At 44.7% G+C, this 243,793-nt stretch overlaps 1 protein-coding gene, 2 long non-coding RNA genes and 1 other non-coding gene across 7 annotated transcripts; 2 read left to right on the forward strand and 2 right to left on the reverse strand.

Moving 5' to 3' along the window:
* The first annotated feature begins 38,661 nt into the window (after positions 1-38,661).
* YPEL2 (yippee like 2) lies at positions 38,662-108,459 on the forward strand. Its single transcript, XM_003817367.5, has 5 exons — positions 38,662-38,972; positions 59,962-60,273; positions 95,045-95,088; positions 96,078-96,186; positions 103,824-108,459. The coding sequence occupies exons 2-5, from the start codon at positions 60,157-60,159 to the stop codon at positions 103,911-103,913; spliced, it is 360 nt and encodes a 119-aa protein (XP_003817415.1). The 5' UTR covers positions 38,662-38,972; positions 59,962-60,156; the 3' UTR covers positions 103,914-108,459.
* Positions 108,460-135,742: 27,283 nt separating this feature from the next.
* Positions 135,743-234,784, reverse strand: LOC117976567 (uncharacterized). 4 transcript variants are annotated; one of them, XR_008621701.2, is made up of 7 exons: positions 230,792-234,784; positions 207,296-207,411; positions 200,798-202,076; positions 200,004-200,141; positions 158,495-158,624; positions 140,240-140,351; positions 135,743-137,499 (listed from the first exon to the last, which is right to left on the reverse strand). It is a non-coding gene; the product is annotated as an uncharacterized LOC117976567 (long non-coding RNA). The 4 variants fall into 4 exon arrangements; XR_010110691.1 differs by lacking the exons at positions 140,240-140,351; positions 158,495-158,624 and having other exon boundaries at positions 201,596-202,076; XR_008621700.2 differs by lacking the exons at positions 140,240-140,351; positions 158,495-158,624.
* LOC134729524 (uncharacterized) lies at positions 146,767-171,374 on the forward strand. Its single transcript, XR_010110692.1, has 2 exons — positions 146,767-147,672; positions 148,009-171,374. It is a non-coding gene; the product is annotated as an uncharacterized LOC134729524 (long non-coding RNA).
* Positions 234,785-241,630: 6,846 nt separating the features above from the next.
* Positions 241,631-241,771, reverse strand: LOC112437708 (U4 spliceosomal RNA). The gene has a single exon (XR_003026253.1). It is a non-coding gene; the product is annotated as a U4 spliceosomal RNA (small nuclear RNA).
* Between the last annotated feature and the right edge of the window lie 2,022 nt (positions 241,772-243,793).

A 243,793-nucleotide genomic window follows, 5' to 3' on the forward strand; every position in this document is an offset into this window, starting at 1 on the left:
AGAGATGGAGTTTCACCATGTTGGCCAGGCTGGTCTCGAACTCCTGACCTCAGGTGATCCTCCTGCCTTGGCCTCCCAGAGTGCTGGGATTACAGGCATGAGCCACCATGCCCGGCCAGAAAGCCATATTTTAGAAGAAAAGACTTAGAATAAGAGCTTAATGGCCTAAGGACAGTTTCTAACTTGTCATCTTATATTTAGTTACTAACCTACTATTAATCCATAAGTTATACTGAAAGTAGCTGTGTAAGAACTAATATTTATATAGTGAATTATTCCTTCAAGCAACATTAAGTGTCTTCTGTGTACCAGGCACTGTCCTAGAGGTTGAAGATTTAATAAAGAATAAGATGCCGTCCCTACTTGCAAGGGATTGATGGGCAATTACACTTTGTGAGGCATTATATATATTACCTTACTTTATTCTTCATTCTAGGCATTAAGAGATAGAGCAGGCTGGACGCTGTGGCTCACGCCTGTAATCCCAGCACTTTGGGAGGCCAAGGTGGGCAGATTACCTGAGATCAGGAGTTCGAGACCAGCCTGACCAACATGGAGAAACTCCATCTCTATTAAAAATACAAAAATTAGCGGGGCATGGTGGCACATGTCTATAATCCCAGCTACTCAGGAGGCTGAGGCAGGAGAATCACTTGAACCCGGGAGGCAGAGGTTGCAGTGAGTCAAGATGGCACCACTGTTCTCCAGCCTGGGCAACAAGAGCAAAACTCCATCTCAAATAAATAAATAAATAAACAGAAAAATAAAGCCTCAGAGTTCCAAGAATTGCTCGAGGTTGATCATCAAATAAATCACAGAGTGGAGTTTTCTGATGACATACCTCATGATATATACAACAAGGATTAATATTTTGTACCTAAATTTAGAGAGAGCCTGGAGCTCTGATTTCTTTCTCTGTATCTCCTTCCCTTTTTATGCTAGACATAAGGAAAATTTTATTCTGATAGTAAGTACATTTGTACTTGATATTTTTGAGAACTGGTGGTATTCTGGCTATTTCTCTCTTGAGACTACTTAGGCAACAATCTTAAAAATATTTTAAATGATATCATAAAACTCCAAAGTATTTTTGTTGAAATTTCTGTGTCACAAAACTGAGGTACGCATTATTCAGTAGAGCAGAGATTTCTTACATTTTTCTGTTTGTCTAAAATATGTAGAGCAGGTATATAAATTCCACTTTCCTTTGGGTACTGCAGTGACGTACAGAAAGACCTTTTATTACACCGAGCTTCTGGAGCGCCGGAAACTCATCTTATCCACCTCTATTTCCATCTTTCCCAACCTGGCAAAATGCATATGAGGCACATGGCAGATGCTCATTGAAACTTGAAGTGGAAAAGAGCAAGAAAAGAGAAACTGAGTTATGGAAAGTCTCTTTTTGGGTGGACAACAACAACAGAATTCTTCAGGGTTAATATTTCAGATAATTTAATTAGTCCCATATTTGCAATTAGAAGAAATAGCTAAGAAATCTATGAACTTCCTTCAGTGTTTAGTGGGTGAAAAGAAAATAGCCTCCTTTGATCGAGACCATCCTGGCTAACACGGTGAAACCCCGTCTCTACTAAAAATACAAAAAATTAGCCGGGCGAGGTGGTGGGCGCCTGTAGTCCCAGCTACGCTGGAGGCTGAGGCAGGAGAATGGTGTGAACCCCGGGGGGCGGAGCCCGCAGTGAGCCGAGATCGCGCCACTACACTCCAGCCTGGGTGAAAGAGTGAGACTCCGTCTCAGAAAAAAAAAAAGAAAAGAAAAAGAAAAAGAAAATAGCTTCCTTTGAGTAAGAGCACTCTGGTTTTGATTGTGGTTTGGTTTGGTTTATTTTCTTCTCATATAATCAGCGGTCTTTGGGCCAGGCACGGTGGGTCACGCCTGTAATCCCAGCACTTTGGGAGGCCAAGGCGGGAGAATCACCTAAAGTCAGGAGTTTGAGACCAGCCTGGCCAAATTAATGAAACCCCTGTCTCTACTAAAAATACAAAAAGTAGCCAGGCGTGGTGGTGGGCACCTGTAGTTCCAGCTACTCCGGAGGTTGAGGCATGAGGATTGCTTGAACCCGGGAGGCGGAGGTTGCAGTAAGCCAGGATCAAGCCACTGCACTCCAGCCTGGGCGACAGGGTGAGACTCTCTCCCAATTAAAAAAAAAATTATTTGAGGTCGGGTATGGTGGCTTACACCTGTAATCCCAGCACTTTGGGAAGTTGATGTGGGAGGACTGCTTGAGCCCAGGAGTTTCAGACTTGCTTGGGCAACATAGCGGAACCCCGTCTCCTAAAATATCTATATATTTTAGTGTTTACAATGTGCTAGGTTCTATGGATAAAGTAGTGAAAAAGGCAGACAAGGTTCCTGTTCTGAAAGTCCATTCTGAAATTTTAATCCAACTTGTGTGCAGGTTGACTAAACCACCATTGTATTTTATCTGACTCAGCACGCTTTTTTTTTTCGAGACGGAGTCTCACTTTATTGCACAGACTGGAGTGCAGTGGCATGATCTCGGCCCACTGCAACCTCTGCTTCCCAGCTTCAAGCGATTCTCATGCTCAGCCTCCTAAGTTACAGGCATGTGCCACCACGCCTGGCTAATTTTTGTATTTTTAGTAGAGATGGGGTTTCACCATGTTGGCCAGGCTGGTCTCAAACTCGTGACCTCAAGTGATCCGCCCGCCTTGGCTTCCCAAAGTGCTGGGATTACAGGCATGAGCCACCACGCCCGGCCTCAGCACTCTTTTTTATTAACTCCCCACAGAAAAGAACAATCTAAGAGCAGAAAACTTGAATGGCATCTGATTTTAATTGATTAAACGGATTAGTATTCCTTTCTTTTTTGGAAAAGCAATCATTCTCCTTTCTCTTGCCTGGCAGGAATAAATGCCAAGTGCTGAAGGTAAAAGCTATACACAGGCAACATTAACCATTTAGTCTCTGTGCTTTTCCATTTCCAGGATGTGTCCTTAACTGCATTTTGGAAATATAAGTTCTTTCAACTGTTATTTCCGCCTTTTATACATCAGTGTAGTATTTATAATATTGAGATGGAAATATTAGAGAGGAGGTCCCGCTATGTTGCCTAGGCTTGCCTCGAACTCCAGAGCTCAAGCTATCCTCCCACCTCGGCCTCGCAAAGTGTTGGGATTATAGGCGTGAGCCACCGAGCCGAGCCTTGAGCTGGGAATTGGCTTTTTCTGTAAAGGGCTAGACAGCAAATGTATCAGGTCTTGCAGGCTATAGGGTCTTTGTCACAACTACTGAACTCTGCTGTTACAGTACAAGAGCAACCATAGATCTTGCCTAAATAGATAAGTGGGGCTATGTTCCAATATATATTTGCATTTCATGTACTTTTCATGTGTCACAAAATATTATTCTTCTTTTGATTTTTTCTAACCATCTAAAAAATATAACATCCATTCTTACAAACAGGTTGGATTTGGCCTGTGAACCATAGTTTGACAGTCCCTGCTACAAAGGACTGGTTAGTTCAGTTAATCAGGATCTGGTGATGAGGCCAAGGCTGTGGATTTAATCCTCATGTGAATGATCAAATTACCTTTGCACTGGTGAACATGTTGCAATCTCAAATTCCGCCCTCATTTCTTGCCGGTAACTTGAAGATGTGGGCCATTATTGTCACCAGAAGAAGCCAATAAAAGATGCCATTTCCTCATGCTTCCATTTCTAATATAGCTTACTGATAATTATCCACATTCAGTCACTGGAAAGTTTTTTTGTTTGTTATGTTTTTGTTTTTGTTTTTTTTTAGACAGCCTTGCTCTGTTGCTCGGGCTGGAGTGCAGTGGTGCAATCTTGGCTCACTGCAACCTCCACCTCTGGAGTTCAAGCGATTTCTGGATAATTTTTTGGCATTTTTGGTAGAGATGGGGTTTCACCATGTTGGCCAGGCTGGTCTCGAACTCCTGACCTCAAGTGATTTGCTCGCCTCAGCCTCCCAAAGTGCTAGGCGTGAGCCACCACACCCGGCCACTGGAAAGTTTTTGAATTCTACTTTTTCAGAGTAGAGTAACACAAATTGTAACATGCTCCTCATCCCCATAATTAGAGCAGCTATAGGAAAACTGACTCATAAGCCTTTCGGATAATTATCCAAGAAAGTAAAACAGTAAATTTGTTGTGCAAATTTAATATTAATCGTGAATGTTTTATTGACCAAGATCATATCATTCTGTGAATGCCCTAAGCAATTCCGGTAGCCTTGCTCTGGGAGCAAGAGGAGTACTTTTGTTTCCTGTCTGGATCATTTCTGAGCGCTTTTGAAAGACCCAGAGCTCTATTTACCTTAACTAAGAATTGCAAGATAGCTTTGTGCTGTTTTCATGTGAGAAGGTTTTAGCTTTTCTGCCCTAGATTCTCTTGCTTCTTTCACACCTCTTAATTACCTGCTTTTGAAATGGCTTTGTTTTTGAGGTAAGTAACTGGCCATAGGAGATTTGCGAAATGTGTAGAGCCCTTGGGGGAGATTTGTAAACACAGCCACTCTTTGTCACTTATCATTGTAAACTGGCATTCCTCCAGTAGAAATGACTTTTTGGGTACAGGTAGAAGTAGGTTAAAGGTTGGCAAAGCCTTGTCACATGGAATAGTTCCTAAACTGGATGTTACAGAATTGAGGTTTGGAGGAGTGATTCCTGCTTGTTTCTCTGTGTGATCAATAGTAACAAAAAGTTTGTACGGAAGACCTGGGTTCAAAAAAAGAAATAAAAATTAAAAATTAAAAAAGTCCAAGCATGTTGGCTCACATCTGTAATCCCAGCACTTTGGGAGGCCAAGGCAGGAGAATTGCTTGAGGCCAGGAGTTCAAGGCCACCCTGACCGATATAGTGAGACCCCATCTCTAAAAATAAATAAGTAAATAAATAAATAAAATATCAAAATAAGGCCAGGCACTGTCGCTCACACCTGTAATCCCAGCACTTTAGGAAGCTGAGTGGGGTGTAGGGGGCGGGGGGTGGATCATTTGAGGTCAGAAGTTCGAGACCAGCCTGGTCAACATGATGAAACCCTGTCTCTACAAAAAAAAATACAAAAATTAGCCGGGCATGGTGGTGGGTGCCTGTAATCCCAGCTAGTCAGGAGGCTGAGGCATGAGAATCGCTTGAACCTGGGAGGTGGAGGTTGCAGTGAACTGAGATCGTGCCACTGCACTTCCAGCCTGGGTGACAGGGTGAGAGTCTGTCTCAAATAAATAATAAAATAAAATAACAAAATAAAACAAAAGAATTCCTGGGTTCAATCACATTCTGCTGAAGTCTGAAAACTTAGAATCATACTTGATACTCCCCCAACCCCCAACCTTTTTTTTTTTGAGATGGAATCTCTCTCTGTCACCCAGGCTGAAGTGCAGTGGCAAGATCTCGGCTCACTGCAACCTCCGCCTCTGGGGTTCAAACGATTCTCATGCCTCAGCCTCCCGAGTAGCTGGGATTACAGGCACATGCCACCACACCAGGCTAATTTTTGTACTTTTAATAGAGACGGGGTTTCACCCTGTTGGCCAGGCTGGTCTCGAACTCCTGACCTCGTGATCCACCCACCTTGGCCTCCCAAAGTGCTGGGATTACAGGCGTGAGCCACCGCGCCCAGCCGATACTCCCTTTTTCTTATACCTCAATCCCATCGAAGAACCTTGTCAGCTCTACCTTCAAAATGTATCCAGAATCCAATCCCTTCTGAGGAGAGCAAAGATCACCTGATGATCAAGCAGGCACAGGGGGCAAAAATTCCTTACCCGGAGAATTTAGAAGTAATTAAACTTCCTTTGTATCTAAAGTCTGCATCTGGTTCCAGGTCTCTTTCAAAACAATTTCTAAGTAGCTAGAATTTCTATACATCTCCGGAATGTCATATGGAAAATCATTATGCAATCCTTGCTGACATTAAGGCACCAAAATAGCTACAAACGTAATCATTTATCATGGCCTACTAATATGGTCCAAATTACCCTCAAGCTTCTGCCTTAAGGTCCATAAATATTTCTAAGGAAAATCCAAGTCCTTTCTTGCTGAGGCACCTCGTTGGCTTCTTCTGCAGTGTTCTTTGTTTCTAATACTACTTTCCTTTATCAAACCTGTACTGTTGTCAGTCAATTCTTCTTACCAGACAGCAGGTTGACCACTTTTCGATGCCGGGGCTCTAACACTTCGCCCAGCACCTTCTTACTTCCTACAATGCCACAACCCTTGATAATTAAGAAATGAAAAATAAAAGAAAGAAGTCCGGGTGCAGTGGCTCACGCCTGTAATCCCAGCACTTTGGGAGGTGGAGGCAGGCGGATCACCTGAGGTCAGGAGTTGGAGACCAGCCTGGCTAACATGGTGAAACCCCGTCTCTACTAAAAATATTTTAAAAATTAGCAGGCATGGTGACGGATTCCTGTAATCCCAGCTGCTCAGGAGGCTGAGGCAGGAGAATCGCTTGAACCCGGGAGGCGGAGGCTGCAGTGAACCAAGATCGGGCCATTGTACTATAGCCTGGGCAACAAGAATGAAACTCTGTCTCAAAAAAAAAAAAAGACAGAAAACAAACGTACTCATCTGAAATAGCCCTTTATACCTTCTCATTATCTCTCACCCTTATCCGGTTTCATTTTTATCCATAGCACATATCACTAGCTGACTTTTTTTTATATATTGATATATTTGCTAGTTTTTTATCTGTCTCTTCCCACCAGGATATAAGTCCATAACCATAAGGATTTGTTTTGGCTACTGCCTTATCTCAGAGCTTAGAACAATGCTTGGCACATAGAAGGTCTCAATAAATATTTGTTAAATAAATGAATTGTTCTATTGCAGCTTCAGCTGTGGATCCACTTACAAATTAGTTTTTGTCTGGACATGAAATACTCCCCTTTCCTGATAATAAGCACTATGACTAATTTAAAAGTTGATCACAGATTGCAAAATGGGTTTGGGGACAATGATATCAATCCATGTGTTGCAGGCACTGAGATTTTATTGGTTGACTTCTGAGCCCAAAGCTAAGAAGGCAGTAGAGTGGAGGAAGAGGAAAATGAATGAGCCATGGTCTTCCTAAGCTAAACTGCTTGTGCTATAGTCAAGGACTTTGACCCTGGAATCAGACAGAATTAGGGAAGCAAATCTTAAGAAATGTGATAGTGCTGGGCACAGTGGCTCATACATGTAATCCCAGCACTTTGGGAGGCCAAGGCGGACAGGTCACCTGAGGTCAGGGGTTCGAGACCAGCCTGACCAACATGGAGAAACTCCATCTCTACTAAAAATACAAAATTAGACAGGTGTGGTGGTGCATGCCTGTAATCCCAGCTACTCGGGAGGCTGAGGCAGGAGGATCTCTTGAACCTGGGAGGCAGAGGTTGTGGTGAGCCGAGATTGCACCAACGCACTCCAGCCTGGGTAACAAGAGCAAGACTCCGTCTCAAAACAAAGCGAAACAAATCAAAACAAAAAAAAAATGTGATATTTACAGGGTGACATATGCAGGTAGAGGAAATGGTCCCTCTGGATCTAAAATGCTCTTTTTGATTTGAAAGATAAAATACAAGGAGAGGATAAGGAATATACAACAAAAATAAATTTGTCTTAAGGTGGAATTTATTTTATTTATGTGTTTAATTGACAATAATTGTACATATTCATGCAGCACATAGTAATGTTACCTTTTTTTCCTTTTTAAAACATTGTTTTCTATTACTTGTGTTTCACACAGGACATAATGATGTTTCAATACATATAATGTATAGCGATCAGGTGAGGATATTAGCATATCCATCATCTCAAACAGTTATCCTTTCTTTGTGTTGAGAATGCTCAATATCCTTTTTTGTGAGACATGGTCTTGCTTTGTCACCCAGGCTGCAGTGCAGTAGCATAATTATAGCTAACTGCAGTCTTGACCTCCCAGGCTCAAGCGATCCTCCTGCCTCAGCCTCTCGGACCACAGGTGTGTGCCACCGTGCCTGGCTAATTTTTTTTTATCTTTTTCTTTTTCTTTTCTTCCCTCCCCTACCTTCCTCTCCCTTCCCCCTCCCTCTCTCCCTCCCTCCCTCCTTCGTTTCCTTCTCTTCTCTTCCCTTCTCTTCTCTTCTATTCTTCTCTTTACTTTTCTTCTCACTATGTTGCCCAGGCCGGTCAATATCCTTCTCCTAACTACTTGAAACTACATGTTACTGTTAACTATAGTCATCCTATAGTGGTACACTAGAACTTGTTCCTCCTATCTAGCTTTCTATCGCTTCCTTCCTCCTACCTTTCCTGGCCTATAGCATCCTCTGTTCTACTTTTTACGTCTATGAGATCACCTTTTTTTTTTTTTAGCTTCCACATATGAGTGAGATCACGTGTTGTTTAACTTTCTGTTCCTGCTTATTCCTTAACATAATGTTTGAGGGGGAATTTAAATGCAAGAATGTAGATGTGAAAAATGAAATGGGTAGGTACAGCCAACAGTACAGAAAATAGTATGGAGGTTCCTAAAAAAATTAAAAATAGAATACCTTATGATCCAGCAATCCCACTTCTGGGTATATATATCCAAAGGACATGAAATCAGCATGTCAAAGAGATAGCTACACTCCCATGTTCATTGCAGCACTATCACAATAGCCAAGATATGGAAACAACCTAGATGTCCATCAACAGACAAATTGATAAAGAAAATGTGGTATACATATACAGTGGAATATTATGGAGCCTTTAAAAAGGAAACATGGTGAAACCCCATCTCTATCAAAAATACAAAAATTGGCCGGGCACGGTGGCTCACGCCTGTAATCCCAGCACTTTGGGAGGCCGAGATGGGCGGATCGCGAGGTCAGGAGATCGAGACCGTCCTGGCTAACACAGTGAAACCCCGTCTCCACTAAAAATACAAAAAGAAATTAGCCAGGTGTGGTGGCAGGCGCCTGTAGTTCCAGCTACTCGGGAGGCTGAGGCAAAAGAATGGCGTGAACCCGGGAGGCGGAGCTTGCAGTGAGCCGAGATCGCGCCACTGCACCCCAGCCTGGGCAACAGAGCAAGTCTCCGTCTCAAAAAAAAAAAAAAAAAAAAAAAAGGAAACCCTGCCGTTTGTGACAACATGGTTGAATCTGGAGAACATCATACTAAGTGAAATAAGCCAGACATAGAAGGACAAATACTGTATGATCTTACTTATATGTGGATCTAAAGCAGTCTAAATCACCTAAGTCAAACTAACTTGCCTCTGTAACCCTTTGAAAGCAGGGTATCGCACATGAATACTTCCAAACGCAAAGTCAATTCTGTGAGTTTCCGTAGTTCACCATTCATCAGGTACTGCTTTTTGCGAGTACAAACATATTTTTCTGCCGGGCACAGTGGCTCATGCCTGTAATCCCAGCACTTTGGGAGCTGAGGCGGGTGGATCATGAGGTCAGGAGATCGAGACCATCCTGCCTAACACGGTGAAACCCGTCTCTATTAAAAATACAAAAAATTAGCCGGACGTGGTGGCGCGGGTCTGTAGTCCCAGCTACTCTGGAGGCTGAGGCAGGAGAATAACTTGAACCCGGGAGGTTGCAGTGAGCCGAGATAGGTCCACTGCACTCCAGCCTGGGCGACAGAGCGAGACTGTCTCAAAAAAAATTTTTTTACCTACTATAAAATAAAATAAAATAAAATAAAATAGCCAGGTGTGGTGGGATGCACCTATAGTCCCAGCTACTCCAGTGGCTGAGGCAAGAGAATCCCTTGTTTCCAAGAGTACGAGTCCAACCTGGGCAACATAGTGAGACTTTGTGTCTAAAACAATTAAAAATAAAATTAAATAGTCAAAATAATAGTAGAAGAGAATGGAATGGTGGTTGCCAGGGGCTGCAAGGAGGGGAAATTGAGGAGACGTTGGTCAAAGGATACGAAATTTCAGTTACGCAAGATGAATAAGTTCTGGAAGTCTAATGTATAGCCACATGACTCTAGTTAACAATACTGCACTGTATACTTGCAATTTGCTAAAAGGATAGATCTTAAGTATTCTCACCACAAAAGAAAAAAGAAATGGTAACTATGAGAGGTGATAGATCCATTAATTAGCTTAATTATGGTGATTATTTGGATATCCATATATCAAAACATCAAGTTGTACACCTTAAACGTATGTAATTTTTGTCAGTTATGCCTCAGTAAAGATGGGGAAAGTGAAATGGGTGGAGGATTTTGAGAAGTACAGGAGCATGAAACAGTGATAAATAAAAATGCAAGCTTCTCCACTATAAACCTAATCAGGATAGGAGTTTGGTGTGGTTGAAAACAATGTTTATGCAAATTTACAAGAAAAAAACAACTCCATTAAAAAGTGGGCAAAGGACATGAACACTTTTCGAAAGAAGACATACATGTGGCCAATAATCGTGTGAAAAAAAGCTTAACATCACTGATCATTAGAGAAATGCAAATCAAAACCACAATGAGATACCATCTTACACCACTCAGAACGGTTATTATTAAAAAGTCAAAAAATAACAGATGCTGGTGAGGTTGCAGAGAAAAAGGAATGCTTATACACTGTTGGTGGGAGTGTAAATTACCTCAACTATTGTGGAAGACAGTGTGGTGATTCCTCAAAGAACTAAAAACAGAAATACCATTCGACCCAGCAATCCCAATACTGGGTATATACCCAGAGGAATATAAATTATTCTATTACAAAGATACATGCATGTGTATGTTCTGCTTTATTTTATTTTATTTTATTTGTTTTGTTTTGTTTTGAGATGGAGTTTTGCCTCTTGTTGCCAAGGCTGGAGTGCAATGGCACAATCTTGGCTCACTACAGCCTCCACCTCCCGGGTTCAAGCAGTTCTCCTGCCACAGCCTCCTAAGTAGCTGGGATTACTGGCACCTGCCACCATGCCCAGAAAATTTTTATATTTTTAGTACAGACGAGGTTTCACCATGTTGGTCAGGCTGGTCTCTAACTTCTCACCTCAAGTGATCCACTTGCCTCGGCCTCCCAAAGTGCTGGGATTACAGGCGTGAGCCACTGCACCCGATCTGCATATGTATGTTTATAGCAGCACTATTCACAATAGCCAAGACATAGAATCAACCTAAATGCCCATCAGTGATAGACTGGATAAAGAAAATGTGGCTCCAGTGGCTGAGGCGGGAGGATCCCTTGAGCCACATATACACAATGGAATACTATGCAGCCATAAAAAAGAATGAGATCTTGTCTTTTACAGGAACATGGATGGAGTGGGAGGCCATTATCCTTAGCAAACTAACGCAGAAACAAAAAACCGAATACCACATGTTCTCACTTATAAGTGGGAGCTAAATGATGATAACACATGGACACATAGAGGAGAACAACAAACACTGGAGCCTTTCAGAGGGTGGGGGGGTGGGAGGAGGGAGAGGATCAGGAAAAATAACTAATGGGTACTGGGCTTAATACCTGGGTGACAAAATAATCTATACAACAAACTCCCATGACACAAGTTTACCTATATAACAAACCTGCACATGTACCCCTGAACTTAAAATAAAACTTAAATAGAAAAAGAAATAATGTCTGTTGAATACCTACTATGTATTTGGCATTTAACAGGTTTTTCTTATTTAATCCTCATAACAGGTAGTTAGATAGGTATTATTGGCCTCATTATTTTATTATAGGTCAATAAAGTGAGGCTCAAAGGGCTATAAAATGTATTCACAGATGACAGATGAGTGGAAGACCTGGAATTCCTACCCAGATCTGACTTCAAGGACAAGATTATCTTCCTGTGATAATAATTGCCTCCTCTGAACATTTGCAGTTATTACTGTCTGTGCTGTTCATCATTGTGATGTGGGGTTTTGTTTTTGTTTTCGAGACGGAGTCTTGCTCTGTTACCCAGGCTGGAGTGCAGTGGCACAATCTCAGCTCACTGCAACCTCTACTCCCTGGGTTCAAGCGATTCTCCTGCCTCAGCCTCCCAAGTAGCTGGGATTACAGGCACCTGCCACTACACCTGGCTAATTTTGTATTTTTAGTAGAGTTGGGGTTTCACTCTGTTGGCTAGGCTGGTCTTAAACTCCTGACATCAAGTGATCCACCTGCCTCAACCTCCCAAATTCTGGGATTACAGGTGTGAACCATCGCGCCTGGCCCATCCCAATGTATTTTATTACTTTATGACTTATTTGAACCTTCCTTCCGGCTAAGGTTCAAATGGCAGATTAAGCTCTCAGGCACGCAGTGCCTTTCACAATCTGACTCCCATCACCTTTCCAGCCTCTTCTCTTCCCACTCCAAGCCATCCTTGGTGTCACAGCAATGAAACAAATTCCGATTAGAACTCCTGCTTCAAAACCTTTGCTCATTCTGTTATTTTTGTGATAAAGTTCAAACTCCTTAACATGTTACCTACCTTTCCTAATGACCTACCTTTCCAGAATCCACCCCCATTCCAAATACCCTGAACTTCAGCTGCATCAAACAAACGCACCATTCTCTGTGCTATTCAACACCTCCCAATCAATCCCCATGTGTTCTACCTCAGCCCTCAGAAAGAAATGTCCCAACTTCCGCTATCTCTACACAAGTTCTTTCTGCTCCATAGAATGCACTTTCCCCTTTGCTTGGTGAAAATTTTTTTTTAAACTTTGTATTGTGTACCAAATATCACATTATTGGTGGAGCCTTACCAACCTTCCTTATGGCATTTTATTGTCCTGATTTGTAACTTTTTTTGTTTGTTTGTTTGAGACAGAGTCTGGCTCCGTCATCCAGGCTGAAGTGCAGTGGTGCTATCTTGGCTCACTGCAACCTCCACCTGCTGGGTTCAAGGGATTCTCCTGCCTTAGCCTCCTTAGTAGCTGGGATTACAGGCATGCGCCACCACGCCCAGCTAATTTTTGTATTTTTAGGAGAGACAAGGTTTCACCATATTGGCCAGGCTGGTCTTGAATTCCCGATCTCAAGTGATCCACCCTCCTCGACCTCCCAAAGTGCTGAGATTACAGGTGTGAGAAACCGCACCTGGCCAGATTTGTAATATTTTTGACCATCTACTTTTTCCTTTTTTTTTTTTTGAGATGGAGTTTCACTCTTGTTGCCCAGGCTGGAGTGCAATGGCGCAATCTCGGCTCACCACAACCTCCGCTTCCCGGGTTCAAGCAATTCTCCTGCCTCAGCCTCCCGAGTAGCTGGGATTACAGGCATGCACCACTACGCCCGGCTAATTTATTGTATTTTTAGTAGAGACAGGGTTTCTCCATGTTGGTTGGGCTGGTCTCGAACTTCCGACCTCAGGTGATCTGCCCGCCTTGGCCTCCCAAAGTGCTGGGATTATAAGCGTGAGCCACTGCGCCCAGCCTTATTTTTCCAAGAGTCCATCAGCTCCCCAAGGATAAAGAAATGGACACATTCATTCAGGTGTCATTAGAACCTGGCATACAACATATGCGCAATAGATGTCATGATGAGTGAATTAATTAACAATTCTTCTTTGAGTCTAGTATACCCCTCATTTTTAACATTAATTTGTAACCCAAAGGCCTCATAATAACCAGTGAAAATTTCATAAGAAAACTTTTCTCTGCACTCTTTCTACCAAGGCAACAAAAAGAAAAATATCACACACAAAGAAATACTTGAGGCTGGGCACCATGGCTTATGTCTGTAATCATAGCACTTTGAGAGGCCAAGGCAGGAGGATTGCAAGAGCCTGGCAGTTGCAGACCAGCCTGATCAACATAGGGAAACTTTGTCTCTACAAATAATTAAAAAATTAGCCGGGCGTGGTGGTGTGCCCCTGTAGTCCCAGCTACTTAGGAGGCAGAGACAGGAGGGTTGCCTGAGCACGGGAGGCTGCCATGAGACATCATCATGCCATTATATTCCAGCCCCAGCAACAGAGCAAGATCCCGTCTCAAATAAAGAAAGAAAGAAAAATACTTGAATAAGTGGAAAAATAAACCATATTTTTGAAGGAGAATACTGGTTAGAATAAAGATATTATCAAAGTAATTGCTCATGTAGATTCCATCAAATTCTCAAAGAGGATTTTTTTAGGGGTTCATTTTTGTTTTCATTTGGGCCTTGCAAGATGATTTTAAAGTTTATCTGGGTGTTCATTGTACAATTCTTTCAACTTTTCTATATTTGACTTTGTTTTTTTTTGGAGGTGGAGTCTTGCTCTGTCCCCCAGGCTGGAGTGCAGCAGCTCGATCTCGGGTCACTGCAACCTCCACCTCCTGGGTTCAAGCGATTCTCCTGCCTCAGCCTCCCAAGCAGCTGGGATTATAGGCACTTGCCACCACGCCCAGCTAATTTTTGTATTTTTTGTTTGTTTGTTTGTTTGTTTGAGATGGAGTCTCGCTCTGTCACCCAGGCTAGAGTGCAGTGGCATGATCTCGGTTGACTGCAACCTCCACCTCCCAGGTTCAAGCGATTCTCCTGCCTCAGCCTCCCGAGTAGCTGGGACTAACAGGCACCTACCACCGCGCCCGGCTAATTTTTGTATTTTTTTTTTTTAATAGAGATGGGGTTTCACCATCTTGGCCAGGCTGGTCTCGAACTCCTGACCTTGTGATCCATGTGCCTCAGCCTCCCAAAGTGCTGGGATTACAGGCTTGAGCCACTGTGCCCGGCCAATTTTTGTATTTTTGATAGAGATGGGGTTTCACCATGTTGGTCAGGCTGGTCTTGAACTCCTGACTTCAGGTGATCCGCCCACCTCGGCCTCCCAAAATGCTGGGATTACAGGCGTGAGCCACTACGTCCCACCCAAATTCCAGATTTTAAATAATTATATGTAAAAAATGAAATTAAAAAAATTAGAAGGAAACGTGTAGATATTTAATTCTAAAAAGGGATAACTTTCTAAGTACAAATGGAAAAAGAAATAATAAATTTCAGGATTTTTGCAAAAAAAATTTAACTTCAATTTATCAGTAAGAATTGAAAGTTAAGGCTGGGAGCGGTGGCTCACGCCTGTAATCCCAGCACTTTGGGAGGCCGAGGCAGGCGGATCACGAGGTCAGGAGTCTGAGATCAGCCTGACCAACATGGTGAAACCCCGTCTCTACTAAAAATACAAAAATTAGCTGGGCGTGGTCGTGGGCGCCTGTAATCCCAGCTACTCCGGAGGCTGAGGCAGGAGAATCGCTTGTACCCCGGAGGCGGAGGTTGCAGTGAGCAAAGATGGCGCCACTGTACTCCAGCCTGGGCGACAGAGCAAGACTCTGTCTCAAAAAAAAAAAAAGAAAAAGAAAAAGAAAAAGAAAGTTAAAAAGAAAAAGAAAAAAAACTTGGAAATAGATAGGACACATGACACATGAATATACTATTCCTTTATATCAACCTTTACAAATCAGAATAACACCGTAGGCAGGCCACGGTGGCTCACACCTGTAATGCCAGCACTTTGGGAGGCCGAGTGGGTGGATCACTTGACGTCGGGAATTCGAGACCAGCCTGGCCAACATGGCAAAACCCCATCTCTACTAAAAATACAAAAATTAGCCAGGCATGGTGGCGGGCACCTGTAATCCCAGCTACTTTGGGAGGCTGAGGCAGGAGAATCGCTGGAACCTGGGAGGCAGATGTTGCAGTGAGCCAAGATCACACCACTGCACTCAAGCCTGGGCAACGTAAGCAAAACCTCGTCAAAAAAAACCAAAAAAAAAGAGAAGAAATACATATATATACATATATATATGTATATATATGGAGACACTAGGAACACGAAAAATATTTCAAATATTCAATTCAGTGAAAAAAAGCAGAATATAAGTGGTTATATTTATTAATTGCAACAACATAGAAATATGCATATATAGGAAGTCAGGTGCAATTGAAAATAGTTGTGGATTGTAGTTGTAATAGGACTGGAGGTGGCTTTTTTCTCCCTCTCAAAATTGTTTGTAGTTTTTAAAAATTATCATTAAGAAAATTATGGGCTAAAAAAATGGGCTGAGTGGGGTGGCTCACTACTGTAATTCCAGCATTTTGGGAGGCTGGGTAGGAGGATCACTTGAGGCTAAGAGTTTGAAACCAGCCTTGGCAACATAGAGAGATCCCCATCTCTACAGAAAAACCAACTTTTAAAAATTAGCATGGCCTGGCCGGGCGCGGCGGCTTACGCCTTTAATTCCAGCACTTTGGGAGTCCGAGGCGGGCGGATCACAAGGTCAGGAGATCGAGACCACGGTGAAACCCCGTCTCTACTAAAAATACAAAAAGTTAGCCGGGCGTAGTGGCGGGCGCCTGTAGTCCCAGCTACTCGGGAGGCTGAGGCAGGAGAATGGCGTGAACCCGGGAGGCGGAGCTTGCAGTGAGCCGAGATTGCGCCACTGCACTCCAGTCTGGGCGACAGAGCGAGACTCCGTCTCAAAAAAAAAGAAAAAGAAAAAGAAAAAAATTAGCGGGGCCGGGCACGGTGGCTCACACGTGTGATCCCAGCACTTTGGGAGTCTGAAGCGGGCGGATCACAAGGTCAGGATATCGAGACCATCCTGGCTAACACGGTGAAACCCTGTCTCTAATAAAAATACAAAAAAATTAGCGGGGCGTGGTGGCGGGCACGTGTAGTCCCAGCTACTTGGGAGGCTGAGGCAGGAGAATGGCGTGAAACCGGGAGGAGGAGACTGCAGTGAGCCCAGACCACGCCACTGCACTCCAGCCTGGGCGACAGAGTGAGACCCTGTCTCAAAATAAAAATAAAAATAAAAATAAATCAGCAGCCGGTGCAGTGCCTCACACTTGTAATCCCAGCAGTTTGGGAGGCTGAGGTGGGCGGATCGTTTGAGGCCAGGAGTTCAAGACTAGCCTAGCCAACATGGTAGAGCCCCGTCTCTACTCAAAATACGAAAAAATTAGCCGGGTGTGGTGGCAGGCGCCTGTAATCCTAGTACTCAGGAGGCTGAGGCAGGAGAATTGCTTGAACTCGGGAGGCGGAGGTTGCAGTGAGCAGACATTGCACCATTGCACTCCAGCCTAGGCAACAAGAGTGAAACTCCAGGCCTGGCATGATGGCTCACGCCTGTAATCCCAGCACTTTGGGAGGCCGAGGTGGGCAGATCACCTGAGGTCAGGAGTTCGAGACCAGCCTGGCCAACATGGAGAAATCCTGTCTCTACTAGAAGTACAAAATTAGCCGGGTGTGGTGGCGCATGCCTGTAATCCCAGCTACTCGGGAAGCTGAGGCAGGAGAATCGCTTGAACCCGGAAAGTGGAGGTTGCAGTGAGCCGAGATTGTGCCATTGCACTCCAGTCTGAGCAACAAGAGCGAAACTCCGTCTCAAACAAACAAACAAACAAACAAACAAAAAACAGCAAAACTCTACCTCAAAAATAAAATAAAATTTAAAAAAATTAGCCATGTGTGATGGCAAGTGCCCGTAGCCCCTAGCAACTTGGTAGGCTGAGGAGAGAGGATTCCTTGAGCCTGGAAGTTCAAGGCTGCTATGAACTATGATCATACTACTGCACTCCAGCCCTGTCGACAAAGTGAGGCCCTAACTCAAAAATAAATTGGCCAGCAGTTGCTCATGCCTGTAATCACAGCACTTTGGGAGGCCGAGGCAGGCAGATCACTTGGGTCCAGGAGTTCAAGACCAGCCTGGGCAACATAGGGAGACCCAGTCTCTACAAGAAATAGAAAAATTAGCCCAGCTTGGTGGTGCACACCTGTAGGCCCAGTTACTCAGGAGGCTGAGGTGGGAGGATCGCTTGAGCCTGGGAGATGAAGGCTGCAGTGAGCTATGATGGTGCCACTGCACTCCAGCCTGGGCAACAGAGGAAGACTCTGTCTCAGGAGAGGCGCCACCTTTACAAATTTATGACCTGCTTTTAGACAAATACGGGGATGGCAGAGAGTTTTCCTTGTATTTGCTTCTTCTCAATTGTCTTCAGCTCAACATAGTTAATATGCTGAAATGGCATATTTTGGTGTGACATATTCTGCTACCCTTCCAGCTGTACTTCTTTTTTTTTAAGAATTCATCCTTTCTTCACAAAATAAGGTCTTTTCCTCCTTCTCATTATAATGTATCCCTTTGAACATTATCTGTAACTTTTATAAAGCTGTTAACCACAGAGTTTCTAAACCTCAGCACTATTGACATTTTGGCTCAGATAATTTTTTGTTGTTTGTGTCTTAATCACTGTATGTTTAGCAGGATCTCTGGTCTCCACTTGCTAGGTGCCAATAACATCGCTTTCCAAAAGTTGTGGCAACCAAAAATTTCTCCCCATATTGTCAAATGTTCCCTGGGGCTGGCGGGCAAAATTGCCCGTGATTGAGAACCACTGCGTTAAAGGAAAGTCAATGGCATAAAATGAGAGCGTGTAGCTGGCTAGTTATGCCCTTATTTTACCACGAGAGGTCTCCCTAGACCCCATTATAGTTCTAATCTGGAAAATACAGGGCTAAGGGTGCCACCAAATAGATTGTTATGACTTGGTGGATGGTGACAGTAGGTTTACACACTAAAGGAGTTGATCAATCTCCCATGCAGAAGAATTCCAAATAAATTATGTAACTACTCTACTGCAAAGGAGGGGACTATAACTCCTCACTCCTTAAGTGTAAGCTCTGCATGGTGACTTCTGTCCAAAGAGTATGACAAGGACTGGGAGGAGTCACTACAGTGGGGGAACCTGACAATCAGCCAGGTGATCCAGGAGAACATCAACACTGATAAATCATATTGATAGTATGTACCCTTGATATGATGTCATGAAAATGGCACTTTACCTCTGTGTCATCCCCCCAAAACACACATGACCCCAGTCTAGTCATGAGAAAAGCATCAGACAAATCTTAATAGAGGGGTGGCCTGCAATATACCTGATGAGAACTTCTCAACACTGTCAAGACCATCAAAACTGGCTGGGCGCGGTGGCTCACGCCTGTAATCCCAGCACTGTGGGAGGCCGAGGCAGATGGATCACCTGAGGTCAGGCATTCAAGACCAGCCTGGCCAACACGGTGAAACCCAATCTCTACTAAAAATACAAAAATTAGCTGGGTGTGGCGGTGAGTGCCTGTGGTCCCAGCTACTCAAGAGGCTGAGGCAGGAGAATCGCTTGAACCCAGGAAGCGGAGGTTGCCTTGAGCTGAGATCGTGCCACTGCACTCCAGCCTGGGCGACAGAGCGAGCCTCTGTCTCGGAAAAAAAAAAAAAAAAAAAAAGAAAACAGCATCAAAACCAAGGAATGTCTGAGAAACTATGACAACCAAGAGAAGCCCAAGGAGACATGGCAACTAAATGTAAAGTCGTCTCCTGGCTGGGATACTGGAGCAGAAAAAAGGACATCAGGTAAAAACTAAAGAAATCTGCATAATTATAGCAAATGTGCTACACTAATATGCAATATTAATAATACAGGAAACTATGTCAAGGACAGGGTTATATGAGGACTCTATATGCTGTTCAGCTTTTCCGTAAATCTAAAACCACTCTAAAATTTGTCTATTAATTTTAATTTAATTTTATTTTATTTTGAGACAGATTCTCACTCTGTCACCCAGGCTGGCATGATCTCGGCTCACTGCAACCTCTGCCTCCTGGGTTCAAGCAATTCTCCTGCCTCGGCCTCCTGAGAAGCTAGGATTACAAGTGCCCGCCACCACGCCCGGCTAATTTTTGTATTTTTAGTAGAGATGGGGTTTCACCATGTTGGCCAGGCTGGTTTTGAACTCATGACCTCAGGTGATCTGCCCGCCTCGGCCTCCCAAAGTGCTGGGATTACATGCATGAGCCACTGCGCCTGGCCTAAAATGGTCTATTAATTTTTAGAAAGCATCTGATCAAGTACTGCCTTGGCAAAATAAGCAAAGAAGGCTTTAAAATGATGAATTTCCTAGAATTCTGGCTTTTTTTTTTACTCAGGTCTCATTACATCACCCAGGCTCGAGTGCAGTGGCATGATCATAGCTCACTGTAGCCTTGCATTCCTGGGCTCAAGTGATTCTCCCACCTCAGCCTCCCAAATAGCTGGGACTATAGATGTGTGCCACCACGCTTAGCTAATTTTCTTATTTTTATTTTTTGTAGAGATAGGATCTTGCTGTTGCCCAGTCTGGCTTCAAGGGATCCTCCCATCTTGGCTTCCCAAAGTGTTGGGATTATAAGTGTGAACCACCATGCCCAGCCTTAGAATCTTATTGCTGATCTCAAGGGAATAATTTGGTGACTGTCATGGGAAATGCCACCTTCACAAACAAATCCATCTTCTCACTTTATGCAGCAGTATCAGTTAAGAAAAGCGAAGATTGACACCAAAGAAAAAAAACTTTGAATAGAATAAAGAAGTCCAACTTTTTTTTTTTTTTTTTTTTTGAGACGGAATTTCACTCTTCTTGCCCAGGCTGGAGTGCAATGGTGCGATCTCAGCTCACTGAAACCTCTGCCTCCCAGGTTCAAGCAATTCTCCTGCTTCAGCCTCCTGAGTAGCTGGGATTACAGGCATGCGCCACCATGCCTGGCTAATTTTGTATTTTTAGTCGAGATGGGGTTTCTCCATGTTGGTCAGGCTAGTCTCGAACTCCCAACCTTGGGTGATCCACCCACGTCGGCCTCCCAAAGTGCTGGCATTACAGGCGTGAGCCACCACACCTGGCTTTTTTTTTTTTTTTTTAGATGAAGTCTTGCTCTGTTGCCCAGGCTGGCATGCAATGGCTCCATCTTGGCTCACTGCAACCTCCACCTCCTGTGTTCAAGTGATTCTCCTGCCTCAGCCTCCCGAGTAACTGGGATTACAGACACCTACCACCACACCTAGCTAAGTTTTGTATTTTTAGTAGGGATGGGGTTTCACCATGTTGGCTAGGCTGGTTTTGAACTCCTGACCTTAAGTGATCTGCCCACCTCGGCCTCCCAAAGTGCTGGGATTACAGGCGTGAGCCACCACACCTGGCCTAACTACTTTAAATAATTCTTTCTATTCTAACAGGTGTGTAAAAGTGGCATGATCATGTGAGGTGAATAACAACTATTGTATCTCATTGCTATCCCTTCGAAGTTGATACTATAGCCCAGTACCATATTCAGATGAAGAAAATTGAGTCTTGACGAGATTATGAATCTGCCCAAGATCACAGAGCTAGCAAGTGACGAAACTAAAATTCAAACCCAGGTTTTTGTTTTTTTTTTGTTTTTTGAGACAGAGTCTTGCTCTGTTGCTCAGGCTAGAGTGCAGTGGTGCGATCTTGACTGAAACCTCTGCCTCCTGGGTTCGAGCGATTCTCCTGTCTCAGCCTCCTGAGCAGCTGGGATTACAGGCGCCGGCCACCACACCCACCTAATTTTTGTATTTTTAGTAGAGACGGGGTTTCACCATGTTGGCCAGGCTGGTCTCAAACTCCTGGCCTCAGGTGATCTGCCTGCCTCAGCCTCCTAAAGTGCTGGGATTACAGGCATGAGCCACTGCGCCTGGCAAGAGTGAATATTTTTAAATGAGACATTAAGACCTGGGTTTTGGCTGGGTACAGTGGCTCACGCCTGTCATCTCAGCTCTTTGGGAAGTCAAGGCAGGAGGATCATCAGCAGTCAGGTGTTTGAGACCAGCCTGGCCAACATGGCAAAACCTTGTCTCTACTAAAAATACAAAAATTAGCCAAGCATAGTGGTGGGTACCTGTAATCCCAGCTACTCGGGAGGGTGAGGCAGGAGAATTGCTTGAACCTGGGAGGCAGAGTTTGCAGTGAGCTAAGACCATGCTGTTACACTCCAGCCTGGGCAACAAGAGCGAAACTCTGTCTTAAAATAAAATAAAATAAAAATATTCACTCTTAACTCTTTGGCAATATTTCCTCCCACTGTGTGACAGTCGAGGTTATTCACTGCACTGTAGAGTAGGTATGATATAATTAAATGGCACTGAACAAAAACCAGAAGTCTGGATCTTCCTTTGGCTCAGGATACCAATTTCCTTACCAGAAAATTGTGGATAATAATACCTTGCCCTGTTGACCTCACTGAGTTATTTTAAGGGTTAAATGAGAGAATCTATGAGAAAATGTCTTGCACCCCGTGAAGCAGGGCATTGTATCATGAACACATTTTTACTTTCCAGCTTTCTGCAAATATGTGTGTGCGTTAATTGTAAAATGGAATGTGTGCAGATGATTGAAGCGCACTTCCGACCAGAAGGCTTAGAAGAAAATTTTGTCAGCTTTAAATTTGCCCTTTGAATAGAAGATCCCAAGCCCATGGTCCTCATCACTGATTACTTGTGGAGTTTTGTTTTTTTTTGTTTTTTTGTTTTTTGAGACAGAATCTGGCTCAGTCACCCAGGCTGGAGTGCAATGACACAATCTTGGCTCACTGCAATCTTTGCCTCACAGGTTCAAATGATTCTCCTGCCTCAGCCTCCTGAGCAGCTGGGGTTACAAGCGTGCATCATCACACCCAGCTAATTTTTTTTTTTTTTTGTATTTTGGGTAGAGATGGGGTTTTACCATGTTGGCCAGGCTAGTATCAAACTTCTGACCTCAAGTGATCCTCCTGCCTCAGCCTCCCAAAGTGCTGGGATTACAGGCATGAGCCACCATGCCTGGCCACTTGTGGAGTTTTTAAAGGGATCCATGGCCGGGCGTGGTGGCTCACGTAATCCCAGCACTTTGGGAGGCTAAAGCCGGGAGATAACAAGATCAGGAGTTTGAGACCAGCCTGGCCAATATGGTAAAACCCCATCTCTACTAAAAATACAAAAATTAGCCAGGCATGGTGGTGGGTGCCCGTAATCCCAGCTACTCAGGAGGCTGAGGCAGGAGAATCCCTTGAACCCGGGAGGCAGAGGTTGCAGTCAGCTGAGATTGCACCACTGCACTCCAGCCTGGGTGACAGAGCAAGACTCTGTCTCAAAAAATAAAATAATAATAAAGGCATCCATGACCAGGATCTATCCTGGACCAATTAAGGCAATTAGAATTGCCTAGGAGTAGGACATGCGTGGCATTGGTATTTTTCAAAAGCTTTCCAGGTGATTCGCATATACAACCAAAGCTGAGAACTGCTGTCCTAATTGATCTAAAGTCTGCCCAATTCCATGGGGGCCCAATGTTACCCTGTCTGCATAGACCGCTCATCACCCCACAAAACTGATGGAGTTGGAATATTCCCATCAGGAAGTGAAGGTAAAATAAAAGTCTAGTCAGTCAAGCTGCTAGGACAGCAGATGATATTGTCATTTGACTAAATGAAATGGACCTATTTGTTTCACTCAAAGAAGGAAGAGCCCAGTCAAGGGAAGGAGAATGGAGCAGAAAGGAGAAGTAGCTGGCCATGCAATGAGTTCATACTCTGCCGTGGTAGAACGCTGGTCTGAGCTGCTGTTTAAACTCTCGCCTCTGCATCTCAGTTGATCTTGTGTATCATGTTGTCTGATGAACCTCTGTTGGGAGCCTGGGCCTCAGTGCTGGGCAGATCAAAGCAACAATTAAGCTTACAAATTAGTAAATTAACACTGTTCAAAAACAGGCCACAGAGGCCGGGCATGGTGGCTCATGGCTGTAACCCCAGCACTTTGGGAGGCTGAGGCAGTCGGATCATCTGAGGTTAGGAGTTCAAGAACAGCCTGGCCAACATGATGAAACCCCATCTCTACTAAAAATACAAAAATTAGCCAGGCGTGGTGGCACATATCTGTAATCCCAGCTACTTGGGAGGCTGAGGCACGAGAATTGCTTGAACCTGGGAGGCGGAGGTTGCAGTGAGCTGGGATGGTGCCACTACACTCTAGCCTGGGCAACAGAGCGAGGTTCCGTCTCAAAAAAAAAAAAAAAAAAAAAAACAGGCCACAGAAGACAGAGCTGTTAAGCAAGGATAACATTAGGTGGCCAGGCTCATGCCTGTAATCCCAACACTTTGGGAGGCCAAGGCAGGCGGATCACTTGAGCCCAGGAGTTCCAGACCAGCCTCAGCAACATGGCGAAACTTTGTCTCTACAAAAAATACAAATACTAGCTGGGAGTGTTGGCTTGCGCCTGTAATCCCAGTTACTCAGGAGGCTGAAGTGGGAGGATCGCTTGAGCCCAGGAGGCAGAGATTGCAGTGAACTGAGATCCCACCACTGTGCTCCAGCCTAGGAGACAGAGCAATACCCGGGCTCAAAACAAAAATGAAAAAAAGTTAGGTGTCCTACAGAATTAATATAATTCAGAGCTAGAAACTTCCTTCTTTTGGAAACAAAGCCTAGGTTACCTTAACAAATCTAGGACCTCGTTATTGAGAGGTGAGCAGTGTCTTGGAGATGAATCCACGTTAACCAAGTTCACAAGAGACCACTGCTGCATTATGCAATGACCAGACGTTACCACTGGATGGTGCATTCTTTACCTGTAAGAAATACACATTGGGGCCAGCACGGTGGCTCACGCCTGTCATCCCAGCACTTTGGGAGGCCAAGGTGGGCAGACCAGCTGAGGTCAGGAGTTTGAGACCACCCTGACCAACATGGTGAAATTCTGTCTCTACTAAAAATACAAAAATTAGCTGGCCATGGTGGCGGGCATCTGAAATCCCAGCTACTCAGGAGGCTGAGGCAGGAGAATCGCTTGAACCCGGGAGGCGGAGGTTGCAGTGAGCCCAGATTGCACCACTGCACTCCAGCCTCGGTGAATGAGAGAGACTCTGTCTCAAAAAAATAAAAAAGAAATATATGTTGGTGAGCCCAGTTAGAACCTTAAGTTACACTTGAAAATCAAGGGTATAATAAAGAAATGAGTTGGATGACCTTAAAAGATAGTACCTAGCTAGATTTGTTCAATTCCTCTGTAGGGGTAACCAGTTAAGCTGAATGAAATACCTGAGACTGTGGCAAGATATTTTCTGCCATGTTGGAGAAATTATTGCTCTGTTTTTTTGTTTGTTTGTTTGTTTTTCAGACGGGGTCTCACTCTGTCAGCCCAGGTTGGTGGGAGTGTAGTGGCACAATCTTGGCTCGCTGCAACCTCTGCCTCCCAGGCTCAAGTGATAGATCTCCCACTTCAGCCTCCGGAGTAGCTGGGACCACAGGCTCATGCTACCATGCCCAGCTAATTTCTTTCTTTTTTTTTTGAGATAAAGTCTTGCTCTGTCGCCCAGGCTGGAGTGCAGTGGCACAATCTTGGCTCACTACAACCTCTGCCTCCTGGTTTCAAACAATTCTCCTGCCTCAGCCCCCAAGTAGCTGGGACTACAGGTGCAAGCCACCACACCCAGATAATTTTTGTATTTTTTAGTAGAGATGGGGTTTTGCCATTTTGGCCAGGCTGGTCTTGAACTCCTGACCTCAGGTGATTCACCCACCTTGACCTCCCAAAGTGCTGGGATTACAGGTGTGAGCCACCGCACCTGGCCGAAATTCTTGCTCTGCAGAAATCACTTTTTTCAGCTCGGTGTGGCGGCTCACGCTTGTAATCCCAGCACTTTGGGAGGCCGAGATGGGTGGATCACTTGAGGTCAGGAGTTCGAGACCAGCCTGGCCAATATAGTGAAACCCCGTCTATACTAAAAATACAAAAATTAGCGGGGGCGTGCTGGTGCGCGCCTGTAATCCCAGCTAGTTGGAGGCTGAGGCAGGAGAATCTTTGAACCTGGGAGGCAGAGGTCGCAGTGAGCTGAGATTGCGCTACTGCATTCCAGCCTGGGTAACAGAGTGAGACCATGTCTGAAAACCAAAACAAAACAAGCCATTACTTTTTTCAGACCAAGGGTCTCCAAATTTTTTTGATTGTGTGTTCCTAATGGTAAAAAATTATAAATCTACCTTTCAAATTATGATGGTTAATAGTGAGTGCCAACTTGATTGGACTGAAGGATGCAAAGTATTGTTCCTGGGTGTGTCTGTGAGAGTGTTGCCAAAGGAAATTAACATCTGAGTCAGTGGACTGGGAAAGGCAGACCCACCCTCAGTCTGGGTGGGTACCATCTAATCACCTGCCAGTGTGGCCAGAATAAAAGCAGGCAGAAGAACATGAAAAGGCTAGACTGGCTTAGCCTCCCAGCCTCCATCTTTCTCCCATGCTGGATGCTTCCTGCCCTTGAAATCAGACTCCAAGTTCTTCAGCTTTGGGACTCTTGGACCTTCAACCACAGACTGAAGGCTGCACTGTTGGGTTTCTGCTTTTGAGGTTTTGGGACTCGGACTGGCTTCCTTGCTCCTCAGCTTGCAGACAGTCTATTGTGGAACGTCATCTTGTGATCGTGTGAGTGAATACTCCTTAATAAATTCCCCTTCATATATACATCTATCCTATTCGTTCTGTCCCTTTAGAGAACCCTAACACATTAAGTCATCTGTGGATAATTTGGCGCTCTCTCTTTTTTTTTTTTTTTGGTATTATCATCTTGTCGAATCTGAATTGCTTTTATAATGTAATGTGTCTGACAGACAGGCTGACAAATGTATTAAGGGTAAGTAAAGTGTCAGCCTAGCTGAGTGTGGTGGCTCAAGCCTTTAATCCAGACTTTGGGAGGCCAAGGGCAGAGGATCATTCGAGGCCAGGAGTTGGAGACCAGCCTGGGAAACAAAGCAAGACCCAACTTGTAAAAAAAAAAAAACTTGAAAATTAGCTGGGTGTGGTGGTGTGCACCTGTAGTCCCAGCTACTTGGGAGGCTGAAGTGGGAAAATTGCTTAGAGCCAGGAGTTCAAGGCTGTACCCTTGCATTCCAGCCCGGGTGACAGAGCAAGACCCTGTGTTTGGATGGAAAGAAAATAAAAGAAAGGAAGTGGGGCCGGACTCGGTGGCTCACTCCTGTAATCCCAGCACTTTGGGAGGCCGAGGAGGGTGGATCACTTGAGGTCATGAGTTGGAGACCAGCCTGGCCAACATGGTAAGATTAACACTTTTCTTTTTCTTTCTTTCTTTTTTTTTTTTTTTTTTTTTGAGACGGAGTCTCACTCTGTTGCACAGGCTGGAGTGCAGTAGCGCGGTCTTGGCTCACTGCAAGCTCCGCCTCCCGGGTTCAAGTGGTTCTCCAGCCTCAGCCTCCCGAGTAGCTGGGACTACAGGCGCCTGCCACCACGCCTGGCTAATTTTTTGTTTTTTAGTAGAGATGGGGTTTCACCGTGTTAGCCAGGATGGTCCCAATCTCCTGACCTCGTAATCTGCCCGCCTCCGCCTCCCAAAATGCTGGGATTACAGGCTTGAGCCATCGTGCTCGGCCTTCTTTTTCTTTTTTTGAGACATAGTCTAGCTCTGTCTCCTAGGCTGGAGTGCAGTGGTGCTCGGCTCACTGCAACCCCCGCCACCCGGGTTCAAGCGATTCTCCTGCCTCAGCCTCCTGAGTAGCTGGGATTACAGGAATGCATCACCACGCCTGGCTCATTTTTGTATTTTTGGTAGAGACAGGGTTTCACCATGTTGGCCAGGCTGGTGTTGAACTCCTGACCTCAGGTGATCCACCCGCCTTGGCCTCCCAAAGTGCTGGGATTACAGGCGTGAGCCACAGTACCCTGCCTGCTTATGCTTTAATTATTATTATCTTCAATTTGTGGTTTCTTTGCAAGAATCTTGTTAAACCCTTATCCATTTTGTGATGGTTAGCTTAGTGGAAGAGGAATGATGTAATACAATCTGTAAATCCATTAAACAGGATACAGTAACTGTAGGGTCCCACACAGTATGCTGAGGTAAGACTAGTAACTGAGGTGTCACTGTCAACTCCTTCAGCTGTGATTTTATTTATTTTTTATTTTTTTTCAGACGGAGTCTTGCTCTGTCACCCAGGCTGGAGTTGCAGTGGTGCTATCTCGGCTCACTGCAAGCTCCACCTCCTGGGTTCACGCCTTTCTCCTGCCTCAGCCTCCCAAGTAGCTGGGACTACAGGCACCCACCACCACGCCCGGCTAATTTTTTTGTATTTTTAGTAGAGACGGGGTCTCACTGTGTTAGCCAGGATGGTCTGGATCTCCTGACCTCATGATCCACCCGCCTCGGCCTCTCAAAGTGCTTGAATTACAGGCGTGAGCCACTGTGCCCGGACAGCTGTGATGTTTTTATTCTTCCCTGGGATACCTCAGTAATTCATCAGGCTATTCTTCAGACAACATACAATACAATGGATTCACTCAGAGACTAGAATATTTTACAGTTTTGGATACAATAGCAATATACAATTGTTCTTAAATTAGGGCCTAAAAATTATGCCCTAATCCCTGTGATTGGATATGGATGGCCCCAAGTCTCTAGCCACCTACTTGCTGACAAGGTGTCTTTTGTGTAGATGTTTAATCTCTTCCATCATATTTTGATTTTCCTTATTGTTACTCTCTGAGAGGTACTATATCTGAAGTTCTGGGAGTGCATATGGACTACACGTGACTATACAGACCCACAAAGTATGAGGAGGCCACAGTCATCGCCATGTTTTACTATTAAAAGAATGGGGTTTTGTTTTGTTTTGTTTTGTTTGTTTTTGAGAGGGAGTCTCACTCTGTCTCCCAGGCTGGAGTGCAGTAGCATGATCTCAGCTCCACTGCAACCTCTGCTTCCTGGGTTCAAGCGATTCTCCTGCCTCAGCCTCCTGAATAGCTGGGATTACAAGTGTGTGCCACCACGCTCAGCTAATTTTTGTATTTTTAGTAGAGACGGGGTTTCTCTATCTTGGCCAGGCTTGTGTCGAACTCCCGACCTCAGGTGATCTGCTCACCTCAGCCTCCCAAAGTGCTGGGATTACAGGCGTGAGCCACTGAGCCTGGCCTAAAGGAATGGTTTTATTTACTCAGAAGCAACGTAGCTAAAAGAGCTAATTTGGTTGAAGGAATCATGGTAAACAAATTTACTCTTATTTCCTTAGCGACTTCACCTACGAGGCTTCCCAGGTATGGGGAGGCTTCTACTGAGTTTGAAAATACTGCTGTAGAAGGCTAAGCATGGTGGCTGAAGTCTGTAATCCCAGCACTTGGGAGGACGAGGCAGGTAGATCGCTTGAGTTCAGGAGTTTGAGACCAACCTGGGCAACATGGCGAAACCCTATCCCTATTAAAAAAAAAAAAATTAGCCTATGTGGTGGCATACGCCTGTAATCCCAGCTACTCTGGAGGCTAAGATGGGAGGGATCGCTTGAAGCCAGGAGGCTGAGGTTGCAATGAGCTGAGATCATGCCACTGCACTCCAGTTTGGGTGACAGAGTGAGACTCTGTATCAAAAAAAACCAAAAAACCAAAAAACTGCTGTAGGGCTGGGCACAGTGGCTTGCACACGTAATCCCAGCACTTTGGGAGGGTTTGGTTGGATTTTTGTTATAACTAGTTCTGTGCAATAAGTAAGACTGGAGGAACTAGAGACAGAAGGGATCCTATGCCCAGTGTGTCTGCAACGAATTAATAACAAAAAGAAGAAGAAATCCATACTTAATCAAAACACAGTGTATAGAAGAGGGTTTTAGGGTATGGACCCTATAAGCAGTCTTTGGTTGTTCCTTCTATTCTCTCCTTAGAGAATTTAATTTTATTGTTTATGAGCAATGCATACACATGATACTAAATGGAAAGGCCCCCTTTCATCCTCAACCTCCAGTGTCCCAGTCTTCTTCTCCAGCAGCAACCACAGTTAGGCATGCTTTGTACATTCTTCTGGTGATAGTAAAGTCATATTCAAGCATACTTGTGTACATATATATATATATATGTATATACACACACATATATTTTTTGAGACGGAGTCTCGCTCTGCTGCCTAGGCTGGAGTGCAATGGCACCATCTAGGCTCACTGCAACCTCTGCCTCCCGCGTTCAAGTGATTCTTCTACCTCAGCTTCGCGAGTAGCTGGGATTACAGGTGCCCACCACCACGCCTGGCTAATTTTTGTATTTTTAGTGGAGACGGGGTTTTACCCTGCTGGCCAGGCTAGTCTCAAACTCCTGACCTCAGGCGATCCGCCTGCCTCAGCCTCCCAAAATGCTGGGATTACAGGTGTGAGCCACACCGCGCCTGGCCATAAGTATATATTTTAAAACAAATGATGGCATACTTTGTACAATTGTTGTGTAGCATGCTTTTCTTTCATGTAAATCCTGGAGTTTGTTTACTCTTCATTCATTCATTCAACACATATTTACCAAGCACTATAACAGAGTGGATTGTTGTTTGCTACTCTTTACAGTAGGTTATATATCATGCTCTCTACTCTGTAACTTTGGATACTCTATCAGTAAAGAAGATAGAGTATGACTTCCTTTCACTCTTGACTTCGTGGTTGGCCATATGATTTCCTTTGACCAATGGACTGTGGGTAGAATTGACAGTGGGTCAGTTCTAAGTAGAGGCTTAAGAACCATCATAGGTATCCATATATTTCTTGCACATTAAGGGTTTCTAAATGACAGTAGAAACCAACCTAAATTCAGTCTGTGACCCTCAGCCTGAAGCAGTATGCCATAGCTTCTCTACATATTCATGAGGGAAAAATAAATTTTGTATCTGAATGTGTGTGTGCATGTGTGTTAGCCACTGATATACTGGGGTTATTATCATAGCCAGAAATAAACTAAGACCTACTATGTGCCCAGAAACAACTGTAGGCACTTAGGTTCATTAGGGAACCAAAGATCTTTGCTCTTAAGGAGCATCTATGCGTAGAGTTGCCCCTTTTTAATGGCTGCATAGTATTGCTTTGTATAGAAGCATTGTAATTTCTTCAACCAGTCCTTTATAGACAGATTTGGGTTATTTCAAAGCATCAGTCTCAAAAGATGAAAAGCATATTTCTAATAAAAATGCATAGAAAGCATTATTAGAGTTTTATTTAACTCATTAATGAAGAAACCAGCAGAACGACAAAGTCTGTTCAAAAGAGAATACGACAATTGAGATGAGGCTGGGCGAAGTGGCTCATGCCTGTAATCCCAGCACTTTGGGAGGCCAAGGCGGGCAGATCACTTAAGACCAGGTGTTCAAGACCAGCCTGGCCAACATGGTAAAACCCCGTTTCTACTAAAAGACAAAAAACAAAACAAAACAAAAAAACCACACACACAAGAATTAGCCGGGCGTGGTGGCGCACGTCTGTAGTCCCAGCTACTCGGGAGGCTGAGGCAAGAGAATTGTTGAACCTGGGAGGTGAAGGTTGCAGTGAGCCAAGATTATACCACAGCACTCGAGCCTGGGTGACAGAGCAAGACTGTCTCAAAAAAAAAAAATTTTTTTTGAGATGAGTAAAGTCAATGGATAAAAAGAAATTTTGTTGAAGCTTGTAATCTGATATCTGATTTTTTAACAAAGAAATTCTGAATTTCTAAGCTTGATACAAAACTAGTTAACGTCGTGCATGGTAAAAATAATAACCTTTCAGGTTCTCTTCTGCTGGACAAAAAAATAATCATCCACCATTATCAATGTTAGAGAGTTGTAAAATGGGCTTTAACCAATTGCAAAGTTACATCCCTAGAGAGTCAGTCATTTGATAATACTAACAATTTTACAATATCTATTTACATACATCTTTGTGCACATGTGTGTTATCTTTTCTTTTCTTTTTTTGAGAGTCTCCGTCTGTCACCCCGGCTAGAGTGCAGTGACACGATCTCAGCTCACTGCAACCCTCTGCAGTTCAAGTGATTCGAGTGCCTCAGACTCCCTAGCAGCTGGGATTAGAGGTCCACACTACCACGCCTGGCTAATTTTTGTATTTTTAGAAGAGGCCGGGTTTGGCCAGGCTGGTCTTGAACTCCTGGTGTCATGGAATCCACCCGCCTCAGCCTCCCAAAGTGCTGGGATTACAGGTGTGAGCCACCTTGCCCAGCGCTGTGGGCGAGTTATTTTAAAAATAAATTCTGGCTGGGCGTGGTGGCTCACGCCTATAATCCCAGCACTTTGGGAGGCTGAGGCGGGTGGAGGTTGCAGTGAGCAGAGATGGTTCCATTGCGCTCCAGCCTGGGTGACAAGAGTGAAACTCCGTCTCAAAAAATAAAAATAATAAATAAATAAATAAACTCCTAGCCAGGCATGGTGGTGCCTGCCTATAATTCCAGTGACTGGAAAGACAGGTAGAAGGCTTGCTTGAGTCCAGGAGTTGGAGGCCAGCCTGGGCAACATAGCAAGAGCCTATTTCCAAAAAATGCTTTAAAAAAATTCCTAGCCAGTGTGGTGGCTCATGCCTGTATTCCCAGAACTTTGGGAGGCTGAGGTGAGAGGATTGCTTGAGGCTAGGAGCTTGAAACCAGCCTGGGCAACACAGGGAGCCCCCGTCTCTAAACAATATATAAAATAAAAATAAATTAAAATAAATAAATCCCTAGAAGTGAAATTTCTGAGTATGTTAATCTTGAGATTTTTGAGAGATTTTAATCTCTAATTTTGAGAGAGATTACCAAATTGTCCTCTATAGAAATAAATTATGCCAATTTACCTTACTGCTAACAATATATGAGTGGCTGTTTTTTCACATCTTCTCCAAAGCAGTGTTATTGAACAGTTTACTACTTGCCAATTTTTTTGTTTGTTTGTTTTTTTGAGACAGAGTCTCGCTATGTACCCCAGGCTGGAGTGCAGTGGCCCGATCTTGTCTCACTGCAACCTCCACCTCATGGGTTTATGCGATTCTCCTGCCTCAGCCTCCCAAGTAGCTGGGACTACAGGCGCCTGCCACCACGCCCCACCATTACTTGCCAATTTTGATAGATAAAAATAGCACCTCATTGTAATTTTAATTTTTCTTGTTATAAGATTTAACACTTTTTTTCCATATCTTTACAAGTTATTTGTTTTTCTTCTACCATGAACTGTCGCTTCGTATCTTTGCCTTCAGAAAAATTAGTCCTTAGTCTGTCATACGTGCTCCAAATATTTTTTTTCAGTTTCAAATATATTTCGTTTTTTCTTTCTTTTTTTGAGATGGAGTTTTTTCTCTTGTCAACCAGGCTGGAGTGCAATGGTGCAATCTCCGCTCACTGCAACCTCCACCTCCCAGGTTCAAGCGATTCTCCTGCCTCAGCCTCCCAAGCAGCTGGCATTACAGGCATGCACCACCATGCCCATCTAATTTTTTTTTTTTTTTTTTTTTTGTATTTTTAGTAGAGACAGGGTTTCACCATGTTGGCCAGACTGGTTTTGAACTCCTGACCTCAGGTGATCTGCCCGCCTGGGCCTCCCAAAGTGGTGGGATTACAGGCGTGAGCCACCATGCCCAGCATCACATATATTTCTAATTCTAGCAATACCATTTACCAGCTGCCCAGCCTCACATCTATTTCTAATTCTAGCATTACCATTACTAGCTGACCTTGGGAAAATTACTGAACCTCTCTGAGCCTACATTTACTTGCCAGTTCTCAATCTCTTATTTGAAACCCTGAGATAGATGTGTTTTAGATTCCCACATCTTTCAGCTCATATACTGCATATTACAGAGAAGCCAGGGAGTTTGTACTTATTTATTTATTTATTTATTTATTTAGAGACAGAGCCTAGCTCTGTCGCCCAGGCTGGAGTGTAGTGGTGCCATCTTGGCTCACTGTAGCCTCTGCCTCCCAGGTTCATGCGATTCTCCTGCTTCAGCCTCCCAAGTAGCTGGGATTACAGGCATGTGCCACCATGCTGGCTAATTTTTGTATTTTTAGTAGTAGAGACAGGGTTTCATCATGTTGGCCAGGCTGGTTTCAAACTCCTGGCCTCAAGTGATCAGCCTGCCTCTACCTCCCTAAGTGCTGGGATTAGAGGTGTGAGCCACCTTGCCAGGCTGAGTTTGTACTCTTTCAGTCATTAATATTTCTACAAGAAACATATGGATATTCTAGGTGGAATTAACAAAGACTAGAAATGTCATCACGTCAGATAAATTTTGCCATCGAGTGAGCCACGTCAAACTAACTTTGGATTTTCAGAGCTTTTTGGACTTTGGAATTATGCTTTAAAAATGTAGACCTGTGGTTCTTGTGAATATTCGATTAAATTAAACAATGCATGTAACATGTCTATACCAGTTTCTAAAACATAGGAAGCACCAAATAAATGATTTTTACTGTAGTTAAGAGGGAGGTGCTAAGCCCTCACCACTCTTGCTTCCAGATCTTTTAGATTGGCGTAGGGTTTTGCTTTGTGGAGTAGTTTGATCTTTGGGTGTTTTCTTGTAAAGGCAATTGGGATATTTCAGGATAACAGAAGGTAAGCAGTTTTAGTCTTTGACGGTGTAGAAGAAAAAGAATGATTAGGTTTTGAAGCCAGTTGGATCAGGGTTCAAATTTCATAGCATCAGCTCCTTTTTAAAATGAGGGAAATATCTATCTTGCTGGTTGCTTTGAGGATTAAATATAACTAGATAGAAGATAAACTGCTCTGCACACAATATGTGCTCAATAAATGGTAGCAAATGTTTTGTTAAAGCATTCAGGAAGCCCAAGGTACAACCCTCTCTTGTTAACAGTCTGAAAGGCACAGAATCAGCCACTTTCATGACTGAAAATAAGAGACTTGGACAGGGTTCAGAGAAAGCATTTATTGTACATAAAGAAACAAAGCACTGTTACCATAATCTGTTTGCGGAAAAATGGCATCAGGCCCTCTTCTGTGATGTTCTGGAGTGAGGTTTGGAGGGGGTATGCTGAGACCTGTGAGGAGCAGCTCTCCCTCCCACACAGGCAGAGCTGGCCATTTTCCCAGGTGGTATGGTAGCGTGAGAGCCTGTGGCCTCTAGCCTTCAGGAAGTTTCCATTGTATTGTGATTTTTAAAATGTAGGTTGTCCCTTTTATATAGAATAGCCTGAAGTTTCAAGTTTAATGTTATCATACTACAAAGTAAGACTTCTATCTGTTGATCAGTATACTCTGAGAACAGATCCTATCAATTTCTGCTTGGATTCCCACTGGATTCAACTCAGATATAAACCCTTAGGGAGGGCCTACCATGTGCCAGGTGCTGAAAATACAAGGACGATCTGATAAGGTTCCAGCCCAAGAAGGACTGGCAGAGAGGACAGATAACTGATAACTCTTAATTGGGAGTGTAGAGTGTGGGGTGATGTAATGGAGCTCTGAGTAAAGTGCTATGTAGGGTACTAAGAAAAGAAAAATTAATTTTTCTGGGGAGGCTATGGGAAATTCCTCCACAGAAGTGATACTTGATCCAATCTTTGGACTGAATCATCAGGCAAATGGATTTGAGATGGGATGAGAGGAAAGGGCTGAGGGGTGGGGAAGGGGGTAAAGGAGAGAACAATATTCCAAGTGAAAGAAGCCGCAGGGACAAAGATATGAGGCAGTAGGCACATTCATGCATTTGTTCAGATAGTCACTCAAAAATTTGTTGAGTGCTAGTCACTGTTCTTGGCACTGGGGACACAACAGGAAGCAAGACAGACAGGTCCCTCTGATGTTTACACAGAGTTTACACTTCAGAGCTGGATGGGACCAAAAAAAAAAAAAAGCACAAAGAAATGAAAAAGATTATTTGAGAGAGTGATATGTATTATGAAGAAAATAAATTGGGGTTATGATAGAAAGGGGGCATGGCATGTATGAATGGGTAGTCCTCCTCTCTGGAGGAGGCTTTTTTTTTTTTTTTTTAAACGGAGTCTTGCTCTGTCTCCCAGGCTGGAGTGCAGTGGTGTGATCTTGGCTCACTGCAACCTCCGCCTCCTGTTGAAACGATTCTCTTGCCTCAGCCTCCCTAGAAGCTGGGATTACAGGCGCCCGCCACCATGCCCAGCTAATTTTTGTATTTTTAGTAGAGATGGTGTTTCACCATTTTGGCTGGTCTCGAACACCTGACCTCAGGTGATCTGCCTGCTCTGGCCTTCCAAAGTGCTGGGATTACAGGCATGAGCCACTGCACCTGGCATTTGACCTCAGAACCAAATGGTGAAGAGGCAGCCTTCTGGGGGCAAGGTATTCCAGGTGGAGGGGATGGCAAATACAAACACCCTACAACAGGACGAGGAACAAAAAAAAGGCCAGCTTGACTGCAGCAGTTTGAGCAAAGGACAGATGGTGGAAGACCAGAGAGGTTGGCAGGCCTGGTTACTAGGGCCTGTGGGCCACCAGAAGGAGTTTGTTTAGAAGTACCATCTGGCTGCTGCACAGAGAATGGGCTGGAAGCAGGGAGATCAGTTGGGAAGCTGTTGCTTATTCTAGGCAAGAGATGTTGGTGGCTCCAACCAGGGTGCAGCAGCAAAGGCAGATGTGTTCACAGCAAATACATATTTGTGAAGTGAAACTGACAGGACCTGTTGATGAACTGGGGGATGGCGGGTGAGGGGAAGGAAGATATAATTAATTATTTCAAATTAATAATGTGAAGGTTGAGAGGTTAAGTAAGGTGAACACATAAAAGTGACTCTGTTCACAGCAGCAGTAGCACCAGTATGGCAACAGCTGGAAGATGGGATTAGTGAGAGGTTGCTGGAAAATAATTCCGTGAAGGCTCTGGGAAGGAATGAATTTGGCTTCACACAGAGGAGACAGAGGTACTGTTCCATTGACAAAGGCAGGCTGATAATCTGTGAGGCCAGGAATCTCTCAAACTTTTACCAGCAAGGGTTTTTGTTTGTTTGTTTGTTTAAGCCTTGGCTGACTCTGAACAAATTTGTTTATTTCTCTCTCTCTCTCCATCTCTTTTTGCTTTCCAGGATAAACATCTGTCTCATTTCACCAACTCTCCATTGGCCTCAGCGTCTCTCCTCTCAGTAGATTCTTCAGAATACTATCATCCAGGTCAAGCAGGAAATTTTGCTCATAGTAGGCACTGAGAAAATGTATTGAGGGACAATTCAAGTGCCCCCTCTGGGTTCAGAGAAGTTGCATCTATTACTTTGTTTCACTTACTTCATTGTTTCACCTCTCCCTTCTCCTTTACCAGCTCAAAATGCTTGGCTCTTTTTGACTGGGAGGAGGCATGATCAGGCTTAACACTTTTTTTGTTGTTGGCCGGCTGGCTGGTTTTATTGTCTCCTGACCCTAAGGTCTGGGGCCTCTTCCAGTCCCCTGCATACACACAGCAGGCCTGAAGGGGTCCTCAGAGTTCCCTCTGAAACCACTGTATCAGGCTAGTCTTCTTTAGCTAACGTTATCTTTTATTTAAACAGAAACAGTAGCCACCAGTCTTGTTACATAACATACCAATATCCTAGGGTGTTAAACTAATTCAGCATCTACTGTTAGGAAGTGGTGATGTGGCAACACAAATATTCGCTCACACAATATTGCGGAAACGTTGTAACAAACATGACTTTCTGGCCCTACTTAGAATTTCAGGGCTGGAAGGGACTTGAGATCATCCTATTTCAACCCTCCTTGTTTTAAACTGTGGAAACCTAGGCCTGGAGAGACAAAGAAACTTGCTCAAGAAGCAGATCAGGGTGAGACGGCAAGCTCTTACTAATCTAAAGAATCCATCACATCTTAGATTAAGGATTAAATGCTAAACAGTTCTTGTTTGTGATTCCTCTCATCTGAAAGCATTTCCCCCCCCGTTTTAGACTCTCCAAACTAGTCAGTTGTGAACCAGGACATAGCCTTTGTTTACATTGAAACTGCAAATCTGAGGCTGATATGTCAGCCCCACAATACTGAGGTATTTGGGGTGTTCTGTTGTTTTTACTAACCTTGGTGACTGGATTCACATGCAATAGATATTAACTGAACACAATTTGGTTGACCAAGCATATTTTAAAAACAGCTGGGTGGAGATGCAGGTGAGCCAGCATTCTGGGTGTACGTGCAAACCAGTGTGTGGAAGGCGGGGAGTCAGCTGCACCTCCTGCAGCACCTCACATCCTGATGGCTGCACAGTAAAACACTAGTTTCCTTGGAGGAGGAGTTCCCAGAGGAACTGCGGAACCCCAGTGTCTTGAGCGAAAGGCAGGACCTGCTTTGTTCACCTTGTCCGTGCCAACATTCTTTATCAAACTGTCCTGTTTTCCTGCTGGGAAACTGCCCCACTCCACCCACCTGGTGCCTCCCTGGTTTCCTGACTGCCACGAGGTTATTTTTTAACCTGCTCTTCCTTGAAAAGCACCACCCCGGTGACCCAGAACGTGGACTCCTCCCCTCTGGTCACTCGGACCATCCCACTCTAATTACCGCCATCTGCCTCTGAAAGTCATGGAAAATTAGCAGCAATGGGGCGGTCTTCAATTCCACTAAGCCCCTTTCGTACTTTTAATTCGCCGAAATTACTAGCAGGGCAGAGAGAAGAGGGGAAATGCCTGGCTTCCGAGCAGGGCATGGGTGGGCTGGGTGGAACTAGCACTATCATTTTCTTTTAATTTTATTATTATTATACTTTAAGTTTTAGGGTACATGTGCACAATGTGCAGGTTTGTTACATATGTATACATGTTGGTGTGCTGCACCCATTAACTCGTCATTTAGCATTAGGTATATCTCCTAATGCTATCCCTCCCCCCTCCCCCCTATCATTTTAAATTCAATTACCCGGGGCCTGAGGGCCACTTCTGGTAACTTAGGCTATGGCTTAGGGCGAGGTTTAAAACGTAAGAAAGGAATGACTATCTTGAGCCTCCAGGGAGACGCACTGCAAATCCCCCCGCCCCAAAATACAATCCAGGTTCTGGGAATCCCAGCCCTGCCCTGGGGACAAACCCCAAACTCAAATAAACGGCCTCCTCCTAGGCGCTGAGAGCCCACCCAGCTTTGGCACTCTGGGTCCCTGCCCTCCGGCAAGTTGCCGGGACAGGCGGGACCCTAACCAGCCGCTCTCCCCTAGCCCAGGCTGGGCCGGGCCGAGGGGTGGGGGAGTGGGCGGTCGGGGAAGCGGGGGGCGGAGTTCCGTCTTCTGATGATTGGCTCTGCGCGGATGGGCTGCGGCTGCGCCCGGCCAACCCGCGGCGTGTTGCTATGTGCTGAGCCGAGGGGATAGGTGCGGGGGCGCGTCCATCACGGGGTAGCCCCCGGCCCGGACCCGGAGGGATGCGGAGTGGCGGCCGCTGCGGTGGCGGAGACTGTGGCTTTAAGAGCGTGCCGGGAGCCCGAGCCCCAGCCGGGCCGCGCTTCGCCGCTGCGCACCCCAGCGGAGCCAAGCCCCACGCTGGCCGGACAGGGCCGCCTGTCGCCGGGTAAGTGCACCGGAGTGCGGCGCGGGCCGGGCGCGCGTGGGCGTGGGGCGCGCTGTCAGCTCGGGCTCTGGGTCCCCGGCCCCGGCCTCCGGACTCCCCCGGCCGGGCCTGCGCGGGGTTGGGGGTGCGGCGCCCTCGGTTCCGCGTGGGGTCCCAGTGGGCGCCGGGGACGGGGAGCGGCCGCCGGGCCACGTGACCGGTTTGTTTACAAACACTGCCGGGCCCGCGGCCGCTCGCGGAGGGAGCCCAAGGGCGCGGGACCCCGGGCCGGGGCGGGAGACGCGCGCCAGGGGCTGGGCGAGTCTGCGGGGCCAGGTTTGGGGCGGGGGTGCGGAGCTGGGATCGCCGCTTCCTCCTCCGCGTCGTCCCCATGGGTTCGGACTCCATGGGGTCCGGGTGGGGCTGGGGACGCCCTCCGTCCTCTCGTGACGCCGCGTCTCCCTCGGAGAGTCCTGGGGACACTTAGGTCCAGGGGCGCCGCCCTGGGGGCCTTCCACTGTGGGACTGGGCGCCCTCGAAATTTCTCGGAGCGCGTCGTCTGCCCCGACCCGGGTCGAGGTAACCGCAGCCGAGTTCCTCCCTGGCCGCGTCCCGGCGCCTCCCCGGTGTCCTTGCCAAGGGGGTGGGCGCGAGGTCCTGCCCGACGGAACGCGGGGGCCTCTGCCGCGAGCGCCTCCCCGGAGCTGGCGCTTAGGGGCGGCCCCGACCTTTCGCCAATTCCAGTTCACCCTGCTTGGCCGCCGACCTCCTCTGGTGTCTTTCCCGGAGTGGTGGGCTTTTCTCCGGTCTTGGGGGCGTGCGGGGGTGGGGGACACCTGTTCTTCTGGACTTCTTGTCCAGAAGATTGCTACCTCTGCCTTCAGTCTTAGCTGCGAGAGTTTAAAAAGCCAGGTGAGCGAGTGTCTTGTTTTCCTCCGCTTGGAGCGGAGCTGCACCCTCGCCCGCCCCCCAGTCCCGCCGCTGTGAAAGGCCCCAGAGAAATGCTCCGAAGCTTTGTGGGGTTTTTGCTTTCTGGCCTCCTTGCTGATTTGCTGTCCTTGCAACTTGGGAGGCTCTTGAGTGAGTCCTTGCCTTTGGTGAATCTGAAGGCTAACGAGACAGCTGTCTTTTTTTCCTTCCTTGTTCTTCCTTGTTCCAAAGCATTGGGCAAGAAGGGTAGCGGTCAGCTTCCCTGTGCCTCACAGAGCATTAAAGATGCAAGAAGTTCAGTAAACCGCCTCACTGGCTCTGGGGTGGGACTTGATTTCACATGGTTATTGCTCCCGCGTGCTTTCCTGCCTCTGGGGGCCACAGGGCCTATGAATGGCTGAGTCTTGACTCCGGTGAGGAACATTTTCATTCTTCTAAACTGTGTTTTGAGTGGCTGCAAGTTCTTTTCCCCAGAAACAGGCCCAGCCTGGGGAGAGCTGTGCAGACTTCCCCCTTGGCACCATCCCCTGTCCCCAGCTCCATGATAGGATCTCAGGCAGGAGTGCAGTGGGAGCCTCATCCGCTTCCTCAGTTGGGCTTTGCCGCCGCAGGTTAGCATTCAATGACAGCATTTCTTGGATCTGTCTTGATATTTCTGTGCTTGAACCAAAATCAAGAAGCTTAGAGTTAGGGGTGGAAAATGGAAAATAAACACCATGCGCGAGAAAACTGTTTTCCTTCTTCCCTCTAGGAGCATGGTTTTCAGACTTTGAGTGGGACCTGCACTGCATACAGGTCTGTAACTGAAATAAGTTTCAGAGAACAATAATTATCCTTACTCCCTGCAGTGTGCTGTTTTAAAGGTTTTTTTTCCTACTTCATTTAAAAAAATCAACTGCTGGTTATGACCCATTAATTTGATTTCCTGACCAAGCAGGTCCTGACCCATAGTTTGAGAAGCATCGCTTTAGGGCAGAGGTCCTCAAACTTAAATGTGTATAAAGATGACCTGGGTAGTGTTTAAAAATAGTTTGTCAGACTACTCCGCAGATGTTTATTTTCAGTGGGCCACAGGAATCTGCATTTTTACCAGGGGACCCATGAGATTGTGATGCAGGTGGTTGATAAGAGCCCCTGATCTAGTGGGAACTGGAGGCAGTGAACAATGAAAGGTATTAACTTGGCTCTGAAGTGCAGTCAGGTATGTGACCCCATACTCTGCAATCCCAAAATCACTCAGCTGCCAGTCACACTAGCTTAGGCTTTGAAAAGTCTAAGGGCACAGTATTGTTTGTTCTCAACTGCCATGAAGCAGTTGGCTTTAAGAGACTGGTATCTCTCCCTCTCCACTCCAGCCTGTTTGAGGGCTGCTGCACAGTGTTGTGTACCAGGAGATGTTTCTAGGTGTGTGGGGGTTGGAGATGTGAGTAGTGCCGATGAGTTGCGTGAGTTGCTGTGCTGTTCATAGATTATGTGAATTCTTCATTGTCTTAATGATTTTCACGGTTTTGAGGCAGCCACACAGTCATTGTGCCTGGGAGATTCACAATTGGCCAGCTGAAGAAGAGGTTGATTTTGTTTAGTATCCGTGTATTCCAGACTGCATAGCCTCGGGGGAAGGCAGGCAGGTGACTCTTTTTATTTGGGGGGGGGTGAGGAGTCAGGAGTTTGTCTACCATCAGGTCTTAATAAGAGGCACAAGTTCCCATACCTCCTGGGCTACCCCAGTCCTGGTTACTTCCCATTGTGATGGCCCAGTCCCTGTGTGCAGGTGAATCTTGTTAGGCATCCAGTTTCTGATGCTGTTATCTGCCTTCAGGCACAAACACACACACACCCCTGATGCAGCCACAGGTTAGATTTTTCCCTCTTAGTTATTGTGTCCAGACATATTGGTAGGATACATTTATTTGAATTAATGAAAGCTGCGATTTAGCTTCAAAAAGGACTCTATCCAAATTCAACTTCCACTGTAGCCCTTCTTGCTAAAGGTGTGCCTTATGGGAGCATCAAGCGTGGGATTTTAAAAATTAACTTTAATAATGTTCAGTTTGGCCAAGCAACTCACATTCAGAATGTTTAGTTTTGAGCATATGGAGAAAAGAAAGCAACAAAAGGATGACAAGGGATAAGATGTCCCAGGATTGGAAAAGCCAGAAGGAAGAGATGTTGAGGTGAGATTCAGATGGAGGATGTGATCAATTCCCATTGTAAATTACCTTGGCATTTCCTTAGGGTTTGTCAGGCAAACCACTAGGTGCTCTGACAACTGCATTCCCCTGAGCATAAAAAGGTATAAAGTTTTGGAAAAGGAAGAAGCATCATTTTCAACTTGAGCCTGTAATGATGGAAAGCCAGCCAGGGCCTGCAGGCTAAAGATATTTTTTAGAGTTGTTAGTTTTCAGTGACATTGTCCTTAACGAAAGGCGATACACTTGAGTCTGTGAAGTATTGTACTGCCTGAGTTTGTTTACCTGGGAGCTGTGGATATAGCACTGGAGAGCTTAAAAGTAAATTAGAATTTGCTATTCTCTTGTCGCCAATTTGCCAGTGGCTTCCCATTGCCCTTCAGATATAATCTAATTCCTTTCCCTGTAGGCACCACACGGCTCGTCCTACTCCCCCATCTTCTGCCTCATCTCTTACCAATCCCCACCCTGTCCACTCTGCTTCTTCCTGCTTGAGAAAAGCTCGCCTTTCTGAGGTTTCTGAAACATGCCATACTTATGTTTGTCACAGGGCTTTTCTACTGGTAGTAACTCTTTCCAGGATTCTTTCTCCAAATTTTTCTTTTCTGTTTTAGACAGGGTCTTGCTCTTGCCCAGGCTGGAGTGCAGTGGTGTGATCTGCTCACTGCAACCTCTGCCTCCCTGATTCAAGTGATTCTCCTGCCTCAGCCTCCCAAGTAGCTGGGATTACAGGCACACCCCACCACGCCCGGCTAATTTTTGTATTTTTAGTGGAGACGGGGTTTCACCATATTGTCCAGGCTGGTCTTGAACTCCTGACCTCAGGTGATCTGCCTGCCTCAGCCTCTGACAAGTCTTGGGATTACAGGCATAAGCCACCGTGCTTGGCTTTTTCTCCAAATTTTTGCGTGGCTGACTCTCACTTGGTTCTCAGAGCTACTTCCTGACGGACCAGTTATCTAGAACAGCTCCTCCCTTCTCTGCCCCTCAGCCTCTCTTAATCCCCTTAACTTTATTTTCTTCAAAGCACTTTAATACCGTCTGGAAATATATTATCTACTTGTTTGCCGACACGGAAGCTTGAGAGCTTTTCTGTCTTGCTTACTGCTGAAAATGCTTGGTGTAGAGTAGACACTGGATAAATATTTGTTGGTTGAATGCATGAATGACCAAGAGAACCAAGGTTTAGAATCTCTAGAGGAGGAAATATACTTTAAGAGGAAAAGATAATTCTCTTTTTCTGGGATAATATAGTATTCTCTCAGAATTACTTTCACTTGCACTATTTCTGCTTTTCACAATAGTTTTCATTCCTTTATTCCATTTATAGGTTGGCAAAGCCTCCAAAAGCTCCATTGATATTTTGTTGTCATTAATAATAAACAACTTACCTACCCCATTAACCTTATTCTAGGCCTCACTGTTTGTTTTCTTCTAACAAATGTTAGCATTTCTATCAGTAATCACATTTCATTAATACCGGGAGGCACTATATGTGGGGCTAAGAGCCTGGACTTTGGAATCAGAAAGACCTGGGTAATTAGCTCTGTGACCTTGGCAATCTACTAAAATTCTCTAAATCTTTGTTCCTTATTTTTAAAATGGTACTAATAATAGTTTGCATCACACGGGACTGATGGGAGGATTAAATGAGACTGCAGGGGAAACCAGGTACAGAGCCTGGCACCTAAGCACTCAGTGCTAGCTATTAATAACAGCACTAATATTAATAGGTGGATTCCCCTCTCTCTGGCTCAGAGGAATCCATTCTCAATCCATTGATTTGGGAGTGGACAGTGTGTGGTGGGGTCAGAGGAGGACTTCTTAGTATAAGTAAGTAAAGACTGAAAATGCCACTTACATCTATTTGAACTGGAATGGAATTTAGAAACCATGTATTCGCAAGCTGACTGCTGCCCAACACCCACCTGGAAGAAGTAACAGTTACAGAAGTTTTTGGAAGGACATGTTTTCTATCTGCTCCTGTGGCGATTCTTGGTTTTAGACTTGATTAGGCTGGGCCATCTGCGTGTGCCATTATGTCAGCCCCTCCGTTGTTATTTTTACTGAGTTGGGTTTCAGTGTCTGCCCTTTGCTTTATGGAAGGACACTGTCAGAAATAGCTTTATATAACTTGTTACTGTAATTCTTATAAGGGTTTATATTGTTGAAGACTAGCTACAGATTCAATGCCCCCTTTAAGAAGTTCATGGGAGAAATTCTTTTAGAACCTAATGTCTCTGAAAAGCTTTGCCTCTCCTGAAAACCTGGTATGCTTTTTCTTTTGTGGAAATTGGAAATTTATAGCATGATATTTCTCTTTTTGCTTTGGCTACCAGGAAGTACAGAGTGAAATTTGTGGCTTGATTTTAGTGACTATGTAGGGCCCTGCATCCTAATTTTTTCTAGTGTTAACCTTGTAATTTTTGTTTTCTATTAATTAGGTATATACTGGGTTGGGCATTAAAGTCTGTTTAGGTGTTAACATTTTGGAGATATACACATTGAGGTTCAAACAGACAAAAAGGACTTGTTTTAAGACATAGTGCTAATTAGGGCAAAGCGGAAGCTATAAACCATACCTTCTGTTTCTCAGACCCAGGCCTCTTCCTACTTCTGCACATTCTGGAATAATACCAGCTCCTCATCTAAACCCTAAATAGCCCATGTCTCCATTCTAGGCAGAGTCTACCTTCTCTCTGAAACGAGGCAGAGCAGCATTCTGCTTGCGAGGTGCAGCAGTGCCACCTGCATTCCTGTTACCTGGATGGGTCAGCAACACCTGGGTCTCCTGAGCTACAGAGCAGTCAGCCCTCCCCTGTGGTCTTAAAAGCAGTGTGTCTAGACTGAGTGGCTTTGATTCGAAACTGGATTGCTGGCTCCACATGAGGTTACCCTCCAGTGTCTGGAGTTCCTTTGTCTGTTTCTCACTGGGAAAGGAAGGCTTGACATCCAGTTGGCAGATGGGTGCCACTGAGGTTCAAACATGATCTTCTGGGTGTGAATGGTGACCGAGTTCAGTTGCACCAGAGAAAGTGGCTTTGTTTTACCTGATATGAAATTTTTAGTTCTAGGAAATACTGACCTTTCTAGTGATTTGTATTTTGTTTTCTCAAGACATTCTGTTCAGGAGTACCTGAGGCAAATAAGTGTAGGCACGGAACAGATCCTGCCCATCAGGAATATTTTGATCCCTATTTTCGAGATGGATTGGTGAAGAATGAAGAGGATTTACACATACAGAAACATTCCATGGGGAACAGTTGTGCAAAGGCACCGAGGCGTGAATATAAGAGGGAGTGTATGGGGAATGTTCAGGAAGCACGTGAGATGGGGAAAGAGGGCACTGGGATGTAGTTCTCAGCTACCATGGCTGCAGATAGAGCACTCCGTGGGAGTGGACTGTGACTTCCTTCACAGTAAGGGTGAAGAGCACTGCACAATGGCTAATTGCCTCAGATCATAGGCGTCTCCAGGAGGGAGGCTATCTCTAGGGATTCTCGAAGCTGGCTGCCTTAAGAATTCATCGTCCTCCTAAAGGCCTACAAAATCAGAATTTTCAGGATGGGGAATTTGTAACAAAAACAAGAAAATAGTAACAACCCCTGAAAAACTGTTTCCCAGGTTCTTCTAAAGCAGCCAACCCCACACATGACTGAGGTCTGGAAACCACTGAGGTCGTGGTTGATCCCTCTGGCAGGAGCTACCAAGCAGCCTTGGCTTTTGGCCCCCTTGCCCTTGCTCTTTCTATTTTTGCTTTTTCCTTCGTGTTGCCCCTACACGTCATCCAGGATATCTGCGCCCCCCCCCCCCCCAACGCTTTGTTTCTTCTTTTACCACTTCGGTCTTTGTCTGTTGGGGGTCCCTCCCTACATTGACCCATTGCCAAGTGAACCATAAGAGAGATATGAATTAACTTTCAGGACAGGTTACGTTAATGGTATGAACGTGCACATTACATAAACCTAAATTAAATAGGGCTTGCAGTTTGTTTTGCTCGCGGGGCTCTTTTTTTCTGTTAGGATTTGAGGAGAAGTTATCCCCACACTTAACTGCAGCCTTAAAGCTAAGTACTTCATTAGCAGAGAGGTACAACAAGAGCTGAAAACTCCCTTTTTCTTGTGCCTAATCTGTTGTCCCACCTTCTGGCTCAGGTTATTCCCATCCCTCATTTGTTTTCTCCCATTTCGGCAATTTAATGTTGAAGCATTGAGCTGAGAGTCTGAGGGTGTTTAGAGAGAACTTGACGTCTTCATGTTGAGTTGACTTAGACTCTCCCATTCTGCTTGAAGCTCTGGAAGGAATTCAGGGACTGAGAATACACTTCCTCAGACTCTTCTCTGGCTGGTTTGGGGAGGAAGGATCTACTTGCAAGGGACGGGGGATTTGAATCCTGGTTTTGGTCCTCTCTAATTGTGTGATCTTGGGCAAATTGTTCCTTTTTCTGTGTCTGGAAAGCAGGAGTCATCATCATAATGCCTGTCTCCCTGGGTTGTTGTGAGGATTAATTGAGATATGACCCCTCATAGACGCATAACAGGGAATTAATAAATTGTAGAATCCTGGAGGTTTATCTGCAGTTGTTCCAGGGTCTCTCTCCCAAACTGCCCTCACTTCCTACCTTCCTCCAACCAAGGCTTACTGAGCTTTCTGAGCTCCTCTTGCCAAGCTTTGGGCTGCGTATGAGGGCTGATTAACCAGACATGGTCTCATGGCTGATTAACCATGGCCAGGAATGGTTTGCAATCTAGTGGGAAGTCTGACTGAGAAACAACTAATTTTGTGGAACTTTTTTTTTTTTTTTTTTTTTTGAGATGGAGTTTCACTCTTGTTGCCCAAGCTGGAGTACAATGGTGTGATCTCAGCTCACTGCAATCTCCACCCCCCAGGTTCAAGCGATCGTCCTGCCCCAGCCTCCCGAGTAGCTGGGATTACAGGCACCTGCCACTACGCCCGGCTAATTTTTGTATTTTTAGTAGAGACGGGGTTTCACTACGTTGGCCAGGCTGGTCTCGAACTCCTGACCTCAGGTGATCCACCCGCCTTGGCCTCCCAAAGTGCTGGGATTACAGGCGTGAGCCACCGCGCCCAGCTGGAACTTTATTATTATTTTTTTTTGAGACAGAGTCTTGCTCTGTTGCCCAGGCTGGAGTGCAGTGGTGCGATCTCGGCTCACTGCAGGCTCCGCCCTCCGGGTTCACGCCATTCTCCTGCCTCAGCCTCCCAAGTAGCTGGGACTACAGGCACCCACCACCTCGCTCAGCTAATTTTGTATACTTTCAGTAGAGACGGGGTTTCACCGTGTTAGCCAGGATGATCTCGAACTCCTGACCTTGTAATCCGCCCACCTCAGCCTTTCAAAGTGCTGGGATTACAGGCGTGAGCCACCGCACCCGGCCAAACTTTTTTTTTTTTGAAATGGCGATGTCTTGCTCTGTTGCCCAGGCTGGAGTGCAGTGGCGCCATCTCGGTCACTGCAACCTCAGCCTCCCAGGTTTAAGTGATTCCCCTGCCTCACCCTCCCAAGTAGCTGGGATTACAGGCGTGTGCCACCACGCCTGGCTAATTTTTGTATTTTTAGTAGAGACGGGGTTTCGCCATGTTGGCCAGGCTGGTCTGGAACACCTGACCTCAGGCTATCTGCCCGCCTCAGCATCTCAAAGTGCTGGGATTACAGGCGTGAGCCACCGCACCCGGCCGTTTTGCGGAACTTTAAAAAATTAAGGTGGCCGGGCGCGGTGGCTCACGCCTGTAATCCCAGTACTTTGAGATGCTGAGGCGGGCAGATAGCCTGAGGTCAGGTGTTCCAGACCAGCCTGGCCAACATAGCGAAACCCCTGTAATCCCAGCACTTTGGGAGGCCGAGGTGGGCGGAGACCATCCTGACTAACAAGGTGAAATCCCATCTCTACTAAAAATACAAAAAATTAGCCAAGCGTGGTGGCTGGTGCCTGTAGTCCCAGCTACTCGGGAGGCTGAGGCAGGAGAATGGCTTGAACCCGGGAGGCGGAGCTTGCAATGAGCGGAGATCGCACCACTGCACTCCAGCCTGGGCTACAGAGCGAGACTCCGTCTCAAAAAAAAAAAGGCCAGGCGCGGTGACTCATGCCTGTAATCCCAGCATCTCCTGAGGTCAGGAGTTCCAGACCAGTCTGGACAACATGGCAAAACCCGTCCCTACTAAAAATACAAAAATTAGCCGGGTGTGGTGGCGGGTGCCTATAATCCCAGCTACTTGGGAGGCGGAGGCAGGAGAATTGCTTGAACCTGGGAGGCGCAGGTTGCAGTGAGCCAGATTGTGCCATTGCACTCCAGTGTGGGCAACAAGTGCGAAACAACGTCTCAGGAAAAAAAAAAGTTATATTAAAAAGGTAAACAGGCTGCGTGCATTTGCTGGGCCTCAAAGGATCAGAGGCACGTGGTGGAAGCACTTTTAAGAAGGCGGATTGAAGGAGAACAGGGACTTCGATTCTTGTTAAAATCTATCTGCTATTCCCATTCAGAGAAGAAACCCAGAAATGTGCTGGAGAGTGAGTCTCCTCCCTTTCCCACCCCACCGCCTTTCCTCTCCCTCAGTAAATGGCACCACTGGATGACAGTTTAATAATTCCCAGAACAAAATAACTTCCAACTTTGGGCTGGCGATGGCTGGGTCTTTAGACATATAAGCAACCTTTTGAAAGTGCCTCTTCCCTTTTTTGCTCTTCAGTTTTTAAAAAGTTCAATTTCCAAATTCCAATTGCGGAAAGGCGGGGAGCCCAGCCACAGATGTCAGAGTCTAGAGTTTTGGATTTATTTGAATTGGGAGATTAAAGTCAGAAAGCCAAAGGCATGCTGACAGCTGAACAACAGAATTGTATTGGCAGATTTAGGATGGGTGGTTGGTAGCTAATTGGGGCCCCAGCTGTGCCCTGGGGGACCAGCAGTTTAAAGAGAAATCAAGGTCACACAGTGCCCAGAGTCTACAACACATTCATGTATTCAGCAGATATTTGAATGTGGGAAACACAGATGACAATCAAATAATCACCTCAGTAAAAGTACAGCTGTGGATAGTGCTATATGTGTGGCATAGGGGAGCCTGACTTAGTTGGGGCTGGACGAGGCCAGGGGGAGGGTTCCCTGGTGCAGTAACTTCTGAAGATAGGCCGTATCTCTTACCCTATTTTCCAAGACCTTGTTTTCTTCATAGATCTTGTAAATGGCTGTTTTTCATTATACCTGAAGTATAGCCCTGTCTGGGGACAGAAAGATGGACCAGATTTTTCTCTGGGTCACAGATCATGGGAAGAATCTATTTGTTTTGTTTTAACCAGGATTATCATCTCTGAGCATGATCAAATACAAAAGGAAGGACTGGTGTTGAAGGGCGGCAGTCTCTTGGGGCTGGAGGAAAAGGGCACATTTGGCTCTCTCGTCTGCATAGTCAAGGCAGGGTTGAGGGATCCCTTGCCTTCTTGGCTTGAATCAAGTCTGACACTTCATTTTTTTGTGACTCATTCTTGCCTGGGGTAGCAGTTCAGACTGTCCTGGGGGTTTTGTGGGGACCACCTTGGAAGAAGACTCCTAGGTTGGAACTCTAAGCGTTTCACTAGGGGTCTGGAAGTCCCTGCCCGCCTGGGAGGGTCACTTGGGAAGCTAACCCAAGGGAGCATACACAGACTGTGTGAAAGGCAGAGCAGGAAACGTTTCTGCTGTCAGACAGCAGCCAGGTAAAAGCATCAGAGGCTTGTGTGATGTGGCTCATCCGGGTAATTTCATGGCCCTACTGAGTTTCATACTCTATCTGCCAGCCCAAATGAGTTGGCATCACAAGAGTTTACTGGCTTTTTAACTTTGTAGAGCATTAATGATGTGTAAGTCCCATGTAATGCCCAGATTGGATATTTTAAATGTACTGGAGAGTGGCAAACTGAGTAAGGCGATTTAAAAAATACCAGCTTTACATGGCAGTGTGGTTTCACTGATGGCCATTCATTTTACTCAGTTAACATTTATCAAGGATCTCCAGTATGCTGGAGCTGTGAGTCCTGTAGACACTACTGGGGGTGGGGTTGGGGGGATCTGGAAGGCCGGACCTTTGACTGCAAGAAGTTCCCAGTCTTATGGGGATAGAGATTCATGAACAGTGTGATAAAATGCCATTCCAGAGAAAAATTAAGTTTTTTGTGTGCTGGGAGAAGGGACCACCAGCTCTGCTAGGGTCCTACTGGAGCTGAGTATTAAGGGATGAGCAGGCATTTACTCATCCCTTAACGAATAAGGTAGGCAGAGAAGGTAGGGTAAGGCATTATAGGAGCTGGAATAATGTAAGGAGCACAGGATAATGACTGAGTTTGATCTGCAGGAAACAGGTTTGGAGTAGGGTGGGGAGGTGATGACAATATAAGGAGAGTTGGACCCAGGCTCTTGGTGCCACCTGAAGGGTTGGACCACATCTTGTAAGCTACTAGGAAACCACTGGAGGTTTTGAAATGTGAAAGTGTGTGATCAGGTTGTGTTTTATAAACAGAATTCTAGAATGGGCTGGAGAGGTAAGAGCTGAGTCAGGGAGACCTACGGGAAGCTGTCGCAGTAGTCCAGGATGAGAGAAGATGGGGTTCACAGTGCTGCTGCTGGTGACTGAGGGTGGCAATGGGAGGGTGCATCTAAGAAGCAGAACCAACTGTCTAGGGGACAAATGAAGTATGACATAGAAGGGAGAGCATAAAGGGTGTTTCCTGCTTGGGCAACTGGAAGCAGGAACAGAATTGGAATGAAGGTGACAGGAGTCTCACTACATTGCCCAGGCTGGTCTGGAACTCCTGGGCTCAAATGATCCTTCCACCTCAGCCTCCCAAAGTGCTGGGATTACAGGCATGAGCCACTGTGCCCAGCATGGAGACATCCTTTACAAAGGGGTCAAGAGTTCAGGAGTAGAAGGCACAGGTTTAGAGGGCTTGAGAGGGTGTGGGTAAGAAGGCCCAGGGGAACAAGAAGTCAGAGGCACGTGGCAGAAGCACTGCCAAGAACGATGGAAGGAGAACAGCCAGGGAGATTGAGGCTCAAACAGAGAGGTAGGAGAAGAATCCAGAGAAACACAGTAAAGCCCATTAAGGAGCATTTCAGATGAAGGCAACTGAAGGCAGCACCAAGTCCAAATAGTGTTAGCATTCAAAAGTAGTAGTGTTTGTGGCTCACATCTGTAATCCCAGCACTTTGAGAGGCTGAGGCAGGTGGACCACCTGAGGTCAGGAGTTCGAGACCAGCCTGGCCAACTTGGCGAAACCCCGTCTCTACTAAAAATACAAAAATTAGCCAGCAGTGGTGGTACATGCCTGTAATCCCAGCTACCCGGGAGGGTGAAGCAGCAGAACTGCTTGAACCTGGGAAGCAGCGGTTGCAGTGAGCCAAAATCACGCCACTGCACTCCAGCCTGGGTGACAGGGGAAGACTCCGTCTCAAAAAAAAAAGTATTAGTGTTTGGACTTGGCATGTTGGAGACTGCCCGTATTTTTGTTACCGAAAATCCTGGTTATGATAAATGATATTCATGAAGCATTGCCAGAAGGCTCTGTAGCTCTTCCATTCCTCTAGAGCAGTGGTCCCCAACCTTTTGGCACCAGGGACCGGTTTTGTGGAAGACAATTTTTCCACGGATGTGGGGGATGGTTTTGGGATGAAACTGTTCCACCTCAGCTCATCAGGCATTAGTTAGATTCTCATAAGGAGTGCGCAACCTAGATCTCTGGCATGCACAGTTCACAATAGCGTTCGCACTCCTATGAGAATCTAATGCCGCCACTGACCTGATGGGGCGTTTTGAAGGCTGACAGAGGAATACTTTCTCCTGAGGCAGGATTCGGCAGGCAGAGCGTCACTACTACATGGAACCAGGACTTTAAAGGCTGAAAGAATTCTAGAGATCATGTGGGATTATCATCTGACGTATAACCCCCCGAAACCAAGACTAGACCCTGCATCCAGGGTTGAGATGAATGGTTGGTTTTGTTTATGAAGGAGCGTGGTTTCTTGAGTATCCAAGCTGGTTTTTATTACCAGCTGGATGGATGTGAAGTCCCACCTGGTTCCAGTGCTGTAAAAGAGGTGTCTAGAAAATGATGATTTTCCTGTGGGCCTTGCACATCAGCTCCTTGGCAGCTTTAATAGACGATTTTCAGAGAAGTTTTAGCAGTGGCCCCATCCTGAGATTAGTAGAGTCAGTGTAGACCACAGAGATAACTTTTTCAATACAGTAAGTGATGGAGTGGTCTGTGTTAGGAATGACAGCAATAATATCAGGTCCCCAGCTAAGCCACAGAAGCCTACTTAAACCACAATGTACCTTTAAGTCGATTAGTTTAGGCCCTAACCTCCTAACCACCGTGAGTCAACCTGGGGGACAGGAACGCCATTCCTTTTGGTCTTGTGAATAGGAACAATTCCTGTGCTTTTTCTCCCTCACTGGTAAGGGTGACTGTAGCTAATCGGGATTATTGAGTATTAGCCATGTGCTGGGTGCTGTGCTGAATACTCCAATTGCGTTATCTCATTTCATCCTTCTGTCTCCTGCAGGAGGTAGGCTCTATTGTTATCTCCTTTCAGGCAATTTGCCCAGTGGTAATGTAGCTGGTGAGAAGAACCAAGACGGAATCCAGGTCCACCCACCTCTAGATCCTGCACTCTTAACCGCTGGGCAACACTGCTGCCCACCTCTCTCATTGGGCAGGCACGGGTCTCTCTGTGCTCTCTGCTCTAGGCTCAGGATTCTGGGGAGAGTAGGATGGGGAAGGAGGACAACTTTCCCAGTATAAAGGCCTTCTCACAATTCCACCTCTCTCTTTTTTCTGTCTCCCACTCCCAGAAGTAGCTTGCCTCCTCCTTTCTGCCGCCACCACCATTTAGTGCCTCCAGCCAGGGCTGCTTTCATTCTTCACAGATGTTGGGACAGGCTATGGCTACTTAGTCACGTTCCTACCCTCCCGTCCTTAAAGTTAGCACAAGGTCCCTTTCAGTCTTTCTAAGAGTTTTTAATTTGTTTGTTTTTTAAACCTAAACCAGCAGTGTAAAGAATAGGCATGGATGCCAATGACAGGCCTTTGAGTGGCACCCAGGAATTGTGGTTTTCCTGGGCATCACAGCACGGGATGGGAGTGGAGGTGGTGAGGAGAGAATTGGGTTAGATGGAGTCTGGGGACGCAGAGTAAGTTCGCCTCCTTCCTCCTTGCTTGGAGAGAGGGAGGGAGGGGCCTTATCACATGTGCTACCTGTGCAGGTAGGTGGACCTGTCCAGTGAGCAGCCAATGGGAAGCAGAGGAGGTTCAGTTCAGTGATGGTGTTTAGCTTCTACTGTGTGTCCTGTGCTGCTGAGTTCATGGGGTACAAAAATGACTCTTGGAGCTACCTCTAGTAGAGGATACAGAGGCAGAAAAGGGTAATTTCAATTTCAGTAGGGTTAAGATGGAGGTGAGCACAGGAGAGGCCACTAAGCCCAGTGTTGAGGTGACATTTGAGCTGAGTTTCAATGGACAAGTAAGGGCCTTGTGAGGAGAGATGGAAAGGTTGTATCAGCCTGAAGGAATGGCATCAGCAAAACCATGGAAGCGTAAAGTGCAAGCGTGGTGTACTGAGGGGCCCTACAAGGAGTGGTACAAGTTGCCAAATGCCTCCTAAGAGAGTTCCTGACACATGGTAGACTCTTAAATGTCATTTCAATGAATGGAGATGGAGGATAAGGTATAGAGGATGAGATGAGTCCGAAGCTATGCATGGGCGTTAGTGGTAATACACACCTGGAATGTATTATGCGGTTACTACATGCCAGGCACATATGCTGAGTACTTTTCTACTAACTTAGTTCATCCTCATATGAGCCCTATGAAGTAGATATTATTGTCTCTATTTTTTGTGAGGAAAGTGAGGTCCAGAGAGGTTAGGTAATTTGTCCAAGGTCACACAGCTAGTAAATGACAGAGCTGAGATTTGAAACTAGTTCCAGGTCCTTTTTCTTTTTTCTTTTTAGGGTTTCACTGTGTTGCCCAGGCTAGTCTCATACTCCTGGCCTCAAGCAGTCCTTCTGCCTCAGCCTCCCAAAGTGTTGGGATTACCGACATGAACAACTGTTTCCAGCCGGTCCTGTCTTTTTAACCACTGCTCTGTGTTGCCTTTCTGAAAACTTTAAGAGTGATGACATGGTCAGATCTCCTTTTTAAATAGACAACACTGGCTGGCATGCAGTGGGTGGATTTGAGGGGGAAAGAGGCCCAAAGGCCTGCCAGGGCTGTATAAGTCAGAGATGCTTACCTTCAGGCTGTTGAGAGCATGGCCACTGAGGAAGCACCTCTTAGAAGGACCTCAGTATTAACGCATGCCTGTGGTTCCTCCAATATTATTGCCGCCTTGTCTCATCTTGAAAAGAGAATTCTAGATTGGGGAGATGTCCCAGTGGTATCATCTCAAAGAGATGCTTGAAGACAAGTTAAAGGATCCTAATGGAAGGGGCAGGCTGGAATTTGGCTACATACAGGCATCAGGTTCAACATAAATAGAAAAGAGGAAAAATAGGATGTTCCCAAAGGACCCCAAACTCCATGTCTATCTGAACTCTCAGGCCTTCTCCTTTTTCTTTTTCTTTCTTTTTTTTTAAGCAGCAGCATCTGTTTTTCTCCCCCATTGGCCATTAAAAATAATAGATAAAATTTTGGTGTGTATTGTGCGCCAGCTCTGTGTAAGCACTGAGATCATCTCACTTAACACCTAGAACCCCTGTGGAGGTTGGTTTTATTAGAGATAGGGAAGCTGAGGGTCAGAGTGGTTTCGTAACTTGCCAGAAGTCACGCAGCTAGAAAGGAGCAGAACTGGTTTGTGTGAGTCCAGAGCCCACTTCTTTTCCAGTCTTCACCTCCTCTCAGACACCCCATGGAAACAACAACACAGAGGCATGCCTTGGGGCCAGCCTTGTCTCATGTCTGGAGGAATTCCTTCCTGTAGAAAGTCCCACTTCTCAGGTCAGTTTCCGTGGCTCGGCATGTGGTGGTCCAGCCTTGCTTCCACATCATTCCTCACGTTCCTTTGTGGCTTAACAAGAGCGTCCCACCTCCCGCCCCTCCATCCTGGTGGCACTCAGAAGGTTCTGTTTTGAGTTCCAGCGGCAGTTACTCCCTTTTGGGGAAGGCCTGTCGGCCGGGGAGGTGGCATGGGGTGGGGGCTGGCCAGGTTGGCATGTGCTCCCTGTGCATTTGTCTCTCGAGGTGGTGTATCGAAGATCTTTGTTTTTAATCATAATACCTCACATATTTTCTTTCTGTGCTGCTCAGTGAAAGCTAGCTAGGGGTGGCGGCAAATCTTCCTTTAATTTCCACTGTGATGGATTATTAGTTCACTTAAAATGGTGTTTAATTTGCACATGTGCCCTGAGGCTTTTAAATATTAAGCTCATTTGATGACTGTTGGAAATCAATTTGGACTCCACAGTTATGTTCTATGAGTTGGACTCATGAAGCCCCATGGACCCTGTTGCCCCATTAACAGGGGCTAAAGTTCAAAAATTAGAATGATGAGTTAAGCTCCATACTCTTAATTTCTTCCTTTAAAAAAAAATCAATTTTGGCTGGGCGCGGTGGCTCACACCTGTAATCCCAGCACTTTGGGAGGCCGAGGTGGGCGGATCACGAGGTCAGGAGATCGAGACCACGGTAAAACCCCGTCTCTACTAAAAATACAAAAAGTTAGCCGGGCGTAGTGGCAGGCGCCTGTAGTCCCAGCTACTCGGGAGGCTGAGGCAGGAGAATGGCGTGAACCCGGGAGGCAGAGCTTGCAGTGAGCCGAGATCGCGCCACTGCACTCCAGCCTGGGTGACAGAGCGAGACTCCGTCTCAAAAAAAAAAAAAAAAAAAAAAATCAATTTTCTTTCCTAAGAATTGACTCAAAGAAGCTTTTAAAATTTTTGCTTAAAAGGGAAGAAGACAGTGCAGATGTTGATTTTTTGGTCCCCATCTCTCAGCTTGTTCCTCTCATGCAGCCTGCCCTCCCCTTTCTCAGCCCACAGGCCTTTTTTTTTTTTTTTTTTTTTTTGTTGAGACGGAGTCTCGCTCTGTCGTCCAGGCTGCAACCTCCGCCTCCCAGGCTGAAGTGATTCACCTGCCTCAGCCTCTCGAGTAGCTGGGACTACAGCTGGGACTACGGGTGTGCGCCACCATGCCTGGCTAGTTTTTGTATTTTTAGTGGAAACGGGGTTTCACCATGTTGGCCAGGCTGGTCTCAAACTCCTGACCTCAAGTGATCTGCTGCCTTGGCCTCCCGAAGTGTCTGGATTACAGGCGTGACCACCTTCCCCGGCCCCCACAGGCTGGCCTTTTGTTTTGTTTTGTTTTGTTTTGTTTTGTTTTGTTTTGAGACAGAATCTCGCACTATCACCAGACTGGAGTGCAGTGGCACGATCTCGGCTCACTGCAACCTCCACCTCGCAGGTTCAGGCGATTCTCCTGCCTCAGTCTCCTGAGTAGCTGGGACTACAGGCACACGCCACCATGCCCGGCTAATTTTTGTATTTTTGGTAGAGACGGGGTTTCACCATATTGGCCAGGATGGTCTCAATCTCTTGACCTCGTGATCCACCCGCCTCAGCCTCCCAAAGTGCTGGGATTACAGGCATGAGCCACTGTGCCTGGCCCTACAGGCCTTTCTTGAACCTGCTTCTCCTTGCTTTCTACTTACCTCCTCTCATTTCTTCTAGTTTGTCCTGTACCAGTTGAACAAGATTCATATTTCAGCAAGCCGCTTTTTCTTTTCTTTTTTTTTAATGCTCTGTCACCCAGGCTGGAATGCAGTTGGAGTGAACACTGTGCACTGCAGTCTCAACCTCCTGGGCTCAAGTAATCCTCCGGCCTCAGCCTCTCAAGTAGCTGGGATCACAGGCGCGTGCCACCATGTCTGGCTAATTTTGAATTTTTTGTAGAGTTGAGGTCTTGCCGTGTTGTCCAGGCTGGTCTCGAACTCTTGGGCTCAAGCAGTCCTCCTGTTTCAAAGTGCTAGGATTATAGGTGTGAGACACCGCATCTGGCTTTTCCTTTTTTCTTCTTAGGAAAGGAGTCCCTCTCTAGGATGCCTGTTTATTCATATTTAAGAGCAATGGGGAGCAGAGTGACCCTGCCACAGCAAAATGTAAGGCTTCTTGTCTAGGCCTTCCAGAGCCTTTCTAGCACCAGACAGCCTGGGCCATTGCTTATATGGTAGATTTTTCTCTTGTCTTTTTAGGTTCAGAGCTGTGGTGAGGATGGAATGTGCATGTGTGTGTTTGTATGTGACACACTCACATTTAATACAAACAAGAAATGCTCATTCCACAGAAGGTAGCTTTGAATAAGTTTCGGGATTCAGATTTGAAGCTGAACATAACCAGAAACTTCTACCTGTAAACTTTTTTTGGGGGTTTCCTTCAGAGGAGAAGTGAGAGAAGAAATAATTCTACTCTGGGGAAATGTATAATTTAGAAGCTGTCTGCATGTATAAGAAAACAGACTCTGTATCTGCTCTCTAAACTCAGCCTGGCAGCCAGGTCATTGTTTCTTTTTCTCCCCTCTGTGTTTGTGTAAGACGGATGGGTCTGGTGCTCTTTGTGCTCCCCAGCGGGCAGCTAAGGCTGTGGACTCAGCAGCATTTGGCCTGGGGGAAGTCTACTGCTTGTTTTCCCCTGCCTGTCTTTCCTATTTCCTTACTCTAACTCACCACCCCTTCCTTTCCTGGACGTGCTGTCTATCCTGAAATGGAACAGGAGTATTAGAAAGGTTGAAGGGCCAGGTACGGTGGTTCACACCTGTAATGCCAGCACTTTGGGAGGCTGAGGTGGGTTGATCACCTGATGTCAGGAGTTCAAGACCAGTCTGGCCAACATGGTGAAACCCTGTCTCTACTAAAAATACAAAAATTAGCCAGGCGTGGTGGCGGGCGCCTGTAATTCTAGGTACATGGGAGGCTAAGGCAGGAGGATTGCTTGAACCCGAGAGGCGGAGGTTGCCGTGAGCCAAGATCATGCCACTGTACTGCAGCCTGGAAGACAGAGTGAGACTCTGTCTTAAAAAAGAAAGAAAAAGAAAGGTTGAGGGTATTTCAGGAAACTCCAAGCAGGGTACTTGGCTCTACCACCTTTCTACCTGTAACACTCTGGCACCCAACAGCATTGGTCTTCTGTGGGCTGTTTTGTCATTCACCTTACCTGCTACCCAGAGTGTGCCCAGGGTGTGATGAAGGGGTTCTGGATCCAAAAGTTTATGTATCTTTCGTCCTATCTCCTGTGATGGCCAGACCTAACTCTGAGGCAAAGCCGAGAGAATTATTTCCCACTTCCATTTCCTTCAAGTGTTGCTATAATGTTCACTGTAACCTGATTTTACATCTTTAAAACTAGAAGTGGGAGACTGAGCAGGGGCGACATCATACGTTGGCCCCCAAAGGTCTGAATCCCTTCAACAGTCAGATAGCTCACATATAATTGGTCGCTTTGCATGAGGAGCCTCCTTGGCTCAGGGCTGCAGAAGAGAAGTGCTCTCGCTGTGGGTTAAGGGGTGGTGACTGATATTGTCCTTCAGCCTAGTGCTAGTTAGTTAGTTGGCCACTCAGGAAGATATAAAGTGTCCCAGAAGTATGGCGGCCTCAGTGACTGTTTTGGTGGGAAGGATTCCAGGGAAGATGGCAGTTTTGCTTTAGAAGATTTGGTTCCAGGGAGGTTTAGAGGAAAAAGAGGACGATGATTTGCAGGCTTTCTCCAAAGATCCAGATGGATCCCAGACGTAGTCCAGCCAGGAAGATCTGATTTTGTTTGTCTTCCTTCCCCATCTCCCTAAATAATTTTTAATTTTATCTTCAAAGCTTGACGCAGGTGTTAATTAACACTGCCCGCTCTCCTGGGAGGTAGGCAAGTGGAAACACCACCCCTATTAGTGAAGCCCAGGGGATAGCAGGTGCGGAAGCCTTAGGCAGGTGAGCCACAGAGAAGCAGAGGGAGTCTTAGACCTCGTGGCCCTGCCCTCAGACCTTTACTGGGACTTGCTGCTCACTTAGTTACCTTGGGAGCCACCTCACTTTCTCATTGTCCTTAGTTCCCAGTAAAAGAGCTGAGGCTGTGGTAGGAAAGATGTATGGTCCTATGGGATGAGTAATGGAAAGTCTAAGGGCTGGAGAAATTCTGGTAAAATTCACTGTTACTGTGAATTTTAGATGCAGGATTCTGATTATGCCATTGATTGCATTCATTTGGTTTAAAAAAATGTACTGAGTATTTACTTCTGAGTGAGGTGTGTTATAAAGAGAATCACTTCTTCTGAAAGAGCTGGCTTAGCACTAGGGATCCTGCTGATTGGGAACTTGATCCTTTATATCCCATGCTCAATCTCTAAAGCAAAGGCTGGGGTGTGGGGTTTGCTGCCTCTGCAGGTGATGGCTTCAAGCGTTGGACTCTCGACATCTGGAAATGGATGAGAAACCCAGGTGTGACTGTTGGATGTGGTGAACCTCTAGAGGCTGAACTTTCCCTTCTCCTTTAACCACTCACCTTGGTTGGCTCAGGAGAGGGGGTCCCTGAGGAGTCCTCTCCCTGGGGCTGTAGGTGGTAGCACATCTTCAAGCCTGATGTTATCTAGGGCTGCCTGGGAATGATGATAATGTGTGTGCTGGGTGTCTAATGAAACTGCTGGGATGATACTGAACTTCCCACTCCAGAAAAGCAGCGAGACTGGAGTCTCCAGTGGTTTCTTTCTCATTCATTGGGTATCTTGGGCATGATACCGGGAACAGAGAAGTGGGTCATTTGATCCTGTAAGTGTTGCCTTCTTCATGGTTGGCAGTTGGATTCTGCTTGCTTTGTAGGGAGCCCTGCTCCATCAGCCAATGTTAGTCCTCTTCCCTTGATGTTACAGGCTGCTGAGAATTAGCCCTAGACCTCTGCGTGAGGGTTCTTCTGCCGAAGACATCACCAGTGTGTGGAGCCTGCCACACCCACCCGCTGCCAAACCACGGCCTTTACCTGTGTCTTCCGGTGTTTCCCGTGCGACCCATCCTGTGGGAGTGCCTCGTGGGCTGCCCCAGAGTTCACCCCACACTCAGCAGCACCAATGGTGAAGATGACAAGATCGAAGACTTTCCAGGCATATCTGCCCTCCTGCCACCGGACCTACAGCTGCATTCACTGCAGAGCTCACTTGGCCAATCATGATGAACTAATTTCCAAGGTACACATTTCCAGCAGGCCTTCCTTGCCTACCCCGGGGAGGGCGCTTAGTGCTCCTGAAGTTGCAGAGGTTTACAAGCTCTCAAGAATATTTGTACTCCATCTTTGTACAGGGAGGGCTGACCCACGTGACCGTCTCACTCAACTGAGAAAAACTCTGAGTTGGAGGGACAGAGTAGTCATTTAATTTGTTATTTTGGAAATGAGGTGTCATCCTTGTTGGAGGCTTTGGGAGCTGGCGGCTTGCAAGCCAGAGAAGGGAGGGGCTGGGGATTGATGGGAGCCTTGTTCTCAGCTTGCTTGGTTTAGGTTGGCGGACGAAGAGTGAAGAGTGCTCCCTGCTCAGAAGGTGAATTCTAAGAAAGCAGGGGAATGTCTTGTAAGAGGGGTTCCTTAGCAAGATGAGAGAGCCACCAGGAAGTTGTGAGACTGTGGAATTACTAAAATGGGTGGCTTTTGGCAGGGACCAAAAGTGGCTTGTTGAAGAGCTGACCTTCTGGCCTGTGGGGGCCGTTAGGGCTTATACATGAGGTAATATGGCATGACATTTGATCATGATCAGAAGAATGGAACCCTGTTTTTCCTGAGGTGCTTAGGCAGCTGCTTTCTAAAGTTGGGGCTGGGGGATTATTAATAAGTAAATAAACCAACATGCCAGTTGTGCAGTTCAGGAAATGGATCCTTCAGGGAGCGTTCTCAGGGGAACTGCTTCCCTCCTGGCCCTAGATTCCCAGGGGAAGAGAAACAGGTTTTACTAGGCTGCATGACAAAGAGAAAGAGATAATGGGAGACTTTTCCCTTACAAAAGCATCTTTACCCAGAACCTGGACTTCACGCCATTAAAGTAAAAAAAAAAACCAACCCATCTTTACGCAGACCCAGACGAAGTTTTTTGTTTTGTTTTTAAATGTGTTCCTCATCTGTTTACAAGACCTGCTGGAAAAGGTGGCTGTTGCTTTCTTTGCCTCTGGTTTGGTAGCCCCAGCCAGAGAGGAATGAAGGATCTAGTCAGCTCTTATAGAACAGTCCTCTCCAGCTGGCTGATTTGACCTAGGAGGTGAAGAAAGCTGCCCAAACAAACACATCTGTAGTAGTGAGGCTTTTCAAATCGGGCCTGAGGACCGAACCTCTTGTTCTAGCCTTACTTCCAGGGTCTAAGGTGACCACAGAGCTTGAAGCGTACAGCCCCTTAGAGTCCTATCCTCTGGCCAGACTTGTGAATCTGCCCCACTTTCCTTTCTTTATGGTTCTGCTAATTCCTCTCCTTTATGCTGCTTATGTTTCAGCCAGCCTTTAGCTTCCTTCTCAGCTTCCCTTCGAATTTTGGGGAACCCCTTGAGTCTGGAAGTTTGAATGTGTGGAGGTGTCAGTGAGAGAAGAGAGGAGTTGGTCTCTTGGATGTTGGAATTGGGTTTGCAAAGTTGTAGGGGAAGTGTGAGTTGTCCTTTTGTTTTTTTTTTTTTCCCCCTTTGGAAATCTCCAGAGAAATTATTTGCCTGTATCTACTGGGGAAGCCAAGGCATCATTTTTTTAATACAAGGAAGCAGTGCTATGTATCATAAGAAATTGAGGTACCAATAAGGTTTTAGCACCCTCTATGTACTAAAAACTGCAACTTGACACTTTATCAATGTTAACTTAACCTTCATATGAAGTCTTTAAGGTAGCTGACATGAGTCATACTTTATGCGGATGAAGAAGCTGAAACTCATAAAACTTGTCCAAGATGTCAAATCAGAGGTTCAGAGAAGAGTGATTACTTTGAGTGGGTGTTCAGGAGGGATTGCTGGAGGAGATGGTTCTTTGATCTGGGCCTTGTAAGATGGGCAGAAGTTGAGTATGTGGAGATGGTAATGGCCTTCAGAATTTATGTCTTATCTCTTTGGCCTGGCATACAAGGCCTTTGACAATTTGGCAGAGTCTGGCTTTTTTGTTAGGTCTCCAGCCAGCTCTTCACTTTGTTTCAGCCACTCAGAACCAAGCCACATCGCCTGAATATGCAGGTATGGGTGTTTCAGGGCTCTGTGCCTTAGCCAAGAGTGTCCGTTCTCCTTCACCTCCCTCCTCCTACACCTCCCTCCTCTTTCTCCTGAGCTCTTTCTTATACGTCCTTGGGCATGGCCTATATCTGCTTTACATCTCGGGGTCAGAACCTGACCCATGGCAAGAGCTCAGTAAATGATAAATGAATAGATGGAGGTTGAGCCTTGGAGAAGACAAGTAATGAGAAAAAAAATACTTTGTTGGCCTCATGTCCTTCCTGTCCCTTTTGGGGCAGAAAGGCTCATTCACAAGTCCAGGCCAAAGTCAGCACAGGCTTCAGTTTCATTGGCTCAGGCCGGTACACAGATGGGGTGCATTAGAGCTTGATGATTTAAAGGGTTGGGTGAAATGCCTGACTGTGGGGAGAGCTGAGGGAGCTGTGGCTGGCATTGCACAAAGCTTCCTTTATTTCACTCCACAGCCACCCCCGGCGTTAAATAATCTATAGATTCTTATGCAGGTCTGCCTAATGGAAAGATCATTGCCCCAGCCTCCTCCTTGGAAAATAGGCCTTTCTTTTCATTTTTCCCCCCCTCTTCCATTTAAGAAAGTTCAAGGAGAGAATGTCTCTCCTGTTCTCCTCTCTTGACTTAATCTCCTATGCAGTTTCAGAATCTGCCCAGTGGGAGTTAGGAGCTGGGAAGCAGATAACTGGAGCTGGATCAGCAGTGTAATTAAATGATACTTTGTACTGGTAATAGGGCCTTTCATCTGAAAGCTTGACATTCGTTTGGTGCAAAAAAAAAAAAAAAAAAAAAAAAGTGAGTGCTTTCATTATGAAGAAGGGGATACAAAGGTCTGAGTGTGACCAGCAGTGAACTGGGACTAGGACTAGAACTTCAGGCTCCCTTCTATCAGTGTGCCTAAGCCTACATGGAAATGTATAGTTAGAAAGTTTTTAAAAACAAATGGAGTCTGTATTGCCATGGTGGTGGAAAGAATCCGGTACCAGGCTTTCTACCTTCACAGCTTGCTTTAGATCCCTAGAGGCCTAGTTGCTTGCAATCAATTGTCCAACTTCCAAGCCTCAGTTTCTCACTCATAAAATGGGTAAAATAATGTTTACTATGTTTAATGCTGTCTTAGTCCATTAGGGCTGCTAAAACAAAATGCCATAGACTAGTTAGCTTATAAACCACAGAAGTTTATTTCTCACAGTTCTGGAGGCTGGGAAGTCCAAGTTCAAGGCACCACCAGATTCAGTCTGGTGAGGGCCTGCTTTCTGGTTCACAGACAGCTTTTTCTTACTTAATCTGACATGGTAGAAGGGAAGGGTTTCTCTCTGTCCTCTTTATAAGGACACTAATCCCATTCACAAGAGCTTTGCCCTGATGACCTAATCACCTCCCAAAGGCCTGATCTCCTACTGCCATTATCTTTGGGGTGAACATTTCAACCTATGAATTTGGGGAGGCATTCAGACCATAGCAGATGTCTCTAGCAGCCAGCACCTAGTGTATGCTCGTGATGTGCTATCCCAGTAACAGTCCTGTGGAGTGGGCATGCCTCACTGGGGAGAGCAGGTTTATTTCACTGGATTGTTATGAGGCTCAGATGAGATCATGGATGTGTGGGTGGTTTGCAAATTACAAACCTTTATGTAAATATAAAGTAGTCTGTTTGCTTCTCTTGGCCTTACTGTCCAAAAGAAAAGAACAAAAAGACAAGGGGGTGGGTTGGAGGGGATTATTCCTGCCTGACACCAACTAGTTTTAGTTTGGCTAAGATGGCTTCACTTTGGAACCTGAGGCACAAGATTGGATATGAGAAGGGGTAATAGAAAGCCAAGTGTGTCTGTAGAAAGGTAACATGGCATTTTCTCTGTAAAATGGTAAAGAGGGTAGGGGGAAAAACTCTTTGAATTGATGACAGAACTATCTAGGGAATGTGCTGAGGCATCCTACAATTTCTTTCTTAGGGGGTGTTGTGGTCTAAATGCTGGAGTGTTTGCACACAGAGGTATTTTGAGTTGGCATGAGGAATTGCTCACATTGTTGTTTCTTCCCTAATGGTACAAGCCCTAGTATAAAAATATACTTTGCTTATAAAATAATAATAGCTTCAATTGGAACAGTTAGTAGCCAGCCCTAGTGAGAATAATCTAAACGCTTATTTTAGTGGACATAATCTATTATGGAAACCTGGGTCTTCGCAAAGCTTTTGTATGAAAATTTTCTGTCTGTCATCCTCCCTTTGCCTCCCTCCTGCCAACCCCTTGATGGCATTGTGGAGTAGGCCATTTAGGAAGGATAAATTGGATTAATCTATCACAGACCCACTTCGGGGCCCTGTGACTTCATGCCAACACACGGTTGCTTTAGTGCTCTGGGTCCTGGAGGAAAGGAGTGGTAGGGTGCTGTAGAGGGGTAATCCAGTGGAGGTGGGATGAGGAAACCTTTTGCTCAGTCTCCAAAACTATTTACGCTATTGTTATGTCAGATCTATAGGTCAGATTATCTTCTGGTGACAAATAAGGAATTTCTAGAATTATGGGTCATCTCATTCAAGCCTCTCTTCATGAGGAGACAGGCCATGGGTGACTCAGTGATCAGAATGAGATCACACAGCCTCAGAGCCAGGGCCATCCACCTCATACCCCTCCACAGTGTTCTGTGTGAGGAGCCCTGGCCTGACTTGTTTTCAAGCTCTGGGCAGTCCTTCTGAGGTTGGGAGCATTTAGAAGGCAGGTGGTTTTTGTTCCCTATGGGGTTCCATTGGGCTTACAGTGGTGACATTTTGGTTTTCCCTTCCTGTCTAGAGATTAGATGCAGCATTTCTTTGAGAAGAGTCAGGGAGTGAGATGTTCTGAATCCTTGCATTGATCTAGTGGCTGCCAAGAGGTAGACTCTGCCCTTGGTTTCCCACCTCTGGCTCTGAGCCCTGGTGTTGTACACCAGTGTAGTGTAGTGTAGTACCCCCATGCAGTGGCGTAGGGGCAGTGCCACAGAGGGAGTGCTGCTAAGGAAATACCGAGATCTGACCCATCCTGTCCACTCTACCTGTCAGGGCAGGTAGTTTCTCAGTTCCCACGGCTCATCAGTTTGTGTTTTTTTTTTGGTTGTTGTTTGTTTTTCTATTTTTTTGAGATGGGGTTTCATTCTTGTTGTCCAGGCTGGAGTACAGTGGCACAATCTTGACTTACCGCAACCTCTGCCTCCCAGGTTCAAGCGATTCTCCTGCCTCAGCCTCCTGCGTAGCTGGGATTACAGGCGCCCGCCTCCACGCCCAGCTAATTTTGTATTTTTACTGAAGATGGGGTTTCTCATTTTGGCCAGGCTGATCTCGAACTCCTGACCTCAGGTGATCCGCCCACCTCGGCCTCTTAAAGTGCTGGGATTACAGGCGTGAGCCACTGCACCTGGCCTTTTTTTTTTTTTTCCTTTTTCTTTTTTTTTTTTTTTTGAGATGAAGTCTTGCTCTGTGGCCCAGGCTGGAATGCAGTGGTATGATCTCAACTCACTGCAACCTCTGCTTCCCGGGTTGAAGTGATTCTCCTGCCTCAGCCTCCCAAGTAGCTGGCATTACAGGTGCACATAACCACACCTGGCTAATTTTTGTATTTTTAGTAGAGACGGGATTTTGCCATGTTGGCCAGGCTGGTCTCAAACTCCTGACCTCCAGCGATCCACGCGCCTTAGCCTCCCAAAGTGTTGGGATTACAGGCGTGACCCACTGCACCCAGCCAGTTTGTGTTTTTAATGTACAATAAAACTACTCTCTGAAATCTTGATGGAATTATCTGTGTCCTGAAAACCTCATGTAAATAATAAATATAGGAACATAATTTCTAAAAATCCCTTCATTTCTCTTTTTTCTCTAGATGTCTGGAAAACGGTATAGTGAGCATTGAGTTATATCACTAGTAGTGTTGTTAGTGGCTACTGTGTCACATCAGATGGCATAATTCATAAAGGATATGTACAATATTATCAGACCAGAATGCCAGTTAGCAAAAATTAAAAATAAAGATGAAAAGAAATAATAAAGAATATATACAATATGAGATGTAGCCCTTGAAGATAATTATTCTATGAACTTATCTAATTCGCAAAATAGGTATTTTTAGCCCTAATTTTGTTAATTGAACTCTAATTTTTGATATTCAGTGGATATATGACATAATGATTTTTACAAAAACCATACTCGAATAAAATTCGAGTATGTTTTAAGAGGAGGGAAAAATCAGATTGCAGGCATAAATGTCTATCTCAAAAAGTAAACCTTTTGTTTCTAGAATAGTGGGACCTGGCTCTTTGCCAGAGCAGTGGTACTAAGAAACAGAAGGGTGGGAACAACTGCTCTGTATGGCCCGAGCTCTAGTGAGTGCCTCTGCCACTTTGCTGTTGAATGTCAGTGTTTCTTTTTTATTTATTTTTTTGAGATGGAGTCTCATTCTGTTGCCCAGGCTGGAGTGCAGTGGTGCAATCTCGGCTCACTGCAACCTCCGCCTCCTGAGTTCAAGAGACTCTCCTACTTCAGCCTTCTGAGTAGCTGGGATTACAGGCATGCGCCACCACACCCAGCTAATTTTTAAATTTTATTTATTTATTTTTTTGAGATGGAATCTTGCACTGTTGCCCAGGCTGGAGTGCAGTGGCGCGATCTTGGCTCACTGCAAGCTCCGCCTCCCGGGTTCACGCCATTCTCCTGCCTCAGCCTCCTGAGTTGCTGGGACTACAGGCACCCACCACCATGCCCGGCTAATTTTTTGTACTTTTTTAGTAGAGACGGGGTTTCACCGTGTTAGCCAGGATGGTCTTGAACCCCTGACTTCAAGTTATCCGCCTGCCTCGGCCTCCCAGAGTGCTAGGATTACAGACGTGAGCCACTGCGCCCGGCCGTGTCAGTGATTCTTAGACATCACTTCTAAGCTACAGCCAAGGCAGAAGTGACAAATTATGGAAGAGTTCCAGCACAACCCAATAAGTCCAGTTTCAAGACATGCTCTACCAAGTTGGCTTTTATAAAGAGAATCACATTTCCCAACCCCAAATTACTTAATTATTTTCTTCAACTCTGTGACCTTTGAAAGCTCTGTCTCCTACTAATGAAGCATTGGCTCTTTTGTACTCCTCTAGAAGTATCTGTTGACCACCCAGGAAGGGGTGGCAGGTGAATCAAATCTGTACAGAAAGTCTCCAAACAAAGGGATGTGGTTACTTTACAGTGTTTCTTGGTGAAAAGAACTATTTGGGGCTCGTAAAGTGTAGTATCTTATGGTACCTTTCCTCCATAGGGGCAGAGATTGAACCCGTTCAGGATGAAAAGAGCCATGAATTAGGCTGGGATTTTTTTTCTCTTTTTTTGATATAAAGTCTCACTCTGTCACCCAGGCTGGAGTGCAGTGGTGCAATCTTGGCTCACTGCAATCTCTGCCTCCCGGGTTCAAGCAATTCTCGTGCCTCAGCCACCTGAGTAACTGGGATTACAGGTGTGCATCACCATGCCCAGATAATTTTTGTATTTTTAGTAGAGATGAGGTTTCACTGTGTTGGCCAGCCTGGTCTCGAACTCCTGACCTCAAGCAATCCACCTGCCTCTGCCTGCCAAAGTGCTGGGATTACAGATGTGAGCCACCGCACCCAGCTTGGGATAATTTGTATAGCACAGTTGGTCCACAGTGGGACCATTTTAACTATATCTCAAAAGTTTCTGGTGTATGTGGGTGACGGCAGTGGGGACTATGCCTATACTTGCTCTTATCATCTTATTGATTCCATTCTGTCTTTGCACAAATACTAATTACGTACTCTGTGTGTGTGTGCGCGTGCATGCACATAGCACTATTCTAGATATTATAATACTACTCAAAAATTTTGTCAGGGAACTTTTATCCTAGTTTGGGAGATAATAGATTTATGTTATGCCTTCTTGAAGTTTCTACTTCATCTTATGTTTCTCTTAAAGCAGTTATCACAGTGTGATGACACATGTTTCCCATTAGCCTGTGAATTACTTGAGGAGATGATTGTGACATCATTTTTGTGTCTCTAGCAGCAGCACAGCTCCTAAGACTGGTAGATTCTCAGTGAATATTTGAGTGAATGACTTATTACTCAGATAGAGATCTTTATCAGTGAGTTTCAATCTGGGTCCGTGGACTGGCTTCAAGGACTCCATGAAATTGCATGTGTCATTCTGTGGGCATGTATATTTTTCTAGAGAGGGTTTCATGGCTTTCATCAGGCTCTCCACCAAAGATACTGTTGGTTAAAAAAGGAAAAAAACACACACACAACCAAACTTTAAGATCCATCTTTCTAGAAAATGCAGTTCTGGGAAGACTTGGTGGAAGAAGTGGCACTGAAGTGTGCCTGGAAGCAGAAGCCTCAAATGATGGGGAGGAGCTGGTAAAAGGAGCATCAGGAACAAAGAGCCAGAGGCAGGGAGCACACAGGGAGCAGCCGTTCTTTGGGGTAGAGGTTGAAAAACTGTGAAAACATTGAAGTCGAAGCCAGATTATTAGAAGAACAGAAGCTAGGATGTTGTCCCATTGACAGTTGGTTGCTACTGAAGACTTTTAAGCAAGTAATGACATGACCAGCAAATGGTTAGTGCTGCTGTGGTGTGGTAGATGAACTAGTGAGGAAGAGACTAGAATGGGGCAAGTGGTGTCTGTCCATTGCAGTGATCCGAATGTGTTCCAGGTACATGGTGGTCATTCAGCAAATACTCATTGACCACTGCTTGGCAAAGAAATAGAAGCATTCTATGGTTTTTTTTTTTTTTTTAATTGTCTTTATCGTGTGTAGGCATGGACAAGGGGAATTGGGTTCAGGAAGTCACATGCTTTAAATGGGAGGCAGACCTGTCACACAGTCATGCCTGCTCCCTGTGAAAATTAATGATCTGGGCACACATAGAGTTGCTCACCAATTTAGTATCAAGGGAGCTGCTGGGACCAAATCTGGTGAATCATCTTTATGTTTTGTTTTTCTTTTGCTGCAGACTGCAGGCAGCTGGAGCACAAAATCTGCTCAAATGTGATTCTTTCTGTGTGGTTACTTTAAATACCAAAAGGAAATGTTGACTTGAGCGATGAGGCGTACCCTGAAAATTAACTCTGTGGTTTGCAGATGCCTTTAAGGTTCCAATCATAAGACTGGTTTGTATATTAGCGTCTAGGCTCTCAGCAGGGACACTGGTAATCAAGCTTGTGTTCCCAGTCAGAAATCCAAAGAAACTCTTCATCAGGGTGTTCAACCTGGGAAGCAAGGAGTGGGTGCAGGATCCCTCTGTTTCTCTTTGAGCAGTGGCACTCCCTCTGGCCTCTGGAATGGTAAATCTGCACCATTGCTAGCTTGGCTGTTTGTGTTTGGGGGCTGACTAGAATCCACTGTCATACACTACTTGTTCGGTTCAATATTTCTTGTGCTTTAAACAACATTTAAACCTAGATGGTAGGGATAAGATGATTCCTGCACTTAAAGAGCCTGTGACGTTTAGGAAACAAGGGAATGCAAGGCTCACCATGGAGGGTAGAAGAACGTTACAGATAAGGTTGTTTGGTGTTGTAACAAACACACAAGATGGAAAATCTACATTGCTGCTATTAGCTACTATTGATTGAACACCTTCTTAGTTTCTATGTGTATATATATATATATAGAGAGAGAGAGAGAGAGAGAGAGAGAGAGAGACAGGGTCTCGCTATGTTGCCTAGACTGGTCTCAAACTCCTGACCTCGAGCAGACCTCCCACCTCAGCATCCCAAAGTGTTGGGATTACAGGTGAGCTACCACACTGGTCCTAAAGACTTACGCTTTTTTTTTTTTTCTTTTTTTTTTTTTTTGAGATGGAGTCCCACTCTGTTGCCCAAGCTGCAGTGCAGTGGCGTGATCTCTGCTCACTGCAGCCTCTGCCTTTTGGGTTCGAGCAATTCTCCTGCCTCAGCCTCCCAAGTAGCTGGGATTACAGGCATCCGCCACCAGGCCCGGCTAATTTTTGTATTTTTAGTACAGGTGTGGTTTCACCATGTTGGCCAGGCTGGTCTCGAACTCCTGACCTGACCTCAAGTGATCCACCTGCCTCAGCCTCCCAAAATGCTGGGATTACAGGCATGAGCCGCCACACCCAGCTCAACACTTTCCTCTTTATTGAGCACCTACTGTGTGCCAGGAACTCCTTTAGGTATTTTACTTACTCCATCACTTACTTTACAACATCCTTTCAATGTGGGGATTAAGGCCATAGGTTACCAGGTTACCAAGAAGCCAGATGGGTTCAGATTCAGATCTGCTCATGTACTTTTTGCTACCGCTTCCCAATGTGGCCTAGGTTCTTTTGGCCTTGCCTGTTTTATGGTCTTACTCAGTAATCCTTGTGGCAAATCCCACCCTTTCTTCCCTCCTGTCATTTCCTTTGCCTTGGTGAATCCTTCTCCTTTCCTCTCTCTCTATTCAGTTCCTACCCATTCTTGAAGACCAGTTCACATCTTTTTTTCTTCTAGTGAGTCTTCCTGGCTTATAGGATGCTCTGAATGTCTGTAGAACTCACTCTTTGGTTGTTCATTTGGAAATTAATGACTGTCTTGTGGTATGGTCTGTGTTGTTATGGTTGCGTGCACTTTTTATGTATAATTGTCTTGCTTCCTAACAAGATTCTCAATGTCCTGGAGTCATAGATGCTCAGAACTTTGTGGCTGGAGGTACCTTTGAACCTGGAGTTTCTAGTTCAACTCCTCATTTTACAGATTAGGAAACCAAGGCCCAGAGAGAAACTGAGGGCCTCTTGATTTTGCACTTTGCCACCTCCCCCCACACACCACTTTGCACATAGCTGGTGCTTGTAAGTGCTGGAGGCAGCCCCTGGAGAGGGCTGGCATCTGGAAGATTGACAGTGTCAAGCGCTGTGATCTTGGGCAAGACTGTTCACCTCTCTGGCTCTCCCTTTTCTTCATTTATCCAAATGAGTGCAATAGGTTAGACTGTCTTTAAAGTTCCTTCTACTTCCCCCCTGCCATCTTCTGAGTCTAATGTAGTAGCATAAGATGATATGAGGCCATATAACATAGCAGCTTGTGGTATAACTCCGAGCCCAACCACCTGGCTTATTCATTTAGTAGCTCTGTACATTAAGTAATCCCTCTGTGTCTTTTTTTTTTTTTTTTGGAGACAGAGTCTCGCTCTATCACCCAGGCTGGAGCGCAATGGCACGATCTTAGCTCACTGCAACCTCCACCTCCCGAGTTGAAGCAATTCTCCTATTCAGCCTCCCAAGTAGCTGGATTACAGGTGCCTGCCACCACATCGGCTATTTATTTATTTATTTATTTCATTTTTTTGTAGAAGATGGGGTTTCGCCATGTTGGCCAGGCTGATCTCGAACTCCTGACCTCAGGTGATCCACTGGCCTTGGCCTCCCAAAGTGCTGGGATTACGGGTATGAGCCACTGCGCCCATCCGCCTTTGCGTCTTAATGGCCTCACTGGCAAATGGGAATAATAGTAATATTAGATACCTGATAGGATTTTTGTGGAAATTAAATGAGGTAATTGATGTGAAGTTCTTACCACAGGGCCTGGCACGTGATAAGTGCTCAATAAATGTTGGAAGCTAGTGTTATTCTATGAATAGTCACTAAAGAAAACCAAACGGAAAGTGACAGAACTAGGGCCTGGCACCCCAACAAGCCTGGTACTCTTGCTTGTTGCCCTTGTTTTTGGAGAGTCTCAGCAGTTGCCCTTGAGCCCTACAGTTGTCATCTGTCGTCTTTTGAGGCCTCTCCTCATGGAATCGCTTGTTCCTTATCCCAGGGGGACCAGCAGGTCTCAGGAGGTGATGAAATAGCAGCAGCACCTTCCACCACAGCTTTCTGGGGCCTTACCTGCAGGCAGCAGCGAGGCCTCTCTAGAATGTAAATGGAAAAGCCTGTCCCTGCCTCCTTCCCTTTTAGTCTGTCAGGTGGTTACTGTGCCTCTGACCCACCCAAGGACCTCAGTTGGCTGTGACACAGCAGCCCAGGCGGCTGGAAGAGAAGTCCCTGGCCTGGAGAGTGAAGCTGGAGCTGAGAGTTGCTTGTCAGTTTGATTCCTTCTGTGACACTTCGGGTGGGGGGGAATCTTTTGAAAGAAAGCACTTTCTTTATCTTGAAAGAACAAAACCAAAAGAGAATCTTTGATAACCTTTGTTTCCAAAGCACTCAGCAAAGCTGCTGAGAGGAGGGTTTGACCTGGTGACCCAGAGTATTATCTCTGGGGTAAGGGCTGCCCAGCCAAGGGGAGCTTTAGCTGTTTCCCTCCTCTCCCTGGCTTATTGCTGGTGGCTGGACAGTGAGTCGGAGGAGGAGGGGGAGAGGAAGAGAGGAGGAGATGGCTCTGCCAGCTGCCGCTAGAAACAACAACATCTAATCAGTCCATAAACTCCCTCCCCTCCAGACTACAGTGATGTCAAGAGGCGGAGCAGGTGGCACTAGTTCTCCCCTCCCCTTTAGCCCCTGACACCTTTGGGTCTTTGAAGGGGTAAATTATGATCATCAAAAGGAAAATTCTCTATCTTTGGGGGCCCAGGAGCTCCTTTTCCTTCTTGTTAGGGTTGGCTCCACCAAGAGCAATTTTCTGTTTCCTCATTTATCTGTTGGGAAGCTAACTGTGACCTTAGCGTCCCAGCAGATAAATGAGGAAACAGAAAAGTGTTTCCTCACCAAAACAAAAAATCCCTGAGCGAACCCTCCTGCAGAGGGCCCTGTCATTTATTCCACATTGTGTGAGCTCCTCTTACGTGTTAGACCCTGGGAATTACAGTGGCAAACAGATGCAAGCTTTGCCTTCACTGAGCCTGTCACACGGTACCCTTTGGTTCCTGGAAGACCCAGCACCTGAAAAAGCGGTTGGTGGCAGCAGCAACAAGGATCTCCTTCCTGAGCCTGGCCCCTAAGGTTATCCGGGGCAGCTGAAAAACCAGCATTTCCATAGTGCTTTCCATTCAGTTTGCCTAATTTTCATGAGAGGCTGAAGTGCCTTTTGTTTCCCTGATGGTCCCTGTCCTCCCCTGCAAAGTCGGCCTGAGCTAGCCCAGCCGAGTGGGGCAGCCCCCTGTTCTCTGATGCATCTTTGGAGGAATGTCTGTGTTCTCAGGACCAGGCCTCTCCCCACTGGGTGGGGGCTGCTTTGTTTACATTCCTGACCTTCTGAAAGCTGCCAGCTTTATCCACAGCTGGCCTTTCCCCTTCAGATGCCAAATGTTCCAAACGACAGGTACAACTCTGAGAGGGCCGTTAAGGTTCATGCCATAAACATTCACCTAGGAAACCTGAGGAGAGAGGAAGCCAGTGAAACTAGACTTCATGGAGCTTTTTGAAGCTCGAAGCCCCCATATTTCTTGATTCTCCCCGCAGCGGGAGAAAAAAAGAAAAAAACACAAAGTGTGTCTGTGTGGGAGGAGAGTTCCTCCCTGTCCATCTCTTTCTCTATAAAAACAAGAGGCCAACCTGCCCTGAGCATCGTGGGGGCAGGTGCTGGGTAAATACACGAGAAAGGAAAGCCGATAAGATAAGGTCTGACAAATCTAGGTCACCCGGCTGCTGCCAGGTACCTGTGTGACTGGTCACCTTGAAACTGACAGGAGGAGTATGGACTTTTGTTCGAGGCTCAGCCTGGCTGATTTCTCATGTCTTTGTTTATTTATTCAGTAAACATTAATTGAGTGCCATTATGTGCCAGGCCATGTGCTAGGTGTTGCAGGTCCCTGTGTGCCTCTGACAGGCAAAATCTCCTCCTGGATCCCAGGCCTGTAACCAGGGCTAAAAAAAGAAATGACTTCATTCAAAAGCCAGTTGGTTCACTAACTTCCAGAGTAGGGGCAGCCAGTCCCTTGGTAGAAGGGAGGGGCTGTTTGCAGTCTTGATTCCCTGTTTTTTGGGCTAGATCCAAAGGTCTGCAAAACTTTTTCTATAAAGGCCAGATAGTATTTTACGCTTTGCTGGACATAGGGTCTCCACTCAAATCTGCAGCCACAGAGAATATATAAACAAATGAGCATGGATGTTTTCCAGAAAAACTTTATTTGCAAAACAGGTGAAAGGCCCAATTAGGCCCTTGAACTGGTTTACTTAACCCTGGGTAAGATGATTAGAATGACTGTTGTGAAATGGGTGTTGGAGAAATAGGTTTCTGTGATTTCGAGAGGAATCTCAAACCAGCATGGTGGCTTGTATGGAGAGTGTAGGGGTTGAGGCACTGTGCTAATTGACAAGGTCTTAATTGACACCCTGGTGAGAATTCCATTCCATAGGCCAGACTTCAGCCCCAGCCCTCTAGCACCCACAGGTTCCCACCATAGGTTACAAGGTGATCAAGCCAGATAGGGCACATAGTTTCCTACAGTGTCATCACTGTAATGGGAAGACAGTGTGGGGCCCTGCTGAGGAGAGTCTGTGGCACCATTTGAAAAGCCTTGAATGAGGGTCAAGCCACCTCTGCTCCAGACCTGGCTTTGTGCTAAATGTTCAGTGTGGCATTGAGCAAGTCACTTAACCTCCCTCATCACCCTGCATATATTAAATCCTACTGTATGAAGCACTGGGGATACAGAAATGGATACAAATACAGAAATGGATGAAATTCTCTTTTTTTTTTTTTTGAGACAGAGTCTCACTCTGTTGCCCAGGCTAGAGTACAGAGGCATGATCACAACTCACTGCAGCCTCAACTTCCCAGGCTCAGATGATCTTTTCACCTTAGTCTCCTGAGTAGCTGGGACTACAGACATGCGCCACCATGTCTGGCTAATTTTTCTATTTTTTGTAGAGATGAGGTTTCTCCATATTGCCCAGGGTGGTCTAAAATTCCTGGGCTCAAGTGATCAGCCCGCCTTGGCCTGCCAAAGTGCTGGGATTGCAGGCGTGAACCATGCACTTGCCTGGAATTCTTGCCCTTAAGTAGCTTATGATCTAATGGGGAAGGCAAATAGGTAAACGGTGATAAAATGTAGTGAAACACAGTCATTGTTTCACTGTAAGTGATTGTTCCAGATGTTATGAGGGTAAAGAGCAGGATGAATGTTTACTAAGATGAGTGTTTAGAAGCATTTACTAAGTGGACAAGACGAAGACAAGAAAGAGGAGTCCATTCTGAGCAGAGACAGAGAAACATGACACGAGGCCAAGTCCAGGGACCACAGGGAAGACAGATGGGGAGTCTGTGCTTTAGGGAAGCAGGTCAGGGTGGATCATGCAAGGCCTAGAAGGCCAAACTAAGGAGTTTAGACAGAGTTCTGGATGCTGTGAGGAGCTGCTAAAAGGTTTTAAGCAAAGGAGTGATAGGATTTTATTGAGATTGGATGAGAATAAAACATAGCCTATTTTGGAAAATCAACTTCTTTAGCTTCTGTAAACCATGTATCCTTGAGCTTTGTGTGATTATACAATGTTGATGTTGTGGAGTAGTGGGCATTGATAACGTGCCATAGCTGTTTAAAAATAGTCAGGCTGGGTCCCTCCTTGGTGGTGCCTTCAGCTAAATAGCAAGCAGGTAGATCACTGGCAAACAGCAGGCAGTCATAACTCTAAGAAGAGGGCCTTTGTTAGTTCATGGAGGTCTGGGGGTTTGCAGGTCCTGGGCCCTCTGTCTCATCTGACACTCCTGGCTTCTTGAGTAAGGCTCCCCAAATCATTGAAAGCGGGCAATTGCAACTCCCTGTTGATGAGTTTTTCTCTAAATTTAAAGAGAGAATTCAGTTGCAGAATTCCAGTGGCTTTGGTGTAGCCATGAGGTTTGGAATACGGCCAAGTGAAGGTGGAAATAAGTAGCTTCTGCAGTCTTTATGTATTTAGAGAATAATTGAAACAGGCATTGGAAAATGGGGATTCTTGGACAGTGATTCCCAAATCTGACAGTACATCAGAATCACCTGAGATACAAAGCCAGATTGCCAGACCCCACCTCACAGATTCCTTTTCTGAGGGTCTGAGAGTGTTGTGGAATCAGGGCCCTGATGGCCGAGGGAAGCAGGTCACCTAGGACACAAGATTTAAGGAGACACTCACTCTCAGAGTTGTACAGTACAGGGTCAGCACCCCACAAAAAGTGCCTCCTTAAATGTCATGTTCCAGCCTTCTGGCTCGCCTGACCCTAGTCCCAGACCCACTGGGGATCTGTATTTTAACAAGTATCCCTGTCCCGGTCTGATGTAACCAGTACTAATATTTGGGAGCCACAGCTCTAGGACAAGCGTTCTCAGTACTTGGAAGATACACGTGCTGTCCCTAATGTCCGCTGCCTGCTATCCAGCACTTTACACTTGTTGTAGTTCCCTGGAGGTCCAAAGAGTAGTTTTGACTGACGTTTATTTGAAAAACGAAACAGCTCTTTGGAGGCCTTCTTTTAATTATTCTAACAATAGCCATCATTTTACTGGGTGTCTACTAAGGGGCAGGCATTGTGCTAGGCATGTTATATGTGAATCATGTCTTTTGCCTCAGACTAATCCAAAGAGAGATGTACTACTGTTGTCTCCATTTTTAGATGAGGAATGTGAGGCTCAGACAGATTGAGTTGACCAAGGTGACCCAGCTAGGAAATGGCAGAACCAGAATTTTTTTCTTTCTTTTTTTCTTTTTGAGACGGAGTCTCGCTCTGTCGCCTGGGCTGGAGTGCAGTGGCGCGATCTGGGCTCACTGCAAGCTCTGCCTCCTGGGTTCACGCCATTCTCCAGCCTCAGCCTCAGCCTCCCGAATAGCTGGGACTACAGGCGCCTGCCACCATGCCCGGCTAATTTTTTGTATTTTTTAGTAGAGACGGGGTTTCACTGTGTTAGCCAGGATGGTCTTGATCTCCTGACCTCGTGATCCGCCCGCCTCGGCCTCCCAGAGTGCTGGGATTACAGGTGGGAGCCACTGTGCCCAGCCAGAATTTTTATTTTTATTTTTTAATGATTCTGATTTTTATTATCAGGTCAGAACAAATGAAATAGCAGCCAAAGGGTCTGTCATATATTCTGGTTTTCACTGGTCCTCAGGCCAGGCAGGCTAGAATTTAAATTCGGGCCTGATCTCAGGGTCTACCATTAAGTGCTGTATCACACAACCTATTTCTTGCTTTGACTAAACAGAGGAACCCAACACAAGCCCTTCCATTGGTCCTTCTCAGGCTGTCTGCCTCGCTTTGAAATCTCCAGGTAACCCCCTGTTCCTGGCGTCTTACACTTGGACCAAACATGGCACCCCAGATTGCTTTGGCTTGTTTCTTTGCTGTTTGTTTCAATAGGGTTTGCTGGCCCGTGGAGCCATGGCACACAGAGGAAGGGACAGAGGAGGGGCACAGGTGGCCCTCAGCAGGGGCAGAGAGTTATCCTTCCTTAAGCTGTTTGCTGATTAACTCCCTTCTCTGCTGAAACCAGACAAGAGGAACTCAAGAGTCAGCAGGGCTCAGAAGCCCCAATTAATGTGTAGTCCAACTGGGTCAGGGGGAGTGACCCTGTGCAGTGGCCCTTTTTTGTTTTTTTGTTTTTGTTTTATTTTCCCCAGGAGCATGTGTGCCCCCACCTTACTAGAGTAGAGTTCCGCACACTGGGAGGAGGGATTCCAGCCCCCAGCCGAGGGAGTTAGAGCTCCTGTGAAGCACAGGCCTGTCTAGTCGGTCCCTTCCTCCCTGGCCTGCTGGCTGGGCTCTGGCTGGTGTTAAGTTGCCCCAAATACCCAGTCTCCTGTTTCACATCCTTAGGCAAAGATCCCATGGCCAAGGTGCCCTTTCGGCTTAGCTTTGCCACCAGCTGCTTGCAGACAGATAAGCTTCTAACAGTAGGGAAGGGGGAAGGTCGGAGGTGGGCAGAATGCTGAGCAGACCCCTTTGTCTGCAGGCATAGTGGGCTCTGCAGCTCCCCAGTATCGTGTTGGATGGGGCAGGCCCTGGGTGGTGACCAGCTGCCTGTCCCCAATCCTCCACTTCTTTAGTGGCAGGTGGAACATGGCTTGGCTGGGGCACAATCGTACATATGCTCCGGCTTTACCTTGGGGTGGAAATTGGAGGCTGAAAGTTTGTAAGTGTTGAGAGGCAAGCAAACTCTGTGTTTGTGTGAGCTGGAGAATGCAGGGGCTGCCTGAGCCAGGCTCTGTCTCTGCAGAGTCTGCCCTGGCTGTGCCAGACTCCCTGTCCAGACCTCTCAGAGATGTTTCATTCCTTGGGCTGGGTTGAACTGAGACATAGCCCTGCCGCGAGACAGGAGGGAGAAGGAGCCAGTGGACAGAATGTTCTCATGCCTGGATGCACCAGCCACAGCAGACTGGGGCCTTGGGAATTAAGATGAAACCTCTCCTGTTTCTTTAGCCAGTCAATATCTTTAGTAACAAATGAGATTACTGCCTGGATGAACTGGTTTTAATTTACCTTTCTAAAGTGATACATGTGCTTAAAATGAATATGGGAGTGACGAGGAAGTTTGCACAGTTCACTTCACTGGTCTCACTTCTTTGGGGAATGAACATGAACTCTTGGACCTGAATTCCCACCTCCTCCTCTCTTCCTGTCACTTGTAACCAAGTATCTGAAACCTGCTGGCTATAGGAATTATTACATTATGTGGAGTACTTGATATCCCAGACAGTCCCCAAGGAGAGGTCCCCCATCATGGCTTCCAAAGATAACCTTGGATGTAGGTACCAGAGTGACAGAACCCAGAAACTGGGCCTCTGTGTATAAGTTGGTCTTGAGTGTCCAGAGGCTGTTTTAAAATGTGTACAGAAAGGTAGCAATTAAATGTTTGTCTTGGAATAACCCTGGCCTCTGAATTTTCCCAGAAGCCCTAGCCTGGGGAAGATGATTAAAAATAGATCTGAGTAGCACTTCCTGCTTGGCAGATGGCTGATAGCAAATGCTAGGCTTGTGGCTGACCTTTCCTTTCTGAAATCTCCTCTGTTTCCATGATGCTAATTGAGTCCCTCTCTAGGCCCAATCAAAGACTCCTTAGCTGGTTGCAAAAAAGTAAAATACAAAAAGCATGGCTTGCTGTCCTGGCTGGGCTCAGTTCATGGAGCAACATGAAAGTGCTGGAATTTGCATGGAAACACCCACTCTGTGGTCTAACTGGCTGGTCCTTGTTTAGAAACTAACAAGTTCTGCTTTCAGATTTACTGCCCAGTGCTGCTAAGGATCCCACACCCTCTCCGCTCCCTTCAGTAAGGAAATATTTGTGCATTGAAGAGTGATAAGAATGCCCTGTGTTTAGATGTGGGCACAATAGACAATGCTCACCACACAAAGCAGATGCCTAAGAGAGGCAGGGGCCTTGTGAGATGTGTGTTCTAGGACTGACTCTATCCCCATCCACTGTTGCCTTTCCTCATACCCAAGGTTGTTGTGAGAAGTTAAAGTAAATAGTGCTTATGACAATGCCCCGAGGCAGTATCAGAACATGGAACATACAGTGTAGTGTTGTTATTATCATTTTAATTTTTTGACATGGGCTCTGTTGCCCAGTCTGGAGTGCAATGGCATGGTCTCGGCTCACTGCAACCTCCGCCTTCCAGGCTTTAGTGATTCTCCTGCCTCAGCCTCCTGAGTAGCTGGGATTACAGGCGTGTGCCACCACACACAGGTAATTTGTATTTTTAGTAGAGACAGGGTTTCACCGTGTTGGCCAGGCTGGTCTTGAACTGACCTCGTGATCCACCTGCCTCAGCCTCCCAAAGTGCTGGGATTACAGGCGTGAGCTGCTGTGCCCAGCCTATTTTTATTATTATATGTTGCAAACATCTCAGGGCCACCATTGATTTCTTCTCGAGTTGTTATTCTCCGTAGGAAAGAGATGGGGATGTAGCTGGACTGTACTGAGGAGTCCTTAGCAGCAAAACAGATGCACTTCCAGCTGCTTAATCATGATAGATGGAGTAGGTTGCCGGGGGCTTCTGCTGGCTTTCAAGGCCTCACAGCCTCTTTGACCTTACTTCCTCTTCATGAAAGCCCTCTGCTGTGATCAGCCCTCCTACAGCGCTCTCATCTCCTCCTGTCCCATCCATCTTCTCTGAACTCCTTTAACAGCCATAATTTATTGCCGCGAATTATACTGCTTTAGACTTAATGTATTTTAGTCCCGTTTTCTAGGTGGCTAGATGGACTAGCTATATACTCTCTGTGGTGCCCAGCAAGGCTCCGGACATGGCTGCTCATTAGATATTTGTTGATTGATCATCACGGAGACACAATATTTCTTCATGTGGCCCTATCACAACATTCTGAGTCACTCCCTTCTTGTTGGACACTTGGGTTTCCCTGTAATTTTTTTTACCGTCAGAGATTGCTTTAGTGGGACTCAAAACTGTTTTGCTCAGGAGATGATTTTCCAATGCTTGATATTTCGCAGTAAGTCAGGCACTTGCGTTGGCCAAGAAAGATTGAGCACCCACATAAGTGGAAGGGGTTTATGTTTCTATGTCTAAGGATGGGAGTCTTAAGGAATTATCAGATAAGGTTGGTCATCTGATGAGCAGAAAAGACTTGCTTTTTACGCAGATAAACAGGAAGTTTGAAAACACAAGAGAAGTCTGAGTCAGAAATGTTCATTTAATATGCAAGGCATCTATTCTCTTGAGAATATGGACTCACAGAATGTTCACCCTTGTAAGAGACCTTGCTCAATCCCTTCATTTCACAGATGATGCAATCCCAGTTCAGAGTATCGGGGTTCTAGCTAAGGACACCATCCTAGTTGAAGGCAGATGATCTAGCCTTGCCTGGCAGGGGTGGAGTGGATAGTCTGGTTATTCTGACCCAGTTATGTTCCATTTCTAGAGGGAATACCGAGAAGCATCAGTGTGTGCTCTTGCATTTTGGCAAGCACCCTATGCTCAAATCCTTCTAATAATTATATGCCCATGTCTCTTTCATAAGGCTCTTTGGCTAGGAGTTCTTCAGTCCCCACCATAATTCTTACCACCATGACCCTTTCAAGTAACATTGTCTCTTCCTTGATACTGTTTCACATAACTCTACCCTTGAATCCAGTCCCAGAGGGTTGGAATAGAGAGGTTGAAGGTGGATATATGCTAATGCGCTCACCAGAGGAAAGTCTGATGTTGGACAACTGCCACAGCAGGGACAGTCACAATGTACTTTGGTTTGTGCATGTAACCTGAAGCCCAATTAATTGTTTCAGTAAGGCCTGGTGCTTTGATTAACATTAGAAGGAAAGTGTAGGAAGTGTCTAGGGAACACCTTTTAGTATGAAATGAAAAAGAGGTGTAGAAAACAATAGTGAACATGGTCAGACCAGGCCACATAGGGAAAATTTGAAGGGACTGGTAGGAAGAAGGTGGATATTGTTATGCCATTTCACAGATGAGGAACTTTTGACCCGAAAGCCGAACAAACCAAGAGTATGTGGCAGAGGAAGTGCTAGAACCGGGAACTGAACCTAGTCAGTTTATCCAACTATATAATTCTTTCATTCTACCAAGCTACTAAACTGGGAGAAGTTTAGCCCATAGAAGGAAAACCTGATGTGGGAGAGATAAGAGCTTTAAATCTATGATCTGAAGTGTTACAGTGCCAAGGATCTAAAGATGGAGGAATCAGGAAGCTCTAAGGAGAAAGAGCTCAGCTCACATAAGGAATTTTGGCATTGTCAGAGTGATTGGCAGTAGAATGGGCTTCCTCAGGAGGTAGTGAGTTCTCTGCCCCTGAAAGTATTCAAGGAGAGGTTTGGTAGAAATGTGGGGGAGAGCCATGCTTCAGGTGCATGGTTGACCTTTGCGCATAGGGAGGGGTCTTTCAAATCCCAGTGTCTGTGAGTGTATTTAAAACTGGATAAAGTCATGTATGTATGTTTTCCTTTGAGATCCTTCACTGTACCCAAACTACAGCCCACTGCATGAGATTCCAGTGGCCTGTAATTACTTAAATATTTCTCTTTGCAACTCCTGAAGCATTCTTCAGTATTCTTTGCTAGTTCTTTGCTATGTGGTCCAGGTGCCAAAGCAAGAAGGGATTTAGAGTTTCTTAGCTTTTAATTATTTGTTTCCGAGAGATTTTAAATTAGAATCATTCAGTCTTGAGATGAAAAAGCTGTTTTTAGGCTGGGACTCAGAGGGTGTTCCCTCGGTGGTCCTCAGACAGCCTTAAGCATTGCAGGTCTACAAATTTAATATTATCCGTTCACTTGAGTGATCAAGCTCTGGTGAAGTGATTCACAGTAACACAACTCACAGGAAATTAATTGGGAAACTGCAATTCTAATTCATTAATTTACAGTGGAGCAGATAATCCTGAAAGCTTGGACTGTATGTTGTCTTTGTTGAAGGTAAACCCACTTGAGCGAGAGAATTAAATTTAGGCAATTGCTAAGTCAGTATGGAATCAGAGCAGAGAAATTTGAATAGCCTAAGAGATTTTCATAAGTTCTAACAGAGTGATCCATCCTCCTTCATCAGAGAGACAGACTTTTCCAGTGAATACCCTCTAGAAAAATTTTGGGACTTAGAGTCAAAAGCTGTGGGTTTAAAGTTCTGACCTTGACTTACAAGCTGTGTGAAAATGGGGAAGTTTAACAGCTCTAGGCTTCAGTTTCCTCCTCTGTCTTGGAGGTTTTATCAGTTCACATGTGAAAGTGTTTTGCATATTCTGACATCCTATATCCCTGTCAGTTTTAGTCTCATTCTGTTTAGGCTCCCTTCTTTTTAGGAAGTCATTTGGATGACACCTTTATGACCCCGTCTTCATTCTTCCCTAAACTTTAGAGCCAGACTGCCTGGACCTCTGTCATCATTTATTGATTGTGGGTTTGTTGTTGTTGTTGTTTTGAGATAGAGTCTCTCTCTGTCGCCCAGGCTGGCATGCAATAGCGCGATCTGGGCTCACTGCAATCTCTGCCTCCCAGGTTCAAGCGATTCTCCTGCCTCAACCTCCCTAGTAGCTGGATTACAGGCACCCGCCACCACATCCGGCTAATTTTTGTATTTTTGATAGAGACGGGGTTTCACCATTTTGGCAGACTGGTCTGGAACTCCTGACCTCAGGTGATCCACCTGCCTTGGCCTCCCAAAGTGCTGGGATTACAGGTGTTAGCCACCATGTCCGGCCAGATAGTTTGACCTTAGGTATATTTCCTAGCCTCTCTTCTCCTTACTTTTCTCATCTGTAAGGTGGGAAGAATGATTATACCCACCTGATTTTCGTTGTTTTTTGTTGAGAGGATTAAGTTACTTCACTTTGAGTTACTGTTTGAATCCTGCCCTAGTACATGGTAGTCATCATATGAGTGTGAGCCATGACTGTTATTTCATAATTTCTAACTCATTTTTATGAGCCACCTCAGTCTCATTTACAAACTCTAATTTCGCTGTAGTGATTGCTTATTAGAAAATAGTCAGGCGTGGTGGTGGGCGCCTGTACTCCCAGCTGCTTGGGAGGCTGAGGCAGGAAAATCACTTGAACCTGGGAGGCAGAAGTTGCAGTGAGCAGAGATGGCGCCACTGCACTCCAACCTGAGTGACAAGAGCAACACACTGTCTCAAAAAAAAAAAAAAAAAAAAGCAAAGAAAAAGGAAAGAAAGAAAATATTTTGAAAGCAATCCCTTCTGTAGCATGTGGCTTCCATTGTGGAGGGTGGCTTTCTCAGGCCTTTTTGCCTAGATTGGTTACAAAGGAAGTCTTACTTTGGGAGTCCGTAGGTTTTGCCCACTGACTTCATAGACAACCTTTGAAGTATAAGAACATTTTCATTGGCCAGTGCCCATTTGGCTTTGGGATCAGGAATGCAAATTGAAACATAAATCAGGAAATTGATATTTGTTCTTCCTAGTCATATTAATTTATATTATCCTTTTTAACTCTAACAATTGTTTTCAAGGGCCCGATGGCTTTGAGAGACATTTGAGCTCCAATATTTCAGCCCTCCTAAAGGTTCTGGCTTATATTTTGAACTGCAGAGGGCCCAGCTCTTAATGGCTGACTGCCCTTGCATCCTGGCACCACCGTCAGTGTCTAACTCAGAAGCTAGACTCCCTGAACAGACCTGGTGAGGATGGCATGTTGGCCTCTCTTCTGTAGAGGATGGGGATATCTGATCATGGGCATCCCCCACTCTCCATCCTTCTGGATGAGGCATACTTCCCATGCCTCACTCCTTCTCTGCAGGATGCTGAGAGCTGGCAGCATCTGCTTTCCCACTGGCTGCATGTTTACCTTGGCATCTGCTGTTCTAACCCCATGCCACAGACTGGAGAGGTTTATCCTGCTCCTGGTTCAGCAGAGAACAGCACACTGCCAAAGCCCCATTTGAAGCCCTTAGGACAGTTGGAAGAGGTGTGGGAGAGGAGCTTATGGGGTCTAAGCCGTAGGGGGATTTGGAAGAATCTGGGGTGCTCTGGCTGAACGGCCTGGCCCTTCCAGACTAGTTTTGCAGCTCCCATTTTAAATCCTGAAAGCCTGTGCTGGTGTGAAGGGAAGCACACATTTATTAAATGCTTTTTATGAGCCACATTTGGTACTTACTATACACACAATCATTTCATCTTCACCACGTCCCTCTGGAATAGGGCGTTATTGAATCGGCAATATGTTCCTCCTTTCTGTAGAGAACCCTGAGGCTCGGAAGGATGAAGTGACTGGCCCAAGGTTTACACAGCTAGTGAGGGCTGGCTCCAGGCCCTCTCAGGCTCCAAAGCCGGCATCCTTTCCCTTGAACATCAGGCAACACGACACCATGAGGCAACAGATCTTATAGGATCTCTCTCTGTCCCATTCCCTAGGCCCATCCCTGAAAGTGGCTTAGTTCCCCGAAACACTTCTGATACCTTGTCACTGAGACTCCTAAAAGGACTCTAAAAGGGCCCAGTTTGTGTAGGTCAACAGGAAGGGAATTTGAAAAGTCTGATCATTAAATGGCTTAAGTCCCAGAGTCTCCTCCTTTTTTTTTTTTTTTGAGACAAGTTCTCACTCTGTCACCCAGGTTGGAGTGCAGTGGCGTGATCTCAGCTCACTGCAACCTCCACCTCCCAGGTTCAAGCAGTTCTCATGCCTCAGCCTCCCAAGTAGCTGGGATTACAAGTGCACACCACCACGCCCAGCTAATTTTGGTAGAGACGGAGTTTCACCATGTTGGCCAGGCTCATCTTGAACTCCCTGACCTCAGGTGATCCACCCACCTCAGCCTCCCACAGTGCTGGGACTACAGGCGTGAGCCACCGTGCCTGGCTGGATCTCTCCCTTTCATCAATAAAACACCAGCACCCAGGCCGCCTCACCACCTTTTGTTTTTGTAGTTCCAAGCATCGTGAATGTTCCCATGCTCTTGGAATTTTATGACTCCACACAGCAGATATTTCCTCCTTTAGAGCCAGTGGCTTCCCTGCCCCTCCCTCCATCTGTTGCGGGAATGTGTGAGTGCATGGAGACTACCACAGCTCAAATCCACGGGAGGAGGGGCCTTAAGAAAGTCATCCTTCTGCCCCTCGGCTTTTTACCCCCATCTCAAAGGTTCCTAGACAGGTATGTGACAGTCTTTTTAAAATCATAAGCATATACAGTGGCTTTGTTCTATCCTAGTCTTTACTGGTGACCTATGTCCCCATGTGGAAGACGAATAGAGTCAGGAAGTTCTTCCTTTATAATTAACCCAAGTCTCTCTCATTTCCGTCTGTGTCCTCTTGTTCTTACTGCAGAGAAGATGGAATAAATCCCCTTCAGTCTTTCCTCTTAGCTAAATGTTCACAGCTTCTGTAAGTTGCACTCGGGTTCTAATTCTGGAAGTTTTTAACTTTGTTCTTCATCATCACCCCTCTCACTTTCTCCGTATGCATCCCCAAGGCTGAAATCTTAAACAGGATCTAGGGCTGTTTTGTTTGGGTTCCAACTCTTTGGAATGGAGCCTATAGCTTACTTTGACCCAATATAGGAAAGCTCACCAGGCCTAACCATGGTTGGAGAAAAAAATGGAAAAAGGACTGATCTGACCCTTCCCTGCAGAATGTGAGATCTGTTGAGTTGGAGGGGTTTAGACGACACTCCAAGGGCAAAGGTTTTACTAATCCTCCTTTCTATCTCTACCTACACACTTCTGATGCCTTCTCACTGAGATGCCTAAAAGGAGTTAAAATGTATAGTGCCTGGAGCAAATCCATAGAGACCGACAGTAGATTTATGGTTGCCAGAGGCTGGGGGCAAGGGAGACAGAGGCTGGCTGCTAATGGTGTGTGATTTCTTTTTGGAGTGTGAAAATGTTCTGGAAATAGTGGTGATAGTTGCGTGACCTTGTGAATATAAGAACCACTGAATTGTCTACTTTAAAAGAGTGTGAATATATCTCACACTCTTTTGTAATGTGAATTATATCTCAATTTTTAAAAGCTCAAGTTTACGTTTGTACCAGTAAGTTTTTTTTGTTTCTGAGTGAACTCAGCACATCAATAAGTTTGGGGTTTTTGTTTTGTTTTGACAGGGTCTCACTCTGTCACCCAATCTAGAGTGCAGTGGTGTGACCTCGGCTTACTGTAACCTCTACCTCCCGGGTTCACGTGATTTTCCTGCCTCAGCCTCCCAAGTAGCTGGGATTACAGGCATGCACCACCACGCCCAGCTAATTTTTGTATTTTTAGTAGAGACTGGGTTTCGACATGTTGGCCAGGCTGGTCTCGAACTCCAACCTCAAGTGATCACCTGCCTCAGGCACCCAAAGTGCTGGGAAAAGTGCTGGGATTACAGGCTTCAGCCACCACGCCCAGCTTAATGAGTTTTGTTTAAAGCTGCATAATAGAAACATTCTAACAGTAACAAAGTATATAGTCTTGAAGTTTATGAAGCACTTGATAAACAGTATCTAACTTCTTTTTTTTTTTTTTTTTTTTGTTGAGATGGAGTCTCACTGTGTCTCCCAGGCCGGAGTGCAGTGGCGCTGTCTCGACAACCTGTGCCTCCTAGGTTCAAGTGATTTTCCTGCCTCAGCCTCCCAAGTAGCTGGGATTACAGGCATGCATCACCACGCCCAGCTAATTTTTGTATTTTTAGTAGAGACGGGGTTTCGCCATGTTGGCCAGGCTGGTCTCGAACTCCTGACCTCAAGTGATCTGCCCTCCTTGGCCTCCCAAAGTGCTAGGATTACAAGCGTGAGCCACCATGGCCAGCCCTAACTTATCTTTTATACAAATCAGGTGTGAGTGAGAGCTATTTTATTATGCCTGTTTTACAGACTAGAAGATTGTGGCTCAGAGAGGTTAATGAGCTTGTTCAAGGTAGTAACATAGCTAGTATACAGTACAACAAGGACTTATACCCTGGCAATATGACTCTTTGAAGCTTGTGCAGTTAACACTGTGTATGAGTGGTAAATTGGGGAAGCAAGTGCCAGGTGCTTTAAAAGCGGTGGATTCACAGAAAATTGTAACTGGAAAGTATCATCGGGAGCTTCAGTCCCATCCCTCCATTTTAATGGAGACATTGAATTGCAAAGTGGGGAAGCCTTGCCTTTTGGCGTAATAGAGAAAGAGGGAGACCAAAGTCACCAAAGAAAGAGGTTTGAAGAACCAAGTAGGTTAGAGTCAACCTCTTCATCTCTCTCCTCCAGGCCCCCGTAAAGGCCGAGGAGGAGAGGTAGGGACTTTTTACTCTGTGCTTCATTTACCTCACTTATTCTTCTCAGCAACCCTAGGAAATGGACATGGTTTCTACTTACAGATGAAAAAGATGTGGCAGCTCAGAGGTTAACTGACTCTTCCAGGGTCAAGTAGCTAATAAGTTGAAGTTGTAAAGCCAGGACTTGAACCTGAATCTTCTGATGCCAAGACTAGATCCTCTTACACTGTGCAGATACGCAAGGGATCACCTAGTTCCCAGATGTTAGATGGTGTGGCAGGTGGGCATCTGCTTTCCCCATCTCTCTCTGCACCTCCTGAGGCACATGCTTGGTAGCTGATGGTTGATCTTCCTAGAGAGAGAAGGGGGCTGAAGTTTGAGAGGCTCTGCTCCTCTGCTAGACCCTTCATTTAGGGAGAAGTCTGTTCAAGTGAATAGGACTCCAAGGTGAGGACCTGTATCTATCACCAGGGGGAAGAAACTCACACATTTGCTCTGTTGCTGCCTCCTGCTTCAATCCAGAGTATTCATTTTTCAGTGGTTCTCCTACTTTTAAAAGGAGTTTCTGCCTTCCAAACTTGCAAAGGGGCCCAAAATCCGTGGTTTTGGCTACTAAACAGGAAACTCAAAGCCCTTTCTGTTCCTTTGAGCTGGCTGGAAGGGCTGGGCCTGGAACTATTACTTTACTTTAAAGGACAGAAGAAAAGTTTTGTGTGGCTTAAAAAACAAAACAAAAACCCTTTCCTGGAGGCCTGCACACCAGCCTTGGTTGATACACAACATGGAAAACAGCCGCCTTGTTGCCTGGCAGTAATGACAGCAAACAAATGTGTCTGACAGTCTGTTTGGCATCTCCTGGTCTGAAATTCTGTTTGCTTTATTCTAGTTGCTTCCTTAACTTCCTTTCAGTCTCCCCACCTTCGGTACCACCCTCTCTCCAGGCCGTGCCAGGTTGTGCCAGGCTGAGCTGGGCCCCACAGGATCCAGCAGCCCAGCTGGGGCTGTTCTTGTCTATCTGCAAGATGCCTGTTGTTCTCCATGGCTGTTTTTCTCATCATAAATGTTGACTTGGCAGGGGCCCCAGAATGGAACCCATGATGGAAAAGTCTTCCAGAACTCTGCCTCAAAAAACACAGCTGATCCCGAGTGCCAGGCCGAGGAAACAGAGGTTCATAGATACTGCTCCTCAAGGGAACCTGAGTGGCTATGGCCACCAGGACAGCCCTGAGGGGGTTCAGTACCCTTTGTACATGTGGGCCTCTCCCCGCAGACTCTCTCAAAACAGGCCTGGAAGAAGCCATGGGCCCTTGGAGGTGCCTTAGGGCCTGGCTGGCATTTCTCTGCTCTGCCACGTGCCGTCCCCCACCCCGACTCTCTCTAGGAATTCTAATCTGTGTCGGGCCAGAGAAAGTGACTCTTAGGCCTAGCCTGGAAGCAGACAGAAACCCCCAGAACATTGGCCTTCACACTTTTAAAATGACATACCCCTATCCGTAAAATGTTTGAGCATAAACTCCTAATATATATGTACTTATTTATGAATTACATATGTGTGCTGCCATGTAATATGTACATTGTAAGCATACAATTTTTAATGAACATTTATATAATTTAAATGGATGAAAGAAAAATTAGAAAATGGTTTTAAATTTTATTGAAGGTATATGCAATTGGATATACTCCTTTAAGAAAAGTCTTGGTTCATCACTTTCTGATGCGGTAATTCAAAAGACGTATTCTAATGAGAGGGTTGTTCTTGAAAACTCTTAGGAAAAGTGGCTTTTTGGTTTTGGTTTTGGGTTTTTTCTGTAGAGATGAGGTCTCACTGTGTTGACCAGGCTGGTCTCAAACTCCTGACCTCAAGTGGTCCTCCTGCCTCGGCCTCCCAAAGTGCTGGGATTATAGGCATGAGCCATCACGCCTAGCACTGAAAAGTGTTCTTACAATATTTCAGAAATATCCTTCACAAATATAATTTTAAAAAGAATTTAAAAATATGAAAATGAACAAGGGTTCAAACCCCCCTGAAACTCTTTGTTTGGAATAGTTTTAAATAGATTAGGGAATTGCTTACAATTCCTAATTGTATAGATATAGAGTGTGCAGGCATAGATTTTAGAAATGGATTATTATTTTACAAATTTATTGAATTTTTAAAATTTTATTTTTATATTTACATACAGTAAAATTCACTCTTTGGTGAATAGTCATACAAGTTTTAACATAGATAAGTCTTAGGACCTTGGAGTCTTATAGTCTATTTAGTCTTACAGTCTTATAAATATATAGTCTAGGCCGGGCGTGGTGGCTCACGCCTGTAATCACAGCACTTTGGGAGGCCGAGGCGGGTGGATCACGAGGTCAGGAGATTGAGACCATCCTGGCTAACACGGTGAAACCCCGTCTCCACTAAAAATACAAAAAATTAGCTGGGCGTGGTGGTGTGTGCCTGTAGTCCCAGCTACTCAGGAGGCTGAGGCAGGAGAATGGTGTGAGCCTGGGAGGTGGAGCTTACAGTGAGCCGAGACCGCGCCACTGCACTCCAGCCTGGGTGACGGAGCGAGACTCTGTCTCAAAAAAAAAAAAAATTTTGTTATAGGGCCTAAGAGTACCATTCTTCTGTTACCAAGATAACAGAACAATTCCATATCTCTTACTAACTCTTATAGTTAAACATTCTTTTTACCCATAACCTCTAGCAGCCACCGATCTTCTTAGCATAATGTATTTCAGATTCATCCATGTTGTTCTGTATATCAATAGTTTGTTCCTCTTTATTACAGAGTAGTAGTATATGGATATACCAATCTATCCGGTCACCATTTGAGACATTTAGGCTGTTTCCAGTTTGGGGCGATAATGAATTAAGCTGTGAAAAACACTCTGATACAGGTTTTTGTATAAACATAGGCTTTCGTTTCACTTGGGTAAATGAAATTGCCAGACTCGTTTCCAAAGTTGCTGTACCATTTTGCAATGTTTGAGACTTCCAGTTGCTACACATTCATGCCAACACTTGGTTTTGTCAGTTAAAGAACAAAAATTTAACCATTCTAATGTGGACTGATTCTGATGAAGTTCAGTTTATCAGTTTTTTTCTCTTTTATGGCTTGTGTTTCTGGTGTATCTAAGAACCTTTTCTAACACAAGGTCACAAAGACTTTCTTCTGAATATCCTCCATTTCAAATTAATTTTGTACAAGCATATCATTTTTTAGCCACAAAAATAATATAAGGTAAAAATATTGACAAAAACAAGTTCTCTGTAGCATAAGTTTCAGGTACTTTACCATAAGTGAACCCCTTCATCTCATATGCAAAACATTGCAAAGATCCTGCTATTTAAAATCTTGTTTTTTAAAAAAATAAGATTAGCCTTATTCACAGAAACAGCAGTATTCACAATATGCTGAAAGCAGAGACAGAAAAAGAACACCTTTGTCACCTCTAACCCCCACAGTGGAGCCCCTTCCTTGCAGATACCTATACATACAGGACACATACCAGTCCAGGGAAGGTCCTAGTGGCAATCCATGCATTGTAACTGTTTAGCAAAACTTATTTTTTAAAGATAAAATATATAAAATGAGCTAGTATTTTCTCCCTGCCCTGGAGAAAAGGGTTGTCTGGGGGATTGTCTTGCACACCTTGCTGGGATACCACTGCCCTGGTAGGTCTCACAATGTTGCCTGTCTCCCTGTATTTCTCATTGTGTCTGGCAGAGAGTCAGTGATCTAGGAGGAGAAAGAAGTGAATGCATTCTTCAAAGTCTTTCTCTGTCATTAATGGTGAAGCTCTGTTGCTTCCTGTTACTTTCCTGTCTGCTTTCTTCTGGGATTTGTTTCCCGATAGCCACCTTCTTCTAAGCTCCGAACTTGAAGGTCTTAGCAAATGTTTCTTAGAGGATGACATTCCAAATTACCTGTAACTTAGGACCATGGAATAATAAGAGAATATAATTTTGAAGCTAGAAGGGGATTTGAAGGTCAGCTAGTTCAAATCTCTTATTAAAACCAAACCAAAAAGAAATGAACTATAATATCCATAGAATACAGTACTACTCAGCAACAAAAAGGGAATAAATTGTTGATATGTTCAACATGAATGAATCCTAAAAGAATTGTGCTGAGTGAAAAAAGTCAGACAAACACATATACACTGTAAAGGAAAATACATTTCATTTATTTAAAAAATTCTAGACTGGACGCAGTGACTCACATCTGTAATCCCAGCACTTTGGGAGGCCAAGGCAGGCCGATTGGGTGGATTGCTTGAGCTCAGGAGTTTGAGACCAGCCTGGGCAACATGGCAAGATTCCGTCTCTACAAAAAATCCAAAATTAGCCAGGCATGCTGGTGCGCCCCTGTAGTCCCAGCTACTCAGGAGGTTGAGGCAGAAGGATCACTTGAGCCCAGGAGATTAAGGCTGCAGTGAGCCATGATCGTGCCTTTATACTCCAGCCTGGGTGACAGAGCGAGACCTTGTCTCAAAAAAAGATTCCAGAAAATACAAATTATAGTGACAGAAAGCTGTAATCGCCTATGGATCTATAAGTGGTAAGAGGATGAGGAGGGGAGGATTCAGAGGGATATGAGGAGATGTTTATGTGTCATGGGTAGTTTAATCTTTATTGTGGTGATGGTTTCACAGGTATATACAGATATCAAAACTCATCCAATAGTACACTTCAAATATACACCATTTATTATGTCACTTATAGTTCAAAAAAGTTGTTTATAGAAAACAAAATAAACTAGAGACAATTTAGTTGACTCAGAATATTTAATAAATGACTACTGTGTGCCAGATGCACATGCTTATGTGTTGGGCATTCAGAGAGAGATTGAAGACATGGCGCACACCTTCAGGGAGCTCACAGTCTACTGAGGGAGTGAGATAAATAAACAGATGATTTCAATCCAGGATGCTAGTGCTAAGACAAAGGAAAACAGGCTGGGTGCGGTGGCTCATGCCTGTAATCCCAGCACTTTGGAAAGCTGAGGCAAGCAGATTGTTTAAGCCTAGGAGTTCAAGACCAGCCTGGGCAACATGGCAAGACCCTGTCTCTATACATTTTTTTTTTTTTTAAATAGCTGGTTATGGTGGTATGCACCTGTGGTCCCAGTTACTCAGGAGGCTCAGGCAGGAGGATCGCTTGAGCCCAGAAGGTGGAGGCTGCAGTGAGTCATGGTCACACCACTGCACTCCAGCCTGGGTGACAGAGTGTGGGACTCTCTTGGGGGAAAAAAAAAAGGAAAGAAAGAAAAAGGAAATGCAGGGAACATGAAGAGTCTAGAACATGAGTATCATTGGGTGCCTTTTTCTGGGGAGTTTAGGGAAAGCTTAATGAAAGAGGGGAGCTGAGCTGAGGCTTATTGGGTCAGGTGGAAGAGCCTCCCCATCAGAGGGAACTTCATGGGCATAGTTAGCGTAATGCAACTTCCAGGAATTGCCTGTGGTTTGGCCTGACTGGAGTGAAGGACATAATGGGGAGGTAGCAAGAGAAGAGGCTGGAGAGGTGGCATGGCCAGGTCATGAAGCCCTGGAGTGGTGTTTGTGCTCCAGGATTGAACAGTGTGGCCAGGTCTAGACCTGTGTCACTGGGACATTGTCTTATCCAAACACTCAGCATGGACTTCCAGGTTCCAGGTTTTGAGGCTTTGACACTCATAGCTGCTCAGTTGTAGCCTGGAAGCTGCTATATTCCCCAGGGATGTTTCAGGACCCCAAAAAGGAGAGAATTGGTTTGGGTCTGGGTACCAGCTGGGGAATATCTGCCTGCCCCTTGCAGATGGACCTGGGAGTGAAGGTGTCTGGTGTATTTGAATGTTGGAGGCAACCAACAATCCAGCTGCCCCAGAGGCAGTTTTTCCACAAGCAAAGAATTTTGTTGGCTGGGTGTGGTGGCTCACATCTGTAATCCCAGTACTTTGGGAGGCCGAGGCGGGTGGATCACCAAGGTCAGGAGTTGAAGACCAGCCTGGCCAACATGGTGAAACCCTGTCTCTACTAAAAATACAAAAATTAGCCGGGTGTTGTGGTGCACACCTGTGGTCCCAGCTACTCAGGAGGCTGAGGCAGGACACTCGCTTGAACTCAGGAGATGGAGGTGCAGTGAGCCAAGATTGCGCAACTGCACTCTGATCTGGATGACAGAGCAAGACTCCATCTCAAAAAAAAAAAAAAAAGAATTTTGTCTTTCACACTGGCTGGCAGCACTGATCCCTGACGTCCTGCATATCTGACAAAAATGATTGTCTCGCGTGCTGATCTGAGTCCTATCTGGTGCTCACCTACCCTCTGGTCATCTGTTAGCCACTCATCTCCTTGTTTGTTGGTTGGTTTTCAGAGCAGACTAAGATATTAAATTCAGGACACTGTTGTTAGACCACATTAAAAATGCAGGCGGCAGTGCAGAACATGGCTGGCTCATGTCAGGCCGACTTCTCAGTGTAACCAGAGAAGGAAAACATGGACAGGGCCCATGTTAATGGAAGCAGACGCCAGATTGCATGGCAGGCTCTGGCTCCTGTTTCTCCTGTTCCCTGCCGCCCTCCAGCCAAAAGAAAGAAACTCATATGTAAGCTAGAGGTTAAAGTGGAATTGCTGCTTCATGAGCATTTCTGTGATGCAGAGATCAAGTTGCTTACATCTCAAAAGAGCTCCTGTGCTCCCATTTAGGATTGTAAACTGTCATGGCACTTAGGATCTTCTAGAAGGCATGACAAGCGATAAGTGTGGGTTGGATAGTTTTTTCTTGGGTCGGGGATTTTTTTGCTGCCTTTGGTAGGGCTGGACCAAGAGGCCAAGCAAAGGAGCTTGTGGTGGTTTCCATGCCTGGGCCAGCCTGGGAAAGCTGTGGCTAGCACAGATGGCTGAAATCAGGTGGGACCAGGAAACGCCAGTGCGGATTAATGATCTCAGGTGAATTAATTATACCAGGCAATGTCAGGAGGGAAGAAGTTTTTAATGACATAGTGGTTTTGGGTTTTTTTCATTTTCTCACCTGGGCTAGTGAAAACAGTCCGGTGGGCCAGATCGAGCTTTGTGGCTCTGTTAATTCCACCCTCTTCTCCGCCCCCACACCATCTGCCAGCGGGACCGTTAACTGGCTCAGTACTCCCTTTTGCTGTGTCAGTCCTGGAAGGTCATGCTTAACTGTGATTGGGGTTGGTTTCCCAAACAGATAGGTGAAATGGATGTCTAACTATCGATTTGTTTTCTTGCATTTCAGTCGTTCCAAGGAAGTCAAGGACGAGCATACCTCTTTAACTCAGTGTGAGTGCCTCTGAATGCTACATTCCTTGTGGGGTACAGATTCGAGGGATGGGAAAAAGCAATCCTTGGTGATAATTAAACAATGAACCCTGCCCTGTCTGCCACAGTAAAACTCTGTGGAGCATTACTGTCCACAATTGGTAGTCAGTTACCTTTGGGGAACATTTCTTGCCAACATCTCTGGCTAAAAATAATATATTCACTACATTCCCCCTCAGAGGGCACACCAGAGGACTGTAGTCCCACAGGGAAGAAGCTGAGGAGATTCTGAGAGCCTCAACATGAAGGGCTCATAATGAGATCTGAGATGTGTCACTGGGGAAGAGAATATGGGTGAAAAAGACACCAAGATCTGCTGCGGGACCTAAGGAGGAAGGAAGGCCCACTTCGGGCAGATGCACAGTTTCCAGGGCCCTCAGCCATCCCCAGGCACCAGGTTTATCACCTCTTCCCTGGGAAGGGAAGGTGAAGCCTACATAAGCCTGATAAACTGTAAAAATGGAAATCTGGCCTGTGGCTTGAGCTGGGCACCCTGTGAAGGAGTAGAGCCTTTCAGCACCCAGGGATCACTCATTCCTGTATCAGGACCACACTGTGCTATCATGTGTGGCATCTTCAGCTTCATTCAGTCCTCAGTAAGCTGTGAGGACCTGTGCCCATGGCTGTGGACTTCACAGTGTGGCTGTCAGCTTGTCCCCCTAAGTCACAGATTTAAAGTATTTGTTAGAAAAATTAAAATTTAAAGCAAACTCTCAACCATAAAGATTATTTCAGTAGACCCACTCCACTAGAACTTGCAGATCTGAATTTCCTTCCAGCTGAGATATTTCCCTGTGGCCACCTTTTGGGGATTGGTTTAGATCTGCTCAGCTCAGGGTTGGCTCCCCTTGGGACAGCCTTGCCCAGTTAATTTTTGCTGGAAGCTCAGCTTGAATGCCTGATGTGCGTGTCACTAACTACCCACTCTCTCTTTTTGTGCCTCGACATAGAGTTAATGTGGGCTGTGGGCCTGCAGAAGAGCGAGTGTTGCTAACAGGACTGCATGCAGTCGCAGACATTTACTGTGAAAACTGCAAAACCACTCTGGGCTGGAAATACGTAAGTATAAAGGAGTCTGGTTGGTAGAGGGCTGGAAGGGAATTGCCAAGAGACTCATGCCAGAATCTGACACTTTCTTCTACTCGCTTTCCATGGCCTTGTGGGATTGTCTTAGACCAGGATAGTCACCTGTCTACCACACTCATTCTTTCCTTTCTGTTGATATATTTCCCTCCTCCTATTCATTCCTTCACACCTACCCCCTGAGACACACACCCCTTTAGATTTAATAAATAATAATAGTAATGGCATATAACCTTACTCGACAGCTCACTAGATGCCAGGCATGCATCAGCAGCCTCAGAGGTTAGATGCTATCTTCACCTCTATTTTATGGATAGGGATACTGAGACTTAAGGAGGTTAATAGTATGTCCAAGGCAATCTAGCCATTAAATAGCCACAACAGGATAGGAATCCATGTAATATTCTGTTATTTATTTTTTATTTCTAAATTTTTCATTCTCAAAGGACGTGACCATGTAGTAGTATTCTGACACAGAGCCCATGCTGTTTTTTAAATATTAGGCAAATTTATTTTATTTTATTTTATTTTGAGACAGAGTTTTGCTCTGTCGCCCAGGCTGGAGTGCAGTGGCGCAATCTCAGCTCACCACAACCTCTGCCTCCCAGATTCAAGCGATTCTCATGCCTCAGCCTCCCAAGTAGCTGGGATTACAGGCATGCGTCACCACGCCTGGCTTATTTTTTGTATTTTTAGTAGAGACAGGATTTCACCATGTTGGCCAGGCTGGTCTCGAACTCCTGATCTCAGGTGATCCACCCCCCTCGGGCTCCCAAAGTGCTGCGATTACAGGTGTGAGCCACCATGCCTGGCCAACAAATTTGTTTCTTAATAAATAGAGACAGGGTCTCACTATGTTGCTCAGGCTGGCCTCAAACTCCTGAGCTCAAGCAGTCTTCCCAACTTGGCCTCCCAAAGTGCTGAGATTATAGGCGTGAGCCACACTGTTGCCTGGTCCAGAACCCATGTTCTGAAGCCACTGTACTTTGATACTCCAATAAATGTTCCTAAAACACCTAGGTCCCAGGCCCTGAGCAAGGCATTATCGAAAACTGCCTTAATTAACATCCACTGTCAGATGTGATCATGGCTGGACCTCTCCCAAATGGACAATTATTCTTTCATTGTTTAACTCAGCAAAAAATGTTAAGGTCCCTTTGGGGCCTAGGGAAAGTGAGCAGTCCTTTGCCATAGTGAGAGGAGGGAAGGGCTGGGATCTGTTGCTTGAACGCTGGGGACTAATTGTCCTAACATGCACTGGGGTCGCCACATAACCATAGACACTGCCCCTACAGTCCCTCTAGCTAGTGGTTAAGAACCATCTAGGCAGCTAGAGTCAGGTTCAAATTTGGGTATATGACTTATTTGTCTGTGTGTCCTTGGACAAGCTACTTAGCTTCTATGCTAAGTTTCCTCATACTTACAGAGTTGGTTTGAGTGTTAAATAGGATCATGCCTATAAAACACTTAGGTCATCACCTTGCATAGAGCATATGTCAGTGAAAATTAAATTGTTATTTTTATTATTGGCAGATTTTTTTCAGCCTGCACGTGTACATCCATGCATTGCACATTCCTTTCTGTTCTTGCCCTCCCTGTCATTGTGAGGATATTGAAAAGTTGGTCTTCCTGTCTCTGGGAAGGCAATTTAGTCCATGTAAAATGTCTCAAATTCCCTGTCCTGTCATATGGCTCATGAACTGCCTCTGGCTTCTGAAGGAGCCTGAAGGAGTTGTCAAACCTGCCGCAGAGTGCTGATGATATGTCAGTGTAGGTTCATCCATTGTAACAAATGTTCTAATCTGGTGTGGGATTTTGATAATGGAGGAGTCTGGAGGTGGGTAGCGGGTATGTGGAAAATCTCTGTACTTTCTGCTCAATTTTGCTGTGACCCTAATGCTGCTCTAAAAATAACATCTTTTGGGAAAAAATATATTTACACACATATAAAATAATGTGAGCAATACATGCCAGGCACTGAATTATGATTCCATTGAAATAGTTTGAAAATGTGGAAATCATTAAAAAAAAAAATTGCCCCAGGTGGAGCCTGGTAGCACTGCCTTTAGATTCCATTTTCCCCATCTCCCTGGAAACATTCAGGATTACAAACAAAAATGGGGCCAGGCATAATAGCTCAGGCCTGTAACCCCAGCAGTTTGGGGGGCCGAGGTGGGTGGATCACCTGAGGTCAAGAGTTCGAGACCTGCCTGGCCAACATATAGTGAAACTCCGTCTCTACCAAAAATAAAAATATTAGCTGGGCATGGTGGCAGATGCCTGTAATCCCAGCTACTCAGGAGGCTTAGGCAGGAGAATCGCTTGAACCCAGGAGGCGGAGGTTGCAGTGAGCCGAGATCATGCCATTGCACTCCAGCCTGGGCGACAGAGTGAGACTCTATCTCAAAAAACAAACAAGCAAAAAAAAAAAACCTAGACAGTGTGTTGTGTGGTGCCAAGATGGGTTAGCCACAGCTTCCTATGGTTGGCTTGGTTGTTCCTGTGGGAGAAGCTGGATTTGGCCATTCTATTCCCTCTGTACAGTCACGGGCCCCCTCTGGGTGATGGGTGGGGGACACAGTTCTAATTGTGGTTATCCAGAAATGTTCTTCATTGCTTCTTGGCCTTTTGGCTAAGATCAAGTGCAGAAAAGTTCTGCCCCTGCCCCTGTTTCCCAGCCTCTTGGCTGTCTTACTGCCCTGAAGATGGGTTGGATTGAAGATACATGATAAGCCTGAGTTGGTTGGTTTTGCTCCCCACTTGAGGTTCAGGTAAAACAATTCATTCTTTTGACAAAGGTTTATCAAAAGCCTTTGACTAAATACCAAAAAAATGGATAAGATCCAGTGCCTGTCCTCAAAGCGTTGACAGTCATGATGCCAGCTGAGGAGGAAAACCAACATGAAAACAGATCAAACAGCCTGACAAGTACTGTGATGTGCACAGCACAGCAGGGAAGCACCCAACACCCCAAATATGCATCCGTCACCTCCTATGTGCCAGCTCAGGGCACCTTTTTTTTTTTTTTTTTTTTTGAGATGGAGTCTCACTCTGTCACCCAGGCTGGAGTGCAATGGTGTGATCTCGGCTCACTGCAACCTCCACCTCCTGGGTTCAAGCAATTCTCCTGCCTCAGCCTCCAGAGTAGCTGGGATTACAGGTGTGCGCCACCACGCCCAGCTAATTTTTTTGTATTTTTAGTAGAGACGGGGTTTCACCATGTTGGTCAGGCTGGTCTCGAACTCCTCACCTCGTGATCTGCCCGCCTCAGCCTTTCAAAGTGCTGGGATTACAGGTGTGAGCCACCGTGCCCGGCCCTAAATTTTTTGTATTTTCAGTAGAGACACAGGTTCACCATTTGGTCAGGCTGGTCTCCATCTCCTGACCTCAGGTGATCACCCCACCTTGGTCTCCCAAAGTGCTGGGATTACAGGTGTGAGCCACCGCACCTGGCCCTCCTTTCATTCCATTGTTACCTCTGTGAATTAGGTGTGAATCTCCCAGTTCTGTAAGTGATGCTTCAATGCTGGGAAGCAGTAGAGGCAGGATTAGTTGGGGTGTTTCTGTTGACACCAGGTCTAGTGCACTTTCCATTGGAATCCAATTCTGACATTTTCGAAATGCCTCTGTGTCTCGGGGCTATTGATTTATTTTATTTATTTTTTGAGACAGGCCCCAGGCTGGACTGCAGTGGTGCAGTCTGGCTCACGGCAGCCTCAACCTCCTGGACCCAGATGATCTTCCTGCCTCAGCCTCACGAGTAGTTAGGACCACAGGTGCATGACATCACACCCAGCTGATTTTTGTATTTTTTTTTTTTGTAGAGATGAGGTTTTTGTCATGTTTCCCAGGCTGGTCTCAAACCGGCCTCAAGCAGTCCTCCTGCCTCAGCCTCTCAAAGGGTTAGGATTATGGGAGTGAGCCACCATGCCTGGCCGAATTTTTTTTTTCATAATAGGAAACTCATTTTCTTTTTTTTTATTTTTATTTTTTTTATTTTTTATTTTATTTTATTTTTTATTATTTTTTTATTGATCATTCTTGGGTGTTTCTCGCAGAGGGGGATTTGGCAGGGTCATAGGACAATAGTGGAGGGAAGGTCAGCAGATAAACAAGTGAACAAAGGTCTCTGGTTTTCCTAGGCAGAGGACCCTGCGGCCTTCCGCAGTGTTTGTGTCCCTGGGTACTTGAGATTAGGGAGTGGCAAGCATCTGTTTAACAAAGCACATCTTGCACCGCCCTTAATCCATTCAACCCTGAGTGGACACAGCACATGTTTCAGAGAGCACAGGGTTGGGGGTAAGGTCACAGATCAACAGGATCCCAAGGCAGAAGAATTTTTCTTAGTACAGAACAAAATGAAAAGTCTCCCATGTCTACCTCTTTCTACACAGACACAGCAGCCATCCGATTTCTCAGTCTTTTCCCCACCTTTCCCCCTTTTCTATTCCACAAAACCGCCATTGTCATCATGGCCCGTTCTCAATGAGCTGTTGGGTACACCTCCCAGACGGGGTGGTGGCCTGGCAGAGGGGCTCCTCACTTCCCAGTAGGGGCAGCCGGGCAGAGGCGCCCCTCACCTCCCGGACGCGGCGGCTGGCCGGGCGGGGGGCTGACCCCCTCACCTCCCTCCCAGACGGGGCGGCTGGCTGGGCGGGGGGCTGACCCCCCTACCTCCCTCCCAGACGGGGTGGCTGGCCGGGAGGGGGGCTGACCCCCTCACCTCCCTCCCGGACGGGGCAGCTGGCCAGGCGGGGGGCTGACCCCCACCTCCCGGATGGGGTGGCTGCCGGGCGGAGACGCTCCTCACTTCCCACACGGGGTGGCTGCCAGGCGGAGGGGCTCCTCACTTCTCAGACGGGGCAGCTGCCGGGCGGAGGGGCTCCTCACTTCTCAGACGGGGCGGCCGGGCAGAGACGCTCCTCACCTCCCAGACGGGGTCGCGGCTGGGCAGAGGCGCTCCCCACATCCCAGACGGGGCGGCGGGGCAGAGGCGCTCCCCACATCTCAGACGATGGGCGGCCGGGCAGAGACGCTCCTCACTTCCTAGATGGGATGGCGGCCGGGAAGAGGCGCTCCTCACTTTCCAGACTGGGCAGCCAGGCAGAGGGGCTCCTCACATCCCAGACGATGGGCGGCCAGGCAGAGACGCTCCTCACTTCCCAGACGGGGTGGCGGCCGGGCAGAGGCTGCAATCTCGGCACTTTGGGAGGCCAAGGCAGGCGGCTGGGAGGTGGAGGTTGTAGCGAGCCAAGATCATGCCACTGCACTTCAGCCTGGGCACCATTGAGCAATGAGTGAACTAGACTCCGTCTGCAATCCCGGCACCTCGGGAGGCCGAGGCTGGCGGATCACTCGCGGTTAGGAGCTGGAGACCAGCCCGGCCAACACAGCGAAACCCCGTCTCCACCAAAGAAATACGAAAACCAGTCAGGCGTGGCGGCTCACGCCTGCAATCGCAGGCACTCAGCAGGCTGAGGCAGGAGCATCAGGCAGGGAGGTTGCAGTGAGTCGAGATGGCAGCAGTACAGTCCAGCTTCGGCTCGCCATCAGAGGGAGACCGTGGAAAGAGAGGGAGACCGTGGGGAGAGGGAGACGGAGAGGGAGAGGGACAGGAAACTCATTTTCTTAGTTTTGCTTTTTCCTCCTTCCCCCCCAAACACATTACCGTGGAACAATGGACCTTATTCCCAAAACACATTGCTCTGTCATGTGTATACACGCATGTGTGCATGTGTGTGCACAGAGACAGGGAATAATGAAGTGTCAGGGAAATTGCTGCTCTGGTGTGCCTGAGCTCTTGTTCTGAAACACAAAGCCCCTGAGCTCTAGAACAGAAGACACAGTTGATACAACGGTGACCCAGAACCCCGCAAGGGTACGCCTCAATTCCTTACTAATTCTGGGGGCTCAGGGAAGGGCTGATGTCCACTGCTTGTGCATATGGAGCTGAGACACAGATGATCAGTGTTTTTCAGAGGATACACCAAGATGTTCTTATGTGTGTATCTCTGCAAACAAAAGAGCCCTGTTTATTCGCTGGGAGAGCCCACAGTGCTGTGGGTTTAGAAAAGTCACCTGCCAGGTGGTTAGTATGACGTTCTCCCTCTGGGGGCCTGGCAGTTAGGTGGGGCTTAAGGACTGCCAGGTTCTCTGGCCTGGAGTTTATACAGCTCCTGTCTCCACACATCTGACATAGAAGCAGCAAGAAAAACCGATTGAAAAGGAGACCTGTCTGGCCTCACGGTATTTTGTTCCTCTCCCTGTCTTCTCTAAGCCTAACAATTACAGTTTAAAATTAGAACCAGGCGGCCGGGCGCGGTGGCTCACGCCTGTAATCCCAGCACTTTGGGAGGCCTAGGTGGGTGGATCATGAAGTCAGGAGATTGAGACCATCCTGGCTAACATGGTGAAACCCGTCTCTACTGAAAATACAAAAAAAAATTAGCTGGGCATGGTGGCAGACTCCTGTAGTCCCAGCTACTCGGGAGGCTGAGGAGGGAGAATGGCTTGAACCCGGGAGACGGAGCTTGTATTGAGCCGAGATCGCACCACTGCACTCCAGCCTAGGCGACTGAGCAAGACTCCGTCTCAAAATAATAATAAATAAAATTAGAACCAGGTTTTCTTATGTTCTTAGAAACTAGCAGGAATGACACAGAAACTTTATGGATCTAACCCAGGGCAAACTTCCGTTAGCACCAGTAAACCAAGATTTATATATATGTAAATTTATATATGTAAATGTACTAATTCATTCAGCAATTATGTATTGAAATTGTGTTATGTGCCAGGCAGTCTTCTAAGGCTACAGCCATGAGCTAAACATGAAAGTCTCTGCACTCCATGAAGTTTATATTGTAGTCACGGGAGACAGAGCATAAACAAAATAGAAATGCAAATTATAATGTATATTCAGAAGTGAGAAGTACAGTGAAGAAAACTAAAGCAGGGGTTGGGGAAGAAGGGAGAAAGGGAGTACTGGAGTGGAAGTTGGATTTTAAGTAGGGTAGCTGGGGAAGACCTTACTGAGGGGGTGACATTGCAAAGACTTAAATGAGCAAAGCTCCTGGAAAATTGTGTTGTAATATTGTGAAAGTCCTGGTGTTGCCTCAGTTCTGCAGCTAAGCGAGGGGGACATAAAGCGCTTGAGGGGTAGGAATCATCTCACTGAGTCAAGGTGAAGCTGGGACCAGACCGTGGTGACGCTGATACCTGTCATCTGCCCCTGCTTCTCTGCTGCAAAAGGCATTTCCTTGGCCGGGTATGGTGGCTCACACCTGTAATCCCAGCAGGCATGAGGGAGGCCAAGGTGAGTGGATCACCTGAGCTCAGGAGTTAGAGACCAGCCTGGCCAACATGGTGAAACCCCATCTTTACTAAAAATACAAAAATTAGCCAGGTGTGGTGGCGGGTGCCTGTAATCCCAGCTACTTGGGAGGCTGAGGCAGGAGAATCGCTCGAACCTGGGAGGCGGAGATTGCAGTGAGTGGAGATTGCGTCATTGCACTCCAGCCTGGGTGACAGAGTGAGACTGCCTCAAAAAAGAAAAAAAAAATCATTTTCTTGTCTTTGGTCGTTCAGTATCTCTTCTCTGCTTCTGTATTTCCTAGGAACATGCTTTTGAAAGCAGCCAGAAATATAAAGAAGGCAAATACATCATTGAACTAGCACACATGATCAAGGACAATGGCTGGGACTGATTGGACAGCATCTACCCAACCCAGTGTCCACGTGAACGCCATTCAACCGAACATTCTTCCCAAGCGTGAGAGAGTGACTGACACTTGGTTCCATCCATTTAGGGGCCTTGCCATCCGGGGCATCCTCCCACCCTGACGCCATCTTTCTGGTGACCGGCCTCTAAATCGCTGTCTCTCTGTCTCTTTGCTTTGTATCTGTTTGTGAGTTGATCCTGGCTTCTCTCTCTGTTCTTGTTTTGGCTGAAAACAAAACAACAAAAGGAACAGATCCTTGACCGCATGGCGGCAGCCCACCTTGGTAAGGGCCCCAGGGCCCATGCGAGAGCTGCCTGATGGCCTCTTGTCAGGAGAGCAGTGGCACGGGGGCGTGAGGAAGAGGGAAAGGGGAAACTCTAAGGGTCCTGGTGCGGGGAAGGGGTGGAAGGGTGGAGGTAGGAACAAAATTGCGCCGCTCCTGGAGACCTGATAACTTAGGCTTGAAATAATTGACTTGTCTAAAAGGACAAAGAGAAAAAAAAATACCTCATGACTGCATTCTCTCTGACTAGAAGCTTCTGTTCCTGACACCAAATGTGCCAGGTTAGCACATGAGCACAAGATGTGGCCCTGATTCTAGTTGGTGGGGCAAGGGCCTGGTTCTCCTGGGCTGAGTGGGGGAGTGTCCTGGCAGCAGCGAGTGACTTGGGCAGTGGCCAGGTGGGTGCACTGACTCTGATGCCTCACTCAGTCTCTGGGCAATCATCATCTTTGCCTCTAGCCACCGCAGGTAAGGTGTGAGGGGACTGCTGTTTGCAATGGGCTCACCATCCAAATATCCCGAAGGCTTTGACCAGCAACCAAGTCAAATCAGTAATTGAGGAGAGCAGGGCACAAAGGGGCTGCAGTTTGGGAGCTCCTGAAGAAATGGCTCAGATATTGAGTCAGAGAAATAAAAAGTAGGATCAGTTGGCAATTCTAACTGCCCTTCCTTCTAACCCCTCATAAGAGGAGTGTGGTGAGGGAGGGGACTGGGTAGGGGTCATCCCAGGAGGAGGGGTTTACATTGGAACCAGTTCAGGTTCGATGCATCTTTCCTCTTCGGTTTTACAGTGGCTTCCGTGGGATCGTCAATTTCTTGTTCTTAGAGTTTCGGGTGTTTTTCTCCAGTCTTGTTACTGTAGACTGTAGAAAGCACGGGCCCCAGGCTCTGAGCTTAGTAATAACCTGGCTGGTAGATTCCTCATGCCCCTAATTGTCCCACTTAGGCCTGAATGTCTTGCGTGGAGAGAAATCTCCTGTCAGTGTGGTCCAGCAGCAGGGAGGAGTTCTGCCCAAATTCCGATATCACCCCCTCCCCCATCCAAACATCCTTCGATTAGGGAAGTGGAGAGCACATCCCTGTAAGGCCCATAAGAGAAAGAGGAGTTTGTTACATTTAATCAACACTGTGAAGTCTGTTCTACAGCAATTCAGCCATTACACAGTATATGACTGAAACTCATTTAACTGGGTTAATTTCATTTCTTAGACTGAATATATTATTGTTAAGATACGTGTGCGTGTTAGGTAATTCTCAGCATCTCCTCCAAGTAGGCCGACCTTCTCGGAAAATTCACCCTAACAGTCTCACAAAAGAATGAGTTCATGGGGAGATTCTGTAAAGTAATGAACTGAGATGAAAGCAGCCAACAGCCCGGGAGCTTTTCAGAATCGCGTCTGCAGCAGAACCAGTTTCCATTCAGAGCGCGTCCTTGGTGGAAATGCTTTTTTGTGTGTCTCCACGCGCTGATGGTGGAATGGGAGCCCCAAGACAGGTGTGGGCTTAGAAATCGACTTTTGTTCCCCAAGGCTTCTTGTCCAGATCTTTCCAGTGCTTTCATAGCCCTGGGAGATCAAGTTGTTCTCCCCACTTTACTGCAAGGTAGACTGAAGTTCAGAAGAAATACTGAATTTCTGCTCCCAGAAGAATAGTTTCTCTGGCTCACAGGCCCACGTTCTCAATGAAATCGTTTTTTAACTTTCACATTCCTAAGCTGGCTTCCCGGCACAGAAGCCATGGATTTCCCCTCTCTCCCTTCCCCCTCCTCAAGGAAATAGTCTCTCTTTATGGATTTTCATTGGACCCTTTCCTCAGGGATTGTCCTGGCTGTTTATTGATAGTCCTTCCCATAAGAAGAAAATGGGGGTTAAACATGGGGTAGGTATTTTGTCTTTCAAACTACAAGTGGAATGTGGTGACATAAACTAGACATGGGGTGCCCTCAAGTTTCCAAGGGGACCAATGTGCCACTGTTCTTCCTTGGGGATGAGGCCTTTGACTGTTGGATGGATCAAAGCAGGCTCCAGTCAGACCCTGGTTCTGAATGTTTTTTTTTTCGGTGACTATCCAGTGAGCCTTCAGTGGGTGCAAGGCACCATACTTGCTGTGAGAGAGCTGAGTAGAGTGTTGGTTTTTCCATAACTACAGGGGAAAAAAAAGTCATTAGGCTTTCCCTTTGTGTCAGTGAAACCAAAAGTGCTTCTTACAACGTTCGCTCTGTTCATGGGTTGTCTATCTAACATTGAGCAGCATTGGAGAGGCCACAGCTGAGCTATGGAGATGCTAAATTAACTCATGGCCTCAGTCAGTTCATTCTTTAATTTCCTCACCAAATTATTGACTTAGAGCATAACCAAAGACCTCATTCATTCACCCCAGGTGGGTTGGGGGAATTGGAGTTTGTTGGTGAAGTTTGGGGGCGGGGTGTGGGGAGTAGAGACAGGGTAAGGAGACGTGAGAAAGGAAAAGGCATGAAGTTCTATACCTCAGCCAGCAGCTGCCTTCGTTTGGAACTGAAGTCCAGCCAGCAGACTCTCTAGCTCCATCTCCCCTGTGCCACCCTAGGTCATATGACCTTGGCCACCTTGGAGTAGACCCAGACCCCTCGGGACCCGGGACATTAGTCTCAGGCTGCTGATGGATTGATTTGACATGAACCAAACACAGCCAAACTCGATACCCACAAGCTGTCAGCTGGACCTGACTGAGTGTTCTTCCTGAGTTCACGAGGATAGGCTAGAGTGCATTTTTACTGGTGGATCAGTGTGTGCAAAAGAGATGACCCTTTATAAAGAGATTTTCAAGTGGATATATATAAAAGAAACAGTTGCTTGTAAAATATACTTTTGTAAATAATATTTAATTTTTTAAATAATATATTTGGTGCTGTTTTCTCAGATCCCCTGAGAGCACTTTTTATTTTCCTTTTAAATTCTATGGTTTCCTTTGCATTTCTTGAAGTATATTTTAAGGGAAACAGTGATCACCAATACATGTTTTCAGTTTTTTTTTTTTTTTAAGGTCTCTATCACTTTAATCTGGATCAAGGCTTTGAAGCAATGCCTCTCTGCATTTTTTCCCCAGTGGAACAGACTCTGCAGTACGTTAATCAGGTTGAGAATTGAAATATTTTCTTGCGTCAGTATTGGCTAGAAAAGAAAATAAATAAAACCAAGTTAATTTAGTAGTAACAACTTACAGTGATTCTTCCTGTTGGAAGAATTTCCAACAAATCAGAATCACGTTTTTAGTTGTGCGTGTGCGTGTGCGCGTGCATGTGTGTAAAAAGCACTTGCGATTGTGCCTCCTGTTTTCTCGAGTGGGGACACTTTAACTACAGTTTACACCTCGGGCGCATAAAGTTTTTCTTCTCTTTCTCTCTGGCTGTTTCTGTTTCTGAGTGGACCAACAGCAGAACCCACGAGGATTTGTTTGAGTATGGAGCTGCTGCGGGTTTGCTCCTTTTTCTTGCTTTGCGTGCTCAGCTTTTACAGACTGTAAAGGAGATGTGTTGTTTGTGAAGATGGAGCAGAGTCAAATCTGTGCTTCTAACTGAGATGAGAGTATTAATCACGTATCGCAGGGCTCCAGCTGTTTTAGAAGCCGCATCATGTTAAACATTAACTGGTTTGGATTAAAAGAACATTAATATTATAATACACATATCTTTGTGGTAAACAGCTTTTTTTTTTTAAGGTCAGATTGCCTCAGGTTCAGAAAGAGGCTGAGAAATCAAATCTTGAACACAATCAACTTACATATTTTAGAGGAATCTGCCTCAAATGAGAAAATATGTTAGTTGTCTAGGTAGAGGAAAGAGATATTTACTTTTTTTAAAATTAAAATAGTTATGAAATCTGGCAGAAAAGGTAAAGCCTAGAAGAAACTATGAAAGCTATTCTCATGTTACCAAATTCTATCTGCCCATGTTTTTGTATAACATTTCGGTGACAGTGGGAGTCGATTCTCTTTCCCAACCTGCAGAGACTATCTTCCAATACAGAATCTGTCTATTTATGCTTGTGTTTACAAACTGTATTTGTTGGGTTTGGGTTTTTGTTTTCTTTGGTGGCATTTTTCAGGTCACTTTGCTTCTATAACAAAGGTAATTGTTTTCAAATAATTTGTCTTCACCTTTTCCCGTATTTGTACATAGTGATTCAGTATTAGAGAAAAGTGCATTGTTTCTGTCATATTTCCAATCTGTGTTGGTGCTCATTTGAGAAAATAAAAGTTTTCAAATATTAACTCTTTGAAGAGCTCATCTGTCTTCGTTGACCCAGTGTGTTTGATCTTGACATTTCATATTAAAGTATTTAAAGGCCTATCTAAATCCAGTCACAGATCTGTTGACTGAGACCCTAAGGGCTTGTTTTTCCCAAGGACAGTCAGCTAACTAATGAATAACAGCAGGTCTCCTGCTTATCTGCAAATGCTTCTCCTGGCTTTAGATATCAGAAATGCATGAGTGACCTTTATCCAGTTCTGTGTACAAAGCCCCATATTCATAGACTGCAGACTTTTCTGATGACACCAATTTATTTGGAAATAGTATTGCATGAAGTAAAGGGAAAAAAAGAAGTAAAACAACAAAATTATGTCAAAAAGGGGTGGTATCATCTCTGAATGATTGGCTAACAGAGACCAGTATTCACAGTTATAACATATGGCATATCAGATGTTCTCATTTTTATTTTATTTTTATTATCAACACATTTATTAAACATGTGTTTGATTCCAGGCACTGGGCAAGGCAGTTCTATTATCCTAATAAATAAGCTGTTTTTGTTTGCCAAGTACTTTTCCTCTGGTCTGATCCATATGCACACACTGTCTTGTATACCCAGTCATTGTAAGTAAATTTTGTGAGCTGGTGCCTTCATTTAACATAAGCTAAACAATTTTGTCTCGGCATCATCATTATTTTATTTTTTATTTTTATTTTATTTTATTTTTGAGACAGAGTCTCACTCTGTTGCCCAGACTGGAGTGCAGTGGCACCATCTCGGCTCACTGCAACCTCTGCCTCTTGGGTTCAAGTGATTCTCCTGACTCAGCCTCCTGAGTAGCTAGGATTATAGGCACGTGCCACCACGCCCGGCTAATTTTTGTATTTTTAGTAGAGACGGGGTTTCACCATGTTGGCCAGGCTGGTCTCGAACTCCTGATCTCAAGTGATCTGCCCACATCGGCCTCCCAAAGTGCTGGGATTACAGGTGTGAGCCACCGTGCCCAGTTTATCATTTTATACTATATCTTAAAGTACCTTTTCAAAAGCTTGCTTCCATATCTGATGGAGTACCCATCTTGTACAGGCAGCCAAAATGGCAAAGAAGATATTAAAACCACACAAGTGTGCATGTTTCACATTGCTAATATTTTTAAAGCCTTTCTATGACCAGGCACCGTGGCTTATGTTCATAATCCCAGCACTTTGGGAGGCTAAGGCAGAAGGGTGGCTTGAGTCCAGGAGTTTACAACCAGCCGGGGCAACATAGTGAGACCCCATCTGTATAAAAAAATTAGCCAGGCATGGTGGTGCATGCCTGCAGTCCAGCTTCTTGGGAGGCTGCGCTGGGAGGATTGCTTGAGCCCAGAAAGTTGAGGCTGCAGTGGGTCGCCATTGTGCCACCAGACTCCAGCCTGGGTGACAGAATGAGACCCTGTCTTAAAAAAAAACAAAAAAAATCTGTTTTATGAAAAAGGACATGCCTTCTCTCCTTCCCACACATTTTCACCTACCCATTCTGGGCCCAGCTACACTTGACTTTTATTTGTCCTTCAGTATATTATCTTCTTCCAGTGACCTGTTTTGCTTCAGTGGATGTGCCTGTTATCATTTCGTTCTTGTTTGCCTTTTGCAGAGAAGGATGAGAGAAAAAGAATATGCATGAGACAACCAATGTCAAGCCATCCTTGGGTCCTCATTCTTTCAAGCTCTTGTTTCCCTGCTGGGAGAAAGGGAGGGGAGAGGACACTATCCCCATTTTGTAGATAATGAAATTGAGGTTTTGCAAGGTCTCATTACTAAACCATGTTCCAATTTTAGCCTTGTTAAGTCTTTTTTTTTCCTTCGAGGTAGGGTCCGGCTCTGTCACCCAGGGCGGAGTGCAGTGGTGCAATCTCTGTTAACTGCAGCCTCCACCTCCTGGGCTCAAGTGATCTTCCTGCCTCAGCCTCCAGAGTAGCTGGGACCACAGGTGCACACCACCACACCCAGCTAATTTTTGTATTTTTTTGTAGAGCTGGGGTTTCGGCATGTTGCCATGTTAATTCTGGTGCTGCTTCACTTGACACTTTCCCAGTCTGCCCACCCTGACTGCTTAATAAGAGCTCAGGGAATGCAAATTAGAAAATTAACATAAAACAGCTACAGAAGTCAATGCTACCTGGAAAGTATTATGTATTTCATAGCTCAATATTTTTACACTGGGCTTTGTTGTTGTTTTTCAATACTCTCTAATGGATTACATATGTAATCCTTGGCCATCTACATTAATAATAGGTGCTGAATAAATGCTTGATGGGCCTTGAATTGGATGGTGGAGAATTAACAGCTTTAAAAAAAATCTCTTCAATCATGTCAGTATGTTTAAGAGGAGAATGGAGAAGTTAAGCATAAAATGCTTCCTACATAGGGAAATCATTCGGTTTATTTGCATTTATTTATCCTACAAGCATTTTTTTTGGACATCTATTATATGCCTAGTCTAGTAGGGAAACCAATCCAAGGGGGCAGAAAGCTGTGGTACTAATTTTGCAGTGTGAGAGGATGAGGGATTATTAGGCAAGGTCCTCCCCACTTTGGGCCAAATGGCTCGCCACATCAGCCAGGACCCTCACACAGGACCACTGGACCCTCACAGGCACCTACTTTCTGCTGAAGCAATTGCTCAGAAAGCCTTTCATCCGAAACCAGTAAGTGGCTCGTGTCCTAGAGCGGGGCATGGGGTAGGCTCTGGAGCTAGAGCAACTGAGCTCAAATACTGATTTCCCTTAGATAATCTGTAGAAAAGGCTCAGCCCAGTGCCTGGCACAAAGTTAAGGAGTCAAGAAGATGATTGTTATCACGCATGGCACAAGTCTATTTTGAATTGAGAGTGGGATGAAGAATATTATATTTGCTCTTTATGCACATTATTTGTTTAGTTCACACAATAATCCCCCCATTTCACAGAAGAAGAAACTGAGGTTCAAGAAGTATAAATTGCCTGCCTGTGGAAAAGCGAGGATTTTCACTCTTGTTCTGATTCTGTGAAGCCCACACCCTATCTGTGGCCCCAGCCTGCCATGAAAATCAACCAGAAAGAAACTTCCTGGCAGATCTGAGCGCACACCAAAATGTCATGGCTATTTTGTTCACTCATGTTTTATTCTTTTTACATATAAAATGGAAATCCTGGCCTTTCAAGCATTGGAGAAACAGAGCTTAGAACTGTGGGATGGTTGGGTTGTATTATACTTTTATTTTACAGGAGTTCAGCCTTTTTGATTGTGGCACTATGGTTTTATATTTCTTTTCTTTTTTTGTTTTTTGGAGGCAGGGTCTCTCACTCTGGTTGCCCAGGCAGGAGTGCAGTGGCACGATCAAGGCTCACTGCAGCTTCCACCTCCCGGCCTCTCGAACTCCTGGCCTCAAGTGAGCCACCCTCCTCAGCCTCCCAAAGTGCTGGGATTACAGGCATGCACCACCATGCCCAGCCTTACATTTCTTTTGAGGGGAAAAAATGTTGTTTTCACTTGCTCAAAATGATTTTAAAAGATAAAAAAAATCCAGACCCTTGCCCACATGAAAGTGACTAAGGTATTCTAACACATGACAACATCTTTATGGAGCCATTCAGAGGTAATTCTCCAGGGTAGCTTGGAACAAGCCAAGGATTGAAAAAGTTCATGTTGCATATAAGGTACCTGTAATTCCCAATGATAAAGAATTTTATATATATATATATATTTTTTTTTTTTTTTTTTAAATGAGTTTTGCTCTTGTTGCCCAGGCTGGATGCAATGGTGCGATCTCGGGTCACCGCAACCTCCACCTCCCGGGTTCATGCAATTCTCCTGCCTTAGCCTCCCAAGTAGCTGGCATGTGCCACCACACCTGGCTAATTTTGTATTTTTAGTAGAGACGGGGTTTCTCCATGTTGGTCAGACTGGTCTTGAACTCCCGACCTCAGGTGATCCACCCACTTCGGCCTCCCAAAGTGCTGGGATTATAGGCGTGAGCCACCGTGCCTGGCGAGTTATATTTATTTTCAATTAAAATAATGTTAATGATGTATCCTGAGCTCATGAGCTCAGAAATCAACAGAGTCAAGTGGAAAGAACCTTGGCTTTGGGGTTGGACAGATGGATTTGAAGCCTGGCTGCATGTTTACACATTTATCACTTTGAGAAAGTCACTGCAATTATGAGGTCTCGTTTCCATCATCTGTAAATAGGGAACACCAGCAACCATGTAAGTTATCGTGAGGTCAAATATAATGACAGCCATAAAGTGCCCAGCACAAATGGGTCTCTGCAAGTGTCACTTGTCTTTATTGATTGATTGGAACTCACTATGGTGAACACTGTGAGCACATAGGATATGTAGGATTCAGCACTCATCCCTCTGAGCCCACCTCTACACAGGGGACTGACACCCAGAGAAGTGAAGTAATCATGGTTACTGGGCCTAATAAGCAGCAGCCCTGTTAGGCAATGAAGCTAGTGGTCCTTGCACCATACTGCTTGCTTTTACTTCTAGAGGAGAATGTACGTTTATGGAAAGAAGAAAGGTAGGGGGGCATCAGCTAGAAAAATCATCCTTGAATTTTATGCTAACCCTCTCTGGTGGTCTTCAGTATAGCAAAATGCACTCATCATCCCTGCACTCTGGTCTGGCGTGCAGGTAACGTGCTGGAGAGGAGGAGGCCCAATGCGGTCAAATTCGCTCACCTCCCCAGCTTCCCGTGGACGTGTCTGCCTCAAATTCTGAGCCACTTCGCCAGAGCAAGGCCACGCAAGCAAAGCAACCAAGCAGTCGAATCGGGGATGTTTTATTTATGGCTTTAATAATGAAGCCTCTTAGGGAAATTTTAGTTTCCCATTCCCAGAAGCGAAAATGCGTCTACAGAATGTTCTTAAAATTTATTACTGTTTATGTTTTTTCCTACCACAGTCTTTGCACCACCTTAATAGAGTTTAAAACATCCCTTCCCAAAGTAGACAGGATGATCTGTGCTGTCATTCATTTGGCTGGTTCTTGACCAAGCCAGCACACTTAAAAATTGAAAATACAGGTTGATAATGCTGCTGCTGATGACCTAATCCTATGTTGAACCTGTTGTGGTTATTATTAAAACTGCTGCTAATTCAACAGGACCTTGTTTTGGCATTGCCCAGTTCTCAGTCACTTATTTCCAGGGCAGCTGGAAGAACTGCACCCATATCTCTTGGAGGCACTCAGGCTTGAAGCTGTTTCCATGGAGACGAGACATACCCAAGGTTCAGATTTCATTTCGTTTTAGATCTCAATGATATTATAAAAGAAATAGTTTACTGGTGAGAATTCTCAGCCATCTGAGAGAGGAGGCTGGAGGGAAAAGAGAGCTGCTGACCTCCTGGAGCCCTTGCTGTAGGAGGGACCGCTTTGGGAGTTTTTGTTTAACAAGGGAGAGTGGGTAGTCATCCTGCAAAGAAAAGGTCAGCGTTCTCTCATAAGTAACTGGCATGGACTTTCTGAGTCCAGTGCATCAGACATTTCCTCTTGCCTTGGGTAAACCCAGGTTTAGCCTGAGGGAGGCTTGCTTGAAAAAGCACACAGTGGGACAAGGCAGACAGAACTCAACATAAGAATGCCTGTATTTTTTTTTTTTTTATTATTATAGTCTCACTGTGTCATCCAGGCTGGGGTGCAGTGGCACGATCTCAGCTCACTGCAACCTCTGCCTCCTGGGTTCAAGCAATTCTCCTGCCTCAGCCTCCTAAGTAGCTGGGATTACAGATGTGTGCCACCATGCCCAGCTAATTTTTGCATTTTTAGTAGAGATGGAGTTTCACCATGTTGGCCAGGCTGGTCTCGAACTCCCGACCTCAGGTGATCCACCTGCCTCAGCCTCCCATGGTGCTGGGATTACAGGCTTGAGCCACCGCGCCTGGTGGAGCATGCCTGCAAAAGACTTTTCTACCAGTGGGCATGAGACGCACAGGCATGTGGTTTAAAACTCGGGCACCAGAGTCAGACCTGGTTCTGTTGCTAGTTAGATGTGTGACCGTGGATAAATCAGTTACCTTCCTTTTTTTTTTTTTAAGAGATAGGGTTTTGGTCTGTCACCCAGGCCACTGGAGTGCAGTGGCATTGTCATAACTCATTGCAGCCTCAATCTCCTGGGCTCAAGCGATTCATCTCGGCCTCCCAAGTAGCTGGGACTACAGGCCTGCACCACCACACCTGGCTAATTTTTGTATTTTTATTTGTGTAGAGATAGAGTCTCACTATGTTGCCCAGGCCTCAAATGATCCTCCCACATTGGTCTCCCAAAGTACTGGTGTTAAAGGCGTGAGCCACCACACCTGGCCAGATCAGTTACCTTCTGAGACTCAGTTGACCCATCTATAAAAAGGGGTTACAGGCCAGGCACGGTGGCTCATGCCTGTAATCCCAGCACTTTGGGAGGCCAAGGTGAGTGGATTGTTTGAGCCCAGGAGTTTGAGACCGGCCTGGGCAACATAGTGAGACCCTGTCTCTACAAAAAAATTAAAAAATTAGCCAGGCATGGTGGTGTACACCTGTAGTTCCAGCTACTTGGGGGGCTGAGGTGGGAGGACTGCTTGAGCCTGGGAGGTTAAGGCTGCAGTGAGCTATGATTGTGCCACTGCACTCCAGCCTGGGCAAGAGAGCAAGACCTTATTTCAAAAAAAAAAGAGTTACTGTGAGGACTAAGTGAGATCATGCACATAGAGAAAGCCTGGCACTGTATAGCTGAAGAAATGGTCATGATTTTTGCTTCAGTAGTGTGAGGGCAAGGCATGGATTTATGTTACTCAAAGTAGAAAATGCATGTGAAAGCCGGGCATAGTGGCTTATGCCTGTAATCCTAGTACTTTGGGAGGCTGAGACGGGTGGATCACCTGAGGTCAATTTTTTTGTAGAGACAGGGTCTCACTATGTTGCCCAGGCTGGTCTCAAACTCCTGGGCTCAAACAGTCCACTCACCTCGGCCTCCCAAAGTGCTGGGATTACAGGCATGAGCCACTGTGCCCGGCCTGTAACCCGTTTTTATAGATGGGTCAACTGAGTCTCAGAAAGTACGAGACCATCCTGGCCAACATGATGAAACCCTGTCTCTACTAAAAATACAAAAAAATTAGCTGGGCATGGTGGCGTATGCCTGTAATCCCAGCTACTTGGGAGGCTGAGGCAGGAGAATCGCTGGAACCTGGGAGGCAGAGGTTGCAGTGAGCCAAGATTGCACCACTACACTCCAGCCTCGGCGACAGAGCAAGACTCCATCTCAAAAAAAAAAATAAAAAAAGAAAATGTATGTGAAACACTGCACAGAGGAGAGGGATTCTCAATATCATGGATGATAATGATCCCTTTTTTCTCATGTACTTTTTTTTTTTAACTTTTAGGTTCAGGAGTACATGTGAAGGTTTGTGACATAGGCAAACTCATGTTACAAGGGTTTGTTACATAGATTATTTCACCACCCAGGAATTAAGCCCAGTACCCAATAGTTGTCTTTTCTGCTCCGCTCCCCGCTCCCATCCTCCACCCTCAAGCATACCCCAGTGTCTGTTTCCTTCTTTGTGTTCTAAGTTCTCATCATTTAGCTCCCAGCATGTACTTTCTAAACATGTTTTATTTTATATTTCTTTCCAGGGAATTTGGCAAATGCTAAATATCCCCAAAGACAATCACTCACACATTCTTTCAAAAAATATTTATGAGCTAGGCTTTATGCTAGGGATAAACAGACAAGGTCTCTGCCCTTAGGGAGTTTTCTCAGTCCCCCTGGGAATGCTTATGCAAAAAGGGGAGTGGGTAGTTGCCCAAGTGAAGGAAAGATCTGTGTTGCCACAGCAGTTACTGGTTGGACTAGAAAGTAAAGTTCTAGAAAGGCTTCCCATGGGCCTTGCCATCATGGCCCCTCTTCCACTGGGTCCCTGCAGCACTTGGCCCAGGCCTCTGGTATGGTCCTTATCAAGTTGTATTATCTGTGTCCCTCCCTAGCCCTTCCTTGAGGGCAGGGACCCAGACTCTTTTCTTTTTAGAGACAGCGTCTTGTTCTGTTGCCCAACCTGGAATGCAGTGGCATGTTCACAGCTCACTGTGGCCTTGACCTCCTGAGCTCAAGTGATCCTCCCACCTCAGCCTCCCAGTGGGATTACAGGTGGGAGCCACTGTGCCCAGCCCAGACTCTTTCTTTACAGCTACCCAGACTAAAGGTTCAATGAAGGGTTGATGAAGGAATAATCAAGTGGATATACAGATGCTCAAAGAATTCTTCCTTTCAACTCTAACCCAAAAGGAAACTCATGATATTTATTGAACATATGCGGGAGAAAGGAAAGATTACTTTAGCTTTTACCTTATTCCACTGGAAACTCAGGTAAATGAGAGAGAAGCTTAGAGGACGGGAAACGTAAGTAAAGCATGTAGAAAGATGTTTTCTACAACCAGGGTTGGGGGGGCAAGGAAGGTCCTCAAATGGTTCCATTCAGTCCAACTTAAGTACAAGTGGTGGGAAGAATGGGGTGATTAGCAGTTACTCATGGAGTAGCAAAGTGGCAGATTTCTCCACATGGGCTATGTTGGACAGGGAGCTGAGCAAAGTCTTGGGAGCACAAACAGGAATCCCTTCAGGGGGCTGGTCAGAGGGCGGTGTGCTCTCTGTTGCCCAAAGGAAGTTCTCACAAGTAGAGCCTGGATGCAAGCAATGTATGAGCCCACGAAGTCAGAGGCTGCACAGTCAGTGAGCATGGACTGCAAAACTTTCAGCGGGGTCCCTTTAGGACCAGCCTCTTCATCTCCAGGCCCCACTAATCTCTCTTATTCCTTGTTCTTTGCTCTAGGGAATCTCTTTCCTTTCCTTTCAAGTGAGAGATGGAGGTGGGAAAACATGGCTTTCTTTTATGGTGTTTTCTCCCAAATACTTTGCCCTTACTGAGAATCTTTTCTTTTTTTTTCTTACCCTTGATGGCCTAGGATTATGAAACTCTAGAGCCAGAGAGATAGATACACATATTTTTTTCAAATCAGATATAATTTACAAACAGTAAAATTCACCTTTGAAAAAAAGGTGGGTGCCGTGGGTCACACCTGTAATTCCAGCACTTTGGGAGGCCAAGGTGAAAGGATTGCTGGGGCCGGGAGTTTGAGACCAGCTTGGGCAACATAACAAGACCCTGTCTCTACAAAATAATTTTAAAAATCAGCTGGGTGTGGTAGCTCACACGTGTAGTCCTAGCTACTGGCTGAGGCTGAGGCTGGAGGATCACTTGAGTCCAGGAGTTCCAGGCTGTGTACCACTGCACTCCAGCCTGGGTGATGGAGTGAGACCCAGTCTCCAAATAAATACATAATTATAAAGGTATACAGTTTTACAAGTTCTGACAAATGTACACAGTCATGTATACCTGTCATGCACCACAGTCAAGATACAGAATATTTTCATCACCTCAAAAAATTCCTCATGTCCCCTTTGTAATCACCTCTCTCCTCCAGCCCCAGCCCCTGACAATCCTGTTTTCTGTTCCTATAGTTTGCCTTTTTTCAGAATGCCATACAAAGCGTTTTGAGTCTGGCTTCTTTCACTTAGCGTAATGCTTTAGAGATTCAACCATAATGTCGCGTGGATCAATAGGTTGTTCCTTTCATTGCTGAATAGTATTCCATTGTACAGATATGCCATCATATGTTCACCAGTTGATGGACATTTGTTTTGTTTCCAGTTTCTGGCTATTCTGAAAAACCTGCTATAAACATTTGTGTACAGATTTTTATGGATATTGTGCCTCCATTTTCATTTCTCTTGGGTAAATTTCTAGGAGTGGAGTTGCTGGGTCATATGGTAAGGCGGAGGTTTAAATTTATAAGAAACTAGGCCAGGTGTGGTGGCTCACGCCTGTAATCCCAGCACTTTGAGAGGCCAGGTAGGTGGATCACATGAGGCCAGGGGTTCCAGACCAGCCTGGCCAACATGGTGAAACCTCGTCTCTACTAAAAATACAAAAATTAGCCAGGCATGATGATGTATGCCTGTATTCCCAGCTATGAAGGAAGCTGAGGCATGAGAATTGCCTGAACCTGGGAGGCTGAGGTTGCAGTGAGCCGAGATTGCACCACTGCACTCCAGCCTGGGCAACAGAGTAAGCCTTTGCCTCAAAAAAAAAAAAAAAAAAAAAAAAAAAAAAAACACAAAACGATTGCATATTTCAAAGAAGACCTCACCCCGACCCAAAATTATGTTATTTCTTAATGGCTCTAAAACGTCCTTTGATGGCTGGGCACGGTGGCTCACGCCTATAATCCCCGCACTTTGGGAGGCTGAGGCAGGTGGATCACGAAGTTGGGAGATCAAGACCATCTTGGCCAACATGGTGAAACCCCCTCTCTACTAAAAATACAAAAATTAGCCGGGCATGGCGGTGTGCACCTGTAATCCCAGCTACATGGGAGGCTGAGGCAGGAGAATTGCTTGAACCTGGGGGGCAGAGGCTGCAGTGAGCCGAGATCACGCCACTGCACTCCAACCTGGGCGGCAGAGCGAGACTCCATCTCAAAAGAAAAAAAAAAAAGGCCAGGTGCGGTGGCTCACGCCTGTAATCCCAGCACTTTTGGAGACCAAGGTGGGTGGATCACCTCAGGTTGGGAGTCAAAATTAGCTGGGCGTGGTGGCACATGCCTGTAATCCCAGCTACTCTGGAGGCTGAGGCAGGAGAATTGCTTGAACCTGGGAGGTGGAGGTTTCGGTGAGCCGAGATCTCGCCATTGCACTCCAGCCTGAGCAACAACAGCAAAACTCCATCTCAAAAAAAAAATGTCATTTGACATGAAGAGTCATTTAATCCTTTTGAGGAGTCATTTTGTTACTTTAAATCATGTCACTCCTCACTTCATTAGCATACAAATTTGCTGTTTATTTATCTGTCTGTTTTGAGATGGGGTCTCACTCTGTCACCCAGACTGGAATGCAGTGGCATGATTTTGGCTCACTGCAACCTCCGCCTCCCTGGCTTAAGCAATTCTTCCACCTCAGCCTCCTGAGTAGCTGAAACCACAGATGTGCACCACCACACCTGGCTAATTTTCTGTATTTTTGGTAAAGACGCGGTTTCGCCATGTTACCCAGGCTGGACTTGAACTTTTGAGCTCAAGCCATCCACCTATCTTGGCCTCCCAAAGTGCTGGGATTACAGATGTGAGCCACCATGTCTGGCCAATCTCCCAATTTATAATCTGGGCTATTTAGTTCAAGGCTCCAGTGAGACTATTATGACCTCTCAAAGAGGCTGCTGAACCAGCATCTAGAAAACTCAAGCCTGAATGGAGACTACAACCTCCTCCTTCTGCCTGAGTATTGAAAGAAAGGCATTTCTTCCAGCTGTGTATGGGACTGTCACAATGGGGTCTCCGTCTACCCAGAGTTGCTTTCTTACACACCCTGTGTAGCCAACGGAAGGAGCAAAACATCCGGCAGCTTACTCTGAGGGTCTGTGCGTCCCACTTCCTTTCCTCCAAGGGGAAATTGCCACAACAATCACCAGTCACCTCTGTTTGACCAAATTTGAGAAAGAGCGAGGGGCAGCAGGGAATAGACTGGTGGGACTTTTGAAGAATTCAGGTAATCTGCTGACTGGTGGGTAATGCTTACTTTTCGTTTCTAGGCAATAAATAATGACTTACAAGCAAAAGGCTACTCCCTAGTTTCAGACACCATCTGGATCCATTTCCCCCAAGGCCTAGTATACAGTGTGACCCAGTACGATGGCAAATGTAAAGCCTGCTGAAATCGAGTGCCCATGTTTGAGAACCAGACTCCAGACATTTGGTTCAAAAAGTGATGGTGACACAATGGGGTCAAGTGAAGCTGTCAGGAAAATAGCTGCTAATAATAGCTCATTTGTATTGAGCACTCACTCTGTGCCAGACACCAAATGTTCCATATGTACTTTTTGGTTTTTTTGGAGACAGAGTTTTGCTCTGTCACCTAGGCTGGAGTGCAGTGGTGTGATTCTGGCTCACTGCAACCTCCGCCTCCCAGATTCAAGCAATTCTCGTGCCTCAGCCTCCCAAGTAGCTGGGACTACAGGCACACGCCACCATGCCTGGCTAGTTTTTGTATTTTTGTAGAGACTGGTTTTCACCACGTTGCCCAGACTGGTCTCCAACTCCTGAGCTCAGGCAATCTGCCCGCCTCAGCCTCCCAAAGTGCTAAGATTACAGGCACTCTTAGAGAATGAGCCACTGCACCCGGCCTACATGTACTTTTTCATTAGCCTTCACATTAACCCTCTAAGGTAGGTCCTATTATTAACTCAGTTTTACAATAAATAAAACAGAGGCTGAGATGGTGACTTCTTTTTTTTTCTTTTTTTTTTTTTCAAGAGATTAGGGTCTTGCTCTGTTGCCCAGGCTGGATTGCAGTGGTGTAATCATAGCTCACTGCAGCCTTGAACTCCTGGGCTCAAGAAATCCTCCTGCTTCAGCTTCTTAAAGCACTGGGATTACAGATGTGAACCACCATGGCCAGCCTGGAGTCTATATTTTAACCACTATATATTCAGCCTCCAACCCAAGCCCCACTATAGCAAAAATCCCCAGGGAAATAAGTCCAACAAAGGGAAAATGTGAGGACAAAGTGTTTCCAAGATTTCAGAATCTACTTTGAAGATCAATTCATTTCAAGAAGCCATTTATTTATTCATTTAACAAATATTAGGCTGGGCAAAGTGGCTCGCGTTTGTAATCCCAGCACTTTGGGAGGCTGAGGCGGGTGGATCATCTGAGATCAGGAGTTCGAGACCAGCCTGCAAAACATGACAAAACCCTGTCTTTACTAAAAATACAAAAATTAGCCGGGCGTGGTGGTGGGCACCTGTAATCCCACCTACTTGGGAGGCTGAGGCAGGAGAATCATTTGAACCCGGGAGGTGGAGGTTGCGGTGAGCTGAGATCATGCCATTGCACTCCAGCCTGGGCACCAAGGGCAAAACTCTGTGTCAAAAAAAGAAAAAAATAAATAACAAAAAGCCAAATATTTATGAACATGTACAGATGCTGAGGATACAACAGTCACAACATAACTATGGTTCCTGCCCTCACAGACCTTATATTCTCTAAGATGGACACTTTGTAAAGAGAAAATTACAATAAAAAATAATTTGCTTCATCAGAGGGCTGAAGGGGTGGTGTCAGAGGAATAGGTGCCTATATCTGATTATGAGTGTGAGGAAGAGCTTCCTAGGGGGCATCTTCAGAGCTGAGTCTCAAAGAATTTGTGGGAATCACCAAATGGATATGCTGTGTGTGTGTGTGTGTGTGTGTGTAACACACGTGTGTGCATATGCACAGTGGTTGCACAGAAGAGAAAAGGAAGAGGCATTGTGGGCAGAGGGGACATCTGGCCCAGTCCTCAGACCTGAGACTTCAAGTGCATCTGGTATGCCTGGAACACAGAGTTCAAGGGAAACAGCAGAAGAGAGGATCAGGCCACACAGGGAAGTTGGCGCCAGGTCTTGAAGGGCCTTGTAAGGTGTTTAGGTTTTAACTCATAGGCATCAAGAAGTCATTAAAGAATTTCAAGCTTGTTTCCTTACTTACGGGGTGGGGGGAAAAGATTTTCGAGCGGAAGCATGACGTTGTCAGATACACATCACATTTCCACTTGGACAGTTATGGAAGGAAGGACTACAGAGAGGCACAGAGGCTGGATGGAGGCGAGAGGTGATTGAGGAGGATGCAGCAATATTGCAGGTGAGAAAAAGTGAAATGCCTAACCAAGGGCAGTGCCCGTGGGGACAGAGAGGAAGAAACAGATAAGGAAGGCAGAGCCATGGGAGTCGAGGTTACCTCACAGGCTATGGCTCCACCCAACACTTCCTAGCAGCGAACTTGATCATGTTGCTTAACTTTAAGTCTCTCCATTAGTAAAATGGTGATAATAATGGCACCTACAGCACAGGGTTGTGGCAAAAATCAAATGAGATCCGTGTGCTTAGCACAGTGTCTGACACAGGAAGTGCTCAGCTACTTTTCTGTTTTTATCCTTTAGTGAGAGGAAGGGAGGGCTGTAGCCTGGGTCCCAAGTTCCTGGCCTGGGTCATCGCGTGGATGTGCACTAGGTTGAGGGCAGACTCCTGGAGAAGGCTGCAGTACTAAGAACATTGTGAGCTGATCCTCATGGGCCACGACTAAGATTTGTTGTACTTTTTAGCTATGGAAGTAACGAATGATGCTTCTGAATAGCTCCAGCTTCTCTAGAGGAGGAGGAAGACATGGAATAAGTAATCTCTCCCAACAATCCCATCTAATTTAAGCATCACCATCCTCCCAGTTTACTAGGTTCAAAATCCAGGAGTCAGCTTTGATTCCTCTCTGTCAATACGCCTCACCCATATCTAACCCCTAGGCAAGTCCTGTTAGCTCTGCCCCCAAAAGAGGTCTCAAATCTGACGGGTTTTCATCATCTCCAATGCTACAGTCTGATTCAAGCCACCATGTCTTGCCTGAACTCCGGCAATAACCTCCTTATCTGGTCTCCTCACTTCCACTTATGCCCCTTATAGTACATTTCCAAGAATAGCCACAGTGAGCTTTTCAAGGTATAAAGCAGACCTTGCTGCTCCTCTGCAGTCAGAATGAAACTCAGAATCTTCAAGGTCCTACATATTCTGTCTGTCACTCGCAGCCTCGTGACCACAAGCACCTGGACATTCTTTCTGTGCCTTGAACACATCAAGCTTGTTTCTGCTCAGGGACTTTGTACTGAGGTCTCCTTGTTGGGAACAAGCCCCCCAAAATCTGGCCATAAACTGGCCCCCAGATTGCCCATAAACAGAATCTCTGCAGCACTGTGACATGTTCATGATGGCCACAATGCCCACACTGGAAGGTTGTGGGTTTACCGGAATGAGGGCAAGGAACATCTGGCCCGCCCAGGGCGGAAAACCGCTTAAAGGCATTCTTAAGCCACAAGCAATAGCATGAGCGATCTGTGCCTTAAGGACATGCTCCTGCTGCAGGTAACTAGCCCAACCTATTCCTTTATTCTGGCCCATCCCTTTGTTTCCCATAAGGGATACTTTTAGTTAATCGAATATCTATAGAAACAATGCTAATGACTGGCTTGCTGTTAATAAATACATGGGTAAATCTCTGTTGGGGCTCTCAGCTCTGAAGGCTGTGAGACCGCTGATTTCCCACTTCACACCTCTATATTTCTGTGTGTGTCTTTAATTCCTCTAGCGCCGCTGGGTTAGGGTCTCCCTGACCGAGCTGATCTCGGCACTCCTTGCTTAGGATGGTTTTTCCTTGGGTTCTCTCATACCTGGCTCTTTCTTACCCACCAGGTCTCTGCTCAAATGTTGGCCCTTTCTAGCCCCACCTCACCCCTTCCTCCTCCAGTCACTCTTTATCTATTACCTTGTTTTATTTTCTTCTTATCACTTATCACCATTTCCTTCCTTTCTTCCTTTTTTTTTTTTTTTTTTTTTCAGACAGGGTCTCACTCTTTTACCCAGGCTAGAGTGCCGTGGTACAATCCTGGCTCACTGCAGCCTCAACCTCCTGGGCTCAGGTGATCCTCCCATCTCAGCCTCCCTAGTACCTGGGACTACAGGTGTGCACCACCACACTCGGCTAATTTTTGTATTTCTTACAGAGACAGGTTCTCATCTATGTTGCCCAGCCTGGTCTCGAGTGTCTACACTTAAGTGATCTGCCCACCTCGGCCTTCGAAAGTTCTGGGATTACAGGAATGAGCCACTGCACCCAGCCCTTTCCTTTTTCTTTCTCTTCTTCTCTTTTTTTTCTTACTTTATCTCTACATGTAAGTGGTTTCCACAAGGAATAAGACCTTGTCTTGTTGCCTGTATATCCCACATGCCTTGAATAGTACGTGGTACATAGTAGGTGCTCCGTAAATATGTTTTTTTGTTTTTCGTTTTGTTTGTTTGTTTGTTTTGAGATGGAGTTTTGCTCTTGTTGCCCAGGCAGGAGTGCAATGGCGAGATCTCGGCTCACTGCAACCTCCACCTCCCAGGTTCAAGTGATTCTCCTGCCTCAGCCTCCCGAGTAGCTGGGATTACAGGCATGTGCCAGCACGCCCAGCTAATTTTGTATTTTTAGTAGAGATGGGGTTTCTCCGGGTTGGTCAGGCTGGTCTTGAATTCCCGACCTCAGGTGATCTGCCCACCTCGGCCTCCCAAAGTGCTGGGATTACAGGCGTGAGCCACCGCGCCTGGCCATAAATATGTTTTTGAATTGATAATTAAATGACTGAGTGAAGTAATTACAATAAAGCATATTATCACGCAGTACAGCCATGGCAGCATTTGAGATGGCTGTTCAACTGTGTATTGGAAATATTTCCATCTGTCTGAGATTTACTTTTTATTTCATTTTAAGTTCTGGAAATATGCTTACCCATATCTGAGATTTAAATTCAATCCTGCCTGATAGTAAAAACTTGGACTAGACTTTTCTCAGAATTCTTAGCAATCTGGGATTCTGGGAGCCATGCCTTTTCCCAGGTCCCAAAGTGTTCTCCTTTCACCTGGTTCTTAGCAATCCCCAGATTAAAGTGCTCCTGTCAGCTGGGCACGGTGGCTCACGCCTGTAATCCCAGCACTTTGGGAGGCCGAAGTGAGCGGATCACTTGAGGTCAGGAGTTCGTGACCAGCCTGGCCAACTTGGTGAAACCCCATCTCTACTAAAAATACAAAATTAGCCAGGCGTGGTGGCGTGCGCCTATAGTCCCAGCTACTCGGGAGGCTGAGGCAGCAGAATTGCTTGAACCCAGGAGGCGGAGGCTGCAGTGAGCCGAGATCGCGCCACTGCACTCCAGCCTGGGCGACAGAGTGAGACTCCGTCTCAAAAAAATTAAAAAATAAAAAATAAAAAGCTCCTGTGGCCAAATGGTTGCTGAAATGGAAACCTGGCCACCATTCTTAATGGAGCAATCAGTCACCTTCATAAAAGGCACTGCCAAAATTCTACTCAGATTGTTTTATAGTTGATGTCATAACAAAGACTCCCATTTGTGGAGTACATATGACTTCCATCCATCTTGCATGCCTCGTAGCTAATTGCTGCGCCAACTCTGCGGGAGTAGGTGTTCTCCTCCTCCTAATCTTGCATGTAAGGAACCTGAGGCCCAGAGAAGCCCTGTGACTTGCCTAAGGTCACAAAGCTGATAAAGAAGGAGCTAGGATTCATCTCAGGTCTGTTTGGCTGCAACGTCTGGGCTGCTTTCACAACAATCTCGGGGCCAACTCCTTAACTCGGGGCAGATGGCCTGATAGCCACCTAGCTAATGCTAATTTGGGAAAACAGTCCTGAGATAAAGAGTTATAGAAAGCAGATTCTGTAATCAGCCTGCTGGCCCAGGAGGAATGGCAAGTTTTATCTCCTACAGATCAGAACTATTTGACTTGCAGAGATTCAAGGCCAGGATTGTAGGGTCTCTAGATAAAAGTGTTTTCAGGCTGGGCGCAGTGGCTCACACCTATAATCCCAGCACTTTGGGAGGCCAAGGCGGGTGGATCACGAGGTCAGGAGATTGAGACCATACTGGCCAACATGGTGAAACCCCGTCTCTACTAAAAATACAAAAATTAGCCGGGCGTGGTGGCGGACACCTAATCCCAGCTACTTGGGAGCCTGAGGCAGGAGAATTGCTTGAACCCAAGAGGCAGAGGTTGCAGTGAGCAGAGTTTACCCTACTGCACTCCTGCCTGGTGACAAAGTGAGACTCTGTCTTAAAAAAAAGTGTTTTCAAAGACAGTATGTCCATGTCAGATGTCATGCAAGGAAAAGCAATGTCCTCACAGAGAAGAGAACATGCTAGGGGACAGGACAAGGTGCTAGAAAGGCCCTGGGAAGGAGGAAAGATGGATGCTGAGCATGGGGCAGAAAGGGTAAATGCATCCACAGCAGGAAACTTGGAACGAGGGTTCTGTAGCCCTTGCTCTCCTTCCAGAATGCTGGTTTTTTTGGGAACAGGGTCTCACTCTGTCACTCAGGCCGGAGTGCAGAGATGTGATATCGGCTCACTGTAGCCTCAACCTCCTGCGCTCAGGTGATCCTCCCTCCTCAGCCTCCGAATAGCTGGGATCACAGGTGCGTGCCACCACTCCAGGCTAATTTTTGTATTTTTTGTAGAGATGGGGTTTCACCATGTTGCCCAAGCTGGCCTCGACCTCCTGAGCTCAAGCAATGCTTCTGCCTCAGCCTCCCAAAATGCTAGGATTACAGAGGTGAGCCACCACGCCCAGTCTCCAGAATGCTTTTTACTGCACCTCTGGCTGAAGTACCTTTTCATTCTTCTCAGAGCCTTTCACTGAGAGAACTTTTAGCTGAGCAGAAAGAGGAAATCCCAAGTCCTTAAATGTCACTTTCTCAGAGAGGTCCTCCCTCACCTTCTCATCTAAATCAGACACCTTCCCCTCACCATCGTTATTCTCTATCACTGTCCCCAAGTACTTCTCTCAATAGCATTGCTCACAATTTGCAATTATTTATGTATTAATTTTCAAGTTCTTTGTCTGGCTCTTCCCCTAGGGCAGAGACAATCTTGTTTTATTCACCAATGTGCATTCAGAACCTAGAACAGTGCTGGCACAAGGTAAATGTTCAAAAACTATTTGCTGAGTGGCGGCAGGAGTGAATGGTGTTAGGGTAGCTGATCCTTAAATTGGGCGGTCTTTGTGGCATGTAAATAAGTGATGGTGTAGGCTGGGTGTGGTGGCTCATGCCTGTGATCTCAGCACTTTGGAAGGCTGACGGGGGAGGATCACTTGAGGCCAGGAGTTTGAGACCAATCTGGGTAATGCGGCGAAACCCTGTCTCTACAAAAAATTTTAAAAAATTATCCAGGCATGATGATATGCTCCTGTGGACTCAGCTACTCAGGAGGCTGAGGTGGGAGGACCACCTGAGCCCAGGGAGGTCAAGGCTGCAGTGAGCTGTGTTTGCACCACTGCACTCCAGCCTGGGTGACAGAGTGAGACCCTATCTCAAAAAAAAAAAAGACAGTGTTCTCATCCCCCTCAACATCTGCGTGTAGGTAGAACCCAGGTTAGAGTTAACACAAAGGACACAAGGACCACTCTTTTGCCTACTGAGGTGAGGGGAATTCTGGGCTGCCTCTATGGCAATGAGCCCAAGTCAATTCAGTGCCCGCTCTCTCCTCTGCCACAGAAGCCCCTAGTCAGCTGGGGGCAATGTTGGGTGACGGGAGGTCATGGGGGGGCTGGCCCCGCTTTGTGCTGCCAGCAGTGCTGGCTGGCTCCCATCAGATATGTGTGAGCTCTTAGCAAGCAAGAGGGAAGAGAGCTGTGGCAAGAACAAAGTCCGACCCCACCCCCACCCACCCCAGACTTGCAGGCTGCTGAGGGACACCAACTGGGACTGGGCTAAAGAGACCATTATTTGTCATCTAATAATCAGGTGTCTGGGGGCAGGTTATTTCTCAGCAGGTTGAAAAACAGGGCACCCATGATATTTTGTTTCTCCTTTGGCCTTCCTGATAGCAGGGTTCACCCAGAGGCCTGGCTGACCTGTTTCTTTTAAGGGGGACCTTGAAATATAGATAAACACCCAGCCTCATGGAAGCCCTTCTGTACCCTCGGCTTGCCTGTGTTTTTCATGGTGCCATCCTTTGTTTATGAACTGTGGGACTTTTTTTTTTTTTTTTTGAGATAGAGTCCCCTTTTGTCACCTAGGCTGGAGTGCAGTGGTGCGATCTTGGCTCATGGCAACCTCCACCTCCCGGGTTCAAGCGATTCTCCTGCCTCAGCCTCCCCAGTAGCTGGGACTACAGGTGCCTGCTACCATACCTGGCTAATTTTTGTATTTTTAGTAGAGACGATGTTTTGCCACGTTGGCCAAGCTGGTCTTGAACTCCTGACCTCAGGTGATCTGCCCACCTCGGCCTCCCAAAGTGCTGAGATTACAGGCATGACCCACCACGCCCAGCCTATGAACTGTGAGACTTCTGAGAACTGTTAACAGGGAGGATAAATGGAGCCAGGAGACGCCTCACTTTGGCTTCAGTGGAACCTGTCGTGGTCCAGATTGTGCCACTCTTTGGAATTTCTGAATGGTATGAATCCAGAGGAGAGAAACAACGTTCTGCTTGTTCTCATGGGCCCTCATACCACAGACATTTACATCATGGGCCTGCACACTGAGAGGTGCTGGTCATGTTTTCCCACCAGTGTGAGGGGTTTGGATGATCTTGGCTTGTCCTCACATTTCCCCATTTTTTATTTTTTGAAAAGAAAAATTAAGACAGTTTATTGATCACTTACTATACTCCAGGCACAGTACTTGGCATACTTTTTAAAGTTGTCTCATTTCATTTGCATTAAAATCATTTCAGGATATATTATTATCCCTTTTATATACATAAGAAGATGGAGGTTCAGAAAAGTGGAGTAAATTTACTAAGCCCTCTCAGCTCAGAGGCTAAGTGAGAATTTGAACCCAGGATGTCTGGCTCCTAAACCTGTATGTTTTGCCCATTCAGGGCCCACAAGGGATGGGAAGTCTAGAACAAATTACCAGGTGGCCTGACTTCATTGCTTCTCAGTATGATCTAATGCTAAAGCACGTTTAGCTTGTTTGCCTTTCCTGGGGAGAAACAGAGAAAGGGAAGAGGGGTGAAGTGAAAAAAAAATTATTTATTTTTTGCTGGGGTTCATTCTGGTCTCAGCATCCCATCCCATCTGGACAATCTGATCCTTTTTTTTTTTTTTGAGACAGAGTCTCACTGTATTGCCCAGGCTGGAGTGCAGTGGCTCGATCTTGGCTCACTGCAACCTCTGCCTCCTGGGTTCAAGTGATTCTCCCATCTCAGCCTCCCGAGTAGCTGGGATTACAGGCACCTGCCATCATGCCCAGCTAATTTTTGTATTTTTGTAATGATGGGGTTTCACCATGTTGGCCAGGCTGGTCCTGAACTCCTGACCTCAGGTGATCCGTGATCCGCCCACCTTGGCCTCCCAAAGTGCTGGGATTACAGGTGTGAGCCACTGCACCTGGCCCTGAGCCTCTTTAAGTAGGCCACCGTGTTACTGTCGTGACAGGGAAAAGGTGACACTGGAAGGGGCTAACCCCAGGTTGGCCTAGAACTGGCCGTTCCAGTGAGCTGAGGGGTCTGCATAATTGGATAAGATAGCCACACTTTTTCAGTCCTGCCCAAGAATATCTGTGAGAATAAAATGAAAGTTAGCCTGTGTCCATGTCTCCTGCCCTAAACAAAAGGAAGCTCAGTGAGACAGAAACCCCAAAGCAGTGACTTGTCTTGCAGGCCAATTACGTTGTCTCCCCAGCCTCTCTGCAGCTGTTCTGGCCTCTGTTTTCTGGGATGGAGCCTCTGCTCTGGGGGCCCTCCACAGCCCAGCTCCAGGAAGGTGACTGCTTCCTGGTTTGAGACGTATTATTAAACTGTAATCATACTGTGCATGGAGTCAGCCAAAGCAGTGGCTATTAATAGGGAGGTGAAGAAAGCTGACTCAGAAGGAAGCTGACTTAGGCTGGAAGGGAGAGCCCGGCCACCTTGGCCTACAATTCTCAGCAGGAGTTCAGTGAGAAAGACCTGAGCTCACTTCTCACTTCGTTCCTGGGCAGGAGTCAGCATTATCTGGATTTCTCAACTTTGGAAATAGAAACCCGAAGCAGTCCTGATCAAAGGGATATTGAGCTGTCTTTCCCAGGTCCTTGGGGAGTCTCCGAGCCCGGAGTACTGATGGCTTAAATAGCTATGACTCAGCAGAGCGGCAACTCTTCCCTCCCGATGTCATGAGTAGATGAGACTTGGAAAGGGGCACTGGGACTCCATTTCCGTGACCTCCCTCAGCTGAGAAGCCTGTGCTGAGCCAGCCCTTAGCTGGCCGGACAACCCATTGGCAGAGACACCCAATTAGGGAGATTCTGTTTCTGGCTCCTTGGAGGTGACCATTTTCATTTCAGGTGAAGGGCCACAGTAAATGAAGGGCAGGGTGCAGGAGGGCCTCACACTGTGGAGAAAGGACATTTTTAGCAATTTCTGTCAATGCCATGCATTTCTCAGAGAGTTCAGACTTTAGCCGTCTGGTAGACTCCCCATCGTCAGGTAGCTGGAAGTAAGACAGATCCCCGAATCTGGCTCAGGATATGCCCCGGAGAAACAGGACTGCCCCTGGATGCACAATAGCCCTCACTCTGCAGCAGCCACCAAACAGCCTTCACACGTGCTGCTTCAGCTCGTTCTCACCAACCCCAGCAGGTGGGTGGTATCAGCCCTCTTAGCGAGGAAAACAGATTTCAAAAAGGTGAAGTGAGTTGGTCATACAGCTAGCAGGTGACAATGACGAGACTAAAACCTCAGTCTGTCTGCCGCCGGAGGAGAAGCCAGGCATGAGCTGCCCTTGTGCCCCTGGCACATGCCCATCTGTGCCACTTCCACCTAGACCCAGGTGTCCCCGACTTTGTTGCTACCCCAGTGCTCACACTGAGGCCAGGGTAGTGAAGATCTGGTGTGTTGGGTAGGGGGTGCTGAGAGGTTGGGGGAGCGCTATGTCATTCTCTCGCCTTTCTTTCAGGTGGGTGGGGATGCCGAGGTATGTCTTCTCAAACTGGAAGATTCGTTTTGGTTCCTGGATCTCCGTAGAAGGAGGTTTGGATGGAGGTAGGATGTGGGAGGTGTTTTCTCTTCCTCCCTAAAAATACTTATTAAGCACCTCTTGGTTTCAGCTCTGGGCAGCCTGGGCGCTTTCAGATTATAGAACAATTTCATGACACCATGGATCTGGTATTTTTCTCTGCTGTTTTTCACATAGTCTTAATATAGTTTTACCTGATAAGAACTATCCACATGTGTATATCTTTTTAGAGTTCTAAGATAGCATAATCCACATACTTAGATGTACCTATAAAATATCTTTTTACAGAATAAAGGGCATGCTATTGAGGAATGACTTTTCTTCCACTGATTGTCATGTGGATCACTTCCTGAACCTGAAGGAGGTTCTGGAACTCCAGACACCGGGTCCTGAGCTCTAGCAAGTAGCTGAGGGAAGAATTTTCAGCCCCCAGCTGCCAGGGGTTCTCAACACAGAAGCAGGACCAGACCAAGCTTTTGGGAATTTGTTCATCATTTTACAGCCGTATCACGGCCTATCCGGAGTGGGAGGGCTGGAGAGTAATTTCCTGACCCTCAGGCTCTGAGCTATTGTTTTGGGGTCTTGCGTACTCTTTTGATCAATTATTTTTTCTGCCTTTAGCCATAACAAGCAACAGGATGGTGCAGCATCCAGGTTCAGAAAGCTGCCTCCTCTCACTTAGTCAAAGTTAATTAATTCTCACTGTACCTTGAACTAGGTCAGCTGCAGGGCTGTGCTGGGCCTGACCTGCTGTCAGGGGAGGGCATTTCTTGTCTGTCTCTTGATGTGCTGTCCTGGGCAGGGAAAGTGGGAAGGGGGTAGGTTTCACCTTTGCGTGGGATCATCTCTCCTCCTTTCTTCCGGGGAGGTGACCATTTTCAGATCTGTGGGTGGGGAGGAAAATCTTCTCTTCCAAAAATAATCTCTCTGCAGTGGGGTTTGAAGCTGGACCAAGCTGCTAGCGCTATTTTTACCTAGCTTGCAGTTCAGGGTGTAAATAGCAACTCTGGCTGTTTTTTCCCACAGCTGACAACAGAGTCAACCTCTTCGAGGCAGGAGCATTCTGGCATTTCGCACAGAGAAAACAGAACATGATTTGCCCTCGGGCCCAGTTGATGATTCCTGGACCGTGGGGTCGGAATCCAGGGCTGGCATCTCCACGGTTCTTTTATCTCAGTCTCCACTATAAACACCAGGCCCCATGAGAGCTGCTGGGCTGAGGCTCATTTAAAGAAGCTTCCTGCGGAATGATGAGGGAAAAGGCAGGTCCGTAAATCCCCGCCTGCGCCCGCCGAGGATTCCAAGCGCGTGAGCAGCTCCAGGCTCCAGCTTGCTGTCCCCCTTGCCCTCCTTCTTGCATTAGCAGGCACTTCCTCTAAGGCTGCTGCCCTGGGAGGGTTTCTTGCAAACCCACTAGATCTGAGGAAAGACAGAGAAAACATCCACTTAAGGCTGCCCAGATGACAGCATGTCTCTAAAAATATATGTCTCCTAGTTTTCGAGTGATCGAAGGCCCCACAGCCTTCAGCACTGGAGTCATTTAGAGGTCATGGTGAAAGGACTGGCTCCCTCCTTGCCTCCATTTAAGCAGAAGCTGCGAGAAAGCCCCCAAAGCCTTGGGTCATGTCTCCAACAGGCTCGGGTGCTGGTGCGGTTCATGAGGACGATAAATTAGCAAAGCTGAGGTGTGCCCATCACGGTGAGCAATTCTCTTTCTTCTCTTCTGGGGAATGAACAGGCTTCATTTGCTTTTCCCTGAGGCCAGGTTTCTAACCCAAATCTGTCCCTGGAGTCTTTGGCCTGAAATAAGAAAGGAGTTTTGAGTCAGCAGGAGAGCCACTCTTCACTATGAATTACACAGCAACTCCTTGTGGATCTGCCCGTACCCTTTCCCCGGGCACACATCAATCAATTGAAGTATTTCTCAAATATCTACCCCATACCCAGAACTGGGCATTTAGGTACGTGGTTCAAGTTTCAGATTCTTCCAGCAAATGGTTTGTATGGGGTAAGAAAAAGGATTGGAGGTCAGGTAGGCAGCTGAGTAATCCCCAACTCTGCCTTTTTAAAAGTGGTTTCAGTTGCGCATCCTTGGAATTGATTCTGGGCAGCTGTTAATTGCAAAACTCACTGCCAATTATCGATAGCTAAAGTGGCATTGGAGAGCTTCTCATGGTAAAAATAGGGGCAGGTAATAGATGAGAAAATAGCTTTGCATTTGAGAAGAGAGGATGGGAACATGTCTCAATCTTGCTGTGTTCGAGGTTTCCTTTATCAGCCTGGGTTCTCTCCCAAGACTGGCCAGCAAAGTCTACTTAGTGACCTCCAGCAAATAGTCCACCAGCAAGCTACTTAAGATTAGAGCAGGCCGGGCGTGGTGGCTCATGCCTGTAATCCCAGGACTTTGGGAGGTTGAGGCGGGTGGATCACGAGGTCAGGAGATCGAGACCATCCTGGCTAACATGGAGAAACCCCATCTCTACTAAAAATACAAAAAATTAGCTGGGCGTGGTGGTGGGCGCCTGTAGTCCCAGCTGCTTGGGAGGCTGAGGCAGGAGAATGGCATGAACCCGGGAGGCGGATGTCGCAGTGAGCCGAGATCGTGCCACTGCACTCCGGCCTGGGCAACAGAGCAAGACTCTGTATCAAAAAAAAAAAAAAAAAAAAAAAAAAAGATTAGAGCAAAACTTTATCTTGGCAGCAAGAACAGAGGGGATCCCTGCTGAGTTCAGGGCATCCTGTTTCTCACCGGGCTCAGTCACATTAAACAGCCAATACCAGTTTTAGGAAAATCCATGTTGAATTTTAAATGTACTTTTGGCTCATTTGGGGGGTTATGATTGTCCAATTCAGCTGGTAGTTTGTGTATCAAACTTCGAATCGACAAACGATGGTTATTCAAGGAAGTTTCTTGAAGCCTAGATGGTACATGTTTACCTTAAAAAGCAAAACCAAAAAATTCCAAAAAACAGAAACAGGAAAAAGTGCCCTGGTGAGTAAAACCAAAAGCATGTGGCAGACAGACACAATGCAGGCCTGAGTATTTTGAACAATGCTCATGGCCCCAGCCTTGACACTGGGGAAACTGGGAATGTGGTCGCAGACTTCCTATGTCAAGTGTTTCCCTGGATTTCCTGGAATCCAACTTGAAGTGCCATTTCCCCTGGTGCCACCAAGGAGTTAAGCTTTGGTTCTGTTCTCCCAGTGACTAAGAATGCTCTGTGTGGCTCTGAGATCATCCAGAAAGAAACTGACAGTCGGCGTGGGAAGTGTGTGAGCTTTCAGTGCTCTTGAAATGCCTTTGATGGGCATGGTGAGAGAGCAAAAGGCTTATTGCCACCTAGTGCCCCTGATTGTGTAATTTCGTCGTGAATTCTTGTTTCTTCTTTTGAATTTTGCATAATTTTAAATGAAGATCTCTAACTCCTTGGGGAGCTTGATATTGTGATGCGTGAGTTATTCTATGGAGCTATTCTATATTTTAGACAGCAAACGTATCCCACCACTTGGAAATATCACCCATTTTGATTGAAAACAAAGTAGAATCAATGACCTGACCAAATCACACGTGTGTGTGTGAGGGAGCCTGGGTCTTTCCACTCCTAATGTTTTCTTTCTTCTGAAAGGAGTCCGAACACTCCTTGCTTCTCTCCGCCCGCCCCCTCTTCCCTGAGAGGGAGGAGTGGTTTAATATGAGAGGAGTGGTTTAATATGACTGGTGAGTTTGGAAGGAGGAACTGTGTCTTATATCACCCTCTCTTTTCTTCTTGGGAGCAAGCTTCGCTCCCGTGGGGTGGGAAGAGTAGGCCCATTCCAGCTCAGCTGCCTGTCATCGAGCCGCCAAGTCTGCCTAATTCTGAAGTTGAGTATCGGGAAGCTCGATTGTCTGATGATATAAGCCACATTCTCTAATATCAGCTTTATCAGTAGAAAAGGTTATTTTTGGTCCTCATCTAGCTTGCTGCTATCTTCTGATTCAATTCAAAATTCACAGAGAAGGGAGCAGACTGCTATTTTGGGGCCCCTCAAAGACCCCAACATATTTACTGGAAGATTTCCTGTGATTAGAAAAATCCCAGTGTTGGGGTAAGGTCCAACTTATAGATCCACATCATCACTTTCTTATATAACACCAGATTCCTTAGCTGTCAGCTGAGTAAAAGAGAGTTTATGGGTATTCCTTGCAGCTAAAATGCATCCATTCAAAAGTTATTTATTGAATCCTTACCACGTGCCAGGGGACACATAAGTGATCAAGAGAAACAGTCTTGGGCCGGGCGCGGTGGCTCACGCCTGTAATCCCAGCATCTTGGGAGGCCAAGTTGGTTGGTCACTTGAGGTCAGGAGTTTGAGACCAGCCTAGCCAACATGGTGAAACCCCATCTCTACCAAAAATACAAAAAATTATCCAGGCATGGTGGCAGACACCTGTGATCCCAGCTACTTGGGAGGCCGAGGCACAAGAATCACTTGAACCCAGGAGGCGGAGGTTGCAGTAAGCCAAGATCACACCACTGCACTCCAGCCTGGGTGACGGTAGTGAAACTCTGTTTCAAAAAAAAAAAAAAAAAAAAAGAGAGAGACACAGTCTCTGCTGTCACACAGTTTATAATTTTACTAGGGTGTATCAATTTAAAAGTTTAATGTTTCAAGTGAAAGAAAACAATCTCAAATAGGCTTGAGTAATACAGGAATTTATTGTCTCACTGGAGATCCAGGCACAATTTGATCCAAGATTCAAACAGCATGGATCCATTTCTTGGCTCTGCTTCCTTTGAGTTGGATTCATTCTTTAGCCACCACATGTTGGAACCCCTCTCTCCTGGCAGCTTCAAGCTTTCCACGACGGCTGCAGCAGATCTAAGACATACCATTTACCAGGCTGACAAGAGTCCAAGTTCCAGCAATCCCCGGAGGTCCATCCTGAGAAGGCCATCTCAGGTTATAGACCAGCATAAATCGGGAGCTCACAGGACAGAAGACACTGATTGGCTCACGCCCAGTGGGGCCCACCCCCTGATATGGGAAAGTTGGGCCCTTCCACTTCCAGAAATTTGGGCACCTATTTGGAAGGGAGAAAGGGCCACAACCAATAACTGTTTATGATAGAAGGAAAAACAATAAATATGCTTATACTTCTGCTCTGAGGGAATCATTCAGCCTGCAGAAAATGGAGACATCTCATTACTACCTGGCGAGTCAAACACAGGCCTGGGGATCCAGAGATGTATTTGGATTCCAAATTCTGTGTGGGCCCCTATACACAGCTGACCCTTGGGGACACTGTAAAGGTTGATACATGATAGACTTTGCTCCTTGATCTGGCCCTTCAGTAGTTACCCTTGGACTGTATTCTGCTGTGTGATAGCTTTTCCCTTATTTATTTATTTATTTATTTATTTGAGATGGGGTCTCACCCAGGCTGAAGTGCAATGGTGCAGTCTAGGCTCACTGCAACCTCTGCCTCCTGGGTTCAAATGATTCTCCTGCCTCAGCCTCTCGAGCAGCTGGGATTACAGGCGCATGCCACCATAGCCGGCTAATTTTTGTATTTTTAGTAGAGATGGGGTTTCACCGTGTTGGCCAGGCTGGTCTCGAACTCCTTGCCTCAAGTGATCTGCCCGCCTCGGCCTCCCAAAGGGCTGGGATTACTGGCATGAGCCACCACAGAGGAGAGTATGTGCCTGAGAGAGATGCTAAAAGGATGACTGAGATGATATTCGCAAAGTATGTGGCGCAAGTCACCAAATAAACCTCAGCTCTCTGTTGGCGTGTGTTCATTATTCTTTCAGATTTAAGGACATTCAGCTGGTGGTTTAGGGGCTAAACATTAACCACAGTGGGGCAGGTCAACACAACATGAGCTGTGAGCCATGAAAACACACAGGCCTTCGGTGTTCTAAGTTCAACAGACCTGTGTGAAAAAACATATAACCAAAACGGATTGAAAATGGACAGAAATGCAGTCAAACATTTAGGGTAGAGAGAGTGCTCCAGCTAAGACCTCGGCCAGTTCTTTTTTTTTTTTTCTTTCAGGACAGAGTCTTGCCCTGTTGCCCAGGCTGGAGTGCAATGGCGCGATCTCGGCCTACTGCAAGCTCCTCCTCGTGGGTTCAAGCAATTCTTGTGCCTCAGCCTCCCGAGTAGCTGGGACTACAGGCGCAGGCCACCACGCCCGGCTAAGTTTTTGTATTTTTAGTAGAGATGGGGTTTCACCATGTTGGCCACGCTGGTCTCGAACTCCTGACTTCGTGATCTGCCCGCCTCGGCGTCCCAAAATGCTGGGATTACAGGCATGAACCACCACGCCCGGCCCTTGGCCAGTTCTTAAGAGGCACGAGTACTTGCTGAACAACTTAAAGTGCCAGTGGTGCCTGAGCAATCCTTTATTTCTTCATTCAGCAAACACTTTTTAGGTATCTTCTATACAAGAAGCTATAATAAAAACACACAATCAGTTTATGAGGCAGGCACTTAAATCCTTTTTAGAATAAAGAAGGGACCTCCCTTTATAAATAGGTAAATGATTATAAAAATTATATGCAAAGCTAAAACGAACTAAAGATCTACTATTACACAGGAGACAGAAAAGAGAAAACTAGTTTCAGTATTTGGGTGGAGGCTGGAGAAGAAGTGGGCCATATCTGGGATGGAATGAACCGACTTTGTGTTAAGTCATAAACAAATATATAGGGCTAAGTGGAGAGATGGCAATCAATTATACAAAGTCTTTTTTGGTTGCTCAAAGAAATGTGACCCAGTCCTCTGAACGCCCTACAGCAGCAGTTTATTTGCACCTTGCCTACTGCTCTTATTCTAACTTGTATCACAGTCGGTTATTTATTCATTCAATTATTTGGTTACTCCTTGAACACTGATGCAAGGCTTGATATGTGCTAAATATTGTGTCAAGGGCCAGGATAGAAAATAGAGTGAGACATGGTTTCTGTAGCTCAGTCTAGGAGGGGAGGAGGCGTAAAAAACATAATTATAGCCTGAGCACAGTGCCTTCCACATGTAATTCCAGCACTTTGGGAGGTCAAGGAGGGAGGATTACTTGAGGACAGGAGTTGGAAGTCACGGTACGCTATGATTGTGCCACTGCATTCTAGCCTGACAGAGCAAGACCTGGTCTCTAAAAGAAAAAAAAAATTATTATCTAACATGAGAGGTGCTGTAATAGAAATATGCCCTGAGTGCTTGGAGGTGAAGTCTTCACAAAAGAAGTGATATTTGAGTGGATCTTGACAATAACAGGAGTTTCCTAGGCTGGATTTCCAAAGTAGCTGGAAAGCCCCTGAAAGAGGAGCCAGAATGGTGTGTGAGGAAATGCTGAGTGGTTTGGTATGTGGGGATCTTTGGGTATGTGGGGAGAGTGTCAGCAGAGGAGGCTGAAAACATAAGTGGGCTAAAAGGTAAGTCACACAGAGCTTCATAGATCTTGCTGTGGGCTTTGAACTGTGTAGACAGAAGGATTTCTTGAAGAATTTTAAGTAAATGATTGAGAAGATCAAGTTTGGGCTTTAGAAAGACGTTCTGGAAGCAGTCTGAAGGAAGAGTATTAGTGGGGAAGGACTGGAGGCCAAGAAATCAACAGGAACACTATTTCACTAATCTAGGTGAGAAGTGATAACATCTTGATGACTGAAAAAGAGGGAACAGAATGGGTTCAAGAAAGAACTGAGAGATTAAATCAACAAAGCTTGGTTATTGTTTGGAAGGAAGATTATGTAGGGAAAGAAGGCATTAAGAATGACTTGGAGCTGGGTGTGGTGGCTCACGCCTATAATCCTAACACTTTGGGAGGCTGTGGTGGGTGGGTCCTTTGAGCCCAGGAGTTCAAGACCAACCTGGGAAACATGGCTTAAACCTCATTTCTAAAAAAAAAAAAAAAAAAAAAAAAAAAAGCAAAAAAGTAGCCAGGCTTAGTGGCACGTGCCTGGAGTCCCAGCTACACAGGAGGCTGAGGTGGGAGGATTACCTGAGCCCAGGACATTGATGCTGCGGTGCACAATGACCAAGCCACTGCACTCTAGCCTGGATGGCAGAGTGAGACCCTGTCTCAAATAAATAAATATAAATAAATAAATAAAAGAATGATTTAGAAGTCACTAGTCCATGCAGCTGAGGAAACAAAGGTGCCATTAACCACAGTAGGGAATAGAAGAACAGGAGGAAAGATAAAGACAGGATAATGCCATGCTGTGTTTAAGATGCCTGCATGACATTCAAGTGGACAAGCCCCACTGGCAGTTGGAAATCTCTGCCTAGAGTTAATGAGAGAGCTGGAGGCTAGTGATTGAGCTGGGAATAAATAGGTGCCAAGGCTATGGACATAAAGGGCATACACCCACCAAGTACAGCTGGAAAGTGAGAAGATAAGAGACACCAGCACAGACCCTACAGAGCACTAACATAAATGAATTGGTCAAAGAGGAGCCAGAAAAGGAAAGTAAAAAGAGGTGTCCAGAGAACAGCCAGGAGAACTGGCAGAGACCAACATCTTAGAAGGCATAGGAGACAAGAGGAGGAGGCAGTCAAGTAGGTCAGAGCTGCTGAGAATTCTAGTGTAGCATTTGTGACATTTCCCCATTAAAGAGCAAAGCCTGTGACAGTAGGAACTCCTGGCACAGTACTTTGTATAAAGCAGGCAGTATCTGTGCCAGGATCTATAGATAGACATATAGACGTACCAATTTGGAGACTGCTAGTAACTGCTAGATGCCCAGAGACCTCAAATCTGGAAACATTGCAATTTTAAAGTGTTATTTAAGGGTCAAATTAGCAATAAAAACAGTACTATATATATATTTTTTTTTTAATTTTTAAAAAATTTTTTTTCAAGATGGAGTCTCGCTCTGTCACCCAGGCTGGAGTGCAGTGGCGCAATCTTGGCTCACTGCAACCTCCGCCCCCCAGGTTCAAGTGATTCTCCTGCCTCAGCCTCCCAAGTAGCTGGGATTACAGGCGTGCTGTAATTTTTGTACTTTTAGTAGAGATGGGGTTTCACCATCTTGGCCACGCTGGTCTTGAACTCTGACCTTGTGATCCACCCGCCTCGGCCTCCCAAAGTGCTGGGATTACAGGCTTGAGCCACCGCATCCAGCCAAAAACAGTACAATATTAAAAGAGATTCTAGCTTTCCTCAAATTCCATTAAAAATTATTACTACCACCTTGTGTATTTCTTCATATTTGGTCTTCAGGAGAAGATACATGGTCAGCAATATAAAATGAGGAAGCTGGGGCAATATAATTTATCAGAACAGAGGAGTTCAGTTGCAGTTGCTGGAACACAGAAATTGGTGTCAATGTGTTTGGCCTTTACAAAAGTCATTCTGAGGGCAACATCATGGTGTTTTAGGAACTAAGCAATTTCTTCCTCCCCTTTCTCCCCCTCCGCCTCCCCCCTCCCTCCTCCTTTCCCCTCTCCTTCTTCTTCTTCTCCTTCCTCCTCCTCCTCCTCTTTCTTACTCCTTCCATTCTGTTGCCCAGACTGGAGTGCAGTGACCTTGGCTCACTGCAACCTCTGCCTCCCAGGTTCAAGCAATAATTTTCTGTAATTTTAGTAGACACGGGTTTTTGCTATGTTGGCCAGGCTAGTCTCGAACTCCTGACCTCAAGTGATCCACCTGCCTCAGCCTCCCAAAGTGCTGGGATTAGAGGCATGAGCCACTGCGCCGGGCCAGCAATGTCTTCTTCAAATGTCATACAATGTTACAGTTCTTTTTCATTTGCCCATTCTTTCAACGTTGAGCACCTCATATGTTCGAGACACTGAGTTTGTCAGCCTTTTGACATCTTTCCATCCCTCAAGGAGCTCACAGTTCAGAGGGGACATAGACAGGGGAATACAATGGAAATATACTGAGAAGTGCTGTGCCAGAGGTAAGCACAGTGTACAAATGAAGACAGAGAAAGACAACCCAACTCAAAGGGCAGCAAAAGAGGGCAGTGGCGTAAAGTCTTTCCAGAAGAGACAATGCCTGCCAGGTGTTACAAGGAGGGACAAGCTTCCAGATCAAGGAGACAGCAACTGTAAAAAAAAAAAAAAAAAAAAAAAGGAAAAGAATTCAATATGGCTGAACACAGAGTACAAGCAGGGGAAGAGTGAGAGATGAGCTGGGTGGGCAGGGACCTCATCAGACCCCAGAAGCGCTTCTGAGGATTTGGAGCTTGAGCCTAAAAGCAATGAGGAGATGCTGAATGATTATGTTAGAGCACTTCAAAGGAAGTCGTTTGCTTCTCATATTTTTCTTATTTCCCATTCTCTCTCTCTCTCTTTTCCTTCCTTCCTTTCTTTTTCTTTTTTTCCTCTCTCTCCCTTTCTTTTTCTTTCTTCCATTCTTTCTGAAATTGCAGCTGATCCTTCCTCCCCTCCCTCCCTCCCTCTCTCTCTCTTTCTTTCTTTCTGAAATTGCAGCTGATCTGGTCTATACCCAAAGAGAATAAGTGCAAGGGATTTATTTACAGTATGTCCATGGTTGGGTGGAGAAAAAGATGGAGTTGATCCCTGAAACCTGACTTTTGATGGCAGTAAGTAGCAAAATGAGAGGATCCCAGGAATAATTCCTATCTCCCACAGACTTTTCTTCCATCTAAATCTGGAGATGCCTGTGTTTGATTTTCATGAGGAGGCTGTTACCTCCAAGGTGTGGACAGGAACCTTTTTTTTCTTGCCAAATGAGCAAAGAAAGGAATCTTAATTACAGAGAGGTCTACACTCTTGCTACTTGAAACTGGGTCCCTGGACCAATAGAATCAGCATCCCCTGGGAACTGGTTGTACAGACAGAAATCTGAAGCTCCACCCCAAACATACTGAATCCAAATCTGCATTTTAAACAAGATGCCTGGGTGATTCCCATGCACATTCAAGTCTGAAAAGTCCTGATCTACAAGATAGGAAAACTGCCTAGTTGGTAAAACTTAGGGTACTGTGTTGCAGTCTGTGTTTTGTTTTGCGTGACTGATTTATGAGTAATCAGTTTGTCAGCCTCTATGATTACTAATTTATGTCCAAAAGCAAACTCAATCAGGGGCTAAACCCTTTCTACTCTACTGAACATTTCTAAGAAATCTCCACAGAGCCCACGATGTTGTGATCCATTTAAATACAGGACTTGCTGTCTGGCTGATGAGTAAAAGATTCATTCTTTTTTTTTTTTCCTATTGTGGCAAAATGTGCATAACATAAATTTACCATTTTAACCATTTTTAAGCGTGCAGTTCAGTGGCATTAAAGACATTCACACTGTTGTGCATTCATCACTACATCACCTCTAGTGTTTTCATCTTCCCAAACAGAAACTCTGTACCCGTTAAACAATAACTCCCCATCACCCCCTACCTCCAGTCCCTGGCAACAACCATTCGACTTTTTTTTTTTTTTTTTTTTTGAGACGGAGTCTCACTCTGTCACCCAAGCTGGAGTGCAGTGGCGTGATCTTGGCTTGCTGCAAGCTCCTCCTCCCGGGTTCACGCCATTCTCCTGCCTCAGCCTCCCAAGTAGCTGGGACTATAGGTGTGCGCCACCACACCCAGCTAACTTTTTTGTATTTTTAGTAGAGATGGGGTTTCACTATGTTAGCCAGGATGGTCTCCATCTCCTGACCTCGTGATCTGCCCACCTCAGCCTCCCAAAGTGCTGGGGTTACAGGTGTGAGCCACCGCGCCTGGCCCACCATTCTATTTTTTGTCTCTATGAACTTGACTACTCTAGGTAGCGCATTGAAGTGGAATCATACTGTACTTGCTTTTCTGTGACTGTCTTATTTCACTTAGCATAAGGTTGTCAAGTTTCATCCATGTTGTAGCATATGTTGACATTTCCTTCCTTTTGAAGTTGAATATTTTGCTGTATGTATCTACCATATTTTGTTTACCATTCATCCATCAATGGACACTTGATTGGCTCCCAACTTTTGGCTATTGTGAATAATGCTGCTACAAACATGAGTGTAGAAAGCTTCATTTACGCCAGCATGCAGGTCCCCTCTTCTAGCTTACCAACATTATTTTCTAGAGAGATGCCACAACAAACATAAATTCACAGTTAAGGGATGCTCTCAATGGATTTTCTCTGTCTGTCTGTCTGTCTCTCTCTCTCTATATATATATATATATGTATTTTTGTTTTTTTTTAAGCAGAGACAGGGTTTCACCATGTTGCCTAAGCTGGTCTCAAAGTCCTGAGCTCAAGCGATCCCCCCACCTCAGCCTCCCAAAGTGTTGGGATTATGGGCATGAGCCTCAATGGATTTTCTTTAATATATCAAGTCTCTAGTTGACTCCTTACGAAGAAAAGAGAATTTGCTGTTGTTGGGAGCAAAATGTCTGTTGCAGTTAGTCTCTGTCCGGGAGTCGTGCCCTCCTGAATATAAACTCAGGGCCAGAGCCAAGACTTTAATTTGTGAAGCACAAGTATTGATTTGGTGACATCATTGTCTTCCCCTGATGCTATTCCTATCAACCCAAATTATCTGTGTGAACATAGGAGCCATTTTTTCCGGGTGTGCTGGGCAGCTGGTGAACAAGCTGCTTGCCGATAGGCCCTGACAGAGATGAACACTTGGCTGCTGTTGGGCAGTCAACACTGTCCTTGCCAGGGCGTTGCTGGGCAAAGGAATCTGCAGCCCTGAAGCCGATGAGCATACACCACCCCAACAGACCCAGTGCTCAATGCTGATTTCAGCAACCCACAGCAAGGCTCAGACAAGGGAAGAGGCTCTCAGCTTATGGGTGAACTATTCCTTTTGTTTTGTTTTGAGACAGGGGCTTGCTCTGTCACCCAGGTAGCATGATCTTGGCTCACCGCATTACTGCAGCCTCAGTCTTCCGGGCTCAAGCGATTCTCCTGCCTCAGCCTACTGAGTAATTAGGACCACAGCCGTGTGTCAACATGACCGGCTAATTAACAAAACTGTAGAGACAGGGTCCCCCTGTGTTGCCCAGGTTGGTGTTGAACTGGGCTCATGCAATCCTCTCGCCTCAGCCTCCAAAGGTGCTGGGATTACAGGCATGAGCCACCGTGCCCAGCCTGGGAGAACTCTTCTAAAGAACTATGTAGAGGGTATTATGTCCCCCCAAATGATCCGGAGTCTCATTTCCTGGTGTTACTTCAGGAAGCTGTGGGGTCAGCTCCCTTTGTGTGCTTTCCCTCAGGCGCCCAGTGGGCTGCTCTGACACTCTTCACTTCATCCCACTATTTCACCTCTGGGACAACTCTTTTGGTTGCCACATATGTGCAAGGATGAGAAGGATACAATCACACCACCTCATTTGGAAAATACACGCTGAGACTCTTGATTTCATCTTCCGTGGAATGACTTTTGCTTTGCAAACTAAATCTGGATGTTAAGACAGGGGAACAACCGCAAGTTCCCCATTTTCATGTTAACTCCTGGCCCTCAAGGATGATTAACTTTAGAAACTGAAAATGCATTTGGGCTAATCGTTTATGAGATCTGATTAAGAGCTTTACAGAGAAGATTTGCACCGCTGTTAAGAAAGGCTCTAGCAATTCAGGAGAATGCACATGTAAGGGATTTCCTTCCACCGGATTAGAAAGAAGAGCTAGAAAACACAGCTGAAGACACAAGAGAGGAAGAGGTGAAGACCTGCCTGTACGAATCCAAAGAAAAAAGTCTGTATGTGAACACGTCTGAAGAAGTCCCATGAGAGCCACTGACTAAAATGTAACGTCACGAAATCACATGTGTGTGCAGCCACGTTAATGTGTGACGTGTGTAGCTGCAAGGATCTAGTGAAAGCCTGGGAACATGCATAAAAGAATTAAGTATTTGTAGGCCACTGTCTAGAATTTACAGTTTGCTTCCTCCCAGATTTGTCCTGATCTGTCCACTTGCAATGCCCTTCTCTGTCCTTTCCTTCTCCATTAATACATGCTTATCACCTTATTCAAGAGCCAAGGAGAATCTCACCACCTGCAGGAAGACTGCCCAGACTGACCCCTCTTAACTGTAATCATTCTTTTTTTTTTTTTTTTTTTTCTTTTTTGAGACAGAATCTCACTCTGTCATCTAGGCTGGAGTGCACTGGCCCGATCTGGGCTCACTGCAACCTTCGCCTCCTGGGTTCAAGCAATTGTCCTGCCTCAGCCTCCAGAGTAGCTGAGATTACAGGTGCACGCCACCATGCCTGGTTAATTTTTGTATTTTTAGTAGAGATGAGTTTTCACCATGTTAATCAGGCTGGTCTCAAACTCCTGGCCTCAAGTGATCTGCCTGCCTCCGCCTCTCAAAGTGCTGGGATTACAGGCGTGAGTCACCACGCCCGGCCTCTTAACTGTAATCATTCTTTTGCACCCTCTCCAAATGTGTGTGTCCTACATGTCCTAGGGGAGCCCACACGGCATTAACGGCATCTTTCTTAATGATCATTTTCATGCCACTTTCCATATGTGTGGTTTGTGTTCCTAAACCAGTCTACAAGCTCCTTGAGGTGGGGACTATTTGGGAGGAGAAAGGGTGTGGTTTGTTTGGTTGCTGTTGTTCTTGGCCTTTTCTCTTGGATATCCTAAAGCAGTGCTTCTTAAACTTTAACAAGCACATTAAATGCTTATTATTGTTACATATTATATGCTTATTAATGTTACCTGTTAAATGTTTATTAATGCTAAATGCTTCTTACTAAAATGCAGAGCTGATTTAGTAGGAATGGGTTGGGCCTGAGATCCTGCATTTCTTTGTCTTTGTTTCTTCTCTCTCTTTCTTTCTTCCTTTTCTTTCCTTCCTTCCTTCGCTTTCTTTCTTTCCTTTTTTTTTCTAAATGGAGTTTTGCTCTGTTGCCCAGGCTGGAGTGCAGTGGTGCAGTCACAGCTCACTGCAATCTCAAACTCCTGGGCTCGAGCAACCCTCCCACCTCAGCTTCTCAAAGGAGCTGAGACTATAGGCGTCTATCACCATGCCTGGCTAGATTCTGCATTGCCAACCTAAGTGTGGCTATTGGTTGGAGGACCACACTTTTGAGTGGCAAGGCTTTGTAATTCCCAGAATAGTGCTTCAACATAAACAAGCAAGACTTTTGGTAGTATTCTAGGAAAATTCCCTTCTGAGGCCCAAGCCCTTCAAGCAAATTCTACCTTGCAATAAGGCTTTTCCTCTTTGATCACTAGACTGCCCCCTAAATTAACTGAAGCCTGAGGACATGCTTTTGTTATAGTGCAGTTGTTTGAATTTGTGTTTAAATCTAGGAATACAAATAGTTTTACTAATGTAATTTGAGAAGATTGGTGAGTTATTTTGGGTATGCATGGCCTAGCCCTGCAATCCTAGGATTCTCTTGATAAGTGCCACAATTATACCAGCTGATCCCATAAAAAGGGAAAACAGTCTAGCCCACATAGAGTGCTGACAGCTGTAACACCCCCTTCTGGACGAGGGGTCTTCGCTTTTCCCCCAGGTGGGTTAGGTAGCTGGAAGCAGACATAAAGCTTTTATTTTCCTGTGCCTGGTAAGTCTCTGTTTCCTGTGGAAAGTCCCACTTCATCAGAGGCAAAGAATTCTCTCTTAGTTTCACCTCTGAAGCTAGGAAAATTAGCCTTTAACCATACTAAATAGACTTCAATAAACGTTTTTCTATTTTCTTTTTAAAGAGAGACAGGGTGTCCCTATGTTACCCAGGCTTGTCTCAAACACCTGGGCTCAAGTGATCCTCCCACCTCAGCCTCCCGAAGTGTTGGAATTACAGGCATGATCCTAGCCAATAAATGCTTTTTAACTGGGAGGGACAGACCAGAAGGATAAGCTGGCACTAATGAAACCAGAAAGACACTTGGCTGGACTCCTAGCATGACACCAGCAAGAGGAAAGTCAAGGCCAGATGCCATCGCTCACACCTGTAATTCTAACACCTCGGAGGCTGAGCTGGGAAGATCTCTTGAGGCCAAGAGTTTGAGACCAGCCTGAGCAACATGGCAAGACCACCCCCCTCCCCATCTCTACAAAAAGAGTAAAAAATTAGCCAGACCTGGTGGTGCATACCTGTAGTCCCAGCTACTTAGGAGGCTGAGGTGCTTGGGCTTGGGAGTTCAAGGCTGCAGTGAGCTATGATTGCCCCACTGCACCCCAGCCTGGGTAACAGAGCAAAACCCTGTCTCAAAAAAATAAATAAATAAATAAAGGAGAGTCAAGTCTCTCAGGGCCTTGGTTTACTTATCTGTAAAATGAAGGTATTGGGCTGGAAGATTCCTAGCAGCCCTAACAGGTTAACTAACAGCCAACTTGGGAGAAAGGCAAAGAGACAAGAATTCCACCGCTGGCTACTTGACAGCACAATGTGACTGGAGTCTCTTGGCTGACTTGTATTCTCTCACTGGTCTCAGCCCAAATGCTTGCCCTGATATGGTACTAAGTTATCCCTTCCTAGAAAATTTGGTGCCTCACATCCGCCTGCCTGTTGTAGAAAGACCTGAAAAGACACGCCCTGTGCTGCCACCTAGTGGTTCCTCTTCTATCAAGGCAGGGTAGACTCTTCCTTTCTGTTCTCCATCCCCCGGCTCTGAGGGTCTAACAGGAGAGACTAAAAATAATGCACTTCCAGGTGCCACCGCTTTAAGGGAATCGGGGACTATGACTAAGAACTACAAGGTCTTCTAAACTTTATAATGTCCTCCGTATTGTTATTTCCTGTCTGTTTCGCTGCAGCGATTAGCAGTAAAACTCTAAAAACAAAAATGACCAAGGTTGTTTTTAAGGTCAGCAAGGAAGCAGGGAACTGGGGAGAGACAGCACCCCAGGGTTTGAGGTAAACAACACCAGGAGATGGAGTGGGTGGAAGGAGCTGAATAGCGGAAAGGAAAGAGGGTGAAGTCCTCTGGCTTGTTTGAAAAAGGAAAGAGGGGGTGGGAGGATGAAGTTGCCTTTTAGCTGGAATGGAAGTCATCATCTTAATAGCATTGTCATTCTTTCCTGTTTTGTCTTTAGATGCACGAATCTGTTTTCAAGCCTGGAAAATGAAGCAAATGTATGGTTTTCAGCTACTGTTGCAGTTCAAGGGCCTTTGTAGCAAATGATACTCCCCTAGACTAAGGATCCGAAATACAAATGTCTATAGAAAGGCCACGCAGATATCGTACTTGGATGGAGGCAGCCAGAGGTAAGGCTGTTGGGAGTGGTGGGGACTGTGGTAAACAGGAGAGTACTCACTCCATCTAAGGAAGCAGAAACAACCAGTCCCAGGTGATTATGGGCCTAACCAAACCGTGTACCCACATTGCTAGATCTTTCACATTTTCAGGAGAAGCTGGAAACTTGGATTATTATGTGAAGTCACCTTATTTTTAAATGTTGGCGGCTAATGTTGCTTAAAAACAAACAACAGTACTCTGTGAGCCAAATAAAACATATCAATGAGACATATTTAGCTCAAAGGCCAACTCTTTGAAAACATGAATACAGAGCATTTTGCAATCTGGAACGCTAAAGCACTAATATGATTTTTTCAAGGCATGTGGTCTTCTTCTGAATAACAAATGACAAGGCAACAAGCAAATACCAGGTAAATTGGGGAACTGCAAAATGCTTTGTGTTACGATTTGTTAAAATTGACTATTGTGCCTAGAAATTTATATAAAGAGCTAGTTTGTTAATTTTTCATGTCCAACTGGAAAGCTCCGATATATTCTTTCAATAAATCATGAAACATTTATTGAGAACCTAATATATGCAAAGTAAAGATAAATAGGCTGGGTGCCGTGGCTCACACCTGTAATCCCAGCAGTTTAGGAGGCTGAGGCGGGAGGATTGTTTGAGCCCAGGAGTTCGAGAAGAGCCTGGGCAACTCAGGAAGACTTCATCTCTTCATCTTCATCTTACAAAAAATTTTAAAAATTAGCTGGATGTGGTGGTGCATGCCTGTAGTTCCAGCCACTTGGGAGGCTGAGGCAGGAAGACTACTTGAGCCCAGGAGGTCAAGGCTGCAGTGAGCCATGATGGTGCCATTGCACTCTAGCCTGGATGACAGAGCAAGACCCTGTCTTAAAAATAAATAAATAAATAGGCTGGGTGCCGTGGCTCACGCCTGTAATCCCAGCACGTTGGGAGGCTAAGGCAGGTGAATCACCTGAGGTCAGGTGATTAGCTGGGCATGGTGGTGGGCCCCTGTAATCCCAGCTACTTGGGAGGCTGAGGCAGGGAGAACTACTTGAACCCGGGAGGCGGAGGTTGCAGTGAGCTGAGATTGTGCCACTGCACTCCAGCCTGGGCAACAGAGTGAGACTGTCTCAAAAAAAAAATACATAAAATAAAATAAAATAAAAATAAAAAAATAAAAATTTAAAAAGATAAATAAAACTTTTTCTATAAAAAGTGTCAGATTGTATTTACTTTATTTCTTTTTTCTTTGTTTTTTGAGACACAGTCCCAGTCTGTCTCCCCAGCTGGAGTATAGTGGTACGTTCTCAGCTCCCTGCAACCTCCACCTTCTGGGTTCAAGCGATTCTCCTGCCTCAGCCTTCTGAATAGCTGGGATTACAGGTGCCCGCCACCACGCCCAGCTAATTTTTGTCTTTTTAGTAGAGACGGGGTTTCACCATGTTGGCCAGGCTGGTCTTGAACTCCTGACCTCGGGTGATCCACTTGCCTTGGCCTCCGAAAGTGCTGAGATTACAGGTATGAGCTATGATGCCCAGCCCAAATAGTAAGTATTTTAGGCTTTGAGGTCCATTCAGTCTCCATCACAACTACTCAGATCTGCCTTTGTAGTCACAAAGCAGTCTTAGCCAATACATAAACTAATGGATATGGCTGCGTTCTAATAAAACTTTATTTACAACAGGCAGCAGTCCAAATTTGGCCTGTAAGCCATAGTTTGCCAATCTCAGATGTAGAAGATTTAAGAGAGCTTGCAGCCTAATGCAACAGTTTTATTTTTAAATATTTACATGTTTATATTTTGCCTACTAAGACAAGGAATTAGAGTAATATTGCTATGGTTTTTAAGTTATATTTTGGGTGACAACACTGATTTTTTTTTTTTTTTTTGATACAGGGTCTCACTCGTCACCCAGGCTGGAATGCAGTGGCTCCATCATGGCTCACTGCAGCCTCAACCTCCTGGACTCAAGCGATTCTCCCCTCAGGCTCCCAAGTAGCTGGGACTATAGGCATGCATCACCACGTCTGGCTAATTTTGTATTTTTTGTAGAGACAGGGTTTCGCCGTGTTGCCCAGGCTGGTCTCAAACTTCTGGGCTCAATTGATCCTTCTGCCTCAGACTCCCATAGTGGTGGGTTTACAGGTGTGGGCCACCATGGCTGGCCAAAAACATCATATTTTTGACTAAAATAGTTACTTCAGTGGAGTGGTTCGATTCCTCTGTGTTTTGGTTGGACTTGAATCTGTTGTGTGGCTCTCACCTGTAGTCCCAGCTACTCAGGAGGCTCAGGTGGGAGGATCGCTTGAGTCTAGGAGGCAGAGGTTGCAGTGAGCCAAGATTGTGCCACTGCACTCCAGCCTGGGTGGCAGAGCAAGACCCTGTCTCAAAAGAAAAAAAAAAAAAAAAGAAAAGCGGCCAGGCACGGTGATTCATGCCTGTAATCCCAGCACTTTGGGAGGCCAAGGAGGGCTGATCACCAAAGATCAGGTGTTCGAGACCAGACTGGTCAACATGGTGAAACCCCGTCTCTACTGGAAAAAAAAAAAAAAAAAAAAAAGCTGGGCATGGTGGCATGCACCTGTAGTCCCAGCTACTCAGGAGGCTGAGGCAGGAGCATTGCTTGAACCTGAGACATGGAGGCTGCAGTGAGCTAAGATTGTGCCACTGCACTCCAGCCTGGATCACAGAGACTCCGTCTCAAAAAAAAAAAAGAGAAAAGAAAAGAAACTGTAGTGAAGAGGCAACATGAAGCTGAGTACACTTGATTGTTTCCAGAGTCCTAGAACTTCCTACCTGGAACTTTCAAAAATATGTTCTAAAGAGAGCAAATGAAGCAGTATATCATTTTATTTATTTATTTATTTATTCATTCATTCATTCATTTATTTATTTTGGAGACAGAGTCTTGCTCTGTCACCCAGGCTGGAGCACAATGGTGGGATCTTGGCTGACCGCAACCTCCACCTCCTGGGTTCCAGCGATCTTCCTGCCTCAGCCTCCCAGGTAGCTGGGACTACAGGCGCCCGCCACCATGCCTGGCTAATTTTTTGTATTTTTTAGTAGAGACGGGGTTTCACCGTGTTAGCCAGGATGGTCTTGATCTCCTGACCTCGTGATCCGCCCGTCTCAGCCTCCCAAAGTGCTGGGATTACAAGCGTGAGCCACCGTGCCCAGCAAAAATTTCTTAATAGGGATGCTTCCATTTGGCCTCATGACCCTTCCCTCTTCTTCCTGACCTAGAACACAGATGCAATAGCTTAGAGGTTCGGCAACCATTTTGTGACTGCAAGGACAAAAACAACAAACTAAGGATGGTGGAGTGGAGAGAAAGAGGAAGCTTTAATGATATCATTGAGCAGCATCACTAGCCCTGAGTGGAATACCTTTGGGTTTCTTATTACATGAGAAAAAATACAGTCCCCATGGAGTAAAACCATTATTATCTGGCTTTCTATTACCTGCAACCTAACCCTAAGCCTTTCTATTTGGGGCTATTTAGAGTTTCCTCCTATTTTCACAGTCCATCAACATTGCTCAGGAAATGAAAACGCAACAGCGATCTGGCATGCAATGCAGTTGTATTAACTCCCCCTCTTCCTGTGCCACTTTAAAAAGTTGAAGTTAACATTATTTAAAATCTTGTTACAAACTCAAATAACATATAAAGATCAAAATCCATTGAGTTTCTTAGGAAGAAGTCTTATTACAATACATCAACATCAAGTTCAAAGAAAATGTTCTGTAATACAGCTAAGAAAATCAAAGCGATTGTCAACAGATTTTTTTGAACTTGTTTTAGGTAGCAAACATTTTATGCCAACATACTATCCAAAATGTGTTTAAAAATATATAAATAGGGCCGGGCATGGTGACTCACACCTGTAATCCCAGCACTTTGGGAGGTCAAGGCTAGAAGATTGCCTGAGCCCAGGAGTTCAAGACCAGCCTGCGCAATATGGTGAAACCCTGTCTCCACAAAAAATACAAAATTAGCCTGGGATGGTGGCATGTGCCTGTAGTCCCTGCTATTTGGGAGGCTGAGGTGGGAGGATCGCTTGAGTCCAGGAGATGGAAGCTGCAGTGAGCCAAGATGGTGCCACTGCACTCCAGCCTGGGGGACAGAGCAAGACCCTGTCTCAAAAAAATAAATAAATAAATGAAAATGAAAATAAATTATATATATATATATGACTATAGTCTACATTTTAGAGTTTTTAAATTTTTTTGAGATAGAGTCTTGCTCTATTGCCCAGGCTGGAGTGCAGTGGCACAATCTTGGTTCACTGCAACCTCCACCTCCCGAGTTCAAGCGATTCTCCTTCCTCAGCCTCTCAGATAGCTGGGATTACAGGTGCCCGCCACCATACCAGGGTAATTTTTGTATTTTTAGTAGAGGTGGGGTTTCACCATGTTGCCCAGGCTGGTCTTGAACTCCTGACCTCATGTGATCCGCCCGCCTCGGCCTACCAAAGTGCTGAAATTACAGGTGTGAGCCACCGCGCCTGGCTACATTTTAGAGTTTTATGTCCTCCAAACTCATCATGTTTTGTGACATATACGTTAGATGATCGTAAAGATCTTTCAAACATCAGAGCTCCCACTTGCCAAATTTAGGACAATTTGATGTATTTTGTACATCAAAAAATAATGGATTATAACATGTTAAATGAAATGTAAAAGCCTTATGAATTCACAGTGATTGAGAAGCATGCCAGCTAATAAATGTAGACAAATGATAGAATTTGAGTTTGTCACTGCCAGTGTAATAATTGATTCAGTTTGGCTATCATCAATGATTTTATCATTGAGTGAAAGGATGTTGGGGAATAGGATAATTACATGGTTCCAGAGTTGCACCCTACAGATCAATTAATAAATTCAGGCCAGGTGCGGTGGCTCATGCCTGTAATCCCAACACTTTGCGAGGCTGAGGTGGGCGGATCACCTGAAGTCAGGAGTTCCAGACCAGCCTTGCTAACATGGTGAAACCCTGTCTCTACTAAAAATACAAAACTTAGCCAGCTGTGGTGGCACACGCCTGTAATCCCAGCTACTTGGGAGGCTGAGGCAGGAGAATTGCTTGAACCCGGGAGGTGGAGGTTGCAGTAAGCTGAGATCGTGCCACTGCACTCCAGCACTCCAGCCTGGGCAATAGAGTGAGACTCCGCCTCAAAATAAAAAATTAATAAATTCAAAGGGAAAATGTATCTTTACCATGGAGAGATCTGGTAAATACCCTCTTAACCAAGCAATCAAACTTGGCATCACTAATAGTAAAACAATGGATGGCCTCCTGTTATAATGCACTAAGAGATACACAACACCCATATATAGAATTCTGCTGGAATTGTTTAACCTGAAAATAAACATAAGGGAACAATCAAGGAAATTCAGAATCTGGAAAAAATCTGCAAGATAACTGGCCTGGATTCTAAAAAAGTTCAATGTCATGGAAAACACCAAAAGGTGGGGATTTTCTGAGACTAAGAGAGACCAAGGAGATAACCAGATACCATATGTAAACCTTGAGTAGATCCTGGATGGGAGGGGGAAAGCCTGCTCGATAAGACATTTTTAAGATCATTGGAGATAGTATATTAAATTGTCTTCTTGAATTGATGTTAATTTTCTTCTTCTGATTGTAGTGAGTGTTATTGTGGTTATATACTAGAATGACCTTTTCCTAGGAGATCTGTAATGAGATATTTAGGGGTGAGGTGTCACGACAGCTGCATACTACCTTTAAAAAAGTGTGCTGGCCGGGCACGGTGGCTCATGCCTGGAATCCCAGCACTTTGGGAGGCCAAGGCTGGCGGATCACGAGGTCAGGCGTTCGAGACCAGCCTGGCCAACATAGTGAAACCCTGTCTCTACTAAAAATACAAAAAATTAGCCAGGCATGGTGGTGGGATCCTGTAATCCCAGCTACTCGGGAGGCTGAGGCAGGAGAATCGCTTGAACCTGGGAGGCAGAGGTTGCAGTGAGCCAAGATCACGCCACTGCACTCCAGCCCAGGTGACAGAGCGAGACTCAAAAAAAAAAAAAAAGTGTTCTGTGTGTGTGTAGCAGAAAATGTGGTGAAATGTTAATGATTGGTAAATCTATGTAAAAGGTTTAGGATGTTTATTGAACTATTATTCCAGCTTGTTTGGAAGTGTAAAACTTTCCCAAAATAGAAACTTCATACTATGCCTCGGAATTTTATTGTAACTGTTATTCTTCTGGTAGATATTAAGATGTACTAGCTAGACATTCTGACACAAGCTGTAGGTATCACATAGGCATTATTCAGTAAAGATTATTTGATCTGGCCTACTACAAGCCAGACAAGATTTTAGGCAATTAGGATACTTGAATGAACAAAACAGAGATCTCTGGTCCTGTGAAGCTTATATTCCGGGGGGGAGAGACAGACAGAGACACTAAACATAATAAGTAAATAAATTGTGGGAAACAACAGTTGAGTAGGAGTTAGGGGACAATTTGGGAAATACTAAAGTGGAGACTTAGATAAATAAATGAAGGAAGCATAGAGATTGATTTAGGGAATATTGAGATAATGTCCAAATTTTCTGTTATTCTAGGATATGCTGGTTTGGTTTCACCTGAAGAATACTGCACCTTTTAATCACACAAAGCCATTTCAAGTATTCCTAGTTAGTATTCACAACTGGTGTGCATTTCAGGCACACCAATTCTGAATCCTAACTAGGAATACACTGGTTCTCTTTCACCTTTTACTGAATCCCAACTAGGGTGACCAGGTGTCCTGGTTTGCCCAGGACTAAGGGGTTTCCCACGACATGGGACTTTCAGTGTTAAAATTGGGATAGTCCTGGGTGAACTGGGATGGGTTGGTCACCTTAATACTGCCACTTGCCACTTGTGTGACTTTCAGTAAATCATTTAGCTTCCAAGAGTCCTGATTTCCTCATCTATAAAAAGGACATTATACATACACATATATATATATGCTCCAACATGGATGAATCTTGGAAATATTATGCTAAGTGAAAGAAGCTAGACACAAAAGATCACATATTATTTTTTTTAATTGTTATTATTATTTTTTGAGACTGAGTCTCACTCTGTCACCCAGGCTGGAGTACAATGGCACAATCTCGGCTCACTGCAACCTCTGCCTCCTGGGTTGAAGCGATTCTCCTGCCTCAGCCTCCTGAGTAGCTGGGACTACAGGCATGTGCCACCACTCCCTGCTAATTTTTGTATTTTTAGTAGAGACAGGGTTTTGCCATGTTGGCCAGGCTGGTCTCGAACTCCTGACCTCAGGTAATCCACCAGCCTTGGCCTCCCAAAGTGCTGGGATTACAGGCGAGAGCCACCACGCCTGGCCAAAAGGTCATGTATTCTATGACTCCATTTCTCTGAAATGTCTAGAATAGGCAAATCCATAGAGACAGAAAATAGATGAGTGATTGCCAGGTCCTGCGGGAAGTGGGGAATGGGAGTTGACTGCCTCAGGGATGTGGAGATTTTTTTTGGTGGGGGGTGGGTGAGGAAAATGATCTAGAATTAGATGATAATGGTTGCACAATTTTGTAAATATACTAAAAACCACTGAATTGTACATTTCAAGAGGGTATATTTTATGTGAATTCTATCTCAATGAAGTTCTTATTTTAAAAAATACCATAACATGGAGTTACCATATGGTATGGTTTGGATGTTTTGTCCTCTCTGAATCTCACGTTGAAATGTGGCCTCCAATGTTGGGAGGTGATTGGAAGGCCCTCCTTAACTGGAGGTGTTTGGGTCATGGGGTCGTATCCTTCATGAATGGCTTGGTGTTGTTTTCACAGTAATGAGCGAGTTCTCACTCTATGAGTTGACTCAAGATCTGGTTGTTTGGGGGACCGTGGCACCTCTCCAGCCCTTACTCCTTCTTTCACTGTGTGATGTACCTGCTCCTCCTTCACCCCGCCATGATCATAAGCTCCCTGAGGCCCCCACCAGCTTCGGCACCATGCTTCCTGTACAGCCTGCAGGACCATGAGCCAAAATAAACCCTTTTTCTTTATAATTACCCAGCCACAGGTATTCCTTTATAGCAATACAAACGGACTAACGTACCATATAACCCAGCACTTCCACTTCTAGATATATACCTGAAAAAGAAATGAAAACATGCCCACACAAAAACTTGACATGGATATTCATAGCAGCATTATTATTATTTATTTGAGACAATGTCTTGCTCTGTCATCTAGGCCGGAGTGCAGTGGTGCAATCGTGGCTTACTGTAGTCTTGACTGACCTCCTGGGTTTAAGCAATCCTCCCACCTCAGCCTCCCAAGTAGCTGAGAATACAGGCTCACATCACTGAGTCCAACTAAATTTTTTTTTTTGAGACAGAGTCTCACTCTGTTGCCCAGGCTGGAGTGCAGTGGCACAATCTCGGCTCACTGCAACCCCCACCTCCCAGGTTCAAGCGATTCTCCTGCCTCAGACTCCCGAGTAGCTGGGACTCTAGGTGTGCACCACCACACCAGGCTAATATTTGTATTTTTAGTAGAGATGGGGTTTTACCATGTTGGTGAGGCTGGTCTTGAACCCCTAACCTCAGGTAATCTGCCCGCCTTGGCCTCCCAAAGTGCTGGAATTACAGGCGCAAGCCACCGCACCTGGCCCCAAGCCCAACTAATTATTTTTTATAGAGATGGGGTCTCACTATGTTGCTTTGGCTGGTCTCAAACTCTTGGACTCAAGCAATCCTCCTGTTTCAGCCTCCCAAAGTGCTGGGATTACAGACATGAGCCATTGTGCCTGGCTGCAGCATTATTTTTAATAGCCAAAAAGTGGAAAAGACCCAAATATTCATCAGCTGGTGAATGGACACATAAAATGCAGTATATCCGTGCAGTAGAATATTATTTGGCAACAAAAAGAAATAGAATACTGATGCTACGACATGGATGAACCTTGAAAATATTATGCTAAGCAAAAGAAGACAGTCATAAAAGCATATTGTATCATTCCATTTATGTGAAATGTCCAGAACAGGCAAATCCATGGAGACAGAAAGTAGATTAGTGGTTTCCAGGGATTGGGAGAAATGGAGGAAAATGGATGTGACTGCTAATGGGTATGGGGTTGCTTTTGGGAGTGATAAAATGCTCTAAAATGTATCGTGGTACTGGTTGCACAACTCTGTGAATAGACTAAAAACAATTGAATGGTACACTTTAAACGAAAGAATAGAATGGTATGGTAGGCAAATTATGTTTCAATAAATCTGTTAAACAAGAAATAGATAAAAAATATTTTAGATTAAAAAATGATTATAATGTCTGTGTGAGGTCTAAATGAGTCTTTGCTCTCCTCCCCTGAAACACACATAGTTATCACACCAAATTATCATTGTGTATGTCTTTGTCTGTCTTGTCCACTGAACTGAGACCCCTGGGATGACAGAAACTTTCTAATTCATCCAGGGATAGCCCAGTGTGGTGATGCATGCCTATAGTCCCAGCTACTTGGGAGGCTGAGGTGGGAGGATCGCTTGATCCCAGAAGTTAGAGACTGCAGTGAGCTATGATCATGTCACTGCACTCCAGCCTGGGTGACAGAGTGAGACCCAGTCCCTAAAAATAATAGTAATAATAAAAATCACGAATAGGCCAGGCACTGTGGCTCACATCTATAATACCAGCATTTTGAGAGGCCAAGGAGGGAGGATTGCTTGAGGCCATGAGTTTGAGACCAATCTGGGCAACATAGCAAAACCCCATCTCTAAAAAAAATAAAATTAAAAAAAATATATATATATGTATTTCACACATGGCCAACTTTCCGATCATGTAAGCTGTGCAGTCTCACAAGACCCTATGATCAGAAGGACCCCACACTTTGTTCAATGCCCTGCTGTCACTGTCTTGAAATTTTTAATACTACGATATCTGAATAAAATGTAGGTGCCCCTCATCATTCTGCACTGGGCACTGCAAATGGTGTAGCTGTCCTGAAGTCACCTTTGTACCCCCATCACTTAGCTTAGTACTGATGCGCGGTGGGTGCTCAATAAACATGAATTACTTTTCCCAGTCCCAGTACCCTAAGAACAGCCCAATGACCTTACACACCGATTTACCTAGAGCTTCCTACCTGCCAGGGACTGTTAGCTGCTGGGATACAGGGGGAGCCAAAGCAGGCAGCTGAGACTCTTCCCATCACTGCAGGGGAAGCATTGAGGAGGAAGCTGTTCACGAAGCTAGACGTGCCTACCTAACTACTATCTCCAGCAGCAATTACAGCATCTGACTCATTTGTACTTTTAGTCAGAGAAAAACGCATCACCTTGGAATCCTGATCTTGTGAGTTCTTCTTTGTTACAGGAAACAGAAGGCTCTGATGAATTAGGATGGGACTTTAGTTCTTTTCCACGGTGTGAATTTTTAAGTGTGCTTGTGAAAGATCACATTGACATCTATAATTAAAGAGATCTGTCAGCATCTTTTAATTCAATTCAGTTTCTTTCTTTTTTTTTTTTTTTTTTTTTTGAGACGAAGTCTCGCTCTTGTTCTCCGGGCTGGAGTGCGATGGCGCGATCTCGACTCACTGCAAACTCTGCCTCCCAGGTTCAAGCAATTCTCCTGCCTCAGCTTCCCGAGTAGCTGGGATTATAGGCGCCTGCCACCACGCCTGGCTAATTTTTGTATTTTTAGTAGAGACGGGGTTTCACCATGTTGGCCAGGCTGGTCTCAAACTCCTGACCTCAGGTGATCCACCCGCCTCGGCTTCCCAAAGTGTTGGGATTACAGGCATGAGCCACCACACCCTGACTGCCTGTTTCCTTTTTTTCATACTATTTAAGCTACCAAAAAGTTGTTTATTTTATTTTTTTGAGACAGGGTCTCGCTCAGTTGCCCAACCTTCAATTCAGTTTCTATGTAGAAAACACTTTGTTAGGTACTGCTGGTACAAAGACTGTAGCTGGGATTTTCTTTTTCTTTTTTTTTAGACTGGGTCTCACTGTGTCACCAAGTCTGGAGTACAGTGACACAGTGGTGGCTCATTGCAGCCTCAACCTCCTGGGCTTAAGCTATCCTCCCACTTCAGCCTCCATAGTAGCTAGGACTACAGGCACACCCCACCATGCCTAGCTAATGTTTTAATTTTGTAGAGACGGGGGTCTTGCTATGTTGCCCAGGTTGGTCTTGAACTCCTAGCCTCAAGTGATCCTCCTGCCTTGGCCTCCCGAAGTGCTGGGATTATAGATGTGAGCTACTGTGCCCAGGCTGTGCTGGATATTTCTTTTCTTTTCTTTTCTTTTTTGGAGACAGAGTCTTCCTCTGTTGCCCAGACTGGAGTGCAGTGGCACAATTTTGGCTCACTGCAACCTCTGCCTCCCGGGTTCAAGCGATTCTCATACCTCAGCCTCCCAAGTAGCTGGGACTACAGACGCACACCACCACGCCTGGCTAATTTTTGTATTTTAGTAGAGACGGGGTTTCACCATTTTGGCTAGGTTGGTCTCGAACACCTAACCTCAAGTGATCCACCCAGCTCAGCCTCCCAAAGTGCTGGGATTACAGGTATGAGCCACCGCACCCAGCCTCAATGGCTGGATATTTCTAAGCTGGATCACATGAGCATTTTGACAGAGATTATGGTGAGCTACAACTTCATGAGGAGTTAGCAGAGAGAGCAATAAAATTGCTAATAGACCTGGGTTCCACTTGCTACATTTTTTTCTTTCTTTTTTTTTTTTTGGAGACAGAGTCTCGCTCTGTCGCCCAGGCTGGAGTGCAGTGGTGCCATCTTGGTTCACTGCAAACTCTGCCTCCTGGGTTGACGCCGTTCTCCTGCCTCAGCCTCCCGAGTAGCGGGGACTACAGGCGCCCGCCACCACGCCTGGCTAATTTTTTTGTACTTTTTTAGTAGAGACGGGGTTTCACCGTGTTAGCCAGGATGGTCTCGATCTCCTGACCTCGTGATCCACCCGCCTCGGCCTCCCAAAGTGCTGGGATTACAGGCGTGTGAGCCACTGTGCCTGGCCTTTTTTTTTCTTTTTTTAAGAGACAGGGTGTCACTATGTTGCCTAAGATGTACTCAAATTCCTGGGCTCAAAAGATCATCCTCCTCAGCCTCCAGAGTAGCTAGGACTATAGGCATGAGCCACCACTCCCTGCTAAATGAACTTTTCTAGCGGCAAGACCTGGGGGACAATTCCTTAATCTCTCCAAAGTTTAGTTGTTTATCAGTTAATACAACCCTGGTGTCACAAGGGCTGTTGTAAACATTACGTGAGATAATGCCCGTATCACTCTTAGCACAGTGTCTGGCTCTTAGTGAGAATGTCACAACAGAAACAGAACCTAGGCCAGGCACGGTGGCTCATGCCTGTAATCCCAGCACTTTGGGAGGCCGAGGTGGGTGGATCACCTGAAGTCAGGAGTTCGAGATCAGCCTGGCCAATGTGGTGAAACCCCGTCTCTACTAAACATACAAAAATTAGCTGGGCATGGTGGCAGGCACCTGTAATCCCGGCTACTCGGGTGGCTGAGGCAGGAGAATTGCTTGAACCCGGGAGGCAGAGGTTGCAGTGAGCCGAGATCGCACCACTGCACTCCAGCCTGAATGACAAGAGTGAAACTCTGTCTCAAAAAAAATAATAAAAAGAAAAGAAAAAAAAAAACAGAACCTAAAACATTCTGTAAAACTGGGCTGTTTCGTGTCATCATGACTCAATAGTGCTGTTCCTGGCACACAGCTGCAGATCCTACAATACCTCTGCCTGCAAATTCCATTTTTCCAGCTAGAGGCGAAGGCAAACAATTCCAGCCAACATCACCTAACACTGTGAACACAGTAAGGTCCCTTTCTTCCCTCTCAGCCTTGGTGGTGACACCTCTCTCTGCCCCCACTCCCCTAGGCATGCAGCGAGCTTTGCTCTTTGGGGAGGCTGAGCAGGGGGATTGGGATGCCTGCACTGCTGGCAGCAGTGCTAGGGAGAGGGGCCTTGACCTGTCCTGGCGTCTTTAGTTTCTGGGAGCCCACTCCTTTCTAACAGGGTTTGCCCACTGAGCACTTGAGAACTTGTGCCCTGGAAATAGACAGGACTGGGTTTGAATCTCAGCTCCATGACTTACATTCTGAGTCATCTCTATCTAGTGACCTGTATAATGAATATTTCCTACCTGTCTTGGTTCAGGCTGCTATAGAAACTACCATAGACTAAGTGGCTTAGAAGCAACAGTGTTATTTCTCACAGTTCTGGAGGCGAGAAGTCTGAGATCAGGGTGCCAGCAGGGTCAGGCTCTGGGCAGGGCCCTCTTCTGGGTTGCAGCCTGCTGACCTCTGCTTGTATCCTCCCTCGTGTGGCAGAAAGAGGGCTGGAGAGATCTCTGGGTCTCTTTGCTAAGGGCACTAATCTCATTCATGATGGCTTTACCCTTATCACCTAATCACCTCCGAAAGGCCCTACCTCCTAACACCATCACACTGGGGGTTTAGAGTTCAACATATGAATTTTGGGGAAACACAAACATTCAGTCTCTTAACGCTTGCTGGATTAATGAGATAATGTACCTGTAGTACCCAGCACATACAAATAACTCAATAAATACTTCTTTTCCTCTTCCTCCTCATTATTATTTACTCTGCATATCTCTATCTGAGCAAATACTGGGTTTCTTCTCTTCAACTCCTGTTCCAGTAATCTATATAGATATTCTACTTTCCAGGGTTATTTTGCTTAGTATTTAATGATATTCCCATCCTATATCCATTTTCTTAAGTTCCCATTCTAGTACAAAAATGAAGTGAATCCCCTTTGTTAATAAATTTTAATGTCATTTAAAAAAATACAGGCCAGGCTTGGTGGTTCATGCCTGTAATCCCAACACTTTGCAAGGCAGAGGCAGGTGAATTGCTTGAGGTCACGAGTTCGAGACCAGCCTGAGCAACATGGTGAAACCCTGTCTCTACTAAAAATACAAAAATTAGCTGGGCATGGTTGTGGGAACCTGTAATCCCAGCTACTCAGGAGGCTGAGATTGGTGGATCCCTTGAGCCCAGGGAGGTCGAGGCTGCAGTAAGCCATGATTATGCCACTGCACTCCAGCCTGGGCAACAGAGTGAGACCCTGTCTCACACACACACAAATAAAAATAAATTAAAAAACACCTGTTCACTAGCAGACCTTCTCCAAAGCTGGCTCCCAGTTCTGAAGGGTATCTTTTAACACTAAGTAAATGGTGAGGAGATTCAAATCACTTGGCCCACTTACAAGTGAAAGTGTTTTCCAAGATCATCCCAGTTTCATTTCTCCAGGAAGTGGAAACTGTGTCAGCTGAGAAGATCCTAGCACTATTTGGGGGTATCCGGGGGTATCCTTGAGATCTTCTAGATGGTCACGATTAACCCTAAAGCCAGCATCCACTGTTTTCAAGGCACTGTGCCCTATCAACCAAACACAGATCTTAAGGAGTTTCAAATGTTACAGGGGAGATAAGATATGTATATAAAGAAACAATATGGAAAGCAGTAAGTATAAGGCACATACAGAAAAAGTACAACTGAAGTTCAAGAAAAGATTTATTTTTGACTTGGAAAGTTGGGAAAGGCCTTGTGGAAAAGGTAGTCCTCATACTTGGGACTAGAGAGAGTGGAGGAAAAAATCGGATGTGAAGAAATAAGTGTCAAAGGAAGGGAAAATTACTACCTGTATTTAAAAAATTTTTTGATGGCAACAGTTTTCACATTATGAGGAATGCTACAGAATTCCTCTTGTTTTAGGAGAAATCATGGATGGGTCTTTTGGTTATGAAACGCAAGCCCTAGGGAAGAGAGGGAAAGTAGAAGTCCAGAGGAAGCTGAATTCCTCTGGAGAAGCCAATAAATCTGTGTCTTTCTTGAGACAGAGATGTTGTTGCAATGTCAAATGATATTTGTGTCCTTTGGGCAGGCCTCAGAACAGAAGTTCAGGAGGCTTAGAACTCAAAGGAGGAAGGAGGCAATGAAATTCTATGAAAAAGAGAAGTTAGCAAAGGGCAACATGTTGTGGGTCAAGAAGAGCAGGCCAGTTACTAAATTCCCCATGGCAGGAGCCAACCGACTTCAGCAATGGCGGTACCTATTAAACACTTCCGTTATCTAAAATAGGCTGGGCGCAGCAACTCACACCTGTAATCCCAGCACTTTGGGGGGCCGAGGGGGGCAGATCACTTGAGGTCAGGAATTTGAGACCAGCCTGGCCAACATGGTGAAACCCCGTCTCTACCACAAATACAAAAATTAGCTGGACGTGGTGGTGTGCACCTGTAATCCCAGCTACTCGGGAGGCTGAGGTAGGAGAGTCGCTTGAACCCAGGAGACAGAGGTTGCAGTGAGCTGAGATTGTTCCACTGCACTCCAGCCTAGGTGACAGAGCGAGACTCCATTTCAGAAAAAAAAAAAAAAAACAAGACTGATCAAGTTTCTGTTTTCATGGGCTTACATTCTAGTGAGGGAAACAGAAAGATAAACAGATGATAGATAGCAATAATTGCATTGTAAAGCTTTCAAGTAGGTTGATATAATAGCACTGGTGGCTACTTAAGACCGGGATGGCCAGGAAAGGCCTCTCTGAAGAAGTGGCTCACACCTGTAATCCCAGAACTTTTACCATTTGAGGTCTGAATGGTAATCAGCAGCTAGGTAAGTAAAGATCTGGAGGAAAGAGCATTCTAGGGAAAGATCTTGAACAGTACAAAGGCCCCAAGGCTGGAACAAGCTTGGCTTGTTCAAAGAACCCAATGGCCAGGTGGCTGCAGCATGCCATGGGGGAGGCTGGGAACATGCACTGGAATGCGAGGTTGATTTTTACCCATGAAGCAAATGAAATGACATTTTGTAACATGTCAACCAAAAAGCTAGAAGCCACAGACTCCTGACTTGAATATGAAGGGTACCTTGTGTTGAAATTTTTACATTTATTTATTAAGAAACTGTAAAAATTTCAGATTAAAAATTAATAGACTATCAGCACCGTAAGACAGGGTGAGGGCTGGGCACAGTGGCTCACGCCTGTAATCCCATCACTCTGGGAGGCCAAGGCGGGCAGATCCCGAGGTCAGGAGCTTGAAACCAGCCTGGCCGACATGATGAAACCGCATCTCTACTAAAAATACAAAAATTAGCCAGGTGTGGTACTGTGTGCCTGTAATCCCAGCTACTTGGGAGGCTGAGGGAGGAGAATCACTTGAACCCAGGAGGCGGAGGTTGCAGTGAGCTGAGATCGTGCCACGGTACTCCAGCCTGAGAGACAGAGTGAGACTCCATCTCAAAAAACAAACAAAAAAACAAAAAATAAGACAGGGCGAAAAAAATCAGTAGAATATAAAACAAAAGTGATGAAGATATGTGATTAAAACAAAAGTGATGAAGATATATGATTAGTACATACTCCAACATCAAGAAAAGAATTAACAACAAAAATTTCAGATTCTACAGAAAGTACTAGTGTTAAGAGGAAGAGACAACACTTGAATAGAGGTAATAAATAAGCTTCTAGCTTGCTGGATAATACCATTAATGAAGATAAGGGAAAGATAGGAACCCCTAAGAAAAAGATTTTGAGTTCTTGCTGATTTAACACAAAATATTGACATCAGTAAAAGTCACATAACGCTGAGGATTCACTACTAAAACAAGGACTTCAACAACAAACTCATAATGGTTATTGTCAAATCAAAGAATACTTAAGATTAACAAGAAAACATGAAATGCCCTAAAATCTTACAGCTCATTTGGGATAGAAAATTGATAGAGGTTTTTAACAACAGTCCTAAAATTTTACATAATAATGAATCATGTAGTTGAAAGACACTCTTTTAAAATATCATAAAAAACAAATTTCGGCCGGGTGCGGTGGCTCACGCCTGTCATCCCAACACTTTGGGAGGCTGAGGCAGGCAGATCACTTGAGGTCAGGAAGTTCGAGACCAGCCTGACCAACATGGAGAAACCCCATCTCTACTAAAAATACAAAATTAGCCGGGCATGGTGGCTCATGCCTGTTATCCCAGCTACTCGGGAGGCTGAGGCAGGAGAATAGCTTGAACCTGGGAGGCGGAGGTTGCAGTGAGCCAAGATTGCGTCATTGTACTCCAGCCTGGGCAACAAGAGTGAAACTCCGTCTCAAAAAACAAACAAACAAACAAACAAATTTCAAGCAACCATGCTGGAGGACAGAGAATTATCTTTCTACCCTTTCCTTAGAAAATGAAATTAAAAATGATATTTAGGCTGGGCATGGTGACTCATGCCTGCCATCCCAGCACCTTGGGAGGCCGAGGCGGGAGGATTGCTTGAGCCCAGAAGTTTGAGACCAGCTTGGGTAACCTAGTGAGACCTCGTCTCTACTAAAAATAAAATGAAATAAACTAGCTGGGTGTGGTGGCACACACCTGTAGTCCCAGCTACTCAAGAGGCTGAGACAGGAGGATCACTTGAGCCCAGGAATTTGAGGTTGCAGTAAGCTATGAAAAAAAAAAAAAGATATTTTAAATTGTCATATGAAGAGACAAAGACTAGTGAAAAAATGTAGCAAAAAGTATTCTAGTTGTGCTAATAAGTTAATTCATAAAAAATATATTTTGGGCTGTGTGCAGTGGCTCACACCTGTAATCCCATCACTTTGGTAGGCTGAGGTGGGAGGATTGCTTGAGCCCAGGAGTACAAGACCAGCCTGGGCATCAGAGTGAGACCCTGTTTCATTTTAAAAAATTACATACATATATATGTAGTAATAAATATATAATATAGTAATAAATATGTAATTATGGTTATTTTCCTAAACTTGGTGATTTTTTTGCAAGTTTTTGAAAATTTGAAATTTATTGTGGTTTCTTCTTGGATTCTAAACAAATATTCATTTTCTTTCTTTTCTTTTTTTTTTTTTTTGAGACAGGGTCTAGCTCTGTTGCCCAGGCTGGGATGCAGTGGCACAATCATAGCTCACTGCAGCCTGGATCTCCCAAGCTCAAGGGATCCCCCTGCCTCAGCCTCCCCAGTTGCTGGGACTACAGGGACATACTACTATACTCAACTAATTTATTTGCTTTTTATTTGAGACAGGGTCTCCCTGCATTGCCCAGGCTGGTCTCGAACTCCTAGGCTTAAGCAATTTTCCCACCTCAGCCTCTCCAAGTGCCAGGATTACAGGCGTGAGCCACTGTGCCCAGCTAAATATTCATTTTCAATTTAGTGTTTTATTTGTGTTTAGGCCGGGCGCAGTGGCTCACACCTATAATCTCAGCACTTTGGGAGGCTGAGGCGGGTGGATCACCTGAGGTCAGGAGTTCGAGACCAGCCTGACCAAATAGCAAAACCCTGTCTCTACTAAAAATATAAAAATTAGCTGGGTATGGTGGTGTGTACCTGTAATCCCAGCTACTTGGGAGGCTGAGGCAGAAGAATCGCTTGAGCCTGGGAGGCAGAGGTTGCAATGAGCTGAGATCGTGCCACTGCACTCCAGCCTGGGCAACAGAGTTAGACTCTGTCTCAAAAAAAAAAATTAATTAAAAATGAATAAAAATAAAAGTAACAATATTTGTGATTTTATATTTTTTTTCGTAAAGAGGCTCCTCCCTCTTTACGAAATTGTGTAAGTTCCAGGACCCACAAAACCTAAATCTTTCCCTAGGTACAAGAAGATATACAGTTTGCTGCTAAAGAAGGGATTTGGATTTTATTCTATGTATGACGGGAAGCTATTAAAAGGTTCTGATTAGACGAGTGACGAGCTGATTCATGACATTTTAAAAAGATGGCTCTGGCTGCCGGGTTAGTTAGTGGGGGAGATGGAGGGGGAGGCTGTGTCCATGTTTGTGGTGACAAGGAGTGGGGGGTTCCCAAAGCTGTGCAACAGCCAGAGTCTCTGGAGAAAAAGCCAGGACAGGTATTCAGAGCAGGAGGAGGTAAGCCCCAGAAGTAAGCATTGGGCACAGGTTAGCTATGATGGTCATGATGACCACTTACCATTCAGCTAATATATACTGAATGCTTACTTCCGGAGAAGGTGAAATAGCCCTGGGTGGGTTCAGAAATATTGAAGAAGAGATCGAGTTTCCTATAGGATGGGGGCTTAAGTTAGGGAAACTGATCTGAGAAGGCTTGGGGACTTAGGGACACATGATTGGCAAGGAGAGAATAAAAAGACACAGAGGGAGCGAACACAGGACATGCAAAGGTAAAGGGACAAGTGAGACATTAGGTGAGCTGAAACACAGGACACAACAGCAGTAATAGCTAACACTTCCACAGTTCACCTGGTGCCATTACTGGGTTTTGCACGTTAACTATTTTATTTTATTTTATTTTATTTTATTTTATGTTTTGTTTTGTTTTATTTTGTTTTGCTTTGTTTTAATTTTTGAGATAGTTTCGTTCTGTTACCCAGGCTGGAGTGCAGTGGTGCGATCTTGGCTCACTGTAACCTCTGCCTCCTGGGTTCAAGCGATTCTCCTCCCTCAGCCTCCCCAGTAGCTGGGATTACAGGCATGCACCACCACACCCGACACATTTTTGTATTTTTAGTAGAGACAGGGTTTCACCGTGTTGGCAGGACTGGGCTCGAACTTCTGATCTCAAATGATCCACTCACCTCAGCCTCCCAAAGTGATGGGATTACAGGCGTGAGCCACAGCGCCCAACCTAACCCATTTATTTTAGAAAGAGAAGCTGCAGTCAGATCATGGTCTGCTCTAAGTTAAGAAACACGGACATATTTTATGGATAGTGGGGAGCCACTCAAAAACCACTGAAGGTTTTTGAGCAGGTATTATTAGGAAATAAAAAAGTAATCAAGATCACTTAGCTAGGGGGGCCTAAAGACCTCCTGAAATTTTGAGCAAATATTTGTGTGAATGCTTCTTTTCCTGGGGAGAGTTCATACCTCCCATCCAACCTCAAAGGTGTCTGAGATTTCAACAAAGGCTAAGGAAGGCCGGGTGTGGTGACTGGAGCCTGTAATCCCAGCATTTTGGGAGGCTGAGGCGAGTGGATTGTTTGAGTTCACAAGTTCAAGGCCAGCCTGGGCAATATGGTGAAACCCCATCTCTACAAAAAATATAAAAATTAGCCAGGTGTGGTAGCATTGTGCTTGTAGTCCCAGCTACTTGGAAGGCTGAGATGGGAGGATGAGATGGGAGGATGGCTTCAGCCCGGGAGGCAGAGGTTGCAGTGAGCTGAGATTGCACCACTGCACTCCAGCCTGGGTGATGGAGCCAGACTGTGTCTCAAGAAAAAAAAAAAGTTAAAAATCACGGACTTAGTGGTTTCAAGCCTAGATGACCAATAGGATGGTAGTAACATGAATGCAAGTAGGGGTCACAGGCAAGACATAAGGAGGTAGGGTTGGCTGGAAGAGCAGAGACATGGTCTCTTCCCTCTGAGATATGTTGATTTCACAGTGTTATAGATGAGTCTCGAGTAGGCAGTAGAGACTTGGAACCCAGCTCTCCAGAGATGGGGCGAGGCTGCTGCCACAGGCAGGGGAGTGATCCTCTATCACAAGCTCGAGTTTGAATGACATTGTCAAGGAAAATCAGAAAAGAGGGCCAAGGACAGATCTTTGAACACTATTTGATCTGACTGCCATGCCTTTTCCTAAGTGCTTTCTGACAGATTTTCTTTTTCTACACGGGAAATTCACATTTTGAACTTTAGTTCCTAAAATACATTAAATTATACTTGGCTTCTAAGACGAGGCAGGAGGGGATGCACATAATGACTACTTATGTGGCTTCTCATCTGAGGAAATTATCTCTTCAAAATGATCAGGTGCTCCTGACCCTGTTCTTAAGAGCGTGGGCATTTTTGAGCTAATTTTGGAAGTGTGAAGGATAATTGTTAGCACTCAGAGGACCTAGTTCTAGCCCAGTGTTAAAATCTCGGGAACTGGCTGGTCACGGTAGCTCAAGCCTGTAATCCCAGCACTTTGGGAGGCTGAGAAAAAGGATTGTTTGAGTCCAGGAGTTCAAGATCAGGCTAGGCAATATGGCGAAACCCAAAAATACAAAAATTAGCTGGGCATAGTGGTGCATGCTTGTGGTCCCAGCTACTAGGGAGTCTGAGGTGTGTGGATCACTTGAGCCTGGGATGCGGAGGTTGCAGTGAGCCAAGATTGCACCAGTGCATTCCAGCCTGGAAGACAGAGCAAGACCCTGTGTCAAAAAAAAAAAAAAAAAAAAAAAAAAAAAGCTGGTCATGGTGGCACACACCTGTAATTCCAGCACTTTGGGAGGCTGAGGCGGGTGGATCACCTGAGGTCAGGAGTTTAAGACCAGACCAGCCAACATCGTGAAACCCCATCTCTACTTAAAAAAAAAAAAAAAAAAAAAAAAAATTAGCTGGCTGTGGTGGCGTGCACCTGTAATCCCAGCTACTTGGGAGGCTGAGGCAGGAGAATTGTTTGAACTCAGGAGGCGGAGGTTGCAGTGAGCCGAGATCATGCCATTGCACTCCAGCCTGGGTGACAAGAGTGAAACTCTGTCTCAAAAGAAAAAAAAAAATCAGAAATCCACAAAATCCATCCCCTCCCTGGGGAGGAATGAAAAGATACCTACATGTGGCAGGAAGCTGCTTCAAGTATTAAGGTAGGCCAGGCATGGTGGCTCACGTCTGTAATCTCAGCACGTTGGGAGGCGGAGATCGGCAGATCACGAGGTCAGGAGTTCGAGACCAGCCTGGCCAATATGGTGAAACCCCGTCTCTACTAAAAATACAAAATGTAGCTGGGCATGGTGGCGCATGCCTGTAGTCCCAGCTACTCGGGAGGCTGAGGCAGAAGACTTGCTTGAACATGGGAGGTGGAGGTTGCAGTGAACCAAGATTGTGCCTCTGCACTCCAGCCTGGGTGACAAAGTGAAACTCCCTCTCAAAAAAACAAAAAAAGAAAAAAAGAAAAGAAAGAAACCCCATCTCTACTAAAAATACAAAAATTAGCTGGGCGTGGTGGTGAGCACCTGTAATCCCAGCTACTCAGGAGCCTAAGGCAGGAGAATCGTTTAAACCTGGGAGGCAGGGGTTGCAGTGAACCAAGATCGTGCCACTGTGCTCCAGCCTGGGTGACAGAGTGAGACACTGTCTCAAAAAAAAAAAAAAAATTAAGGTAGATTGCACATTGATAGCTCCTATCCTGGAACAATGGTCATAATCCAATAACACTAAGAAATATCCCAAAGAAGCCGGGCGTGGTGGCTCACGCCTGTAATCCCAGCACTTTGGGAGGCGGACGCAGGCGGATCACCTGAGGTCGGGAGTTCGAGACCAGGCTGACCAACATGGAGAAACTCCGTCTCTACTAAAAATACAAAATTAACCAGGTGGTGGCGCATGCCTGTAATCCCAGCTACTCAGGAGGTTGAGGTAGGAGAATGGCTTGAACCGGGGAGGTGGAAGTTGTGGTGAGCCAAGATTGTGCCGTTGCACTCTAGCCTGGGCAACAAGAGCTAAACTGTCTCAAAAAAAAAAAAAAAAAAGAAAAAAGAAAGAAAAAGATCTCAAAGAAGTGCCATCATTTTCCTGAGAGGCTGTTTAATTTTGTGTGGGTACATTATTTCAATAAGAAAGGAGCAGCTGTTTTAGTCTGTCATACCCAGAAACTACCTGATAGCCAATATCATGAAACTCTGCGGAGGCAGTAAAATGCTATAAGTGGTCATGATGATCACCATGGCTAACATGTGCTGAACACTTACTTTGGTTTTTGGAGACAGAGTCTTGCTCTGTCATCCAGGTTGGAGTGCAGTGGTGCAATCATAGCTTTCTGTATCCTCAAACTCCTGGGCTCAAGCGAGCCTCCTGAGTAACTGGGACTACAGGCATGAGCCACTACACCCAGCTTTGAATGCTTACTTTGTACCAGGCCCTGAGTTAAGGCCATATATTGGCTGGGCAGGATAGCTCACACCTGTAATTCCAGCACTTTGGGAAGCAGAGGCATGTGGATTGAGTCCCAGCGTTCAAGACCAGCCTGGGCAACATGGCGAAATTCCATTTCTACAAAAACAAACAAACAAATAAACATTAGTCAGGCATGGTGGCACATGCCTATAATCCCAGCTACTTGGGAGGCTGTGGGAGAATTACTTGAGCCCAGAGGTTGTAGTGAGCCAAGATGGTGCCACTGCACTCCAGCCTGGGCGACAGAGTGAGACCTCATCTCCAAAAAATAAATAAATGAAACAAATTTTTAAAAAAGAAAAAAAGGGCTATATATTCATTACTCATTTAATCCTCACAAAAATCCCATCAGATGAGTTTTGTTAAAGGTCTTATTTTATGGATGCAGAAATTGAGGCTTAGTGAGCAAAGTTTATGCTTCTAACCACCCCCAGACTGTTCCTGCTTTACTCTGGGCAAGACTCATCTGCAGACCTTCGTATGGCCATGTCCAGCCTTGTGGGCCTGGATCATCCATACAAGTGGCAGTAGAAATAAAGCCAAGAGTAAACACCCTTAGATCCACTAGGCTGCACTCTAGCCCTGCCCCTGTGCCATGCTGCAGCATGCTTCCACCCAGCTCTGAACCCTGCCCATCTGGCTCTAAATACCTGCTTATTGTCCCTACTTCCATGCACTTCAAACCCTGCACTTCAAACCCTGCTGGCTTGCCTTAGGGTGCAGCTGGGTTTGGCCCCACCACCTGCAAAGGTTGGGGCAGAGCTAAACAAACAAGGACTTGGATTAGCTGCACCCTGTGAGTCAAGGCCAGTGTTTGTTTTTTTTTTTTTTTTTTTTTTTTTTTGTCACCCAGGCTGGAGTGCAGTGGCGCGATCTCGACTCACCCCAACCTCCGCCTCCTGGGTTCCAGCGATTCTCCTGCCTCAGCCTCCTGAGTAGCTGGGATTATAGGCACCCGCCACCATGTTCAGCTAATTTTTGTATTTTTAGTACAGACGGGGTTTCGCCATGTTGGCCAGGCTGGTCTCAAACTCCTGACTTCAGGTGATCCACCCGTCTCGGCCTCACAAAGTGCTAGGATTACAGGCATGAGCCACTGTGCCAGCCGAAGGCAAGGCCAGTTCTAAGAGGAACGTGCTCAACTCGGAGGAAGTCTCCTATGGCTGGCAGAACAAATACTGGCAGAAAAGGGATACTGAAATGCCTGCCCAGCAGTGAGGGCTGGAACTAGATAGAATTAGATTGCCAAAGTGGACAGGTAGAGGGCCAGGACTAGATGTCATAGGGCAAAAGGCACAACGTAGAATATCAGAGGCTTTCTGATAACAAGGTAGCCCTGGGTTGAGAAATTCAAGAAGGGTCAATGTTTAAGAACCAGGATAGATGTCACAGGGTAGACTTTCTCCTCTTTTTCCCCGTTACGAGTTGAATTGTGTCTTCCCCAAATTCTTATGTTGAAGTCCTAAGGCGCAGTACCTCAGAATGTGATCTCATTTGCAAACAGGGTTGTTACAGATGTAAGCAGTTAAGATGACGTCATTCAGGTGGCTTTAATCCTATATAATTTGTGTACCTATAGGAAGGGAAATTTGGGCCAGGCGCAGGGACTCACACTTGTAATCCCGCACTTTGGGAGGCCAAGGAGGATGGATCGCTTGAGCCCTAGAGTTTGAGACCAGCCTGGCCAACGTGGTGAAACCCTGACTCTACCAAAAATACAAAAATTAGCCAGTCTCATAACCCTGTCTCAAAATAAATAGATAATTTCTTTAAAAAAAAAAGGGAAATTTGGAAACAGAAATACACACACAGGGAGGATGTTGTGTGAAAATGAAGGCGAGATCAGGGTGATGGTTCTACATGCTGAGGAATGCCAAAGACTGCCAGCAAGCCACCAGAAGCGAGGGGAGAGGCATGGAAAAAATTCGATCTCACAGCTCTCAGAAGGAACCAACCCTGCTGACACCTTGACCTTGGACTTCTGACCTCTAGAACTGTGAGACAATACACTTCTGTTGTTGAAGACACCCAGTTTGTGGTCTGGTCTTGTCTTTTTTTTTATTTGAGACAGAGTCTCGCACTGTTGCCCGGGCTGGAGTACAGTGGCATGATCTCGGCTCACTGCAACCTCCGCCTCGTGGGTTCAAGCAATTCTCCCACCTCAGCCTCCTGAGTAGCTGGGATTACAGGCGCCTGCCACCACGCCTGGCTAATTTTTTGTATTTTTAGTAAAGACAGGGTTTCACTATGTTGGCCAGGCTGGTCTCGAACTCCTGACTTGTGATCCGCCCGCCTCGGCCCCTCAAAGTGCTGGGATTACAGGTGTGAGCCACCACACCAGGCCCAGTTTGTGGTATTTTCTTACAGCAGCCCTAGAAAATAAATGCACCTCTTTTCTCCAAAACTCTAGGCCTGTTCCAGTCTGCTTCTGGCCAATCTAGTCCTGGTTTCCTGAACCCAGGCTTCAGAAGAGGCAGATCTGCAGAGAGCTTTTCAATAAAAATGGCTCCAGCAGAGCTCATGGGTATGCAGAGCTCATTGGAAGTTGGCAGGCAGAGTAGCATGGGGACCTTACACTCCACCTTGCAGGCTGAAGATACTCTGTGTCCTATGTTCAATGTGGTTTAAGGGAGAGGGTTCCCAATGTAGAACTGGGTACGTGCTAACTCTCTTGAGGGATGAAAATATTTAACCTGGAGCATGGATTTTGCTTAACATGACTCATAAAAATCTTTGTTCTCAGCCTCTCTCCCCATCACCATTCAGGCTGTTACCAACTTGTCTTTTATCTGACAAAGGCAGCCAGTTTCCGTGGTTACCTACAAGCATACAGCAAGGTGCCATTCCCAGGAGACCCCTGGATTAAGCAAATAGCAAGACGGGGGCCTCTGGCACAAGGAAAATAACCTGGATCCAATGATCAGAGTGGGATACTGGGGGCAACTGGATTTCAGGAGCAAGTTGGAAGCCCAGTTATTATAGCTGGGCATGGAGCCAGAGGCAGAGCAGCAAACCTAGTACTACTGTCTGCTGGTCACTGAGCCCTTCCTATGAAGCAGGTGCTACAGCAAGCACCTCATGTGCCTTACCTCCTTTGGTCCTTGCCTACTTACCAAAGCACTCAGTTTTATAGATGGAGGAACTCATGTGACACGTTGAAGATCACATGGCCGGTAGGTAACAAGGATTTGAACCCAGGTGCTGAATACCTTCCATTTATCCCTCCAGCTGAGCTTGCTGTCCTTCTCCACCCCAGAGGCTGACCTTATGAGCTGCATCAACAGCCTCCCTTTCCCCGCTAGCACCAGTTGGGTCTGTTAGTGGAGAGCCCCACAGACAAGAGGGAAGAAAGGAGAGGGTGCTTTTGGCTTGTGGTGCCACAAAGTGGTTTTCTCTATAGAATCTTCTCCTTCTATTTCCTTCTCTGTGTCTTTGAATCTAGGGCTGCTACTGCTCTATCCCTTGTGGTTGTCCAGTGCCCACTCTTTTGGAGGAAGCCTCTTTATAATAAGTCCTTCTTGACTTATGGTCTTTCTGGTAAGACTCTGACTGCTGTACCAGGTCTGTCTACTGCTGAAGGCTTTAGCCTGAACTCCCATGCTACTCTTCTCTTTGTTTTCCAGCCAGCGTGGTGATTTGAGTCCCAGAGCATTGGATCAGTGCTTTTTTTTGAGACAGAGTGTTGCTCTGTTGCCCAGGCTGGAGTGCAGTGGCGCAATCTCAGCTCACTGCAACCTCCACTTCCTGGGTTCAAGCGATTCTCCTGCCTCAGCCTCCCAAGTAGCTGGAATTACAGGTGCATGCCACCACGCCCAGCTAATTTTTGTGTTTTTAGTAGAGATAGGGTTTCACCACGTTGGGCAGGCTGGTCTCGAACATCTGACCTCAGGTGATCTGCCCACCTCAGCCTCCCAAAGTGCTGGAATTATGGGTGTGAGCCACCATGCCCAGCCGGATCAATGCTCCTTAAACGCCTGCAATCTAAGGTCAGCATTGGTCTCTGAGACTTGGTGCTGTGGGAAAGAGGTGCTAAGCCTGAGGTGGGTACTCAGTGGTTACAAGTGTGAGGAGAGGGCACGGCAGAGTCTGGAGAGCTAAGCAGGGCCTGACACTCACCTACAAGGACCTTCCATTCCCATGTCGTCCTTCTGTTCTGGCAGCTCCCCAGTGCTGAGCTGCTGCACTGGAGTTTAGCTAACTGTTCAGCTGGAGGGAACAGTCCCTGCAAGCCTGCCTTCACTTCAGACACCAGCCACAAGTTTGTGGGTTTGCAGGACCACCCTCACTTCAGACTATATGGCTACAGACTCAGAGGTTTTCAAAACCACCCTCACAGAATGATTCACAGAACTCAGGAAGTGCTATACTTATGGTTACAATTTTATTTTATTTTATTTTTTGAGACGGAGTCTTGTACCAGTGCCCAGGCTGGAGTGCAGTGGCACGATCTTGGCTCACTGCAAGCTCCGCCTCCTGGGTTCAAGCCATTCTCCTGCCTCAGCCTCCCGAGTAGGTGGGACTACAGGCGCCTGCCACCACGCCTGGCTAATTTTTTGTACTTTCAGTAGAGACAGGGTTTCATTGTGTTAGCCAGGATGATCTCGATCTCCTGACCTCGTGATCCGCCCACCTCGGCCTCCCAAAGTACTAGGATTACAGGCGTGAGGCACCGTGCCCAGCCTATGGTTACAATTTTATTGTAGCAAAGAAGATAAACTCAAATCAGCCAAGGGAAGAGATGCAAGAGCAGATTTCAAACGATATCCACTTGAGGAGCTTCTGGTCATCATCTCTCCATAGAATCATGGAGTCTTGAACATGATGTGTGATAATATATAGTACAGATGCCCTTTGACTTACAATGGAATTACCTCTCAATGAACCAATTGAAAATATTGCAAATCGAAAATGCATTTAATACACCTAAACTACCGAACATCACAGCTTTGCCTAGCCTACCTTAATTGTGTTCAGAATGCTTATATTAGCCTATATTTGGGCAAAATCATCTAATGTAAGGCCTGTTTTGTAATAAAGTGGTGAATATCTCATGTGATTTATTGAATACTGTATACTGCATAGAAATTGTGACAGTTTTGCATCATCATAAAGTCAAAAAATCTAAGTCAAACCATCCTAAGTCAGAGACCTTCTGTATTGCCAACATGAGAAGGTCACCTAAGCCTTTGGTGTTCAGGGTTTTTGTGGGAGTTCAATTACAACAAATTTTGGTATCTAGTCCTTTCCAGAGGTCAGAACTGATGTGACATGACCCAAAGCCTTCATCATAAATCACACTGTTAGACTGCTCAATGGCCAAAGCCTATAGGCAAACAAAAACAGTCCTATCAGTCAGGACATTCCAGGGGTCTAGAGATCACCTCCTGGTAGCCAAGGACAACAGCCAGACCTCTCTTTGGGGCAGGTTAATTCTTCATTACACAACGACTTTGCTCCTTTAGCATCTATCAGACCTTCCCACTTGGCAGTATTCCTAGTGTTTGTCTTGCCTGGCCAGCACAGTGCTGTTATCATCCATGTGTCCATCGGAGTGTGGGATGGAGCTCAGGAGACACTTGATTCTGTCCATGGTGAGCTTACCAGCTCTTACCCATTGCAAGACTCACCACTGCAACCACTATCCCTGCTACTGTGGTGGTAAATTTCATGTCTTTATTCCATTGTTGGGAAGGGATATCTGCTTTACAAAAGAGTTTCTCGACTGGGTGCAGTGGCTCACGCCTGTAATCCCAGCACTTTGGGAAGCTGAGGGGGTGTGGATCACCTGAGGTCGGGAGCTCGAGACCAGCCTGACCAACATGGAGAAACTCTGTCTCCACTAAAAACACAAAATTAGTCGGGCGTGGTGGCGTGTGCCTGTAATCCCAGCTACTCGGGAGGCTGAGGCAGGAGAATCGCTTGAACCCAGGAGGCAGAGGTTGCTGTGAGCCAAGATCGCACCATTGCACTCCAGCCTGGGCAATAAGAGCAAAACTCAGTCTCAAAAAAAAAAAAAAGAGTTTGTCTTTGGGGCACTAGGGGAAGAGTCTACAATCTCCTAAATGCCCTTGCACAAATCAACTGCCTCCCTGCTCTTGTGCTTTGGGGCCATTATTAGTAAAATAAAGGTTACCTGAACACAAGCACTGTGATATGACAGTTGATCTGATAACCAATAACCAAGAGGGCTACTAAGTGACTAACAGGGCGGGGAGCGTATCAGCCTGGATATGCTGGACCTAGGGATGGTTCATGTCCCCGGTGGGGTAGGGCAGGACAGCACAAGCTTTTATCATTCTACTCAGAGTGACACAATTTAAAACATTTGATGCATTATTTCTGGAATTTTCCATTTAATATTTTCAGACCCCCTGTTGACCATGAGTAACTAAAATCTGGGAAAACAAAACCACAAATAAGTGGGGGGACTATTGTCCGTGCCCGGCTCTCATCTTAGGCCTCTTGAAAGCCACAGATGTGTCTTAGTCATCTTTGATACCTCCAGTGCCTACCACGAGCTAGTCCCTCACAGTTATTCTGTAAACCGACTTCTCTAGTTCACTTGCTCAGCAATACACTGCATTGAATTTCTCTAGATGAGAATTAGCAGAGGTGCCTCTGAATGCACACTAGCCCAGTCTTTAATAACACATCTTTATTTGGAAGAGTTACTCTGTTTACAGGTATTACCTCTTCTAATCCTTGCACCTGTGAGATAGGTGCTCTTACTACCCCCATGAACAGATGAAGGAAGAAATTGAGGCATCTATAGAGAGCAACTTTCCCAAGGCCATCTAATCCCCAGGTGGCCCAGTGGGGACAGAACCAGGTCTGTTGGATTCCAGAGCTCCAAGTCCTTAACCACTATTCTGTAATAGCCTGGGGTAGTCCAGTGAGATCAATGCAATTATAGGTCATTTCCAGGAGAGGATTTAGCTTGAAATCATGCTTAGAGTTGAGAATGCGATTATAAAATGAAGTGACTTTGAATAATCTGTGAAGAGGTGAAATGAAAGCTAGTGATTATGACTGAGAATGCACTAGAAGTAGAAAAAAAAATGATCCTGGTTTTTAAGGCAGTAGGAAGCCACTGTTAAGTCCATCAGGTGAAAAGAGATCATCATTAAATCCACATGTAAAACACAAGCTGAAACATTTGTGTGTTGTTTTTTCTGATCTTAGAGTAATCTTTACTTTGCAGCTCTCTTTTTTCTACATTTTTCACATTGGACGGACAATGTAGCCCTGTATTTTAGGGTTTCTTTCTTTCTTTCTTTTTTTTTTTTTTTTGAGACAGGGTCTTGTTCTGTTGCCCAGGCCAGAGTGCAGTGGCATGATCACCATTCACTGCAGCCTGGATCTCCTGGGCTCAATTGATCCTCCTGCCTTGGCCTTCCAAGTAGCTGGGACTACAGGCATGCACCACACCCAAGTACATTTTTTTTTTTTTTTGTCGAGATAAGATTTCGCCATGCCACCCAGGCTGGTCTTGAACTCCTAGGCTCAACTGATCCACCCACCTCAGCTTCCCAAAGTGCTGGGATTATAGGTGTGAACCACTACACCCAGCCTTCAGGTTAATTCGTTTGTTTGTTTGTTTGTTTTGAGACGGAGTCTGGCTCTGTCGCCCAGGCTGGAGTGCAGTGGCGCAGTCTCGGCTCGCTGCAAGCTCCGCCTCCGGGGTTCACGCCGTTCTCCTGCCTCAGCCTCCCGAGTAGCTGGGACTACAGGCGCCCGCCACTATGCCCAGCTAATTTTTTATATTTTTAGTAGAGACGGGGTTTCACCGTGTTAGCCAGGATGGTCTCGATCTCCTGACCTCGTGATCCACCCGACTCGGCCTCCCAAAGTGCTGGGATTACAGGCGTGAGCCACCGCGCCCTGCCCATTTTTGTTTTTATACATGTAATGTCATGTGCTGCATAATGAGGTTTCGGGCAATGAGGAACTGCATATATGAGGGTGGCCTCATACGATTATAATGCCATATTTTTACTGCATCTTTTCCATGTTTAGATATGTTTAGATACACAAACACTTACCATTATGTTATGATTGCCTACAGTATTCAGTACAGTAACATGCTGTACGGATTTGTAACCCAGGAGCAATAGGCTATACCATATAGCCTATGTGTGTAGTACACTATAGCATCTAGGTTTGTGTAAGTAAACTTTATGATGCTCGCACAATGTTGAAATCGCCCAGTGATACATTTCTCAGAATGTCTCCCATCATTAAGCAGTGCATAACTGTACACAATAGTATAAAAGGGTAGCATTGCCTAAAGATTTCTAATTAAAAAAAATCAAGCTGGGAGCGGTGGCTCACGCCTGTAATCCCAGCACTTTGGGAGGCCGAGGCAGGCGGATCACGAGGTCAGGAGATCGAGACCATACTGGCTAACACGGTGAAACCCCGTCTCTATTAAAAATACAAAAAAATTAGCCGGGCATGGTGGCGTGCTCCTGTAGTCCCAGCTGCTGGGGAGGCTGAGGCAGGAGAATGGCATGAACCCGGGAGGCGGACAGTGCAGTGAGCTGAGATTGCGCCACTGCACTCCAGCTTGGGTGACAAAGCAAGACCCCATCTCAAAAAAAAAAAAAAAAAGTTCCCTGTCTGATCCCTATATACTTCTACTCTCTTGAGACAATCACCTCAGCTCTCAGCTGTTCCTTCTAACATTTATAATCACTTTTTAAATAATATGTTTTTATTTAACTTCTTAGCTGATAGATTTTAGGTATAATCTATTGATTTCCCACCATCATAGATGAGGGTTTCCCTTTTCCATATCACCTTTTCCACTTCCATTTCTCCCACCTTCCCTATGTAAGCCTATTGACATCTCATATCTCTTTTTCTACCTAGGCATATTGACATTTTATGTTATATCCAAAGTCAGTGTTTATATTATTATGGCTGAGCAAATATTGGTGACAACCAAATCAGACAGTATTAAATAGTATTCTATTTTCAACCACACCTCCTTTCTTGTATTTAAATTTTTCCTATATTAAAAATTGCCATGTTTTTTCATTTGCCTATTCGCCCACGAACTCATCCAATTTTTCCCCAAGCATTTCAATACCTCTGTCACTTACATATCAAAATGTCTCCCAAATATTCACACATGTAATTTCCATAGTTTTCCTAGAACTCTTCCAGAAACTTCCTTTGTTCTGTCTGGGCAGAGTGCTCTCAACAGCTGCACACGACTGACAATCTGGGAATTCCTAGGTTTTTGTTTTTATGTGTCATTAAAATGTAGAAAACAAAACCAACCAAAAAAAAAACCACATACCTTCTAAAGTTTGTTTGTTTGTTTGTTGCAAAGTAAATCCCTATTTGATTTTTTAAAGTAATCTACTAACTCACTGTTTCAACTGTTTCCTCATCTTCAAGTTTGTTACTCAAGGATACAGTTAGAACACAAAAAGTTGAACGGCAGCATTAATGAGGAAAATTTTCTTTTTATTAAACCCTTCCATCCAACAAGTAAAAAAAGAATGTTTGAATTAAACTAACACCATTTTTTTTTTTTTTGAGATGGAGTCTCTCTCTGTCACCCAGGCTAGAGTGCAGTGGCACGATCTCAGCTCACTGCAACCTCAGCCTCCAGGGTTCAAGCAATCCTCCCGCTTCAGCGTCCCGAGTAGCTGGGATTACAGGCACCCGCCACCATTCCCAGCTAGTTTTTGTATTTTTAGTAGAGATGGGGTTTCACCATGTTGCCCAAGCTGATCTCGAACTCCTGGCCTCAGGTGATCCACCTGCCTGGGTGTCCCAAAGTGCTGGGATTATAGGCATGAGCCATCGTGCCCAGCCTAAAATAACACCATTTTGTAATTTTTTTTTTTTTTGAAACAGGGTCTCACTGTAACCCAGGCTGGAGTGTAGTGACCCGATCACGGCTCACTGCAGCCTCAATTTCCTGGGCTCAAGTGATCCTCCCGCCTCAGTCTCCTGAGTAAGCTGGGACTACAGGCATGCACCACCAAGCCTGGCTAATTTTTGTATTTCTTGAGGACATGGGGTTTCCATATGTTGCCCAGGCTGGTCTCAAACTCCTGGGCTCAAGTGATCCTCCCACGTTGGCCTCCCAAAGTGCTGGGACTACAGGCGCCACTGCACCTGGCCTGTATAATTATAATTTTTTTTTTTAAGACAGGGTCTCATTGTGTCACCCAGGCTGGAGTGCAGTGGTACAATCATGGCTCACTGCAGCCTCGACCTACTGGGCTCAAGCCATCCTCCCACCTCAGCCTCTTGAGTAGCTGGGAGCACAGGCCCACCATGCCCAGCTAATTTTTCTGGGTTTTTTTCTTTCTTTCTTTTTTTTTTTTTTTTTAATATTTAGAGACCAGGTCTCACTATGTTACCCAGGCTGGTCTCAAATTCCTGGGCTCAAGTGATCCTCCCACCTCAGCCTCCCAGAATGTTGGGATTACAGACATGAGTCACTGCACCCAGCCTTAAAGAGACTTTAAAGACACATTGACAAATTGCAATATGTGGACCTTATTTTGATCCTGACTCAAACAAATATAAAATTATGACATTTGTGGCCGGGTGCAGTGGCTCACGCCTGTAATCCCAGCATTTTGGGAGGCCAAGGTGGGTGGATCATGAGGTGAGGAGATCGAGACCATCCTGGCTAACACGGTGAAACCCCATCTCTACTAAAAATACAGAAAATTAGCCGGTCGTGGTGACACACGCCTGTAGTCCCAGCTACCCGGGAGGCTGAGGCAGGAGAATGGTGTGAACCCGGGAGGCAGAACTTGCAGTGAGCCGAGATCGCACCACTGCACTCCAGCCTGGGCAACAGAGCGAGACTCTGTCTCAAAAAAAAAAAAAAAAAAAAAAAGACATTTTTGAGACATTGAAAATTTAAATGCCAACTAAATATTTGATCATATTAAGCAATTCTTGTTTATAATTGATACAACTATTTAAAAAATCCTATCTTTTAAAGATATGTACTGAAATAATTACAGATAAATAAATATGATGTATTACCTTTACATCAGAATAATATGAGAGTTTGAGATGGGGCAAGCAGGTGGAGGTACAGATGAAACAAAGTTCATCATTATTGAAGCTGAGAAATGGCACACAGGGGTTCATTATACCATTCTTTTTGCTTTAATATATGTTTGAAAGTCTCCATAATAAAAAGTTTGAAAATGTAATCTAGAGATAGTTATACCACAAACTAAATTAACTCTTCTAAAGCATGGGCTAACTATGCCAAAAAATGCTCAACCTGGCTGTGGTGGTTTTAGGACAATGGTCCCCAGATTCTTTGACACTCATCCCATTAAGCAGTGGGCTCTATGTCCTCTGCTTTTGAATCTGGATGCGCTTATGATTGCTCTGCCTAATCCAGTACAGAGGAAGTGCTGGTGTGTGACTTCTGAGGCTGGGTCATTAAAGGTGCTGCAGCTTCCTCCTGGTTTTCTTGGGACCCTTGTCCTGTGGGAAGTCAGCCACCATGTAAGAAGTCTGACAACCTTGAGACCACCTGCTAGAGAAGCCATTGTGTATGCAATCCAGGAGATAGTTCAAGCTAAGCTCCCAGCCAACTGCCTGCATCAACTAGCTGCCAGCCAATGCAGGGAGCCATCTTGGATGTGCAGCCCAATCTTGTCTTCAAGCAACTGCAGCTCCAGCCAGCATCTGACTGCAGCCACCTGAGAGATCCCAAGACCAAACTGCCCATCAGTGCTCTTCCCAGTTTCCTGACTGTCAAAATCATGAGCAAAATAAAATGGTTTTGTTTGGCTTGGCATGGCGACTGACTCCTGTAATCCCAGCACTTTGGGAGGTCGAGGTGGGAGGATCACTTGACTTCAGGAGTGTGAGACCAGCTTGCACAACATAGTGAGACTTCATCTCTACAAAAAATTAAAAATTAGCTGTATGTATGTTGTGGCATGCACCTGTAGTCCTGGCTACTCAGGAGGCTGAGGCAGGAGGATTGCTAGAGACCAGGAGGTTGAGCCTGCACTGAGCCATGATCAGGCCACTGCACTCCAGCCTGGGGAAACAGCGAGACTCCGTCTCAAAAAAAAAAAAAAAAAAAGCCACACACACACACAAAACAAAAACAGTTTTCTTTTACACCACTACGTTTTGGGGTAGTTTTTTATGCAGCAATAGTAACTGAAACCATGATCAACTATAAGAACCAAAATTAAGGATATACAGAACAATAAAATTGCTTTTCACTTTTCAAAAGCATTAACATTGTGACTGCAAATGTCATTAATCTCTCTGGATATTTATATTCTCACTCATAAGTTGAGGTGTGGAAAGAGACTTAAGTCACTTCTATTTTTTTTTCCATTTTTTATAAAGATAGGGTCTCCATATGTTGCCCAGTCTGATCTCCAAGTCCTGGCCTCAAGTGATCCTTCCACCTTGGCCTCCTGAAGCTCTGGGATTACAAGTGTGAGCCATTGTGCATTGCCAAGACTTTTCTAATCAATAACAACAAGTAGGCAAATGTTTATCTTATTCACCTAGGTTTTCACTTACATGCAAACTTTTATTTAAACATTTCTTATTTATTAATAACTAATAAACTTATTCATTCTTTCTACATATATTTGACCCAGGCACTATTGCTAGTTGCCAGGCACTGTTCTTAGATTGTTTAAGGGTACTCATTTATCCAAATTTAGGCATGGTATAACCACAGTAGGGCACCTGACTTTCTAATTGCTCCTTCTTCCAACCCTCTTCGTGCTTTTGCAGGCTTAATAGAGTCAGCACTAGGACACTCTTTTCATGATTTTTCATCTTTTCAGAAGAGATCTTTTTCTTCAGTAACTACCATATATGATACTGAACTCTGCTCATTTGAGCATATAAATATTGAGGAAACTGGCATTACATTCCAGGTAGTTCCATGGCAAAACTGCTTCAAGACAAATAAAATGTATTATTCTACACAATACTGTTTGGGACTCTTAGGGTACATTTCTGGACTGACATTTTGGAGTTTGGGCTTTCTTTTCAGAATGGAAAGGAGAAGATCTAAATCAAACGAAGTGTAATGTCTTCTTTGCTAGGCGATACTGTGAGAATACGGGCCTAAGAAAGACTAATTCAAATTTTAAGGAAATGTCCCCGGTGAACCTGGGCTCCAGTTCAAAAATGTTTTTTGCCTGACATGGTTTTATTTAAAAAAAAAAACAATTTTACAATATTTATCCTATGAATGTGTGTGTATTTTTTCCAATATAAAACACATCTACAAAAACAAAACAAAATAAATAAATAAATAAACATATCTACGCTATTTAAGTCAACCAATATGGTTAGTTTGCTTCCTCTGATAGTTTTCTAAGGCAGTGAAATAAATAAAAAATCAAATTTGTTCTAAAGAAATTAGTACTATCCAGGTGCGGTAGTGCACACCTATAGTCCCAGGTACTTGGGAGGCTGGGGCGGGAGGATCCCTTGAGCCTAGGAGTTCGAGATTACAGTGAGCTATGATTGGGCCACCACACTCCAGCCTAGGCAACAGAGCAAGATCATGTCTTTAAAATATATATAGTACTTTACTAAGAACTAGGTTAGGAATTAGAAGGAGGGGCCAGGGGCTCATGCCTGTAATCCCAACACTTTGGGAGGTTGAGGCAGGTGGATTACTTGAGATCAGGAGTTCCAGACCAGCCTGGCCAACATGGTAAAACCCCGCCTCTACTAGAAAAATACAAAAATTAGCTGGTTGTGGTGGCAGGCGCCTGTAATCCCAGCTTGGGAGGCTGAGGCAGGAGAATTGCTTGAACCCGGGAGGCTGAGGTTGTAGTGGGCCGAGATTGCACCACTGCACTGCAGCCTGAGCAACAGAGCGAGACCCCGTTTCAAAAAACAACAACAAAAGGAATTAGAAAACTTCAGCCGGGCATGGTGGTTCACGCCTGTAATCCCAGCACTTTGGGAGGTGCAGGCGGGCAGATCACAAGGTCGAGAGATTGAGACCATCCTGGCCAACATGCTGAAACCCCGTCTCTACAAAAAATACAAAAATTAGCAGACATGGTGGCGCGTGCCTATAGTCTTAGCTACTTGGGAGGCTGAGTAGCTGGGAGAAGCGCTTGAACCCAGGAGGTGGAGGTTGCAGTGAGCCGAGATTGTGCCACTGCACTCCAGCCTGGCGACAGAGTGAGACTCCATCTCAGAAAAAAAAAAAAAAAAAAAAAGAACTTCATCTCCTTCTGGAGTTCATATTATCTTCAGTATGTTTATCAGTTACAGCACTGTTAGTGTCTCCCAAATCTACATCTTCTGCCCATGCTACCCCCTAGCTGAGCCCCAGACTTGCATATTCAACAACCAACTTGGTATTTCTGTTTGGTTACCAGCTATAAAAACTAATTCTAGCTACCTAAGAAAAAGGAAATTTATTGGAAAGCTGTGAGGGCCTCAAAGAGTAATAGGAATGGGAGAGGTTAAGGAGGCCGAAGAAGACAGAAAGTGACCTGGCGCTTCCAGAATGTCTTGGTAATAGGAGCTGCTCACCCACTGCTCAACTCTATGGTTTGTTCCATCTCTGTGTCACTCCAAACAAGATTCAAAGTCCTGGAGGGAGTTTGGCTGGCCAAGCTTGGGTTACATGGCAACTCTTTGACTGAATCAGTGTAGCCAGACTGGCAAAGGTAATGTTTACTGAGACCCATTGTTGAGGCAGATGTGTGTAAATAGGTGCTCCCATGCACCACTGTTGCAAGTAAATTGCTCCTGCTTCTTCTGGGAGTCAATTAGGTAACATATCAAATCTTTTTCTTTTCCTTTCTTCCTTCCTTCCTTCCTTCCTTTCTTTCCTTCTTTGTTTCTTTCTTTCATACGCTTTAACCGAGAAACACATTTAAGACTTTTTCTAAGGAAAATAATTGATTGAGTGAGCAAAAATAAAGATAGTTGGTTATTTTATTATTGTTTGCAATAGCAAAATTGGAGATGTCCTAATTGCCAACGATAGGAAATTTGTTAAATGAGTGATGATATAACCATATGTTGAAGTGCTTTATAGCCATTAGAAATTATGTTGTAGACTCACATTTGTTTACATGGAAACATGTCCATTTTATATTGTTAAATGAAAAAGGCAGGCTATAAACAGTATTTGACCCTAGTTTTAAAAAATTAATATACATATGTAATTTTTTTTTTTTGAGATGGAGTCTCACTCTGTTGCCCAGGCTGGAGTGCAGCGGTGGCACGATCTCAGCTCACTGCAACTTCCTCCTCCCTCCAGGTTCAAGCAATTCTCCTGCATAATTTTTATATCTTTTTAGTAAAGACGGGTTTCACCTTGTTGGCCAGGCTCGTCTTGAACTCCTGACCTCAAGTGGTCTGCCCACCTCAGCCTCCCGAAGTGCTGAGATTACAGGTGTGAGCCACTGCGCCCAGCCTGTAATTCTTTTTCTTAAGAGACAGAGTCTCTCACTCTGCCACCCAGGATGGAGTGCAGTGGTGCAATCATGGCTCACTGCAGCCTCAAACTCTTGGGCTCAATCAATCCTCCAGCTTCAGTCTCCTAAGTAGCTAGGACTACAGTCACCTGCCACCACAACCGCCTAATTTTTTTTCTTTTGGTAGAGACGAGGTCTTGCTATGTTGTCCAGGCTGGTCTTGAACTTCTTGAACTTCTGGGCTCAAGCGATCCTTCTGCCTTGACCTCCCAAAGCATTGGGATGACAGACAAGAGCCACCACACTCAGCATATATATTGTATGCATTTTTTTTTTTTGGGGAGGAGGGGAGGACAGGGTCTCGCTTTGTCACCCAGGCTGGAGTGCAGTAGTGCGATCTTGGCTCACTATAGCCTCAACTTCCTGGACTCAAGCAATCCTCTCCCTCAAATCCCCAAGTACCTGGGACCAAAGCATGCATAATTACACCAGGCTAATTTTTGTATCTTTTGTAGAGACAGGGTTTCGCCATGCTGCCAGGCTGGGCTCAAACTCCTGGACTAAAGCAATCTGCCTGCCCTGGCCTCCCAAAGTGCTGAGATTACAAGTGTGAGCCACAGTGCCTGACCTATATATGTATTTTTAAAGTTCAAAAGAACTGAAATCTTTGGCAAGCAAGTGCGTTTTCACTTCTAAAATCGGAAAAAGCCAGGCAAGATGGTTTATACCTGTCATCCCAGCACTTCTGGAAGCTGAGGAGGGAGAATTGCTGGAGGCCAGGATTTCAAGACCAGCCTGGACAACATAGCGAAACCCCATCTCTACAAAAAATCAGCCAGGCATGGTGGCATATGCCTGCAGTACAAGGCAGAAGGATCGCTTGAGCCCAGGAGTTCAAGGCTTCAGTGAGCTATGATCATGCCACTGCACTCCAGCCCTGGCAACAGAGCAAGACCCTGCTCTCTAAAACATAAATAAATAAGTAAATTAATAAATGAACAATAAAATAAAATCAGAAAATCAAAAACTATTTAGAGTGTTAACAAAGTAGACTCGATATTACTTAAATGTGCTTGAAATTCTTTTAATATAGATTATTTTCATAAAATGGTATATATCACATTTTTTTAAACTCTTCTATAGACCTGGTGATTAGAAGTATGGTATCTCACTTTTAACTTTACAATACAGCCTGTGAGCTTTATTTTTTATTTTATTTCATTTTTTTTTGAGACAGAATCTCGCTCTGTCACCCAGGCTGGAGTACAGTGGTGTGATCTCAGCTCATTGCAAGCTCTGCCTCCCGGGTTCACGCCATTCTCCTGCCTCAGCCTCCTGAGTAGCTGGGATTACAGGCAGGCGCCACCACACCCGGCTAATTTTTTGTATTTTTAGTAGAGATGGGGTTTCACCGTGTTGGCCAGGCTGGTTGTGAACTCTTGACCTCAGGTGATTCACCTGCCTCAGCCTCCCAAAGTGCTGGGATTACAGGCGTGAGCCACTGCGCCCAGCCCAATGGTACCCAGAATAGCAGCCTTCGTGATAGTAATAGTTAACATTTATGGACTGCCAGGCACTGTTTTAGAAGCTTTCTATGCATTTCTCATCCAGTGCTCACCACAACCTTATTAGGTTGATACTGCATAATTATTTGCCCTATTTCACAAATGAGGAAACTAAGGCCACCTATCAAGTCACTGGAAAGTCCAGGACTCCCCACAAACTAGAGTTAAGTCCAGAGCCGATGCTTTTAATCTCTATGCTAGATTTCCTCCATAATTAGGAAATTAAGTTTGAGTGAGTTCATTTATTTACACCATTGCCTTGTTCCAGAAAGGATTTCAGGCAACTGGTTAAGTAAATTGTCCAAGATCACCCAGACAATAAGTGGCAGTGCCAAGAATCAAAACTCTTTCTTGAACGAACTGTATAAACTAAGTGAGCTAACACAGATGTAGACTCACATCTTGTATTTCCTCCTAAACATGAGAAGGGGAAATGAAGGCTCTTTCTTTGGCCAGTTTTCATGTTCATTCTAGCTGGATGTGTTTTCAGCCTTAGAGCGCCTTTATCATTTGAAAAGGGACAGAGTAGGACAAGAGGAATTCATGAATCGCAGGACTGGGCAGCAAGCACATGGCTGCCCATGGTAGGCAGAGGAAAGGAAAGGCCTGAGGCGATCCTAAGATGTGTGCTTGGGACGTGACAGACAACCTGGAAACACTGCTTAGTAATAAGCCGTCTTCAGGAGGAAAGGTAAGAAAGAGCAAAGAAGGGTAAAATGAAGAGACCAAGGAAGAGCTAGGGAGCTATATCGTATGAGAGGTGGAGGGAAGGTAATGGGGGACATGTATAGCTGTCCGGGAGTGAGAATAAAAATAACAATTGGCCAAGGTGGGAGGATCACTTGAGGTCAGGAGTTCAAGACCAGCCTGGGCAACATAGTGAGATGCCCCCGCAACGTCTCTACAAAAAACATAAAAATGAGCAGAGTATGGTGGTGCATGCTTATTGTCCCAGTTACTTGAGAGGCTAAGGTGGAAGGATCACTTGAGCCCAGGAGGTCAAGGCTGCAGCCAGCCTTGATCACGCCACTGGACTCCAGCCTGGGCGACAGAGCAAGACCCTGTCACTAAAAAAATAATAATAAAAATAGGCCGGCATGGTGGCTCACGCCAGTAATCTCAGCAGTTTGGCCAACATGGTGAAACCCCATCTCTACTAAAAATAAAAAAATTAGCCAGGCGTGGTGGCGGGGCACCTGTAATCTCAACTACTGGGGAGGCTGAGACAGGAGAATGGCCTGAACCCAGGAGGAAGAGGTTGCAGTGAGTCGAGAGCACACCATTGCACTCCAGCCTGGGCGAAAAGAGCAAAACTCCGTCTCAAAAAAAAATAATAATAATAATAGTAATTGGATTTGAGAGTGCCAGGTTTCAAAGAAGGAAAGTGTAAAAGGTAAACACTAACAGAATATTCTTTTTTTTTTAAAGTACATATTCTAAAGCTATTCTAAAGTATCTCAAATCAAGGACAGCCCCTTCAAGTCTGAGTGAGTAACATTTTTGCTATTCCCTCTCAGTCCCCTCTTTGTTTTGGGTCCATAGCATCCTTCTTCTCGAGACAAGTACTGAGTCAATTTTCTTTTACCTCTAAGAACTCAGTCCAAATAGGTTTGTGTAAAGAACTGTCTTTTCTTGGCAATAACTTGAAAAATAAATAAGATGAAATATACACTCGTTCTTTTTTGTATGGCTGAAAAACGGAACATCCATTTGCTTTCAGTTTGAATTGTTACAAAAACATTGCAGAACTTGTCCTAATCCTTTTTTTTTTTTTTTAATAAAGGAGCCTGTCTCAATTTAGTATCCTTAACCAAACATGATTTAGTCCCAGGGCAAGAACTGGCTATAAAGAAAATACAGCTATTTTAGTAACAGCTCTTTAGTCCTGGCTGTTCATGGAAAGCTAACTATGAAGGCATTTGAAACTTCTCATTAAGAACCATGATGCTGGCCGGGTGAGGTGGCTCACGCCTGTAATCCCAGTACTTTGGGAGGCTGAGGCGGGCGGATCACGAGGTCAAAAGATCGAGACCATCTTGGTCAACATGGTGAAACCCCGTCTCTACTAAAAATACAAAAATCAGCTGGGTGTGGTGGCGTGTGCCTGAAGTCCCAGCTACTTGGGAGGCTGAGGCAGGAGAATCGCTTGAACCTGGGAGGCGGAGATTGCAGTGAGCCGAGATCTCGCCATTGCAATCCAGGCTGGTGACAGAGCAAGGCTCCATCTCAAAAAAAAAAAAAAACAAAAAAAAAACCATGAAGTTTTACTTAAATTGGACTTGGTCACTCTGGATAATGTAAAACAGAAGTCACTTACTGAGACGTAGGGACAGGAAGAGGAAATGGTTGACCTAGGGACAGGAAGAGGAAATGGCTGACCTGTAACTAGAGTTCTCCAAAGGTGATAGGTAGACTTATTAACCTCCCGGGACCTATATTTATGTAGCAACTTGAGCTGACCAGCACGTGTGCTGGGTAATGTTTAAATCATTAGAGTGCATGTATACGAACTTAACATTACAGGAATTTATTTCCTCTCCCATTACTGCTTTCTGGATATTTCTTTTTTTTTTTTTTCTTTTTGCCTAAACTATGCAAACAACATTCAAAAAAAGGCAGCTCAATACAGGTTGGTTGGATAGAATTCTGTGGAATATTGATCATTAGGACTTCTCCTTTACCATGAGAACTATACAAAGAGTTCTCTATTGTAAGTAACTGAATCTTGGGCAAAGAAATGTCCACATCTATTTGAATTTAGTTTGGAGTTATTCCTTCTCTCTACAAACAGGGTATAATGTATATATTTATTTAAAAATATATGTATTATATTTTTAAATGTAAGTGATTTAATCTTGTTTTAAGGATTTAAAAAATCCTCTGAGATAATTAAAGGAGTTGCAAATTCCACAAAGTTAGACAGCAAAACCATGATGTTCTAGAAATGTACAGAAATATGTACATAGTAGAAAATGTAAGGCCAAACATAGTGGCTCACGCCTGTAATCCCAGCACTTTGGGAGGCCAAGGTGGGTGGATCATTTGAGGTCAGGAGTTCGAAACCAGCCTGACCAATGTGGTAAAACCCCGTCTCTATTAAAAATACAAAAATTAGCTGGGCATGGTGGCATGAGCCTGTAGTCCCAGGTACTCAGGAGGCTGAGACAGGGGAATTGCTTGCACCTGGGAGGCTGAGGTTGCAGTGAGCCGAGATCGCACCACTGCACTCCAACCTGGGTGACAGAGCAAGGCCCTGTCTCAGAAAAAAAAAAAAAAAAAAAAGAAAAGAAAAGAAAAAAGAAAATGTATATTATGATAGCCACTGACTAAAAACCTAACCTAAACTAAATTTAATCCCTCATTGGCTACTTCATAAAACCTCAGGTCCAGTACAAACAGCCCTAACACAAATGCAACAGGGGCACAATGCAGTATTAGACTTAAACGCCCAGTAAAATGATTTGAGACCTAGCAGATCTGTGCCCTGATACTATTTTTTAAATTGTGACTGATAAGAAACTCTAAGAAACGCTGAAAGAAAAATGACTCATTCCACAAAGACATTTTTATGAGGGAAGTGGATTTAGAATTTAATGGTGACGTTTAGTCATTATAAAGTAGATAATTTCATGAAGAATAATATGATATTTATAACAGCGCCATTGTCAACTAAATTAGTAAAGAGTAAAAGTGAATCAAAGATCCTTGATGGGCAAAGTATGATGAAGTGGAAGCTCAGTAAAGGCACAGTTAGCTGTTAGGAGAGAAGAAATAGGCTGGGCACGGTGGCTAAAGCCTGTAATCCCAGCACTTTGGGAGGTCGAGGTGGGTGGATCATCTGAGGTCAGGAGTTCGAGACCAGCCTACCCAACGTAGTGAAACCCCGTCTCTACTAAAAATACAAAAAATTAGCCGGGCTTGGTGGTGGGTGCCTCTAATTCCAGCTACTCAGGAGACTGAGGCAGGAGAATGGCGTGAACCCGGGAGGCGGAGGTTGCAGTGAGCCAAGATCGTGCCATTGCACTCCAGCCTGGGCAACAACAGTGAAACTCCATCTCAAAAAAAAAAAAAAAAAAAAAGAGAGAGAAGAAATAGAGTGGAAGATTTTAATTGTTGTAGTTGTTTTTAGATCCATGTGTTTTTAGATCTGGTACTTGTTTTTAGATTGTTAGGTCTGCATCATAACAGAATCAGACTTGGATTAGTTAAGTTACACATAAAGTTCTGATTCCTCACGGCCAAATCTTCTTGCGCATTTCATTGTCTCCATTTTTTCCCTTTGGATTGCTCATCTAATGCACTAGTTTCTCTTCTGCAAGACTTCCTTAAGATTTTGTTTTGTTACAATTTTTGGTTGGTGGCCCATCCTGAAAGACAGTTGTTTACTACATTCTAAAAAAGCCACAAACAAGGAGTGTCTCCATTGGTTACACATTCTAGTCTATTCAAATCATGGACCAACTTATTTTTCTGTTGTTTGTAGTCTGTAGCCTAATATACTCTGTACTACCTTCTGAGGACAATATGGGTTTTGTAAATGGCAGAAACATATGTAACTAATCAAACTCCATTGTATAATATATTGTGCCAAGAATGGATTGTTTCATACACGGTGTGTTGGTGAAGAAATAAAACCTTGAAAGTAAAGTGTTTTCTATTAGGCTACTTAATATAGAAATGGTTTATGCCCGAGGGCAAAAAATTCATTGATGCTTAGACATAATCTATTGACTTTTAATTAAAACCTTGCTTATTTTACAAGTGTAAATCCATGAGCTAAATCACATTTTGAGTCTACGGATTTATGACTGGAATAAGTTTAATGCTGAATTAGCCCTTGTAAAATGTGCTTTCTTAGAATAATAGCATTAGCTCCAAAATACATGTTATTTGATTGCCTTATTGCACCCAAAATAAAGTTATTGCAATTTGGCAATACCATAAACCACGTATCTTAATTAAAAATAGCACATATTATATATAAAGTATGTTCAACAATTGTTCACAGTATCATCTGTACAATGAACAAGTATTTCATTTTTCAGACCAAAAAGGTAAAACTTTAACCCTAATTTTTAAGTCTATGACTTACAGAAACTGCAGTATATTGTTATAAGGCTTATTATCTTTGAAAATGTCTGCTTTGAATTTTTATTTATTCCTTGGGTTTTGTAGCTTGATAAAACACAAATGGCAAATATATTTATCTAAAAATTTAAAAATGTTTTTCTCCTGACTCTTCTAACTCCCTAGTTAGAATTTTAGAAGATCAAAAGGAAAGTAAGCAATAAGTACTAATTTATTATAGGATAAAAGAACATAATCCCTGACTCATTTACTTCTAATTACGACGTGCATGAGACCATAAAAATAGAAATATGTTTATGTAACTCATTTAAAATCTAACCAATCCAGAGAAAACATCAACCTCCCCTAAGTGTATCAATACACAGTTCTGTAATATAACAGAAAAAAATGTGGCCAGAAAAATGAGATCCAATGGCAATTTCCTTTTCTTACAATAGTTTTTTCCTATCAAATACAGCTAAGAAGCCCTTGCATAAGAACTAAAACACAAGAAGTTATCATCTACAGATGGTGGTTTGCCCCTACGTATTATGGGAAAAATGATGAACACACTATGCAGAGACATTCATGTGTTCATTCACCCACAAAGACGTAGTCAGCAACCAGGTCATGCCAAGCACTGGGCTCAGTCCATCCAAGTGCCAAATGCCTAACAGAACAGGGTGAATTATCAAGTCTGTCTGCAGTGAAATTACGTGTATCTGCAGATTATCTTTCATTTTCACTCCATCGTTTTATTGAAATTCCTATTTTTAGATATTTTCTCCCATACTAAAGGCTGAATATAACTTTTTAGAAAAAGACTAATTTTAGATCTTCCACCATGTAGGCTCAGTTTGAAGTGTTCTTTTTCACATTGCCCTAAGTGAATTATCCTACGTTTTCAGTTCCGAGGCTGTCAGCCTGGATCTAAGCCCTGTTTAAGTCACTGTCGGTTGAAAGGGTTAGTAAGACATCTGTGAATGTTAAAAGCATGTGGGCCAGTGTATTGCTTTGATCAGGGGTTTTTGCCCAACTAAGAGGACTGAATTTTGACTGAATTCAAAATCATAGATCATTTGGTGGCAATTAATACACTACTCTTCTTTCTGGGATATTTGCCTGTGTACCTGTCCATCAATGTTAATCTCTCTTTGGCTAAAAATTTAGATTTTTCATAGCTTTTTTATTTTTGTAGCAATTCCCTTCCCCTTGCAATAGTCTCTGTTTGTTAGTATTATTCATATTAGACTTTCTAAATGTGTTTATCTTTTTTTAACTTACAGTCAGATCCATATTTTAGCTGCTTGACTGTAATTTTCTGACACCAGTGAAATAGGATTCTCCAGTATTAAACCAAGATGTCTCCAGGGTAATAGAGCAGAGAAGTGGTAGGATATGATAGATGAGGCTCTGAGCCACTTGAAGTATTATGTGGAAGGTGACCAGGAATATTCAAAAGCACTATAGAGTTTCAAGGAAGGGTACTCTTTGAATGAACATATATTGAAGAAATAAAATGCATGTAGAACAGAGCAAAGCATAATATCTTTTTAAAATATATTCATATTTGATTGTATATGCATAAATAAACACTGAAGAATAGACCAAAAATTAGAGTTGTTACCCATGGAGGAAAGAGGGGCAAAGGAATGAATGGAAACTATTTGTGTATACCTTCCTATTTAGTTTTGATTTTTGAATCATGAAACACACAGTTAAATTAAAATAAAAATTACTTGGAAGATCAGGATCTTCAATCAGTAGACTGAGATCCATAGAGCTATCTCTAGACCTTTCTTGGTAGACCCTCATGCCAATTGCTCCCACCAGCTCCATGAATTCTCAACCCACTGAATCCTCCCCTCCTCAAGCACCGCATTTTCCTGCAAGCTCCACGTGCATCTGATGCAGGTGTCAGAAAACTCAACCCCAGCTGATTTAAGCAAAGAAAGGGAATTGATTGAGGTAAACTGAAAAGTCCAGGCCTAGACCTTCAGGCACAGCTTGACTCAGGAATTAAACTAGAGAACACAAGGATCCAGTCCACAGCTCTGCTTCCTCAGAGTTGGTTCTGTTCTCAGACCCTGCCAGTGGTCACCAGCAGCTATGGGCTATCAACATCACGACAACCAATTATGGAAGAAAGATCCACTTTTCCTCTAATAGCTTCCATAAAAGTTCCAGAATTGAGTCTTATGGGCTTTGATTGGCCCAGTTTTAATCCTTTGCCCATCTCATCAATCACTGTCGCCAAAGAGAGCATGCCATCATTGGCTTAGTCTAGGTTACATGCCCCACTGTGGGCATAGGAGTGAAGTGCTTCATCTGAAGTGCATAGGTAGAAAAGTGAAACTGGGGTATATTATCAGGAAGGGATGTTAGATATTGGACAGTAAAAACACTACTCTTGGCAGGGCATGGTGGCTCACGCCTGTAATCCCAGCACTTTCGGAGGCCAAGGCTGGTGGATCACCTGAGGTCAGGAGTCTGAGACCACCCTGGCCAACATGGCAAAACCCCATCTCTACTAAAAATGCAAAAATTAGTCAGGCATGGTGACTGGTGCCTGTAATCCCAGCTACTCAGGAGGCTGAGGCAGGAGAATCACTCGAACCCAGGAGGCGGAGGTTGCAGTGAGCCGAGATTGCAGCCACTACACTCCAGCCTGGGCGATAGAGTGAGACTCCGTTGCAAAAAAAAAAAAAAAAAAAAAAAAAAAACACCAAAAAAACACTACTGTGTTCTCAAGCTGGAGTGCAATGGCACCATCTTGGCTCACTGCAACCTTTGCATCCCGGGCTCAAATGATCCTCCTGCCTCAGCCTCCCAAGTAGCTGGGACTATAGGCATAAGCCACCATGCCTGGCTAATTTTTGGATTATTTGTAGAGATGGGGTTTCACCATGTTGGCCAGGCTGGTCTCGAACCCCTAGACTCAAGTAATCCACCCGCCTCAGCCTCTCAAAGTGCTGGGATTTCAGTCGTGAGCCACTGCGCCTGACCTAAAAAAGCAGCTTTTCAAAAGAGATTTGAGACTCCTGATTTAAAATAAGAGTTTTTTTTGGCCTGAAATAGGCTATCCAGAGAACACTGTACTTTTCAAAGCAGGTCAGAAAAATTGCTGTTCTAATCAAGAAAAAGCAGAAGTTCAAAAAAATTACTTATATTCCAAAAACTGAATTTTAGGAGCCAGGGAATGATGAGCAGTTTGATAGAACTGTTTTGTTGAGTTAGACCAGACAATAAATTATTTTTGTGTGTTTTTTTTTTTTTGGTATAACACCTCGGTATTATTTGGACCTTGAAACTTTCTTTTAATATATATTGTTTCTGATCGACGACCATAGGCAGTCTTTAAATACTCCACAAGGAATAGATGGAAAGGAGGCACCTTTCCAAGAGAAATCCTTAAACCAAAGTATTCCTTACCCGTTTCTGCCCTGTTATTCCATGGCTGGTCTCAATTAGCTTTCTGCCACTGTCATACATTTGTGAAAATGGCAACAGTGGTAATGAACATACCCATGGGCCCATGGAAGATTTCCATTTTCTCTTCATTTCTGGCACCACAAGAACACTCCAGTCCAGCACACACAATCAGTTCAAGTGCACGCATAAAACTCTACTATATATAGTATGAGTGGATTCCAGGATGCAAACTATATATAGCTGAGCTAAATAACGAGTTCGCTCTCATGTTACTCAGCTGGCAATGTTTGAAACATGAAACAGTTCTTTCCAGTCACTCCTTGTTGAATGCTGGTTCTCACTGGTGCTCTTTTGTGCACCCTTGTTTTCAGCTGGCCTGTCTTCTTAAGTCCCTTTCCGGATTTTTGTCAAGTGAGAGCTGTTTCTGTCTAACTTTTTTTTTTTTTTTTTTTTTGAGACAGAGTCTCACTCTGTCACCCAGGCTGGAGTGCAATGGTGCGATCTCAGCTCATTGAAACCTCGCCTCCTGGGTTCAAGCGATTCTCCTGCCTCAGCCTCCTGAGTAGCTGGGATTACAGGTGCATGCCACCACACCTGGCTATTTTTTTTTTTTTTTTTTTAGTAGAGATAGGGTTTCACCACATTGGCCAGGCTAGTCTTGAACTTCTGATCTCATCATCCTCCCACCTCGGCCTCCCAAAGTGCTGGGATTACAGGCATGAGCCACCGCGCCCAGCCCTGTCTAACTTTTATGTACAGGGATGGCTCTGGCATTTCCTTCTTTATTTTTATTTTTATGTTTTTAACTGTATCCCTGGTGGTAGGTGAGGCTATGGTATTTTTAGCCGGAAAAGCTCAGGGCAGCAATCTGGGGGCAATCGGGGCAGCAAAATGGGGGAAGCTTGAGGCAATTCCCTGGAATCTTTTTAGATCTGGAGGATGCTGATGGAGATTACAGAGGAGGAAGGGCTAAAAGACCCACCGTAGGCTATCTTTTGGTGCTGTCACTACCCACACATCTTTTTTCTTTTATCTTGTAGAAACTGCTTGTTCTGGCAGGCTCTCACCCAGCCAATTAAGCCACGCTCACCCAATAGAAAATCTCAAAATTTTCTCTGAACTTCCCATTTCCATCAGAAGGGCATTAAAGTGTCCCACAGACATTTATTTGGTCATGGGGATGCCAACATGAACAAGATGGTCCTTGTCCTCAAGTTGTTCACAGTCTAAAGTGAAGTAGAGCCAGGTACAGTGGCTCACGGTAATCCCAACATTTTGGGAGGCTGAGATGGGAGGATCACTTGAGGCCAGGCATTTGAGACCAGCCTGGGCAACATAGTGAGACCCCATCTCAACAAAAAATTTAAAAACTAGTCAGGCATGGTGGTGCACGTTGGAAGTCCCAGCTACTTGGGAGGCCAAGGCAGGAGGATCCTTTGAGCCCAGGGGTTTGAGGCTGCAGTGAGCTATGATCATGTCATTGCACTCAAGCCTGGTTGGCAGAGTGAGACCTTGTCTCTATTAAAAGAATAATAATAATAAAGTAGAGTAGGGGTAAAGGGACATACACAGACAGACAAGCTATATGCATGAGCTGTATTTGCAATGAGTGGTGTGTTGTAAAAATCACAGTGTGTGTGTTCTGTTTACCTCGTCTGTGCTCCCTATTTGTATCTCCTCTCTCTCATCTATAGCAGCTCGTATTTTATTCTTTCCCACATTCCATTCATTACACAAATACTTGTTGAGTCTTGAGTCTGTGCTAAGTGCTGAGGCTACAGTGGCATTGGACTTGTATTCCAATGGAGAGAATCAGATAATAAGCAAGTATACAAATAAGATATTATTTAGTGAAAGAGAAAACAGACTAAGGGATAGAAAGTGACCATTAGGGGAGGTAAAATGGGGAAAGGTTGCAACAATGGGCACAGCAATCTCTCTGAGGAGGTGACATTTGAACTAAGATCTGATGGGCAGGTAAGAGGTAACCAAGCATGGGAATATCTGGGGAAGAGCAGGGCTGGCAGGTGAAACTGGAAGGGGCAGACTGAGCAGGAAGTCTGTGGTATTGCAGGAATGGAAAGAAGGTCCAGGTGACTAGAGCTTAGTGTCACAGGGGAGAGGGACAGCAGCTGAGATCACAGAGGTCATCAGAGGCCAATCAGGAGGGCTGGAAGTCCTTGATATGGTGTCTGAATTTTATTATCAGTGCAATTTGGAGAGGGGAATGTACTTTTCCTATTATCAGATATGCGTGTTTTTTATTCAGGGTATCCTTTTCAGCATATAAAGAAACAGAATTAGTGATGAAAATATTGATTGCTTGGTGAGTACAGAATTAGAGCAAAGACAGATGAAAGGTCTTGAGGGATATTTTAATAGGCTCTCCAAGGGTCCACAGCACTAGGGATTTTCCTTTTCAAATATCTGGATATTTGTGTGCATCAGATATACTAAACTCTCTTGAACAAAGTTTAACTCCTCAAGTCTCCTTGTTTTTAGGGTAGGCAGGAATCCATGCCCTTTTGTCTGTATTCTTTATCACACCATCACCTTTCCTTACTTCCACAGCCTTTGTTACATTCCCAGTTATAGATGATATTTAATCACCTCAAGAATCTAGTCCAGGCCGGGTGTGGTGGCTCACGCCTGTAATCCCAGCACTTTGGGAGGCCAAGGCAGGAGGATCACATGAGGCCAGGAGTTTGAGACCAGCCTGGCCAATATGGTGAAACCCCATCTCTATTTAAAAATAATAATAATAAAAAAAGCTGGTCATGGTGGCACACGCCTGTAGTCCCAGCTACTCGGGAGGCTGAGGTAGGAGAATCTCTTGAACCCGGGAGGCAGAGGTTGCAGTGAGCCAAGATCGCCCCACTGCACTCCAGCCTGAGCAACAGAGCGAGATTCTGTCTCAAAAAAGAAAGAAAGAAAGAAAAAGAATGTAGTCCAAAACTATCATAAACTGGATCCTGATGGGAAGTGTACAATTATATAACATCCTATCCATGGTTAGTGAATAATTTTCAGCTTCAATCTTGGGGAACGAGACCTACGTCCCACTTCCCACCGACTTGGGCTTTTGGCTTGGGGGCTAGCCTTCTTTTCACTTCTTGTCACTCTGTAATCACTGACCACAATATGCATATGGTTCTGATGTAAACTAAAATCTTTATCCAAAGGCTCTATCCACCTGGCAACTTTTGAACCCATATGAAATAAGCAGGGTAGTGACTCTTCTTTTGAGATCTCATTTGCTCATTTATTTAAGTACATGGAGCCCCAGGCAGTCCACTGAGTACAAGGGATAAAACAGATGCATGATGTACTCCTGGCCCCCTAGTCTGACAAAGCTTTTATGTGTATCTCTGGTTCTTAAAAAGAACAAATTGTCTACTTACAAACTGTATACTTACAACTAACCTGGATGTACAGGGCGTGTGCTCCATGCAGCTTGCAAATATCTGTCTTGAATTATTTTCTGCAGACTAACAGCCACCATAGCTTCTGGTTACTCCTCTCTCCTCCTTGTCCTCCTTCCCACCTCCAGAGTGCTTGCTTCTGTTGCCATGACAACCAGAAGGAAAAGCTTTGGAACTTTATCTCTTACTATGGGCCCATGTCTCCCCATGAGGACAATATTGTCTGTCACTTCAACTGGACTCCGGGGCTTTCTCTTTAAATATACCATTAAGTCATGTTAAAATTGGAACTCTAGGGGCAAGATTATGAGGGTATTAAGTCAGGGACCTAGGAATTCTCAAATCTTGTTTTTGACTAGCAATCCTTTTCTTCAAAGAAAATATGTGCTCTTATGACAAAGCAGGGTATAGGGATGCTTTTTACTAAGTGGGGCTTCACATCTAAGCCCCATATAGAGTTTTAACAGGTCCATACAGGCCTGGTGGAGGTCTCTTTTGGCATAAGCTGGGTTGACCCGAGATGCCTACTTGACCACTAAGAGATTAGAAAAAAGATCCTCCAGCTCAAACTTGTCATCTGGGCTCCAGGTTCAGGCAGCCATCTACCGGCTTGATATTTCCGCTGGATGTCTCGTGGACATCTTCATCTTAAAAATCTTTCCATCCTTATTCTTCCCCTAGTCTTCCACCTCTCCATAAACAGCTTCACCCTCCAGACCGAGGCCCAAGCCAGCAACCTGGGAGGCTTCCTTGACTCTTCCCTTCCCCTTGCCTCCCCGCATGCCCAATCCTTACCAAGTCCTGTGGCTCTATCTCCAAAATAAAACTCGCAGACGTCTGCTTTTCTCCATCACCACTCCCATCACTTCAGACTAAAACGTAGTCATCTTCCGTCTGGATTATTTTAATCGCCCTCGGACTGTTCTCCCTGATTCTACTTGTTTCTCCCCAAGTCCTTCTTCATAGAGCAGCAAGTGCGATCTTTTAGAAAGATAAACCAGATTGCATGACTCTGCTCTTTCAAACTCTTCTTGGCTTCCCACTACACTTGGAATAAAAACCGTCATCTTCACCCTGGCCTACAGGGCCTGCCCTACATTCTCTGAGCTCCTGTCCAGCCTCGTCTCTCCCACTCTCCACCTGGCCCTTCCTCCAGTCGCATTTGTCTTCCTTCCACTCTCCATGTGGCTTGCAAATATGTCTTTAATTTCCTCCAAAGTCAAACAGTTGCCATATGTCCTGGTTTTCCCACAAAGCTCTTTTCCCACCTCCAAGCCTTTACACTTTCAGCTCCTTCTGCCTGGAACACATGTTCCCTGCCCTTTGCCTGATCTTTGCACGGTGGCTGTTTCCTTTTCAACCTTGAGGTCTCAGTTAACTGTCACCTCCTCAGAGAGGCCTTCCCTGACCACCCTATCCAAAACTGCTCTCCCCCATGAGTGACTCTATCAGTGCACCCTGTTTATTTCCTACGTAAGATTTTCCAAAACATGTACCTATTTTGGTTATTCATGTGTGTGTTTATTGTTGAGGGCAGGAACTAGATCTACTTTCTTCATTATGAATGGCTTATAAGAGGAACATGATTAATACCTGTTAGATCCATGAATTATCATGTCTGAAATTCCACCAGGGATTCCTACACTCAGGAAAGAAACATGAAATATTTTTTTCCTCTTCTTCCTCCTTCACTCTCTTGGTCAGGGTCTTTTTTTGTTTTGTTTTGTTTTGTTTTGTTTTTTAGATGGAGTCTCACTCTGTCACCCAGGCTGGAGTGCAGTGGCGCGACCTCGTCTCACTGCAAACTCTGCCTCCCAGGTTCAAGTGATTCTGCTGCCACAGCTTCCCGAGTAGCTGGGATTACAGGCTTAAACCACCACACTCAGCTAATTTCTGTATTTTTAATAGAGTCGGGGTTTCACCATGTTGGCCAGGCTGGTCTCAAACTCCTGATCTCGGGTGATCCACCCATCTCAGCTTCCCAAAGTGCTGGAATTATAGGCGTGAGCCACTGCGCCCAGCTGGTCAGGATCTTGATGAATGCAATTCTCCTTAGATGGTACAAATGAAGAAACTGTAATGAAGAGATTATTCTCTGAGGCATAGACAGGGTTAAGAAAACCAACACAGGATGTTCAGATACCAGCGAGGAACAAGAGCAAGGAGCTGTTATACCCCCAAGACTGGGGGCCAAAGGGAAGGAACCATATTCCCAGAGCCCAGTAAGGGCTGGGGCTGTGGAAGAGGCTTCTCAGCTAGAAATATAGTCTTGGAGGGACATAGCCATTGCCAGTTGCTGGCAGCTAAGCAGGAGAGGAACAGATGAAGAAATACCCCACCTTCTCCCATCTCCTGTTTCTAGTCTGTGCCCCTTCTTGGCTGAAGCCAACTGAAAGCCAGCCAGCAAGGGAGCCCAGGTGAACAAATCAGTCTGTAGGAAGCTGGCCTTCCAGAGCACTGAGCAGGTGATAAATGGAGAAGAACCGGCACAGGTGTTCACTCCCAGCAGCTGGAACTCAGCCTTGGTTTTGCTCCGATGACTTAGAAGTCAATCCTATTTGGGATTTATGCTTGGAATTTAACTACCATTTATACCACTGGGTTTATGGAATTTTGATTTCTAAATAATCAACTTACTAATAAACTTGACGACACAATTCACTAGGGCGTTAGAGCCTGCCTTTATACTGAACAAGTGGGTGAAGTGTTTTTATTATTAATAAGCACAGTACAGCCTACTCAAGAAAAAGAACACTTCTATAATCTTATTTGGCCACCACACCAAACGAACTATGGAGCCTTTTGATGATATACGTAGTATCCTCACAAAACACATGGGACCAGTATTTGGCAAATTTGATTTCTAGGTTCTGTCAAACCAGTTGCAGAGATATAGCTAGAATTTTTTTTCTCAGTTAAAAATGCTTTAAGTCTTTGAGTTCTGGTTTTCATCCTCCTCTGAATAGTTGCTGTGTGAGGATGTCCATATCTGACTCATTTTACTCTACAAATACAGAATTGCACCCAGGTGTATTTTAGGGATATTGGTCACCCTGAAGTTTTCATAGGTTTTATAGATATATGCTGGTGAGGTGGGAGGGTGGGTGAATAAGAAGTAAAATACAAGTCTTCCTGAAAGCTGATAATGCAGCATTGGGGTAGATCCCTCATTTTCTTTCTTTATTATTATTATTATTATTATTTTTTGAGACAGAGTCTCACTCTGTCACCCAGGCTGGAGTGCAGTGGCACGATCTCTGCTCACTGCAAGCTCCGCCTCCCGGGTTCATGCCATTCTCCTGCCTCAGCCTCCCGAGTAGCTGGGACTACAAGCACACAGCACCACACCCAGCTAATTTTATATTTTTAGTAGAGATGGTGTTTCACCATGTTGGCCAGGCTGGTTTCAAACTTCTGGGCTCAAGTGATCCACCTGCCTCAGCCTCCCAAAGTGCTGGGATTACAGATTTGAGCCACCATGCCCAGTCTCTTTTTTTTTTTAATAGATATAGGGTTTCACCATGTTACCCAGGTTGGTCTCAAACTCCTGGACTCAAGTGATCCACCTGCCTCAGCCTCCCAAAGTGCTGGGATTACAGGTGTGACCACTGTTCCCAGCCAAAAATCATTTCATCTTTATAACTCTAGCAGTGGGATCTGGGGCCAAGTTATATGGCTGAGTGGCATCACAATATCAATATACGATTTGTCTTTTAAAGTCTTTGTTTTAGAATATGACTTGAGAGCTGGACAGCCATACCGAATATTTCCACTGGAGCAGAGAGGACTGAGAGGCCGCTGCCCAATTTGTTGTATCTGTGTTGAGTGCTAGATCTACGAATGGAACTCCATACTAGCAAACAGCAACCTCATTTCCAGTTCATTTTTCTCCTTGCTTGAGGTGTTCTAAATATTGGAAGAATCATCTATTCTAAATCAGAATGCCCCTGCTTTGTCTACTCTGTGTTTTTTTTTTAACAAGAAGCCATATTTATTGTGTTTATTGATTTATTGATGCTTAGAAAATAAGAGAATGTCGGTTTAGGACGGGCTGAATTTTATCTTTTTGCTATGTAGAAAAGAGGCAAGTTGCTCTAATCCTTTAACCACAGAAGCTTATAAGGAGAATTCAAATTCATGTCTGGTTTGCCTGTATTCAGAGATTCTACAGAGAGAAAATTCTCTCCTAAAAGGAACTGTATACTGGCCAGCCACGGTGGCTCACGCCCGTAGTCCCAGTACTTTGGGAGGCCAAGATGGGTGGATCACTTGAGGCCAGGAGTTTGAGACTAGCCTGGACAACATGGTGAAACCCCATCTGTACTAAAAATACAAAAATTAGCTTGGCTTGGTGGCATGTGCCTGTAATCCCAGCTACTTGGGAGGCTGAGGCACGAGAATCACTTGAACCTGAGAGGCAGGAGTTGCAGTGAGCTGAGATCACACCACTGCACTCCAGCCCGGCCAACAGAGCTAGACTGTCTCAAAAAAAAAAAAAAAAAAGGAACTATATACCACCTGGCATATATCTGAAGAGAAGCAGGGTGGAGGGTAAAGTAAAATATAAGTTCAGTGGAAAAATACTTGGAAAGCCACTTGGTAACAATAAAGATCTTAATTAAATCACCCAGGGCCTTATTCCATAATGATATGCACCAGGTGTTTCTGCTTCCAATTAATTAACTCAGCATAATTCCTCTTTTAGAAAACAACACATACTGTTGGGGTATATCCAGCCGAAACACACATCAGCACAAAGCTTTTAAAATGTGGTTCTTTTCAATGTACATATTAGAATGGCCTCATTTCTTTCACTATGTGTGTACTGACCTTAGTGGGTCACCCACATTAAAGGATGCAGTAGAAATAAGGCAATCCCACATTTACAGACAAGAAAACAAACAATAATGTAGTTTTATGGAAACTAAGCTTCAGAAATGCAAGGCATTCACTGGTTTCACTCAGAAACCTCTCAGATGCGGGAGAAATATGTGTGAGATTTGGACTTTCATTTTTCCAAATATGAGGAATTTTTCTGCTAGAGTCAACTGGCTGATAATGGATGGAAAGGATTAGTGCAGGTCCTACTTGGCAGCCTTCTCGGTAGAAACCCATATGCTCTCTGACATTGATTATAATTATTTTTCCATCATTCCCAGGTTACATTCTTAGCAGGAATGTGAGCCAACTCTCTCCCTAGGAAGGCTCCTGCTGTGAAACCATCTTTGGCAATGAATCTTTAACAAAAGATCAAGAACTTGACATTTATTTTTAAGCACGAGAAGAAAATGTGTGCAATGTTGGAAGCAAGGACAGGGATAGGAAGAGCTTCTAAACAGTTGCAGGCAGGAGCAGTGGAACAGAAAGAAATATTACATGAGTGACATGTTGGTGACTTTACTTTTGTGAAATAGCAACTAATGACTAGGTATGGAATATATGGATTATATGATGTTAAGGTTTAACGTCTTTTTAAAGTAGAAGGGTGGGGGAAATGTGGTTATTATTCCAAACCCGGCGTGTCTTTATGATTTTATATCCAACTGATCATTCAGGGAGGTTATTAGGACAGTGGTTGAAACAGAAATTTAGGATAATATTCTAAGAAACAGAAAAAGCAGTCTTCTCATTCTAACTGGCAAAATCAACAGAGATAACAAAAAAAATTTTTTTTTTCCCAGGAAGAGCATGTGCATTCAAACTTGTTCATTCATTAATTTGAGTTGAAGGGAGGGGGACGTCCTTGGTGGAAAAGTTAAAGAAAGTGCTCCGGGTGAGAAATTCACAGGGTAAGAATTTTTCATTTTCAAATTGTCCACCTACAATAAGGAAATTTCTTCCAAATTAATTTTTAAAACAACAGGTGCAGAAAATGGTGTGGCTGTCAGAAAATTACCAAATTAAACATAAAAAGCTTAGCCTGTCTCCTAAAGGATGGTTATTTCTATCTTATGGTTTCATGCACTGTAATGATTAGTTTCTCCATTAAAATCAGATACAGAATATAATTAAGTCAATACTCCAGGTTACATGTCTTAAAATTCCACTAGCTGAAGGACTTGCTAGAGGAAGTAATAAATACTTTAATAAATACCTGTACCATAAATTTACTTCAGATGTGACTTAAACTCAGCACAAACCTTGCCATAGGCAGTTTATAGCCTCTAGATGGGTAAATTTTTTTTTTGCTGAGCTATGCTCTTCTAAGCATTTGGATAAAGTTCCTAATGGTATTCCACTTTCTAGCTTTGCCAAAAACTTAGCCAAAAGTGATGTGTACATTTTTATACATGAGAATGAAATCAAATGAAAAGTTTTGATTTAAAAAGGAAACCACATATTATTGAAAACTAAAATATATCTTGGTTATGGACTCGTGAATACTACATCAAAATTCATTGCAGAAGAATAAATTACCCAATCTTGTAATAGAGTTTTCAGATATGGAAAATGTATAGTGTTCTTCCTGTTTAAACATTGTAGATTTAAATCATTTGGTTATATAATCACAATTCAATTTTCATCTCAAATTTTCATTGTCATTATTATATCACTTAAAAATATATAACCGAGCACAGTGGCTCATGCCTGTAATCCCAGCACTTTGGGAGGCCATAGTAGGAGGATCACTTGAGCCCAGGAGTTCAAGACCAGCCCTGGCAACATAGCAAGACCCTGTCTTTACAAAAAATTTAAAAACTAGTTGGGTGTGGTAGCATGCACTTGTAGTCCCAGCTACTTGGGAGGCTAACCTTGGAGGATCACTTGAGCCTGGTAGCTTGTGGCTGCGGTGAGCTGTGGTCGTGCCTCTGCACTCCATCCAGCCTGGGAGACAGAGCAAGACCCTATCTCAAAAAAATATATATGTATATATATGTTCTTAAATAGTATATATATGTATTTCTAAAAACCACTACAATCGCTTGTACTTAAGGTCTATTCTCATCTTCTTGGTTTGGCATAACCGATACTTCTCTTCTCACTGAAGGTAAAGATGTTAATAGCAATAGGGAAAAAAAATAACACTTCTCTAGTGCCAGGCAAATGGCCATATCCATCAGGAGTGAAGAAAGCTAATACGTTTCCACACATGGTTGGCTTTATCTCTTCCATTTGAATAAGTTATTGCATTTACTATGTGCAAGGTTGTTTGCAAAATATCTTACATGCATTGCTTTATTTAATTCTCATAAAAATCTAAAATGTATGTATTTAAGCCTCCCAAATACCCAGTGAGAGAGTTAATATGCTCCTTCTACAGGGAGAAAGCTGAAGCTCAGAGAGTTTATTTACCTAAAGTTTTATAAGGAGGAAATCATTTCTTGTAACCATCTATGTCAGTTGGGTCTTCCAGGAAGCAGATGAGGAGATGGAGTTAAGAACACAAACAGTTGATTCAGGTGAAATGCCTGTTAAAGAAAAAAGGGAGAATCAGCAGCTTGGACAGATAAAGCCTTTAGGCCATTATATTAATTTGACACTTGTGAAAAAAAAAAAAAGTGGGGAAGAGGCTGGGCGCGGTGGCTCATGCCTGTAATCCCAACACTTTGGGAGGCTGAGGTGGGCAGATCACTTGAGGTTGGGAGTTCGAGACCAGGCTGACCAATATGGAGAAACCCCATCTGTACTAAAAATACAAAATTAGTCAGGTATGGTGGCACATGCCTGTAATCCCAGCTACTCAGAAGGCTGAGGAAGGAGAATCGCTTGAACCCGGGAGGCAGAGGTTGCGATGAGCTGAGATCATGCCATTGCACTCCAGCCTGGGCAACAAAAACAAAACTCTGTTTAAAAAAAAAAATAGTGGGGAAGAAACAGGATTGAACAGGAGCACCTCAGAATGCAATGCACACCTGACAGTTTTGGCCAACTCAATGGGAAACTCCAGAGCAAAGATTGCCGATTGGAAGATATCCACATTGGCCAGAAATAGCCAGCCCCTAGTACTTCCACTATGTTCGGTTATTATCTGGAGACCGTTCAGGAAGAGTGTGGCCTTAGCTTGAAAACTGAGGTGGTCTGAAGCTGCTGCAGCTGGAGGCTGTCAACTAACCACTCTCCTTGCAGCTGAATGGAAGTTCTTTCTCCAACGGAGAGCCAAGTGGTGTGTCTTCACAACTGCCACAGTTCACCCCATGCACCATGCAGCTCCCCTCCCATTTAGGGAACAGCTACTCCAGGGTTCCAGTGCGCCTCTCTTGCAGAGACACTTAAAAGAGGCAGATCAGTGGGATGAACTATAGCCCTTGTCACTGCAGTTGGTCTTGGGACTGCAACTGATACTTATCCTCTCCCTTCTCCACTATCCATTCAAAATTGACTCTCCCTCAATTATCATCTCTAGTGGTCTCAGTGACTTGCTGGTGGTGTGACACAACTTTCATTTCTGAATGAAGCCACTGGTAACCATACTTATCTCAAGCTGGGGTTGCTGTACTCATCCATGTATGTTCTCAGTTGGGCCAGGGAGTATCATAAAGCACCCAACTGGACTGCCTGAGTTCTCCACATATTCTTCATTGCCCCCACTTGTAACAGCAGCCCAAACTCCTCCTGCTAATCAGGGGCAATTACCCTTGCCAAGATGGCAACTCTTCTTACCTGCTGGTTCATGGACACGAAGAATTCAAAATGCTGGGGCAGGAGCCATATTTTATAGTTCAAATGGAACTCTTGCTGTTTCCCCAACCATGACGTTTCATTAGGGCAACCTCTTGCAGCCTCCTGCTCCTCCATTCTTGCTTTCTTTTAATTTTTTTATTTTTAATTATTATTATTATTATTATTATTATTATTTTTGAGACAGAGTCTCATTCTGTCACCCAGGCTGGAGTACAGTGGCACGATCTTGGCTCACTGCAACCTCCTCCTCCCGGGCTCAAGCAATTCTCCTGCCTCAGCCTCCCGAGTAGCTGTGATTACAGGTGCCCGCTACCACGCCTGGCTAATTTTTGTATTTTTAGTAGAGACAGGGTTTCACCATGTTGGCCAGGCTGGTCTCAAACTCCTGACCTCAGGCGATCCGCCCGCCTTGGCCTCCCAAAGTGCTGGGATTACAGGCGTGAACCACCACGCCCAGCCTCATTCTTGCTTTCTTTTGGTGGTGCATATTAAGCAACATCCCCATTGGCTGGTCATTGACTTTGTCCTTTGGGACACCATATTCTGTGAACTATCTCCACAACTCTCTTTGGATCAAGCTCCCTTGGCTGCCATTCTGCTTTGCTGGTCATTACTATAATTACAACGCTCTGGCTTCTAGTGGTTAAGTGCTGCCCCTGGCCTCTTGCTTCAGGAGCCCACCATGCTCATTGCTATCCATGAGCCAAGCTCTGTGACAGCATCTCCTACCCACAGCCCTCGCCAGCACTGAACTTCTCCCTGATGCTGGCAACCCCTCCCTGGAGTATTCCTCATGTCCTTGGCAAGTGGAGCATAAGCTCTGGGCCTATGTGTCGCATAATCCTCTGGGGGTCTTCTGGCCTCACAGAAGATATCTATTCCAACATGTCCACTTCCCTCTGCATCTTTATTCCTTCCTCTACCATCTGCCAGGGCAATATTGATATGATAACTTTGCTCAGCATGGACCATTGCTTTCTCCATGCTTCTAAGAGCCACCCTAGCAGTAGGTCTGCACCATCCCCCCAGGGCCCTTGCCAGGATGTTAAATCCCATATCCTGGGAGAGTAGGCGTATGAGATTTTAACAAACTTTCCTTCAGCCAGTGTTATGTCCTGGCCCCTTGATCAAGCACCCTCAAAATCCAGTCCCACAAGTACTCTGACTCCTTCAGGTATGTTCCAGTTTATGCTTGAAGCTCCATTTGAGTACAATCCCTTCCTTGCTACCAATCCCACCTACATTAGGCTGCAGTTTAACATAGTTGTTCACCTACAGCTGGGAGAGAAAATGAGGCATATGTTGAAGGGGACTCCTGTTGTCCTGTGAGGTTGAGGCTTCTACAGTATCTTTTCACACTGGGGAATGCAAGCTCTTAATGGGAGAGGGAAGCAGGAGGAGCAACTCTGCAGCCTCTGAAGATTCAGAGGAATCCAGGGAATCAAACCGGTTAGAGGTATGCAGCCAGGCGGCTCCATCCCATGTGTCAGGTTCCAGGTTTTACATACCAGGGCCCTGATCATTGCATAACAGACTGACTCAGCTGAGCATCAATCAGGTTTGAAGCTCTGCAACTCTTAATTGCTAATTCTGGAGTTTGGCCTTTAGCTTTTTCTATCCTTCCACTGCAGGACTAAGGGCCTCTTTGTAAACTTCCAAAGAGACCCTCTGGCCTTCATATGTAGTTTTCAATTGTTTGTTAATGATCTTGGCTTTTCATTATCCTCACATCCCACCTTCATTGAGCATCAGTGCAACTTCATAATAACCAACCAACTCACTGTCCTTGTATGCATTGTTCCCATGCTCCCCTCACCCTCAACCCTGTACAAAAGTCCAAATCGTTGCATCAGCCAAGGCATTTCCCTTCACTGAAACATTCTCCCGAGTCCCCGCCAGTGAAAGTTTTACCCACTGGGCTGCCACCTTGTGCCACAAACTCTTCACGTCCCACATACCACCCTGGATGGGGTCCTTGCAGGCTGAGTGGTGAGTGGTCCAGTCCCCAAACCCTCTCTTATCACCACTCCTTAAAGCAGATGCTGAGAAGGAGTTAGGAATGCAGGTGATTCCTTGGGAGAGGGAGTAATGTCTGTGAAGGATAAAAGAGAGGAGGCCGGATTGTGCAAGGAGAGTGTTAGAATAGTGAGCAGATATTATAAAGTCTCTGCCAACCCAACAGGGAGCTCTATGGCAAAGATTGCCCATTGGAGGAGTCCTGTGTTGAACAGAAATGGCTAGGCCCTAGCATTCTTGCTGTGCTGTCATTGGCTAGTGACTACCCAAGGAGACAATGGCCAAAAGCTGAATTTCAAATTCTTTCTTGGCAGGAGACAGAAAAGGCTCCATGTCTGTCACCCCATCATATTTCCACGCATTTATTAAGTGTTGGTTTGTGTGGCATCCTTTGACAGGAGACATAAGACAAACAGCTCAGAGTGGAAGAAATAGATGTTCTCAGGAAGAGGCTGTATGCTGTCCTGGTTTCGAGCATCTGCCCTACAGTCAGAATGCCTGCATTTGAAATAAGTTTCTGCCACGAACTAGCTGTAAGACCGTGGGTGAGTTATTCAACCTTTCAGCTCCTCATCTCCTAAAATGGGGATAATGTTTTCTTCCCCAAAGACTTGTGGGGAGGGACCAAAAATTAAATGGATTATTGAATGTAAAGTGCTTAGACCATTGGCCAACAGTTCGTCAGTGCCCTATAACTGTTGCCTGTTTAGCATGTCGTAAACACATGACTCGCATACATTACATTAAAATAGAGCAGAGTATTTAAGTCCAGGGAAAGGAAACTATTATCAGATGACTGCTCTCTTCCAGGCACTGTAACACTATTTTCTCATGATCCTCTCTTTAATCTTTGCAATAACTCACAAGGTAGGTTTTACCAGTTGCAGTTTCCTGAGGAGGAAACCAAAGCTGGGAATTATTTTATCCTCAAAGTGGCAATAAGTTGTTGGCCACAACAGGGACATTCTGCTTTTCTCCTCACATTTAGAAATGTCATGTGGCTGTGAGTCACCTTGTGAGGATCTTGTCACATCCTTAGACTGTACTGCCAACACTGAAAATGCACTGTGGCTGACCCGTTTAAGCAAAGCCAGGCTGCAATTTTCCTGTGGATTCCCATTCCAGCAGTTAGGCTGGGCTCTCCTATGATTTTGCTACCACTGCGATTTTGCTGTGTGGCTACTTTAGAGACTAGAGACTGCCTAATGTGAGCAATAGGTGATCTAACGGACAATCATTATTGGTTGACTCAGCATCTATTGACCTTTAGTCAACTGGCAGCATCATGGTTTTCATCCATGGAATTCTGCGGTGTTGGCTCCACCCTCAGCTCCAGGAGGGGGTATGTGCATGGCACCTGGATAATTAGATCATGGCATTCCCAGCCACAGTGATGGGTTTTGGGGAAAGGAGACATGTTACAATCCAGGCCAGTTCATGTCAGGGCTTAACTTATTTTATTTTTGAGACAAGGTCTTGGCTCTGTCACCCAGGCTGGAGTACAGTGGTGTGACCACAGCTCACTGCAGCCTGACCTGCCAGGCTCAATTGATCCTCTCGCCTCAGCCTCCTGAGTAGCTAGGACTACAGGTGCATGCCCCCCTACCCAGCTAATTTGTGTAGAGACAGAGTTTCGCCATGTTGCCCAGGCTGGTCTCAAACTCCTGGGCTTGAGTGATCCACCTGCATTAGTCTCCCAAAGTGTTGGGATTACAGGTGTGAGCCACCAAGCCCAGCTTAGACTTAACTTTATATTGATGGCAATGAAAAGCTTTTTCTTTTTCTGCCTGGAGCTATAAGGTCATAAACCTACCACTACTGGTCACAGTCTTCCTCCCATAAAATGAAAGTATGCCTCAGAATAAAGCCAGAACAGAGGCAGGAAAAACAGAGACATCAGGAGAGCAGTGGTCCTGATAACATCATTTGAGCCCCTGATTCCAGATATACCTGAAGCCTGTATATCCCTTGGCTTTTTAGTTCTGTTAAGTAAAACTTATGGGGATGCCATTGGTTTGGACTGAGCTCCTGCGCTGGGCCCCAACAGATCAGACCAAACCAGAATGGAGTCACTCATGCTAGCTGTTACGTAGTCAAACTGAACTTAGAAGTGGATCAGTTTTCCAAAAAAAAAAAAAAGGAAGATTCACAGCAACCAATCCAAAGAGGCCCCATCAACCTGAGCTGGCATGATAAGGAAGTCCCTTCTGCTTTAATTCTATAAGAAAAGGGACTTTGAAACAACCAAACTGCTTTTTGTTCCTTATTTCTGCTTTCTTCTGCCTCTTCTGCCTGTAAAGCCCAGCTCCTCTGCTCAGCTCCTCAGGGTGCCTTTGTATTTCATAGAAGAAACGCTGCCCAATTCATGAATTACCAACAAAAGCCAATTGGATCTTTAAACTTTTTTGTTGAAAGTTTGTTCTTTGATAGTTCTGCAAGCCAATAAATTCCCTTTTCTTCCTTTAAATCAGATGTCCTTGGTCGGGCGTGGTGGCTCACACCTGTAATCCCAGCACTTTGGGAGGCCAAGGCGGGCGGATCATCTGAGGTCGGGAATTTGAGGCCAGCCTGACCAACATGGAGAAACCCCATCCCTACTCAAAATACAAAATTAGCCAGGTGTGGTAGTGCATGCCTGTAATCTCAGCTACTCGGGAGGCTGAGACAGGAGAATTGCTTGAACCTGGGAGGCAGACTTGCAAGAGCCGAGATTATGCCATTGCACTCCAGCCTGGGCAACAGAGTGAGATTTTGTCTCAAAAAAAAAAAAAAAAAAAAAAAAATCAGGTGTCCTCAACCTTTAGGCCATGGACCAGTCCACAGCCTGTTAGGAACAGGGCTGCACAGCAGGAGGTGAGTGGCAAGCAAACAGGAGCGAGCATTGCCACCTGAGCTCCGCCTCCTGTCAGATCAGCAGCGGCATTAGATTCTCACTGGAGCACGAACCCTATTGTGAACTGAGTATGCAAGAGATCTAAGTTGCAGGCTCCTGATGAGACTCTAACTAATGCTTGATGTACTGTACTGCCAACAGTACAGTACAGTTTCATCCAGAAACCATCCTTCACGGTCCATGGAAAAATCGTCTTCCACAAAACGGGTCCCTGGTGCCAAAAAGGCTGGGGACTGCTGCTTTAAATAGTTTCAGCTGGGATTTCTATTACCTGAAACTAACTAACTCCTAGCAGTGAATCATTCAGTCAGTCAATATTGAATGCCTTCAGTGTGCTAGGTATGGTCCAAGTGTAGGAAAACAGCAGTCAACAAGACATACAACTCCCTGTGGGCCTGGATTTGCATTTGAAACTGACATTCTCAGCTGGGCATGGGGGCTCACGCCTGTCATCCCAGCACTTTGCGAGGCTGAGGTGGGCAAATCACCTGAGGTCAGGAGTTCGAGACCAGCCTGGTCAACATGGTGAAACCCCGTCTTTACTAAAAAAAAAAAAAAAAAAAATACAAAAATTAGCTGAGCGTGGTGGCACGGGCCTGTAATCACAGCTGCTCGGGAGGCTGAGGCAGGAGAATCACTTGAACCTGGGAGGTGGAGGTTGCAGTGAGCCGAGATCATGCCACTGCCCTACAGCCTAAGCGACACCATGAGACTCCATCTCAAAAAAGAAAAAAAAATAAAAATAAAAAAGAAACTGACATTCTACTGAGAAGAAAAGGAGAAAAAGTAAATGTGTATATTGTGAATCAGTTATGACAAGTTCTGTAAGCTGGACAAGGGGAAGTAAGTGTTATAAGGGACTCAGGGAACATCTCACAGATATGGTGACTTTCAGAAGAGACCTAAAATATGTGAGAGAGTAAGCCATGAGTGGTAGCAGGGTTCCAGCAAGAGGAAACAAAAAACTCAAAGGCCCTGAGTTGAGTATATGCTTACAGAACAGTGAGGCCAAAGTGTTAAACGTGGCCAGGCGTGGTGGTTCACACCTGTAATCCCAGCACTTTGTGAGGCTGAGGCAGGAGGATCACTTGAGCCCAGGAACTCAGGACCAGCCCAGGCAATGTGGCAAGATTCTGTCTCTACAGAAAATTTTAAAATTAGCTGGAGACATTGGCATATACCTGTGGTCCCAGCTACTTGGGAGGCTGAGGTGGGAGGATGGCTTGAGCTCAGGAGTTGGAGCTTACATTGAGTCTCGATTGAACCACTGCACTCCACCCTGGGCAACAGAGTGAGACCCTGCCTCAACAAAAACAAAAACACAACAAAACCCAGAGTGTTAAAAGTGCAGTGGGAAAGAAGGTGGGGTGGAAGATGAGGTCAGAGAAGTAACAAGTTCAAACCATCCAAGCCCTTCACAGCCATTGGAGCTTTATGGTTTTACTCAACGTAGATGAGAATCCACTGGGCAGGGTTTTTTAATTAAATGACATGTGCTAACATATTTTAAAAGAATTAATTTGGTTGTTGAATGGAGGGGGCAAGGGCAGAAGCTAGGAATCCAGGGAGTAGAATACTGCAATGATCTGGATGAGAGATGTTGATGTCTAGGGCAGAGTGGTAGCAGTGGAAATTAAGAGTGGTGGATAGATAAGAGGTATATTTTGAAGGCTGAATAAACAGGATTTGCTGATAAATTGGATTTTGGGATGAAAGAAAGTGAAGAGTCAAGGATGATTCCACAGTTTTTGGCCTAAGTAACTGGAAGTTTGGGATAAAGTTTCGGTCCTTTTTCTTTTCTTTTTCTTTTCTTTTCTTTTCTTTTCTTTTCTTTTCTTTTCTCCCTCTCTCTCTTTCTTTTTTTTTTTTTTTTTTTTGACAGAGTCTCGCTCTGTTGCCCAGGCTGGAGTGCAGTAGCATGATCTCGGCTCACTGCAACCTCCGCCTCCTGGGTTCAATTGATTCTCCTGCCTCAGCCTCGCGAGTAGCTGGGATTATAGGCACATGCCACCACACTCGGCTAACTTTTTGTATTTTGAGTAGGGACGGGGTTTCACCATGTTGGCCAGGCAGGTCTCGAACTCCTGACCTCAAGTGATCCACCTGCCTCGGCCTCCCAAAGTGCTGGAATTACAGGTGTTAACCACCGCGCCTGGCTGGTTCTTTTTCATTAGTTATTAGATACCTATTAGATATCTAAGGTCTGACAGTCAGACATTCAGAGGAGAGGACTAAGATAGAGATATATATTTGGGACTCATCAGTGCATGATAGTATTTAAAGTTGTGAGACTGAATGAGACCCAGTGCAGTGGCTCACACTCATAATGCCAGTGCTTTGGGAGGCTGAGGCAGGAGGATCACTTGAGCCCAGGAGTTTGAGGTTACAGTGAACTATGATCATGCCACTGTACTTCAGCCTGGATGACCGAGCAAGATTCTGTCTCAAAATAAAATAAAATAAAATAAAGCTGCAAGACTGAATGAAACATGTTCATAGATACAGAATAGATATGAGGGTCAAGTCCTGGGACTCCATGCTTAGAGGTCAGGAAGATAAGGAGGAACCAATAAGGCAGACTGAGAAAGAATAGCCATTGGGGTAGCTGCTGCTATATACAGTGAAGAAAATGCATCAAGGAGGGAGTGATCAGCTGTCTACCAGGTGCACTAGGTGCTGATTTCTGGGACAAGAAAAATGAGGACAGGAAATTTATTACTAGATTGAGCAATGTGGAGCTTTTAACACTTACTGCTATCTTATTTATATACTACCTGTTGACATTTGCTTTTTTTCTGTCTCCTCCCATTCTTATGTAAGCTCTGTGACATTCTATTTCATTTGCTACTGCATTCCTAGTGTCTAGGACAGTACCTGGCATATAATAAGTGCTCAATAAATATTCCTTAAATATTATTGAATGGGCCAGCGCAGTGACTCACACCTGTAATCCCAGCAGTTTGGGAGGCCGAGGTGGGCAGATGGATCATTTGAGGTCAGGAGTTCGAGACCAGCCTGGCCAATATATAGTAAAACCCCATCTCTACTAAAAAATACAAAAATTAGCTGGACATGGTGGCGCATGCCTGTAGTCCCAGCTACTTGGGAAGCTGAGTCAGGAGAATTGCTTGAACCCGGGAGGCAGAGGTAGTGGTGAGCCGAGATTGCGCCACTGCACTCCAGCCTGGGTGACAGAGCGAGACTCTGTCTCTCAAAAAAAAAAAAAAATTATTGAATGAAAAAATTATGAAAACAGGCTGGGCACGGTGGTTCACGCCTGTAATCCCAGCACTTTGGGAAGCCGAGGCAGGTGGATCACCTGAGGTCAGGAGTTCAAGACCAGCTTGACCAACATAGTGAAACCTTGTCTCTACTAAATACAAAAAATTAGCCGGGCATGGTGGCACACTGTAATCCCAGCTATTTGGGAGGCTGAGGCAGGAGAATCGCTTGAACCCGGGAGGCAGAGGTTGCAGTGGGCCAAGATTGTGCCATTGCACTCCATCCTGGGCAACAAGAGCAAAAACATTGTCTCAAAAAAAAAAAATTATGAAAACAAGGAAAAGAAAATTTTATTTCTTAATTCCTCTTTGTACAAAGATATCTTGCTTTTTATATTTTGGTAGAGGAAGTAATGGTGTAGCACCAGTTTTGAATTACGTTTAGAATCTGACAAAGTATTTAAACTCACTAAGCTTTTGTTTCCTTATGCTTAAAAGGTGATGGATAATAATAAGATAATGTTTGAGATTTTACCCAGAACCATGTCCAGTACATAACATGTACTCAATAAATGCTTTGTAAATATGGAAGGGTCACATGAGCCAGACCACACAATGGCAGACCAATTGAATGCAGATAATTAAGTCATTTGATATAGGAAGTTTCGTTTACTTGAGAAGTGATTTATTATGTCTTTTCTCTGTCTGTACTCTGTCTAAATTCAGTCTCACAACTTTAAATACCAGAAAAAAGGAAGTGTTGCTAGCAGCTGCATTTCCAACTAAAAGCACTTGAGTGTGTCTCAAGATGGGATAAGGACGGTAACATATTCCAAATAGTGTTGCTATTATGGTGGTTTCACATTAAAATGTAATGGCTGGCCGGACACGGTGGCTCACACCTGTAATCCCACCACTTTGGGAGGCCGAGGTGGGAGGATCGCCTGAGGTCGGGAGTTTGAGACCAGCCTGGCCAACATGGTGAAACGCCATCTCTACTAAAAATATAAAATTAGCTAGGCATGGTGGCACATACCTGTAATCCCAGCTACTCAGGAGGTTGAGACAGGATAATCACTGGAACCCGAGAGGCAGAGGTTGTGGTGAGCCGAGATTGTGCCACTGCATTCCAGCCTGGGCAAGAGCGAAACTCCATCTCAAAAATAAATAAATAAATAAATAAATAAATAAATAAATAAATAAAATGTAATAGCTTTTAGGCTTTTGTTTTGTTTTGTTTTTTGAGACAAAGTCTCATTCTGTCTCCTAGGCTGGAGTGCAGTGGTGCAATCTTGGCTCACTGCAACCTCCACCTCCTGGGTTCAAGCAATTCTCCTCCCTCCGCCTCCAGAGTAGCTGGGATCACAGGCATGCGCCACCACACCTGGCTAATTTTTGTATTTTTAGTAGAGACGGGGTTTCACCATGTTGGCCAGGCTGGTCTTGAACTCCTGACCTCAAGCGATCCGCCCGCCTTGGCCTCCCAAAGTGCTGGGATTAGAGGCGTTACCCACCCTGCCCAGCCGGCTTTCAGGCTTTTAAAAAGTACCTTGTGTCTTATAGATTCTATATTTCAAATCTCATTACAATATAATAAGATAGATAGGTATACTTTGGGGAGACGACTCCCCCTAGACCTAGATCTTCTCCTAGGTCAGTCTGATCTGAATCTTACAGAAGGCACCAGAGTAGGCTGGAGCAGATGCCAAGGCTTGGAAAGACTCTGCAAATATGTTGTGAAGTGTCAACCTCAAAAGGTTAACTAGGAAGCTCCTAAAGGATCTTGGCAGTTTCAAGTAGGTAAAGATATTTTCAAGGAGATCGGCCTTTAGCAGGGGAAAATTATGCTGAGTGAGGAGGTTAAAAGGGGGTGGGATAACCAGTCAGAGTTGAGAGCTATTCTGCATTAGCACTTAAGCAGCCTGGGCATGCGGCCAAATCTCTTGGGTTAATGTTTCTTCTCCTTTGTTGTCCAGGATTAGGCAACAATGTGGCCTTCTGTCAGTTTGCATTTCTTTGTCTGTTAAAAAGAGTCAATAACCTGCATTCTCTTTGGACCCAGAATATTTGGCCATCATCTTTCCCCTAGCACAGAAACAATGACATTCTGGTATTGATGTATTGGTACCGGACATTGTGGGGAGATGTCAAGATGGTGATTAAAGTTCTGATCCTTTGGAAATCAGTGTTTATGGGAAGGTACTAAACATTACAAGAAGCTAAGAATGCGAAGGACAAATATTTAGAGAAAATCTCCAAGAACAAACTCTTCCAGATAGCGACAAAGTTTGTATTCGTGTGCCAACAATTCTTGTCTCTCTTGATAATACTATTTTTTGCCATGAAATGTGGGTTATTACAGTGATGGGGAAGAGAGACTGAATCAGAAAGGATGTTGACATTTGGCAACAGAAGAAAGGGTTTGTATTTTTATTTATTTATTTTTTGAGACAGGGTCTCATTCTTTCACTGAGGCTGGAGTGCAGTGATGCCATCTTAGCCCACTGCAACCTCTGCCTCCTGGGCTGAAGCAATCCTCCCACCTCAGCCTCCCGAGTAGCTGGGACTACAGGCATGCACTACCTTCCTCTGCTGATTTTTGTCTTTTTAGTGGAGACGGGGTTTCACCATGTTGCCCAGGCTGGTCTTGAACTCCTGGGCTCAAGCGATCAGCACACCTCAGCCTCCCAAAGTGCTGGATTACAGGTGTGAGTCACCGTGCTCTGCCAGAAAGGGTTTTTTAAATCTTGCAGTGTACCCTTCAAGACGGCTGAAAGCATGACTTTGTGGGCTCCTTTTTTGTACTTTGGCTTCACAAGGGGAATGACATCTCCCAAGTGACTCTGTCTGACTGGTCTTTGTCATTATTATTACCTCATTTACTTAGTACTTCCTAATATTAGACATTGTACTAAGTGTTTTACATGTATTATTCCATTTACTTCTCACAAAAAAACTCATGAAGTAGGAACTATTAACGTTCTCTTCATACAAAGAAAACTGAGTCATAATCCCACCACTGGTGAGCTTTTGGTGATGTGTAGCATCTGGATACTGGAAAAGAAGTCCCTAGTTGAGGTGCTAAGAGAGAGGAACAAACATATTTAGAGCAACTTGCTGGGTGCAGTGACTCAAGCCTGTAATCCCAGTACTTTGGGAGGCTGAGGTGGGAGGATTGCTTGAGCCCAGGAGTTTGAGACCAGCTTGGGCAACATCATGAAACCCCATCTCTACTAAAAATACAAAAATTAGCCAGGAGTGGTGGCACATTCCTGTAGTCCCAGCTACTTAGGAGGCTGAGGCATGAAAATCATTTGAACTCAAGAGGCAGAGGTTGCAGTGAGCTGAGATTATGACATTGTACTCCAGCTTGTGTGACAGAGTGAGACTCTGTCTCAAAATAAAATAAAATAAAAATGAATAAATAAATGAAACATACACATTTGAATTTTCATTCATTCATATTTTGCTTCCTTCCGTGAGTTGGGCATTGTATTGGGACTGGGAATACAATAATGAACAGATGCAGGTCACAGGCTATTGAGAGTCCAGTAATTCAAATAGTTGTAATGCAATATGAGAAGTGCCATGATATAGAGCAATGTTTTCAAAACTTTTCTAATGATGGGAATCCCCAGGGCCGCTTGTGAAATATGGAACTTAACTTACCAGACTTTTCTCATGTAAATTCTGAGGTTTTAGAATCTGGAATCTGGTTTTTGGTTTTTTTTTTTTGTTTTTTTGAGGCAGAGTTTCACTCCGTCATCAGGCTGGAGTGCAATGGCGCAATCTCGGCTCACTCCAACCTCTGCCTCCCGGGTTCAAGCGATTCACCTGCCTCAGCCTCCTGAGTAGCTGGGACTACAGGTGCGCGCCACCACACCCAGCTAGGTTTTTTTTTTTTTTTGTATTTTTAGTAGAGACAGGGTTTCACCATGTTGGCCAGAATGGTCTCCATCTCTTGACCTTGTGATCTGCCCACGTCGGCCTCCCAAAGTGCTGGGATTACAGGCATGAGCCACTGCACCTGGCCTAGAATCTGTTTTTTAACTAACACTAAAGTTGAGTCGTATATTCAGGAAAGTCTGGGAAGCATAGATGTAAAGGTGTGTGCCCAAATGCTCGAGAAACCTAAGGTGGGGTGTCTACTCAGCCTGGGGAGTTAAGGATGGCCTCACAGAGAAGGTGACAGCTGAAGAGGAGGTGCAGGAACAGAAGTTATTTCACGCCCCAGCAGGGGACCCTACCCTTGTGTTCCAAGGTGTGAAAGTATGAGCAAACATTGACCTATTTAGGACACTGAGAGCAATCGGACACTGTGGAAGTCAAAATATACAAAGAGAAATAGCAAGGGATAAGGCTGGAGAGAAAGTGAGGGCCAGGCTATGAAAATTCTGGAATGCCATGTGAAGAAATATAGATTGATGGAGATGCTTTTTAGACTGCCTTGGTTCTTATTTCTATTTTATATATTATCATATCATATTTTATATATTTATACATTAGTATATAATATTTATATATTGTATACTATAATATATTGTTATATTTATATTTACTGAAAATTTTTTTTTGAGACAGGGTCTCTCTGTCACCTAGGCCGGAGTGCAGTGGTGCAGCCTCAACCTCCTGGTATCAAGAGATCCTCCCACCTCAGCCTCCTGAGAAGCTAGGACCACAGGTGTGCACCACCATGCCTGGCTAATTTTTGTATTTTTTGTAGAGACAGGATTTCACCATGTTGCCCAGGCTGGTCTTGAACTCCTGGGCTCAAGCGATCTGCCCTCCTCAGTGTTCCAAAGTGCTGGGATTACAGGCATGAGCCACTGTGCTTGGCCTATTTACTGAAATTAATTCCTTTTAAATTTTCCTTAGACAAGACTCAGTGGACTATCATGGAGGAATGAGAGGCTTGTTTCTCTGGTTCTCAGCAAAAGGGCATTGGCCACACTGCTGGGAACAGAGGTGGTAATTTTAGTGAAGGGAATCAAAATGAGAGAGCCCAGATAGAGAGGTGGACCTCACAGCGAATGGCTGAGAAAGACTGGAGCAGCTGTCATTGCCTTCTTGAGACCTTTTCTGATCAAACCAAAGAGGACATTCTACTTTGTTTTTGTAAGACTAAATGCTTTCTATACAAAACCAGAGCTTAATGTTTAGATGTAAAATAGTGAAACCCCAAAATACATTAAAAGTATGTTGGCTGGGCAAGGTGGCTCAGGCCTGTAATCCCAGCACTTTGGGAGGCTGAGGCAGGCGGATCACAAGGTCAGGAGGTTGAGACCAGCCTGACCAACATGGTGAAACCCCGTCTCTACTAAAAATACAAAAATTAGCCGAGCGGGGTGGCGCACACCTGTAATCCCAGCTACTCAGGAGGCTGAGGCAGGAGAATTGCTTGAAACTAGGAGGCAGAAGTTGCAGTGAACTGAGATCGCACCACTGCACTCCAGCCTGGGCGACAGAGCAAGACTCCATCTCCAAAAAAAAAAAAATAAGTATATTTTGATGCTTTTTAATCACAAATTATAACAAACTCTCTATATTAATTCAAAGAAATAGTACATGCTCAGATGCGCCCTGCTCCAGGGAAGCCTTCTCTGCCTCCTTCTCTTTCTCTCTTCCCAGTATAGGTACCTCTCTTCTGTGCTTCTGAAATACTGTGAGCATCTAAACATATTGCATACGCATATTATGTATTTATTTGTTTATGCTCATCATTGCATATTATATGTTTATTTGTCTACTTCCTCCATTTCATTGTGAGCTCTTTGAAGGCAAAGAATGTGATATATTCTTTTTGTACACGTAGGAGTGAGCAAAGGCGCATAAATGTCCAATAAATTTTTTTTGGAAGAGAGATTGAGAGAGAGAATACTATGTTTATTCTTTGAAACCATACTTTTTTTTTCTTCTAGGACAGGAAGCAGCTAAATCATACATTTCATTATCAGGACTTTTGACTGCTCTGAACTGATTTCAAGAAAAATGCCTTGTCTGAATCCAGTATCTGATGTGGTTGAAAAGCACAAAAATATGCTCCTTTGTTAGTGCAAATTGATTCAATAATTCCATAGCTATCATCGGGATAAAGCACAAAGTTCTCGTTCACTGAGAACTTATGTGTTTTAAAGTGAAATTTTCAAGTCAGAATTTTAACAGAGAAAGGCAAAAATTTTTAATTATTGACTTCTAGAAGCTTGAATTCAATTAAGCTTGTTTTGCTAAGAATAATTTTTACTCAAAACTCATTAGTAAATGAAAAGAAACTCATAAAAGATGTATATGTTGGCCGGGCGCGGTGGCTAATGCCTGTAATCCCAGCACTTTGGGAGGCCGAGGTGGGTGGATCACGAGGTCAGGAGTTCAAGACCAGCCTGGCCAAGATGGTGAAACCCTGCCTCTACTAAAAATACAAAAAATTAGCTGGGCGTGGTGGTGGGCACCTGTAATCCCAGCTACTCGGGAGGCTGAGGCAGGGAATTGCTTGAACCCGGGAGGTGCAGGTTGCAGTGAGCCAAGATCGCGTCACTGCACTCCAGCCTTGGCGACAGACCGAGACTCCGTCTCAAAAAAAAAAAAAAAGATGCATATGTTATGTACATTTAAAAAATCTCCTAGAACGGAAAGCTATTACTTTTTATTTCACATGCATCATTTCTCTCATTTTAGATATGAAACATTTAAAAATATTTTCCATTTCATCTTTAATTTGACTTAGCCCTGATTTTGTAGACTTTCTCAACATTCTGTGATTATTGCATCAGGACGATGAAATATTTCAAAACAACTATTTTATAAAACAATTAAACTTCTGGAAAAATAACCCATGTTTTTCTTCCGTTATGTCACTTCAAATGTTCATTATTGAAAACTTTCTCAGTACTTTTAATGCTTACTAATCAATTATTTTACAATCATTTATCGAGAAAAAATTATTCTAAAGTATTACTCTAAAATAAAGCCTTGGGTAAAAAACATATTTGGATATTTGTGACAAGTAAAACAGAAATGCCAGGCTTCAAAACAGATTAGCTTTGGCAAAGAAACATCTTGCTGAATGTAGACATACAGTATCCTCTCTCTATAAGAACAACTTATGTTAGAATCTGTTGTTGCATATAAAAGTCTTATTTGAGGGGAAACTTGTACATCTGTCAAATGAAACTTTGTGGAAAAGATCAATTCATTTTAGGAAAATAAGTAAAATTAATATGCAGAAAAAATAGCTTTAAAAAAGTAGTGTACGTTCATTAGCAATTTGGATTCAGACAGTTTGTCAAAGGAAGCTGCTACTTGTATTTATGAAACTGGGGCAAAATGTTGGCAGTCTTGTCAGGTCATTTTACTTGGAATCATGGACGGCTGAAGCAAAACAGGATCTTAGACATCATCTGGGTCAGGGGTACTCTACTTCCATTACGCATGGGAGGATTACCTGAGAAGCTTTTTTTTTTTTTTTTTTTTTTTTGAGACAGAGTCTTGCTCTTGTTGCCCAGGCTGGAGTGCAATGGCGTAGTCTCAGCTCACTGCAAACTCCACCTCCCAGGTTCAAGCAATTCTCCTGCCTCAGCCTCCTGAGTAGCTGGGATTACAGGCATGTGCCACCACGCCTGGCTAATTTTGTATTTTTAGTAGAGATGGGGTTTCTCCATGTTAGTCAGGCTGGTCTTGAACTCCTAACCTCAGGTGATTCACCCACTTCTGCCTCCCAAAATTTGGGGATTACAGGCGTGAGCCACCGTGCCTGGCTGAGAAGTTTTTTAAAAAGCCTGCACTCAGACCCTGACCCCTTGTTCCCCCTTTGTTCTCCCCAACTCAATTGGTTTGGCTTAGGGCTCAGAATCAGGTTTTTTTTGTTTTTGTTTTTTTAATTGTGGCAAAATATACAAAACATACAATTTACTATATTAATCATTTGTAAGTATACACTTCAGCGTTAAGTGCACTTACATTGTTGTGCAACCGTCACCACCACCCATCTCCAGAACTTCCTTCATTTTCCCAAATAGAAACTCCATACCCATTAATCAGTAACTCCCTATTCTCCCCTCTCCATCCCTTGACAGCCACCATTCTACTTCCTGTCTCTATGAATTCGACCGTGCTAGGTAGCGCATATAAATGGAATCATACACTATTTGTCCTTTTGCTTATGCTTATTTCACTTAGCATAATGTCTTCAAGACTCATCCATGTTGTAGTAAGTACCAGAATTTTCTTCCTCTGAAAAGGCAGAATAATATTCCATTGAATAGATATACCACATTTTCTTTATCCATTCATCTGTCGATGGACATTTTGATTATTTCCACTTTTTGGCTACAGTGAATAATGCCTCCATGAACATAGATGTCGGTTTGAATCCCTGCTCCCAATTTTTTTGGCCATATACCTAGAAGTGAAATTGCTGGATCATATGATAATTCTGTGTTTAATTTTTTGAGGAACTGACATAGTTTTCCACAGCAGCTTCACATTTTTACATTCCCATCAGCAATGCACAATGATTCCAATTTCTCAGCATCCTCTCCAACTTAAGTGAAATTTTAATCTTTATTTATGTAACCCTTGATAGTAAAAACTTTTCTAACCCTCTTATCTTTAATTATGCTGTATTTCTAAGTTGCATGGTCCTTTTATAGAGAGACAAGATCTTGCTCGGTCATCCAGGCTGAAGTCCCGTGGTATGATCATAGCTCACTACAGCCTTGAACTCCTGGGTTTAAGAGATCCTTCTGCCTCAGCCTACCAAGTAGCTAGGACTACAGATATGCACCACCATGTCCATCTAATTTTTAAAAAAGAATTTCCTTAGAGGTGGGGTTTTGCTTTGTTGCCCAGGCTGGTCTGAAACTCCCAGCCTCAAGCGATCCTCCCACCTTGGACTCCAGAAGTGCTGGGATTACAGGCATGGGCCTCCGTGCCTGGCCACAAATATTTAAGTTCTTATTCTTCTATCTTCAACAGATACCTTCTTTGATTATAAAAGCAACACAATATATAATTATCAAAAACCTACAAGTCACATAATCTCCATTTTTCCAGGCTTCACCAAGTTGAGAGTACTCATGGGGCCATATTAACAGTAATACCCAAAAGTTGCTGGCTTTTACTCCCAGGCGAATCTTCTCTCCTTCTGCTCTGCCTTGCCACGTTCGGGGAAGTTCCCAGAAAATCTAAGCATGATTTGGGGGAAGAGTCACTGATGTAATTTCCTAGACAGCCACTGGAGGGCAGCAGCTCCCTCTCACCCCCGACCCCAGCCCTGAAGAGGATGCTGCCATCAGGCCCAGAGCATTCCTGAAGCAGCAAACTCTCAGTCATTGCATGGAAACTCTACAGAAACAGGGGGACTATCCCTCTTCCCAACTCTTGGCCACACGTTGTGACCTGGGTTTCGTAAAGTCCTATGTGGAAACAAGCACATGTCAGAGTCCAAGCTTAATAGCTGGTTGAGAATGTGATACACAACAGGATGACCCTGACAGCCTGCAGCTGGCGGCTATCTAGCGTTCCCTCATGCAAGATAAGCAGTTTTCACAGAATAACAACAATAATCAGACAAGGTCCCTCCGTAACCATGGTGGAACAAGACAATAACAAGATTGCAACTTACTCAATCTGAACATGAACACAGACAAAGACATTAAACAATCACGAAAATAACCAAATAGCCACCCTGATGTAGTCACACGAGTGACTCTAGCCTCCCAGGTAAAAATTAAGATACCCAATCATCAGGCCGGGTGCATTGGCTCACGCCTGTAATCCCAGCACTTTGGGAGGCTGAGGCAGGTGGATCACGAGGTCAAGAGATCGAGACCATCCTGGCCAACATGGTGAAACCCTTTCTCTACTAAAAATACAAACTAGCCGGGCGTGGTGGTGTGCACCTGTAGTCCCAGCTACTTGGGAGGTTGAGGCAGGAGAATCACTTGAACCTGGGAGGCAGAGGTTGCAGTGAGCCGAGATCAGGCCACTTCACTCCAGCCTGGGCAACAGAGGAAGACTCCATCTCAAAAAAAAAAAAATTGCACTTTGGGGTTTGCAGCAACCTCTTGTTAGTATTTATCCTATCTAGTGAAGAATTTCTCTTTATTTTAACTACTGCCTGAAAGACACTGCTGTGATACATTAATTTTTAATGTAAGTAGGTGCATAGCTATAATGAAAACATCATAATAAATCTTCATACGTGCTGAGAAGATAATCTTGAAATCTATATTATATAAATATCGTCACTTCAATTTATTGTGTACAATTAATGAAGTTTAAAAATATAAGTTCTGAATAAAATTTACAGTATTCTGCTTTTCCTTTAAGAAGAAGGCTGAATTTATCGTGGACTTTTTTGGTATAGCTATTGTAGATAGGAGTTATTGTCAACTTTATGAGTCAGCTAAGTGAGAAACATATTAAATTTTTTTTTATTGACCTGAATTATCTTAATTGGCTCCATCAAACTCACCAAATATTCAACACTCAAATTGGCTTTCCTATTCAGAAGATGAAAGCAAACACTGAGAGTAGTTTCTGTTAAAAATGCAATTCCATTTAAAATAAAAGCAGCTGTCTGTTAACTACCATGCCATCAAAATTAGGCTATCACTGCATGTAATTACTTTTAAAATGAAAATTAAAGTTTCAATTATTTTCTTTTATTCAGTGAGGTTAAAAGACATTTTCCCTCTCCAATTTTTAATGTATATTATTTAATATCGATAAATAGAAATGCCAAAATTTTTAAAGGATAAAATGAAGAATATTAAGCATCATTTATTGTTGCCTAATATTAATAAACCTACTGAGCTTAAAATGTATTTGAGTTATTTCAAATAGAATCATTTTTCCTAGACTGTGTGCTCTCTGAGGGTAGGATAGTGTTTTGTTTCTCCACGGTTTCAAGTTTTATCCAGAAAAACAGGGTTGTCGAATATTCTGTATGAATTGTTTTTCGAACTTCAAGAAACTTCTTGTATGGCCACAAAAGTAATATCATCTATACACTTATAAGAAAATATTAATATATTTTAGTGAATTGAGTTGCATGTGTGGAGACAGATACAAACACACAATATTTTAGAAATAAACAAATCCGGCCAGGTGCGGTGGCTCATGCCTGTAATCCCAGTACTTTGGGAGGTTGAGGCGGACCGATCACCTGAGGTCAGGAGTTTGAGACGAGCAAGGCCAACATGGCAAAACCCTGTCTCTACTAAAAATACAAAAATTAGCCAAGCGTGGTGGCACATGCCTGTAATCCCAGCTACTTGGGAGGCTGAGGCAGGAGAATCACTTGAACCCAGGAGGTGGAGGTTGCAGTGAGCCAAGATTGTGCCATTACACTCCAGCCTGGGCGACAGAGCGAGACTCTGTCTCAAAAACAAAAAACAAAAAACAAAAATCCGATGGAGCAGGGCTTCCCAGCCTTTCTCATGTCATGAGAAGAATATATATATATGAATGATAGTAGTTGAACAGCACATTGGGGTAAATTGACAAGACTGCTCTCAGCAGAAGGCAATAACCCAGGGCAGGCACTGCGCACCTGAGACATCCACCAGAACTCCCAAGAGTTTGAAGTGTCCAGAAATGTGCTCGAGCCAGCTCCTACCAGATCCCAAGAGCCAACTGTGTACATATCTTCCCCAATTTGCACTTAATGACAGCTTGCTGGTAGTCTGAAATTGTCCATGGTAGGAGTACTTACACCACGGAAATAAAACAATTATCGAATACAAGCTGGGCCCAACGGCTCACGTCTATAATCCCAGCGCTTTGGGAGGCTGAGGCAGGAGGATCACTTGAGCCCAGGAGTTTGAGGCCAGCCTGGGCAACATAGTAAGACTCTATCTCTAAAAAGTAAGATGAAGTTAACAAATGCTACAAATCAAGCCTTTTTTTCCTGGAGAGCTGGTTGTTACACATGTACTTTCACCTTATTGACCCGAGGGAAGGGGTCCACACCTCAGGACATTTATAACTCACTTGTGGCATACCTGTTGGGCAGCTCTGCAATAAAGTCTTGTTTTTTGTTTTGTTTTGTGGTTTTTTTTTTACTCTCCAAATATAAGCGGTTTTTGTTTTTTGTTTGTTTGTTTTTTCAAGACAGAGTCTTGCTCTGTCGCCCAGGCTGGAGTGCACTGGTACTATCTCAGCTCATTACAACCTCCGCCTCCTGGGTTCCAGCAATTCTCCTGCCTCAGCCTTCCAAGTAGCTGGGATTACAGGCGTGCACCACCATGCCTGGCTAATTTTTGTATTTTTAGTAGAGATGGGGTTTTGCCATGTTGACCAGGCTGGTCTCAAACTCCTGACTTCAAGTGATCCAACCACCTCAGCCACCCAAAGTGCCAAGATTACAGGTGTGAGCCACCGTGCCCAGCCCAAATATAAGTTGTTTTATACAAATCGTACCAGGCAGCTGCTCTGTAATTTGATTTTATTATGTAGAATAAAAATTTAAAGTCTGGGTGCAGTGGCTCACGTCTGCAGTCCCAGCACTTTGGGAGGCCAAGGTGGGCGGATCACCTGAGGTCAGGAGTTCAAGTCCAGCCTGGCCAACATGGCAAAACTCCGTCTCTGCTAAAAATACAGAAATAATTAGCCAGGCATGGTGGTGGGTGCCTGTAATCCCAGCTGTTTGGGAGGCTGAGGCAAGGGAATTGCTTGAATCCAGGAGGCAGAGGTTGCAGTGAGCCAAGATTGCGCCACTGCCCTCCAGCCTGGATGACAGATACTCAGTCTCAAAAAACAAACAAACAAAAATTTAAAACATTCTATGTCAAGCTTGAGTAAAATAAATTTTAGAGTAAATCCACCTTGAGGCTAGAACATCATGTGTAAACACTAGCAACTAACTATAGATAAGACAATATGGAGGGAGGAAAACTTCAGTGAAATTTAAGTTTCGCCCAATCACCTTACTAATGAAGCTCAATTCACAAGTCCCATAGTCTCAGACAGAGCTGTCAGTACATTCTTAGTTCTGTAGCCCCCTACATACAAGTGAGAAAGAAAGTTCTTATCATTAAAAAACAGAGACCAAAACAAATAAACAGGACAACAAAATGTAGAGGTATTGAGATAATGCAAGAAGTAAAATAAATAAATAATAAAACTGTTAAAGACGTCTTCAGAGAGATAAGAGAAGATACGCACTTATGAAATAATACAGAGCCCTTGGAAATTGAACATATAGCAGGAGCAAAAACTTTAATAAAGGAATTGGAAGATGAAATTGAAGACTCTTTTAGAAAGAAGAAAAAAAAGACAAGAAAGTGGAAATTGAAGAGAAAAAAATAAGGAACCTATTGGAACACCGCAGAATGTCCAATACCTGCCTATAATGTGAAATCCTCCATGGCAAGGATTTTGTATGTTTGATCATTGCGTAGAATAGAACCAGACACACAGTAGGCCATCAATAAATAATTCTGCAAGAAATCAATTTGCAGAGTGTAAGGATCCACTCAGAACAAGAATGGGGAAAGACTCATGCCAACACACACGATTGTGAAACTTCAGAACATCAGAGACAAAGGGATCTTCAAAGCTTCTGGAGAGGAGAAAAAACACATACTCAAGGATCAAGAGTCAGATTGGCTTTGAACTTTAGAATAGCAAAGTTGGAAACATTATATTCCAGTAAGGAGTCATCCTGCACTTTTTATACATTCTTTCAAATGTCCAGTGATACAGAGAAACCTTTTTCATTCACCCCCAGTGACAGAGCCATCTTGAATATCTTGCAAGATTACACCTTATTTGCAAGCACATATGTGAACTAAATTCTTTCAAAATATTGTCATCAAAAATGATTAGCAAAGCAAGTTAACGTCTAAAGCTTTGTGGCTTGATATTAACTCCTTGGTGCTCAATTAAAATAAAACCCATTTATTATTCAGTCTATTTTGTGTTCCTTCATTGCATGCAATTGCAACAAGTAGACATTAGAGGCAAAAAGTAAGATTACATAACACAAAATAGATTCTCAAATGTTCCTCCAACAAAGCAGAAACTAATAATGCTTACCTCTGGTCAGTATTCATGTGGTGACCAGGGTTAGTGGTACTGCCATGAGGCTCCATGTGGCTGGATTGTTGATATTTTCTGTCAACTGTCAGTGACAGAAACTCAACTCAGTCTAGTTTTAGCTCCTGGAAATGGGAAGTCCAAGGGGTGGGTCCTGCATCAGGCATAACTGGATCTAAGAGTGCAAATCATGTCATGGGATCTCTCCTTTTACCCTTCTCTTCACTGCTCTTCTGTTTTCTCTGTGTGGCTTCATTTCCAGGCAGGCCGTCCCCATGTGGAAGCAAAGATGGCCAGCAAACAGCTCAGGCTTATGTTTTCCTCATGGCTAGCAATTCAACTCTTGCTTTCCCAGCATTTGCATCCATCTTTGGAAAGAATTTAGATTATGTCACTTGCTCCCTCCTTGACCAATTGTGTGATAGGGAGAATTAGGCACTGTGATTGGGCTGCCTGGTTCATAAACTGATGAGATTTGTTTTAGGGCCAGATGGTTGGTATCTGTGGGGAGAGAAAGGATACAGAAGTTGGGAATCAAGCAGGTTCTGGATTTAAACCCATGTATCTGACAGACCCACCTAAATCCCATAGAGTGGGAGGGTGATAGCTTTCAAAAGAAGAGGATCAGAAAAGACTCCTCCCCATCCTCCTCCCCTCAAGATAACAGATGATCACTTACATGAGATTTTCCCTAGGAGTCAAAATTCTTCACGCTGTAAGATACTAAATAAAATGCAATCGTTTTAAGAAGAGCATACTTGAGAAAATTATCACCTTGAAGTGATGGACGGCTTAATTAGAATTTAAAAAAAGAAAAAAACACAACCCACGGCATTATCCAAATTACTTGAGGTATAACATACAAACTCTTTGGTTTCTAGGAGATATGTAAATGATTCACTTGTATTTTTAATTTGTAAGTAAATGGTGCCAAGTTTCCAGACAGAAACTGAAGCCAAATCTTTATCCATGGAACTTCACAGTGAAAGGCACATCTTAGAGATGAATACAAATCAATAATACAAATTACCCTTATCTAAATGTGCCCCAATATTGTACCTCTTGTGCTCTGGTTATCATATTCCCACAGCTCTGGGTGTTTCAAATTAGATGTGGACTCTTCCACTTTTTTTTTTTTTTTGAGAGAGGTTCTCACTCTGTTGACCAGGCTGGAGTGCAGTGGCATGATTACAGCCCACTGCACCATTGGCCTCCCAGGCTCAAGCGATCCTCCCACTTCAGCCTCCAGAGCAGCTGGGACTACAAGCATGCGCCACCATGCCTGCCTAATTTTTTGTATTTTTGGTAGAAACGGGGTTTCGCCATGTTGCCTAGGCTGATCTCAAACTCCCGGGCTCGAGTGATCCACCCACCTCAGCCTCCCAAAGTGCTGGGATTACAGGTGTGAGCCATCACGCCTGGCCTCTTATTTTTTAAACATCTCCTTTATTGTACTTTATAGCTTCAGAATTGAGCTGATCAAAATACATGCTATTCAACTTGCATAGTAAAATCTTTCCTTGTGTCTGTCAGAACCTGCCTAACTCCTTACTTCTATATCCTTCATCTCCCAACAGATACCAAACTTCCAGCCCCTAAAACAAATCTCAGCCCCAGGAGGGCACTCATGTCCGTCATTCAGAGATTTGGCACACAAAGTCATACTCATTGCTAGGCTAGCTCTGACATGCTCCAATAACTGGACTTCCTACTTGTCTCCAAAACCAGGCTTTCTGGTAACCAGTTTTTGTAACTACATCCCTGTCTGTTCCCTGTGCCTGGATCCCTGACTTAGAAACCTACTGAGAACCACACTTTCTTTAGACCTGGAGGCCTGCCTTGTTCTTATCAGTCTCTATTCTTATCATACCTAGGGACAGAAGGTGTGCTCCACAACTTCAGCCTAAATATCTGACAGATAACTCTCCATATTTGGAGATTTATTCAGGGAAACACTTAACATCTACCACCTGAGACATTCCATCTTCTTTGTATTGAGACGACAGGTACTGACTTTTCTTTTCTTCCTTCCTTCCTCTTTCTTTATTTTTTCTTTTCTTTTCTTTTTTTTCTTTTTCTTTTTCTTTTTTTTGGAGACAGTGTCTTGCTCTGTCACCCAGGCTGGAGTGCAGTGGCGCGATCTCAGTTCACTGCAACCTCTGCCTCCCAGGTTCAAGCGATTCTCCTGCCTCAGCCTCCTGAGTAGCTGGGATTACAGGCGTGCAACACCACGCCCAGCTAATTTTTGTATTTTTAGTAGAGATGGGGTTTTGCCATGTTGGCCAGACTGGTCTCGAACTCCTGACCTCAGGGGATCCACCTGCCTCGGCCTCCCAAAGTGGTGGGGATACAGGCGTACAGGCATAAGCCACTGATCCTGGCTTTTTTTTTTTTTTTGCCAGAGTCGTGCTCTGTTGCCCAGGCCGCAGTGCAGTGACTCGATCTCAGCTCACTGCAGCCTTGACCTACCTGGGTTCAGGTTATCCTCCCACCTCAGCCTCCTGAGTAGCTAGGACCACAGGCTTGCACCACCACACCCGGCTAGTTTTTGTATTTTTTGTAGAGACAGGATTTCTCCATGTTGCCCAGGCTGTGGGTACTGACTTTTCTTGGACTGTTACCTAATGTCTCTTGCTGTACCTGCCCAAGGTAGATTTACCCCCTACCCCACCTGTGCCCATCGCTGTCCCTTTCCATGCCTGTTTTACCTTGGTGGAGGAACTCTCTTCCAGTTCTTGCCCTTCTCTACACCTCTGAGGAAAGCAAGATTATTTCCCATCCTGCTGCATTTTCTCAATAACGTGAGTTTCATTTCATGAAAAAAATTACTCTTTAGGCAGAGTATTTTAAGTGGATGCTGGGAGAGTAAAGCCAAGCTGGATTGTGTAATTTTTACACATCTTTTGTGTTGCTCTCATAAGACAATTTATACTTAACTTCCTTTATTATTCCAAATTTTGTCATTTTTGTCTCTTTAGCATCTTTTTCCTCCTCCCCACCCCCCCATCACCATTTTTTTTTTCGATACAGAATCTCACTCTCACACAGGCTGGAGTGCAGTGGCATGATCTCAGCTCACTGCAACCTCTGCCTCCCAGGTTGATTCTTGTGCCATAGCCTCTCAAGTAGCTGGGATTACAGGCACACACCACACGCTTGGCTTAATTTTGTATTTTTAGTAGAGACGGGGTTTCACCATGTTGGCCAGGCTAGTCTTGAACTCCTGGCCTCAAATAATCCACCTGTCTTGGCCTCCCAAAGTGCTGGGATTACAGGCATGAGCCACAGTGCCCAGCCCTTTTCGTCCCCGTATTTTGATAATTGAGTGCCCCTTACTATGTGGGAACTAACTCTTACCCATTTGATCCATAGATCTTCCCTAGGATTCGACGTGTACATGTTTGGAGAGAAAAGCTGAGGTACTTAGGCTATGATGTAGGCCTGGGCCTACTGGAGCTATCTTCCCCGACCTTTAAAGTCACCCTGAAGAAAGCTTGAAGGCACCAAGTAATCAGGGAATGAAGCCAAGCCAAGTAGAGATGACAAAGAAGAGGCAGAAAGTCATAATGACACATACAACCCTGTCCTTCCCAGTAGGTGAGCCAATAAACCACTTTTTTTTTTTTTTTTTTTGCTTTGCTTAAGCTACTTTGAGTTGAATTTTTGTCCTTATAATGAAGAGTCCCAACTAATATAGCCCTGTATTTCAAGAAATTCACATATCTGGCCAGGCACAGTGGCTCACATCTGTAATCCCAGCACTTTGGGAGGCCTAGAAGGTGGGTGGATCACCTGAGGTCAGTAGTTCGAGACCAGCCTGACCAATATGGTGAAACCCCATCTCTACTTAAAATACAAAAATTAGCCAGGTGTGGTGGGGTGCACCTGTAGTCTGAGCTACTTGGGAGGCTGAGACAGGAGAATTGTTTTAACCTGGGAGGCAGAGGTTGCAGTGATCCAAGATATCATCACTGAACTCCAGCCTGGGCGACAGAGTGAGAGTCCATCAAAGAAAGAAAGAAAGAGGGAGAGAGAAGGGAGGGAGGGAGGGAAATTCACATATCTAACCAAAATCCACATGTTAGAGGTCTGAGGGCTAAGCTCTTCTTTTTTCTTTCCCTTCAAGCTCTATCCCACCCCTCCGAAAGCAGATCTGGGGAGGGTTTCCTTATAACTTGTGTTGAAGCAATGTGGCTTAAGTCCAAAGCTGAAGTAGGGCTTTCACTAATTCTATTCACATCCAGGCTTTCCAGTCTATCTTTAGAAAAAGTTGGCTCTGCCAGGAAGACACTCCTTAAGCCAGTGGTGCATAGGATCAAGATCTGTTTCATAAACCCTGGCACTGCAGAAGAGATAGCATAGCAAGCATATGTGAGAGAGCAAACCCCCTTTTCAGTGCATGGCTCCTGGTTCCTGCTTCTAATGGCTTGTCCCGATGTCAGCAATCAGGTAAGTCACTCATCTTTCCCTAAAGGAAGAGCAGGCACGGATAGTGCAGTGTGGACCCCCCAGGGAGTCTATTTCTACAAGTCTCCTTTTTGTCTGTGGATATGGAAATATTAAGGAGAGTCACTCCCTCTGCCTCCCCATTTCTTGGGTTCTGATCCTCTTTTCTCTGGTAATAGCACCTCATCCTAGTTCTTCCCATACTACTCTTAGTACTGTACCTCGAAGGGTTGGTTTGAAGAGAAAACCCATCAGAATGGACCAATCAGAACCCATCTCTGAACTTTCTGCATCAATTTCAACTTTCTGTGTTGGCTTCCTCAGGTAATACCATCTTCAAAGTCACTTTCCTTTCCTAAGGGCCTCTGTAAAGCTGTTTCCCTGTGAAATGTGTTTCCTTATCATCTCACTTGAGTAGCTTTTTTGTCTCCCTTTAGACCTCAACTTAAATATGACTTCTGCAACTCAAATTTACCCCTTCAGAGAGGTCTTCCCAGTCCGTTCTATTTAAACCAGGACTTCCATTGTGATTCTCCAACTTAACCCTTTGTTTGTTTCACAACTGAAAGGAACAATTACTATGTTCTAAGTATGGACAGACATAAGGAAATGAAACGTATTTGCTGCTAAAAATTGAGATGAATAAGTACATTGAACCATCTTGTAAAACTACATTTTAAAATATTCAATAGGAGAAAAATTGTTCCAAACTTGGACTGGGATGGAATATTTTTTGGAATATAATTCACAAGCTCCTTCTGGGAAGAGAATTGCATTCCTGATAAAATACTTAAGGAATTTTTCTGAACTTTAAATTACGACTTGTTCTGGGAAAACCAATCACCTGGCCATTTAACTAAGTAGAGTGACCTTAAACATTCTTTTGTATCTAATCTAAAAGTGATTAACCTTTCTGTTTTCCTATAAAATATTTCTGCCAAGAGTGAATCTTTGGATTGGTCTGCTAGAGGCCTTTTCCTTGCAGTCAGATTGTAATAAAACATTGCAATTTGCTTATAACTAAATTGTCTGAAAAGTTTTGCTTTTTTATTTTTTAATTTTTATTTATTTTTGAGACAAAGTTTCATTCTTTTTTTTATTTTTTTATATATATATTTTTTGAGACAGAGTCTCGCTCTGTCGTCCAGGCTGGAGTGCAACGGCACTGTCTCGCTCACTGCAAGCTCCGCCTCCTGGGTGGTTGATGCCATTCTCCTGCCTCAGCCTCTCAAGTAGCTGGGACTACAGGTGCCCGCCACCACGCCCAGCTAATTTTTGTATTTTTAGTAGAGACGGGGTTTCACCGCGTTAGCCAGGATGGTCTCGGTCTCCTGACCTCGTGATCCGCCCACCTCGGCCTCCCAAAGTGCTGGGATTACAGGCGTGAGCCACCGCCGAGAGACAGAGTTTCATTCTTGTTGCTCAGGCTGGAGTGCAATGGCACGGTTTCAGCTCACTGCAACCTCTGCCTCCTGGGTTCGCGCGATTCTCCTGCCTCAGCCTCCTAAGTAGCTGGGACTACAGGCGCCCACCGCCATGCCTGGCTGATTTTTGTATTTTTAGTAGAAACGGGATTTCACCAAGTTGGTCAGGCTCCTGACCTCCGGTGTGCCACCCGCCTCAGCCTCCCAAAGTGCTGCGATTACAGGTGTAAGCCACCACACCCGGCCAGTTTTGCTTTTTAAAAAATAACAACAACAACAACAACAACATACATTATAGTATCTTTAGACACTATATTTATTCATAACTTCTTTTGGGTCTTGTCCTCACACTAGACTATATAGTTTTAAACTGTAAGCTACAATAGGACAGCAAGCAGGTTTGTATTACTTGGTGTTTATCCCTAGGAACAACTTAGCACAGTACCTGGCAAACAGTAGGAGCTGCAGTGATATTTGTTAAACTGATGAGTAATAAGTGAATGAATGAAATTTAAATGTGTGCACATTTGCAGACTAGATGAATTTAAACACAAATGAGTGTGCATCTCCTCTTTGTCTGTGACAAATAAACATGAAAGAATGGAGTCCTTCCTTTCCCCTCTCTGATCTGTAATGTGAACGTACCTGAGCCTCCTCGGCACTCTGTGATTCCCTAGGAAGGCCACTCTCAAATGTCATCTCATCCAAACAATGCAAATCCCACTACAAAAATACTGGAGAGTAATGTTTTTACTGAAGGTTTCAAGGGAAACAGAAGAGGAAGTTATGAAATACACTACTACCAGCACCTTTTAAATTTTTACCTGAGGCTGGGTGCGATGGCTCATGCCTGTAACACCAGCTCTTTGGGAGGCCGAGGCAGGCGGATCACCTGAGGTCGGGAGTTGGAGACCAGCCTGACCAACATGGAGAAACCCCGTCTCTACTAAAAATACAAAAAATTAGCTGTGCGTGGTGGCACATGCCTGTAATCCCAGCTACTCGGGAGGCTGAGGCAGGAGAATCGCTTGAACCTTGGAGGTGGAGATTGCAGTGAGCCGAGGTTGCGCCACTGCACTCCAGCCTGGGCAATAAGAGTGAAACTCCGTCTCAAAACAAACACACAAACAAACAATTCTTACCTGAAGCATTTCTCTCTCCCTAGAGAGAGAGAGCCACACACCTCTCTTTTTTTTTTTTTTTTTTTTGAGATGGAATCTCACTCTGTCACCCAGCCTGGAGTGCAGTGGCACAATCTCAGCTCCCTGCAACCCCTGTCTCCTGGGCGCAAATGATCCTCCTACCTCAGCCTCCTGAGTAGCTGGGAGCACAGATGCGTACCACTATGCCCAGCTAAATTTGTATTTGTTGTACAGATGGGGTTTCATCATGTTGCCCAGGCTGGTCTCGAACTCCTGAACTTAAGTGATCTGCCCACCTTAACCTCCTAAAGTGCTGGGATTACAGGTGTGAGCCACCACGCCCGGCCTCTCTCTTCTTTCTCTCAAATCTGTTCAGCCTCCCCCCCGGTCTTTGACCCTCGTACTTCCTCTCTTCCTCTTCCTCTTTTTCCCTGTTATCTTCCCCTGTAGGTCTCTTCCCTTTTCTGAAGTGAAACAAGTGACCCCCTTTTGGGTTCTTCAGTTTGCATCTCTACCTCCCCAGTAACTACTCTAAAGAAAAGCTTTTCTCCAGGATACACAATTAATAGAATATGGGAGACAGGAAGGGATGACAAATAATCATTTTTCTTTTTCTTTTTCATATTCCTTCTGTCTGAGATTACACAAAGTGGGGCGGAGGATTAATTGAGTGCGTAAAACAGTAGTGCATTTAGCTCAAAACAATAGAAAATATACCAAAAAGGCTGGGTGTGGTGGCTCACCCCTGAAATTCCAGCACTTTGGGAGGCCAAGGTGGGTGAAGCACTTGAGCCCAGGAGTTGAGACCAGCCTGGGCAACATGGCAAAACCCCGTCTCTCCAAAAAAATTAATTAAAGAAAAAAATAGCCAGGCATGGTGGTGTGTGCTTGTAGTCCCAGCTACTTGGGAGGCTGAGGTGGGAGGATCACCTGGGCTCAGTTAGTCGAAGCTACAGTGAACCTTGGTTGTGCCACTGCACTCCAGCCAGGGTGACAGAGCAAGACCCTGTCTCAAAAAACAAAACAAAATGATATATATAGTTTTGTTTTATATGTATAACTTATAAATGTATATATTTATAAGCATGTGTGTGTATACATATATATATATATACACCAAAATATGAAGCCTGTACTCATATACCAAAATATGAAGCCTGTACTCATATACCAAAATACAAAGCCTGTACTCAAGAGGTCTGCAGGGACAGTCCTGTGTAATTAGACAGATTGTCCTTTAGGGGCACTAAAAGTATTAAATGATTTGCCTTGGCTTTCATTTGTGCCAAACTTGCTAGTTATGTAATTGACAACTCAACTTGTTAAGGCTTCTCTGTGTAACTTCTAAAAGAATGCATTTGTCTACCTAAAGAAAGAAACTGAGGCAAAATTAATATAGTTTATTTGGGCCAAGGTTGAGGACTGCAGCCTGGAAACACTTCCTAGTTATGTTGGAAAGTGCTCCAGAGAATAAAGGAGAGGCTTACGTTTTTATTTTTTTAATTTTAATTTAATTTTATTTATTTATTTATTTTTTGAGACGGAGTTTCGTTGTTGTTGCCCAGGCTGGAGTGCAATGGCGTGATCTCTGGCTCACCGCAACCTCCACCTCCTGGGTTCAAGTAATTCTCCTGCCTCAGCCTCCCGAGCAGCTGGGATTACAGGCCTGTGCCACCACACCCGGCTAATTTTGTATTTTTAGTAGAGACGGGGTTTCTCCATGTTGGTCAAGGTGGTCTCGAACTCCCAACCTCAGTTGATCTGCCCGCCTCAGTCTCCCAAAGTGCTGGGATTACAGGAGTAAGCCACTGAGCCTGGCTGAGGCTTACGTTTTTAAAGAAAAAATAATGAATCAGGAGAGGGGGTGATTACAGAAGTCGTTTGTGAGGGATTTTCTTTTATTTTTATTTTTATTTTTTATTTTTTGGAGACAGAGTCTTGCTCTGTTTCCCAGACTGGAGTGCAGTGGCGCAATCTCGGCTCACTGCTACCTTGTGAGGAATTTTCATTGGTTTACAGAAATAATATTGATTAACGATTGGCAATATACATTGCTGAACTATAGAGTATGAGTTATGGTGTCCAGAGTATGGCATTGTTAGGTTTATTTATAGCTACTTGGGGTCAGTAAATCTAGAGCCCACATAGCAAGTAGCTTCATGAAGTGATTACCTAGCTCAAGGGGGAGTGAAGCGTGACTCTTGTTACATTTCAATGCTCTGGGCCTGATAATTTAAAGCGGGGCTTGCATTTCTCAGATAAAAAGTTTCTTTTCTTTCTCACGTTGCAGATACCATCTGTATGACTTTTTTTTTTTTTTTTTTTTTTTTGAGGCGGCGTCTTGCTGTTGTCGCCCAGCCTGGAGTGCAGCGGCACAATCTCGGCTCACTGCAACCTCTGCCCCCTGGGTTCAAGCAATTCTCCTGCCTCAGACTCCCTAGTATCTGGGATTACAGGCACCCGCCACCACGCCAAGCTAATTTTTGTATTTTTAATAGAGACAGGATTTTGCCATGTTGGCCAGGCTGGTCTCGAACTCCTGACCTCAAGTCATCTGCCCGCCTCGGCCTCCCAAAGTGCTGAGATTACAGGCATGAGCCACTGTGCTCAGCCCATCTGTATGATTTTTTAAGTCACTTAATGCTCTCTCATTTAAGGAGTCTTTTATTGCCTTCCAGATGCAACCTTTCTTCATTAAAAAAAATAGCCTGGGCAACGTAGTGAAACTCCATCTCTACAAAAACATACAAAAATTAGCCCAGCATGGTGGCGGGCACCTGTAGTTCCAGCTACTCAGGAGGCTGAGGTGGGAGAATCGCTTAAGCCCAGGAGGCAGAGGTTACAGTGAGCCAAGATCACTCCACTGCACTCCAGCATAGGTGAAAGAGTGAGACCCCATTTCAAAAACAAATAAATCAAAATTAAAATAAAAAATATATTGCTAAATTCTTCATTGGACAAGGATGCAATAGACTTCTTGCAGGCCTTCTTTTTGCCAGTGTGGGCTGCCAATTATGTGAATATAGGTCTAAGGATGCTAGAGAAGGAATTTTCAGCATTATACCATTCAAGCAAATGTTCAATGTCCAACCAAATAGCTAATTCTATATGGGACAAAAATAGATGGAAATGTGTTATTTGTAGTTCAGCTTGTGCTTGCTTTTTTTTTAAACTTAGCAAAGAACTGATTTCATTTTTATATCCTGCTCTATTCTCTACAGTGACTTAAAAACACAATATAGAAACTTTAAAAATAGAATTTGTTATTCCCAGTGGCCCAAAAGGGATATTTAAAAGAGCCTAAAAGCAAAATATAATGTAATTCATTGTAGTGCTGCTTTTAGTGTAACTTGGGGCTTTTAAAAAAAGATGCATACTGGTTTTTTTTCTGATTATAAAATACGTCTATTGTGAAAAATTGTTTAAACTCATGAAATAAAAATCATCAGTAATCCCCAAACCAAAGATAATCCCTACTGACATTTTGGGATATTTCCTTTCACCTTTTTTTCTAGGGACAGGGCCAGTTACAAGAGCGTACAACCTGTGCGGTCACGCAGGGCCCCTATTCAGAAGGGTCCCACACTTGATTTGAGGTTCTGTTGTTGCTTTCTTAAAATTCTTAATAATTTTGAACTGCATTTCCATTTTGCACTGGGCCCTGCAAATTACACAGCCAGTTCTGTCTACAGATGATGCACATGCACATACTAATTATATATATAATAACATATATGTAAGATATATTATATAATATGTACATTATATGTTTAATCTGTGTCATTAAAATTCTTTGTAAATGTTATTTTTTTCTTTTTTTTGTTCAGTCTCCATAGAGACTGTCAAAAATTGCGAATGCCAACTATATTTCAAGTCATTATGGAGGGGTATTGGGAAAAGTTTTCAATTAGCAGTAATCGCACCTTGGATAAACCTCATTGGCTACGATACTGCCACTGCACAAAGCTGTAAATGTTATTTTTACCACATACTATTTCATCATATGGAAACATAATCATTTATTTAACTATGTCCCTATTTTGTTTTAAATTTTAAATTTTTTAAATTTTGTTTTAAATTGTGTACTGTTATAAATAATGATAAGAAACATCTTTTTACGTTAATTAAAAATAGATTTCTGACTATTTCCTTAAAATAACATCCCAGACATAAAACTGAAGGGATAAAAGGATATGAACATTGTTGGACCTTTGTATTTAAATTGCCAGATAGCATTCCAGAAATATTAATATTATCAGCAGAAAGTAAGAAATTCTCTTTTCATACTCTTGGTGGCAAAGAATATTATAATTTTAAAATATTTGGTAAATGAGCAAGTCAAAATATTATCCAATTACTTTAATTTCCATTTATTTGACTACCAGTAAAGAAGGTTTTAAAATATACATTTTATTAGTCATTTTTATTTCTTCTTGAAATTGTCCTTAGACTCTAAACTCCTCAACATGATTTTTAAGGCACTTGGTGTCCTACCACTCTGGGTTTATCTTCTACCACTCCTCTCCTTCCCATTCCCCACCCTATTCTAAGCTCTAGCCATACTTAATTTTATTTAATATCTACAATTTGTCATGCTTTCTCTTGCTTCTGGCACTGTAAACATTCTACATACTATTTCTGGATGTCTTTTTCAATATCTCTTCTCTGGTTAATTTCTATTTGTCCTTCAGGTCTCAGCTTAAACATCACTTCCCCAGAAAGCCTCCCCCACCCCCAGATTAGGTTGAGTGCCCTGCTAGGAGCTCCCAAATCATCCTGTCTCCTTCTCCTTCTTCTCCTTCTTCTCCTTCTCCTTCTCCTTCTCCTTCTTCTTCTTTCTTCTTCTTCTTCTTCTTCCCCTTCTTCCCCTTTTTCTTCCCCTTTTTCTTCCCCTTCGTCTCCTCCTTCTCCTCCTCCTCCTCCTTCTTCTTCTTCCCTTTCTTCTTCTTTCCTTTCTTTTCTTTTTCCTCCTCTTCCTTCTTCTTTCTCCTTCTTCTTGTTCTTCTTCTTTCTTCTTCCCCTTCTCCTTCTTCTAGTACATATTTAATTTTGAAATGATTTTAGATTTAAAGAAGAGCTACGAAGATGGTACACAGAGTTCCCATGTACCCTTCATCCAGCTTCCCCAGTGTTAACATGTTACATAACCATGGTACCATGATCAAAACTAAGTTATGAACACAGTTATGATACTATTAACTACAGACTTTATTCAGATTTCACTAATTTTTTTCACTAATGTCCCTTTTCTGTTCTAGGATCTAATCCTGGATAGCATATTGCATTTAGTTATCCTGTCTCCTTAGTCTCCTGTACTTCATATCTTATAGTGCTTAATGTATTTTATTATAATTTCCTCCCATTCTAGAATATAAGCTCTGTGAGAGTAAGGGCTGTTTTTTAAATTTTTCATTTATTTTTATTTTTAACCATTGCAACCTCAGTTCTTATAGTCATACAGTGTCCATAGTAAGCAGGTGGTTTATATGACTGAATAGAAAGCAGAATTTTTCCTTAAAGAGTTTCTCAGAAAAGAGGGCAACACCTTCCATTTAAGTTCTTACGAAATATCCTATATTATGTTACGTTCTCTCAATTTTTTTATTTAGAGAAATAAAGTACTGTTCAAGGAACACACATTAGCCTGAAAGGACCTCATAGAATGCATGGATGCTTGTAGAGAGCATCTATTGGAATCAGTAAAAAACGGAGACAAAGACATTTAAAAACCTTTAATAATCTGTGTTTTGGGGGCTGTGACCTCACAGAGGAAAGGGCTGGATGTCCTTGTAAACAGGTTTGTTTGTTTGTTTGGTTGGTTGGTTGGTTGGTTGGGTTTTTTTGAGACGGAGTTTTGCTCTTGTTGCCCAGGCTGGAGTTCAATGGTGCGATCTCAGCTCACTACAACCTCCACCTCCCAGGTTCAAGCAATTCTCCTGCCTCAGCCTCCCAAGTAGCTGGGATTACAGGCATGTGCCGCCATGCCCAGT

This window comes from Pan paniscus, chromosome 19 (assembly GCF_029289425.2).
Source record: "Pan paniscus chromosome 19, NHGRI_mPanPan1-v2.0_pri, whole genome shotgun sequence".
Lineage (NCBI taxonomy): Eukaryota > Metazoa > Chordata > Mammalia > Primates > Hominidae > Pan > Pan paniscus.

Excerpts from the sequence above, each read along its gene's own strand:
- YPEL2 (XM_003817367.5), top strand. The coding sequence starts at position 60,157 with ATGGTGAAGATGACAAGATCGAAGACTTTCCAGGCATATCTGCCCTCC. Across the intron at positions 60,274-95,044 it reads ATGATGAACTAATTTCCAAG|TCGTTCCAAGGAAGTCAAGG; the intron begins GTACACATTTCC and ends CTTGCATTTCAG. Across the intron at positions 95,089-96,077 it reads GCATACCTCTTTAACTCAGT|AGTTAATGTGGGCTGTGGGC; the intron begins GTGAGTGCCTCT and ends GCCTCGACATAG.